We start from the raw sequence: 282,495 nt of genomic DNA, 5'->3' as shown, positions 1-282,495 counted from the left end.
GTAAAGTGACCAAGTCCTGATTGTTTCTCTCTTGTGTCCAGCATATTTGAAAGAATGTTTGTGTTGGACTTTGAATGCCTCAAGAAACCCAAAGCTGGTGCTGTCTTACGGCAGAGGCATTTTCTACTCAGTAAATACCGGTGCGCTCTCTCGTGACTCCTTACCTGCAGTGAAGGCAGGAAAGCCCATGCAGCTATTTGAGCCTTTGTAATGTGGAGAGTCCAAATTGAGATGTGCTGTAAATTTATACACTGGATTTCAAAGACTTGGTGTGAGAAAACATAAAGTGTCTCATTAATTTTTATACAAATCTGAAGGCCTTATAAGCATAGGTCCTGTGGGAGCATTTAAAAGCCAGCTCTCTTTTCCTCTGCCATGGTGATGGCAGCTCTGAGTTCTGAGTCACTACAAGGGAAAGAGCTCTCCTAGAAGAAGCCTCGGGACTCAGCAGATTTTCTGTGAGCAATAGAGGCCCTTAAACAAGGTGTGAAATGTGGACTCTTATCAGGACTTCATCTTTGCCGATTTAGTTCCCCCTTTTACAAATCTTTTACATCTTAAATTCTTAACTATGCTTTGACACTACTAAACCACTATTAAACTGGTGTTTAAATGTGTCAGTTAAACATCACTGGATACAATTACTTCTTAACAAATCATAAGACCTGATTTGTACCAAAGGAAAAAATTCTTGTGAGAGTCTGGTCAGATCACTGCAAGTGTTTGGGGTCTCTTGGATATTTCACATAGACTGCTGTCCAATACAGATGTAATGAGCCATATGTAATTAAAGGTTTTTTAGTGGCCGCATTAAAAAGTCAAAGGAAACAGTTGAAATATTTTTAATATATTCTGCCTAACCTACCCCAAATATCTCAGCATGTGATTAGTATAAAGATTAATGAGACATTTTACGTTTTCTCATACCAAGTCTTTGAAATCCAGTGTATAAATTTACAGTACATCTCAATTTGGACTCTCCACATTTCAAATGCTCAGATAGTTATCTGTGGATGGTAGCCATTATGTTAGGATCTAGATAGCTGGCCTACATAACCTTCAAGAGCAAAGTTTTTCTTGTCAATACATTCCCTCATCAGACGTTTGCTTAGCCCTTTCAGGATTCACAGCATCTTGAAAGATTATTTGCCAGTCAGAGTTGGGCAGTCTGAAGGATTGGGAGCAGGAAACTTCCAACCCACCCTGAGATGATGGGGTAGATTCCTATCGCGGTTGCCCCATAGTGCATATGCTCTTAACCTCTTTCATGTGGCTCTCTCTACCTCCCAAGATGGCAAGCAGGAAATGCAGGAATAAGAAAGAAAAATAAACCAATGACAGCCGGGGATACTGAATGTCACCTTACAGTCTGAAGTCTGAAAATGTGCTGTAGAGTCAGTATGAATGTTTTCCTACTATAGAGGAAGTGAATGGAAGTGAATTGTTCGGTAAAAAGGAACCCATGTTCCCTTCAAGCCTCTGATTCTTGGTCTACACATGGAAGCAGTACAGTGGCTGGCTAATAAGACCTACAGCTAATACCCAATATCTTCCAGAACCCATCACCATGTACGGTAAACTTATTCAGAAGCTGCTTTCGTAGCCTCCCTTTCAAGTGTTAGTTAGAATCGCTTCCCCACAGACCCTCCGTAAACTTAAGAGATTTGCAATGTGGTAGCCTCTTTCTTCCCATTACCGCAACCCTTTCGTGTTTGTATTATCCAACCTTATTGGTAGTTAATACTTCTAATAAAGAAGGGTTCTATAAATGTGGTAAGATAACGCTTCTGACAGTGTAAACTTTATCCTAGTAAAGATAGGCACTTCTGTTGACGGTGCAAGTATATGATATCCATGTGTTCTAGTTGGTTCTTTTCCTCCCCTTCTGCTTTTGGACATGTTAATACTGGACTTAAGCTAAGTCAGAGGAAAATGACCTTGACCCTTGTACCAAAATAAGGCCAGCCTTCTAAAGAAAAAATTTAAACTATTTGGTGATTCAGGCTCAGACTGCCCTGGTTTTGATACCAGTATGGAGGAAAATAGATGCATTTATTCTAATTCCAGAATTTCTAAAAGAAGGTTGGACCATTCTTGTAATCCAGACTGCTAGACTTTAGTTGGGGAAACAAGTCAGGAAGAAAAAGTGATGGGGCTCCTTCTGGCTCAGCTGGTAGAGCATGTGACTCTTGATCTCAGGGTCATGAGTTGAAGCCCCACGTTGGGTGTAGAGCTTTCTTTAAAAACAACAAAAACAATGGAAAAAGTGAGTTCAAAGTCAATTTCTTTTCCTTACAAAATGAGAGATTCGTCTTTCCTAAAGTGTGTTCACAGCCCCAAGGATGTGCTGTAAAGCTTCAATAGAGTACCAGTTTATGCCAGGCAGTGTCAGAATTGGGAGTTCATGCATTTAAAGTTTTTTTTTTTAATGTTTGTTCATTTTTCAGAGACAGTGTGAGCGGGAGAGGAGCAGAGAGAGAGGGAGACACAGAATCCAAAGCAGGCTTCAGGCTCTAAGCTGTCAGCACAGAGCTTGATGGAGGGCTCGAACTCACAGACCATGAGATTTATGACCTGAGCCAAAGTGGGACGCTTAACCGACTGAGCCATCCAGTTACCCCAGGAGTTTTCAGGTATTTAGGGTTAGTTTCCTAGGACTACCGAAACAAATTACCACAAATTTGGTGGCTTAAAACAAATTCTCCCACCATTATGGAGGCCGGAAGTCTAAAGTCAGGGTGTTGGCAAGGTTGGTTTTCTCTGGACGCTGTGAGGGGCAATCTGTGTCTCCGTGGAGTTGTTTGGCCTGTAGATACATAGCTCCACAATCTCTGTCTCTGCACGTGAGTCTTCACATTTCCTCCCTTGTGTCTGTCTCTCTGTGTTCTCAACTGAATGGAAGGCTCTATGCCTCCACTTGGTCAGCTGTATGGGTACCTTAAGAAAAGCCAGATTTGTCTCATCTCAGGAAATTATTTGAATCTGCTCCAACAAATGAACTCAGAACTCCAGAATTGATTATCGAACATGGCCAAAATAATTTCGACCTGGAAAATGTCAAAGGCAAACTATTCCTTAACCTTCAACACTCAAAGATAAACCACAGTGGGTGTCACAAATTGATTCAGAGTAGTGCGGCTTCCTAGTATATCCATGAAAATGTGTAAACTATGAAAGTTAACTATAAATATATCGTCAGGTAAGGGAGCAATTAGCACTGTCTTTTAAAGGGGAATGTTTACACTTTGACCGTGATGGTTTCTCTGCTGAATCAAAATCTGATGAATCATGAAAACATGGTAAGTGAAAGAAGTCAGACAAAAGGCCACATATTGTGTGATTCCACTTATGTGAAATGTCAAAGGCAAATCTGTAGCAATAGATTATTTGTTGACCAGGGCTGAGGGGATGAAAGGGTCGGGGGTGACAGCTAAGGAGGCGTGGGGTTTCTTTTTGGAGTAATGAAAATATTCTGAAATTGTGATGGATGTGCAATTGTGGGAATATATTGAAACAAATGCATGCACCAAAATGCATGTATGAGAATATTCATAGCAAACTATAATAGCCTCAAACTGGCAACAACCCAAATTTTTATCAATTATTGAAATGACAAACTATGGTTGAGCTTTACAGTGGTATTGTTATATAGCAAAAACAATGAACTACAACTACACAGAGCAACGCGGATGGATCTTGTCAAATATACTGAATAAGACACAAAAGGATACATACTGATTATTCCAGTCATATCATACTCCGGTTATAGTACGTTCAAAAACAAGCAAAATGGATCTATGCTATGAAAAATTACACGAGTGGTCATCCTTGGCCCTAGAGGTTGTAGTGAATAAATAAAGGAGCTGAGGGCATAAGCAGGGGTCCATCCAGGCTGTCTGTAATTTTGTTTGTTGATCTATGTGCTTGATTACCCAAGTGCTTCAGTTTGAGAAATTTGCTGTGCTTTATGATTTGTTTAATTCTCTGTATATATAATTTTGTAAACTTTATTTTTTAAAAAAAAGGGTAGGTCCCCCTCTGTGACCCATTTAGTAGAAGCACAGCTATACAACACACATGGGCAAGTGAGTTTTTAACCAATTTAAAGGAGCCCTACTAGCTACATCGATATCCCTCCCCAGTGTTGCATGTTGCATCCCACAAAACCTAAATAAGCTAAAACCTAAATCAGTCACTCCCACCCCATGTGTAAGAGCAGGAATAATGTTTTGAGAGGATTGCCTTCTTGCTAATAAAAGATAAGTTTTTATGCATGACATCCACACCCAGGGGCACTGTTGTACACAACCAAGTTCCAAATAAAAGCCTTTAAAATACAGGTCAGGATCGATGTGGTTATAAACATCCAAAATGTACCTTAATGTTGCTTTCACCTAGAAAGCATACATGGAAAATCTTTTCTCAGAATAGTACAGGATCACAAGAACTCAGAGACTCATTCCTTTCTGAGTAACACTGTTCCATACGAAGTGGGTTTCTCACAGTGTAAATTTTTTTTTTAAGTTTTTTTTTAATGTTTATTTTTGAGAGAGAGAAAGACGGCAGGGGAAGTGCAAAGACAAGGAGACACAGAATCCTAAGCAGGCTCCAGGCTCTGAGCTGTCAGCACAGAGTCCGATGCGGGGCTTGAACTCACGGATGGCGAGATCATGACCTGAGCCCAAGTCAGAGGCTTAACTGACTGAGACACCCAGGTGCCCCTAAATTTTTTTTTAACGTTCAGTCTACCACTGGTTGGTTGGTTGGTTTGGGCTGTATTCTAAAATGTTTAAAATCAGGCTCCCTTTATATTGATCCAGATCAATTCATAGGTATGAACTCCACTCCCATACTCCTTCCACATGCACACAGGTGAGACAGAGGCTACTGTATCTGCTAAGACCAGTCCCAAGTTTACCAGCAGCTTCTTAAATGTCAAGTCCAGTGAACACTGTCCAGTCTTAGTCTTGCTGGACTTCTCTCTGGTGTATGACACCGCTCATTTCTTAGAGCTGTGTGCCTTTGGCTTTTGTGATGCTCTTCCCACTCCGAACTTCTTACTTCTCTTGGTATCTCTTCTCTCCCGGCTCTCTTAGTTTCTTTTCTTTGGCCCACCCCTTTCCTTTCCAGGCTCCCTAGGATGGTCTTCACCCTCTGGTTTCCCTACTCTGCACACTCTCCCTGCACACATTCCTCCTGTTGATTCAACGGTTGTCTCTCGGTTCTCGTGACTCACAGATTCACATCTCTTATCCCAGCTTCCCCCCCCCCCCCCCCCCCCCCCCCGCAGAGCTTCTGCCTGTGTTCCAGCTTCCTGCTGACCTCCCCTCCCTAATATCCCTCAGGCACTCAAACTCAGTGCCTCCAAATATAAACTCATCACATTTCCCCCCCCAGGCTTGTTTCTCCTTCTGTGTTCTCTGTTTCCATTGCTGGCCCCACCAACCACCCAAACACCCCAGCCAGAACCGAGAAGTCATTTTAACTCACTCATCTCCCATCTCCCCCAAATTTAATCAGTTGTTCCTTTGTCTCCCCTTCCTCCTCCCCCGTCTCCCCTGGTTCAGTTTCCGTCATCTGCCTTCTCAAGATCTTGCTTCCAGCTTTGCGTCCCTCCCACCCACCCTCTTATTCAAACCTCTCCACAGCTTCCAGTGTGAGCCATTCAAAATGCAAATCGGATTTCCTTCACCACCCACCTCCCCCACGAAGTCCCAAACCCTCAAATGGCTCTCCATTGCCTGCAGAACTAAGTCCAGTCTTACTCTCCAACAAAAGCCCTCCTAAGTCGGCTCCTAATCATGGTTCCAGTCTCAACGCTCAAGACACCTCCTCTCCTCCACTCTCTTCTCTCCTGACTCAATGCAGGCATCACCTCTTACAGGAAACCTTTCCTGATCCCTGTGTGCTGGGTTAGACACTCCACTCCTCCTCCTGAACAACCCGATGTGTCACACTCGTTCTTGTGGGTTCCCCACTGGCCTCTGAGCATCCAGAGCCTGTTCTGATGCCTGTCTTTACCTTTAGGGCCTGGCACAGAGTCTGGCACTGGGTAGTGGTTCAAGAAAGGTTTCTTGAGAGGAGGAATGGAGAATGACTCCTCAGCTTGAATGGTTAGGCGGCTGGAGGGAACAATCGCCCAAGGAATGAATCTTGCAGCAGGAGCAGGTTTTGACAAAAATGAGGACAGGAGAGGAGAGTGTGTGTAAAAGATAAGGACCTGGCCTTTAGACACCCTCTGAGGTGAACTCACAGGGGCGGATGGATACCCAGTACCCAGGTCTGGAGCACCAGAGAGAAGCTCCGGCCACTGAGTGTTAGAAACATTTAATCGTGTCAGCTAAGAAAAGGCGGACTTCAGGAGGCCTCATCAGGAAGTCTCCTCAGGGCTGGCTGCGGAGCCAACTGCACCTTCTCCCAGATCTGGGCCAGGTTCCACGTGGCTCTGGATGGTAGAAAATAAACACACTCTTTTGCTGACACGTGCCAGAGAGAGGCCGCCATGACTGTACCAGTTGCGGTACAGTGAACTGCCCTTCCTGGATTTGGGTAATGAATGACTTCAGGTCACCATTATCCCAGGCAGGGCGAGAGCCACACCCCACACGCCCAATACAGGTGGAGACCGCAATCAGGAGGAAGACCTGGCCTGTGCGGGGAACCCAAATGCCATCGGCTCCTTGCCTACCCAGGGTCCAGCATTTGTCTAGAAAGGGCCTTGCTTGTGCCCACCCCGGGCTGGCTTTCATGACTCTTCTAGGAATCCACTGCCCACACCCAACCTGGAACCAAAGTCCACGCTGGAGGGAATGCCCCAGAATCGCATTGCACAGCGATGTGGCGGGAAACTCAGGTTCCAAGCAACCATTTCAATGAGGGTTCTCAATCCACTCTGAATTGCACGATAAACTGCTGTAGGGGTTTGGACAACAGGCCTGCGGAGAAAATGAAGTCGGCAACCGGCAGAAGTGGGCTCAAAACTCGTTTCACAGCAACTCACCTGCTGCTGTAAGCCCCTGACTGAGCACACAGAAGTTTGCTACCTGTTGCTGGTCCACAAAGAAAATACCGCTCCTGGGTTATGCACTCCACTCATCATGACCTTAGCTAGGGGGGCAGAGGAGCAGCCATTTTGTATAATTTCATTTATCCCCTGTGCCCATGCGTGTGCCACCTCCAGGATTTAGGAATTGAAGGAGAAAGAAGAGGATGGTGACATTAGTGGCATAGATGTCCCTGGCACAATTTGGAAGGGGAGATCCTCAAGGGTGTGGATGCCGGGAGGCCAGGATCACTGGGGGCTGTCTTGGAGGCTGGCTACCAGAGCGGTGCATGGAAAGATGCCCCTGGGTACAGAGGAGGATGGCTGTGCATCTCCTGGAGGTCTGGCACCAAAGTCCTAAACAGCTCACTACAAAGGAGAAATGTTCTTGACATCTCCTGACTTATCTCTCTTGTATTAAGTACTGAATCATTATGTTACATCCCTTTTTCGCCAGAACTTTGAAATGAATGTGACGCTGTCGTGGCCCCATGGCATACATTGGGTGTGTCCAGTGGTAAGCTTCTCCCAACTTGAGAAGCAGGGCAGGGGGTTAGATGGTGTGGAGAGGCCAAAATGACAAATGTTTATAAGAATCAGCAGCTAATGGGGTGCCTGGGTGGCTCAGTCGGTTAAGCGGCCGACTTTGGCTCAGGTCATGATCTCACGGTTTGTGAGTTCGAGCCCCATGTCGGGCTCTGTGCTGACAGCTCGGAGCCTGGAGCCTGCTTCTGATTCTGTGTCTCCCCCTCCCCTGCCCATGCTGCATCTCTCTCTATCTCTCAAAAATAAATAAATAAATGTGAAAGAAAGAAAGAAAGAAAGAAAGAAAAGAAAGAAAGCAAGCAAGCATCAGCAGCTAATTTAAAAACCTGCCTGAGGTAGCTTGTCAGCACACACACAAAACAACCCAATGTCCATCATGAAATAAATAAACGATGGCATCTGTGACTGGATATTAAGGCGGGATTCTTTGTGTCTATGTTTCAGCTGAGACCCCAAAGGCCAAGACTACATACACAATGGATGCTTAGCTCCCCTACATCCCAAGGGAAGGACTGCACCACATATGTGGATCATGCTAAGACATCATGAAACACTCTTTGCTGGCATCAGTGCTCACTCCCAGCCAGCCTGTTGGAGTGCCAAGGCCTCCCCTCCCCTCTCCATCACCCAGTGGGGAGGAGAGATGCTTTCCCCTCCCCTGAAGCTGTGCCCCTGGACTTCGGGGGACAGAAGGGATGACATCTGATGCCTACCAGAGAAGTGGGGAGGCAGAGGGTATGGGAGACTGAACAGGGCTGCACTGGCAACAGTGACTTCTCACTGGCCAGGGCTGGATAGCAGGTGTTGGGGTAGCAAGCTACCTGCACTTGAGTATCTAGAAGGATCAGCACCAGAATATTAACAGTGACTGTCTGCAGAGGGGAGTGGAATTCAGGGTTGAAAGGAGTGGAAGGGAAGGAAGGCTCTGATGTTTTAATCCAAACACTTTTACACTGCTCAAATAAAATGTGCTTGTATGCTACAAGGACCAAAAAAAAAAAAAAGAGAGAGAGAGAAAAGAAAAGGAAGATAAAGGAATAAAAAAGTGCATACAATAAATACAAGACAGTAAATTGTTTCTCCTGGGAGGCAGTTCTGGGAAAACACTTGCAGCGATTTTAGATTTTCATTGTGTTTGAAATTTTTACAATGAACACGTTTTATTCTTAGAAACAGAAACATATCCAAAGACAGAACTTAATAAATGAGTGAGTGAGTGAATGCATGCATGCATGCATGCATGAATGAATGAATGGAATAAAAGCCACCACACTGGCCAGTTGCGTCCCTCTTCTCTTCATTTCAACACACACTCAGACCTGCTGGGTGGGGCTGCCGCTCCCCTGTCGTGGAGGCTGTTGGCACCTGTAGAACACTCTCTCCTTTTCTCGGACTGCCCACACCCAGGGTGGGGGAGTCCAGCCAGGACTGCGGGTGGGTTTGTGTTTAAGAGCAGCAGTGGTTAACTTTCCGATATGGGGAAACCGAGGCCCACTGGGAAAAGGAAGTCAAGCAGGAGGTTAGAGAGAGGCAGGGCCAGGGCTGGGACCCAGCTGTCCTAGTAGCTAGTATCATGTTCTTTCCATGAGTGGTGTTTGTGTGGGTGGTGGTGAGCATGGCGACTTTTTTCCTCCTTCGCCCTCTCCCAACCAGCAGCGCAACAACTCACCTATTTGCTCTTTGGCAAGTAAATGAGATTGGCTAGGTTTTTTGTTTGTCATTGGTTTTTGTTCTGTACAGCACTGGATTCCTAGGAAAAACAGCACGCTTTGCTTACCGTGCCCCTGCAGAAAGCTCGGCATTGCCAGATAAGAAACCTGGAGGCCCTGCGGCGACCGCAATTACCTTCCCACACTCCCACCTCTCCTTACCTACACCTTAGCTGGGGCTAACCAGGGACATATTTCCGGGCAGTCACTCTAATAACCCTCCACAGCCTAGAGCTTTGCTATCCCCAGAGGCTGCTGCTTAAGCCACCCATACCAATTCCCACAGAGCCTTTCTCCTCCCTGGTCAGAACCCCTTCCTGTTGGCTCCTGGCCATGCCCCTCCATCCCCGGGGACTGACATGGAGAAATGGGCTGTCCCCAGAGTTAATGTGTCCTTGACGCATGGCCAGACTCTAAAATAGCCTCCTTAATGAAACAGAAAAATTAAGTTCAAGTGAGTGTTTAGCACTGAACTTTGGCTCGTACACTCAGTGACCAAATGGCAGCAGAGTCACCAAACAAAAGACCATAAAGTCCATCTTGACCTTCTTGAGGCAAGATGTTTGGAGTCTGAGAGTTCTTCAATAGGCAGAGCAGCTGGCCGGCAGGTGTTAGGAGCCAGCTGGGAGTTTTAAGCAGACAGTTGCCGAGTCTGTAAGGAACCAGCTGATGCTGCAGAGTGAGAGACGCTTAAGGGGCCAGGGGCCCCAAGCCTCTGCTGATTTCCACTCTAACTTAGGTGCTTAGACTCCGTCATGGTGTTGGGGGATGGCGGTGGGGAATGTCAGCTGTGACTTTCCTTTCCTTCATGTCTCCGGGGGCCTCCGCCCATTTTCTCCCACGTCTCCATCCTGCTCTCTGTTGGCCCTTGATCAACTTTCCAGGGCATGAGCAACAAAGAGCTTTGTGTCTTCTGAAAAGGATGTTGAAACGGAACTAAACACTTCTGTATTTCCAGAACCTCCCCTTTGCTGGCTGCTGTTCTGAGTTCTTAACCTTTCTGTGTGCCATGAGCTCACGCCTTTGGCAGGCTGGCGAACTCTGGACTGCTTTTCAGAATGCTGTTTCTTAGAATTAATTAATTTTAATTTTAGAGAGAGCATGTAAGTGGGGGAGAGGGGATGAGCCAATCTCATTTACTTGCCGAAGAGCAAATAGGTGAGTTGTTGCGCTGCTGGTTGGGAGAGGGCAAAGGAGGAAAAAAGTCACCATGCTCACCACCACCCACACAAACACCACTCTTTCCCCCTCTTTCCCCCTCTCTCAAAGAGAGAGAGAGAGAGAGAGAGAGAGAGAGAGAGAGGACCGTAAGCAGGATCCATGATCAACGTGGAGGCCAATGCAGGGCTCAATCTCACAACCATGAGATTATGACCTGAACCAAAATCAAGAGTCGGAGGCTCAACTGACTGAGCCACCCAGGTGCCTCTCAGAATGCTGTTTCTAGCTAAAATAACTGTGAAGGGAACTGACCATATTGAAATATAGTTACCAAAATATAAACAAACTTGTGATGTGGAAAATAAATGTTACTTTATTAACGCATTGAAGGACAAAATCTAGGGGCGCCTGGGTGGCTCAGTAGGTTAAGCGTCTGGCTCTTGATTTTGGCTCAGGTCACGATCTCATGCTTCATGAGATCCAGCCTCATGTCAGGCTCGATGCTGACAGTGCAGAGCCTGCTTGGGATTCTCTCTCTGCCCCTCCCCTGCTCGTGTGTGCTCTTCCTCTCTCTCTCAAAATAAATAAATAAACTTAAAAAAAAAGGACAAGATCTAGCAGTAGGTCTAATAACGATTATGCTTTTGAAGAAGTGATGAATGGGGGCACATGAGTGGCTCAGTTGGTTGGGCGTCCGACTTTGGCTCAGGTCATGATCTAATGGTTCAGGCCCCACATTGGGCTGTATGCTGACAGCCTGGAGCCTGCTTCAGATTCTGTGTCTCCATCTCTGCCCCTTCCCCACTTGCACTCTCTCTCTCTCTCTTTCTCGCTCTCTCTCAAAAATAAATAAGCATTAAAAAAAATTGAAGAGGTAATGAATGTAAGTGATATTTCAAGGTCTCTGCAGCAATCATGTGATAGTGAAAACATACGTAAGCCTAGCTGGGGCAAATGCCATGGTTTGTTGGCTACATTCTTAACTGAAGGCAACTCTAAATTGTAGTTAGAGGTTAGTGAAAATCAGAGTGTAATTGCTTCCTTACTGATTGTACAGATGCTCTCAGTTCTATCTGTGGACATCTGGGAGCCCCCAAGTCAAGGCTTCTGCCTGTAACAGGCTCTTTGGTAGTGCTGGCCGGGGTCTTGCAGCCAGGCTCCCACCTTTATTCTCACCCTGTCCTTAGCCCCCCATCCCCTTCAGCCTCTCCTCAGCACTCTTTCCTCAGGGCTAGGAGTTAACATTTTCAGATTTAGATCCATTCGGCAAGAGGCAGGCGTTGTATCCCCCAGTGAACCAGCTGGTAGGCAGATAATGTCAGCCTCAAAATCCAGGTCTGCCAGTGCTCAAAATAATGTTTTTTCCCACTAGGTCTGTGGCTTTCCCAGTCATCCATGAGTGTTGCCCCCAGAAAAGCAATGACTGTCTCTGCTTCCCTTTAGCTCTGCAATGGTTCCCATAAATAAAGGGCAGCGAGTCAGACCTGCAATAAGAGAACTTTCAAATGCTCCCATGCACAGTGGGGCAGGAGAGCACTCATCTGGTTTTGCCTGCCTGGTCTTCAAGGGCTCCGGCCTGTGCACCCCAACATGATGGTGTTTCAAAATGTTGTTTGGTAAATGGGGTGCCTGGGTGGCCCAGTCGGTTAAGCGTCCGACTTCGGCTCAGGTCATGATCCCGCAGTTTGTGGACTCAAGCCCTGTGTCGGGTTCTGTGCTGACAGCTCAGAGCCTGGAGCCTGCTTCAGATTCGGTGTCTCCCTCTCTCTCTCTGCCTCTCCCCTGCTCACACTCTGTCTCTGTCTCTTTCTCTCTCAAAAATAAACATTAAAAAAAATGGTTTTTTTTTTTTAGTGTTTTTGTTTTATTTTTGAGACAGAGAGAGACAGAGCATGAACGGGGGAGGGACAGAGAGAGAGGGAGACACAGAATTGGAAGCAGGCTCCAGGCTCTGAGCCATCAGCCCAGAGCCCGACGCGGGGCTCGAACTCACGGACCGCGAGATCGTGACCTGAGCTGAAGTCGGACGCTTAACCGACTGAGCCACTCAGGCGCCCCCCAAAAAATGTTTTAATGTTGTTTGGTAAAGATCTCCCTTTATAGTCTCTATTAAAACTGGGGAAAAGGATCCAACCCCAAACCTCTCCCTGCCAAAGCCAGATACTTGTTTGTGTTTACTGCCTCTGTGTCCTACAGACGTGAATCAGAAAGCCTCTTTGACTGGACACAGGGGAAATGAAGGTCACACTACCCCCTGCACACATTGCTCTGAGGCTGAACAAAGGTTTGCCCACAAAAGGCAAGTGTCTGCTTCTACTTTCTTTGCAAAGGATTTAAAGAGCTGTCTACCAGTCAGACCTCTTTTTGAATGGCTCATCTGTCCCCTCCAACTCACACTCTGTCCCCTTCTTCCATTCCCTTGATGGAATCAAGACAGCCTTGCATATTTCATCCATTCATTTATTCACCCATTCACTAGTCATCACTTGATGAATATACACATAGGTGCCTGAAGCCAGTCTCACCAAGCTCATGATCATTGGATTAAATTCCCTCTTAAAATGGATATAACACCGTGTTCTTACGTTGCTTTTTATTTTTTCTAGAAACACGTTCAAAAAGAGGATACTGGTATCCGAAAGCAATTTGTACATAAGCCTATGGATTATGGCTGGTTGTTAGAAATACAGAAGAGACAGAGCTTTAGTTCTGACCTGAAGGCCTAAAGGATGGACATCTGTCCTCCCTCCCCTGATAGCCAGAACCCTCTGGATGGCCATAGGGACGGTCCTAACCTATCTTCTCAGCACCATCCTTCGTAAACCCTTGGCTCTAGGAGCTCTGGTCAGGTTTAGATGCTTCCACAAAGCATCTCCCTGTCCCTGCTTTGGCCCTGAGACCCTCTGCCCTCCCTTCAGGCCCCGTGGGTACCACACGTCCTCTGCGGGGGGCCTTTCCTGTTCCCATGAAGTGAATGCCTCTCCTCCAAACGGACACGCTGCTGTCTGTGCTTCTTACCTGATGCTGGCCACGTGAGTTCTAGGACCTCGCGTGCCTGTCATGTTTCTGTGTTACGATCGGCCGTGTGGCACCTTCCCCTCCAAGTTCTCGAGATGCTGCTTCATCGTGTTCCTTACATCTGAACCTTTTTGTCAGTTACCTCCAGCCCTTGTCACTTCATCCTGAATATAACCTTTTATTTAGCGTCAGGTGCCTACTCGAGGCCACGCCCTGTTCTTTTTTTCAGTTTTATTGAGGTGACAAATAAAATCGTAAGATATTTAAATGTACGTGATGAGTTGACATATTCATATTGTGAAAGGAGTCCCACCATCGAGTTAATTAACACACACATTATTACCTCACATTTACCTGTCTTCTCTCTTTCTTTCCCTTCCTCCCTCCCTCCCTCCTTTCCTTTTTTCCTTCATTTCTTTCTTGTGAGAACATTTAAGTTCTACTCTCACAAAGGGCAGAAGTCTGCTTCTGCTTTCTTCACAACTGATTTAATGTGGGGTCTGTCCTTTGGGTGGCAGCTGCGAAAGTTGGGGCCCTTGATGTGTGGACAAGCTCCTTCTAGGAAGATAACAGTGACTGGGGGTTACTGTTGGAACAGCTGGAGGGGGAAGGCAGGAGGATTTGAAGGACAGCAGCCAGTCCCTAGCTTAGAAGCCAGGCCCTCAGACAGCATCTTGAGTAATGTCTGCAACCAAACCTCTGTCAGGGAGGGGCGTCTGGGTGGCTCAGCCCGTTAAGTGTCCGACTTCTGCTCAGGTCATGATCTCGTGGTTCGTGAGTTCGAGCCCCGCGTCGGGTTCTGTGCCGACAGCTCGGAGCCTGGAGCCTGCTTTGGATTCTGTGTCTCCCTCTCTCTCTGCCCCTCCCCCACTCATGCTCTGTCTCTCCCTCTCTCTGAAAAATAAATAAATGACATTTTAAAAAATTAAAAAAAAACCCCACCTTTGTCAGGGAAAGACAGGGCACTCTGGCCTTCTCTCCCTGTCCTGAGCCCTGGGGAGATGGCAGCAGTGCTGACCACCCATTGGTAACTGTTTCTTTGTTAGCTACAGTCCTGTGAGTCTTTTGAAGGCCAGTTTTTCACGTGGGAGTCTTTTGTTGTTTGTTTGTTTGTTTGTTTGTTTGTTTGTTTGTTTTTACATCCAAGTTAGTTAGCATCTAGTGCAATAATGATTTCAGGAGTAGAATCCAGTGATTCATGCCGTATGTATAACACCCAGTGCTCATCCCAACAAGTGTCTTCCTCAGTGCCCCTTACCCATTTAGCCCATTCCCCCCACCCACAATCCTTCCAGCAACACTCAGTTGTTCTCTGTGTTTAAGAGTCTCTCTTGTTTTGTCCCTCTCCCTGTTTTTATATTATTTTTGCTTCCCTTCCCGTATGTTCATCTGTTTTGCATCTTAAATTCCACATGAGTAAAGTCATATGATATTTTTCTCTGACTAATTTTGCTTAGCATAATACCCTCTAGTTCCATCCATGTTGTTGCAAATGGCAAGATTTCATTCATTTAAAAAAATATATTTATTTATTTTTGAGAGACAGAGACAGAACATGAGCAGGGGAGGGGCAGAGAGAGGGAGACACAGAATCCGAAGCAGGCTCCAGGCTCTGAGCTGTCGGCGCAGAGCCCGATGCAGGGCTCGAACTCACAAACCGCGAGATCATGACCTGAGCTGAAGTTGGACACTTAACTGACTGAGCCACCCAGGCGCCCCTAGATTTCATTCTTTTTGATTGCTGAGTAATACTCCATTGTGTGTGTGTGTGTGTGTGTGTGTGTGTGTGTGTGTTTATTTTCTCTGAGTGAGAGATAGAGAGTGGGGGGAGGGGCAGAGAGAGAGGGAGAGAGAGAATCTCAAGCAGGCTCCACACTGTCAGCATAGAACCTGCCAAGGGGCTCAATCTCACGCTTCAGGAGATTATGATATGAGCCGAAATCAAGAGTTGACACTGGGCCAAATGAGCCACCCAGGTGCCCCTATTCTAACACTCTCTATCTCTTCAACCAATATTTATTTAATATCTAATTAAACGCCTGTTTAAACACCTAACTTAAGGCCCATTAAATATATATTTAACATCTAATATTGGGTGGTGGTAGAAGGGAATAAGTTTCAGCTATCAAAGAAGTACAACTTAATTGAAGACACAAGAAGTAACAATTTCTAAAACTGTAGACAAGTTAAATGATATGATACAAGATAGTACATGATAGTTCCAAGGTGATACATGATGAATTGTTTGCCAAACCACACAGTTTTGCAAAATTCAGGATGTATTGATTCTCTCTGGCTTGGCTTGAGGGCTTGCAAGGGCAAAGTAGGAGCGTGGCATGGGAAGCCTGTTGGGGCAGCAAGTGGATGGAGGTCTTAAAGAATGGAGCTGCACATACAGCTAACCCCTGGGTTACCAGCTGGAGGAACAAAATGGTGGGTTTTGGAACTGGCTGTCCAGGCACACTGTCTCTAATCCCCATCATGCCCCAGAGAGAGCAGGATTCCTGTCGTCAGTGACTGGGAATAAGGAGCTGGCTATGGCAAGGGCCTGCCTATCTCAATCTAGGCTGTTCTCAGCTGACTTTGGGGTCCCACAGTTCAGAGTGAGAAAATGGCAAAGCCTCCCTCCGAGGCCACATCCTAAATTAGGTGTGGGTTTTGTTAGGAAAAACTGTCCAAGATGGAAATAGGCAAAAGTGATTACATACTAGGTTTCCTTTCATTAGAATGCTTAGGGGCGCCTGGGTGGCTCAGTGGGTTGAGTGTCCGACTTCCACTCAGGTCATGATCTCCCAGTTTGTGGGTTCAAGCTCCATGTCGGGCTCTGTGCTGACAGCTCAGACCCTGGAGTCCACTTTGGAATCTGCGTCTCCTTCTCTTTCTGCCCCTCCCATGCTCATGCTCTATCTCTCTCTCTCAAAAAATAAATAAACATTAAAAAAAAATTTTTTTTAAAGAATGCTTATCACCACCTCTTGGAATCTCTGTCATTTTCTTTTTTTTTTAATTTTTTTAAAGGGTTATTTATTTTTGAGAGAGAGAGACAGAGCATGGGCCGGGGAGGGGCAGAGAGAGGGAGATGCAGAATCCAAAGCAGGCTCCAGGCTGTCAGCACCGGGCCTGATGCGGGGCTCAAACTCATGAACTGGGAGACCATGACCTGAACTGAAACTGGACGCTTAACCAAGTGAGCCACCTAGGCACCCCAGAATCTCTGTCATTTTCTGTTTCTATACATTTGTGCAGCTTGACTGATTTCTTGTTGGTTGAGCTATTTTCCAACTCTGTAGGAATTGAAGCAAACCTGTGAAAAATGGCTCAGTCAGTTTAGTGTCTGACTCTTGATTTTACCTTAGGTCATGATCCCAGGGTTGGGATCAAGTCCCAAGTTGGGCCCTAAGCTGAGCACTGAGCATGGTGCCTGCTTAGGATTCTCTCTTTCTCTCTCTCTCTCTCTCTCTCTACCCCTCTCCCCCACTCCAGTACTCTCTGTCTCTCTCTTTCTAAAAAACAAAACAAAAAAACCCACAAAAAAAACAACCTAACAAAACAAAACAAAACAAAACCCAAATTGTTAGTAATGCAAGTAGTTCTTATCCATAGCAATACAAATGAATGTTGTCTGGTAAAGATACAAGCGATTTGTTCTCTGCAGAAAAGATAATCCCAAACATGACATTCTATTGCACTAGGATATTAATTAGTTTTGCATGTATTAGCAAAACCATTTTATCTTTCCTCATTGCCTCTCTGTTCCTCACATTCTCCTTGGAAACAGTCTTAACATCTTACTGGTACCCTTATGAACTGATGGGTTTGATTAAAATCTTTGACCCCTGTTCGTGTTATATTTGCCCGGGAGTCAGATTTTTACATTTTTGAAAACATCATACTTGAACACTGTTAATTCCTGCAGGTTAATCAGAAGAAAAGATCTGCCACAATTTCCATTAATGAACCAGAAGTAGTTTCCAGAAATTCTAACTGTGGAGCTTATTGGCAACACTTTGAGAATTCTAAGCAGAGTTTTAAACAGATGCTTTATGAGCAATTAGAAAAGAAGGGGAAAAAACATTTACTGTGTATATTGCCAATTGCCACGCTAGGTGATTTACATATATTATCTCACTTAATCCCCAGCAAATCTCTGAAAGAGGTATTATTGTCCTAATTTTGCAGGTGAATGAGCAGGAAATATTTGAGTAAGTATGGTAACACCCATCTGCAGATCATGTTACGTAAGTGGAAAATTACAGTAATGGTTCATGAACCCCAGTGGTTAAAAGGGAACACCATAGGGACACCTGGGTGGCTCCATCGGTTAAGCATTCAACTCTTGATTTTGGCTCAAGTCATGATCTCACAGTTCGTGGGTTTGAGCCCTCTGTTGGGCTCCAGATGGACAGTGTAGAGCCTGCTTGGGATTCTCTCTCTCTCCCTCTCTCTGCCCCTGCTCTTTCTCTCCAAAAATAAACTTTTTAAAAAAAGGGTATACCGTAAATAAGGGTGCAAATGCAATAAATATGTGAGTGAGCGGATAACCAGCAAGATTAAAGTCATGAATGAGTAAAACCGGTGCCAGTGCTCAGCTCTTAGTGACACGGCAGAGATATTTACACATCCTGTTTCTTTACACCTCAGTTAACAACGGATCTTCCCACATATTCTGCTGTCTGCTTCCCCTTCTGAGCAGGAAAGAGCGAATTTAGGGTCTACTTCAGTGCCTGCCTTCGAGTACCAAGGGACGTGTGCTCCTCTGCCAGAAGACATCTCCCCCCCACAAGAAGCTGAAGGAAATGGAGTCGCCCCTTAGAAACAGGAAGGGCCGACCCCTCTGTGATATTATCTGTGATATTAATCTCATTACAAGACTTACTGCAAAATGGCATAATGCTAACATTGAAAAGCTAGGCAGTTACATTTTTCTCTTTTCCAGCCTCTGTATTTCATTAAAAAAAAAAAGTGTATTGTTAAGAGGGAAAAACATCTGGCGGGAAAAGGTTTAAATTATTCATTTCGATTCTGGCCCACCCTCTAACAGCAGAGAGATGAGGGGGCCGAGGGAAGGCGGGGATGACGCCTGGTGTTCTCAACACCGCTGGGGCCCCTGTTCTACCCGTGCTGCTCCCAGGCCATGGACTCTTCCTGTCCGTGTCCGACCTCCCTGGTCCATAGTCCTCTCTGTCTTACACGTGATAGATGCCTCTTCCTCTGGGACACCATCTCTTGGAAAACGCAGGCCAGCGCCGGGAGATCCCACACTTATGAGATCTGCTGGCGGAGGCCGTGAGCGTCTGTGGGTCTCATGCCTCCCCTGGCTCCGCTCTCCTGGCTTCAGTTCTCACCCAGCCCCGCCCTCTGAATCTTCTGCTCCTCCTCTCTGTATCTGTGTCTTTTATTTTATACTCTCATCAATATATCCCCCATCCAGCACACACACACACACACACACACACACACACTGGCCCAGACCAGTGTGTTACAGGTGCTGCAACTTCACAACAAACACCTGTTGATAATAAATTAGAGCCTGGGGGGTGGGTTCCTGCCTAGTTTTGCCTGAAGCCGACCCGTCCTCTCTGGCTCTGGGAACCACTGCTGTAATGGGGTGGACGGGGTGGCCCGCCCGCTTCTTCTTTTTTTTTTTTTTTTTTTTTTTAATGTTTATTTTATTTTTGACAGAGAGAGACAGAGTATGAGCAGGGGAGGGTCAGAGAGAGAGGGAGACACAGAATCTGAAGCAGGCTCCGGGCTCCGAGCTGTCAGCACAGAGCCCGACGCGGGGCTCGAACTCACGGACCGCGAGATCATGACCTGAGCCGAAGTCGGACACTCAACGGACTGAGCCACCCAGGCGCCCCAACCCCCTCATTACACTCTGGCAGCTCTGCCCAAGTCATTGGGAGGACCTGGGGCTCACATTCCAGCAACACGTGAGTACAGCTCTAGGAAAACACCTGTCACCCCTCCCCAGGACACCTGTTTCCCCGCTGGCAGAGAAGCCGCTGATGTCTTTGAAAGAGGTTTCTGCCACCGTCTGATAAAAAGGAGTGCGTGTAAGGGCCTCCAGGTCTCGGCAGAGAGCACTAGGTGGGCTACGGGGTGCTGAAGGAGCCTGGAATAGCAGCAGGGGAGGGGGCTGCCCACGGGCTGTCACAGGAACACTCCTCAGGCCTTTGTTTTCCTGACCTTACCTGAGTCTCGGGTCACTCTGACATGGTCACGGTGCCTCAGGGGCTTTTCCTTCTCCCTAAGTCCCACCCACAAGTCTTTACGGTAAACGGTCTTACTTCACTCTCACCTGACCCCCGGGTCTCCCTCCTGACAGTGGGTCTATCCTGACCGGCTCAGACTGACACCCATGTGGAACCAGAGGCCCCTGTCTACACAGTGCCCCAGGCAGCTGACTAGTTTGCTTCCTGTCAACAGAAAACAAGGCGGCTGGTCTGCTATGTCTCATTCGTTATGAATCTTCTTGTTCTTCTGAACCACCTGACTCCCCGTGGATCATGCTTCCTTTCTGAAACCCCGGGTTTTTCCTAATGACCTTCTCAGAGGCCTTGTCACGTGGCTTTCAACATTTCTATTTTTAGTTCTGGGCTCTGAGGGGGCATGAGAATGGAACATGAGAGAGAAAATGTCTCATGAAGGCTGAAGGTACACTGTGTGGAAGGGCAGCTCGGCCAGAGCTGCTCTGAGGGAGTTGATGAGTGCAGGGAGACAGGGAAAGGGACCAGAAAACAGCCCCCTGGCTGCCCTCATCCGGGGTGGGGGCAGAAGATGAGTCAGGAAAAGCCTTGAAAAGGAACCACACAAGGCCCCCCCGGTGCCACAGCCAAAGGAGGGTCAATGCGCCATCACGGGCTGCCGAGGTGGACAAGGGTGCTGACTTTTCAGATGGCGGTTTCAGGAGAGCGGTGGGGCCTGAAGGCAGACTGGACAAGTTAAGGAAGAGCGGGTGGCTGGCGAGTGGAAACCCTAAGTGTAACCTGTTCTCACAATATTATGTCACGAGAGGAAGGAAGGAGATGCCCCTCCCCCATGCAAAGTGGCTACAGTATCGAGAACTGGTTTGGGTTGATTGTGTTTGTTTTTGTCCTAGAGAGACACGTTGGTACACAGACAGGAAGGCCGGTCAGGAGAGGAGGGGACTGAAAAGGCAAAAGACCAGGGGGATGATTGAGCAAGCCCCAGTCCCAGTGAAGGAGGAGCCTTGGAAAATCAGACTGAGGTGAGAGTCTGTTGTGTTGAAGCAGCACGCACATCTGACAGTCAGACAAAGCCGGGTGGAGCTCTTGGCCTCGCATAGAGCTGGCATCTCCCAAACCACCCCCATATCCGAACCTTGGCATCTCAGCGCATGGACCTGGAGCTCCAAGCAATGTTATGAGAAGGATGTAGGACCCTGAGGAAAAGATAAGAGGGTAAGTGTGGCTTGCTTACCCAGTCGCCGTGGCCCTGAGCCAATTTACTCTGCAACGGCCCCGAAAGAGGAACTGAAGGCAAAGAGAGAGGAACACACACACCCAGAAGATGGCCAAACCCACACAGCAGGCTTGAGTCGATTGTCCTTACCTATAAGGAAGACTTAGATGAGAAAGTAAGAACAAGATGCTCAGGCCTTCAAATAGACCTTCCAGCCCCCAGCCCTTTCAACTTCCCTCCGTTCCACTGCATCGCGGCAGTGGAAGGGCAAAAGAAAGCCTCCCGGAAGCGCCTGGCTGGCTCTGTCAGTAGAGCGTGCAACTCTTGATCTCAGGGTTGTGAGTTGGAGCCCCACATGGGGTGTCGTGATTCCTTTAAAAAATAATAATAATAAATAAACTTGAATGCAAGAAAGCCTCCCACCCAAGGCCTGGGATCGAGTGCACTCTGTCTGGGCTTCTTGGTAAACACATAACAGACCCTCCTAACCAGTGTGGCAAGTCATGGATCTTAGTCCCAGGAACAAGGGGGGTCTGGGGCCGACTGCCTCAGCATGGGTGCTTGAGAGCCTAGATTTGTGCCAGGCTGTTCTAACTCTACTATCTGCTAAATGAATGGCTACATGTATTCATTATCATTTGTATTGGAAAAAAAATCTATTAACTGGCATGGTAATCCTATGGAAAGCATAAAAGTCACTCCATATCTTTTAAAGATCTGTGCGTTGGAAAAATATATAATTAGTCAGTTAAACCCATGATGTCACAAATATTATTCGCTAGTACAAGGTTAAGTAAAGAAAAAAAAAGAGTTGATTTAAAGTTGATTTCAGGAAAAATAAAAGTAAAACAATATTACAAGCAGATAGGGCAGTCATCAGACTGAGACACACGGTCTCTCCCATTGCCCTCCGCCCACGAGCGCCTGTGTCCCATTCTGCCCGGGGCCTGGGGAGAGGAAGGAGCTCACTGAGTGACACTCAGTGTCACTGAGTGTCAGGTGCTGGGTGTGCATTTTGCATAGAGGTCCCCTTCGACCTGGCAACAGTCTTCTGAATATTCTCCCTTCGGAAGTATCATCAACCTTAGAAAAGCCCAAGATCAAGCAACTACAAATGGCAGAGGCAGAATTCAAACACAGCTCTGGCTGACCCCTCCGCCTGGCTCCTTTTACTCTCTGCCAGGCACAGAGAAGAGGGTGAGTCAGTGTTTAGAAAACATTCAGCTTAGGGGAGGAAGCATGAGGGAGTTTCCTTGGGAGGTTCTCTGTCTCCACAAAGTCGTTGGTGAGGCCACTGTGGGGGATGTGATAAGAAATCACGCTGACTGAAACTTTCATCTTTAAATTTTTTTTTTAACGTTTTTATTTATTTTTGAGACAGAGCGAGACAGAGCATGAACAGGGGAGGGTCAGAGAGAGGGAGACACAGAATCTGAAGCAGGCTCCGGGCTCCGAGCTGTCAGCACAGAGCCCGACGCGGGGCTCGAACTCACGGACTGCGAGATCGTGACCTGAGCCGAAGTCGGCCGCTTAACCGACTGAGCCACCCAGGCGCCCCTGAAACTTTCATCTTGATATGATAGAAAATTAAAAGAAATACAAGCACTGGAAAAGGAAAGCCTTCAGTAGGTTTGCAACCACCCATGGCTCCTCATGCTGGGAACTACTTAGGGATTTACCTGTGGCAAGATACTTTTACACTCATCCCCATATTTGAAGGGCCTCAAAGTTTCACAGTCCCCCCTTCACAGGGATCTCTAGCTCCTTACTGCTTACAGTGCGGTCCGTTGGACCAGTATTAGGGTCGTCAACCAACTCGGTTGGCTTGGGGCTGAGGGACAAGGGGACAAGGACATTTCTGCGCTAAAACTGGGATAGTCCTGGGACACATTGGTCACCCTGACCAGTAGCACCCGGAAGCTTGTTAGAAATGGGGAATCCTGGGCCTCATTCCACATCTACTGAATCAGAATCTGCACTTGAGCAAAATCACGTGCCTATTCGGGTCTGAGAAGCAGTGTCACAGAAGGGATATTGGTGTAGTACATCTAGTGGTAGTCCCCTGGATTAGTCAGGGTTCTCCAGAGAAACAGAGCCGATACACAATATACGGATAGATACATATCTAAAGACGTTTATTTTCATGAATTGGATCACATGATCGTGGAGGCTTGGCAAGTCCAAAACCTCCCCAATGGGAGGGGCTGAGAGGCTGGAGACTCAGTAAAGAGTTGTTGTTTGAGTCCAAAGGCAGTTAGGCTGGAGGCCCAGGAAGAGCCAATATTGTAGATGAAGTCTAAAGGCCATCTGCTGGCAGAATTCCCTCCTGCTTGGTGGAAGTCAGCCTTTTGTTCCATTCAGACCTTCAACTGATCGGATGAGGCCCACCCACATCGTGGAAGACAGTCTGCTTTACTCAAAGTCCACTGATTTAAATGTAAATCTCATGCAAAAACACCCTCACAGAAATATCCAGAATAATTTTTGGCCACATATCTGGGCACCATGGCCCAGCCAGGCTGACACATGAAATTAACCATCACACCCCCTCAAAAGATATGTCCACGTCAAACCCTGGGAACCAGTGAGTAAGTGTTACCTTACTGATAAAAAAGAACCTTTGCAGGTGTAATTATGTATCTTGGGATGAGAACATCCTGGGTCCTCCGACATAAACCCTGAATCCAATGACAAGCATCCTTACGAAAGACGGAAGAAGAAAAGGTCATGTGAAGATGCACAAGAGGTGAGCGTGACGTGGCCACAGCCAAAGAAACCAAGGCACATCTACAGCCCCCAGAAGCTGGAAGAGGCAAAGGAATCTCCCCTCGAACCTCCGGAGGGGGCGTGGCCCTGCCGGCACCTCCATTTTGGACTCCTGACCTCCAGAACCATGAGGGAATACTTGTCGTCGTTTTAAGCCCCCAGTTTGTGGTAACTTGTTGGCTGCCATAGGAAACGAATGCCACCGGGAAATAGCTAGAGGCTCCCTCTCGCCCATCTCTCTGCTGTGGTCCATCACGTGCACACTTGCCCACCTGTGAGAAAAGGCTAGAAGCAGTCCTTCCCTCCTACTCCCGGCTTCTGCTACTTGGGTGGTTTGAGTCCAGGCCCCCATCCTACGTCAGGACCCTTCGCCTCTAGTGCCCTCGAACCTCCTGTCCACCCAGCCCTGCAAGCCTGCCCGCCTCAGGCCTCACAGACTGCCCGTCTCCTGGGACATAGTGCGGATGGTGTCTTTCAGGCTCTCTGCTCGGCCTTGGGCCCCCACGCTGTCACCGTCTCAAGTCAGCAAGCGTGTGTTGTGTGTCTGCTCCTGATGCCCCCAGAAGTCCTACCCTCCATAGGTTTACTGTCAGCTCAGTCATTTCCCACCCTCTCACCTCTCCGGAAACGCGGCCCGCGGCCACCAAGGCCCAGGAATCCGCGAGGTGCCTGCTCCTCGGTCTCCATGGGTAAGAGCACACCCCACACCCCCGTGTGGGGCAGCGGGACCGATGGAACTGTAGAGCCTCTTTGGAATGTGCACTTCACCTGTTGGCCTTTGCTGAGGAAGAAGCCAGGTACCAAACGAAAGTAAGGCATGGGCTGACTTCCACCCATGGAGTCAGAGATTGTTCTTTCATGAAAACCTCAGACCCGATGCTCAGGCATGTTTGTATAAGAAAAGATAGGGAACAATGAGGGTATGTTTTCCAAACTAGAATAGTTAAAATTTACATAACCGTTACCACAGCCGCTGGAAAAATATAAAGGCAGGCCTCATTTCAAATCCTGCATCATGAAAAAAACTTCACACTGTAAAATCCACTCACTTCAATAATCAAGATATTTCATCAGTAGAGATTTGTATTTATTTATCAATTTATCATACTCTTTGAGGATGGGAGAGTATACTCTCTCCACATCTGATTTTCTTTAAAAAAAAAAATTCTCTTTTATATCTTTGATATAGTTGTCACTTTAAATAATCCAAAATGTGTTTAATTACTTAAAATTTTTGTTTAATGTTTTATTTATTTTTGAGAGACAAAGAGAGACAGAGCGTGAACAGGGGAGGGGCAGAGAGAGAGGGAAACACAGAATCCGAAGCAGGCTCCAGGCTCTGAGCTGTCAGCACAGAGCCAGACGCGGGGCTCAAACCAGGAACCGTGAGATCATGACCTGAGCTGAAGTTGGACGCTCAACCGATTGAGCCACCCAGGCACCCCATGTTTATTTACTTTGGATCAATCAAATAATCTACGCTAGACATAAAATCATGAAGATTAAGACTGAACTGACCTTCAGCACCAAAGAGACCATTCTTGTCTTTCTCAGCATTTTTTTTTTTTTTAGCACTCTTACCCCCATTTATATCAGAAATCATGGGGGTAATTATAGCAGAAATTATCTCACTTTCATTGAACTCACTATTTACCTACTTGCTGAGTGTCTACTATGTGCCTGGCATTATACAAGATTTTGGAAGCACAAAGATGAAGAAAACGGCTGTGGCCAACCCTAATGGAGTTTACAGTCTACCGGAAGTGCCATAGCATACCCCGAGCGGTGGTTCTCAAAGTATGGTCTGGGGACCCTGGGGAAGGGAGAGGGGCCCTGAGACACTTGCCAGGGCTGTGTGTGAAGCCCAAACTATACCCCTATATTCACAATAATGTAGCCTGTTCTCGTTACTTGCAGTAGTCATGTTCTATGAGGTGGCTGTGGATACTGAATCAGTGAATACTATTGCTCCCAAGGGAAATGTAAGGTTATGTTCCTGCACGTCTCTGGTCACAACGTTTTTGTCAATGGATCAATAGAAAACCTTGTTTTATGTGTGTTTATGTTTAAAGGCACCTTAACATGAGGGGATGGGAGGCTTGTGGGCCATCTCTCCCCTCCCCAACTTCTCTGGGAGGATATCTTGACATGATTTCTTTTTTTTTTTTTTTAAGCTTTATTTATTTATTTTGAGAGAGACAGAGACAGGGTGAGTGGAGGAGGGGCAGAGAGAGAGAGGGAGAGGATCCCAAGCAGTTTCCACACTGCCAGCACAGAGCCCGACGCCGGGCTCAAGCCCACGATACTCTGAGATCATGACCTGAGCCAAAACCGAGAGTGGGACACTTAACCGACTGAGCCACTCAGGCGCCCCTGGTGACATGATTTCTTAAGACCTTCTAGGTTCTGATGCGGTGAGGGGCCTTCTGCCTCAGTCCCCTCAAAATAGACCTTCAGAGCATTAAACTGCTCAGCTACAGCCCAGAATGGGGTCTTCAAAAGCGGGTGTCCTACCTCTCTACAGAAGCAGCCAGCTGGCTTCTGTATTGTCCTTTCTGGTGTGTGGGACGAAGACCAGGGGAGCTGGCCCCCCAAAAGTGGCTTGTTGTATCTTTACCCAGTCGGGCTCATCCTCAGCCTTGTGTGTACTTGATAATCAGAGAGACCAAAAGGCAGATGTAGGAGAGTTACTCTGTTCACAGCTGAGCCATCTGACTTGCAGACCCCAGCCTGCAAGCCAGCGACGAGAACATTCTTTCAGTTTTAGCCCTCACGGCTGAGCCTTCGTGACAGAGACTGGAAAAGGAGGGAGGGGAGAGGAGGACTTTTTTTCCCCGAGAGGTTTTAGGTAAGTGAAGAGGAACAGACTGGATGTGAGGAAATAGTTGGGAATGAAGTGTGGAGATTTAATGGAAGAGTGTTGCTGAGGGTTTTGTATACCCTTAGTCATTTTTGGCAAATGTAAGAAAAAAAAATTGAGTTATTTAAAAATCCTCTTTGGTGGCCTAGCTGGTTTCTCTGATTGCAACACTGCTTTTAAATTCAAACCATGGCTTGCTTCATAATCTGTCAACATATAATGGTTAACTAGGAATTTCTGTGCCTGGAGGGGGGGGAGACTCGTGAGGCATGACACCCTTGAATGTCCCGACGAAATGGCAGAAGACAATTCTGTTATTTTCTATATAAGTACAAATTCCTTAAGCTTTCTACATGTGGTGAAAACAGAGTGGGCGTAATACTTCAGCAGAATTTCCCAGTGGGAATGGTCCTGCCTTTTGGGACAGGAAAATTTCTTGTTGGGCAAGAGAGTTTCTGGCATTGACAAAAGTTCTCACCCAGTGAAAACCAAAAGCACCCACTCCCCCTTGTGACAGTGGAAAATAACACCCCTCCTCCACACACATTGTTTTAAGTTTATTTATTTATTTTGAGAGAGACAGAGAGAGGGAGAGAGTGTGTGCAAGCATGCACAGCGGAGGGGCAGAGACAGGGAGAGAGAGAATCCCAAGCAGGCTCCACACGGTCAGCGCGGAGCCCGACACGAGCCTCAATCCCATGAACCGTAAGATCATGACCTGAGCCCAAACCAAGAGTCAGATGCTTAACTGAATGAGCCACCCAGGCCCTCCCAGCTCCATTTAAAAAATATACCCCCTTGGGGATGGAACTGCATCCCTTGAGAACGACCGTGAGTCAAGAGTAGATGAGAAAGATGAGAACTTCAGGCACTGGGTTAGGTGCTAGGAGCGCAGTGAGAACAAGACAGACATGGCCTCTTTTATCAAAGAGCTTGAGAAATTTCATCAAAGAAATCTTTGATGAATTCTTTGATGAATTTCTGAGAAATTCAGCTCCAGCCTTCTTCTGCCTAACTGTGCCATATCATTTATTTCACTCCTATAGCCTCCCCATGTTGACGGGGCAGGGGAGAAGGGGGCCCATCTTATGAGGCATTCTTAGAGACCAAATGTTTGTGTCTCCCCCAAAACTCATATGTTGAAACCGCACCCCCCAAACGTGATGGTAGGAGATGGGACCTTCGGGAGGTAGTTCGGATTAGATGAGATCGTGAGGGTGGGGCCCTCAGGGATTAGAAGAATTAGGACAGTGCTGGCTTTCACCAGAACGTAGCTATGTTGGTACCCTGAGCTCAGACTTTCAGTCCCAGAACTGTGAGAAGTACATTTCTCTTGTTTACAAACCAGTAAATTATTTAACTATAGACTAAAACTTCTTCCTGTAATTAACTATACAGTGAAGATAAAAATTTAAACTCCCGCAAAACATTTTATGTTGAGTAATTATGCTATTATAGGTCATTCATTCATTCATTCATCCATCCAAGCATTCTACAAATATTTATTGAGTACTTACTGTACTTCAGGCACTGGGTTCGGTGCTAGGAGCACAGTGAGAACAAGACAGACATGGCCTCTTTTCATCAAAGAGCTTTCAGTATACAGGGACAGAAAAAACTTAAAAATTAATTAAGCCAAAAAAAATCCCAGTTGGGTTTCTCATGAAACTTCACAAGTTGATCCTAAAATTTATATGGAAAAGCAAAAAAGAGAGGAAAAAGAATAGTCGAGTGTATCATAATACTAAAATAATTAAATAGTAAATACTATCTGAATTTTATAAATCTATAATAGGTTTAAATGAAGACTGGAAATCCTATTTGAATTGTGCTTTTTTGAATGTTACATTGCTTTGGAAATAAAATGTGATTTCGTGACTACAATAGTTATTGACATATGTATACATGACTATCAAGTTTATAGAATATAGTTTAGATTTCTTTTTTACATACATGGGATCATACTATTCATATAGTTTTGATGTTCTTTTTTCTTTTCTTTCCTTATCTTTTCTTTCCTTTTCTTTTCAAGTAGGCTGCATGCCCGGTATAAAGCCTAATTTGGGGCTTGAACTCATGCCCCTGAGATAAAGACCTGAGCTGAGATCGAAAGTCTAATGCTTATCCGACTGAGCTACCCAGGCATCCCTGATACTCTTTTTTCATTTAACAGTGTGTCCTAGAAGTGTTCCACGTGTGTTCCTTTTTTTTTTTTTTCAGATTAATTAATTTATTTTTTAATTTACATCCAAGTTAGCATGTAGTGCAACAATGATTTCAGGAGTAGATTCCCTAATGCCCCTTACCCATTTAGTCCATCCCCCCTCCCACACCCCTCCAGTAACCCTCTGTTTGTTCTCCATATTTAAGAGTCTCTTATGTTTTGTTCCCCTCTCTGTTTTTATATTATTTTTGCTTCCCTTCCCTTATGTTCATCTGTTTTGTCTCTTAAAGTCCTCATATGAGTGAAGTCATATGATATTTGTCTTTCTCTGACTGACTAATTTCGTTTAGCATGATACCCTCTAGTTCCATCCACGTAGTCGCAAACGGCAAAATCATTCTTTTTGATTGCTGAGTAATACTCTATTGTATATGTATACCACATCTTCTTTATCCATTCATCCATCGATGGACATTTGGGCTCTTTCCATACTTTGGCTATTGTTGATAGCGCTGCTATAAACATGGGGGTGCATGTATCCCTTCGAAATAGCACACCTGTATCCCTTGGATAAATACCTAGTAGTGCAATTGTTGGGTCGTAGGGAAGTTCTATTTTTAATTTTTTGAGGAACCTCCATATTGTTTTCCAGAGTGGCTGCATTCCCATCAGCAGTGCAAAAGAGCTCCTCTTTCTCCTCACCCTCGCCAACATCTGTTGTTGCCTGAGTTGTTAATGTTAGCCATTCTGACAGGTGTGAGGTGGTATCTCAATGTGGTTTTGATTTGTATTTCCCTGATGATGAGTGATGTTGAGGATTTTTTCATGTGTTGGTTGGCCATCTGGATGTCTTCTTTGGAGAAGTGTCTATTCATGTCTTTGCCCATTTCTTCACTGGATTATTCATTTTTTAAAAATGTTTATTTATTTTTGAGACACAGAGAGACAGAGCATGAACGGGGGAGGGCCAGAGAGAGAGGGAGACACAGAGGCAGAAGCAGGATCCAGGCTCTCAGCCGTCAGCACAGAGCCAGATGCAGGGCTCGAACTCACGGACCGCGAGATCATGACCTGAGCCGATGTTGGACATTCAACCGACTGAGCCACCCAGGCGCCCCTGGATTATTCATTTTTTGGGTGTTGAGTTTGATAAGTTCTTTATAGATTTTGGATACTAACCCTTTATCTGATATGTCATTTGCAAATATCTTCTCCCATTCTGTCAGTTGCCTTTTAGTTTTGCTGATTGTTTCCTTCACTGTGCAGACATACGTGTTCCTTTTAACAATTACATGGTATTTTATAGTATGGATATTCTACATTTATTTACCTAGTCTCTTATTAGAGTTATTTAGGGTATCTCCAGTTTATTTAAAAGGTACAATGATCATGATTGTACAAGTATCTTTGTATGCATTTGCAGGTACATAGGTGTAATAGATGAGTAGAAGTGGCAGTGATTAATCAAATAGTATATATATTAAAATTAAAAATACCGCTAGATGATGAGGTGCTTAGGTAGCTCAGCTGGCTAATTGATGGACTTTTGGTTTCAGCTCAGGTCAAGATCTCATGGTTGGTGAGTTCGATCCCCTCGTCGTGCTCCGCGATGACAGCAAGGAGCCAGCTCGGAATTCTCTCTCTCCTCTCTCTGCCCCTCCCCTGCTCAAGCATGCACGCGTGCGCTCTCTCTCTCTCTCTCTCTCTCAAAATAAATAAATGAACTTTAAAAAAAATGGATAGATATTGCCAAATTGTTCCCCAGGAAGGATGCAACCATTTATACTCTTAGCAGAGAATGAAAGTTCTTGTTCTGCCAACATCATTGCCATCATTATATATTATCGAATCATTTTATTTCATTTTATTTTTTATTTTAGAGAGACCACATGAGTAGAGAAGAGGGGCAGAAGGAGAGAGAAAGAATCTTATGCAGGCTCCATGCTCAGCCCAGAGCCTGATGGGGTGCTCAATCCCAAGCCCTTGGAACCATGACTTGAGCTGAAATCAAGAGTTGAATGATCCACTAACTAAGCCACGTAGGTGTCCCCAAATCAATTTAGCTTTGGAAGATTTGATAGGCAAAAGATAATTACTCTGTCTTTTTTTTCATTTATGTTTCCCTGAGAACTAGTGAGGTTGAAGATCTTTTCAAGTATTTACTTGAATATTTGTGGGTTTTGTTAGTTTTTTTTTTTTAAGTTTTTTCAATTATTTTTATTCTTTTAATTTTATTTCGGAGAGAGAGAGAGAGTACAAGCACGGGAGAGGGGCAGAGGGAGAGAGAAGGAATCTTAAGTAGGGTCAACATGAAGCCTGACTTGGGGTTGGATCCCATGACCCTGGGATCACAACCTCAGACAAAATCAAGAGTTGGAAGCTTAACCGACTAAACCACTTAGGTACCCCATCAAATATTTACTGGAATATTTGTGTTTCTTCTTCTAAGAATTATCTGTGTTTCTACTCTTTTTTGTCTATTAGCCTTATTTTTAATCCTGTATTTATAGAAATTCTATATATTACAGTTAAGCATTGTCTATGGTATATGTTACAGATGTGTTTTCTAGTCATTTACTATGAGGAGTTTTGAATTTCTATTTAATAAAATCTGTTTTTGCTTATGAATACTGATTCTTTTTCATCCCATGGTTACAAAGATACTGCCCTGTGTTTTCTTTTAGTGCTTCCATAATGTAGGTCTTGAATCAGTCTGGATTTATTTCTGAGTATGGTATGGGGTAGGAATTCACTTCATTTTTTGTTCTTGTGGCTCTTTTATTGTGCCAGTACTATTTCTTTCTTTCTTTTTTTAATGTTTATTTTTGAGAGAGACAGACAGTGTGAGCAGGGGAGGGGCAGAGAGAGAGGAAGATGCACAGAATCCGAAGCAGGCTCCAGGCTCTGAGCTGTCAGCACAAAGCCTGATGTGGGGCTCGAACTCATGAACCCCGAGATCATGACCTGAGCCAAAGTTGGATGATTAACCAACTGAGCCACCCAGGTGCTCCTCTTTCTGAATACTCTTTCATTTTCCCACTATTTAGAAATTCTGCCTTTACCATATGCTAAAATCCCATGAGTACACAGATAAATTTTTGGACTCTATCCTCTTTCATTAATTTATTAGATAAATAAATTCCCACTCCAGTACTGCATTGTTATAATTACTGTAGTTTTATAGATTGTTTTCATATCTGTAAGTTCTTCACCTCATTTTTTTCTGCAAACTTTTTTTCATTATTTTTGTTGGCTGCACCGGCTTGCATTCCCACCAACAGTGCACAAGAGTTCGTTTATCTCCACATCCTCGCCAACACTTGCTATTTCTTGTGTTTTTGATTTTAGCCATTCTGACAGATGTGAGATATTGGATTGTGGTTTTGACTTGCATTTCCCTGATGATGAGTGATGTTGAGCATCTTTTCATGTGTCTATTGGCCATCGTATGTCTTTGGAAAAATGTCTACTGTTAGTGTCTCCTGCCCATTTTTAACTGGATTATTTGGATTTTTTTTTTTTTTGGTGCTGTGTAAGTTCTTTCTATTTTTTGAATATTAACCCCTTATTGGATATAGCATTTGTAAACATTTTCTCCCATTCAGTAGGTTGCCTTTTTGTTTTATTGATAGTTTCCTTCACTGCACAAAAGCTTTCTACTTTGGTGTAGTCCCAACAGTTTAATTTTGCTTTTGTTTCCCTTGCCAAAGGAGACATATCTAGAAAAATGTTTCTATTGCCAATGTCGAAGAGATTACTCCCTATGTTTTCTTCTAGAAATTTTATGGTTTCAAGTTTCATATTTAGGTCCTTAATCCATTTTGAGTTTATTTTTGTGTGTGGTATAAGAAAGTGGTAGTTTCATTCTTTTGCTTGTAGCTGTCCAGTTTTCTAGCACTATTTGTTGAAGGACTACCTTTTCCCCATTGTTTATTCTTGCCTCCTTTGTCATAGATTAATTGACCATATAATCACGGGTTTATTTCTGGACTCTCTATTCTGTTCCATTGATTTATGTGTCTATTTTTCTGCCAATACATACTGTTGTGCTTACTACAGCTTTGTAGTGTATCTTGAAATCTGGGATTGTGTTGCTTACAGTTCTGTTCTTTTACATGATTGCTTTAGCTATTTGGGGTCTTTTGTGGTTCCATACAAATTTTAAGATTATTTGTTCTAGTTTTGTGAACAGTGGGTATTTTGATAGGCATTGCATTAAACGTGTAGATTGCCTCGGATAATATTGACATTGCAACAATATTTGTTCTTCCAACTCATGAGCATGGAAGGTCTTTCCATTTCTTTGCATTGTCTTGCATTTCTTTCATCAGTGTTACTATAGTTTTCAGAGTATAGGTCTTTCACCTCTTTTGTTAAGTTTATTTCTAGATATTTTTATTGTTTTTGGTTCAATTGTAAATGGGACTGTTTTCTTAATTTCACTTTCTGCTGCTTCATCATTAGTGTGTAGGAATGCAACACATTTCTTTTTTTTTAATTAAAAAAAATGTTTATTTATGTTTGAGAGAGAGAGAGAGTGGGGGGGAGGGGCAGAACAAGAGGGAGACACAGAATCTGAGGCAGGCTCCAGGCTCTGAGCTGTCAGCACAGAGCCCGACACGGGGCTCAAACTCACGACCCGTGAGATCGTGACCTGAGCCGAAGTCTGACGCTCAACCTACTGAGCCACCCAGGCACCCCGAATGCAACACATTTCTTACGGTGATTTTGTATCCTGCAACTTCACTGAATTCATTTACCAGTTCTAGTGGTTTTTGGTGGCATCTTCAGGATTTTCCATATATGGTATCATGTCATCTGCAAATAGTGAGAGCTTTACTTCTTCCTCACCAATTTGGATGCCTTTTATTTCTTTTTGTTGTCTGATTACTCTGACTAGGATTTTCAGTACTATGCTGAATAAAAGTGGTAAGAGTGGATATCCTTGTCTTGTTCCTGATCTTAGGGGGAAAGTTCTCTTGTTACCCACTGAGAATGATGTTAGCTGTGGGTCTTTCATATATGGCCTTTATTATGTTGAGCTATGTTCTCTCTAATCCTACTTTGTTGTGAGTTTTTCTTATGGTAGATATTGTACTTTGTCAAAGGCTTTTTCTGCATCTACTGAAATGGTTATATGGTTTTTATTCTTCCTCTTGTTAATGTGGTGTATCACATTGGTTGATTTGTGAATATTGAACCAGCCTTGCATCCTGGGAATAAATCCCACTCGATCATGGTGAATGATTTTTTTAATGTATCATTGGATTCAGTTTGCTAATATTTTGATGAGGACTTTTGCATCTGTGTTCATCTATAGTTTTCTTTTTTTGTAGCGTCTTCGTCTGGTTTTGCTATTAAGGTAATGCCAGCCTTGTAGAATGAATTTGGGACCTTTCCTTTCTCTCTATCTTTTGGAATCGTTTGGGAAGAAAAGGTATTAACTCTTCTTTAAATGTTTGGTAGAATTCATGTCTGAAGCCATCTGGTCATGGACTTTAGTTTGTTGATAGTTTTTTGATTACTAATTCTATTTCATTGCTAATTGATCTGTTTGAATTTTTGGTGTCTTCCTGATTCAGTTTTGGGAGGTTATATGTTTCTAGGGATTTCTGTATTTCTTCTAGATTTTCCAATTTGTTGGTGTATAATTTTTCGTAATAGTCTCTCTAAAAAAGTTTTTTTTTTAATAGTCTCTTATAATCTTTTGTAGTTCTGTGGTATTGGTTGTTATTTCTTCTCTTTCATTTCTGATCTTATTTGTTTGATTGGGAGTCTTTAAACCAATTTCTTTTTTTTTAATTTTTTTTTTTACATTTATTTAATTTTGAGAGACAGAGAGAGACAGAACACAAGTGGGGGAGGGGCAGAGAGAGAAGGAGACGCGGAATCCGAAGCAGGCTCCAGGCTCCGAGCTGACAGTACTGAGCCCGATGTGGGGCTCGAACTCACAAACCGTGAGATCATGACCTGAGCCGAAGTAGGAGGCTTAACCGACTGAGCCACCCAGGCGCCCTAAAACCAATTTCATTTTTGATTTGTGCTAGCTTGCACTGGTTCAGTAAATGTGCTAGCCTATGCTAGTGTATATGCTTCCCACTGTTCATTGTTTTTTAAAAAATTTTTTTTAAATGTTTATTTTTAAAATTTTTTAAATGTTTATTATCTTTGGGAGAGACAGAGACAGAGACAGAGAGCAAGCAGGGGAGGGCCAGAGAGAGAGGGAGACACAGAATTGGAAGCAGGCTCCAGGCTCTGTGCTGATGGCAGGGCTCGAACTCACAGACTGCGAGATCATGACCTGAGCTGAAGTCAGCCGCTTAACCGACTGAACCAACTAAAAATAAATGCTTATTTATTTTTGAGAGAGACAGAGTATGAGCAGGGGAAGGACAGAGAGAGAGGAAGACACAGAGTCTGAAGCAGGCTCCAGGCTCTGAGTTGTCAGCACAGAGTCTGACACGAGGCTCGAACTCACAAACCATGAGATCATGGCCTGAGCTGAAGTTGGAAGCCCAATTGGCTGAGCCACCCCGGCACCCCTGTTCATTGGTTTTAAAAACAGCGATATAAAGTATTCCAAAGTAGAATGTAAAGTTGTGTAGTAGATAAGGCTAGGCTGGTGATGTGTTCAAATGAACACACACCAATGAAATGGAAATAAGCAGATGATCAGCCTATACCCTTTGCCACCAATCTGGCTGCAAGGGTCCCTGAGCACCAAAAGTGCAAGGTACATCCTTGATAAAATGTTGCAATAATTTTCTATTCTAACTAGCTTAAATAAAATGTAACAGTACTGATTTTTCCTTCAATCTCATGAAACTAAGGATTCTAAATCTGTCGAGGTCTGTGACTATTAAAAACCTTGAAACCCTCCTTGAATTTTAGTTTAATGTTTCAATTAAATTTTTAAATTATTTTAGTTTTAATTTAACTTTAGTTTAAGTTCTTTGCTTTATTCCTTTGCTCAAGAAGTACATCAGTTGGGATTCTGATAGATTTTTGTTTCTACCTTCAATAAACTCAGAAGAAAATACTTTTTCCAGTGGAACCTAGAATCAAATGGTAGAGACAGAGAAGTAACAGACACTGACTGTTCTCATACTTTCAAGCTACTGTCCAGGAATACAGGAAGAATTTAGAATCTTTTTTTTTTTTTTTTTTTTTTTTTTTGGTCTTCCTTTTCAGAGAGGCGGGGCTCAAGATTTAGTCTGTAGTTCAGATGCCTATTAATGACTGTTCTGTGGCAGCTAAGCCAAGAGAACAAACAGCTGCCCTGTTCATTAATTTGAACAACACCAGGTCCAGAGCTTGTGCTACAAAGCTTTTTGCTCCGGGATGGAAATCAATGTGTATCCTCACTGGAAGTTATGTTTTCAAGGACCTCATGTAAGTAATTTGGCAATTGGATAGAGCTTCATCATGAAAATTGCAGTCAGAAAAAATGAGGACATTACAAGGAAGAAGAGGAGAGCTTTGGTTTTAAGTCTGTCCCAGCCATCTTTTTTTTTTTTTTTCCTAATGTCTTCTTTTTACTGCTAACTCAGGTTAGTCATTCTGTGGTTCCTATTTATTTCTCAGTTACTGTGCTGAAATCCCCAGTCTCCTTAGCATTTCTAAACTGAGCTGAAAATGAACTCTTTCCCTCAGATTCCTAATGTCTTCATCAGATAAAGTGGGTTTGCTTTTACTTTATGAAACTCTGCTTCATAAATGCAGTTTATTTCCCAAAGTGTGATGTTTGTTGCAACTATTTTTACTTTCTCCTTTGTTTTTGGTACATGATGCATAGAGGGGCCCAGCTGATACTCCTTTCTCCCCCAATTATTTAACTTTTGACTAACCACATGGGGGAGAAGAGTGTGTTTACTCTGAGTTAATTAGTATCCAATGATAATGGAAATTACCATGTTTATCAAAATATATCTATGTCATATACTGTAGTATATTATAATGTAACTTATTTAACTTCAATTTTTTATTGAGGTGTATGGAAATCCAGATGTTTTAGGAATTATCATCACATTTCAATTTGGTGATTAAACAACAACAACAACAACAACTATATATATATATATATATATATATATATATGTATATATATTAGTTTGTTTTTAAGATCACATAGGGGCACCTGGATGATTGAGTCTGTAAAGCATGCGATTCTTGGTCTCAGGGCTGGGAATTCAAGCTCTACATTGGGTATAGAGATTACTTAAAAGAATAAAATATTTAAAAAAAATAAAGATCATCTACAGTTAAGGAATGGTTTATGAGCAGTTTTCAATCAAATAACATCATTCTTGCAATTATTGTCAACACAGTCGACTTCCAGCTATGTATCATTAATGCCTAATTTCAATTTGCCTTCCTCACTGAGAATTTATTATCTTTATTTTTTTGTAGCAGTTGCACTTATGTTTAGGCTCAAGGTCAGATTTTCTGAGTTCTGAGTTGGAACTTCTTAGGTTTTTTTTTTTTTTTCCCCTGTCATGTCTTCAATGAAATCTAAGAAATGGTTGTCTTTAGTTACAAAGGTAATGGTTGTTCTGACTCCCATTTTTCATGGAACTGATTTTTTTTTTTTGATGTGCCTTGAAATTACCATTTCACCCATCTGCCTAATGTCTGGTGGTTCTACAACCACATCAACTCTGAAATACTTTATGTAGTTTCCAAGCTCCCTTTCAAGATACTCTTTCCCTTAATACTACACCCATATTTTCCAGTATTCCTCAACAAAACTTTTCTCCTGTCACGCTAGCCTCCTTTACATGTTATTGTCCCCCCCTTATTATGTTCAACCACACCATGCTCTCTTCTCGAAAGATGCCCGTCTAAAATGTAAAATTAATAGGATTTCATGACAGAGTGAATTTGAGAGCTAATGGGGCAGGAGTCGAAGAAGCCTCCCAGTTACTGGGTGGAGGATGATACCCTTCACGGAGAATTAGAGTAGAGAAAGCCCAAGTTTATGGAGGAGAAGAGACTTTCTTTTGGGCAAGTGGATTTGAAGTGCCGGTGGAACACAGCCAAACGCAGATGTCCTGAAAGGAGTTGGTTATTTGGGTTTGGACTGAGAAGACCGGGCTGGAGGTTCACATTTAGCAAAAACTTAAAATGCTAGTTTGTGAGGCCATGTAGGTGGATGAGGTCACCTTAGGTGTATAGGGAAGTGAGATGAATGTAAGCTAAGAAGGGAATTCCATAGGGCTTTGGGGGTTAGCGGTTTGAGGAAGGATAGCAGCCAGAGAGGTTGCGGGTGGGCAGGAAATCAGGTGTCATGGAAGCCTGGGAAGCACAAAGTTGGAAGAATGAGGCAGTGACCACAAGTGTAAAGAAGGGGTTAAGAGAAGGGCCGCCGAAAGGCAGAAAAGACTAAGGGCCCGGGCAATCGGAAAAAATGAGTGGGGAAAGAGGGAACCGGCCAGGAAAACACCACTGAATGTTTGACATAGCACACAACACACTGAAGTCTCTGGGTCTCCACAGAGTTTTATACCCTGATAATGTCTAAGAGTCTAATCCTCTAGGACTTAGAAAACTGTTATATGTAGAATATTAGAAAAAGCGAGCTGAACCGGCCAGGAGTAAAAGTATAACAAACTGGGCTGGGCATCAGGGGCATTAAAAACCCCTGCGAAACAGGTAGAACAAGAAATGTAGTTGGGTGCCTTGGGCTGAGAGTGTGCCGGGGGCGGTGTATTTCAAAATAGATTCGAATTTTGTTGGATGAATTATGCATATCACAATAGGTATCTCTGACCCATATCATTCTCCAGGTCCCCAATCAAAGGAAAATGCCCTTTAGGCACTGTAAATTCAACATATCCAAATCAGAGATCCTATCTTATCACCGCCTCCAGCCCATCCCAGAACCTGTTCCTTCTCTGTTTCGAACGGCTCTGCTGGCCACCCAGCTGCTTGAAATAGAAACCTCAGTCGTTCTCTTACATCATCAGGCCTCCCATCTCCTCTCTGCCATCAAGTTCGGTCCGTGCTTTCTCCACATTCTTTTGATTCTATCCTCTTAATTCCCACACCACCACCTTAATTCGGGTCCTGAAATAGGATTCCTGACTGGTCCGCCTTCTTCTAGTCCTTCCCCCTCTTCCTGACCCATCTTCCACAATTGTAATTAAGCAAATCTGTTCACATCACTCCCCTGATTTACAAAACCTGCCCGTTCTAGCGAGGAGAAAGAAAGGCTGACCTCCTCAGCAAGACATCCTACAAGGCCCTCGCTGACCTGGCTTTACCCCATATCTTAGCTGCATCTCGTTGCTTTCTGCCTCCACATCCAGCGTATAACACCATTAAGTTTCCCCTGCTCTTCAACTCACCATGCTTTTTTACACTGAATCCCCTGTAAAGTCCGAGCATCGGTGCTGTACTAGTAAGATCATAAGCTTGGGTGCCGGAGGAGGGGAGATGGGGAAGTTGAATCCAAGTGACATGGACTAGCCATAGAGAAAGGAACAGGGATGGCAACGACTTTTTTTTTTTTTTTAAGATTTTATTTCTTTCAAGTAATCTTTACATCCAACATAGGGCTCAAACTTACAACTCTAAGATCAAGAGTCACATGCTGTACCGACTGAGCCAGCCAGCTGACTGGCAATGACTCTTTGATAGGAGATAGGATCCCCCCATTTCACTCAATGCTTATTAGATTGTATTTCTTTTTTAAAATGTTTATTTCTTTATTTTGTGAGAGGGAGAAAGAGTGCGTGTATGGGTGCACCCACGAGTGGAGGAGGGGCAGAGAGAGAGGGAGAGAGAATCCCAAGAAGGCTTCATGTCATCACCGCACAGCCTGATGACTGTGAGATCATCTCACAGTCTCTTGAGCCTAAATCAAGAGTTGGACACCTAAAGCATAAGAGACTGTTAAAAACTGAGAACAAACTGAGGGTTGATGGGGGGTGGGAGGGAGGGCAGGGTGGGTGATGGGTATTGAGGAGGGCACCTTTTGGGATGAGCACTGGGTGTTGTATGGAAACCAATTTGACAGTAAATTTCATATATTAAAAAATAAAAAAAATAAATAAATAAAAAAAAAGAGTTGGACACCTAACTGACTGAGCCACCCAGGCGCCCCAGATTGTATTTCTTTTAAAAGGTTTTTTTTTTTTAACGTTTATGTATTTTTGAGAGAGAGAGAGAAATAGCGCAAGGTGGGGAGGGGCAGAGAGAGGGAGACTCAGAATCTGAAGCAGGCTCCAGGCTCCGAGCTATAAGCACAGAGCCCGATGCGGGGCTTGAACTCACGAACCATGAGATCATGACCTGAGCTGAAGTCGGAAGCTCACCCGGGCACCCCCCAGATTGCATTTCTTACATAAGTCATGGTTCAAGGAACTATCAGGGAGACAAACATACCCAACAGAACAAACTTCAAGGAATTTCTGATCTGATGAGAAAAATAGGACATAGAGAGTGAGTAACTAAAGTGACCGATTTTCTTAGGTTCCTTATAAAAGATCAGATCCATTATTTTACAGTCATAAATATATACATTCAAAGATACCAGGTAATTAAGTGTGAAATGAGTAATCAAGACAAATGCTACAGGCATTTAGAAGAAGAAGAAGAGATTATTTTGGGATAGGGTGTTCCGATTAGGTTTTATTTATTTTTTTTATTTTTTTTAAATTTGTTTTTTTTTTTAAGTTTATTTATTTTTGACAGAGACAGAGTGTGAGCATGAGCAGGGGAGGGGCAGAGAGAGAGGGAGACACAGAATCCGAAACAGGCTCCAGGCTCCAAGCGGTCAGCACAGAGCCCGACGCGGGGCTCGAACTCACGAACTGCGAGATCATGACCTGGGCCGAAGTCGGATGCCTAACCAACTGAGCCACCCAGGCGCCCCGCGATTAGGTTTTAAAACAGAGATAGGACCTGAAGCATGAGTAGGCATGTAAGTAGCAGGAGGGATGATGGCCTTCTCATTGTGGGCAATGACACAAAGTGAGGCAGAGAAGGATCTGTTCAGGACAAAAGGATTTGGGTAGGACAAAATGTGGGTTGCAGGAAGAGGTCAGGGTGTGATTCTGGGGGACCTTCAAAGCCAAAGTTGATGTCCTAGGCACACCTTGCCTAGCAGGGAATGGGGAGCCACTGAAGTTTTTCTTAAGCAAAGAAATGACTTCATGAAAGCAGTCCTTTAAGGGGGGATTGACCAGGCGGTAATGTGCAGGACAGATTACAAAAGCAAGGGAACACAGGCTGGGTGAGCAGGTAGAGGCACAGTAATTTAGGTCTAAGATGCCATGTTTTCCTAATTCCAAGACACTATTGACATAACAGAGTTTGTAATAAAAATAATTCTACATGAAATGCACACATTGATTATAAGATAAATCTTGCTTTTAGGTATGAAACATCCTAAAAATGTAGGCAATTTGGAATTAAGGAAATAAGGGCACCTAGGTGGCTCAGTCAGTTAAGCGTCAGACTCTTAATTTCTGCTCAGGTCGTGATCTCACAGATCATGGGATCGGGCCCCATGCTGGGCTCTGTGCTGGGCGTGAAGCCTGCTTGGGATTCTCTCTCTCCCTCTCTCTCTTGGCCCTTCCCCTGCTCTCTCTCTCTCAAAAAAGAAAAAAGAATTAAGGAAATAACAGGATGAACTAAGATAGTGATATTGGGAATAGGAAGGAAAGAGTAGCTGCAAAAAAAAAAAAAAAGGGGGGAGCCTGGGTGTCTCAGTTGGTTAAGCATCTGACTCTTGATCTTGGTTCAGGTCATGATCTCACAGTTTGTAAGATTGAGCCCCATGTGGGCTCTACACAGACAGCATGGAACCTGTTTGAGATTCTCTCTCTCTCTCTCTCTCTCTCTTCCTCTGCCTTCCCCCCCACCCCGCACACACAAACACCCATGCTTGCTGTCTCTCTCTCTCTCTCTCTCAAGATAAATAAATAAACTTTAAAAAACAAATCCAAAACCATTTTGAAGAAGTTGAGACACTGGATGTTAAAAGTCAGAGAGAAGATTACAATGACACTGTGCTTTTGAGTCTGAATGCAAGTGACAAGTTGGTACCATTAAAAGACATGGGGAAGTCAAGAGGAAAAATAATGAACCAAATTTTATATATTGAGTTTGAGGTAAGGAAATATCTAGCAGGCAATTGGGACATGGGCCTAGAACTAGGAAGAAAGGTCAGGCTAGAGTGTGCATCCACGGAATTATCTACACAGAAGTCAAAATGGAAGACGTGAAAGTGAATAAAACTGAAGGATGGAGTATGTAGAGGACAGGGGGCAGAGGTGTAACCCTTAGGAAATGCCCACATTTGGAGACAGGAAGCAGGGCAGGGAAGAAACACAGAATGATATTAAAGGTTGGATTGGATTCCTTCCAGGATAGGGGCATGAAAGTCATGAGAAGGGAAAGGTTGAGGCTTTATGTTCATGCTTAGGATTTATAGACTTTAATGATGTGTACTTGGATGTGTCTCAAGCATTCACACAAGTATGAAGAAGCCCACTTCAGTCCAACGGAATGTCCATGTGGGACCCACCTTCATCCTTAGCTGTAGGCTCACTACCAGGTGGGGGCTATTCCTCAGCTCCAGGGGGTTTGGACCAGTATCTTGGCTGGTTCCTCAGCCTATGCTGAGAAATCATGAAGTTTCCCCAAAGGCTTGTTGCTGGTATTGAGTGCTGTTGATTTTAGCCAGCTCCTTTTAGGTCCAAAAGAATATCCTTCTCTCAGAACTCTTTAATAAGCAGGTATTTTAGAACATAATTTTGTTGACCTAACTTTTTATAACAGAGCCAAAGTTAAAGACAAACTAGTTTTTAACACTTTTCCAGTTCTTCTGGAATAGCTGTGCAAATTAAACTTTGTGAACTCCGATTGGTCAGGGATGGCTGAGCTGTCGCTGGCTTACCACATTCCCTGAGCAGACAAATAAGAAAATTATTTGCTGGTTTGAAATATGATCCTTTCATCGCTCATAAAGAAAGATACATTTAGGGCACCTGAGTGGCTCAGTCGGTTGAGCATCCGACTTTGGCTCAGGTCATGATCTCACAGTTTGTGAGTTTGAGCCCCAAACCAGGCTCTCTGCTATCAGCGCAGAACCCCGCTTCGGATCCTCTATCCCCTCTCTCTCTGCCCCTCCCCTCCTCGTGCACTCTGTCTCTACTCTCCCTCTCTCAAAAATAAGTATTAAAAAAAATAAAGATAGACTTAAAGATCCCCAAAAAGGGCAACAGTTCACAAAAGCAAACACATGGTCATTGCATTTATTTGTACTTTTCTTCTATAATTGGGAAAACTGGCCCAGGGATGGCTCACAACCACAGGTGCTCTAAAAAGCTGATTGGCTGACATAATACACTGATTAGCCATTGGGGATATGAATAGTGATTAAATGGTCCTGAAATATGAATTTCAAAAGGCCTCTCTTCTTGTTATGAATACCTTCATCAGTACCTTTGTAAGCATATCTTTCCAGCTCATGCTCTTGCAAACCTGAAGTTGGCATACAGTTTAGGACGTTACTGAATTATTTTCAGTCAATGTAACCTTAATCCTTATGTGCTTTTCCTAAAGGGAAAATAATTGTTTTTCCCCCTATGTAGTGTAGCCTCATCAGAGCAGTAAGAGAAATCCTCTCTGTTCTGTGAAGGTGCCTATATGACTTGGTTAGGCTATAAACAATCTTACGCAGTGATATCTAGTTTGTCAGATGTGTTTTATCTTTTTTATATCCTCAAGAGATTCTGGCAATTAAAAGTGTTGTGCCTGAGATACAGAGTAGGGTGAGGGGAACAGTTAACGAAAGGATATTTATTAAAGGGGAAATATCCAGCATAATACGGTGATTAGTTGCTCAATTTTTTCCATGTCTTGATTTCTTCATGACACTGGCTAAGGGCAGGAATCGCAAGTACGTGGCACCGTCCCTGCCTTCCTCCCATCCTACCCCAAAACAGCATAACAGATACCAGAAGACTCTTTTCCATTGAACACAGTCTTTCCCATTTTCCACGCAGTTTTCTCAGCAGCCACTACCAAATGGTCAGAGTTGGGAATTGAAATGATGGGGTTGGGGATTCTTCCCGGTTTACGTTTTTGACGTGAGTATCTTCTGATTGCAAGGAAACAGGGCACCTTAAGAAAAAGAGGATTTATTTTAAGGACACACATGGATTGAAGTTGTTCAGGATCCAAGGCAAGTCAGGGACTGGATTCTCTCCCTATGGCCCACCTGTCCTACCATTTATAACATATCTGCTGTGACTATGATTTGTGCCTCATTTCCCAATCCACTACCAACTGGCCAATCCTCCCAGTATTCCACAGTCTAAATGCTTCCAAGAGCTAGTATAGCATGCTTAATCAGTACCCTAGTGTCTATTAGTAAGCATAGCCTTGGTGCTAGGTCTTTTCATAGGCCACGGACAGGCAGTCCTTGGGTACACAGCCCATAGACACTGGCAATGTTTTATTTCTTTATTTTAGTGGTAGTTATCCAGGTATACTCACTTTATGAAAATTCAGAATTCAACACATACTTATTATGTGCAAGTTTCCTTGTTATATTTCAATAAAAAGTTGACTCTTTTTAAAAAAGGGCCAAACCAATCTCATTTTCTTTTTTGAAGGCTTTATAAAACTTGAATGGCAGAAGACTGTCATAGACATTGTATATCTTGATTTTAAAGGAGATATCTTTAAAAGTCTCTTAAGACATTTATGTATGCAATTCAGAGAGATGTGGCTGGATAATAGAAGAGTTATGTGAATTCTTTTTTTTTTTAAGTTTATTTATTTAAGAGAGGGAGAGAAAGAGAGAACGTGGGAGGGGCAGAAAGAGAGGGACTGATAGAGAATACCAAGCAGGTTCCACACTGTCAGCGCAGAGCCCTATGCAGGGCTCAAACTCACGAACCGTGAGATCATGACCTGAACTGAAATCAAGAGTCAGATGCTTCACCGACTGAGCCACCCAGGCACCCCAAGAGTTATGTAATTCTTAACTAGCAGAACAGCATACCCAAAGATTGATGAGCAAGTTCAACCTGGAGATAGGTTTCTATCATAAGAAGGACTGTGTTTAATATAAAGAGAAAATAATAGGGTAGTGGCTAAACATGTGGGATCAAGGCCTGGGTTCTTCTGTATAACAACTGTGTGACCATAGGCAACTTTCCCTTTTGTGGTTTCCCCCTATCTATAAAATGGGGGCGACGAAATCTACATTTTTGTTGTTAGGAGTACTGAGGGAATGTAAATAAAGTCTTTAGAATAGTAGAGTACTAATACATGGGCAGAATTTATAGAGAAGCAGAGTACTTTTTTAATTAAACCACCAAATAAAAGAGGAAAATAAGTCCCTATTAGAAGAAATGTTCCCAAAGTCAGATGAACGTCTGTTGGGGATGATTCAGAGAGGTCTCCTCCTTCAGTGAAAAGGGTGGGTTAGATAATCTTTTAATATTAAGGATACTCGTGGTGCCTGGGTGGCTCAGTTGGTTAAACATCTCTGACTCTTGACTTGGGCTCAGGTCATGATCCCAGGGTTGTGGGATCCAGCCCCACTATCAGGATCCATGCTGGGTGTGGAGCCTGCTTAAGATTCTCTCCCTCCCTCTCTCTCTCTCTCTTTCTCTCTCCCTCCCTCTGTCCCTACCCTGCTCGAGGTCACTCACTCTCTTTATCTCAAAGGAAAAAAGATTTAGGATTCTCTGATAACCTAATTATGCCATAAATGCTTAAAGTTATTCTGTTTATGGAGTAATCTATAGAAAAATATGATTTTATTATATTATAAAGCCATAAAAGTGCTTTTTTATAGCTTGTAGAGCCCTCAGATTAAAGCCAAAGGAAGCCAAACCAAGCATACAGAATGTAATGACTTGGGAAGATTTTTGATATGTTAATTCACTCTGTTAAATAGCAAAGTAACAGAGATCCAGAATTATAATATTACCTATAGAAATGTGATCTCAAAAAACCAGAGGGAAATGCTCCTACAGCTCCTTGCTACAACTACATCTTAAGAGAATATAGGGGAAAATTCTAAAAAGAGGGCCATTTCATTCATTTCATTTTCATTTCAAGGTGAAATGATTCCATGAACACAGAACTACTAGACTGTATATGGAAATATACAGTTCTCAATATTGGTCAAACAAACATAAAATCTACAAGTGGCTTAATAAGGCACAAATTCTCAAAATTGTATTCTCTTTACAAAATGTATTTATATTTCTAGTTACATTTTTTCCTAGCTATCATCTTTTTTTTAATGTTTATTTATTTTTGAGATACACACACACACACACACACACGCAGATTTCGAGTAGGGTAGGGGCAGAGAGAGAGGGAGACACAGACTCTGAAGCAGGCTCCAGGCTCTTGACTGTAAGTGCAGAGCCTGAGGTGGGGCTTGAACTCATGAACCACGAGATCATGACCTGAGCCGAAGTCGGACACTTAACCAACTGAGCCACCCAGGTGCCCCTGCATTAAGTATTTTAAAAAAAACATTGTACTTGGGGGTACCTCGTAGCTCAGTCAGTTAAGCATTGACTCTTGATTTCAGCTCAGGTCAAGATCTCACGGTTTGTGCATTCAAGGTTTGTGAATTCAAGCCCCGCATGGGGCTCTGTGCTGACAGTGCGGAGCCTGCTTGGAATTCTCCGCCTCCTTCTCTCTCTGCCCCTCCCCTGCTCTCTCTCTCTCAAAATAAATAAACATTTAAAAATTATATTGTATTTATACATAGAAAAAAGTGCAGATATCTTAAGTGTACAGTTTGAGTTCTAATAAACTAAACACACCCATGTAATAAGCACCCAGATTTTTAAAAACTGAACATTTACATTGTTTTTTAAAAATAATTTTTTGTAACTTTCAAAAGAAAAAAATTAGTGTTCTTTTCTGGATATTTGCTGCTATGGCATGTAACTTCATTTATTTATTTTTAAATGTTTTATTTTTAAGTAATCTTTACACCCAACATGGGGTGAACTCACAAACCCGAGATCAAGAGTCACATGCTCCACCAGCTGAGCCAGCCAGGTGCCCCTGGCATGTAACTTTAAAAGCAATATGCCCATCTTGAACATCTCCTGGGAGTTTCAATAGCACTTGTGGTAGGCAACATAGTAGTTTCCCAAAGACAGCCATGATCATCTAGCCATGATCCCTAGAATTTGTGAATGTTTCCCAATACAGCAAAAGAGATTTTGCAGATGTGATTAAGGATTTTGAGATGGGAAGATTATCCTGGACTATTTAAGTGGGAACAATGTAATCACAAGAGTCTTTTTAAGTGAAAGAGGAGGAGAATCCAAGGAGATGTGACAAGGAAAGCAGAGGTCAGAGGGCCACAAATCAAGGAATTCAGCCTGTAGAAGCTGGAAAAGGCCAGGAAACGTTGTTACTTGCTCCCTAGGGAAGGTAGACCCACTGAAAGTTTTTGTTTTTTCCTAATTATTTTATTTTTGAGAGAGACAGAGACAGCATGAGCTGGGGGCTAGAGTGGGGGCGCAGACACACAGAGAGAAAATCCCAAGCAGGTTCTGTGCCGTCAGCACAGAGCCTGATGTGGGGCTCAAACTCACAAAACTATGAGATCATGACCTGAGCCAAAACCAAGAGTCAGCTGCTTAACTGACTGAGCCACCAGGTACCCCCCACTGATACCTTTAAAAAAAATTGACATATATATTATACTTTATATATATATTACATTAGTTTCAAGGGTACACCATAAACATTTGGTATATGTATATACTGTGAAGTGATCACCACAATGTCTAGCTAACATCCATCCCCAAACATAGTTATAATTTTTTTCCTATGATGGTACCAACATTGCTACTTTGATTTTAGCTGGGTGAAACCCATTTCAGACTCCTAACTTCCAGAACTGTCAAGATAATATATTTGTTTTTAGTCATTAAGTTTGATGTGATTTGTTATAGCAGCAATAGGAAACTAAGACACCCTCTGGTGAATCCGTGTCCAGAATCATGTATCTTACTGCTCACTTAGTAGCTTCATCTGGCTACTTCATAGGCATCTCAAACATATACCAAATTAAAGCTTCCCTTTTAACTCCCCAAACCTGGTTCCTGCCTCAGCTTTTCTCTCATCTTGGTAAATGGCACCCATCAACCAATTACTAATGCCAGATACCTGGAAGTCACCCTTGTTTCTTTTCCTTCCTTTTCTGTCATTCCCTCATAGCCAATCCCGAATTTTCAGTTCTACTTCCAAACTCAACCTCATAGCCATCCGCTTCGGTTGAGTTTCACTGCCACCATTTTTTTTTTTTTTTTACAATTAATTGTATTCTCTTTAATATGAAATATGTACATATATTGCAAAATACAAAAGATATTATAAATAGGTATTCACTGGAAAAGTCCATCCCCTTGCAGCCTGTCGGTGTTACCAGTTTTTTACGCATCTTTTCAGTAATTTTTTTTTTTACACTGCCACTATTCTTTAAATGCTAATCCATTCTCCCCATAGTAGCCCAAGTGATATTTTAAAAAGAAATCTGATGGCACTTCCTTACACAAATCCCCTTAAGATCTCTCCTTTTGTGTCTGATATGACCTTCCAGTAGCTCCAAGCTAGTTGCAGGGTAACTGATAGTACATTGAGTACTCTGCAAATTAGAGCTTCATTATTAATGTTTATTTATTTTTGAGAGAGAGAGAGAGAGAGAGCGCGCGAGCACAAGCAGGGGAGGAGCAGACAGAGAGGGAGACATAGAATCCAAAGCAAGCTCCAGGCTCTGAGCTGTCAGCACAGAGCCCCAATGTGGGGCCCTATCTCCCAAACTGTCACATCATGACCTGAGCTGAAATTGGACGCTTAACCAACTGAGCCACCCAGGCACCCCTAGAACTTCATCATGAATTGAAATACACGATGTGCAAAAGTTTGACTGGATTTGAAAAAAATTTTTAAGTGTTTATTTATATTTGAAGAGATAGTGAATGAGCAGGGGAGGGGCAGAGAAAGATTGAGACAGAATCTGAAGCAGGCTCCAGGCTCTAAGCTGTCAGCACAGAGCCCTAGCTGGGGCTTGAGCTCAGGAGCTGTGAAATCATGACCTGAGGTCCAACACTTAGCCAGCTGAGCCACTCAGGTGCCCCTGAAATTTGCTTTATAGCAACAACTCTGGATGGGTTGTTAGATTATTTAAATAGTTTTACCTGTGGTAAATTACTTAAGGATTGTAAAAAAATGTTTTACTGTTTTGTAACACCAACTCATTCAACGTTTGTCACTGGTGCCTTAGCAATTTGAAAAGATCACTAAAAAGTCTTTATTAGGAGCTGTGGGAGCCTTTTCCCTGACACCTTTTCTGCTGCTGCCAAGTTCCCCGCCGGACGTCCCTGGGGCATGGCTGGTGGGAAGTTTCCTAAAGAGGAGGCCTAGGCTGAGCGTCTTATAAGGATCAGCCGGTGTGTGGCTTGTTTGGGTCATCATCAACCCTCCATCAGAGCCTTCTAGGAGACACGGTCCTGGAGCGACAAGGGTTTAACTCAAGAGATGGCTCTGTGGCTGACCAGCTGCACGGCAGAATTGTTTTGGTGATAGCCTATAAAATGCCGGAGGGAATACAAGGCCTAATTCCCCCTGGGTGCAAGGCCAAAACCACTACCCTGGGTGAGGACCCGGGCTCCCGAGCGTGCGTGGCGGCACAAGAGAAGGCGTCGGGGCGGGAACAGAGCGAGACCAGCAAGACCCCGACCGCCACGACAACGGAAGGCACTCGGCGCCCCCGCACCGGCCCCCTCCAAAGACCGTTTGGCCAGGGGGTGGGGCACGGGCGGGCGCAGCCAATCACAGGGTCGCTCTCAGGTTACGTAAGGGCGCGTTCGCCGATTCGGCGCTCGGGGTGGGCGTGCAGGGGCGTGCGTGGCTGGGATCTAGACCCGAGTCGTCCGCGCGCTCGGCCGACGTGAGGAAGGCGCGGGGGCGGTTTTGGGCCGGCCCGCTTGCTGGTGCTGCGTTCGGCTCTGCCCGCGAGGCGGGGCGGCGGCGGCGTGCGAGGGAGCAGCTCGCCAGCGTGTGGTGAGAGCCCCGCGTCGGCCGGGACTCGGGAGACGGGCCGGGGAGAGCATCCTTCGGACCCCCACGGCCTCTTCCTCCGGCCCCCGCCTCTTGGCCCCCGCAGTCCGGCGGCCGCCCGTTACCTCTCCGCGTCCCCAGGCCCGCACAGACCCCGGCCTCGCCCGGTCTTCGCAGGCCTACGTGCCAGGGCCCCTCCGTATTCCTGTTACGGGCTCCGTCTTGTGGCCCGCGGAGCAGACCGCTTCATTGCGGGCCCCGGGCGGGTAGCCGGAGGCTTGGCATGATTCCATCCCCCGGGCAGCGCTGCCCTGTAAGGAAAGGGGCTTTCCTGGGAGATAGTGAGGGTTCTGTTACGGGGGTGTGCAAAAGAGGGTGGAGAGCTCCCTGACAGACAAGTTGCCCTGGGGTGTAAAGGGTTGGATTAAAAGATGATTTTGAAGGTCTGCCCCCAACCCTGCCATTCTGAGTCTGGGCTTCCTTAGTAGTTTGACGCGCGTTTATTTTCCTCTCCAATCTTGAGCACACCTGTAAAATTGTTAGAGCACGAACAAGTATTCTGGGCTCCTCGGAAAGAGAGGAGTGCCGTGTAGCAGTCTAGATAATTGGCTAACCCAGCTAGAGAAGCTCTGGAAGAGGCCAAACCAAACTACAGCTCGGGAATAGGCTTCAGAAATTTCAGGCCGCTTTTACATAGCTCCTTCCGTCTTAATTGTAAGTCGCATCCCCGCTGCACCGAGGGAAGAGTGGTATGTCATGTTCTCTTAATTGCTATGGAGCCTGGCAAGACCTGCCACGAAGAAGGCCCGTGGATGTTAAGGAACAGACACTAGGCAAACACTGGATGTGTAATATCCTGCGTGCTGGGTCTGATTTTTAGTTCTGGCAACAAACTGTACTTTGGGGCAGGTAAATTATTTTGTCTGTACCTCGGTGTCCCCGTCTGTAAAATGGGATTGGTGAGAGGGCTCTCAGGATGAGATGGTTAATGTAAAGCTCTAAATATAGTTAGTGCTTAGCACCTCAGAAGTACTTAGCAGATGCTTACTGTTACTGTTTCCTCTGCTCAGTGACTACTTGAGCCAAGTGCTGGTGAGTCTTTTTCCAACATTTCAGTTGAGGTCCAGAGGAATATTTTTCTGGGAAGTGTTGATCATGTTGATCACCTTTTGTTAGTATGTAAAATGGTCACTCTTGAAAGAATGCAGGAAGTGGGCTTTAAGAATTGGGTTTCTCAGAGACTGCCAGTGAATTCGAGATGAAAGCATACTTCTCTGGAATTTAGCTATATTTTAGTTACAATTCTGGAATTAATAGGTGAAATGGGTGTAAATATCCAGCCCCTCCTGACTTTCTGAGCTTTAGGCTTGAGGGAAATGTGGACAACATAACTACTTCACAGTGTCTATTTAAAAGATTCTTAAAAAAAAAAAAGATTTCTTGTTTTGATAGTGACAATTTCAAGTATGCTGAAAAGGACAGAAGACAATATGACTCCCTCTACCAGTCACCAAGATTTAACACATATTAATATGTTACCGTGTTTGTTTCACATCTCTGCCTATGGTATGATTTAAAAAAATAAATGTTACCTAAGCCTTTTAAGCCCCATTTTTCTTTCCCTTCTCTCCCTCTCCAGAGATAGTAACTACTTTCCTGAGTTGGTGTGTAACTTTACTGTAGAGAAATAAACAACATATGATGTTTTATACATTTAAACAGTACATTATACATTAAGACATTTACAAAAAAATGGTACCTTATTGTATCTAAGATTTTAGAATTTGTTTTCCTCTAATGTTCTGTTGCTGAGATTCATAAGTGTGGACAAATATAGACATAGTCCATTCTTTTTAATTGCTGTCTGGCATTCCAGAGTGTAAAGAAATGAGTTTTCTCTTGTTTCCTTTACATTGCACTTCATGCAACTTAAATCATGCTGGTATAGTTTAAGTCCATTTTGCCACATTTACTCATTCTATATTGGTTACGGGGACTCTGGTCACAGTTCTCAGTATAAAAATGTATCTCTGGGTATGACCTCTTATGCAGAATAAATGATAATGTATACTGGGCTGAAAAAAAATGTATTTTGTTTCTGGTGCTCCTATTTGGGAAAGTGAACTAGTTAAGATCTATTATGTGGCCTGGTGTCAGGTATTAGATTTAAGTTTCTAAAAATCAGAGACTAGGTCTTTCTCAGCTCTGTGTCTGCCTCAGCTCTCTTCATAGTTCTCTGCACATAAATGTTTGTGACATTGATTATTTTTACTTTTGGGGTTCTCATACCCTTCATATATTTGAAGAGTTGATGGTGCAATTTTCAAAACTTTGCACCTTTAGGTTTAATATTTCCAGTGCCTTTTAAGTTTTCCAATTTCCCCATTCAATTCAGAAACAAAATTAAAAGCATTTTATTTTTTTAAATTAAAAAAAATGTTTTTATTTATTTTTGAGACAGAGAGAAACAGAGCATGAGCAGGGGAGGGGCAGAGAGAGAGGGAGACTAATCTGAAACAGGCTCCAGGCTCTGAGCTGTCAGCACAGAGCCTGATGTGGGGCTCAAACTCACGGACCGTGAGATCGTGACCTGAGCTGAAGTCGGATGCTCAACCGACTGAGACACCCAGATGCCCCCAAATTAAAAGCATTTTAAAAAGCAAGGTATGAATATCAGTTTGTAGGATGTTACCAGTTGCATAATATGTGCTGTATGTATTTGTAAGCAAATACATCTGTATTTATATATGCATATAGTTTACTTATAGAAGTATAGATAAGAATATAGTAACTCATAGCATCCAGTGAGAAGAACTACATGGCTGGGGAACACAGATGAGAAGAATTTTTGCTATGTAGCCTCTTGTGATTTCTCAGTTTTAAACCATGCAAATGTATTACCTAATCAAAAAATAAGTTAAAATTATATATATACATATATATGTATATATATAAAACTTCTCCCCTTAAGCCATTTTACCATATTTTTAAGATTTAACTTCCTTTCCTTAAAGCTTTGGCCTTAATAACATTTTTGCCTTTTTCATTGTTGGTTTATTTAGCTAGCTTACTCTCAGTTTTGTTAGAATAACCTTTGACTTGGTAAATACTAAGTATTTTAGTATTGCAAGATAGAGTTTACTGTTCTTCTAAAATGAAAACAAATTAACCAACCATGAAAGATTTGCTTTGCCTCACCCAGCAAGTTGAATATCACCAACAAGTTATTCAACTCAAATTTAATCATCAGTGAAAGAGGGATAATGCACAAGAACATTTAAAATAACCATTTTTGGAAAAATATTTTTGCCTTTAACGATATTGGTAGTGCTTAGAGCTTATGAATACAACTGTCTTGACAGATGCTTATTTCATTATTTTATAAATGATTTCTGTTGGGTGCCATTAGCTTTTACCAGAGATTGTGAAGTTCAGAATGGGCCTAATGATGGGGCAGTTCGTGTGCTCACAGAAGTTCTAGCCCAATACAGAGGTGAGATGGCCACTGATGAGATTTCCAGCGGGTTTTAGAGTATCCTGGTCTAAAAGGCAGCTCCCCTTTTACTGGCGTCTTTACTCAAGCTTCTCTGTATTACTGATTGCAAGTTCTAAGTATTGACACACTTCCTGAAGCAAAAGCATTGCATCCATGAGGTGGAATTTTACATTGATATAGAGAAGTTTAAAATGCTCCATAAAACATCTCTTATCCCTTGCCACCAATTTTTACTTTTGAATGAAAGGTGTAGATGGCAGGAGGGCAGAGGAGTTGAACAAAAGTATATATGTGTATGGTAAGGCCATACTGCTCGAGGAAGATAGCAACTAAAAGGGGTGAGGTGGAGAGGGACCAAAGTTTATGTCAGGGTTTTCAGTAAGAGGCAACCCTGAGACTGGGTTTTGAAGAATGGGGAGGAGGCCAGGCAAGGGGAAAAGGAAGTTTTAGGTAGAGGTACTTCTATCTAGAAAGGCACAGAGATTTGAAGACTCACTGGTTGAACCGCAGGCACTTTGGTATGGCTTTGGCACCGAGTACGGGTAATTGTAGGTCGAGGAGAAGTGGTTGGAAAGATGGGCTAGGCCCAGATCAGCAATTCGTACTTCATCCATAGGTTATGTATTCTGTCGATCATGGTAATCAGATTTACAAACTTTGTACCGATCACTCTGAAAGCCTGTGCGAGGCAGGCAAAGACTGGCAACAGGCAAATTCCTGTGGCAGCTCTTAACAGTAGTTCAAACCTAAAATGAGAGGTTGGGCTAGGAGATGTCCTGGTGGGGAGGAAGAGGAGGAGCTAGATTTGAAAGCTGTTTGGGAGGCGGAATTGACAGGGCTTGGGAGGTACAAAGTAAGGAACAGAGAAGACAAGGATGTCAGAGCATTTGGATGAATGGAAGTTCATAACTGACTTACATAACAAGGAAGGAGGAACAGAAATGAGGGGGGAAAAAGTAAGTTTGGGTTGGGCTACTGACTTTAAGGTGTTTGTGTATAAGACAAGAGATCTCTCGTAGGCATTTGGAGTTGTCCAGTTTGTAGGCACTGGCTGTAGGTGCTAATGAGGCTTTGAAGGTAGGGGTTTTTATTTTACTGTTCTCTTCCTCAGCACTAATCACAGTGCTTTGTATATAGTGGGTATTTAGTGTGAGGGTGAATAGATCTTATCCCTTATAAAATGTGATCTTGAACCTTGAGTTAATTTCCTCTTTCAAGACCTGTGTTTCCCTTTTAGTAAAAGAGAGAGTTGAACTAGATCAGTTATTCTCAGTCACAGTTTTGTAGTAGACCGGTATGTTGGGATCAGTTGTGAGACATTGAAAGTAGTTTCTAACTAATTAAGAGCTGATGGTTGCTTGCCCTTTAAAGAGGAGTTGATTTATATCACTGTTTCTTAATTGCATTCTAGTGTGTTTTCTTAAGTGTCACAGAAAGAGGTGGAATTAGTCAGCTGGAATTTCTTAGCTCTGGGTGTACCAGTGGGTGTGTCACACAGGAGTGGGGGTGGAAAAAAGGTTAAGAAGCACTGTGTTAAATGTTGGTTAAAGGCTTATTAGAACTTCAGAATTCTGTGTTTATATCTAGGACCTATCATTCTGGTTATAAATAATTTGTTTTTGCAACTTTAGGAACTCTATTTTAAGAATCTCTCAAAGCAAAAGAAACAAGTCATGGAGAAGAATGGGAATAACCGAAAGCTTCGGGTTTGTGTTGCGACTTGCAACCGTGCTGATTATTCGAAACTTGCCCCGATCATGTTTGGCATTAAAATGGAACCTGAGTTCTTTGAACTTGATGTGGTGGTACTTGGCTCTCACCTGATAGATGATTATGGGTAAGAAGAAAGCATTTTCTTATGATATTCTTAATTGCAACAAGGTGTGCGGAGAGCTTGGCTCTTGGCCTCATGTGGACCTAGCTTCAAATATCAGTTGTGCCATTTAGTTTTTATATGGCTTGGAGAAGTTGCATCTTCAGGTTCCTCAGTTATACAATGGAATGAAAACCTACGTTGCATGTTACTGTGGAGAACGGAGATTGTGCTGTAAAGCGTCCATCACAGTGTTGCTGCTTAATAGGTGCTTGATAACTGAAAGCCATAAATATTTTTATTATTACTTGTTACATTCAGGAGAAATGCTACTTATAAATCTATATTGTGTGACTACAATAATGTAACTACCTGTAATGTATTTTGTGACTTCTAATGGTACTTTGTTAAAACTCATGTATAGATTGACAGCATCCCAAGTAGTAGATATGGAATAAGATTTTAAAAATCTAATTGATCTACAACATAAGGTAGAATGTTACATTACCATTGGTATTTATTTTGGTGATATTAGGTTTATTATTGATCACAGTCTAAATTTGAAAAAATGACAGTTGGGAAATCTTGGAATAGAATGTCTAAACCAGAGATAAACATTCATTGTGTTCTGTGTAATAAAGTGGCATTTAGTGCACTCTTGTGGCATAAAAATATTAATGCAGTTTCCAAAGATATCAATAATACACTATTACATGTGAGAGAACCTTGTGTTAAAGTACAATTGCCTTTTTCAGACTATTCTTTAAAAGCAAGACAACAACAACAGCAAAAGCAAACAAAAACCTGTCTCTAAAAACCAGTCCGCTCTAGGTAAATACATAAATACATAAAGTAGAGAAGAAACTTATGGCTAGCTCAAAAATTCATAGGTTTTAAACATGTCAAATGAATTCTGGCTAAGAAAATCCACTGGGTTTTCGTATGTACATAGAGCAAAGTAGAAGAGAAATTTTAGCCAGAGCCTGAGATGAAAGTCTAAGTGGTTCTTTTACTTCTGTGAGAAGAATTTGACAGGAAGACTAGTGGAAGAGAGGCTGTGAAGGAACTTGTGCTAGGTTTCTTATCTGCCAGCCACTATAAGGTTAGAAAGGCAGTATTTGTTTGGTGAGACTGATAGATAGGAAACTTGACTGGTACTTAATGGAAATGTTGTATGAAGTACACTGACATAAGTTTCTGGGAGAGGAACTGGATGACTGGGAAACAAAAGTGAGAAGGTAGCCTTTTCCCTGTAGAACCTTTTGTATCTTAAATTTTAAACCATTCGAATGTATTATTATATTAAAAGACATTAAAACAACAGAAAAATAAGCTACCTTCTATTTCAACTACCTGGGTACTTTTTTTAAAAACAGCATTTTTAGGGGTGTCTGGGTGGCTCAGTTGGTTAAGTATTTGACTCTTGATTTCGGCTCAGGTCATGATCTCGTGGTTCACGGGTTTGAGCCCTGCATGGGGCTCTTCGCTGACAGCATGGAGCCTGCTTGGGATTCTCTCTCTCTACCTACCCCCTCGCCCCCCCCGCCCATCTCTCTGCCCCTCTTGCTTGTACCCACGTGTGTGTTCTCTCTCTGTCAAATAAATAAACATTTTTTAAAAACATAGTATTTTTATACTCCTAAGAATTGGGTGAAAAAGAAAATCAAATAAGTAACAACAGACTACTTAGAAATTCATTTGTTCATTCATTTCCTATAAGTTGGTAATAAATTTTTTTTTTAAATTTTAGAGCAGTTTTGGGTCTACAGCAAAATTGAGCAGAGGGTTCTGCCTTCACACATGCATAGCCTTTCTCATTTTCAACATCAGCCCTCCATCCCTAGTGGTACATTTGTTACAGTTGAACTTAAATTGGTACTTCATTATTATCGAAAGTCCATAGTTTACATTAGGGTTCACCGTGGTGGTTTAAATCCTATATGTTTGGGCAAATGTATAATGACACGTATCTACCATCATAGTATCAGAGTCGTTTCCTTTCACTGCCCTAAAAATCTGTTCTTTAACCACTGTTCCTTTTACCATCTCCATAGATTTGCCTTTTCCACAATGTCATAGTTGGAATCATAAAGTACACAGTCATTTCAGATTGGTTTCTTTCACTTAGTAATACGCATTTAAGTCTCCATGTATTTTCATGGTTTGATATTCCTTTCTTTTTAGCACTGAATAATATTCCATTTTCTGGATATACCATAGTTTATTGATTGATTCACCTACTGAAGGGCATCTTAGTTACTTCCAAGTTGAGGCATTTATGAATAAAGCTGCTGTAAATATCCGTTTTGCAGATTTTTGTGTGGACATAAGTTTTCAGCTCCTTTGGGAAATACCAAGGAGCATGATTGCTGGATTGTGTGGTAAGAATATTTTAGTTTTGTAGGAAACTACTGAGCTGTCTTCCAAAGTGGCTGTATCATTTTGTTTTCCCACCATCAGTGGGTGAGTGTACCTGTTGTTCCACTTCCTTGTCAGCATTTGGTGGTGTCAGTGTTCTGATTTTGGCCATTCTAATAGGTTTGTAGCAGTATCTCATTGTTTTAATTTGCATTTCTGTGTTCTATGATGGGGAGCAGCTTTTCATATGCTTATTTGCCAGTTTTGTATCATCTGTGATGAGGTGTCTGTTAAGGTCTTTAGCTCATTTTTAAATCAGGTTGTTTTGGGGCACCAGAGTGGCTCAGTTGGTTGAGCATCCAACTCCTGATTTTGGTTTGGGCCATGATCCCCGGGTCGTGGGATTGAGCCCTGTGTCAGGCTCTGTGGCTGAGTATGGAGCCTGCTTAGGATTCTCTCTCTCCCTCTGCCTTTCTCCACTGCTCATGCACACCGTCTCTCAAATTAAAAAAATTAGGTTGTTTTCTCTTACTGCTGAGTTCTTCTTTTTTTAAAAATTTTTTATTAATGTTTATTCATTTTTGAGAGAGAGCGAGCGAGAGAACATGACAGCAAGTGAGGGAGGGGCAGAAAGGGAGACAGAGGATCCGAAGTGGGTTCCAAGCTGAGGGCAGAGAGCCTGATGCAAGGCCAAACTCACGAACTGTGAGATCATGACCTGAGCCAAAGTCAGATGCTTAACCAGCTGAACCACGCAGGCACCCCGTTCTTACTGTTGAGTTCTAAGCCTGTGGACCAAGTAAGTTTTAAGGGAAATTGGAAAATCTTCTGAACTGAATAATATTACAGTATATCAAAATTTGTGGGTATAGATGAAGGAGTGCTTGGAGGAAATTTATAGCTTTAAATACTTAGATAACAAAGGAGAAGTTTCGAGTTAATGGTCTATTTTCACTTTCTTAAATGAGAAAAAGATGAGAAGACACCTAAGTAAGTAGAAGGGAGAAAAGAATGAAGAGTGGAATTCAATGAAACAGAAGTAGGTTAAGCAATAAAAGAATTATATTTAAAAATATTAAGTTGACAAATTCCTAGCAGAGCATAAGAAAAAGAGAACACAGATCTTACCAATTTAAGATGAGAAAGAGGATATCACAACTGATCTTCTAGCCATTAAAAGAATAAAAAAATATTAGGCCAGTAAAGTTGGCAATCAGTGTATATAAAATGGACAAAGTCAGGGTGCCTGGGTGGCTCAGTCGGTTAAGCGTCCGACAGCTCAGGTCACGATCTCACGGTCCGTGAGTTTGAGCCCCGCATCGGGCTCTGGGCTGATGGCCCAGAGCCTGGAGCCTGCTTCCGATTCTGTGTCTCCCTCTCTCTCTGCTCCTCCCCCGTTCATGCTCTCTCTCTGTCTCAAAAATAAATAAAAACGTTAAAAAAAAAAAATTAAAAAAAATAATGGACAAAGTCTTTGAAAAAAAACACTGCTTACCAAACTGACACAGAAGAAATGGAAAAATCACAATAGTCCTGTATCAAAGAAATTGAGTTCATTATTAAACACTTCCTATGAAAATAATTTCCTACAGAGATGGGGTCACTTATGAAATCTATCAAACATTTAAGCAAGAAATAATGCCAGTCTTTTTTTTTTTTTTTTTTTTTTTTTTTTTTTTTTTTTTTTTTTTTTAGTTTTTAATTTTAATTCCAGTATAGTTAACATACAGTGTTATATTAGTTTCAGGTATATAATATCATGATTGTGTACATTACCCAGTACTCATCATGATAAGTATACTCTTTAATCACCATCATCTATTTCATGTATTCCTGCCCTCCCACCGCCGTAACCATCAGTTTGTCCTCTACAGTTAAGAGTCTGTTTCTTGGTTTGTCTTTTTCTCTTTTCCCCCCTTTGTTTGGAAATAACACCAAAATTCTTCTATATTAAAAAAATTTTTTTAAGTTTATTTTTCAGAGAGAGAGAGAAAGAGCATGCACAAGTGAGGGAGGGGGCAGAGAGAGGGAGAAGAATCTTAGGCAGACGATATGCTGTCAGTGCAGAGCCCGATATAGGGTTCAGACTCACAAACCGTGAGATCATGACTTGAGCCAAAATCAAGAGTCAGACACTTAACTGAGTTACCCAGGCGCCCTGGGAATAACACCAATCGTACATAAACTCTTTTAGAAAATAGATGAGAGGGGAACTTTCCCAGATTGTTTTATAAAATCTGCATAATCTTGATAATAAAACCTGACAGAGACATTGTAGGAAAAAAAAATTACACCAGTATCCCTTATGAACATATATATATATACGTATATATACGTATATATATATACGTATATATATATATATATATATTTTTTTTTAATTTTAGAGAGCATGTGGGTGGGGTCGGGGAGAGAAAGAGAGAGAAGACCTTAAATGCTCAGCACGGAGCCCAATGCAGGGCTCGCTCGATCCTGTCACCCTGTGATTCATGACCTCAGCCAAAGTCAAGAGTCAGATGCTCAACCGACTGAGCCACCCAGGTGCCCCCATAGACATGAAATTTTTTAACAAGATATTAACAAATCACATTCAGCAATATAAAAAACAGCTAATACATCATAACCAAGTAGGTTTATCTCAGGAAATCAAGACTGATAGAACATTTGAAAATCAGTGTTATTCACATATTAACAGAATAAAGGGGAAATAAATACCAGATCATCTCAAGAGAGGTCAAAAAAGCATTTGACAAAATTAAATCAGTTATGATAAAAGCTCTTAACAGACTTTGAATAGAAGGGAAATTACTCAATCTGGTAAAGACCGTTGTTAGAGACAACATGATGGTTTGTGTAGGAAAATCCCAAGGAATCTGTAAAATGACTATTAGCACATCCACATGATGTAAAATGATGTATGTAAAGAATCTTTCATGATCAGAGAAAATATTGTATGAAATGGATTAAATAGATTATAAAATTGTGTGTGTTCTCCCCATGTTAAGGTATCATGCATAAAATGGCAAGAAAAAAGAAATAAAAATGATTACACTGATATTGCTGAGTGGTAGGTTTAGGGAGGATAATTTTCTATATTTTCCAATTTAAAAATACAGATTTTGAAAAATTATACAGAATTACATTATTATATGTTTATTAAAAACCATATCTTTTTAAATCAGTCATAACAGACAGGAAACTTTGAGGCACTGAGAATTGCTATTGTTACTAAAGCATGAAACAGACATGAAATTACATTTTATAGCCAATTTAATGCTGTAAAACCTACATTTACACCCCATTCAGAATTACGCTGCACTAATGGTACAGTACAAATTCAGAAGAGAATTTCCATCATTCAGAAATTTATAGTGTAGTGACATGTCAGGGATCCTGATTGCCTATTTTTTAATAAAAAATGAGCTTTTCTTTTATAAGTAACATTTTTTAAAAATTAGGTAGCGTATTGTTTTAAAAAAAAACTTATAGAAAGAGAAAGAGAAAAGTCAACCACCAAAAACTTTGGTTTCTATTTTAATAAATTCTCCCCCAATACCCTGAGTGCCCAGGTATTGGCCAGGACACTAGTGAGACACTAGTGAGATACTAGTGAGGGTGCTGGATATGTTATATCTTGATCTGGGTAGTAGCTATAGGGGTATTTATGTAAGATAATCAAGGGATCTGTACATTAATGATCTATGCTTTTTAATTTTTGTGTGTAAGTTACACCTCAGTTTGTCTATTTTAACAAGTACATTTTATAAAATATTTCTCCCTTCAGGGTTGCTCTTAGATTGGTTTTTCATATGTTTTTATGGTCCTGTGTTGAAGAACATGCTCTCATATCTTTATTTCTTTCCTGCTTTAGGAACACATATCGCATGATTGAACAAGATGACTTTGACATTAACACCAGGCTACACACGATTGTTAGGGGGGAAGATGAGGCAGCCATGGTGGAGTCAGTAGGCCTGGCCCTAGTGAAGCTACCAGATGTCCTTAATCGTTTGAAGCCTGATATCATGATTGTTCATGGAGACAGATTTGATGCCCTGGCTCTGGCTACTTCTGCTGCCTTGATGAATATCCGAATCCTTCATATTGAAGGGGGAGAAGTCAGTGGGACCATTGACGATTCTATCAGACATGCCATAACAAAACTGGCTCATTATCATGTGTGTTGCACCCGAAGTGCAGAGCAGCACCTGATATCCATGTGTGAGGACCATGATCGCATCCTTCTGGCAGGCTGCCCTTCCTATGACAAACTTCTCTCAGCCAAGAACAAAGACTACATGAGCATCATTCGGATGTGGTTAGGTACGTATCAAACTGTATTCACTCTGATGGTTGTTTTTGTCGGTGTTGGGTATGTTTCAGTTCTTTCAGAAACCGTTGTAGGTAGAATATTCCATTAGAAATCGGAAGGCTAAAGTTTTAGTTCATAGATCTCACCTTATGGCATGACTTCACCTCTCTGAGACTTTTCAAGTTTTTATTTTTACTTATTTTGAGAGAGAGTGCACACCCACGTGTGAGCAGGGAAGGGGCAGAGAGAGAGGGAGAGAGAGAATCCCAAGCAGGCTCCGTTCTGTCAGCACAGAGCCTGATGTGGGGCTCGAACTCATGAACCCTGAGATCATGTTTACACCTTAAAGTAATCTTGAGTTTCATCGATTCATTAATACTGCTGGTAATTTGCTAGAAACGGAGAAGATTTACATTTTTCTAATGCTTTGAAATATTTTGGATTTTATTTAATTAATTTATTTTTGTTATTATTTTTTAATGTTTACTTAGAGCAGAAGCAGGGGAGGGGCAGAGAGAGAGGGAGAGAAAAAATCCCATGCAGGCTCCATGCTGTTAGTGCAGAGCCCAATGTGGGGCTTGATCCCACAGACTGAGATCATGACCTAAACTGAAACTAAGAGTTGGATGCCCAACTGACTGAGCCACTCAGGTGCCCCTACTTATTTACTTTAAAGTTTATTTTGAGAGAGAGAGAGAGTGCAAGAGTGTGCATGTGAGCAGGAGAGGGGCAGAGAGAGGCGGGGAGAGAGAGAATCCCAAGCAAGCTCCATGCTGTCAGTGCAGAGCCTGACTTGGGGCTTGATCTCATGACCTGAGTCGAAATCAAGAGTCAGATGCTTAACCAACTGAGCCATCCAGGTGCCCCTGAACTATTTTGGGTTTTAAAACAATGGGTTCTAGTGACAGCTACTTAAAGTTAGAGGTTTTGTTTATGGTAGCAAGCACCTTTATAAAACTTGCTGGATTCTTGGACTTGGTGCTCTAAATTCTTACTTTTTTATTTTTTTTTATTTTTATTTTTTTGAGAGAGAGTGCACAGGGAGGGACAGAGAGGGAGAGAGAATCTTAAGGTCCACATCCAGTGCCAAGCCCAACTCGGAACTTGATCTCAGGACTGTGAGATCATAACTTGAGCCAAAATCAAGAGTAGGATGCTTAACCGACTGAGCCACCCAGGCGCTCCAAGTTCTTAGTGTTTGATCCTATGTCCAGATACTCTACCTGGAATGTGACAAACTGTTTTTTCCTTAGAACTTTTGAAAACACAGACTTTGGGGTCTTACGCTTTAGAATTTGCTTCTTCCTCTTTAAGATTCTTAACTAATGAAGCAACGTGGTTTGATTTTCTTTAAACAGGTGATGATGTAAAATCTAAAGATTACATTGTTGCGCTACAGCACCCTGTGACCACTGACATTAAGCATTCCATAAAAATGTTTGAATTAACATTGGATGCGCTTATCTCATTTAACAAGCGGACCCTAGTTCTGTTTCCAAACATTGATGCAGGTAATTGGAAATGAAATTATGCCACCTCCTTTTCTGATTTTATGTTTCTATTATGTCCCCTTTTGACTGCCCCTCCTATCTTATCTTATCATTGAAGCCCACTGTATTCTGAAATGCATTCCAGTTTTTAGGGGGTCACCAATTTTGTAGTAGATTGAAGTTTGTGATGTTTTTGCCAAGTCTGATAGAAACTGGGTAGGAAAGAAAGAAATACTTAAAACAAGTTTTCTCTAATCTCCACTGTAGTTCCAAGTTTAGTCTCTGTCCCCCAGTTTCCACCAATGAGAAAATGCAGTAGCTAAAAGACAAACCTTAGAAAGTGAAAGGGTATCTCTAGGAAAGTAATGATCCGAGTGAGTGCAATAAAATAGCCCTTACTGTTATTTCTTGTTCCCTTATTTATATTAGCTATACCTTAATCTTGAGCACAGGCAGTTTAGATCTGGAGTCCCCAACCAGTTTGTCCTTAAGCCTGACCTGGTTGATCACCTACTGGTGGATGGTACTGTAGCCTTTGGTGCTAGTGAGACCTTAGGCAGGTTAATGGGAATGTGAGCTATAAGTGAGAAATGCAGAGCAGGGCCTGGTGCTACAGAATTTTCAAGTACTGGTTTAGCTGACACCACTCGTTGCTGAGCTTTTAGGCATTTTTTGGTAAAGGAGGCAGGACCCTTCTCTGCAGTACCAAGATGTCAGCATCTTACTCTGAAAGTATCCTTCTTAGTGTCTCTTGAATAATCTTTTCTATTAGGGGAAACAAAGTAGGATGTTAGTTGGAAAAAAGAAGAACTCCCAACCCAGGTTTCATCCAGGTAACATTAGTATTTCAAAAATGTTAATATTGATTCTTCTAACCCTTTAAATTTTCTATAAATATTTGGTAATGTAATTATATATCTCTGATTCAATATTCATTGTCCGCGATACTCTGTTTATAATATACTTTCCTGATTGTACACACTTTAGAATTAGAGATATTTTTCCCCAGTGAAAATAAAGGGTCCCAGGAATGCCCAAATCATGTCTGCTACATGCCCGTCTCCTCCTCACAGGGCTTTTGACAAAATTAACACAAGGAACTTTAGGGAAGTAAGAATCACGGCATCCATTTATCATTATGAGGCTTAGTGCCCAATTCCCCAATGGAGGAGAATAGAAATAGTGTCTGTGGTTTAGGCTTAAGGCCAGAGAAAGCCTTCAGTGAGCCTAAATCTGAATCTCAGAATAGTACTACCTTCTGGCATACTAAATACTACAATAATTATAGTTGATGACTGATGTGCTCTGGCAGAACTGGATATAGAGAGAGGTGGCCAGGCCTGCAGTAGGGAGTTAGACCCTGAGTCTGTCACCTACCTTGCCACATAGAGGAAGTTAAAAAGAGAGAAAGCACATGTGTGCCCAACTTCTGTTACGTCAGTGGCTCTGCCCACCATTAAATATGGTGTGCTAACACAGTTTGGTGCTCACGGTCTTGTCTAAGTAATAAGATTAGCAACCTTATCTCCCTTGTTAGATGCTGGTTAGGAAAGGGTGAGTAAAGAGGCAAGCAGAGAGGCATTAATTATTGCCTCCCCCTTCATACACCTGTACCATTTTAAATAATCCTGCATTTAATATGAAATACCAGCCACAATATCAGGATCTACATGCATTTTGTTGGAGTTTAGTCCATGTAATCAGGGATGCTATCCAGCTGAGCAGTTGTTAGGGTAAATACGAGCATAGCTAAGGCAGAGGCTCTCTAATCAGCTTGGTGTGTGGAGCCCGAGAGCTTTCAATTTAGGAACTCCCAGCTTAAGAGAGAGACTGTTGGCCAGTCTTGCTTCTTAGTTGTTGTTTAATGTAAAGGCTTTTATTGGGGGATTAGTAAGAGGTGTTTACTTTGATGAATGCTGTTTAATGTTCCTAGATGAGTTGAAGCAGAGAGCTGACCAGACATTTTAAATATTCATCATTCCTGGAAAGATCAGTAATTAAAATTATTATCTCCCTAATAACCATTGTGCATTTGCATAGAACAATTTCTTTAAGTGGGGCTATACTTGCCAGTGAAAATGGTTTTTTAAATCTCATAAACCATTTAACAGTTGATTTTCATTATCACAGGGAGCAAAGAGATGGTTCGAGTGATGCGGAAGAAGGGCATTGAGCATCATCCCAACTTCCGTGCAGTTAAACACGTCCCATTTGACCAGTTTATACAGCTGGTTGCCCATGCTGGTTGTATGATTGGGAACAGCAGCTGTGGAGTACGAGAGGTTGGAGCTTTTGGAACACCTGTGATTAATCTTGGAACACGTCAGATTGGAAGAGAAACAGGTATTTACCTTTGTCCATGTCTCAGCTATCTAGAGATATATAGGAAAGCAGTGGCTCTGGCAAGCACAGTGTGGTCATTGCCCTGCTGTCTAACCAATCAGATTAGTAACTTGGCCTCCCATGGTAGGCAGTAGCTAGGAGAAGGTGAGAGAAGAGGCATTAAGTATTGGCTCCCCCTCATACATCTGTAACATCTTTAAAATTCTGTATATGAATTATTACAAGGCAGTGCTGGCATATATTTTTATGAATCAGTGAGTGAATGAGGTTAATGACCAGTTGTAGCCTAAAATCTATAAATAGCACAAAGTGATTACCAAATTTTTTTAGGGCTCTACATTTATTTTTATTGTCTTTGTAATATCAGAGCTAAGAGTTTCTTAGCTGATTATGGTCTTTGATGGCTGTGGGTAAGTTAGAATTGTTGAATATATTATATGAATGCTAGTCCCATTTTTGGGTACAGTAGAGTACTTTTAGTGAGTAGTTTAGAGCATGAAAACTCTAAGATGCCCCCTTAATAGCTGAAGGATAAAGAAATTTTATTATTAATTTGCTAATTGAGTTAGATCTTGTTTTTAATAGTAGTCCAAATTCTAATACTATACATAGAAATATATTTCTGTAGCTAATGGAAAAATGTATGGACTTTGTGAAAAAAGAACAAGACTAGAATCAAGGAGGTTAGTTTCAGCTCTGCTTTTTCTCTATTCGTAATTGCTACCCTAATTTTCTGTTGTCTTTAGGTCTTCTTTCCCTTACGTTATTATTATTTGTTTTTAATTTACATCCAAGTTAGCATATAGTGCAACAATGATTTCAGGGGCAGATTCCTTTATGCCCCTTACCCATTTAGCCCATCCCCCCCCTCCCACAACCCCTCCAGTAACTCTGTTCTCTATATTTAAGAGTCTCTTATATTTTGTCCCTCTCCCTGTTTTTATATTATTTTTGCTTCCCTTGTGTTCATCTGTTCTGTGTCTTAAAGTCCTCATATGGGTCATATGGTATTTGTCTTTCTCCGACTAATTTCGCTTAGCATAATACCTTCTAGTTCTTTCTCTGACTAATTTCGCTTAGCATAATACCTTCTAGTTCCATCCATGTAGTTGCAAATGGCAAGATTTCATTCTTCTTGATTGCTGAGTAATACTCCATTGTGTATATACACCACATCTTCTTTATCCATTCATCCATCGATGGACATTTGGGCTCTTTCCATACTTTGGCTATTGTTGATAGTGCTGCTATAAACGTTGGGGTGCATGTGTCCCCTTGAAACAGCACACCTGTATCCCTTGGATAAATACCTAGTAGTGCAATTGTTGGGTCGTTGCGTATTTCTGTTTTTAATTTTCTGAGGAACCTCCATACTGTTTTCCAGAGTGGCTGCACCAGTTTGCATTCCCACCAGCAGTGCAAAAGAGATCCTCTTTCTCCACATCCTTGCCAACATCTGTTGTTGCCTGAGTTGTTAATGTTAGCCCTTCTGACAGGTGTGATGAGGTGGTATCTCAGTGTGGCTTTGATTTGTATTTCCCTGATGATGAGTGATGTGGAGCATTTTTTCATGTGTCCGTTGGCCATCTGGTTGTCTTCTTTGGAGAAGTGTCCATTCATGTCTTTTGCCCATTTCTTCACTGGATTATTTGTTTTTTGGGTATTGAGTTTGATATCCCCTTTCATTCTTAACATATTACCTTGCTCCCCACTTCACAGAGAAAATACAAACCACTGAATGGAAATTCTTTTGACTCCATTCATTAAGAAAATATTTAATAAACACCTAGTATGTGTAGGCACTGGGATTTGTCAGTAAACCAGACTAACAAGGGCTCAGCTCTCGTGGAATTTCATTTTAGTGGGAGGGGAGATAGATGATAGACAAAAAAGAAAAAAAAAAAAAGAAGACTGTCAGAATTTATGTGTGGTGTGCAGGGTATAACCTGCAGGTGATGCGCCGGGCTACATTAGACTGCATCAGGGAAGGCCTCGTTGAGGAGATGACACTTCAGCTGAGATCTGAGTAACAGTGAATCCTCTGTGTGAGGATCAGAGAGAAGGCAGAGGGAACAGCCAGTGAGAAGACCCTAAGACAGGAACAAGCTTGATGTATTTGAGCAGCAAAAGGCCAGTGTAGCAGGAGGGTACTGGGCGGGAGGAAGAGCGATACAAGATGATGTCAGAGAAGGAGGCAGACCTTTGTAAGCCAGGGTAAAAAATCTGGGGTTTTTCCCAAGTTATCATGGAAAGCCATTTATGGGAGGATGACACGATGTGACTTGCATTTTGGAAAAACCACTCTGCTGCTCTATGAGAGTGGAATGTGGTGGGACAGGAGTGGAAGCAGGGAGACTACTTGAGAGGTTATTTCAGTTGATATGAGAGTTGATAGTGGCTTAGAGTACATGATAATAACAGAAAGGGACAAAAGTTAGATTTGGGGATTGTTATAGGACTTGCTGCTGCTTGGATGTGAGCGGTGAAAGGAAGAAACTTGCAGATTTTTGGATTGAGCAGTGGGGGCACTCTTTGCTGATATAGGGGACACCGTGGGAGGAACACATTTGGGGGGGGGGTGCAATTAAGAGTTTTCTAATAGCTGTGTTAAGTTCGAGATGCCTATTAGATATCAAAGTGGACATGGCAGACAAGCAGCTAGATAGTTCCAGGGAGAGTCAGAGTTGGAGATAGAAGTTTTAGAGTGATTGGCACGTGGATGTTGTTTAGTTAGGATATTAGTTCATCTGCTGTAACAGAGAGAACCAAGATAATAGTGCCTAAGTGGGATTTTCTTTGTTTCTCATTGGTATAACTCCATGGTTATCAGAAATTTAGCCTCCATCTGTCTGCTTGAGGGATGCTAATCTTGCTATCAAGTCCACGTTTTAGTCATTGGGAAGGAAGAGGAGGGAAGATGTCCTTCTTTTAAAAGCACAACCTGTAAATTTCAAATATTTCTTCATGTATCCTGTCAGAACATAGTCACAGGGTCACAGCTAGCAGTAGGGGAAGGTGAAGAATATAGTCTTGAGCTGGATTATCAGATGCCTGGCTAAAAATTCTGATGCTAGTACAGACAAAGGATATGGAGATAATGGTGCACCCTGCCAGAGATGTCATTTAAAATGAAGGGATTGGGGCGCCTGAGTGGCTCAGTCGGTTAAGCGGCCGACTTCAGCTCAGGTCATGATCTTGCGGTCCGTGAGGGCTGTGAGTTCGAGCCCCGCGTCGGGCTCTGTGCTCACAGCTGAGAGCCTGGAGCCTGTTTCAGATTCTGTGTCTCCCTCTCTCTGACCCTCCCCCGTTCATGCTCTGTCTCTCTCTGTCTCAAAAATAAATAAATGTTAAAAAAAATTTTTTTTTTAAATAAAATGAAGGGATTATAGGAGATTAACCAGGGTAACACGTAAATAGGGAAGAGAATGGAATCCACAACCAACTGCCGGAGCTAGTCAGCATTTAGAGTTCTGGTGAGGAGGAGGGGGCCAGTGGGAAGACTGAAAAGGAGTTGCCAGTGAGTCCAGAGGAAACCCAGGAGTGTGATAGCATTAAAGCCCAGAAAAGAAAGTGTTTCCAGGAGATGGTGTTGAACGCTGCTCAGAGTTCAAGGACAATGTGAAAGAAGAATTGAACACTGGATCTGGCATCGGGTCTTTAGTCAAAGGCAGTCTTGTACTTTGTCATTTGTCACCACACTTCTATAAACACATGTCCATCCATCCTTTCCTTCATACCTCTTTACATTGGAAGGGTTGGCATCTCTTTCCTGCCCATTGCTCAGCCTTCTACCCGTGTTCTAGATCCATACCCTTCCTGCCTTCTCAGGGACCTCAGGGGTATCCTTTCTCTACCATGATTCTTTAGCCTCCTCATCATTTAAACATGCCTTCGCCTCTCACGTCTGAAAACCAATCCCTTCCTCAACCCCATGCCTCTTTCCAGCTCTTCTCTTCTTAGCTAGGTCTGTTGAAAAATATGGCCATTTTCACTGTATTTACTCCATTGCACTGGCCAGAAAATATATGGAGAAAAAGTGACTGAACAGCTGACTGGCTGATAGAGTAATGGAACGACCTGGCCTGACTGCTGATGAACACCTGGCCGAGTAGATGGAAAGCAGGGTGGATTGAAAGAAGGGACACACTGAACGATTAGATGAGGGGTGGGGGGTAAGTGGGTACTAGATTAATGTACATCATTTATTTCAGTAAATCAACAAAAACTTGATTTATTCTTTTTGGGAATAAATGACCCTAGTGTCCTTAAGTATTTGGTACATGGAAATCTTGTTGAAAGTGCTTTAAAGGTATAAAGGAGAAAAGTCGATGTTTCTCTGATAGACTCATTTGAAGTCCTCTGGGTTTCAGGGTTAATAATGAGCACAACACATTGCTAATTTCTTTATTCTTTGGATATTTCCACTTCCAAATCATTGTAATGTGTCACTGGGTTCATCTAGGGGAGAATGTCCTTCATGTCCGGGATGCTGATACCCAAGACAAAATACTACAGGCACTGCATCTTCAGTTTGGCAAACAGTACCCTTGGTGAGTATATACCCTTTCTAAAGAAGTGATTTAAAAGGGGGAGCTGTGGGCACTGTTTTTAAGCTGTGATCATTCTTCAGTCATTTTAACAGAGCTTTTGTTATATATCCCTAGGGGTCCCTAGCTGTCAGGGAGACAGGGCTTGGCAGTAGAACCCCTATTACTCTACCAGGGGTTCAAATGGAGGATAGCTGTTTTTTATTTGTCTCAGTTAATTAATATAGCACTTCTGCCAGGAAATACTTCCTTAACCTACTTTGACTTTTTATAAATATTAGAAAATAACTGATTTTCTTTAAAAATAGTCTAGTTCAGCATTTTAATTTAGACTGCTCACCTTTCTGTTTCAAATTAATGAGATTTTCCTTTATTTGGATGTTTGAAATGTTTGAATTCTGAAAATAACTTTTTTTCCTCACGAATGTAAAGGTTTAAAAAGCAATAAATAAATAGATTCATTGTCCCAAATTATGTTATATTCTGAAATTGGCTTAACAAAGGTAATTTGTCTTTGATGATAGAGACATTTGTTAATGGTATCCCAGTCTGGAATAGTTGTATTTCAACCAACAGTGGAGTTAGACATTCCGTTGATAATATGCTAAAGATATCGGATGTTATTTCAAAATGAAGAAGCACAACTTTATTACCTGAAGTCTTGGTTTCTATTAGTACCGTGTCCTCCATACCATTTCACATGTATGAGAGAAGCATTTAATTTGACTTTTTTGATACTGCAGTTCAAAGATATATGGGGATGGAAATGCTGTTCCAAGGATTTTGAAGTTTCTCAAATCTATTGATCTTCAAGAGCCACTGCAAAAGAAATTCTGCTTTCCTCCTGTGAAGGAGAATATCTCTCAAGATATTGACCATATTCTTGAAACTCTAAGTGCCTTGGCTGTTGATCTTGGTGGGACAAACCTCCGAGTTGCAATAGTCAGCATGAAGGTAAAATAATTCCTAAGTCTTAACTTCATACCTCATATAAATAATTGGTCTTTTCTTTAAAGTATGGTTGGAAGGTAGGACTAGAAACATACATTAGAGTTTATAATCATTTGCTCACAGGATTGACTTTTAGATCCATTACAATGTTTGTCTTGCAATATTTTACAAATTATTGACATTTCAGAGAAATAAAATTCTCCGGGAATCCAAGTTAGTGAGACTTGAATTAACCATGGGAGACACCTTAGGCACCAGAGAGGGCTCTTGCCACCCAGGAGACCTGGAATTCTATATTTGGTAACAGCATGTAGCATGTTGATTACGGTCATTATCCAGAGGAAGACATCGGCAAATGGGGAAGGGAATTGCATCTCCTCTAGAACATGATTTTTAGTTGAGTACAGCATACTTCAGTCCCTTAACCAAAAAATCAGCAGTGTTGACAGAGACTGAGAGAGCATCATAAAAACACTAAATTGTTCATGTTAAAAGATCTCTGATGACTTAAGAATAAACCTACCAGAGGGGCACCTGGGTGGCTCAGTTGGTTGAGCATCTGACTTCGCCTCAGGTCATGATCTGAAGGCTGGTGAATTCTAGCTCTGCGTTGGGTTCTATGCTGCTGACAACTCAGAGCCTGGAGCCTGCTTCAGATTCTGTGTCTCCCTCTCTATCTGTTCCTCCCCTGCTTGTGCTCTGTCTCTCAAAAATGAGTAAAGATTAAAAAAAAAAAAAAAAAGCCTACCAGAGAAGGTTCTGAAATCTTGTGGATATATAGTTTTAGGAGTCCATGAAAAATAGTAAGGTCTTAAAAAATAAAGTTGTTTAGGGGCGCCTGGGTGGCTCAGTCGGTTGAGCGTCTGACTTCGACTCGGGTCATGATCTCGCGGTCCGTGAGTTCGAGCCCCGCGTCGGGCTCTGTGCTGACCGCTCAGAGCCTGGAGCCTGTTTCAGATTCTGTGTCTCCCTCTCTCTCTGACCCTCCCCCGTTCATGCTCTCTCTCTGTCTCAAAAATAAATAAACGTTAAAAAAAATAAATAAAAAAAAGTTGTTTGGATCAAATAGAGCAAAACAAAACCCAATTTTCTCAAAAGAAGTGGTGGTCTCCTTTGTAAATACTCTTTAAAAAGTATTAATAGAATGGGCACCTGGGTGGCTCAGTTGGATAAATGTCCAACTTCGGCTCAGGTCATGATCTCACATTTGTGAGTTTGAGCCCCCCACTGGGCTGTCTGTGTCAGTGTGGAGCCCACTTCAGATCCTCTGTCCCCCTCTCTCTCTGTCTCTCCCCCGCTTGCATTCACGCATTCTTTTCTCTCTCTGTCTCTCAAAAATAAACATTCAAAAAAATATATTAATAGAAGATTTTCTTAACCTGAAGATGATCTATTCTGTATCAGTGGTCAGCACCCTTTGTAGTGGTGAAATTCTAGGGACATCCCTATTAAAATCAAGAAGAAAAGAAATGTTTTCTGCAACATTATTTCACATAATTCTGGGGGAGTCACAAAGGGATAAAGCAAAGAACAAACAGCACAATCTCTCCTTCTCTCCCCCTCCCCTGCTTGTGCTGTCTCTCTCAAGATACATAAATAAAATTTAAAAAGATCAGTAACTTTCTACTTACATGAAATTTTAGGCAGATTTTTGAGTTTTCCTCTTGGTGAGTGTTTGTTAGCCTGACTGTCCATTAGCATTACCTGGAAGCTTAAAAAAAAATACAGATGCCCAGGCTATTTGAATCTCTGCAGGTGGGGTCCAGGGCATCACTATTTGTTCACTATTTGTTGAAGGTTGAGAAACACAACTTTAGGTTTGCTTTTTAAAAAAATATTTATTTACTTTTGCACATGTGTGTGCACAAGTGGAGGAGGGGCAGAGTAAGAGGGAGACAGTGAATCCCAAGCAGGCTCCTCGCTGTCAGCGCAGAGTCTGACGATGTGGATCTCAAATCAAGTCAGATGCTTAATCAGCTGAGCCACTCAGGCGCCCCACTTTCGGTGTCCTTTTAATGACAATCATTAGTGATTGCTTTAACCCTTGTAAATGGATAAAATCCATTAATAACAAAAGATTGGGAAAGAGCCTATTCAGAACAACAACCAAAATTGTAAGAATCATCTAAACTAACAACTTACGCAATCTATCTATATGAAGAAAAGTATAAAACTTCAACAAATAATGTAAAGGCTTGAAAAGTGTCCTAGATGGGAATGCTGAGTATTTTTAAAATGTCAGCACTTTTCCAAATTGAATTATAAGTTTAATACAATCCTAGTCAACATTTCAGTGGGATTTTTTTAAAGTTTGGCACATTATTCTGAAATTTACTCAAAATGATGCACAAGTGAGAAGAGCAAAGAAAAAACTTAAAAACCATAATTGGGAGAGACTCTCCTTGACTGGCTTTAAAACAGATCACAAAGCACAGTAATTTAAACATTTTGGAACCATGCCATTATTGGCTTCACTTATGGGAGGTGATCAGCGCTTACCTCCCTAGGATATATATTTAGGTGCCTCAGTTTTTAAGCAAGGAAGTTTTTTCAGCCTGAAAGAGTAAACTACGACCTTTTTGTGAAGATTGTGATTAGCCAGCACTGACTTTATGTGTAAGAGGGGCACCGTGATTTGCTGTGAGCTGTTGTTGCTTCAGTAGCCATGTGCCAGGATTGTTTCTCAGGAAACTACTTGGACATACCCCACGGCCGGCCCACATCAGAGCAGCTCCCTTCCTGAGCAGTCCTCTGAATCTACAGTACTCTCTATCCTATAGTGAAGTCTGATGTATCGTGAAAAAGGTCAGAAGATTCACAGGCTGCTTCTTAGCTTAGATCAATGAGACAGGGCTTGTTTTTTTCTCTTTTAGGGTGAAATTGTCAAGAAGTATACTCAGTTCAATCCTAAAACCTATGAAGAGAGGATTAATTTAATCCTACAGATGTGTGTTGAAGCTGCAGCAGAAGCTGTAAAACTGAACTGCAGAATTTTGGGAGTAGGTGAGATTGTGAATTACATATTCAAGAAATGTTCGTTTTTTTTTTTAATATGAAATTTATTGGCAAATTGATTTCCATACAACACTCAGTGCTTATCCCCACAGGTGCCCTCCTCAATGCCCATCGCCCACCCTCCCCTCCCTCCTACCCCCCATCAACCCTGTTTATTCTCAGTTTTTAAGAGTCTCTTACGGTTTGCCTCCTTCCCTCTCTGTAACTTTTTCCCCCCTTCCCCTCCCCCATGGTCTTCTGTTAAGTTTCTCAGGATCCACGTAAGAGTGAAAACATATGGTATCTGTCTTTCTCTGCCTGACTTATTTCACTTAGCATAACACTCTCCAGTTGCATCCACGTTGCTACAAAAGGCCATATTTCATTCTTCCTCATTGCCAAGTAGTATTCCACTATGTATATAAACCACAATTTCTTTATCCATTCATCAGTTGATGGACATTTAGGCTCTTTCCATGATTTGGCTATTGTTGAAAGTGCTGCTATAAACATTGGGGTACAAGTGCCCCTATGCATCAGTACTCCTGTATCCCTTGGGTAAATTCCTAGCAGTGCTACTGCTGGGTCATAGGGTAGGTCTATTTTTAATTTTTTGAGGAACCTCCACACTGTTTTCCAGAGCGGCTGCACCAGTTTGCATTCCCACCAACAGTGCAAGAGGGTTCCCATTTCTCCACATCCTCTCCAGCGTCTATAGTCTCCTGATTTGTTAAGAAATGTTCATTTTGACATACAGAGTTTTCCAAGTTCTGATGCATGACTGACCATCAAGTCACTGCTCTGTGTACAGATGGCTCCAGGGCCTATCTGTGGGCCCCAAGCAGACTTCCTAGAACCCCAGTAATTGTCATGCGTACATTGGTGGGGAGCTACAGATTTTGCTCAGAATTGCCTGACATTTCCTTGCAATCTTTGGTAATGCTTGTCTTAGGAGATCTTGGGTGAATTAATTTGTGTTTGAAACCCAGTAAGTTGGCATACTTTCTAAGGTTGCTTATGAGAATTATTTTCCTTGTGTGTGTGGTGGAGCTCAGGTATTTCCACGGGTGGCCGGGTAAATCCTCGGGAAGGAATTGTGCTGCATTCAACTAAACTGATTCAAGAATGGAACTCTGTGGACCTCAGGACCCCCCTGTCTGACACTTTGCATCTCCCTGTGTGGGTGGACAATGATGGCAATTGTGCTGCCCTGGCGGAAAGGAAATTTGGCCAAGGAAAGGGCCTGGAAAACTTTGTGACACTTATCACAGGTACAGGTAAGAGGAGTAAGAGGTTGTTTGAGGAGCTAGAATGGGTGTTGGGGCATGCCTTCAGCACCAGCAGGCAGCTTGTGAGTCTGCTTTAGTGTTCACTTCCTGCCTGAGTAGAGCCAGGAGGTGAGCCCCACATGAGAGCTTAGGGCCTTCTCAGTCTTTCCTGGGCATATGCCCTGCCCTGGGCATGTGTGTGGACCTCAGATTGCTAGGAACTTGTCAGAGCTGTTCAAAGCTCTTACTCCCCAAAGCTTCTCATTCCCAGCTTTGCCTCCCAGTCTTCTTGGTTAGTATATTATTTGCCTCATCTGTCAGCTGTCGCCCTAGGCAGCAGAGACGAATAAATATATTTTGCCTTTAAATGTTTTTGACAAAGGCCACCTGAGTGCCTCCCCAGCTCTAGGGGAGTTCTGAGGTCAGTGACACAAAGGTGAGCTGAGCTGAGCTCTTCGAGTTGGTCCTCCACTAGCCGCCAAGTAGGTCAGAACAAGCAACCACAGGTTTTCGAGAATGAAGTTGGTCCTGCTTCTTCCAGTACTGCCGTCTCTGTGCAGGATGTGGGCTGGTTCAAGGCCACCAAACTGGGGAGTGGGTGGTGGGACCAGAAAATGCCAGAAGGAGCTCTTAAGAATCAGTTGTTGTTTTTTTTTCTTGAGTAAGCATTCCCTGGTTGTTACAAAACCTGTGGTTAGTTTCCAGAGTTCCAAAAAAAAAATTGGTTCTGAGAGTTTTTGCCAGTTTATTCATTGCTTTAGTGGAGGGATGGACTTTTGGAGTCGCCTACTTTGCCATTTTTGCTGATGTCCTACTTTTGGAATGAAAAACAGACTGAGCTAGTAAGTGGTTGAGCCACCATTTTTCCCAGATATATGTAACTTCAAAACTTGTGTGCTCTTAAACTCTGAATTATGCTACCTCCTCTTGAAGCTCAGGCCCTTCTTCTCTTAGTTGCAGATACAGTTTTAGCAAGCTTGGATATCATTTCTTAGTTCAGAGCAGGTAATTTGCAAATTAGAAGGGTGGAGTTGAAGAGTAGGTGCCACAGGAAGTAACTGATGGCAAGAGAGCTCTAAAAATAGTCTTCTCAGGCTTTCCTCCTTAATAACTCCTAAACTTGGTAACAAGAGTCATTGACATTCATAATCATTGAGTCATAGATTTTTGGACATGGTGGCATTAAGAGGCAAAATCTTAATATTCTCTGTTTAAGGAAGAAAGTGGTGTGTGAAAGGTGGTGTGCGATACATTTGGGAAAGATGGTCTTATCTTGGGTTTCTCCCACAGCAGAGCCCAAGACGAGGACTTAGGTGTGAGAATTTTATGTTGGAGGTGATCCTGAGAAACAGGAGTAAAGGAGTGAGAAGAGTAGAACAGAGTAGATGGAAAACCGTTATCCAAGTTGCCTTGAGGGCATTGGGGGCTGAAATCTACCAGAACCTCCCAAGAAACCTGTGGAATATCATCCAGAATTGTCCACTGAAATCTGTTGGCTCTTACCTTGCTTGGTTGAGGATGCCCTGTGCTCACGTGGACAGTTAGGCTCTAACGTTAGTGTTGGAGATGGCCTTGGTGAGAACAGGCATTGTGAGCTTGAGGTGGTATACTGTCATCACACGGTGAGTCTGAGCCTGCATGGATCTGTTCCCCACAGCTGTGCTTGAAATCACAGTGAGCCACGTAGGTGCGACACAGAGCATCAGAGGATCTGCTAGATAGATTTTCCTCCAAAATGCTTCCAGGTGAAGTGTTAATAGTAAGTTTCTGCTATTTAGGAAAAGGGGCATCATAAAGAATCTCACATTCCAGAGCTTTGCTAAACACATGAGGCATTGCCATATTTCAGCTTTCTGTTTCAGGGGAAGAGCCACCTCACTGATTATTGTCTCTCACTGTAGGAATTGGCGGGGGTATCATCCATCAGCACGAATTGATCCATGGAAGCTCCTTCTGTGCTGCAGAACTTGGCCACCTTGTTGTGTCTCTGGATGGGCCTGATTGTTCCTGTGGAAGTCATGGGTGTATTGAAGCATATGCCTCTGGAATGGCCTTGCAGAGGGAAGCAAAAAAGCTACATGATGGTTGGTTTCTTTCTCCTGAGGGATTAAATAGCTAAACTGTAGACAAGTATTTCAAAGTACATATTCCAAAAAGAGCTGAACACTGAAGCCAGAACTTCTACCCTTCTCACTTCCTGGAGGAAAGGTGGGGTTCCTCATACTAAAACTCCCAGGTACCCTTAGTCTTGACCCATATTAACACTTTCCTCTCCAATGCTGGGGGTGGACAAGGGTCTTGAGTTCCAGGAGAGCAGGGAGGATTTTTTTAATTTTTGTTTCCTCGGCCTCTAGCACAGGGTGGGTGCTTAATACACATTTTTAAAACTTTCTTTTTTTAATGTTTGTTTATTTTGGGGACAGAAACAGAGTGTGAGCAGGGAAGAGGCAAAGAGAGAGACACAGGATCTGAAGCAGGCTCCAGGGTCTGAGCTTTCAGCACAGAGCCTGATGTGGGGCTCAAACTTGTGAACCATGAGATCGTGACCTGAGCCAAAGTTGGACGTTTGACCGACTGAGCCGCCCAGGTGCCCCCTTAATACACATTAAAAAAATTTTTTTTTAACATGTATTTATTTTTGAGAGAGGCAGAGCATGAGCCGGGGTGGTGGGGGGGGGGGGGTGGGGGGAGAGGGAGAGAGAGAAACAGAGACAGAGAGAGATACAGAATCTGAAGAAGGCTCCAGGCTCTGAGCTGTTTGTTAGCACAGAGCCTAGCACGGGGCTCGAACCCACAAACTCCAAGACCATGACCTGAGCCGAAGTCAGGTGCTCAACCAACTGAGCCACCCAGGTGCCCCCCATCCCCCAACTTAATACACATTTTAATGAAGAAGTAAATGGATTAACATACTACAGTTGTGAAGTCTGAGAAGTCTATTTGAGTTAAAGCTATTTCTGGACATGTTAATAAAAGGATGGTTTCTAGCCTAAGAAAAAGGAGTCATTTAATATCATTATAATATAGTGTCAAGTGCACTGCGAATGATGGCCAAGGAATGTAGACGTATAGAAGGACACCAGCGTTCTCTCCCTGCCCTCTTCATATGGGGAAGGGAGTGTTAGGGTGCTGCCTGGAGGTTGAGAGAGGGTAAGTAGAATTAGCAGGGCAAGTTGGGATGAGCCAGGGATGCTTCCAAGCCTGGGAAACAGAAACAGTGGTGTGGGTACATAAAGGGCAAGGTAGGGTAGAGTGTAGCAAGAGGGAGGCCAGGACCAGCAGCTAATGAAGCCATTGAGAACTTTTAGGGGAAAAGCATGGTCAGATCTGAATTTTAGACTCTTCACTACACTGTAACTTTCTGTTTTCTGTGAGAAAAATAGTAGTTGAATGGAGTGGCTTTATTTTTCAAAATTTTATTTAAATTCTAGTTAACATACAGTATAGTATTGGTTTTAGGAGTAGAATTTAGTGTCTTTTTTCCATTGGATATTCTTTTCTGCTTTGTTGAAGATTAGTTGACCCTATAGTTGTGGGTCCATTTCTGGGTTTTCTGTTCTGTTTTCATGCCAGTACCATACTGTCTGGATGACTACAGCTTTGTAATATAGCTTGAAATCCAGAATCGTGATGCCTCCAGTTTTGTTTTTTTCAGGATTGATTTGGCTATTAGGGATGATTCCGTAGAAATTTTAGGATTATTTGTTCTAGCTCTGTGAAAAATGCTGGTGGTATTTTGATGGAGATTGTGTTAAATGTGTAGATTGCTTTGGGTAATATAGACATTTTAACAATGTTTTTTCTTCCAATCCATGAGCAAGGAATGCTTTTCCGTTTCTTTGTGTCCTCTTCAATTTCTTTCATAAGTGTTCTGTAGTTTTCAAGAGTACAGATCTTTTACCTCTTTGGTTAGGTTTATTCCTAGGTATCTTATGGGTTTTGGTGCAATTGCAAATGGGATCGATTCTTTGATTTCTTTTTCTGCTGCTTCATTTTTGGTGTATAGAAATACAACCAATTTCTGTATGTTGATTTTATATCCTGCAACTTTGCTCAGTTCATGTGTTAGTTCTAGCAATTTTTTGCTGGAGTCTTTTGGGTTTTCTACATAGAGTATCATGTCGTCTGCAGATAGTGAAAGGTAGACTTCTTCCTTGCTGATTTGGATGCGTTTTATTCCTTTTTGTTGTCTGATTGCTGAGGTTAAGACTTCCGGTACTATGTTAAATAGTAATGGTGAGAGTGGACATCCTTGTCTTGTTCCTCAAGGAGAAAGGCTCTCAGTTTTTCCCCATTGAGAATGGTTAATTAGCTGTGGGTCTTTCATATGTAGCTTTTATGATGTTGAGGTATGTTCCATCAATGCCTACTTTGTTGAGGGTTTTTATCAAGAGTGAATGCTGTATTTTGTCATCTATTGAGAGGATCATATGGTTCTTATCCTTTCTTTTATCAATGTGGTGTATCACGTTGATTGATTTGCACATATTGAACCAGCTCTGCAGCCCAGGAATAAAAAAATCCCATTTGATTGTGGTAAATAATTCTTTTAATGTAGTGTTGGATTCAATTTGCTAGTATCTTGTTGAGAATTTTTGCATCCATGTTCATTAGGGATATTGGCCTGTAATTCTTTTTATTGGGGTCATTGTCTGGTTTTGGAATCAAGGTAATGCTGGCCTTGTAGAATTAGTTTGGAAGTTTTCCTTCCATTTCTGATTTTTGGAATAGTTTGAGAATAGGTATTACTACTTTTTTTTTTTTTTTTAAGTTTGTTTATTTATTTCTGAGACAACGTGCATGCACAAGCTGGGGAGGAGCAGAGAGAGGGGAAGAGAGAATCCCAATCCATGATGATAGCATGGAGCCTGACAGAGGGCTCAATCCCACAAACCGTGAGATCATGACCTGAGCCAAAATCAAGAGTCAGATGCTTAACCTACTGAGCCACCCAGGCACCCTGGTATTAACTCTTCTTTCAAGGTACGGTAGAATTCCCCTGGGAAGCCATCTGGCCCTGGACTTTTGTTTGTTGGGAGTTTTTTGATTACAGTTTCAATTTCTTTGCTAATTGAGTCTGTTTAAATTTTCTATTTCTTCCTGTTTCAGTTTTGGTAGTTTGCGTGTTTCTAGGAATTTGTCCATCTTTATGATTGCCCAGTTTGTTGGCATATAATTTTTCATAATATTCTCTTATAATTGTATTTCTGAGGTGTTGGTAGTGATCTCTCCCCTTTCATTTGTGATTTTATTTATTTGGGTCCTTTCTTTTTTCTTTTTGACAAGTCTGGTTAGGAGGTTATCAATTTTGTTCTTTCAAAGAACCAGCTCTTAGTTTTGTTGCTCTTTTCTTTTTTGTTGTCGTTGTTTGTTTCTATATCATTTATTTCTGCTCTGTCTTTATTATTTACCTTGTTCTGCTGGCTTTAGGCTTTCTTTATTTTCCCATTTCTAGCTCCCTTATGTGTAACGTTAGGTTGTGTATTTGAGACCTTTCTTGATTCTTGAGGTAGGCCTGTATTGCAAGATACTTCCCTCTTAAGACTGCCTTTGCTGCATCTCAGAGGTTTTGGACTGCCGTGTATTCATTTTCATTTGCTTCCATGTACTTTTTTATTTCTTCTTTAATTTCCTCATTAACCCATTCATTCTTTAGTGTGATGTTATTTAACCTCCATGTATTTGTGGTCTTTTCAAATTTTTTCTTGTGGTTGACTTCAAGTTTCATAGCGTTGTGGTCTCAAAATATGCATGGTTGATCTCAGTCTTTTAAGGGCTGATTTGTGACCCAGTATATGATCTATTCTGGAGAATATTCTGTGTGTACTCTAAAAGAATGTGTATTCTGCTGCTTTAGGATCAAATGTTCTGAATATATGTGTTAAGTCCATCTGGTCCAGTGTGTCATTCAAAGCCATTGTTTCCTTGTTGATTTTCTGCTTAATCTGTAAATTGGTATAAGTGGGGTGTTAAAACTCCCTACTAGTATTGTATTTCATCAGTGAGTTTCTTTATGTCTGTTAGTAATTGATTTGGATGTCCCAGGCTGGCATAAATATTTACAATTAGAACTTGATGGGTAGACTCCTTAATTATGATATAATGCCCTTCATTTCTTTTTACGGTCTTTGGTTTAAAATCTAGTTTTTCTGATAGAAGTATGGCTATTCCAGCTTTCTTTTAGTATCCATTATCATGATAGATGGTCTCCATCACCTCACTTTGAATCTGCTGATGTCTTTAGGTCTAAAATGAGTCTCCTATAGACAGGTTATAGATGGATCTTGTTTTTGTTTTTTGTATCCATTCTGATACCCTGTATCTTTTGATTGGAGTATTTAGTCCATTTACAGTCAGGGTGATTATTGAAAGAAAGATAGGAGTCTACTGCCATTATGTTACCTGTAAAGTTGGTGTTTCTGATGATGTTCTCTGTTCCTTTCCAGTCTTCATTGCTTTTGGTCTTTTTTTTTTTCCCCCCAGAGTCCCTCTTAATATTTCTTGAAGGAATGGCTTAGTGGTCACAAATTCATTCAGTTTTTGGGGAAACTCTTTATCTCTCCTTCTATTCTGAATGACAGCTTTGATGGATAAGGTATTCTTGGCTACATATTTTTCCCATTCAGCATGTTGAATATATCCTGCTATTCCCTTCTGGCTTGGCAAGTTTCTCTGGGCAGATTTGCTGCGAACCTGATCTGTCTTCCTTTGTAGGTTAAGGACTTTTTCCCCGCTGCTTTCAGGACTCTTTCCTTGTCTGTGTATTTGGTGAATTTGACTATGATATGCCTTGGTGATGACCAGCTTTTGTTGAATGTAATGAGACTTCTCTGTGCTTCTTGGATTTTGATGTCTGCATGCTTCCCCAGATTAGGGAAGTTTTCAGCTATAATTTGCTCACCTAAACATTCTGCTCCTTTCTCTCTCTTCATTTTCTGGGACTCCTATGATAAGAATGTTATTCCGTTTTAATAAGTTGCTGAGTTTCCTAAGTCTACCTTCATGATCCATTATCTTTGCTTCCCTCTTCTTTTCAGCTTCATTATTTTTGATAATTTTAACTTCTGTATCACTGATTCGTTTCTCAGATTCATCCATTCTCACTGTTGTGACATCCATTCAGGTTTGCAGTTTGGTTATAGCATTTTTAATTTCAGCCTGACTGGGTTTTAGCTTTTATCTCTGCAGTAAGGGATTCTTTACAGTCTTCTAAGCATTTGTCAAGCCCAGCTAGAATCCTTATAATTGTTGTTTTAAATTCTAGTTCAGACATATTACTTATATCTGTATTGATTAATTCCCTGGCTGTCATTTCTTCCTGTTCTTTCTTTTGGGGTGAATTCATCCATCTTGTCATTTTGGAGGGGAAAAAATAATAATAAAATGGAATTTAAAAAATAATAAAGGAAGCTAGATCCTTGATGTATAGCTTTAAGCTTTATAGAAGAAAAAAGATGAAGAAAAGGTAAAAAAAAAAATTTTTTTTTAATTAAAAAAAATAAAATACAATAAAAAATAAAAAATTTGCTTTCTGTATCCCAGGAAAAAAAACAAACACAAAAACAAATATAGAAACGAAGCAAAGAAACAAAACCCAAGGGAAGCTAGATCCTGTTTCCCCTAGAGCTGAAGCTTTGCAGCATTCTATGATCTGTAGACCTAGTGCATGGAAGCGGTTTGTGTTGGTCTTCTGGTGGAGGGGCCTACTACTTTGATTCTCAGGCTAACTTGCTCTACCAGAGATGTGCCTGGAGGGTGCAAGGGGGCGGGCTTGGTGTATTGGCTCTGTTCTCCACTTGGTGGCTCCATTCTCTACTTGGTGGTGCTGTTTAGCTCACTGAGGTTGATCAGTGCTGATGGGCTAGGGGTGAAATGGCTTCACCCCACTCTAGTCTCCAGAGAGGGAAGTTTGTGCCCCACAGATGTGCAATCAGTCATCCTCCTGTGTCCCCAGATTCTGTCAGCTCCCCACCTTCATTCACCCTGTGTCTGCGCTGTCCACCTGCCATATGGTGCCACCCTCCTGGGTTTTATCTCAGACACAGCTCTGTTTCAAAACCCCACACTTCAGAGACCCCTGTGTCTTGGGACCTGCATTGAATCCTGTGGGACAGCATTTTGCTGCACTGTGGCTGGTGCCAGCTTGTCCTAAGCAACAGTTGCGCGACTGTGCAGCAGCAGTGGCTTAGAGTTTATGGTAAATTGCAACACGCAGCCAGCATCTTTGTTTCTGTACTGGTGAATGGGGCAGCTCAGTGGTACCCACCAGGGCTTTTGCCTGCTTGAGAGGCCATGTCGCCTCTACCAAATGCACTCCAGGGGATCCTCAGACCACACTGCCCGCTCCGGGGCTCTGCCCTGCTTCCTCGAGGGAACTGACCTCCAAAACTTCAGACTCTGCACTCCACCTTCTCCTTTTTCCCCATCATTGGTTTTGGGGAACAGTTTTTTTTGTGTAGTCCCCTGCATGTATTTTCACTCTTTTATTTTTTTTCTTCATTCTTATCTCCCCTCCCCCTGATCAGGGATCCCTCCCCTTCACGGTGTCAGCCATTCTTTTCTTCCAACGACTCAACCTTCCACAGTTCCTACCTTGCATGGGTTGTTTTTTCTGTTCATAGACATGCAGTTTTGTCTTCTAAGACTTCTGGTCAATTTCTTAGGTGTTCAGAATGATTTGATACTTATCTAGCAGTTTGGGGGAGGAGGCAAGCTTGGAGTCACCTTACTCCTCTGCCATCTTGCCTTAATCCCTCCAAATGGAGTGGCTTTAAATAGTACAATTCTAGAGTGACTTCCCCTTTTCTAGTCGGACAGCTGGGGGTTGAGAATATGAAAGGAGGAGCAAGTTGTGGCAGAAGATGATGGTTGGGTGCTTATGGGACATAGGGTGGAGATGTGTAGGCAGAGCCTGGCTACAGGAGTCTGGTGCTTGGGAGAGAGGACTAGAGGTGGGGATTTGGGAATCATCAGTGCTGAGGTGGCAGTTAAACCTTTGAATTGAATGAGATTGGAGTGAGGCAAGAGTTAGTGGTGGAACCTTGCAAAACAGTGTTTAATGGGCAGAAAGGAAAACCAGGAATGGGTAAAGTCACAGAAGCCAAAAGGGAGAGTGCTTCAGGGAGGGAATAGTTGGGAATGTCAAGTGCTGCTTTTGAGAGAGAAAATCAGAAAAAGGTATTGATTTTGGCCATGAGGACGCTATTTGAAGCCCTGAAAACTATTTTTCAACCTCATTTTTTACATTCAGCCCCCCTTAGGAGCCTGTTCAGACTTTTCTTAGTCCTCCCCCCCGCCATAATACTTTAATACCATATATCTGTTGATCTGTTTGTATTTATGTACTATTTGTATAAGAAGAATAAGCTTATAAACTCCCCCCCCCCCTCCAAGAACCAGTTTTGGTCCCCATCAGGGCAAATGCCTGTCTTAGGAAAGAGCACATTCAAATCACAGGAGCAGAAACTTGACTACGCTGAGAGGGAAGAATTGCTTTGAGGACATGGAAATTGTGAGCACCTGCCAGTGGAAAGCAGACAGTAGGAATGGAAGCAAGGGTTGAGAATGTGGGAGGGAAAGGGCAGTTGAGTCCCTACTATAAAGCTCCTGGCAAGGGGTAGGAGATGAGCTGCAAGGCCTCGACAGAGGGCCCAAGAGAGGGGAAGGATGAGTGAAGGTGTGCAAACACAGTCGTGTTTATAGGTGGGGGCAGAAAAGTGAGGGACTGCTGCCTGTTGGTGTCCTTTAGCAGAGAGGCCAGCAGGACGGAAATCCTATGGTAGGAGGTGGGGTATAAGGTGTGAGGTGGTGGAAACTGAGAAGAGCCACGGGGGCGGGGGGGTGGAACGGGAGAACGCTGGCAGGGGCAGCTGTGAGAAGATCCTTGGATGGGGTCTAGGCGGCAGCCTGCATGGCTGGGATTTTCTCTCATCAGCACACAAGTATGACAGCAGACGAGGAGGCAGATTGACCTGGGTTGATGACGGGCAGGTGAGGGGCAGAAAAGACCAGGACTATAGATAATAGACATGTTTAGTGAGCATTGACTCTGGCCAGCACTTAACTAAGTACTTGATATCTGTTACCTCATTCAGTTCCTCACATAATCCTGCCAGGGTACATGGTGTTACCCGTTTTATAGAGAAAAGAAGGGTCTGCAGGTGGCGTGACGTGGACAGGGTTGTGCAGCTGGTAGTGGCCGAGCGCCAGCAACTGAGAACCCCTGTCAGCGTCAGTTCTTCAGGCCTTGCCGTGGAACGTGGGGCACTCGCAGTAATGTGACCTGCATCTGGGGTGGATAAAGGAAGGAGATAAATACAGAGGAGTCTGATAATTTGGGGAAAAAAACACGTTAAGGACTCAGTTTCATGTGGAGGTGAGAAGTAAAGAAACTAGAGAGCCGGATAGGAGGCTGTGGTTGGAGTTGAGGATTTTCCAGGTGGGGAAGTTCTGGATGATAGCTAACCAAGACGGCAAGAGGACAGCGGCCTCTGGAAAATGTATGTGGACATTTGTGCGTGATAAAAAGCTTTGCAAATGTGAAAAGAAACCTGCTGCAGGACTGCCACAGCCCAGTGATGACTGCTGCCTCTTGCCTCTTCTCTAACAGAAGACCTGCTCTTGGTGGAAGGGATGTCAGTGCCAAAAGACGAGGCCGTGAGTGCAGTCCATCTCATCCAAGCCGCAAAACTTGGCAACGTGAAGGCCCAGAGCATCTTGAGAACAGGTGAGCATGTGGCTCTGGGCAGCTGTGCCCTAGAGGGCCCCTCAGACCGCCCAGGGCTCCGACACGTACCCAGCCCCCCTCGGGACCAATGCTCTGGAATGTGTGTTCAGGGCCGTTTTTCCCTGCTTTCTGAGAGTGAAAAAAAGGAAATGGCATTCAAGGTATTTGGCAGCATTGCTTTATTAAACAGGTTTTTTGTTTTGTTTTAAAACCATGAATAAACTACTTGTTCATTTTATAGGAGATCTAGAGAAATACAGGAGAGTAGGAAAAAGTATCTCTTTGGGGAGCCTGGGTGGCTCAGTCGGTTGAGCGTCCGACTTCAGCTCAGGTCACGATCTCACTGTTTGTGAGTTCAAGCCCCACATCCGGCTCTGTGCTGACAGCTCAGAGCCTGGAGCCTGTGTCAGATTCTGTGTCTCCCTCTCTCTCTGCCCCACCCCCACTCTCTCACATGCGCTCTTTCTCTCTCATTCAAAAATAAACATTAAAAAAAAATTGAAAAAGTATCCCTTCAAGTTTTACTCTTCAGAGATAGTCAACTATTAGCATTCCCTTCCAGTCTTTTCCAGTTTTTTTTTTTTTTAAACATAGTTGAGAGCATATGGTGTAGTATTACCATATCTAGCTTTTTTTAAATTTCGAAGCATAACAACATTTTCTCATATTAAGAATAAATCATGAGGGCGCCTGGGTGGCTCAGTTGGTTAAGCATCCGACTCTTGATTTGGCTCAGGTCATGATCTCACAGTTTGTGAGTTTGAGCCTGCATTGGCAGTGAGGAGTCTGCTTTGGATATTTTCTCTCTCTCTCTCTCTCTCTCTCTCTCTCTCTCTCTCTCTCTCTCTCTCTCTCTCTCTGCCCCTCCTCCACTCAAGCGTACGCTTCCCCTCTCAAAATCAATAGGAGCGGGTGGCTCAGTCAGTTAAATGGCCAACTTCACCTTAAGTCATGATCTCATGGTTCATGAGTTTGAGCCCCACATCAGGCTCTCTGCTGTCAGCACAAGCCTGCTTTGGATTCTTTGTACCCCTCTCTCTCTGCCTCCCATCTCAAAAATAAACATTAAAAAATAATTAATAAACTTAAAAAAAAGAGTAAGTCACAAACAGCTTTAAAAGTACCACTCTCTCTTACGTAGTATGAATGTAGTGAGTATTCTGGGCTGCTGACTCTTTCCACTGTCCTCTGGTGTTTTTGATTTGGCTCTCTCCTTGAGACTTATTTTCATTTTTGTTTTCTTGTAGCTGGAACGGCTTTGGGTCTTGGGGTTGTGAACATCCTCCACACCATAAATCCTTCCCTTGTGATCCTCTCTGGAGTCCTAGCCAGTCACTACATCCACATCGTCAAAGATGTCATCCGCCAGCAAGCCTTGTCCTCGGTTCAGGATGTGGACGTGGTAGTTTCGGATTTGGTGGATCCCGCCCTGCTCGGTGCCGCCAGCATGGTTTTGGACTACACAACTCGCAGGATCTGCTAGGCCTCCCGGGAGGGGACATGGACCAAGACTCAGAACTTCTTCGTGGAATCAGGTTGTCTTTTAGATGAGCGTTTCTTACAAAGCAAATTTGGTATTTAGCAGGTGACTTCAGCAGTTAAGTTTTTGCTTTTAGTCTCCTCTTCCAAAGTCACTTTTCCCAACCCATTTTGGTAGATGCTGCTCTTTCTGGGGTCATTTTAGCTCAAACCCTGTAAGTACCAGTCACAATTTTCTGTGCCAAAGGAGCTGTGATAGTAGACAAGGAAGCCTTAGGACTCTGCTCACCAGACGTACCACTTAGACCTGCAGGCCTTGCTTGAGATGGGACCTTGATAACTGGAGTTTGGATTATTAATCCTTCCTACTCTGACCTTAAACTCAGATTGCAGAAAGGGATCCAGTCAGGAAACAGAAGGAAATCTCACCGTGAATGGCTAAAGTAAACTTTTTTAAAAACAGCTTTACTGAGATATTTTTAAAAGGGTACAATTTGGTAAGCTTTGACATATGTATATACCTGTGAAACCATCACCACAATCAAGACATTGGACATACCTGTCACCCCCAAATGTCATTTGTTTAAAGATGTTATTTGCTACTACTCTTGGAGAGTCTTGAGCAACTTTAGGGATCTGAATTACAGTGGCTTTAAGTGACCTTGTCCTTATCTTCTTAAGGACAGCTGACAAGCCACTAGGACTTAACAGCCTCTGAAAGGAGATTAACCATCCCCAAAGGATCTTCGTTATGGACAAACACCTCTCCCTTCAATAACTTTTCATGCTAATGTTGAGTATGACCCTGGAGTATCTCCTAAGGCAGCGTTTGTGGAGCCCGTATCTGTGAATCTGGATTCTGGCAAAATACGATTTTGTGCTTTCATTGGTGTCTAGATACAAAGGCTAGGGTTCTTGCTATCAATTTCAACCTGGAAGAAATATGAATACCCACCATTTATTAAGTGCCTACTATGTGCCAGGTTCTGAACTAGGTGCTCCATATACGTTATTCTAAATTCTCACAACCTGGGAGGTAGGTGTTTTAATTTCCATTTTATACAACCGCAAATTAAGTCTTGGCGCGTTTAAGTGATGGCACCTAAAGCTGTGTGGCTAGTGACTCTCAGAAACAGGATTTGCTCCCAGGTCCATCTGTGCTTTTCTGCTAAGCCACACAACCCCTCAAATAAAAACCTTGCAGAAGGTACCTATATCCTAATTTAGTTCAGACTAACAACAGCTTTAATAAGACTGTCTCATTAGCAGATGACTCAATTTGTCTTTGATGCTGTCCCTCAGTGATAAATTTAATCAAATATTCTTCTCTGCTGTGGACATTTTGCCAATACAGTATTTTGTCTAGTGACAGGTTTTTATGGGTACTTTCAGATGATCTAAGAAAGCATATGCATGTTTTTCAGATTCTTATTTTAGGACAACCAGAAAGTTTCTATTGTTTCAGTGTTAGCATACAAAATAAAGTGTGAAAGAATCAATATTGCATTTGAACTACTTCCTTCCTGGTGGTTTAATGTGAATAGATAGGTTGGCTGATTCCAGGAACTCCACCGGCCCTGAAATAATCTCCAGGTCCTGGTTATTGTTGAAAAATTCCACCGTGATTCCTAGGAAGGAAGCTAGTTCTGCTTGGCGTCAGCGTCTGGGGTGAGGTGGTGTCCTGTGAAGGGACACCAGTTGTTCCTGGGCGACATCTGTAACTGCTCTGGACACCAGATGGTTGCATTGCTACCAGGCTTCATACCAAATATTTGGAAGGATGGTTCTAAATCTAAAACCAAATCTTAGTTTTTATTGAATTCACAGAAAGGATAATTAATATATTCCAACATAATTATTACTGACAGTTAAATCACATATTAATTTATTTTAGTGTAAATATTTGTATGTTACTGTTCTGAGCCAAATTCTAAAGAAAAAATAAATATATTTCTTTGTGGAAATCCTAACATTTTTGCATTTTGTTTTCTTAATTAACTGTCTAGCTAAAATCCCTTCCCAGAAGAAATTTAGGTTGTTGCACTGCTTACTTTTTGAAGGTCATGTAACTTCTTAAGGCATCTAATACAGATTTCTTAACCAAACAAATAATAAATCTTTGATAATACGGAGTACTGCTATATAATATTTTTATATATTGGAGATGATCACCACAGTAAGTCTAGTTAACAGCCATCACCATACCTACAGAACTTTTTTTTCTTGTAATGAGAACTTTTAAGATCGACTCTTGTAGCAACTTTCAAATATATGGTATTTGAGGTACAGGCGTACCTCATTTTACTGCGCTTCACAGATAATGTGGTTTTTCTTTTTTTTTTTTTTTTTTTTTTTTTTTTTTTACAAATTGAAGGTTTGTGGCAACCCTGTGTCACACAAATCTATTGGCACCATTTTCCCAACAGCATCTGCTCACTTTGTGTCTCTGTCACTAGTTGGTAATGATCGCAGTATTTCAAACTTTTTCATTATTACATTTGTTGTGGTGATCTGTGATGTTACTGTTGTGTTTGGGGGCACCATAAGCTGCACCCATATGAGATGGTGAACTTAAACCAAGAAATATGTGTGTTCTGACTGCCCCTCTGACTCGCCGTTCCTCCATCTGTCTCCCTCCTCACACCTCCCTATTCCCTGAGACACAATATTGAAATTAGGCCAGTTAATAACCCTACAATGCCTTCTGTGTATTCAAACAAAGGAAATGTTACACATCTCTCACTTTAACTCAAAGGCTAGAAATGAGTGAGAAGGGCAGGCCAAAAGCTGGGGCAGGCCAAAAGCCGAGACAGGCCAAAGCTATGCTTCTTACACCAGATAGCCAAGCTGTAAATGCAAAGGAAAAGTTCCTGAAGGAAATGAAAAGTTCACTTGCTACTCCAATGAGCACACATATGATAACAAGGCGAAACAGCCTTATCATTGGTATGGAGAAAGCTTCAGTGGTCTGGATAGAAGATCAAGCCAGCCACATTTCCTTAAGCCAAAGCCTAATCCACAGCAAGGTCCTAACTCTCTTTAATTCTGTGAAGGCTGAGAGAGGTGAGGAAACTACAGTAGAAAAGTTGGAAGCTAGCAGAAGTTGCTTCATGAGGTTCAAGGGAAGAGGCCATCTCCATGACATAAAGTTGCAAGGTGAAGCAGCAAGTGCTGATGTAGAGGCTGCAGCAAGTTATCCAGAAGAGCCAGCTGAGATCATTAACGGAGGCGGCTACATGAGACAACAGATTTTCAATGTAGACAAAACAGCCATATATTGGAAGAAGATGTCTTCTAGGACTTTCATAGCTAGACAGAAGTCAGTTCCTGGCTTCAAACTTCAAACGATAGGTTGACTCTCATTAGGGGCTAAGGCAGCTGGTGACTTTAAGTTGGAACCAGTCAGTGTTCATTCATATACCATTCCAAAAAGCCTAGGGCATTTAAGAATTATGCTAAATCTACTCTGTCTGTGCTCTGTAAATGGAACAAAGCCTGGATGACGGCACATCTGTTTACAACATGGTTTGCTGAGTATTTTAAGCCCACTGTTGAGGCCTACTGCTCAGAAAAAAAAGATTCCTTTCAAAATACCACTGCTCGTTGACAAGGCACCTGGTCACCAAAGAGTTCTGATAGAGAGGTACAATGACATTAATGTTATTTTCAAGCCTGCTAACAAAACATCCACTCTGCAGCCCAGGGGTCGAGAAGTCATTTCAAGTCTTACTGTTTAAGAAATACCTTTCATCAGGCTCTAGTGCCATATATAGTGATTCCTTTGATGGATCTGGGCAAAGTTAATTGAAAATCTTCTGGAAAGGATTCACCACGTCTGGTGCCATTAAGAACACTCATGATTTATGGGAAGAGTCAAGATATCAACATTAACAGGAGTTTGGAAGAAGCTGATTTCAACCCTAATGGATGACTTTGAGGGGTTCAAGACTACAGTGGAGGAAGTGAGTGCAGATGTGGTGGAAATAGCAAGGGAACTAGAATTAGAAGTGGAGCCTGAAGATGTGACTGAATTGCTATTACTGTCATGATAAGATTTTAATGGATGAGGAGTTGCTCCTTATGGATGAGCAAAGAAAGTGGTTTCTTGAGATGGAATCTACTCCTGGTGGAGATGCTGTGAAGACTTGAAATGACAGCGAAGGATTTAGAAATTACATAAGCTTAGTTGATAAAGCAGTGTGGGGTTTGAGAATTGACTCCAATTTCAAAAGAAGTTCTGTGGGCGAATATCAAATGGCATTTAAATGCTACAGAGAAATTGTGAAAAGAAGAGTCAATCAATGTGGCAAACTCATCGTCTTATTTTAAGAACTTGCCACAGCCACATCAACCTTCACCCACCACCCTGATCAGTCAGGAGCCACCAACATTGAGGCAGGACCCTCCACCAGGAAAAAGATTACAACTCACTGAAAGCTAAGATGATGGTTAGCCTTTTTTAGCAATAAAGCATTTTTTAATTAAGATATGTATGTTTTTAGACATAATGCTGCTGCACACTTAACAGACTACAGTATTATAATGTAAACATTTATTTGCACTGGGGAACCAGAAGATTCACTTGACTCACTTTATTGCAGTATTCCCTTTATTGCAGTGGTGTGGAATTGAACCTACAATATCTACAAGGTAGGCCTGTATTATTTATTTTATTTATTTTTTATGTTTATTTTTGAGAGAGAGAGAGGAGACAGAGCATTAGTAGGGGAGGGACCGAGAGACAGGGAGACACAGAATCTGAAGCACGCTCCAGGCTCTGAGATGTCAGCACGGAGCCCAACACAGAGCTCAAACTCACCGCGACATCATGACCTGAGCCGAAGTCAGACACCCAATCGACCGAGCTACCCAGGAGTCCCGGTAGGCCTGTATTATTAACTATAGTTGCCACACTGTGCATTACTTCCCCATGACTCACTTAATAAGTGGAAATTTGTACCTTTTGACTCCCTTCAGCCATTTCACCAACCCCTTCCCCATCCTACACCTCTGACAACCACCAGTGTGTTACCTGTTCTCTATGAGCATGGTTTTTGGAGTTGTGTTTTTTTTTTTTTTTTTTTAAGATTCTACTTAGAAGTGGAAATTTCATATGGTATTTGTCTTTCTGACTTTGCCCTCAAGGCCTATCCATGTCACAAATGGCAGTATTTCGTTTTTTATGGTTGAATAAGTGTGTGTGTGTGTGTGTGTGTGTGTGTATGTGTACGTAGATACCACATTTTCTTTATCCATTTATCCACTGATGTACACTCAGGTTGTTTCCAGATCTTGGCTATTGTAAATAATGCTCTAGTGAAGACAGGGGTGCATTTATCTTTTCAAGTTAGTCTTTTCATTTTCTTTGTTAAAATACCCAGAAGTGCAATTGAACTATACATTGGTTCTATTTTTAAATCTTTGAGGAAACTTCATACCATTTTCCACTGTGGCTGCACCAATTTGCTTCCTACCAACATAGTACAAGGAGTCCCTTTTCTCCACATTCTCCCCAACCATTTTTTTTTTTTTTAATGTTTTTATTTATTTTTAAGACAGAGACAGCATGAGCAGGGGAGGGGCAGAGAGAGAGGGAGACACAGAATCCAAAGTAGGCTCCAGGCTCTGAGCTGTCAGCACAGAGCCTAACGCAGGGCTTGAACTCACGGATTGTGATATCATGACCTGAGCTGAAATCAGATGCTTAACCGACTGAGCCACCCCGGTGCCCCGTCTTTTTGACAATAGCCATTCTCACTGTGGTTTTGATTTTCATTTCCCTGATGATCAGGGATATTGAGCATCGATGCATCTAGCTGTTGGCTATCTGTATGTCTTTGGAAAAATGTCTGTTCAAATCCTTTGCCCATTTTTAAATCGGGTTTGGTTTTTCTGCTGGTATAGGAATTTTTACATATTTTGGATTGACCCCTTATCAGATATGATTTGCAAATACTTTCTTCCACTCATTAGGTTGCCTTTTCATTTTGTTGGCTTCCTTTGTGCACAAGCTTTTTATTTTAATGTAGTCCCACTTTTCATTTTTGCATTTGGTGTCAGATTCAGAAAATCACCAAGACTGATGTCAAGGAGTTTATTGCCTACTGGTTTCATGTCTTATATTCAACTCTTTAATCCATTTTGAGCTAACTTTTGTGTATGGTGTAAGATAAGTGACCTAATTTTCCCAACAGCAGTTATGGAATACACTGTCTTTTCTTGATTATATATTCTTGTCTCCTTTGTCGTAAATTAACTGACCATACATTCATTGGTTTATTTCTAGGCTATTCTGTGCCATTAATCTAGGTCTGTATTTATGCCAATACTCGATTACTATAGCTTTGTAATAATATAGTTTGAAATTAAGGAGCATGAGGCCTCCAGCTTTGTTCTTTCTCAAGATTGTGTTGGCTGTTTGGAGTCTTTCGGGGTCCCATACAAATTTTAGGGTTGTTTTTTAAAAATGCCATTGGAATTTTGAGAGATTGCATTGAATCTGTAGGTTGCTTTGGGTAGTGTGAACATTTTAACAACATTTGTCCAATCCCTAAGCATGGAGTATCTTTCCATTTATTTGTCTGCAGTTTCATTTATGTCAGTTTTCAGTGTACAGGTCTTTCATGTTTTTGTTTAAAAATCCCTGGGTATTTTGTTTTTGATGCTGTTTTATAAATGGGATTATTTTAATTTCTCTTTCTGGTAGTTTGTTATTAGTGTACAGAAATGCAAGATTCCTGTGTATTGATTTTGTGTTCTGCAACTTTACTGAATTTATTAGTTCCAACAGTTTTTGGTCTTTGGGGTTTTCGATATGTCATTTTATCTGCAAAAACTGACAATTTGGGTGCCTTTTGCTTGCCTAATTGCTCTGGCTAGGACTTCCAATACTATGTTAACATTTAAAGTTTGACATAAAAAGCCAAGTGGTCCAAAGAAAGAAGTTTGAAACTAAATGTTGAACACTCTACTGAGTCCATGGACCAAACTCCCTCCTTTTCATGAAACCCCATGTGGGTGATGCAGGTTATCAGGAACAATTCTAAGTTACTACTGCTTTGTCACAAACCACCCTAAAAACTTAAGGGGTTCAAACAGTAATCATTTCTCTCTCGGATTCTGTGGACTAGGAATTTAGGAAAGGCTCTACTTGGCAGTTCCGACTCCAGGTATCAGATGTATTTGCATTTACAGCGGCTAGAGCTGGGCTAGCGGGAAGTTAGAACACGAGGGACTGGCCAGACGTTTCTCTCTGCTTGTAGTTTCAGGATCTCTCTGTGTGGGCTGGTCTGGGCTTCCTCACAGAATTGGCTTCAGGGTGACTCAAGGACTACCAGCCTGTGTAGCTTTGCGTGTTCCAACAGACCAGCTATAAGCTGTGTTGCCTTTGATCTAGCTTTGGAAGTCACAGAGCAGTCCTTTTGTCGTATCAACCAGTCACCTCTTGATCTGGGGAATGTCAGACTTTATGGATCTTTTACAACCACCACATCTCCCCTCAGGAAGCCCATCTGGTGTGAGAGAGGCAAGACCAGCCTAGATACTGCCACCAGGAGAATACCAAAAGGTAAGCTGCCCCACATAGAAGGCCATGGGAGCTCACAGAGGGGAGTAAGGGAAGGCATTTTGGAGGCGACCTTTGAGCTGGTTCTTAAGATGGATTTTGACATTTTGAATGGCATTAGCAAGGTCCAGAAGTAATAAATGGTTGAACAGCGAGTGATTGACTGCAATCAAAAGTGGCTGAAGGAGGAGTGAGCAGAGGCCAGAAATGTGAGCCAGATCAAGGAATGGCCAACCTAAGCAGCTTCGAGAGAGGTGGGGACTTGGGCAGAAAAGTAATGAAGGTTCCTCTCCCCTCCAAATACAATTACCATGGGAGAGATGGTGAACTTTCCTTCTTGGCAATATCTACTACCCCTCCTGCGTGGTATTACAGGAGTTTATAGCAGTCTCCAACTGGAAATAGTATCAGGTAACTATAAGCATGTATTTCTGATTTGGCTTTATTGCTTGAACTATCACCTAAAATGTGACAGGCTGAAAGGCATATAACACGTGTTGAAGCCTGAATGGAGTACACAGTCTCTTAGTGCTACCTGTCGTGTAGATCAGTATGGTCCAGAACTTTCTGTGAGGATGGCTGGGATGCTACCTAACCACAGGCAGCCATTAAGCATATGAAATCTAGGGCTGGAAATGTATTTTAATTTAAGCACACGGGCCTAGTGTGTTGGTTAGCCAGGCCTACATGAAGGGTTTGGCAAGTGCAAGAGTGGAGTCCTAGGGCCGGCACAGACCCCAATGTGTGCTGTGGAAATTCAGAGTAACAGGGCTAGCCACAAAGTAATGCCATCCTGATTCAGGTTTACTGGGTCAATCCGATGGAATAATATATACCCCAGAGAGACCCCTGGTGAAAAATACTACCCAAGCCCCTAGGGTAGGGGACAGTGACAAGAGCCGGCTGGGAAAAATATCTGGGTTGGTAAGGGGAATCACAGCTCTCTGGGGAGCAATGGGAGGTTAATTTTCAGCCACGGGACTCCCTTTTTTCAAATAGAAACTTCTACAGCATCCTACTACATACAGATGGCAGTAACTTGGAGCTCTTTGAGTTCAGAGCAGGGGTGGACACTCCGTGGCTGTGCCTCCTCAGTGCTAGAAATGATAAAAGGAAATCCATCATCCTTTCCAATCTTACTCCAACGTGCAGTGTATCTTGAGGTCAATAATGAGACTTCATGGTTATCGTTTCTGAAACAAATTTATTCTCAGAATAATGCACAAAAGTAGAGGTTGAGGCTACCTTTGGGAGGCTTCCTCCCCCTCCTCTCTGAATGCCAGGGAGAACACAGTTGAGGGAAACATGCAATCACAAACAATGATCAACTCTAAAGACAAAAACGTTTGGTCCAAAAGAACTCAACATAATTAATCCAATTACTGTGAACAGCTTCACTGAGTAGGATTAAGATATTGCAGATGTAGTGTTTCCACAGGGTGGCTCTTCAGTGCACCAGGGGGGCCTGCTTGAGGGAGATGAGGACAGAGCGCATGCGGGAGACGTCTTTGGCCTGCTTGCTGGACTTGGGGTTAAAGTCACACAGCCGGGCCACCCGTTCCCACTCAGTGCCTGGGGACGACTCGTCTATGTCGTTTACAAAGGCTTCTTCTGCTGCCCTGGAAGCAACAATGAAATATGTTGGTTTAATGTAGAACCCCTTGTGAGCTACCTGGTGGCTGCCTCTTCATGCCTGACTGAATGGCATCTGCTTTTCCAAAGAGTAACAGCCCCTGCCTGGCTCAGGTCAGATTCAGGAGCAGACACGTGGCCAGTTCTCCCAGGCACAGGGGCCCGGACTGCTGTGTAAAATGTTGGAATACAGGTGTTTGGTGCAGGGCTCACTCTCTCTCTGTCTCTGTTGACACAGAGCATTAAAAAAGCAAGTCCTTGGCCAGCTATGCACTGCCTTCATTAACAGGAGCAAAGCAGCAGGCTGGTCAAGAATGTGAACAGTGGTTTTATGTTGGGCTCTACGGAGTTTCAAGTAAATTCAGAGACTTCTAAAAAGCCCACCGGTCATTGCACGATAGCCTCTGGATTTATCCCTAAGACCGGAGAGAAACAGGGCAGATCAAAAGGAATTCAAGACAAAGCTCCCATGCGAGCAGGCACTAGAGACTTAAAGCCATTCTGGAAGGGGGTTTGTTAGGACATTGTCCAGTGCAGCTCAAAGTTGGCCATTTTCCCTCCAGCCGGGTGCCTTGGGCCACTCAGGGCACTCTCTGGAAGGGGTGGGCATCTGATGGCTGAACAGCCAATCAATGTCAGTTGCTTTTTGCTAGGATGCTGCTCCAACGATCTTTCACGTCAAGGTCAGCCCACCCCCCAGTTGGGAACTGGTGGGAGCTACAGCCTGAAAGGACAGCAGAAGGAGGAGGGAAGACACACTATATTCATCTACTCCGACAAGCATCACGGGCAAAGCAAAAGCAATGGAGATGACTGGTCTGTGGGGACGGGGGTGGCACTCTCACAGGGATGGCCGTGGCAGACACTGCTGAAGCCCAGAGCCACTACAACACTGCGACTTCATGGCACACACAGTTAGGGGCAGTGAGAAAGGTTTACTTAACTGTTCTAGGCTGTAGCAAGGATGGTTTATGTTTGTGCTTAAAGGTGAAGAGAAGAAAAGAAAACAAGGAGAGAAACTTTAGGTCAGATATAGAAAATGAGAATGAGCTCAATGCAGATGGTCAGTAAGCTAGACATGCCCTTGCCACTCTAGCTACACTTGGGAACGTGCAGCTGGCTTTGCTGGGCCACCCTGCTGCCCAGCAAACCCAGACTCGACCTTTTCAGTCTCCATTTCTACTCCAGAGAGAATGTGCAAAAAATCAATCCAACACCACCTGTAAGTCCAGCATTTCACAAATCTCATTGCAAATGCATCTGGGGACCCAGGGAACCCCGCTCTGTATTCTAAAGAGATGAACGTGTAAAGGTCACAGGCCCTAAGAGGCTCTACAGCCATGAGCCTATTGTCCACCCTTCTACCCTCATCTCCCTTATATCAAGCTAGTCCTAATTCTTAAGGAAACAGCAATACTGCTCTGAAAACAAGAATCCTTAAGTACTTTTCCAGAGAAGATGTAGTTTTCTTTGGAGGAAGAAACCACAGTGGCCCACACCAGACAGCTTTGGCTATCTGGACCTTAAAAAGCTTGGGGCCTCTTTGTGCCACACTAGGGGGACAGGGCATCAGAAGGTGGCCACTAAACAATTTCCAACATATAAAACCATAGAGAAACAATTACAGAGCTCTCCCCTTACCCAATGAGACAATCTCCTCTGGACTCTGCTGCCCCAAGGGAGAAGCAACCAACCCCACATGTCGTTCTATAGAATTAAATGTAGGAAATCCTGCCTCCCCCCCCCCCCCCCCCCCGAATAGCTCCCAACCACGGAGCTTCCACCTGTTCCAGGTGGGGACACGTCCCGTCCCCACCTAGGGCAGGTAGGTAGCAAGAAGTTAGAGCCCACCCCCGTCCCACAGCCTTCCCAGACAAGGTCACAAATGACCCACATTTTAAAAGGGAATCTGCTTCCTTCTCTCCAAAACCCTGGATGTGCAAAAGGGCTATCGGAGTTAAAGGGAGTCACGATTCTGCAACACAAATCGATGGGTCATACCCCCAACCTTATAACTCTTAGGCAATCCCCAGAGTGCCAATCTGAAATAATTCAGAAAGCAAAGCAACTTGTGACATAACAGGAACATTAACTCTAAACAAAAAGTAGAATCAAAACAAGAAAAGGAATTAGTTTTGCAACATACACATAACCAATCACGTCAGCGAAGGGTTGTTTGTAGAAAGCTTCATCTGCCACCCTAGACAGCAAGAGGTCCAAAAGGCAGGCAAGCAGGCAGGAAAAAAGAGAGAACATTGAGAAGCAGAAACATCTCAAATCCACAGTAGAGGCATGACTGTGCTCCAGGGCGCTGCTCCCAAGGCTCCGTCCTCACCCAGCAAGGCTTCAAGTGCTGGAGACCAGCAGGCAAGGTTCTCCACTGGACTTCCCCAGGGGCGGGTTCTCCCAAGGGAGCCCTGCCAACTCCTTCCCCACCTTCTCCTGACAACGGCAAGCCTTTCTCAGCACCCGCTTCCAGGTAAGCCCTTTTAGAGACTCCGAATCCATCCGATCCAATCCTCAACCCCGACGACCTAGGAGAACACTAGGACGTGGTCTCACCAACACTTTACAGATCAGGTAACAGGAGGCCTAGAGATGAAGCAACCTGCTCAAGCCCAGGCGGCAGAACTCAGAAGCAGGCCAGCCTGGCTCTCTGCACTGTGCAGTAAGGCTCCTTCCCCGCTGGCAGATGACCGGGAAGCCACCCCGCCTTCCCGTCAGCCTCAGGGAGTCTCGCTAGGCACGAACGCTGCCAGCTGCCTGACACCAAACACGCTAGGCCCCAAAGCCATTATCCAACTACTGCTTCCGAACCACCCTGGCTGAATGGGATCAGTTTTCAGTATTCTGGGAACAGATGAGGAAAAAGTTGCCGGACACAAGTGGTCTGGCGGAAAGGACTGCAGCCCAGGGTCCTGGCTCTGGCACCGTCTTCCTGTGTGTCCCCGAATAAGCTGGTTCGTCTGCTCAGTCCATGCCAGACTGGACTGCCACCACAAGGTGCAGTCCAGAAACCCCAACTTCACTTCCCCTCTCACACCAGGAATGGATCAAAGTGGCAGGGCTCTATGAGACAGAAAGGGAAGGGGGGCACGCTGGGTGGAGGAGTTTACACCCCCACAGACAGGCTGGCTTATTTAGACTTTGTTGCCCCAGGCTGAATCCCTGGGCCCAGCCAGCCCACCCCATCTATTGTGGGTGGGCAGGGAACCTCCCTGCGGAAATCTTACCCTGTCCTTTGCCAGGCTGGTTTTGGGGCACAGGAGCAGAAGGGGCATTTTGAAGGAAAATCATGCCTGTTTATTAACCTAGGGTCACTTATTTATTTAAAGGGAAATTCTAGTAATTTTATTTCAGTTTATTTTTAGACTCACCCACAGCCTGCCTTCTTTCCCATTTTGGTTTATACATGGGAGGTGTTTTGTGGAAATTTGATTGTAACTCTCAGTGAGTCAGCAGGAAAACAGAGTTGTTTGTGGGCAGAATGAGTGGGCGGGAAAGGAAAGGCCAGACAGCTTGTAAGCCCATAATCCTTTTAGTTTACACAAAGGGCTAAACCTAATCAATTTCAGTTTGTGCTTGCTCCTACTGGAAGAAAATAAAGGTTTAGTGACTCCAGGGGAGGCATCACTAAGACAACAAAAGCCTGAATGCCAGGCTTCAGTTCCTTTGCAGTTAGCCCCAAGACTAAAGAGCTTGTTAGTGACAGCAGAGCCCCATCCGGGTCGGGTTACAGACAAGCAGGACAAATGGAAAATCATCATCTAAGTGGCCTGTTTGTTCTTCACCCACCAGACAGAAGGGCCTGAACGCAGCAATCCTCATGGAAGCCTGTGGGAAAGGCTGCTTTCCCACAGGGTGCTCAAGAGGTGACCCACATCAATAGCCCCAACGGGGCATGGGAAAAATGTCTGCCAACTTTTAGAAGTCTTGAAAGAGGGGAAAAGCTAGCACCAGAGACCCCTGTAAAAGGGGAAATGTTTCTGTCAGTTTGGAAGGGAACATGCTCTGCGGCCGGTCTGGAGTACACACTGTCCTGACTGGCTCCGGTGGAGGAGGAATTTGTTTCCACAGGCTGTCACTAATAATTGATGGCTCTTGTGCAGTGGCATCTGCATCCTGAGTTGGGATAAAAGCAGGGAGATGCAATCTGAGGACTGATACCAGTCTACAGATGCAGTGAAGGCAAGATCTGCTGTCATCTGCCCAGCACCGTGCCTGGGCACCTAGAAGGTTTTAGTTTGGGGCACCTAGAAGTCAGGAGGCCTGACGATACAAATATAGGCCCTTGCTACCCACTGCATCTCTTCTTTCAAACTACTCTACCTATCTTTGTGTTCCCCCTTAAAAATCCAGCTGCTGCAAAAGTCATCCAGAGAGAAGGGCTTGAAACGAACACTTCATTTTCTCAAAATACTCTTTACCTATGAACAGAGTTCCTTTACATATATAAATGGGACTTAGTCCCACAGGATGCTGTTTAGAGAATCAAACACGGAGGGGGAGTGGTCAACAATGTCACAATCTCGAGGAGGGGGTGTGTGCCATTGGAAGAAGTTCCCCACGGTGGCTCTAAACGGCTCCCATGCTAGTCCATGAAAACTAACTGGAGTAAAATGTAAAAACCACCCCTTCTATCCTGGAACCCTGGTGACAATGGCTCATGTGCCTCTAGTTTTACACACTCAGAGTCTGCCCTGCGCTTCGTGACCTGGTTTTGAAACAGCTACACATTCTCCATGAGTGGCAAGTTTAAGTCTTTTCCCCTCCCTGGAACTTGGGAAGTTCACCTACGACATCATCCAACCAGACATTGTACGACTCTAAGAAAGGTACCAAAGCCCTAAACCGATGCCTGGAGGGACTAAACCTTAGAGACTGAGCTCCTGAAAACAGGAGTGCTTACTCCAAGGATAACTGATACTGTATACAGACAATCCCTTTCTTTCCAGAAGGGCTACAGTTTAGCAAAACTGGCCTGAAATTTCTGCAATTAGAAGCCTATTCCCACCATAATAATTTTTTAAGTCTGAGAATCTGTATGTCAACTTGTTTACATATCAGGGACCCTGAACAGGGAGGGTCAGCCTGGTTTTACCAAGTACTTCCGGGCAGACGGACTCCTGGGCAACTTGCTAGAATAAATGGGGCCTCACACGGTACTTGCACAAAGAACTCGCTCATCTCCCTTTAGAGATGTGAACTTGTATCTGTGGTAAATCATCTGGAATGAGCACAGAATAAAGCAGCCTGGACCTGTCAGCACTTCAAAATGACCACAAGCTCAGGAGAAGCCCTGGTAGTTAATGCCACCCTGAGCAACTCAATGTGAAGACCAGAGGGCAGTCCCCACCGTATTAGAACTTCACTGGAACCTGAGAAGCATTCCTAGAAAACACCTCCCCACAGGAAGGGGGCCAGGACTAGGCTCCCATTTGGCATTTAAGACGCAGCCAACAGAACCAACTATGGCCAACAAGAGAAAGGTAGCCGAAGCCTACCGCACACAATGGTCCATCTGTTCTGCTGTAGGTGCCCCACGATGGCACAGGCTGGCTGGCAAAGCGGTCTGCTCCCTCTTTTCTGGCAGATTTCCAGCAAGAAGCTGCCAGAGACCAGAGCACTTAAACCAACTTCTGCCTCTGAGGCAGGAACCTAAGAAGGCGCTTTACCCTGAAAATTACAACTATCCCCAGGCTCAGTCTAGCCTAACTTTCCACTGAGGTAGTGAAGCGACCGTGTTGAGAGCTGGGCTCGGGATGCAGCAGGAAGGCAAGCCACTGGCCTACATCAAGGCCAGCAGTGCTGCCTCCACCTCTCTGAGCTACTTCCAAGCAGACTGAGCATGAGACCACAGCTCCTGCTCGGCGGGGAGAGGAGGAGGCGCTTAGTTTCTCCCTCAACTTTAGGGAGTACATCCTGAAGAGCACTTTCAAAAGGTCAATCTTAGGTCAATTTTCTCAGACAGATGTACGCGGAGGATCCTTCGTTCTCAAGTCACCGTGTCAGAACATCCCTGGCTACTGAATTACAAAGCACATTTCCCTGCTAATGGGCCCCTCTGCCTAGCAGCTTTCAGAAAGCAAGGCTGTATTTAGGGGCTGCAACATGACCAAGTCTATAATCCCCAAAGTACTGAGATCCTGGTATATTCATGAACGCAGCCCTTCATTTCAGGGTTACATTTTTGCATGTGGACTTAATCCATGACATAACTTTCCCTTTTGCTGCTTCATACCAATACAAGCAACACATATTAACCAAACTCTTAGCTGAAGAGCTAAATCCACTGCAACTGGGATGGCTAAAGGACAGGCTGGATTAAGCTCATAAGACCCGAGAGACCTGCAACCTTTATGTTTCAAGTACTTTTTCCAAAACCTGCAAATACATTTCACACTAAAAGAGGCAGCACGTGAGAACTACATTGGCCACTGGATATGAATTTGATTCCATCCTGGAAAGCAAGCAGTGCTGGCAGCACCGGGGACTGACCTGTTATTTGCTTTTGTTTTCTGTAGCTGCTCGTCCTGCCTCGCATACCACTCTTCTAGCTCCTTTATTGCTTTTTCTTTCCACTCTGCTTCTTGCTTCCGAGAATTGGCATCTTTGAAGGGAAGGAAAAGAAATAAAATGAGGCAAAACACAAATTGAAGTCTGTTCCATAAATTTTTTAGTCTTATGAAAATTGCTGTGTGCTGGCGGGAGACTAGGCAGGAAGGAAGACAAAATTCTGTTTTCCCTGTTTGTGCATCCAGTCTCTGATCTCAGGGATTCTATTCAAGGGGTTTCATATTTTATCTCAATCCACTGACACTAGTGGATTCACTAATTTTGGGATTTCTTTTGGGGGTGGGGTAGGGGAAGAATACTTTCTTTTTTATTTTTATTTTTTAACGTTTATTTTTGAGACAGAGAGAGAGCATGAACGGGGGAGGGTCAGAGAGAGGGAGACACAGAATCTGAAGCAGGCTCCAGGCTCTGAGCTGTCAGCACAGAGCCCGACGTGGGGCTTGAACTCACGGACCGCGAGATCATGACCTGAGCTGAAGTCGGCCGCTTAACCGACTGAGCCATCCAGGTGCCCCAAGAATACTTTCTTAATAGAAAAAAGCCTTTGGGGGCACCAACCAGGGAAAAAACAACTAAGGACCATTCTTTAATAATGCTGTCAATATCAGTTCAGGGTGGACAATTAATATTACATCATCTAACAACATCTTCTCCCAAACTATATTTAACAGCCTAGGTTTGACAACCAATGGTTTTGTAAAACATAAGTTGGCACTCTCTTTTAACTAAAAATGGTAGAAGCACCTCTATGAAGCAGGGAGCTGTTGTTAAAATTACCAGAGGTAGAGAAGATTCAGGAATATAGGCGGTAGAATATAGATGGTAAATGTTGAGGGGGACCACAAAATAGCTACTCCTGCTTGGACTGCAGAGTGAGTCTGTGGCAGAGCTAAGACACAACTAAAGAAACTAATGGAGGACTGCTGGGGGTTGAGGTGGGGTAGGGGATCACTAACAGTTATCCAAAAGGTTCTAGAAATTAGAAGACGCAAACTTAGCAGGTTTGCCATACTGGATTCTCAAACATTTAGTTTCTCAGAACTAAGTATTCACTAAGACATTTAGCTAAAAAGACCAAGTCAGCAGAGAGCGGGAGACAGAAATGCAGGTCACATGCAGCTGACATCTGAAGTTACTCTGAGAGTTCACTTTTAAACATGTTCTTAAGGAAACACTCTCTGGCAGGTGTTTTTAGTTAAAAAAAAAAATTTTTTTTAAGTTTATCTTTGAGAGAGAAGACAGCAAGTGCGCACACACGAGTGGGGGAAGGGGCAAAAAGAGAAAGAGAGAGAGAGGGAGGGAAGGGGGGGAGGGGGAGAGGGAGAGAGGGGGAGGGGGGGAGGGGGGAGAGAATCCCAAGCAGGCTCTGCACCATCAGCAAAGAGCCCAATGTGGGGCTTGAACTCGTGAACCGTGATCATGACCTGAGCCGAAGTTGGATGCTTAAGCAACTGAGCCACCCAGGTGCCTGTCGCAGGTGTTTTATAATAGACCCCTCATTGAATCTTTATAACAATCCCAAGAAGGTAAACTCTAGACCCATGCTCAGCACTGAGACAAACTATAGCTCAGAAAGTTTGAGTAACTTTTCCTAAAGGTTAAAGTCAGTGGCAGAGCTAAGATTCAAACCCAGATCTGCCTCTAAAGCTTACACGATCTTACTTCATTAAGCTGCCTCCAAAGGGAAGGATGGGAAGGAAAGCAAGCCTAGAAAAAAAAAAAAAATCACAATATGTGACTGGAAGGTGCTCACCAGTGCTCCAGAAAAGAGTCTGGACAGCACAGAGCCAGAGCCCGACCCGTAAGTAGCATCCTCGAGGAGGTTACAAAGCAGCGGTGGTGGCCAGTAACCCCCTGAAGGAAAGAAACTGAGCATTTGGGAGCATTTTTTGGGCCTTTGCAAGCACATTTTATAGTAACAACCTACAGAAAAGGCTGTGTCTGTAAGTACTAGAAATAGCCTACTGGCACCTAGAAACTCTCCAAAAGTTTCAGGTTCTAAAGCAGCTGTTAGCCTGTAGCCTGTTGTGTACGTGAAATGGAGAACGCCACGATGCGACGGGAAATGCTGTGAGCTGGCAGTGCGTGTGGACAAGAAACCTAAGAGTACCAAGGTTAAAATTGAAGGTCACCTTTTCAAGAGTGGTGAAATCACTTCTAAAACATTACTTTTTGACTGCAGAGTATTTGCCTTTGTGTGTAGTCTAATGATTTTTTTCAAGTTATTTCTCTGAAAAATTAAATAAAAATTGTGATCTGCAGATTGTAGTCGCTGCAGAAAACCACCTCTTTAAATCATCTACTTGCTTTTACAGATTTATGAAGGGACACTAGCAATAAGAATTTAGAATTCTTAAATGCTTAGTACAACAGGGCAGAGATCTAAGCTGCAATACAATCTCTGCATCTGGGCAGGAGAAAAGAGAGGGAAGGATGAAGAGTCCCCTTAGAGAGCAGGGCACATGGACGGCTGTCTTCTCTGGCAATCCCTATTACTGCTCATGGAAAGGAAAATTATTTGAGGACACAGCCAACAGCTAAGCTGAAAACGACTGATGTGGATTCTCTATTTTTAGCATCTGTGCTTTCTCACAGTTCTTGCAAGGAAAAAAAAAACAAAACAAAACTGAAAAAACACCTAAGGTTCACAGACCAATTTAATTCATTTGCAAAGCCACATGTTTGACTTCCTTCATAAAAACATCCTAAGGGGCCACCTGGGTGGCTCAGTCGGTTGAGCATCCGACTTCGGCTCAGGTCACGATCTCACAGTTCGTGGGTTCGAGCCGCACGTCGGGCTTTATGCTGACAGCTTGGGGCCTGGAGCCTGCTTCAGATTCTGTGTCTCCCTCTCTCTCTGCTCCTCCCTTGCTCACCCTGTCTCTCTCTCAACAATAAATAAAGATTAAAAAAAATTTTTTTTTTTAAAAAGCATCTTAAGAAAACTACAATTCACTGAACATTCCCAAGGTGCCCAATCTGGTAACTGAAAAAACGCAATTCTTCCAGACACCAAAAGTGTACTCCCTCCATGGAAGACAACTTCACTAAACTTTGGGGAAAGGGAAAAGATAAAGTTGGGTTCTGAAACGTGAAAAACACTAATACCAGCTAAGTCTTGCCTCTCAGCTTACTCAGAAGCAGCAGCCAGGACCAAGGCTGCCGGCACCACGAGGACAATTTTCATCTTATCCGATGCAGGAGCTACTAGCTACACGTGGCTGTTAAAATTTAAAATTCAGTTGCTCAGTCACATGAGTCACATTTCCCGTGCTTAACAGCCACATGTCGCTAGTGGCTACCATTACTGGAGAGCAGAGATAACGTAGTATTTCCATCATCAAAGACATTACTACTGGATAGTGCCATAAAGGTTCAAATAGAAGTGTGTCCTTTGATCTCAAAGTCACATAAATTGGACTGGAGAAATAACAGACTCGGTCCTACTTCCATGTGTCAACTACCCCAACTGAAGAACAGGACTCACGTGTTTACTAATTCAGTGGTTCCCAAGAAAGAATAACGCTGACATTGTGGGCACACAGAAGAACATCGTTATTTCTAGATACACAATAAAATATTTAGGCATAAAATACGTGATGTATCTGAAAGTGGACTAGAAATGTGTGTGTATAAGACATACACACACACACACGCATTACATTTATATAAAGATAACCCAATATGACAAAATGTTAATTACTGAATCTAGGGGGTACACACAAGTTCATTTTACTCTTCTTTCAACTATTCTGTTTAATGAATAACATTAACATTTCATTCTTTTTAATGAAAAGTTGAGAAGACTGCCCCATGGCTTTATGTCCACACTGTGCCATACCTCTGCAACTCTCAAGTACAGATACCAAGCCTCCCAATCCTGACCGAAAGCGACACTCCATACACAGATCTTCACCGAAGGCCAGGCCGGCTGGCACTGATCTTGGGCTGGGCCTGCCTGGTGGGATAGTGTTCACTAAATGCCATGTGACTAAGGGACAGATGGGTCTGGACTATGAGACAGGGCAGACTCGAGCTGAATTGTGACTCCACCACTTCTTAGCTAAGTGACTCAAAAACTTATCCTGGGATTCTCCCATTCCTCACCTACCTACAGGGGTAAAAACGTACCTTACAGAGCTATCAGAACAGGAAAACAAAATTGTACATGTTTCCTACAATTTACATTTTCCTCTTAAAGCATTACCTTAAATTCAGCCTTCAAATGATAAATGGACTCTGGAGTCTCTCACATGGACAGGATACCTACAAGTTTATACAACACCCTTATAAATACCACCCCGGACTACCCTTGGGGTTGGTAACACTGATCTTATTCCACAGAGGAAGTAACAGACACTGGAAGGTTTGAGCAACCAAGTGCCCAGAGCTGGTAAGAGTTAAGCCTGGGCCTTGAACCTAGTCTTCTACTCCAAGCTCAGGACTCTTTCCACAGCACCGCTCTGCTCTTCCTGAGAGGATGCACTCAGTGGTGACTCTCCGAGCTGCCCTAATCCTCACACAATGGCCTGTGATCAAGTGACTCCATGCGGGTGGCCTCGGGGCCTTTATTTAGGTTGAGAAAGAGATCTTCCCAAATACGAGACAAGGACATTATGGCTAATTCTAGTTAAAAAGGGTAAGAGTCAAGGTCAACTATCACACTGAAAACAGACACCCAAAGACATAAAGGGATTCCTTACCAAGGGCTTCCAAGCGTTCCGTTTGCTCTTCTCTCCACTTACGGATACTTTCAGGCTCTGACTGCAAGCGATCCACTTGTGAAATAGCTGCATAACTGTCTGTTGGACCATTACTCTCCTTAACACAAAACACAATTGTGTTCTATCAGTACCAGACGTTCCTTCCTGAAACACACTTCATCCGTGGCAGAACCCCTGGTTATGTACAGCACGGAGGCTGTTGTAACATGTTAAAGGATTACCTTAAAAGCAACAACACAACCTCACGTGCCAATAGGGAGCTTTCAACATTACTGCACATAATCCTTACAATCTACAAGGGAGGTAGTTTTTATCCTGTTAATAAATGGGACGTGAGTGGGAGAGAGGAAAATTGGGGAGGCGGGTAATAATGGACTTCCTAGGAAACAGTGTTAACGGTTTTTGTTTCCCCACTTGACACACAACTTCTGTGGAATCTTCAAAGTAACAAAGGTAAATACACAGCCCAGAAAGGCCTAGAACCTAAGGCTTCTAAATGCCATTATACAATGTAGGAAAAAGATCACTTAATGCCACCTAACCAAAATGTGAGAACTCTGGGTAAAAGAGTCCAAAAGAAAACGTGCAGTCCCTACAGTCACACCAAAGAAAAGAATAAAAAGGCAAGCAAATATGAGTCACAGGTCGGGGGGGGGGGGGGGGGGCGCAGATTCTCTTTTATAGTGGCTAAGGTCTGACAGCTGATACACTGATAAAGACTCAAACAGAATTTAATCTTTAAGAGATTTATCTTTTAGATTTTTCACCTGTTGAACTAGGAAGTAAATTCCAAATTAACCTAACCAGACCATAAAAGATGGAAGGGGAGTTACTTAAAATATTAGTAACTAAAAAACAAACAAACAAAACTTAGTAACACTTTCCATGTGTCAGGCACATAAAAGCTTTATCCCCCAAGCAAAGTTTTTCTTCCCATTTCACAGCTGGAGAACTGAGACACAGAACTGACACATCCACTTCACAGCTAGTTAGGGACAGAGCCAGAATCTGAACGCTGTTGTGTCTCACTCTAAGGATTAAGCTTTAAACCAGGGATTGGAAACTAGAGTCCGTGCCAGCTGCCTGTTTTTGTAATTACATTTTACTGGAACATAGCCGTGCCCATTCACTTATGTTCTGTCTATGGACGCTTTCACAGCACAGCAAGAGTAGTCTGACAGAGACCTTCGTGACAAAGCTTAAAATGTTTACGACCTGGTACTTAACGAAAAAATTAGTCCATCCTTGGTTTAAACCAATTAGACTAACATCCTTCTTTAATTGGTTGAGGGACGGGCAGAAGAAACCCAGGCATAAGCAAAGCATCATGCTATTCCCCCAAGGCTATAGTGACTACTTCCACTTGGTCCAGGAGGAAACACAGAACTCTTGTTGGGTGCTTGGGAGAAGGGAGAAACCTCCACTTGTTCTAGATAAAAGGACATGCACACGTGAAGCCCAATGTGCCCTGTGACCACCATTCGACCACCATGAAAAAAGCTAGAGCACAAAAATGCATGCTTGGCAGCCAGAGTCCGAGAACACTTCAATTACATAAACTGCTAAAACTTCTGTGTTTAAGGTAATCCAAGTTGGGCTAGCAACTGAAAGCTTAGTGAGGAAGAGGTAAAATAATGGTAGTAACCAAAAATTCCAGCCACCCCCACCCCCAATATCGTCTCAAAAGTTCAAATGCTGGCCCCACCACATACCAGCTTTGTTACTTTTAGACTACTCTCTCTCTGTGCCTCAGTTTATTCATCTGTAAGATGGGAAGAACAATAGTACAGGTTCCCCGGGTTGTTGAGAAAATTAGAGATTAAGTAGAAACACTCAACACAGTACATGGCACATAGTGTTTAGTCACTGCTACCATGACCATCACGAAGGTTCATTTCTGGAGAATAAAACTGGTAACACTAGGGCCAGGTCAGTAACATTTTAGAAGAAGGCTCTATCAACGTCACTTCTCTTCAAATCCTTCCATTCTAGCAGGTAACATACTCAATAGTAATACATCTAGGAAAGTCAAAAGAGTGGAGTCCTTTCTAGATCAGTGAATTCAAATCACAGGAAAGGAAGCCTTGACCACTATCATTCAACATAATCAGAGTACTCTGTACCTGGTAGTATTCGCCATTCATCACTCCATCAACAGCATCTGCAAGACATAAAATTCAGTCTATCAATCAGGGCTGGTCAAACGCTAGGCCAAAGCACTCTAGCATATAATACCATACTATATGCTGCAGGTACTGTAAGTTATACTAACACTATCCCTTGTTAGGCACCAGACAGAACAAATGACTTCCTGTTTAATGAAATCAAGATGTACTTATACACAAATTACTTCACCAAAATGTGGATAAATCTGCACCAAGCCCCTAGTTCAAAACCTTTTGATCTTCTGGCCTAGAAAGAGAACACATGGACGCCTGGCAGAAGAATCTCAGAGAGCAACAGTGTCTATGAAAGTTCTGGAGAAGGCAAAGCAAAAGTGGGCCCTAGAATCATCCAGTCAGCGGTGACATGCAGCTTCATATTCAAACCAAGGTGCTTTCTTGGAGGTAAGAACTCTCCATCCTGTGCCTATAGAGACCCAGGGGTCTACACTTGACTTCTTGCTAATTCCTCCAGACTACCTGGAATTAGCCTGGGCTAGTAAGATTTGGGCATACCAAATTAAATCAGTGTTTTCAAGGACACAAGTTACAAAAAACTCAAAGTATGGTGTACAATCCAGTCTTGCACAATCAATTATTCATGAGCTAAATGAGAAGGTCCATCTGAGAAATGTAAAAAATGCCTTTTCAAGTAAGACCTAGAGACTACCAATCCATATGGTACACAATGGTGGTCCAAGGATGCCTAGTGGCTCAGTCGGTTAAGCATCAGACTCTTGACCTCAGCTCAGTCAGGTTCGTGAGGTGGAGCCCCGTGTCGGAGTCTGCGCTGACTGCTCTCTGAATAAATAAGCAAGCAAGCAAGGAGACATTAAAAAAATTAAAAGCAAACAAAACAGTGGTCCACAAGCTAACCATATTTAAAACACAAGTAAGTACTAAGTAAGAAAATTTCCCAAACCGGGATGTCCAGGTTTGGGGATGAAGGCAGGCAGACGGACGATCTGGCAATACTGGGCCTCTATGAAAGGATGGCCTTTACATACAGCGTGCTCTGGTCTATCTGCCGGGATCCCCGTCCCACTTTTTTTTAAAACTCCATTCTGTATCTCACTAATTCAGTTACCTGATCAGCCTGCATCCTAACCCCTGCCCTGACCCAAAAGCAGTCACTAAGAGGCAATCTACAGACTGAATGCCATTCCCGTGGAGTGGCTGCTCTGCCTTCCTTCAAAATCCCTGATCCAGGCAACATAAAAATGTAGCTTCCACCTACACATTCTGCACTCTGTAGCTGCTGGCCGACCTACATCTACTACCTACTATGAAGGACTTCTATCATGTATCCAATTTTTCAAACTACAACGACCATCTTGTTGCCTGGGGCGGGAGACGGAAGATAAGAGATGAACCTAAAAGACACAAGGACCCACACAGTGAAAGAACGCCAAGCAAGCAGTTAGTGTGGGCCACCATCAACAAGGCCCTCAGAAGGCACTCTATGGAAACATCAGGGCTTTCCTCGAGGCCTGGGGCAGGATGCGCTCATCCTTCCCTCGAACAGGCAAAGATTTCATTAAACCACTCCTCTGCTCTTGATTCCTAACTAATTAAACCCAACTCGAACTATTTTCCAAACCAACCCTAACATTTTATCCATTCTTTTGGTTCTCTTGCTTCTCCCAGTTACTCTCCTCTTGGCTTTGAGTATTGAAAACTTTTATAGATTATTTCCCCAGTACATCTCCCTAAGACATTTTTTTAAAAAAAAGGAAAAGAGAGAAAGAAGAAAGAAATATGTAATTTCAACGCTCAGCCCATCGGCTTCTACCCTTTAGCACACACATGGCAACTGCTTTCAGTGAAACCAGACTCCTACAACATATGCTTTCTTGGAATTCGTTCATCTATGTCCTTAACTTCTCATTTTTTTTTAGTATGAAAGAACCTACTATTGTTTCCAAGGTGCCAGGCACCATGTCCAACATTTTATACACGTTAAGTTTTAATCCTTACAATAAACCTAGATGTATCAGCCCTTCACAAATGACCTGAAAATAGGTGTAGGGTTCCCTGAAAGATAAGGTGTTCTTGAAGGGGCAAATAATTAATGACAGTATTTTCTCTCTTGATTTTTTAAGATATGTAAGAAAAAATAATAAATGCATGTTTTATGAGATAATCAGCTTTTCAAAAGTGGTGCAATACCTCAGCAGGCCAGGAAGTCGGAGGAAAGATCATCTGATACATGAATACAAACAGCCAGGATCTAAGCATTTACCTACCTTCATAGATTTTGATCTATGTTTCAACGGCTGGTTATGGTTCTTGCTTATTTCAACATAGTTCTCATATTTTTTAATAAAGCTTGATTTTTTTTCCCTGTTTTCTTTTAGAGGGAGTGTGCAAGTGGGGGAGAGGGGCGGGGGAAGAGAGAAAGAGAGAGAATATCTTTATTTTTTTTTCTTAACGTTTATTCATTTTTGAGAGACAGAGAGAGAGCATGAGCAGGGAAGGGGCTGAGAGAGGGAGACACAGAATCCGAAGCAGGCTCCAGGCTCCAAGCTATCAGCACACAGAGCCTGACACGGGGCTCAAACTCACAGACTGTGAGATCATGACCTGAGCCAAAGTCAGACACTCAACCGACTGAGCCACCCAGGCGCCCCGAGAATATCTTAAGTAGGCCTCACACTCAGCACAGAGACTGACACAGGACTTGATCCCATGACTCTTTGAGATCATGACCTGAGCCTAAATCAAGAGTCAGAAGCTCAAGCCTGCTTAAGATTCTCTCTCAAAATAAATAAATAAACTTAAATATATATATATATATATATATATAGAGAGAGAGAGAGAGAGAGAGAGAGAGAGAGAGAGAGAATTGCTGGTCACAGGATGTACATTTTATTTTTTTAATGTTTGAGAATGAAAGAGACAACATGAGTGGGGGAGGGGCAGAGTGGGGGAGGGGCAGAGAGAGAATCCCAAGCAGGCTCCACACTGTCAGTGCAGAGCCTGATGTGGGGCTTGAACTCACAAAACTGTGAGATCATGACCTGAGCCGAGATAGAGTCAGATGCTCAATGGACTAAGCCACCCAGGTGCCCCAGGATATACATTTTAACTAAACATTGACCACCTGACCCCTTTTAGTCTATTTCTATTACTACCATCAGCACATGACTGCCCCATTTCTCAGACTTTTTTTTTTTTCTTTTAATGTTTGAGAGAGCACTAGCACAAGCAGGCTGGTGGGCAAGGAAGCACAAGTGGGGGAGGTGGGGAGAGAGGGGGGAGGGTGGGGAAGGGGAGGGGGGAGGGGGGAGAGAGAGGAGAGAGGGTGGGGAAGGATAGGGGGAGAGGGGGTGGGGAAGGAGAGGGGGGAGAGAGGGTGGGGAAGGAGAGGGGGAGAGGGGGAGAGGGGGAGAGGGAGGGAGACAGAGGGGGGGGAGAGAGGGGGAGAGGGGCGGGGGGGGGGGGAGAGAGAGAGGGAGAGGGAGGGAGGGAGGGAGGGAGGGAGGGAGAGAGAGAGAGAGAGAATATGAATATCCCAAGCAAACTCTGTGCTAAGTGCAGAGCCCTTCATCTCACAATTGTTGAGATCATGACCTGAGCCAAAATCAAGAGTCAGATAGATGCTTAACCTACTGAGCAACCAGGTGCCCCCATTTCTCAGACTCTTAATGACACTAAAGACTGAGTTTTGGTTTTTTAAATTTTGGCTAATTTGATAGCAGGGAAAAAACTTAAGGTGGCTTTGTTGTGTCAATCTTATTTCTTGTGAGGTAGTCATGTATCTGACGTTTGATTTTCTTCCTTACTGAATTGTGAGAATTTTGCCCATTTTTGTATCTTCTGATCTCTAAATATTCGCTTTGTATTATTTGTCCTCTTATTACAAATATTTTTCCCATTATCATTTTGTATGATTTATAATATTTAACAACTAAAGCTACTTAACTTGTATGCGGACACTATCAATTTTTCCTTTAGGATTTCTGTATCTGCTTTTATGCTGAAGGACTTTTATACTGAGATAGTCGCTTTTCTTCTGATACTAAAATAACAAAAATGCCTCTCTTTAATCCACCTGGAATTTAGTTTTTGTAAGACAGGAAGAGTGAGATGATCTTGACTCCTAGAGCTTATAATAGCTAGTATGGTCAGGCCTAAGCCTAAATTCTGGTTAATTTATTACATTTAACACACCAACTGTCCTTAATATATTTCAACCCAGGGCCATTCCCAACAGGAAGAGACTTTGATCGCTACTCCATATACAAAACTAGGAGCAACTGTCATCCCATACCTCCTCCTAAGTCACATGCTGCCTGTCCTTTAGGTCTGAAGTCTCATTCAAAACCCACTGGCAAGTGATCTGAACTCTTGTTAGTTACTGTACAGACATTCAGCTGGCCCAAGTCCAAGAATTTCCTATTGCTACAAAAACATGCATAGAGGACATTTAGGGCCTTGATTTATTAGGGTAACTAAGCTAAGTAACCTGATGCTCCAGAAGGAAACTTCCTAGGGCATCTCAGGAACTCCAGAGAGAAACAAAGGCCAGAATTAGTTTCCAGAGAAGGAAGATACTTTGTCCCAAACCCACTTCGACTCCCACATTCCCCATCCACTGGGGGTCAGGCACACATCGGTTTGAATTCCAGTGGAGACATGTATTAGCTTGCTACCTTAGGAAAACTGCTCAGCTTCCCCGATGATCAGCTCTTACCTGTAATAGGAAGCCACTACTTAGCCTGCGCTTACTGCATGGATGTGAAACTACAAAGAAGCTGGCATACATTAAGTAGGCAGTACTACTAATTATCATGCATGAGACTTCCCTGAATTCTCTCCTCCACTGCTACCAAGAAAATAACTCTCCTCCTCCAGAAAACTTTAATTCATGTGCCTCCCTCCCTCCTTCTCCAAGGATAGACTTGTCAGAAACAACAAATATTGCCTCACTGCCATAATCTCTCAGTAGCTCCTTACCCGCGGTCTCCCCTCCCTCCTTAGCCGTCACGATCGACGCTTTTCCACAGGTCTAGACTTATGTTGCCACTTTCCTGACTACTTGCTCTTCAGTATGCGAGCCACTTCACTCAGCTGGTCACCCCCACCCCCCCCTCGAAACTAACCTCTCTTCTCCAGACCTCCTAACAACCGAGGGAGTCATCCAAGGCTCAGGCCCTCCGGTTTTTGCCTGTTCCCATCCTTCATGGGAGTTTCCCCCAAGGCTGGGGAAAGTTTAAGTATGTTCCTCTTTCCTGAATCTGTTAGAGCATCCTGCCCATATATTTCTGTACGGTAACACATCCGATACAGGGCTTCCTCCTAAAATCTGTTTCCTCAGCACACCCCAAGGCCCATAAGCCTCGTAATGCCTCTCTCTCCCCGCTACTCCCAAGGAATAAGAGTACAGCCAGGTAACTGTGGTATTACTACCAAGTAATACCAAGTACAGTGTGTTAACGCTTTACAGGTACTAATGTAATCCTATCAACTCTGTAGATCTGTACAAGGCAGCGGTGGTTACGGAAGCTGCCTGAAACCACAAAGTTAAACTTGGGCTCAAGCAGTCTAGGACAGCACAGAATCTTAACCACTAGAGTGCCTCTTTGAAAGGAAAGAAAGCAGAGCCCAACTAGTTCTCTAATTCCCAAAGGAAGTTGCTGACCACTACACTATTACCGATCTCAACTGCACTGTCAGGGGACTGGCTTCAAGTCCATGAACGCTTAGGTCACTAACAAAATCCTTCCTAGAAACTAAGTCAGCAACCATCCCTTCCTTCCCTTTGCTGAAAGCTTAATGCACAGGGGACCTATCCCCTCCCTTTTACCTCTCCAAACTGCCCATCACCAACATTTGTCTTTCTATGCAGGACTCTCAGACCTAATATTTTTGTTCATTCCTTTGAGTATCTATTACATGCTAGACACCCTGCTAGGCATTGGGGACACAACCATGAGCAAGAGTAACACTGTCCTTGAATCAGGACAGTTTTCTAACTATGGGTACTGATTCTCTGAACTCTGTCCTACCCAAGGCAGGCACAACTGCCTACTTCTGTACCTTTCAGAAATGACCATCTCTTATCCCACGAAACCCCTGCTGACACAACTGCAACACAACATGGTACAAAGGGCAGGGGGACTTGGGGCACAGAAATAAACTTGCCCTTTTTTCCTAAGCAACTCATTGCTCTGTAGGACTCAAGTTTTCTTTTATTAAATGAGGGAAGTAAACTAAGGATCTAAAAAGTAAATTTATGATTCTCCGGCAAATGTTAACACCACCCAACCACAAAAACCTATTCACTTAAGGCCAACTTCATCTCCTGCCACAGCCCAGTTCACAGTTCAGTCCCACCTGCTTGCTGTAATTTGCATTTTCAAGTGTATCATATATTCTCATGTAAGTTTTTATTGGGGGACTGATTTGCTTAGGAGGTACCATGGTGCAGCATAAAAACTCAAGAGTCTGTAAACATGCAGTCTCCCCACTCCTACTCACAAAGATGGTTCCGCTTGGCTGGCACAGTAATTTGAGAGTTCTGAGTCCGAATCCTTCCATGAAGAGCACAACTACAGTGCAACAAAATCTCGGTCTCCAATACTCCTTAGCGTCTCATTCCCAGCAGGTTTCTCTCATTTATGTTATCTGCCTGGCCCTTTAAGGCTGTAGTACAAGCACTCCTATCTGCCCTACTGTGCCCTATTCTCCTTTAATTCTTTTTTTTTTTTAAGTAAATGAAAACCCAGGTCTTACTTCTTCCAGCTAATTTCCTACTTCCCCATATGACTAGAAAGGTCTCTTCCACTCATCTCTTCCTTCCACCATAATTCCAAACATCACCCACAGCTAAGGCATTCAAAGGTCGGGCTGGCATCCTAAGGCTCGTTTTTTGGTTTTGTTTTTGCCAGACTCCTGCTGGGAAAAGGCCACACAGTATTCTCTCTTCACCTTTTGGAAGGCTAGTCCAGGCTAATCTTAAATTCTGCTTAGGCAACACTGCTTACCAAAGCTGTTCCTAGAGGAAGTAGAGCTCCAGAAATCCTGGCTGTAATCCGTCCAATAAATGGTAAAACTCTTATCCTTCTTTGGCTGGAGTTTCTTCCTCCAGGGCTAGGCCACCTTCCTCGAGTTCCCTACTCACGCCTCCTTTCGTCCCCATAATCCAACTCTACACCCCTGAAGTCCTTAAATGCTGAACTGTATTGCCACCTCTGTTGGTGTATATCCCCAAAACGACAGCACTATGCTCATTTTTTCTGCCTTCCTTTCCCAGTAACTGGTTCTGTGCTGGGTTCAGACTTGCCTTTAAGTCTAGCCAAACTGCGCCAATGCGGCTACGTTTCAGAGGCCAGGCTCAAAGCACAGCAAGTGCTCAATGAAAAGTTCCTGAGCTGAACCGGCTTCTTCAGGCTCGTCAGCCTGACAAGTACTTTATTTTCTTTGCTTTCTCGCTCTATCCCGTCCAGGAGCACTTAAACACACTCATACGACAGAGTAGGCTCACCGAACCTAGGTTTCTGCAATGACTGGGCCAGGGTCTCGTTTCCTCCTTGCACTCTTCCTTACCCTCCTCCCCGTTCAGCAAAAAAACAAGTTACACAGAGCCCTTAGACCCACCCTGGGCCAAGTTTCTACACAAGTCCTCCCGCCCCAAACGCGCCCGCACTCTCACCCGGACCCCCCGGCGGCTCGCCGTGCGGCTGGGGCCCGGGGGCACCGCCGTCCAGGATGGCGAAGGCCTCGTCGTTCTCGATGCCCGCAATCTCGCTCTCCTGCTGCGCCAAGAAGGCCGCGGCCGGGTCTTCTTCGCCGGCACCGGCCACCCCGTTCCCCAGCGCGGGGCCGCCCGGGGCGCCGGCGGGGGCGCCGAACGGATCTAGTTCAGCCATGGCGGGCAGTTCAACGGCACGGACACCAACGTTGAGAGACAAGCCAACCGCCCCACCGACACCGCGCCCCGCAGCGGCTGCTGTGGCGGCGACCGCGATCCGACGACAAGCGGGAGGGAGAAGGCGGAAGCGGAAACCCTGCCCCTATATCCGGTTGGTCTAGGCCGTGTTGGGGTGGGAGCCGAAGGGATAACAACCAATCAGAGGACAGAAATAGTTCAAGAACCACCCAATCAGCAGGAGGAGGGGAGGGCCTCCGAGGAAAACTCGTGACTCGGGCAGCGCGGGCTGTGAGGGTAGTGAGCCCAGTCAGGCCTGAGGAAGGCGGAAGTGGCTTGACTTGAAGCAGCCTTACCCACCTGGCCTTTGGGGCTGCTCTGACCCTGGACTACCATCTCGGAGGGACTCTAGTGCTGAAGGCGGAGGTGAGGTGAAGTGAGGGCGACAACGATCGGTGGATTACGGAAGAGGCAAGCTGCTTACGCTTTCTGAACCCAGGTTTCCTCGTTTGGAAAATGGGATGGAGAATCTGGCACTGCCTCCCTCCCAGGCTCCTTGGGAAGACTGAATCCTTTCAGAGCTGTTTACTGGCTTTATTAAAAATTTTGTATTTGTTCATTCATTCACCCAGCCTGGATTATTTTCACCTGTGGAGAAGCCTGACTGAAACGTAATTCATTCAGGGCCGCCTGGCTGGCTCAGTCCGTGGAGCATGTGACTCTTGGTCTCAGGGTGGTGAGTTCGAGCCCCACCGTGGGTGTAGAGATTACTTAAATAAATAAACTTAATTCATTCCGATTTTTCTACCCCACAGTATTTTTATAAAAAGGCGAAGATCTCTCCTTTCATAAAGCCTTTTTGCAGCGAGTGTGTCTTACCAGGGCTACACATACATTTCTAGAACTGAAAAACTCCTTAGGGATCACCTAGGAATTTCATAGGGAAACAGGCCCCTGTGTGGGAAGGGATTAATCACCCAGGGAGTGCTCAAGAGGAAACCCAGGTCTTCTGGGCACCTCAGAATTGGTACCACCTCTTGTATGTACATACCTCTGTCAGCTAAGGACAGCAGTTTTCTTTAAAATTCCTTCAGTATAGGGGCGCCTGTGTGGCTCAGTCAGCTAAGCGTGCGACCTCAGCCCTGGTCTTGATCTCTCCGTTTGTGAGCTCGAGCCCCAAGTCGGGCTCTGTGCAGACAGCTCGGAGCCTGGAGGCTGCCTCGGATTCTGTCTCCCTCTCTCTCTGTCCCTCCCCTGCTCACGCTCTGTCTCTCAATAATAAATAAACGTTAAAAAAATTTTTTTAAAAATTCTTTTAGTATTTAACATCAGGGGATTTTGTCTACACCATAAAAATGATAATGGGTGATTACATTTAACCCCCCACCATCCCCCCCAAAAAAGAAAAAAGCAAAACCCAACCAACCAGAGGTCAAAAATGTCTCCTGAGATGGTCAGCAAAGGACAGGAAAGTGGTTTCTTGAAAACTATATGTATCTTTAATGACATGGGGTGCCCGGTGGCTCAGTTGGTTGAGCGTCCGACTTTGGCTCAGGTCATGATCTCACAGTTCTTAAGTTCAAGCCCCGCGTCCGGCTCTGTGCTGACAGCTCAGAGCCTGGAGCCTGCTTCGGATTCTGTGTCTCCCTCTCTCTCTGCCCACCGCCCCCCCCCCCCCCGCCCCACTTGTGCTCTGTCATTCTTTCTCTCAAAAATAAATAAACATTTAAAAAAATTTTTTAATGACAAAAGGAGGTAATTATTTGCTTAAAGCATGTATTTTTAACGTTATTTTTAGTAGGAAATGTAAGCAAGTTTTGAAGAAAAGCATTTAAGAAACTTAAAATCTTAGGCCTGCAATTCATTCAGTTTTCTCCTCCCTCTTTTTGTTTAATGCTCATCCCTAGCATAAACTATCAACAACATAAGGAGTTTCACATTCGTCTTTTCCTTGAAACCATCTCTGCTGCCCCTGGGTGGAGGATAATGGGAAAGGATAGCCATGAGGGGGGCCAAGGAAGACAACTGTTGGATGCTCACAACAGTAGTAGCTGAGGGAGACAGCCTTCACTCTTGAAAGTAGATGGATACGGCTGAAGACAAGTGTATTAGAGTCAAATCAGGGAGGGCTTGAGTGCCCAGGTGAGGATTATTCCTGAATTGCAGGGGCTGAGAGGAGACTTTGAAGGACTTTAAGCAGGCAACAACTTAGAACCCTGTTCTGAAATCTGGCATCTCAGGCAATATAAACATAGAGGGTTCTGAGAGCAGAGACGACAGTTAGGAAAGGTGCTGCACTGAACCTACAGTGGTTCAGGAGGGAGACGAGGGGGACCGAGGATGATATTCCAGGGAACTGAGCAGCAGGCTCTGATGGAAGAAAAATAATGGAGGTAATGTACACATAACTTGGTAACTGATCACATTTAGGAGGCAGGGAGGAGATCCACAGACAATATTTATAGCTTAGAAAACCATGAACAGAAATAGCCACGACAGGAAAAGCCAGTTGAGTGCCATGAGGCAGGAGATGAGACAAATGAAGAGTTCAGTGTGGATTCTTACTGAGCACAGGGCACCAGTAACGTATTCAGGAGGCATTCAACAGGATATTGGAAATCAGTCTAACATTCAGGAGAGGAGGCTTTAATTCTAGCAATGGTGGGCAGAGTTGCTTAGGGCCAACTCTCCTGCTGAGAATAACCAGAAAAGCTGGGGAAGCAGTTTTTTCAAAATCTCTCTGAAGGCATCAGAGGACTGACTGCCAAAGCAGTGAGGAGTTGCGGACCCAAGTCCTAGGAGAAGGGGGTAAGCCAAGAAAAGTGAGTCTAACATTTGGAGCCACTTTTCCTCTCAAGGAGATTGTTAGTTCTAAAAGCAGAAGCTGAGAAGCCAAGTAGAGCTCTCAGTAAACAAGGCTGGGAGGAGAAAATAGTTGAGGGCTTACCAAAAAGGAAGAACCCTGAAAACTGTACCAGGTTTTTATGTGGGGTCCAGGAGGGCTATGACTGTACAGTAGGAATCAAGGTGAAGCTCTTCTAAAGCCCAGCTTTGAATCTTACAAATCCTTGACTGGGCTTTCTAGTGCCTTTAGCCTAGAGCTGCCTGCCAAAAGCAAAAGTAAATTCTAATAGAAAAACATTCATCCAAAAATAGCTAAGCATGAAAAGACAAAACATGCTCAGAGACGTTTTCAGAGACAGACCTAGAATAGAAATCCCAGAGGATTCAGATAATGGAGTTATCAGACCTACGTTTTAAAATAGCGATGATTAAGGACTTAGGGGAATTAAAATAAAATAGAGAATTTCAGCAGTTTAAACATTTGAGAACCAAAATTTATAGTATCTGTTACTAACAAGTCAATGGATAAATTTAATAATGGATTAGACATGACTGAAAAGAGAATTAGTGAGCCAGAAGATAGAGCAGAAAAGTATCCAGGCTGAAATGGAGTCAAAAGGATGAAGAACACAGAAAAGAACATAAAAAACATATGGGATATGAGGAATAGGTTTTATAGACATAATTGTAGCTAGAAGGACAGGAGAGAGATTGGAGCAGTGTTAGAAGATAAAATGGCTGAGAATTTCCCAAACTCAAATTTCCCAAATCAAGCTACAGTTTCAAGAAGCACCACGAACTCCAAGCATGTCCAAACAAAACAAAACAGAACAAAACCTCCCTTAAACAATTAAAAAAATAAATCTACAGGCCTTGGGGTGCCTAGATGGCTCAGTTGGTTAAGTGACCAACTTGACTTCTGCTCAGGTTGTGATCTCATGGTTCGTGAGATGGAGCCCCGAGTCAGGTGCCATGCTGAGTGTGGATGCTTGGGATTCTCTCACCCTCTCTCTCTGCCTCTTCCCTGCTCATGCTCTCTCTCTCTCTCTCTCTCTCTCTCTCTCTCTCTCTCTCTCAAAATAAACAATAAAAATCTACAGGCCTCTTGTGCATTTTTAAATTGACATCTAAATTTTTTCATAATTAGTGGCAAGGATTTAATTTCTTTTTAAAAAAAATTTTTTTTAATGTTTATTTATTTTTGAGACAGAGAGAGACAGAGCATGAACGGGGGAGGGGCATAGAGAGAGGGAGACAGAATCGGAAGCAGGCTCCAGGCTCTGAGCCGTCAGCCCAGAGCCCGACGCGGGGCTCGAACTTGCTGACCACGAGATCGTGACCTGAGCTGAAGTCGGACGCTTAACCGACTGAGCCACCCAGGCGCCCCAGGATGTAACTTCTAATACAAATATTGATCCTTTCCAACGAAATTGTTGTATTTCTCTTTTAAATGTATCCAGTGGTATCTATCATGATTTGATGCTACCATCCATTAAAAAAATACATCGCAAAACTTTTCATTAACACTAAGAAATTTCAGATTCTTACTTTTGCTCCCTGAACACATACTACCATTCCAACACTTGCCCCTAAATTCTACCCCGTTAGAATGTTTTTGTGCTTGAAAGACTTATCGATCAATTTATCATACTTCTTTGTAACAAAAATATGTAATACAAATATAATTGACTTTTTAATGTTTATTTTTGAGAGAGAGGGCACGTACGAGGAAGCAAGTGTGGGAGGGGCAGAGAGAGAGGGAGAGAGAATCCCAAGCAGGCTCTGGGCTATTAGCATGGAGCCTGATGCAGGACTCCATCTGGCAAACTACGAGATCATGACCTGGGCCAAAATCAAGAGCCAGATGCTTAACTGACTGGGCCACCCAGGCGCCCCTATAACTGACTTTTTAAAAATATCCCATAACCATAAGGCTCTGTGAAAATTTTGTTTTGGATTGACATAATTAGTAGTATACATTCAATCAAAGCAGCAAAATATACCAGAAAATGTCATAATTATTAAATATAAAAAGTGAAATTTTATTAGAAATTCCTGTCTTAAAGAGCTAGATGGGCTTGTATATTTATTGCTTATTAATAAATTATCTTAAAACTTAGCACCTTTAGGTAACAAACATTTATTATTTCACAGTTTCTGAGGGTCAGAAATCTGAGAGGGCTTAACTGGGTGGTCCTGACTCCAGATCCCATGAGGTAGCAATCTATCGGCAGTGGCTACAGTCATTCAAATCTTGATGGGGACAAGTTAACCACTTCCAAAGTCACTTACAAGGCTATTGGCAGGAGGCTTCAGTTCCTTGCCATATGGGCCTCCTCAAAATGTTACGACACAGAAGCTGGCATTCTCCAGAGTGAATAATCCAAGAAAGAATGACCGAGACCGAGGCATGGTATCTTTTTACAACTTTACTGAGATACAATTCACATCCCGTGCAAGTCTCCCATGTGAAGTGTACAATTCAATGGCATTTAGCATATTCACAGAGTTGTGCGTCCATCACCACTGTCAATTTTAAAACATTTTCATTACTCCCAAAGAAATTTTACACTCCATCCTCTCAAATTCCCTAGCTCTAGGCAACCAATTTTCTACTTTCTGTCTCTATAGGTTTGCCTGTTATGGACATTTCATGAAACTGGAATTATGCAATGTATGGTTCTTTGTGACTAGCTTCTTTCACTTCACATAATAGTTACAATGGTCATCATGCTATGGTATATATCAGTACTTTGTTTCTTTTTATGGTTGAATAATATTTCACCGTATGGATATATCTCATTTATCCATTTATCAGCTGATTTGGGTTGTTTCCACTTTTTGACTATTAAGTATGAACATTCATGTACAAGTTTTTGTGTGCATACATGTTTTCATTTTCCTTAAGTATATATACCTAAAAGTGAAATTACTATTTATACCCAGTACATACATTACTGGTCATATGGTAACTCCATGTTTAATCATTTGAAAATTGCCATACTGTTTTTCAAAGTGGTTACACCATTTTACATTCTCAGTAACATCGTATGAGAGTTCCATTTTCTTCACAGAGTCATCAATACTTATTTTTTTATTATTACAGTGATCCTAGTGGATGTGAAGTAACATCTCATGTTTTTTTTGTTTATTTATGTTTAATCTTTTTTACTGTTTATTTATTTTTGAGAGACAGATCATGAGCAGGGGAAGGGCAGAGAGAGAGGGAGACACAGAATCGGAAGCAGGCTCCAGGCTCCAAGCTGTCAGCACAGAGCCTGACACAGGGCTGAAACCCAGGAACCATGAGATCATGACCTGAGCCAAAGTCAGATGCTTAACCAACTGAGCCACCCGGGTGCCCCTATTTATTTATTTTTAGAGAGAGAGAGAGAGAGAGAGAGAGCAATTGTGAATGGAGTAGGGACGGAGAGAGAATTCCAAGCAGGCTCCATGCTGTCAGCTTGGAGCCCAACATGTGGCTCATGAGCATGTGTGCAAGCAAGTAAGGGAGGAGCTGAGAGGGAGAGAGAATCCCAAGCAGGCCCCATGCTCAAACCCAGGACCATGACTCAAGCCGAAACCAAGAGTTAGACACCGAACCCACCAAGCCACCCACACACCCCGAGGCACAATAGGTTTTAAATTTGATGATGGTTATTTGTGTTTTTGGAGTAATATCTAAGAAACCATTGCCTATCCAAAGTTGTAAAGACACCTATGTAAGAATGGTACTTTTTTAAAATTCAAAATCTGAAATAGGGGGCGCCTGGGTGGCTCAGTCAGTTAAGCGGCCAACTTCAGCTCAAGTCATGATCTCGCGGTCCGTGGGTTCAAGCCCCGCGTCGGGCTCTGTGCTGACGGCTCAGAGCCTGGAGCCTGTTTCGGATTCTGTGTCTCCCTCTCTCTCTGACCCTCCCCCATTCATGCTCTGTCTCTCTCTGTCTCAAAAATAAATAAACGTTAAAAAAATTAAAAAAAAAAAAAAGAATAACCTAAAGTTTAAAAAAAAAAAATCTGAAATAAAAATGGAGTCATTAAAATTTAAACACATTATAAACATCAAAAGAGGATATACAAACAACTGTATGTTAATAACACTGAAAAAGTAAATGAAAAATTCCTAGAAAATATAACTTAAAAATAACACAAGGAGAAATAGAATTGGATATTCCTATAACTAGTAAAAACAATAAATCAGAAAGCTTCCCACAAATTCCATTTGCCTTCATTAGTGAAATTTCTTGTCTTCGTAGATTCTCCCAGAGAATTTTAAAGAGGAGGATATACTCCAACTCATTTTATGGTAAGCATAATCTTGATACAAAACCCAGTAGAGAAAGGAAAATGACAGGCAAAGTCATTCATGAATATAGTTGAGAAAACCATGAGTGGGAGTCAGATGGAGTAAGCACATTCCTCCTGTCTCTCCCACTGAATGCCGCTGTAAAACCTAGCCAGAATGCATGGAGCAGACGCTATTTGAGGACTCTGAAAAGTAAATAGTGGCAGACAAGTTGGGGAAGAAGACCAAAATATGAAGTACTGAACTGGCAATGAATTCACCATTTTTTATCCTCTGGTTCTCCTGCCACTTGGTCTCAGACACGGATGCAGTTATGAAAGCGCACGGCAGGCAGAGTAAGCTAAGCAAAGCTCTAGCTTCCTGGTGGAGAACCAAAAAGAAGAACCCCAGGGACCTGAATAGTACAAGGGAGATCATAGAGAAGGAGCACCTTGGAGAAGTAGCCCTATTAAATTGCTCACAAACTCCTGGGCTCAGCCCTGACCTGTACTTAGGTCTGGTCTTTTTTTTTTTTTTAATTTTTTTTAACATTTATTTATTTTTGAGACAGAGAGAGACAGAGCATGAACAGGGGAGGGGCAGAGAGAGAGGGAGACACAGAATCTGAAATAGGCTCCAGGCTCTGAGCGGTCAGCACAGAGCCCGACGCGGGGCTCGAACTCACGGACTGTGAGATCATGACCTGAGCCGAAGTCGGCTGCTTAACCGACTGAGCCACCCAGGTGCCCCAGGTCTGGTCTTAATCAGCATGTAAGACTTTGAGAACTATACTTTCCACCATCCAAGTCCCAGACTGTCCACTGGGTAGCACACACGTGGACTAGATCTGAACACCATTGCAAAGTGTGAAAATTAAAATGAAATTCTAACCACAGTCCACAAGACTGGTTTGGAACTTACAGCCTGAATCTAATTAGGTCAATTGCATACTAATAAAAAATAACATTCTTCATATGATTTAAACAAGAGCCAGAGTCTCCTAGCTTAACACTCAAAATGTTTAAGATACATTCTTAAACTTGGCAGATGAATAATTACTTGGCATACGAGTAACTAAGGAAAATCTCAACTCACAAATAAAGACAGTCAACATGTGTCAATATTAAGATGACTTAGATATTGGACTCACGTCACAAAGACTTTAAAGCAACCATTATAAAAATGCCCTAACAATTGTAAACATCCTTGGAACAAATGGAAAACTTGGAAGATTCAGTAAGGAAATAGAAAATATAGTGAATAACAAAATGGAAATGCTAGAACTGGAAAATAAGAAAGCCCAGAAGTTAAAAACTCACTGGATGTATCCCAAAGCAGTATGGAGATGACAAAGGGAAGAGTCTGTGAACATAAAGATGAGTAAACATTAGTCTAAACAATAGTGAGGGGGAAAAAAACCTGAAAAGATCCCAGGGAACCTGTGGAACAATAAAAAAAAAAAAAAAAAAAAGTCCAGCATTTGTTGCATTAGACTTCCAGAAATAGAGAAAGAGTGCAGAGCTGGAAAAATGTTTGAAGTAATAACAGCTGAAAACCTCCCAAATTTGGCAAAAGACATAAATCTACATATTCAAAAGGTTCTGTGAACTCCAAACAAGATAAAGCCAAAGAATTTTATACCCATACACATCATACTAAAACTGCTGAAAACTAAAGAAAATAAATCTTCCATGTGGTCAGACAAAAATAATACATTCTGGTAGAGAAGCAATGATTTGAATGAATGCTGAATTCTCATCAGAAACCATGAAGGCAAGAAGGGGGTGGCACAATATTTTTAAGGTGTTGAAAAAGGGAACTATCAAACCAGAATTTTCTATCCAGTAAAAATAACCTCCAGTAATGAAGACGAAATAAAGACATTCTCCGAAGGAGGAAAAGTGAGAGCATTCGTGGCCAGTTGACACGCTCTAAAAGAATGGCTAAAGGAAGTTTTTCAGAGGAAAGGGAAATGACACCAAAATGAAAGCTAGAACATCAAGAATGAAGGAAGAGTGACAAAAATGATAAATACCTGGGTAAATATAATAGACCATTCTTTTTCTTTTGAGTTCTTTAAAATACGCTTGATATTTAGAAGCAAAAAACAGAAAAAAAAAAAAAAAGAACAGTGTCTGATGGGGTTTTCAATGTGTGTAGATGTAACATGTAAGACAACTATAATATAAAGGGGGAGGGTAAAGGGACCTATATGGAGTAAGGTTTTTAATATCACTTGAAGTAGTTAAATATTAATTTTAAATAGACTATGAAGTTCAGTATGGATACTATAATCCCTAGAACCACTAAAAACTTTATACAAAGAGATATTATCAAAACACAATAGATTAAAATGGAATGTGGGGCGCCTGGGTGGCTTGGTCGGTTAAGCGTCCGACTTTGGCTCAGGTCACGATCTCGCGGTATGTGGGTTCGAGCCCTGCGTCAGGCTCTGTGCTGACAGCTCAGAGCCTGGAGCCTGTTTCAGATTCTGTGTCTCCCTCTCTCTCTGCCCCTCCCCTGTTCATGCTCTGTCTCTCTCTGTCTCAAAAATAAATAAACGTTAAAAAAAAAATTAAAAAAAAAATAAAATGGAATGCTAAAATACATTCAACTAACCCCAAAGAAGGTGGGAAAGAAAGGAGAGGAATGAAAAAGAGGGGCAAAATGGAAAATGAATAATAAAATGGGAGCCCTATATCCAAACATATCAATAAGTCATTAAACTTTTTTTTTTAATGTTCATTTATTTATTTTTAGAGAGAGTTTGGGGGAGAGAGTCTGTACCGTCAGCACAGAGACTGACTCGGGACTTAATCTCATGAACCATGAGATCATGACCTGAACTGAAATCCAGAGTCATATGCTTAACCAACTGAGCCACTCAGGCACCCCTAAATATAACTGTTTTCAACACACCAATACAGGGGCACCTGGGTGGCTCAGTTAGTTAAACATCTCACTCTGAATTTCAGCTCAGGTCATGATCTCATGGTTCATGGATTCAAGCCCTGCATGGGGCCCTGCTTAGGATTTTCTCTCTCTGTCTCTCTCTCTTCCCCCTCCCTGCTAGTGTGCTCTTTCTCTCAAAAATAAATAAACATTAAAAATAAACAAGCACCCCAATATAAAAATCAGAGTTTGTTAGAATAACAAGACATGAACCAATTATAGTCTGTCTATAAGAAACTTCAAGGGGCGCCTGGGTGACTCAGTCGGTTAAGCGTCCGACTTCAGCTCAGGTCACGATCTCGCAGTCCGCAAGTTCGAGCCCCGCGTCGGGCTCTGGGCTGATGGCTCAGAGCCTGGAGCCTGCTTCCGATTCTGTGTCTCCCTCTCTCTCTGCCCCTCCCCCGTTCATGCTCTGTCTCTCTCTGTCTCAAAAATAAATAAACGTTAAAAAAAATTAAAAAAAAAAAGAAACTTCAAGATAATGAATGATATAGATAGGTCAAAAGGAAAAGGATGGAAAAAAGATCTACCATGCAAACACTAATATCAGACAAAGTAGACTCAAAACAAGGGAAGTAACAGGGATAAAGGCATATATTATCCGATGATAAAAGGGTCAGTTCACCAAGAAAACATTAAAATCCTAAATGTGTATGTAAGTAACAACAATTACCTCAAAATACATGAAGCAAAAACAGAACCAAAAAGAAAAACACACAAATCCACAATTATAGTTGGGGACTTCAATACTAATAGAAAGAAGTAATAGAAAGAAAATCAAGGATATAGAAGGACTGAACAACACCATCTGCCAACTGGATTTAATTGACATTTATAGGACACTCTATTCCCAAGCGCACATGGGACATTCACCAAGACAGACATATTTGGGGTCATAAAACAAACTACAACCTGGGGTGCTTGGGTGGCTCAGTTGGTTAAACGTCCGACTTCAGCTCAGGTCACGATCTCACGGTTCATGGGTTTGAGCCCTGTGTTGGGCTCTCTGTGCTGACAGCTCAGAGCCTGGAGCCTGCTTCGGATTCTGTGTCTGCCTATCTCTCTCTCTGCCCCTACCCAACTCATGCTCTGTCTCTCTCTCTCCCAAAAATAAATAAACATTAAAAAAAATTTAAAAACAAACTACAAAAACAAAAAAAAATTGGGAAAATACAGTGACCATAATGGAACTACAGTAGATGTGATGAACAGAAAGATACTAAGAAAATTCCAAAACTTTGAAAATTAAACAAAACACTTCTTTTTTTTCATAATGCACAGAATTTATTTATTTATTTTTAATTTATTTTTATTTTAACTTGTTTCATTTTTTAGTTTTTAAAATTTACATCCAAATTAGTTAGCATATAGTGTAACAATGATTTCAGGAGTAGATTCCTTAGTGCCCCTTACCTGATTAGCCCATCCCCCCTCCCACAACTCCTCCAGTAACCCTGTTTGTTCTCCATATTTATGAGTCTCTTCTGTTTTGTCCCCCTCCCTGTTTTCATATTATTTTTGTCTCCCTTCCCTTATGTTCATCTGTTTTGTCTCTTAAAGTCCTCATATGAATGAAGTCATATGATTGTCTTTCTCTGACTAATTTCACTTAGCATAATACCCTCCAGTTCCATCCACGTAGTTGCAAATGGCAAGATTTCATTCTTTTTGATTGCCTAGTAATACTCCACTGTATATACATGTGTGTATGTATGTATGTATGTATGTGTTGTGTGTGTGTATATATATATATATACCACCTCTTCTTTATCTATTCATCCGTCGATGGACTTTTGGGCTCTTTCCATACTTTGGCTATTGTCGATAGTGCTGCTATAAACATGGGGGTGCATGTGTCCCTTTGAAACAGCACCCCTGTATCCCGTGGATAAATGCCTAGTAGTGCAATTGCTGGGTCGTAGGGTAGTTCTATTTTTAGTTTTTTGAGGAACCTCCATACTGTTTTCCAGAGTGGCTGCACCAGCTTGCATTCCCATAAACAAAACACTTCTAAATAATCCATGAGTCAAAAAGTCTGTAGGGAAATTAGAAAATATTTTCACCTGAGTGAATGAAAATACAAATATAAAGTTTTCAGGATGTAAAGTAGTTTTAGAGAAAAGTTATTAGTATTAAATTCTGGTATTAGAAAAGAAGAAATGTCTTAAGTAAATAATCTAAGCTTTCACTTTAAGCAACTAGAAATAGAGCAAAGTAAACCCAAAGGAAGCAGTAGGAAAGAAATGAGAAAGAGCATAAATCAATAAAATTGAAAACAGAAAAATAGAGAAAATTAATGAAATCAAAATCTGGTTCTTTGAAAAAATAATAAAATAAATCTCTAGCAAGACTGAAGATACAAATTACATGCAATACTCTGCAACACTAAAAGGATGATAACAGGATGTTATAAACAACTGCACATAAATTTGACAACATAAGTGAAATGGACAAATACTTGAAAGCCACAAACTACCAAAACTCACCAAAGATGAAATGGATAATCTGCACAGTCATATGACCACTTAAGAAATGGTCACCTCCCGAGGGAAAAAAAAATCTCCAGAACTACCTAGTATTGTCAGCCAAATATTTAAGGAAGTAACACCAGTTCTAAGCAATGTCTCCTGAAAAAGAGAGAGAAACAGAGACAGAGAAAAGGGAGCACTCCTCAACTCATTTTATGAGGCAAGCATTGCTCTGATACTAAAACTAGACAAAGGGAGTACAAAAAGAGAACTATAAATCAGTATCTCCCAAGGACAGGGATGCAAAAATCCCCGACAGAATACAGTCCCTGACTTAATGCTGGCTCAGTGTATAGTTTTTCAACTTTATGATGGTGCAAAAGCAATACTCATTCAGTAGAAACTGTTTGAATTTTGAATTTGGATCTTTTCTCAGGCTAGCGATACAACACTCCCTTGTGATGGTAGCTCCAGATCACAAGAGTAGACAACAAATATACTTAGAATGATTCTGTACCTATACAACCAATCTGTCTGTCACTTTCAGTACAGTATTCAATAAATTACGTGAGATATTCAATACTTGATTATAAAATAGGCTTTGTGTTAGATGACTTTTTCCAACTGCAGACTCATGTAAATGAGCCTGTTTAAGTTAGGCCAGGTTAAGCTATGATGTTTGGTAGGTTAATTGTATTAAAGGCATTTTTGACATGAGTTGTTGTCAACTTACAATGGGTTTATCAGGACATGACCTCACTGTAAGTCGAGAAAGATCCGTATTAGCAAGTTGAATCTATCAACGTGTAAAAAGAACAGTATATGATGACAAAATGGAGTTTATCTCAGGACGCAAGCTGGTTCAATATTTGAAAAACAAATCAATGTGGGGTGCCTGGGTGGATCAGTCAGTTAAGCGTCCCGCTTGGGCTCAGGTCATGATCTCACGGTCTGTGAGTTCAAGCTCCAGGTCAGGCTCTGTGCTGACAGCTTGGAACCTGGAGTCTGCTTCAGTTCCGTGTTTCCCTTGCTCTCTGCCCCTCCCCTGCTCTCTCTCTCAAAAATGAACAAACGTTAAAAAATTTTTAAAAAAGAAAAGAAAAACAAATCAATGTAATCCACCACACTCAAAGTCTAATGAAGAAAAATCACATAATTCACACAGAAAAAAATTTGACAGATTTCAACATCTACTTATTATAGAGTCTCATCTATGAAAAACCTATCATGTTAATGATAAATTTGGCATATTAATGGTGAAAGACTGACTGCTCTTCCCCTAAGATCAGTGACAAGTCAAGGATATTCCCTTACCACTCCTATTGAATTTTGCACTGGAAGTCCTAGCCAGTAAAGTAAGATAAGAAAAAGAAATAAAAGGCGGTGGGTGGGGGGATGGGTGAAATAGGAAGGGGATTGAAGAGTACACTTATTGTGATGAACACTGAATAATGTATAGAGTTCTTGAATCACTATATTATATATCTGAACCTAATATAACACTGTATGGTTTTTCAAAGAATTTTAATTAACATTTATTTATTTTTGAGACACAGAGAGAAACAGAGCATGAGCGGGGAGGGGCAGAGAGAGAGAAGGAGACACAGGATCCGAAGCAGGCTCTGAGCTATCAGCACAGGGCCCCACGCAGGGCTCGAATCCACAAACTGTGAGATCATGACCTGAGCCGAATTTGGATGCTCAACCGACTGAGCCACCCAGGCACCCCATAACACTGTATGTTAACTGTACTAGAATTAAAATTTTAAAAGAGTATGCAGAGGAAGGAATGAAGTTGTCCCTATAATTGTCTATACAGAAAATTTCAAGAAATCTGCAAAAAAACCTCCTAAAATTAATGAGTTTGACTAAGTTGCAAGATACATGGTCAACACACAAAAATCAATCATATTTCTCCATACTAGCAATGTATAGTTAGAAACTAAAAATTTTTAAATACCATTTACGGTTAGTTCCCTACGATAATTTTACAAGTAAAATAAAAATGAGCGAATATATAGTAAATGGAATCCAGCACCATATAGAGGGAATTCTATAGTTACTGAGTCCAGTAATTATACGAAAACATACAGTATTTTATATAAAAGTATGTCATATGTTGGGGGGCCTGGGTGGCTCAGTCGGTTAAGCGGCTGACTTCGGCTCAGGTCATGATCTCGCGGTCCGTCAGTTTGAGCCCCACATCGGGCTCTGTGCTGACCGCTCAGAGCCTGGAGCCTGCTTCAGCTTCTGTGTCTCCCTCTCCCTCTGCCCCTCCCCCACTCATGCTCTGTCTCTCTCTGTCTCAAAAAAAAAAAATAAACATTAAAAAAAAAAAGTATGTCATATGTCATAGCCAAGTTAGGTTTATACCAGGAATGGATGAATGGTTTTGCATTGACAAATTAATAAAAGTGACTTGTCCTTATTAATAAAGGAGACAACTTGTGTTCATTTCACTAGATGCAGCAAAAGTATTTGATAACATTCAATATCACGATAAAAACTCTTAGTAAATTTGGAATAAAGTTAATTTCCTTAAAGAGATAGAAAGTCATTACACATAATATAATTGTGTATTTGGAAAGTATAGCAGTATCTACAAATATATTTTTAAAAATTTTTTTACATATTCTGGATACAAGTTCTTTACCAGATAGGTGACTGGCAAATATTTCTTTCACTATGTAGCTTGTCTTTTCATCCTCTTAACAGTATCTTTCCTGGAGCAAAAGTTTTTCATTTTGATGAGGTCCAATTTATTATCAATTTTTTAAATGGATCATGCTTTCAATGTCATATCTAGGAAATCTTTGCTTAACCCCAGGTTACAAATATTTTCTCCTATGTTTTCCTCTAAAGTTTTGTAGTTTTGCTTTTTACATTTAGAGCTATGATTCATATTAGTGGAGAGAAGATATTTACCACATGTACAACTGATAAAGGGCTCACATCCAGAATATATAAAGATGTCCTAGAAGTTGCTAAATACAAAGTCAACATACAAAACCCAGCTGTATTTCTATACATATTCAACTATGAAAAGAGGAAATTAATTTTTATTTCTTTTAAATTTTTTTCAATATATGAAGTTTATTGTCAAATTGGTTTCCATACAACACCCAGTGCTCATCCCAAAAGGTGCCCTCCTCAATACCCATCCCTCACCCTCCCCTCCCTCCCACCCCCCATCAACCCTCAGTTTGTTCTCAGTTTTTAAGAGTCTCTTATGCTTTGGCTCTCTCCCACTCTAACCTCTTTTTTTTTTTTTTTCCTTCCCCTCCCCCATGGATTTCTGTTAAGTTTCTCAGGATCCACATAAGAGTGAAACCATATGGTATCTGTCTTTCTCTGTATGGCTTCTTTCACTTAGCATCACACTCTCCAGTTCCATCCACGTTGCTACAAAGGGCCACACTTCATTCTTTCTCATTGCCACGTAGTACTCCATTGTGTATATAAGCCACAATTTCTTTATCCATTCATCAGTTGATGGACATTTTAGGCTCTTTCCATAATTTGGCTATTGTTGAGAGTGCTGCTATAAACATTGGGGTACAAGTGCCCCTATGCATCAGTACTCCTGTATCCCTTGGGTAAATTCCTAGCAGCGGTATTGCTGGGTCATAGGGTAGGTCTATTTTTAATTTTTTGAGGAACCTCCACACTGTTTTCCAGAGTGGCTGCACCAATTTGCATTCCCACCAACAGTGCAAGAGGGTTCCCGTTTCTCCACATCCTCTCCAGCATCTATAGTCTCCTGATTTGTTCATTTTGGCCACTCTGACTGGCGTGAGGTGATATCTGAGTGTGGTTTTGATTTGTATTTCCCTGATGAGGAGCGACGTTGAGCATCTTTTCATGTGCCTGTTGGCCATCCGGATGTCTTCTTTAGAGAAGTGTAGGAAATTAATTTTTAAAAGAATACTATAAAGTATACATACATGCATGTGTACAAATTTTTAAATGTCAGGTAGAATAAATCTAAAAAAAGTATGTGACATCTCCACAAAGTAAAGAATAAAACTTTAAGGGAAATTAAAGAAGACTCTCCAAAGTAGAGACATATACCATGTTCATGAATTTTAAAAATTGATATTGTAAATATATCAAATTTCCCTAAATTGATCTCTAAGTTTAGCACAATCACAACCAAAATCCCAACAGGTTTTCTGTGGATCCTAATGGTCTAATTCTACTAAACCGTGGAGGATGTGATAGAGCTTTGGTAATGTCAGTAACTGCTGACTGTGGTATTGGCATAAGATCAGAAGAACAGACCAATGAAATAAGAGAGCTCATAAACACATTTCTGTCTGTGGACACGTGATTTACAACAAAGGTGGCACTGCAGAGAAGTGGAAAATTGGCACCGGGGCAGTTATATATCCATATGAGAACTTTGTAACCCCGGGGTAAAGAATGATTTCTCCAAGTATCAAAGAGCAGTAACAAAAAAGGAGAAGACAAATCAGGCTAATTACAATTAAAACGTACCATTAAGAGTGAAAAGACAAGCCACAGAGGCAAAGAAGATACTTACCATATGTGTAACTGATAAAGGGCTCATATCCAGAATATATTAAGAATTCCCACAAGTCAATAAAGAAGACAGAAAAAAGAAATGAAGACTTCACAAAAGAGGAATTCCACATGGACAATAAACATGAAAAGACGCTTAACCTAATTATCCAACTAAGAGAATGCAAATTAAAAACCACACTGAAATACCACTTAATATCCAATTGGCTAGGATTTTAAAAAGTCTGACCAATAGCAAGTATTGGCAAGCCTGTAAAGCAACAGGACTTCTCATATACTGCTAATGGCAATGTTAATTAACAATCACTTTGCAAAAATAATTTGGCATTATCTTACAAATAAGACAGTAATTCCACTCCTAGGTATATGCCCTAGACAAACTTGGTACATGTGCACCAAGATACACTCACAAGAACAGCATGGTAATTGTAATGGCCCAAACTGGAAACGACCCACATGTCCATCAACAGGAAACTAGATAAGGAAAATGACATATTCATATAAAATAGCATACAGACGTGAAACGGATGGAACTAAACCTACATACAACAACATGGATAAATTATAAAACATAATTTTGAATGAAAGGAGCCAGACACAAGATAATTCATACTGTACAATTTTCTTGTGAAGTTCAAAACCAGTCTGACCTAATCTATACTTCAGAAATGCCTATTTAGATAATAAAACTATATCGAAAACCCAGGAACACATTATCATAAAGGTCAGAGGGGAGAGAAGAGATTATAATCTGGAAAGGGGCTAGATAGCTTTTGAGGTATTGGCAATGCTCTATTTCTAGCACTCAATAGTGGTTACAGGGATATTTACAGTAACTCATTAAGCTACACGGTCATGCATCATTGCTTTTCTGCATGCGTTGTATTCACAATAAGAAGGGTTATTGAGCACGTGTCTCATTTCTTGATAAGTGTTCTAACTTACATGTGATGTGTTTACTTTGTTCAAAGATGTGACACTGATCTTTCGGAAGTAAACGTGGAATGTTTTATGTCATCCTTTAAATGGCGTAAAATACGCAACTAGACATGGGATGATGGAGCTTCTTCTCAGGAATGCGAGAGGTGAAGATGTAGAGTAGGCATGCTTGGTCGCAGGTATTTTCTAAAATACTTTGAACAAATCTTGGACATTCTAATTCTAAAATAAATGGGTAGGTAGGAAAGCATAGACTTGCCATGAGTCTGTGGCCTAAATGAAATAGTACACTATGACTGTCAGTGTTGCTGAGCCACACTGTCTGTGTTTTGTCCTCACAGGACACTTCCTCAGGAAGAAAGCTTTCTCTGAGAACAGTGGCATGCGGAAGAGGAAAGGTTATTAAGCAACTGTCATAAAATAAGCCCATGAAAAGATGCTTAATACCATTAGCCATCAGGGAAATGTAAATCACAACCACCATGAGATGCCACTTTGCTCCCACCAAGATGACTATGTTTGGAAAGAAAGATAGCAAGAAGTGTCCACGAGGACGTGGAGAAATTTAAACGGTCATACATTGGAAGTGGGAATGTAAAATGATGCATCTGCTTTGAAAACAGTCTGGCAGTTTCTCAAATAATTGAACACAGAGTTACCCTATGATCTAACAATTCCACTCTGAGGTGTATATCCAACAGAAATGAAAACATATGTGAACACAAAAACTTGTACATGAATGTTCACAGAGCATTCTTCATACTAGCTGAGAAGTGGAAACAACCCAGATGGCCATCAGTTAACTGATAAATGAGTAAATAACATGTGGTCTATCCATACAGTAGAAGGTTACTCAGCCATAAAAAAGGAATGACGTACTGGTATATGCTACGACATAGATGAACCTTGAAAACATTAGGCTAAGTGAAAGAAGCCAGTGAAAAAGTCCTATATTGGGACACCTGGGTAGCTCAGTCGATTAAGCATCTAACTTGATCTCAGCTCAGCTCTTGATCTCAGGGTCGTGAGTTCATGCCTCGCGTTGGTCTCCACGCTGGGCATGGAGCCTACTAAAAAAAAAAAAGTCACATATTGTACGGTTCCATTTATATGAAATGTGTAGGACAGGCTAATCCATAGAGACAGAAAGGAGACTAGTGGTTGCCTAGGGCTGGGAAGATGAGGGAGTTACAAGTGACAGCAAAGAGGTTCCAGGCTTCTTTTGGGGGTGATGAGAATGTTATAAAATTGTGACAATGATTGTACAACTCTGTGAATATCTAAGAGTCACTGAATTGTACACTTTGGTTGAATTGTATGGTATGTGAATTATATCTCAATAAAGCTTTTCAAAATATGTCATCATTCCATCATGCTATTTAATATTTCTGAACAACCTAACTTGGACAAAGCACCCCAGTTTTTAGTATTTTTTAACCTTTATTTATTTTTGAGGGATTGAGAGAGAGAGAAAGAGAGAGTGCACCGAGCAAGGGAGGGACAGAGAGAGAGGGAGTCACAGAATCTGAAGCAGGCCGAGAATTTGACTCTACATTCAGCTCTGCCAGCCTCCTCAGGGTAGTAAGCTTCGAATGTTTCAGCCTTATGGTCTAATTTTAAGGTGGGAAGCAGTTAGGAAAGAAGGAAGAGGGAGAAAAGAAGGACCACTTGGGTTAATAGATCAAATTAGAATCCTACCATGCCAAAGATCTCCCTTTTTAGCAAGCACCCTAGTGATTCTGCTGCAGCGGGGGGACAGGTCAATTCTGTCCAAGACTGCAAGGGAAAGAACTGACTGAGGAAAGGACAAAGAGGACAGTGTCGTCAGGAGACGGTTTGGTGGCATGATAGGAACAGAAGCCAGACTGAGTGGTTTAGAGATTGATCTGGAAGCAAGAGGTGGAGCCAGAGAATAGATGCACAGGAAGCTCAACTAAGGAAATAGATGAGCAGAGAGCAAGAGCTGGACTTCAGGGCCAAGGAGGGTTTGTTTCCAGAAAAAGACAAACTTGAGAATATTTGTGGAATAAAGAGAGAAAATCGGGAAGGGGGTGTAGAGAGAGAAGGAACTGAGGGTCCTGAGAAGTTGTGAGGTGACAAAACGAGACCCAGGGGAGGGGATCAATGCTGAATCCTGGAAGGACAGCTCTTCCTCTGGGATGCAGGAAAGCAGCAGAAGGTCTGGAGAGAGTTTTGGTAGATGTGGGCTTGTTCGTGGAGCTCCGATCATTTGACCTCTATTTCTCTGGACATGTGGTGGCAGAATGAGAGGTAAACAGTTGAGAAAGAGGAGAGAAAAGAGTGGGGCCCCAGGACACCAGAGAGGGTTAGAGAATGAGCCGTGGGGACCGGCACCCGGAGTCAGTGAGAGGTGACGCGGTGGCCAGATAAGCCTGGTGGGGTGGGGGTGGGGCAGGTGGGCTTAGCCACATGGATCTGTAAGATGCTGTTGTTCTTCCAGCTGGAGGACGGCAGTGAGGTAAGCAGAGGTGGGGGCTACCCAGCGCTGAAGAAGTGAGAAGGGCGGGAGAAATTCCAGAGAAGAGGTCAGCTGTGAAGTGGAAGGTCCTCGCCTGCAGGGAACAAAGTAAGACAGGGCAGAAGGCAGGCTTTGAAGCCAGAGACCACCCAGCAGCGAGGTCAAGAAGATGATGCTGAGCAAGTCAAACGGAGCTGAGAGGCAAAAAGAAGGGGATGGAGCAGGTTTGAACGACAAAGCTACTTAAAGCGTCCTGTACTAATACGGTAGCCACTAGCCTCCAGGGTCCTCACGTGGTTGGTTAGTCCAAATGCGCTTGTGCTGTAAGTGTAAAGTACACACGATTCCGAAGGCTTCGTACGAGAAAAAAAGAATGTTAAACATCTCAATAAATGCTTGCCCTGATCACTTGTTTAAATAATATTTGGATATATTGCGTTAAATAAGATACATTAACGTTAATTTCACCTGTTTTTTTACTCTCGTAGCATTGCTTCTAGAAAAATTTAAATCACATACGTGGCTTGCATTGTATTCCTGTTGCACAGCACTGCTATAGATACTCCCTTACTGGGGCATGGATTGTCTATGTCATGCCCGCGGCCCCAACGCCCGGAACAAGGACCTGCGCAGAGAGGCCTCAGTGAATGGTGTGCATGTGAACTGATGAGAGGATGAATAAATCAATTCATGAATGCGTGAGGGGAAAAATAAGGATTATATATTAGTACGCAAATGAATGAAAGGGGAACAGAGACAGTTAGAATTGAGGACTGCTCATCAAAGCTTTGCGGTAAGGGGTCTCAGAGAGCATTTTACGGGACTTTACTCATATAAAGGCTCAAGAACCTGGACCCTTGCCACACTCTTATTTTCCTTTAAAAAAAAATGTACTCTTTTGGCACTTTTATATATGCCAGGACTGTCCTAGGCATTTACATGTATTAACTCATTTAAGCTTCACCCTATGAGGGAGGTGGTGGAATTGGCATTTAAATCAGGCCAACTGGTCCCCATGTCTGTACTCCTAACTACTATACCATCCTGTCTCTCTTAGCCCCTCTCATCCCCAAGTTTCTCAAGCAGAGACACATTAGTCACCCCTTTATCTACAGGGGATCTGTTCCAAGACCCCTAATCGATGCCTGAAACTGCAGATGGTACTGAACCCACTGTATTATGTTTTTTCCTATAGAAGCATTTCTCTGATAGAGTTTAATGTATAAATTAAGCACAGTAAGAGATGAACAACAACAACAAATGATGGAACAATCTTAACAATATGCTGTAATGAAAGTTGTGTGAATGTGGTCTCTTTTTCCGTCTCAAAATATCTTATTGTGCTGTACTCCCCCTTCTTGTGATGATGGGAGATGATAAAATTCCTGCGTGAGCAGATGAAGTGAGGTGAGTGACCGCGTTGTGACATAATGTTAGGCTCTTACTGTCTTCTGATGATACATCAGGAGGAGGATCATCTGTTCCTGGATCACAGTTGACCATGGGAAGCAAAGCCACAGAGAAGGGGGGACAACTATATAGATTTGTTTTTTCTCCCTTTAGTGATCTCTCTTTTGCTCGCAGTCCCTCAAACCCTGTATTCCTGGAGAAAGTTTTCCATGAACTTTGCTTACTGAAAACAACTGTAAGTAACCCCCCAACTTCCCCACAAATGAGACACAAACACACGATGGCTGCATAGTCAAATACAACAGCCAAGTAACCATGCCTCCTCTGTTCCCTCTGCCTCCATCCCTGAGCCTTTCCCACACCACTTTCTTCACCCTCCCCTACCTCACTCCCAGACCGTGAGTCTCCTGTCCCAAACCTGGGATCTGCCCTCCCCTGCCTTCCTGGGCAGACTCAAGGGGAGTGAGTGTTGGAGGAGCCTGAGGCTCTAAGCAAATGCTTTATCTCTCAGTCGAGTAGATGCCAGCGGAGATGACTACAGAGGACAGAATGGGGGCTTTCCGGACACCACCTTGGCCAGTGCCCAGGAGTTGCTTCAGTCCCACCCACCAGGGACTCCATTCCAGCCTCAGCTTGGATCCCTCCAGGGACAGAGTAGCCCTGAATTTCCACCCACTGGGAGCAGCCCTAACCCAGGATCTCCTCTTTCAGGGCCAAACATAGACTGGAACACTAAGAAGGAACCAACAGGCCACCTTCCTCTCTTTCTCTCATTAAATTGTGAATAATAATGCATTTACTTATTCTCCCACTTAAAAAGTTGTTTAAATCCTTTGAAGAATCTTGCAAGGTAGCTTGGCTAGACAGCAGGCAGGACAGTCCAGTGCTTCCGGTGGGGGGGCCAGGGTCTTCCACTCGCCCATCTTTTGGTCCAACAAGTAGGCGTTTGGGTTGATGGTGTAGTCCTTTGTCTGGACATCACTGGCTGTGGTGACACCCCCACAGACAAACACTTTACTGTCTCCAATGGAGCATATAGCATGGGACACATCCAAGGGGCAGTTGTTGGGCAAGAGAGGCACCGAGGTGGTTGTCTTGTTGGCCTTTATCTTCTGCAGGTTGATTTCCACACTCTGCCGGTGGCTGTGTACACAGAGGATGTTGTCCTGGTGGAAAGAGAGCAAGGGCCGGTGGTTGAACTCAATGGGGAAGGTGATACACTGGACCACATCCCCAGTGGTGGTATCAAAGCAGTCCACCACTCCAACCCGAGAAATGTAGCCCTTCACCAAGCACCGCCCAGTGACAATGTACAGGTTCCGGTCACCCTTGGTGATCACGGCTGTGCCATCCATAGGGATGCTCATCTTCCCTGCCAGGCACCAGGCCTCCTTGCGCTCATCATAGCGATAGATATTGGAGACATACCGCCTTGGAGCAATGCTCCCACCCACTGAGTACACTGTCCCCCCGCAGGTCACCATGGTGTGGAAGACAAGCCCAATTGGCAGGTCTGGCAACTTGGTCCAGGAGTTGTCATCCATGTCATACCGCCAAGCTGTCTTCAGCCCTGAAATCTGCTCAGTGGTGCCACCAGAGATGTAGATGTAGCGACCAGCCGAGGTGGCGCTAAGTGCTGCTGCCCGATAGGGCATCTCTGACAGCTTCAACCACAGGTTCTCCTGGATGATATAGGCAAACACGCCATCGTTGAACTTGCCATGGGCCTTCTGGCCCCCTAGGATGACCACCGAATCAAGCAGGGCGCCTTTCCGCTGGTAGCTCAACAGGCTGCACGGCCTCTCCTGTTTTCGGTCCATAAGGACACTCTCAATCAGGGTCACATGGGCCGAGCTGTTCTCCATGCCCATCAACTTGTTGCTGGCAAACATCAGTGTCTTGTTGGAGACGGCATTAAGGTTGATGTAATTGAAGAACTTCTTGAAATACTTCTCCCGCTCATCCTTCCGGAAGTGCACCCAATTGATGAGTGCGCTGAGAGCCTGGTCCTCATTGAGCACATGCAAGTTTTCATCTCGGAGCAGGCGGCCAAAGATGACAGGTGGACAGCGCATGAAGTGCATAGAGCCCTCGGGACTCGCCCAGTAGTGGAAGTTGTCACGAATGCCAGAGTAGGCCAAGTCTGATACCTCTTTGAGCTCAAACAACTCGGCCAAGAAGAGGTAGCGCAAGCAGTTTGCTCGGCGGATGGACTTAATCAGGAAGTCATTACAGTGGATTCGAAGGCGTGGTGTGTTGAAATACTGGGCCCCACGCAGGAGCTCCTCCACGTTCTGCTCCGAGATCACCACCTTGCCGCTGTAGAAGTAGTCCAGGAGCTGGTCCACTGTGGCCGGACTCAGGTAGTTGGGGTCAATGGTGATAAAGAGCTCATCGGTGGTCTTCATGTCATTGCTGGAGATGAGGCTCTTCACCAGTGGAGAGACAGCAGCCAGCACGTTGCGATGTGCAAAGAAGACATGGTGGTCCACAGTCAGGGCCATGTCCCAGTACTCTTTGCGTTTCCTCTGTTTGTTCAGGTTCTGCAGCACGAAGCTGTTGTAGTTTTTCTCTGTGAATTCCAATTTCATGGTGCTTCTTGCTGGCTGAGGCAGAAGATCAGCGGCAGGTACTGGAGAACAGACTTTCTCACGCCTTTGGGATTCAGATTGATGGTTGTTTGCAGAGCAGTTGATCGGAGAGGAGGGGGGCTGGGAGAGAGGGTGATGTCATAGAGTGGATGAGGGCATCACAATGCCAGCCCCCTGAGGCCCCTCTCAGAGGCACAGGACCTTTCTCCCCTTTGATGGCTCCAACGTGCCACGGCTAGATCCCCTGCCAGGACTTAATGCCCTGGGTCCAGAGCTCAGGAGAATGGGTTGCAGCTCTAATCTGGGACTTTTCCAAACTTAGTTCAAGGTTATATCCGGAATGTTAGAGCCAGTTTGGGTGGAGGGTGGTATGGGAAGAGAAGAGGGGAAGCTGAGGGAAGAAAGGAGATTTTTGGATTTAGAAGAATCTCCCCATGGATAGGAGGGAAACAGACCCAGAGAAGGGAAGGGACTTGCTCAAGATCCCACAGCCATCATTGGAAGTAGACTAGGGCCTGGAACTCAAGCCTTCTCTAACTCAGTGTTCTTTACCTTTCCAGGAAGCTCCTAACTCCCTAGCTCTCCCCAGTCTCTGGTTCTCAGGTCTCGAGGTCCCTTTCTCTGCCAAGGCTCCTGGCCATCAGAGAATTTCAGGCTCTGTCCTTTGCCTTCTGACCTTTGTAGCCAAGGACACCGTTTTTCTTTAAAATGGAGAGACAGAGGCTACTAGTTGGAGCAGGGATACAGGAGTTAGCCACACACTGGCGGACGGGAGGGCCTCTGAAGCTCTGATTATTTCAGTTCCACAGCAAACTGGGACCTTCTCTCCACATTTCCAAGTCTATAGTCATGCAGCTTTGGGAGCTGCGGTGGGTCAGCTCTCTCCATCAAGTGTGGACTTGGACCAGTGGCTCAGACTCTTCTAAACTTCGGTTTCCTCATTTGTGAGATGGAAATGATAGTACCTGCTTCAAAGATCCTTAAGAGTTTAAATCAGAAAATGACTAGACAGTGTTAAGCACAACGTCTGGCGGGTAGCAAACGTCCAATAAATGTTAGCTGCCGTTACTTTATTAATCTATTAGTTCGCTCAGGGCTGGTGTCCTTGGCTGCTCCCTTCCTAAATGCCTCTCTCCGTCTGGTTGGCTTGTGATGGTGGTGGGGGGTCTGGAATCCCGCGTCCCCTCGGAGGGGGCCGAGGTGGAGCTGGAGGGCCACGCGGTGGAGCTGGAGGGCCATCTCCGGCCACGGAGGCCTCGACTGCCACGCCCCTCCTCGCTCGCAAACGCAGCGGCTCCAGCTGGGAAAGCGGCGCGGCGCCCCGCCCCGCCCCCTCTTGCCACGGGGTTCCGCGCCCCCGGCCGCCGGTGGCAGGCCCTCCCACGTTCACCACCCGGCCGCTTTACAGGTGGCGGCCCCGGGGAGAAGCCGTCTCAGACTCGGGGCGTCACCCCTCGGCAACCCGGGCGGGCGTGGGGTTCCCCGAGTGCCCGGCTCCTGCGGAGAGTGGAAGAGCCCGGGGGCCCCACCCGCACCAGCCTTTGGGGGCCCCCAGCGAGGGGCTCAACTCGCAGGCATTTGCCGGGAAGGCCAGACGTCACAGAGAGGACCTGGGCCCGGAGCCCCACTCCTGACCCTTACGTCGTCCTTAGCGCCCCCACTAGGAAACCAGTGTTGCCTGGAGCGTGGGGAGCGTGAGCCTGCCGGCTCTTCCCCTGCCCGGCTTGGTCCACTTATTCATCGTCTCTGCACCACATCCTTCCAGTTTAGACCTGGCTTTTTCTTTGGGGATTTTGGCAGCTTGAAAAGTATTTAAAAGTACTTACGTTTGAATGCTGAACTCGTTCACCTTGATACCTGAATGGAATAGAGGCACTCAGTCTCTTGACCTATCCCTGCACAAGGCTAAGAACTTCTGTTTTTTCCCATGAAAAGAAGGCTGACTTCAGCCCCTCCACCAGACTAGCCTCGAGGTTGAGGTGAGCCCCTCTCTGTCCGTCTTCTCCGTGTGAGGCTAACTGAGCTCTAAATGCTTCACCAGCCCTGATCTCGCGAGAGGTGGCTGCCACCTAGGTGCAGGTGAGACCTCTTGGTGTTGATGCCGGCCGCTTTTTCATCCATTGGCATCTAGGCTTGCCCTTGTGAGAGGCCGGCAGACCTCACCTCCATGGGCGTTTCAACCAGTAGAGGATGGGTGGGGTCAGGCCTGTGGTTGCATCCACCCCTTTGCCCCCACATCTTTCAGCCTTAGGGGCATTTTGGTGGAGGAGGTGGCCGGGCCCCTTTACGTTTGTTTCAGGCACCAGAACACCAGGGCAGGAAGTCTCTCCAGTTACGAAAGTTGGGCACAGGGGGTGTCACGGGACCTGAGAAGATTCAGTAGACTTAACTCTTTGTGCCAGACCTGGTACAGCCGGACAGACTGCAGCCCCGAGTGGGGAAGGGAGCACAACTCTGAGAGCACAGGGCTAGAGCCTGGAGCCAGGGTTCCTAATTCCTTCCTCTGCTCTCTGGCGACAAAGGAGAACTGGCGATCTGGCTTGTCTTTGACTCTTACTGATTGTGGGAGTTGCTGTCTTTAAGAGATCCATTAAAGAAGTGAAATCAATGCCCACCCGCTCAGCCAGCTTTGTTGCCTGGCTTTTCTTCAGCCTAGAGTGCTCTTCTGGTCAGCTTTTTTCTTTCTCCAGCCAACTGACGAAACAGACTCCAACCTCAAGAGCCTGGCTGCATGCCAGCATCCACCACCCTGTTATGTGTGTGCATTGGGTGGAAGCAATTGGGTGGGAGCTGCCAGGAAGTTCACTGACTGGTCATTCAGTCCCTGTTGCTCAAGGTGGTTGCCCAGGTGTGGCCTCAGCCCAGTCTTTTTATTCCCCCCATCCTCAGCTTTCTGACCAGCTCATTATTTGGTTGAATAAGACTCCCTCAGGGAGGGGACCCTACTATTCTAACCTTCTGGAGAACAGCAGTTGACATTATCATTTTGTTGGGAAGCCCTGAAGATGAGGGGTATGTTTTAAAGATACACAGATTTGGGGCCCCTGGGTGGCTCAGTTGGTTAAGCGTCTGACTTCGGCTCAGGTCATGATCTCACGGTTGGTAGGCTCGTGTCAGGCTCTGTGCTGACAGCTCAGAGCCTGGAACCTGCTTTGGATTCTGTATCTCCATCTCCTTCTGCCCCTCCTCCGTTCATGCTCTTTCTCTCTCTCTCTCTCTCTCTCTCTCTCTCTCTCTCTCTCAGCTAAATGAACATTAAAAAAAAAAAAAAAAGACTTAAAAAAAAAAATAAAGATACACAGATCTGGCCTGGAGCTAGAAAGCTCACTCCACCTCTTTTGTACCTCTAACAACTGGCTTTCTCACGTCTATGTATTTTCAACTGGCAACTTGGCTTGCGTATAGTTTTGGCTTGCCATGGCCCTCATTCAAACCCATGGCATCTGAATTTTTTCGGTGCAACCGGCAAATTCCCTCCTCAGGTCTTAGCTAAATTCCTGGTCCATGGTCAGCCCAGGGATTGGCTGCCCTTGGATCACGTGTCCACTTCAGCCCAATCAGCTGTGTGAGGGTGGGTCACATGGATCAAAACATGGCTGCCCAAGAGGCACGAAGTACAGGGGAGAGGTTGGAGGTATTCAGAAGCTTGAGTTACCTGAGACAGGAACCGACGGTTATGATTACCTTAGTCACCAGTTAAGAATCGGGCACGAATGACATGGAAGATATTACACCAAAGAAAAAGATTTTATTGTTGTCTTAGTCAACATCCCTGGGTGAAACGAAGGGCACAGCATGAGGCTGTGTTCACAGTGTAACACAGACCTTCAGGAAGCATGTTTCCTGACTGGCCTGCTCAGACATCTGTCTTTAAGCCGGCAGCCTTCCAACTCCCACCCTTGCTATCTTAGGACTCGGAGATGCCAGTTTCACGCCACTCAGCCTGGCATCTGGGTTGGTTCTTCCCACATGGACCATGTGAAATTGTTATTCAGGGGAACTTTGTGTAGTTTGAGGCAAAACACAGAAGCCAATTGGCCATTCTAACCCCCCACCCGGGATATCTCCCTGGAACGCTTGGGCCTGTCACACATTCCTGGAGGGGCCGCCAGCACAGCTGCAGCCACAGCCGCCAGGAACAGGCCCGGCTCCCGCCCTGTGTGTGAGGGGAGGGCAGAGGCTGGAGGGCTTCCTCTGGGGGCCCTGGTGAGCTCACACTCACCCCCACGCGCACTGACTTCATCTGTTGGATGCTTGGCCGCGAGCCCAGGCCTTGTGAGGGGCTTTCTCCCAGAACAGGCCCTGGGCCACCTGGCCGGGGTGGGGGAGGGGGCAGCTTCGGGCCTGACCCAAGGCCTTAGAAACCAGAAGGCACATACTGAGCTCTTCAATGCCAGAGGATTTTAAGAAAAAAGGTGGGAGGGGGCAAGGGTAGTGGTAGTGGCGCTAGTCTGCTATTTAAAGGTAGAAAATGCAAGGAAGTAAAACTTTTCTCTCCATTTGTTCTTTGGCATTCCCATCAGAGAATTCCAGGAGGCACGCAGATGACATCATGTCTTACAACCGAGAAATCCCAACGATGCTGTGAAATGGAGTTGCTGCCTGCCCCATGTTTCCAATGGAAGCTGCTTTATGTTTATGTGTTTAAAGCTGTTTTATGTTACATTTACACGCGAGTTTAATATTCCTAAGTATCTACCAAAAGTAGATTACAATGCAAGAAGATCACACAAAATGAACTTCACTTCTAAGCATCGCAAACATTTGGAATAGAAAAAGACCAGGGATGGATATTATAAGAAATATACAAAAAAAAGTTTGCTTAAAAAAAAAAACCAACCAAACGTTTTAAAGTTGATTTTTTTTCCCCTGAAGTCCAAATTATTGTGGTCTAGGTAACCATTAGGATAAAGGCTTCATTTGCTCCTTCCTTTGATAAGAATAAGTTCATGCATAACCCTATATCCAAGCGTGTGGTGCAAGAGACACTCACACATGCATCACACACACACCAAGCACGTACACCCACAGGGACAGACACACCGCTGAGTTTTTGTTGTTCTAGGAACTTCGTATCCACGCTCAGTCTGCCACCTTCCCATTACGTTTAATGAATTACTTCTTTGGAGGCAGGACATTTTCTTCAAAGAAGCCCTGGTTGACGACATTCCCTGCCGGGAAGTATCGGGCCACCACGAAGGAAGACCCGTCGCTTGCAGATGCCTTCCCCACTCCCATCTTCTTCGTATTCTTCCACACCATGGCCGTGAAGTGTCCTATAGGGGCACAGGCAGGGGGAGAGGGAAGCAGGTCGGTTAGCAGAATCTGGAGAAGGACGTTTCAAAAGATTCTTGACCCCTGCACTGTCTTGTAAGGCTTGGGAAGCTTCATCTTCACGCACACCGATCAGAGGAAGGAGACATAGAACGCTCCGCCTACCTGATTTTCTGAGGCATCACGTCCTCTCAGTCAGCCACACAGATCCTCCTCACCCCATCAATTCTCGATGCCCAAAGGTTTCATGGTCTCCCAGAGATCACGACAAAGCTGAGTGACTCCAACAGTTAGGATGACACCCTACCAGCACCCGACTCCACCCCTCCCTGCAGACTGTAGTCTTCAGGGTCACTGATGATCTGTCTCCATGTTCTTCCCCAAAGACCCCTTTTTGTCTCTCTCTTATTTGACATCTTAGGAACATTTAATAGGGTCGACTCCTCCCCTTTTCGAAGCACTCCCCTCTTTTAGTTTCCACGACGCTGCCCTCTCCGGGCATCCCCATCTCACCGCCTCTTCTTCCTCCTCTTCCATCTCACTTGTAAACGTTGGAGGGGCTTGCGCTTCCCACGGCTCAGTCCTGGGCTCTCTGTTTTTTTCTTGCTGTCCTCTTTAGGTAATTTCATCTTTCCCTGGCTCCCAAATGTATTTCTCCAGCCCAAATCTCTGTATTCCAGATACAACTACTTACTTGACATTTCCACTTGGATGACTCATAGGCAAACCTATCCAAACCTCATCCTTGATTTTGGTTCCCCGCCCTCCCCATTCCCCCACCGCCAGAGTTGCTCTTCTTCCTCCCTTCCATTTCCATTAATGGTCCCCTTATGCACACAACCCTAGGGGTTGGTCTATATCCCTCCTTCTCCCACATTTCTCCCTCAACAATGCATCATTCAATCTTGAAGATTTGAACTCCAAAATATATCTTAAGTCCATCTACTCCCCAAACTTTGGTCTCAACCACAAACTTTCTCACTTGGACCACTGGGATAGCCCTTGATTGGTTCCCTAGCATCTGCCTTTGCCTCCTCTAATTCACTTTCTACCAGAGTAGTCGGAGTAACCGTTTTGAGACAGATCTGTTTACTTCCCTGCTTAAAAATCCTTCAACTGATTCCAACTGCACCTAGAATAAAAGTGAGGAAAGTGAAGGCTTTGGCCTGATGGCCTCCTTTCCATTCCTTGAGCACATCAGGTTATTTCCCACCATGGAGCCCTTACACACACTGGCCGTTGTGTGGACTGCTCTGATGATGACCAACATCATCTTGTCCCTTAGGCCTCAGCTTGAATATCACTTGTGCAGGGAAGCCTTTCACAGTGACTCATTTCCTGAACACCTCCCTCCCGAGATCATCTTATCATACCTTGTTTTTCCCCTTCAGCATTCTTACCATTTGCAATGTTATGTGTGTTTGGTTTCTTGCTAATCTGCTTGGCTCTTTGACTAGGCTATGAGACTCACAGGGGCAAGAATGAAATTGTTTCAGTAAATTCAGTACCCTGGCACAGCCTGGCACATGAAAAGTATAAAGTAAGCCTTTGTTGAATGAATGAATGAATGAATGAAATGAGTGAATGAATGAAAAGGCATATGGAAGAACCATCTTAGACTTGGGTTCTGCCCTCACTGAAGTGCAGGCTTTCTATTTTGAGCTCTTTGAGACCTTGACAGGTTAGAGCCTCCTTCAATTTCCTTTGCTCTGAGCCAAACAGCTCAGTTCCTTCTCAAGCTACTGTTGACCCTCCAGACACTTCTATGGTTTGCTAAGCTGCTCAGCATCTCAGGCTCCCTGCCCCTCACCCACTGCTTCTTTTGAGCTTTTAATATAGCTCAGCTTCCAACTCCCCTTCTGCTTTGCGGTCAAAGAGTTGCTATAGTGGCTTCTTTGCTCAGTGACCATTAATACTTCTGTCTCCTAGGAGTAGAGGTTGGGAGTTTATCCCTCCCACCTTCACTGTTGAGGACTCACAGAGATCCTTTGACAAGTCAATATTTACTTCCCTATCACAGAATGGCATTCATTTGCTAAAGCAACACTGAAGAGGCTATGTTTCCTCTTTGAGGGTGGGCACCTCACCTTTCGTATTGACCACAACATACCCAGTGTTTGGCACAGAGCTTGGCACAGGTAGATGCTCAATAAATAACTGATGAAGAATGGAAGAGATAGAGGGAAGGAGGAAAATTGTGATCAGAGGAGCTAAGTTTCCCACAAGGCAGCTAAGAAAGAAAGAGGGGAACCACTTTATGTCCATTAGGATGGATATTATTTTTTTTCTTAAAGAAGAGGAAAATAACAAATATTGTTGAGGATGTGTAGAGATTGGAACCCTTAGGCATTGCTGATGGGCATGTAAAATGGTGCAGCCACTGTGGAAGACAGTATGGTGACTTCTCAAAAAATTAACTATAGAATTATTATATGATTCATCAATTCCACTTCCAGGTATAAACCCATAAGAACTGAAAGCAGAGACTCAGATATTTGTACACCAATGTTCACAGCAGCATTATTTACAATAGCCAAAAGAGGGGAAAAAACCCAATATTCACCAATGGATAAATGGATAAACAAAATGTTGTATATATACATATAATAAAATACTATTCAGCCTCAAAAAGGAATGAAATTCTGGTACATCCTACCTTGTGGATGAACCTTGAGGACATCATGCTACGTGAAATAAGCCAGACACAAAAGGGCAAATATCAATGACTCCAGTTATATTAGGTACCTAGAATAGTCAAACTCATAGAGACAAAAGTAGAAGAGTGGTTGCCAGAGCTTAAGGGTGGGGAAATGGGAGGAAAGGATGGGAGTTATTGTTTAATGGGTTCAGAGTTTCAATTTGTGATGACTGAAAAGTTCTTGGCGATGGTTGCACAATATGTGAATGTACTTAATCTCTCACTGAACTGCATTCTTAAAAATGGTTAATTTTATGGTAAATATATTTTACCACAAAATGGAAGGAAGGAAGGAGAAAGAAAGAGAGAGAAAGAAAGAAAGAAAGAAAGAAAGAAAGAAAGAAAGAAAGAAAGAAAAAGGGAAAGGGCGGTAGATAGTCACACTCTTCCAACCCGACAGTTGATATCTCCCATTGTGTCTCATGTATGGCAAGGACTGAAAAAATGTTCATTGATTAAACTGTGTTTTGCCCTATGGTTGAACTCCATTTTTATAACTATTAAATTTAGGTATACTTTTTTGCTTTGTCTACATCCATAAAAGATTTGAGATTACTAAATTGTGAAAATAACCAAACATAAACACTGATGAGTAGAGTTGCCGTGATAAAATCAAAGCCAGAACTAAAGGAAAGGAAACCTGAGGCCCAATTATGCATTTTTATCACATATCTTTAGACTTGTATTAACCAATGCCCAAGAAACTCTGATTTTCACCTCAAAATAGAGGAGAAACACTTCTTGCCAATTCACCCTTGGTCCTTACACTTTTGAGTCACAGCTCCAGGCTTTCAGCAACTTTGCCAGATGTCACTGCTTCTAAAAGCTGCCTTTTTATTAAGGCTCAAGCCCTTTTCCACACCAGCCTTTTCTCTCAAGAGAACCACATGCTTTGGCTACTGACCATTCACTCTCTCTGCTGCCCAGACAAGGACGAACTGCCATTTATCCACCGGTTGCCAAGGAAGTGATTACAGACACAAGGTGCACATCAGCAGTTTGCATGCCTGTGGAAGTCTTTTCCAAACAGATGAGACTAAGTAATTTTTCCTCTGGCTGGGGAGGTCTCTGGTTACGGAGATAATTAAGTATGGGTATTCGGAGATGAGTTAAAGAACATGACTTCCTTAGCGACCATCAGATACACAGTGGTTTCTAACTAAATCACTTACAGTTTCTTCCCCACCCCCCACAAAAGGGATCACATCCTCTTTTCTGCTATGGACCCAAACTTGCTAGAATACACATTTGGAAAGCATATTAAATATGTTACAGTATATTCTTGCAAAGGAATAACGTAAAACAGTAAGAAAGAATGAAAAAGCTCTTTTTGTATTAATAGGGAACAATCTCTGGCAATCTGCTGCATGAAGAAAGAAAGTGCAAAACAGATCATATATCTGACACATAAAAAAAAGGGAAAAAGAGAACATATTTACACAAAGGCTGGTATAAAATCAGAACAACTCTTGAATGATACCCAAGAAACTGGTATCACTGGTTGGAAGGGAAAGTTCTGGAGACCAGGGATGGAAGGAAGATTTTTTTTACCTCATACAGTTTGCAAGTTTCATGTCATGTAAAAGTATTATTTACTCAGAACAAACAAACCAACCGACTCATTGAAACAGAAAATAACAAAGGAATTGCAAGAAACCATTTCTTTCCACACAACACATAGCACAGAACTGTGTCCTTCGTCACAAGATGCTGACCCAAGGTGGGTGGGGATAGATTACAGGATATTTCAAAGGCCCTTCCCCTACATCATGGACTCAGGCCAGGAAATCCCTGTAAACAGCAGCTCTGGGGAGGCTGAGGCACGGGGAATGGGCCCGAGGATCTTGAAGGGTCTTGCAGGCTCTGACTATAACACCGTCCAAAGCCGTGCTTCTGTCTTAGGATCAGGCTGTCTCCCCCAGGCATTGCCCACCGGCACCTGGGACAGCATAGGGGCTAGTTGCTCTGAGGTTTTCCTCTTTCGGGCTGGGAGATGTGGGCCAATAGGTTGGACAGGCGGTCAGTGATCAAGGAAAGTTGAGTCCCATTCCCAGCTCTGACCCTTGTGAGATTCCCACCTTGAAGCAGGGGCCATGGAAAAAGCATCAGACTGAGGACAGGAGATATAAAAGAAGACTCTTCCTCTTTATGGCCTCAGTTTCGTCCTCTGCAAAATGGGTAGAATAAAGCCCCGCCTACGAATGGTGTTGCGAGGCTCACGTGGCCGCGGCTGTGGAGGCACTTTATAATTGTCAAGTGCCACGCACATGAGCAACGCTAATAACTCGCTCTGACACATGTCTGATTGCTCGCGAGTCTTGCTCATGGGGTAAGCAAATCCAGACGCTCTGAAATAAAATGTCTTCTGGACGCCGAACTTTACGAAAAGAAGACAGGTCTGCACATACATCCTTAAACACTGGTAGGAAGCTGTTCCTGTTCCCTTCCTCACCCCTTCAACTGAACTGCCATCCAACCGTCAATTCTTACTTAGGGCCCTGACAGCGGCCTCCTTGTCCCCAGCCCGGGGAGCTGAGAGGAGAAATGCCTCAGCAGATGCTTCTACCTCTGCCCCACAGTCCTGCCTACGCTGTCGAAAGAACCCCTGCCCAAAAGGGTGAGCAGCAAACCACAGGAAACAGTGACTGGCTCCGACAGCGTGTCACTTCCTGCTTCGGAAGAATGCTCCAGGGGGTGAGAGGCCATAGTGGCCCCACCCATGGGTGGGATGGGGGAGGGAAGAGGGAAGGGGGTGGGCAGAGAACCCCCTTTTCAGTTTCCCTGGTGCCTTTCGGTCAGAGAAACTCACAGCCCCTTCTGACCCATCCTGGGCCGCAAGTGGATCTGAGTCGGTTCTGAGGAAAGAGGGTGTCAGGTGAGGGAAGCCTGCTGAGGGGCAGGAGGGAGCCCAGAGCACAGAGCAGCTGGTGGGGCTGTAGTAAGCTGAATGTTTACCGCTCACTCTGGAGGCCTCACAGAAAAGCCGGTCCCACAGCTGGCCCTTCCCCGCATCTAAACACCAGCTCTCAGAATGTCCCCTAAAGGCCACCACCTGGCCCCTCACCCTCCGGGATGGGGGAAGCACAGGGAGTCAACCCAAGTTCACACAACTGACAGTGCTGGAGCCGAGAGCAGATCTAGGCTCTCTGCTCACCTGAACCCCAAACTGGAGAGAGAAGATGAAGGGGGAGCCTGGGAGGCTGTAGGTGTGGGAAGCACTTGGGAAGGGTGTTGGGGGAGGGGGTGAGTGGGGAGGGAGTTAAGACCAGGAGGAGAGAGTGAGCAGTTTGGCCCTTTTCCTGAAGAGAGGGCTTTCGAATATTCTGGCTGTGGGCCCAGGCTGGATCGGAGGGGAGCAAGACTGGCGGTAGGATGATGGGCCATTCGCCACTCCTGGGAGGAAGCACTGAGCAGCGGTTAAAATCCACAGCCTCCTGTGACACACACACTCTAGTCATCCGGAGAACTTGGAGCTGGTGGGGAGGGAATCCGTGGCTCGGGTGTTCTCAGAGAGAGGGGGATGTGTGCGTGTTGGGAGAAGTGATGGCGAAAGAGAGTTTTGCCCTTTGGGCAAAGTCATACAGGAGAAATACGGAAGAGGTAAAATAGGAGGGAAATGGCCGCTTTTCAGAGCGTTAGTTCCTTTCCAAAGGGCAACCCTGCCCAGGACCAGGCCACTGGTGTGATCCCATCACTCACCAGTCCCAGAAGTGAAGCCGGGCTGCTGGAAGTTGTAGTTCTTGATTTCACTGTACCATCTATCAGCCACCTCCTTTCCTGCAGGGAAAAGACACTGCTTAAAACTCAGCAGCGGGATTGGGGCACCTGGGTGGCTCTCTCTGCCCATCCAGAGCGCGTGCTCTCTCTCTCTCTCTCTCTCTCTCTCAAGATTAATAAACTTAAAAAAAAAAAACAAAACCCAACACCTCAGCAGGAAAATCAACTCACTCACTACTCCTTCCATCTTCTCCCGTTAACCCCAAACCACCCACCCCACAGTTAGATGTCTGATAAAGCACCAGTGAGCCGAGATAGGGACTCCTGCCCAGGAGTGTATCTAGGCTGAAGAGAGAGCTTTGTTGGAGATTGGGAAGAGCCCTGGCCTGGGGTTGGAGGACTGCCTCTGTGTCCCTGCCCTACCACCAACTTGCTATGTAATCCTAGGCAAGGCCTTCCTCTCTCTTGGCCTCCGTACAAGGGCTGACTGCAACGTACTCCAAGGGCTTCTAATGATGCTCTGAGTTTTCGGGAGACTCTGCCCTCATCCCACCCAAAAGAGGCGTCTGTCTCCTGAAATATCCACAGGAAGAAAGGCAGTTGGGCTGGTGGGCCAGGGTCTCCACTGCAGGCAGAAGGGTCCTCACCTAGAGCATCGGCTGGCCCCCGCCGGGCAGGTGCTGGTAGGAGAAAACCCCCAGCATCTCTCTGGGAGCTGTTGGTGTAGGGACCACAGCCGGGAGCCTCAGATCCCACAGCTTAGTCCCACTCTGAACTGTGATTTGTGCATGAATCACCTGGGGCGCTTGTTAAAGTTCTGACTTCAGGAGGTCGAGGGTAAAGGCTCTGAGTCTGCATTTCTTGGCCGGTGGACCACACTTTGAGTAGCAAGACCTTACACAACAGAGGCTACCCACTGGCCTCACCCGGGGAGCACCGAAACGTTGCTGAGGCCTGGGGCCTGCCACAGCCTGTATCAGTGTCTCCGGAGGAACCGGGTGTTGGGATTTTTTTAAAGCTGCAGAAGATCCAGGGTGGGGATAAAGACAGCCTAACGAAACAGAGATGGGGAAGCTGGGGCCAGAGAGGGTAGTGACTCACTCAAGGCTCCACGGGGAGCCAGCGCAAGGCTGGAACCAATCACATCTGTTCCCACCCCTTCGGTGAGACTTCTCTCCCAGGCCCACCAAAGCCAGCGGCCTGAGCCTGGAAAGGAGGCCAAAGGCACCCACCTTCCTGGGGAGCATGCGCACACCTCTCAGGGAGGCCCGCTGCTCTGGGGAAACCGGGAGGCCCACAGGGCCTCCCCCCTCAGGGAACTCCCAGGAATGTCAGGCCCCAGAGGGCACAGTAGCTCTCTCCAGCATTTTCCTAAAAAGCTGGACAGCCCTGTCCAAGCCAGGAAGCTCAAGAATGTTTGGTCAGTGTGGGGGGATCATCATTCCAGGCTGTGACCTTGGATGGAGGAATTGTCTCTCATTTTTTTTTTTTTTCTAACATGGAAAAAGTTCAATTGCATTTTTCTGGTGATAAAAGTTAATACACCACATTTAAAAGAAAGAAAAATGTGAAGAAAGTACAATTCTTCTGTAGCTGGGGATACTGAGGCGCCCCCAGGGTCATGCTGAAACCCTGCACAAAAAGGGCACAGAAATGGATTTGTCTCCCCTGCCCCCATTCCTCAGCTGGGAGCTCTTCCGAAGGGGAGGGCTGGGCAGTCTGACTCATCTCTGTGTCCCTGGCACCCAGCACAGACCTGGCCCTGAGCCGGCCATCGGAGAGTTTGTGGTGACCAGCCCCTGGGAACAGAGGCGGAGGGTTCTGGGGCGCCTCTCTCTGGGCCGGTAGCACCAAGGCCACACGGGGGAGGGTGCTGGGGCCAGAAGGGGCCTGAATACTGGATGTCCCAGGCCCAGCTCAGGCGGGGGGGGGGGGGGTTGGCAGGGGGCAGCTGAGAAAGTGACCTACCTGTCTGATCGTAGGAGGCCCATGCCAGGTTCTCTCCGCACTGGCCGCGACTGGACTCCGGGCTGTGCTTGAGGATCCTCGTGCTGGCCAGGGCCTCCGAATACCTGCCAGAGTCCATGTACTTCCTCAGAGCGGGTGCAGCCCAGGGAACCCCAGAGTATGAGCCCTAAACTGGTGTGGCTGAGCTTCCTTCCCTGCCCCAGGCTAGTTGCACAAATCAGGAGCATCGTGCCAGCATCTCTTCTGAGCCCCCAACAGTCTCATTTCACAGAGAAGCAAACTGAGGCTCGGAGGAAAAGGACCTGCCTAGGTTAAGTGGCTCAAGGATTATTCAAGCCTGGCTGCCTCTGCCCCCCAGTCCTATGTCCGTCCAGCTACCCCAGGGCCCCGCCACGACTGCAGCCACAGCGCCACGAAAGGTCAGAGTCAGCCGGGGCTCTGGGGACACTCACTGCTGGGCCTCCCGGTTGAGCTTCTTGCAGAGCTTCAGTGGGGGGACGCCGTGCTGCTGCCGGTACTCGTTGTGGGCCTTCAGGACCTCATTATTAAACTGCTTGGAAGCTGCAATAATTTCAAAATGGAGAATGTCTCAGTGCAGAGAAAAGACCCACCAAAAGCAGGATGGCAGGCTTCAGAGTGATGCCCAGCTCAACCCTCAGGCTACAGGGACCGGCCGCTGCTGCCCTTGGGCACCGGGGCCAACCGAGCAACCACGATGCCCTGTTTCATACCCCTGATGTCACCTTCCACATCTCCGCGCGGCTGCACCTCACGGGTCACCTAGGGCCTTATGGACCACATTAGGGATTTGGGTCTTTATCGGGGCAATGGGAAGCGACTGAATGGGCGCAGGGGGCTGGGCTCCTGAGATCTGTGTTTCTGAGAGATTCTGCTGGCCGCTGGGTGGAGGATGGGCCGCAGGTGCACAGAAGTCGCAGGGGGGTGTGGGCGGGGCAGTGAGCAACGGAACCGGAACCGCTGGGAAAAAAATGTGCGGAGACTGGATATCTCAGACTGGACCCACAGGATGTGGTGGGGACCGGGAAGAACAGGCGTGGCTGTGGTGAGGGTGACAGGGACAGGTGAAGAAGGGGAGCAGGGGGGACAGCACCGGGGAGGTGGGGTGAGGGACAGAGTGGAAAAGAATGTGGTGGTGTTGGGGAGCAGGGTGGGGTCAGCTGGACCCAGGGGTGCACTGAAGGGAGAGGTAGAGCCTGGGCCCAACTGGGTCATGACCTCAGAAAGGACGAGGTGAAGGAGGCTGGAGTCAGGGAGAGAAGAAGTGGGTGAAGGCAGAGTCAACAGTAGACAGAAGTCACAGCAGTTTGGATCTGAGATGGAACCCCATCCATCCCACACCTTCCATCCGTCTCCCCGCCACTTGTCCATCCATCTTCTGATTCATAATCTATTCGGCAGCAGCAGCAGCCAGCCATCCACCCATCATCCACGCATCTGTTTGTCTGCTCTCCGAGCACCTTCTCTACTCCAGGTCCTAGATTATGTGTGAGAGGTCCAGAGACAAATGTCCTGCCCTCAGTGAGCTCGCAAACAGAAGGGAGACAGCTTTGTACACAGACACTAGCAAAGAGTATGAGAGGGCTAAGGTGCAGGTGAGCAGAGGGCAAGGGGAACTTGGAGAAAAGCAACCTAACGTGGGCCGGGGGATGGGGAAGGTGGCCCCTTGGATTGAGGCCCCAAGGATGCCAGTACAGGAGCCAGTCAGGCTGACTGCGAAGTCACTGAGCATCAGCCTTAGGCATCCGGGAGTGCCCCTCTGTGAAATGGGGTGAGTTGGGTGGGTTACGAGTAAGAGCCATGGCCGGGAGGGCGGGGTGACACTGAGCTAGTCCCATCTGGCGGGACCCTTCCCTGAGGCTTGGCTGTGGGCAGCAAAGGAATAAAGTGGAGGGTTGAAAGAAGCGCCACTCCTATCCCTGCCCCCAGCTCATTCACCAGGCTGCCTGTCCTCTCCTCTCCTCTCCTCTGCTCTTTTCTTCGCCCCAGAGGCTGAGATGACCCAACAGGGAATCTTCCTCCCCTCCCTCAGCCAGATTCCCCATGTCCCCTGGGGCTTCAGATCAAATCCCACTGGGTCTCTGAGGAGAAGCAGAAGGAAGGCTTGCCCTCAGGGAGCTCTAGGCTAAATGCGGCCCTGAGGGGGTGAGGCAATGCCAGTGGTGGCTAGCTGCCTGAGGGGGTTCCAGTGACCTGAAGAGTTAGGACCCTGGGGGCCCAGCACTGCCTTTCCGTGAGGTCTGGTCACAACAAGGCGCCGGCAGGGGGAGGCGGGGCTGAATGGCAGGATTTGGGAGGCAAACACTGGGGCAGACACGGGGACACTGAACAAAGGGGTGATGGTAGCTGGGCACAAGGCAGAGGTGGAGCTGCGATCTGAACTCTTCAGGTCTTTGTGGCCAAGAAAGGGGCCAACCCCTCGTTGGTATGAAAGGTAAAGATTTCAGGTTTATGGGAGGGAGGAAGAAAAGGGAAGGAAGGTACTGTTTGGAGATCTGTTGTAGGACAACGTGAGTATACTTAACACTACTGAACAGTATACTCCAAAATGGTTAACATGGTAAATGTTATGTCATGTGTGTGGTTTTTGTTGTTTTTTTTTTTTTTTACCACAATAATAAAAAAGATTTGGGGTTTGGCATGTTAATGTGGTATTTGGGATAACGGAGTCACAGAGGTTCTTAAAGAATCTCTCGGGTGGAAGCCATAGCAACTCAAGGGGACCAGAAGGGGTTCCTGTTGGTGACGTGCAAAGGAGTCAGCGGGGCGACTCGGTGGCCAGTAACCCACCAGCTCCCGGGCAGCGCACTGCTTGTCCTGCACGAGCCGGTGTCCAGCTGGTGTGCTTCATCCAGCCTGGCCCCGGCCTTGTCTGCAGGTGGTGACCATCTGTAGTGTGTCCAGAAGTGGTGACAAGGTGGAGAAGGGGCCGGAAATGGGGGTCTTATAAAGAATGGGTACAATGCTGGGTATGTTCATCCTGCAGATCAGACTTTGGAAGACACAGTGGAGGCCTCTGATGAATTCTGGGATCCACAGGGCAAAGTCGGGGTCAATGGGTAGAAAAGGCAGGATGACAGAGTTCAGCTCAGCCTAAGAAAGCTCTTTCTCTCAATCAAAGCTTTCTAAAAACTGACAACCTCACAAGGTAATGAGCTCTCCAGCACTGGGGGAATACAAGCAAAGTGATTTCTCTCAAAAGGATTCAGGCACTGGAGGCCAGTCAGATGACTTTCGAGTCCCTTCAAATCCTGAGATCTCAGAAGGTCCCATCAGGGTGGGGTGAGAGGAGACAACTGAATGACCCACCTCAGACTTCCAAGGAGTTCTGAGCTTCTCTGAGGAGAGGGAGTGATCAAGATTAAGTGTATGTGTACATGCAGGGGCAGGTGTGGGTGTACACGGTCAAGGTGGCAGAGGATCCCTATCTGAGGGACAGGCTTGGCGAGGCCCACACTAATGTCCCTTCCATCTCCTATGTCCTGGGGAGGCCACAGTGGGACACCACAGGAGGTGCACGGGATTGAGTGGCATGGGCAATGCGGACCATCAATGAATGGGGAAGGCTTCCCGGAGGAGGTAGTGAGGAGGTGGAGAGGCACAGAGAAAGCCAGAGCCACAGGGAATCTGGTGTATCCGGGGCTATGGGGAGGAAGGGGAGACAGGGGAGGAGTGGGTAGCTTAGATGAAGCTCGTTTGTTTACAAGCAGCCCTGAGTGCCGGGCTCAGGTTGCAGGGGACCCAGTAGTGCTGGAGGTCCTGCAGTCTTTTTGGCAGAGAGGGACATATAAGGCTGCTAGAAACTAGGTCACTGCACTCCCAGAATGTGGGAAGTAAAAAGAAACAAAAGTGAAAGTTCCTGTGCCCAATCTAAGCTTGGTGCCCAGAAGCCAAAGCTGGTCACTGTCTCCAGCAGGGCCAGTTTCCTGGGCCAGAGTTTCTAGAAAGGGGTCAGGAAGACTTTTTTGGTAGGGGAAACTTCTCTCCCCACCCCTGGCTGGAAGGCATGGGGGCCCCAAGGCCACATCTCCCACTGGCCCCAGAGTCCCTCCCACCTCGGAGGCCAGTCCCCGCCCAGGTGGCTCTTCAGAGCAGGGCCTCCCGGAGGCAAGATACCACTTGTGACCACACCCAGCAAAAGGCACACCTCGCTCTGTAGGAAAACCCAAGAACACATCTATACATAAAGATTAAAAGTCAAAGAAAATCTCCCCATCCCCACATCAGGCAGGGAGAGCCCTCACAGCCACCCCACAATGGGGGAGGGCAGTGATTATGTCCTTATTTTGTAGGAGGGTAAACCGAGGCTCAGAGAGGTCATACAGGCTCAGGGTGCCAGCCCAGAATGAAGAAGGTATCCTTTCTTCTGCTTGCTGACCAACTATTTCTAGGTGCCAGGCCGGTGCACGATCTTATTTACTTATCACCCTTATCACCACCTTTTGTGGGAGCCCCTGGTTTTATTTGTGTGTTTGCTTGTTTGTTTTGATGAGGAAACTGAGGCTACTTCCACAAGGGAAGTAACCTGCCCAAGTTCTCACAACTGGTCCAGGGGTAGTAGGCCCACGAAGGGGGAAACCCTGTCCTTAACCCCACACCACGCCCGAGGGCCACGACACAGAGGACAGCGCATAGAAGAGACAGCAGGGTTTCCAGATCCAGGAGGAGGATCAGGTCCGGGGAGGCTGAGTCTTTAGATCCCGAGGAGGAGGAAGTATGAGGAAAAAAGAACTTTCTCAAGAGCCTCCTCCAAGCCAAGCCGTTTATGAACGACCTGCCTGAGGGGCCCCAGATGAAAATCAGGGGCTTCAGGAGTAGAAGCTCCAGGGGGCAGGTGTGAGGCTTGAATTCAGAGCTTCTGGAAGGTGGAAGGAGCTGCCTGGGCATGGCTCTCTGGGGCTGAAAGAGGGTGGCAGGACTGGGCTGTCTCTGCTAGGGTAGAGGACACTGAACTGGGATGGGGACTCTTGAAGGTCTGAACTTGGGGCCCAAGCTTCTAACTGCCAGATAGACTCAGGTCGTGCCCCTCCCCCTCTCCCTGCCCTTGGGCTAGGACAGGCTCCTCCCTCAGCGTTGAACGTCCTCTGAGGCCTCCCTGGGCCTGACTCATTTCTCTGCCCTCTCCAGAATCCCCACCAAAGAGGCCCATCAGGGGTCAGGGCAGGAATTGTGAACGAGCCCCTTCTGTCTCCTTGGCAAGAGGCTGGAAAGCGACCTAGTCCCGCCTTTGGGGCAAAGCTGGTTGTGCTAGTTTATCAGGAAGAAAAATTATAAGTTGATCCAAAAAAAAAAAACCACCAAAAAACAAAACAAAAAAAAGAATGAGTTCCAGATGGGTAGCTCTTGCTCTTTCAGTCTGGCTTCCAGGAAATTCAAGAGGCAAATCCCAGCTTTTACTCACTGTACGATCTGGGACAAGTTGCTTAATCACTCTGTGCCACATTTCTCCCATATATAAAATGGGGATAACAGTTTCTACCTCACAGGGTTGTTGTGAAAATTCAATGAATTGGTCTATGTAAATGCATTAGAACAGTTCTGGGACATAATGAACAGTTACTAAATGTCAACTATAATTATCATCATCACTATTGGGCAGAGATCCTTTGGCCTCTGGCCTTCGGAGAAACTGCCCTGTCAAAGCCCTTCCTAGATTAAAACAAATTTTTTTAAGTTTATTTATTTTATTAGTTATCTCTATACCCAACAGGGGTCTTGAACTCATGACTCACAGATCAAGAGTGTGCTGGCTCCTTCGACACTGCCAGCCAGGGGTCCCGCCCCTCCCAGATTCTACAGAAAGCAGGGCTGCTGGTATTTAAATTGGTCTTTGATGACTTCTTTCGGTACCTCTGGGCTTAGACGTTTGCTGAATGAACGAGTACACAAACAAATAAATGAAAGTCCCACACTAGCACAGAGAAGGCACTAGGATGGGAGGCTTCTCATTGCAGATGAGGAAACCATAGAACAGGAACGGCTGAACATGTGAACTGCCCAAAGTCACACAATGAGTCCACAATAAAGCCAAATGTAAGAATGTCCCTCCCTTCGCCCTCTTCCCTCCCTCAAATCTCACACACTTTCCACTTCATATACGTCTTCCTCTCCCTAATGACAAAAATGATGGTCACTGAAGAGTTGCCCAATTGCTTACTGGAACAAGGATGTCCCGGAGCATTGGGCCCGGCTGCCCCTTTGCGGGAGGACAATACTCCTTGAAGGACTGAAGGAACCAGGGCCGGGAGAGTGCTTGCTCTGCCTACAAAGCGGCTGTCCAAGTTCCAGCCCCACTTGTGGCCCCTTGGGCCTGCCACAGGCACTGGGCAAGTCCCTGCCTCTCTGGGCCCTGGTTCCCCATCCGTGTGAAGGAAGGATGACATCTGTGGTTTTCAAAATATCTTCAAAGCAGGAAACCCTTTCTTTGAACTACTCCCCCCTCCTGTTTTTTTTTTTTCAATAAAATCAACTGATGGCAATGACACTGCTGGGAGTGACCCAGCCCACACAGCCTCCCCTAGCAGAGGTGTGACAGCTCCACTTGGTAGAAAGTTCCTGGGCTAGTCGGTCCCCAAAGGCCCTCTGCTCTGACTTCCCTGGGTGCTGGGAGATGTGGGCAGAGGGACACTAAGATACTTAGCAATAATTGCAGGGTGTGTAGAGTTCCCTGTGGGGCTGGCATCTCGGGTGAGAAGCATCTGGGGAGCAGGTAGAAAAGCGGTCAGTGTGTCTGAGGGGCAAGCACACAGCTGGGAAGTCAGAAACTTGGGTTCACATCCCAGTCTGTCCACTTACTGGTCAAGGTGTGAACTTGGACAAGGTGAGTCAACCTCTGTAAACCTGTAAAATTGATAATAACTGCCTTGTAGCGCTGTTACAGATGTTGGTAATGAAATACCTAGTTTCAGGTGTGGCACGTAGTAGGAGCTTAATAATTGGTAATCACGATTATTAGGGGCTAGAGGCTTCTACAGAGCCCAAGGTCATTGCTTTTCTCTGCCTCCATAACACGTGCTGGAAACTGAAGGCCAGCAGGGAGACCAGGGCGAGGAGCAGGTCCTGGGAAACTCTAAGTGCTGGGCTGAGTGTCTTCTGGAATTTAAGCTGTGACGGTTGTTTGATACTTTTTCGGCAATGCCCACAACCCCAGGCAGCTCTGGAATATATCTGAGGTTAAATATTAAAAAGAGATTGGCCCCGGGGCGCCTGGGTGGCTCAGTTGGTTAAGCGGCCGACTTCAGCTCAGGTCATGATCTTGCAGTCCGTGAGTTCAAGCCCCGCATCAGGCTCTGTGCTGACAGCTCAGAGCCTGGAGCCTGTTTCAGATTCTGTGTCTCCCTCTCTCTGACCCTCCCCCGTTCATGCTCTGTCTCTCTCTGTCTCAAAAATAAATAAACGTTAAAAAAAAAAATTAAAAAAAAAAAAGAGATTGGCCCCTAGGCGGTGATGAGGAAACTGAGGCCCAGAAGAGGCAGGGGCTGGCTCTTTACCCCGGTCTTTTTGGAACCACGTAAAGCCCCTGTGTGGATAGGTATCTGTGAGTGCTATCAGACGGCAGGCGCAGGTAACCTCAGGCTGGTGGCCTGGAACCTCAAGGCTGGCCCTGTGCTGAAGGCCCGTGGGGCCCAGAAAAGCCACTTTCACTTGAAGACCCTTAGGGGGGCCAGACACTACCTGGGGGCTCATGGTCTTTGGGACAGCCAAATAAAATGCATGTGGCTGTGAGGGAGATACGCCTGGACCAGCATTCTGGAAGGTCCCTGGGTATGTGGTAGGACCAGCTCTTACCTGCCTTCTGCACTGCCCTCCTCCTCTGAACTGGCCTGACTGTGCATCTCTAGTCCCACAAGGTGTCACCGCCATCCCGCACCCAGACTCACAAGGCTGGCCCTTCTTCACATTCACAGTAAGTTGGTCTCCAAGTCCACTTTTGGCTACTATCTCAAAAACCCTTCTCCTCCTCCTCTGCAGTCCTAGATGCCTCCATCTCTCTCTCCTGAGTAACTACAGCAACTCCCCCTGACTCCCACCTCTACCCTCCCCGTCTGGTCCACCCTGGCACAACTCTGGTCTTGCCGTGTTTAGATCAATGTCTTTCAATGGCACCCTAGGGCCCATGGGTAAAGTCCAAATCCCCAAGACTCTCCAGGAGGCTGCAAAGGTCCCCTTCGCACAGATTTCCCCTTCCCTTGAGCTCCTACCACTCACCACCGGCACCTGCCCTGCGGCTTGAATCACTTCCCACCTATCACTGGAGCCTATCCACCCTCCTCCTCCATTAGCTTTGTGATTCATTTCATGATCCAAATGAATACTCCTGAGGACAGAGGCCATGCCCTCCACAGCAGGGGGTCTGCGGCTTAAAGAAGAAGCCAGAAACAACTGATAAAAATGTAACGTTAGAGAATTTGCGGATTTTCTCCTAAGGTACAGAGAAAGGAGTTGATTTTCAAAATGCTTTTTCACATCTGCCGCATTCTTGCCCCATCATCACCTATCATCCTGTTCTTTTACTACATGACAACTCCTTATGTCACCTTTCCATACTGGAGATCATAGGGGCCACCCTCACTGTACAGATGGGGAAACTGAAGCACAGAGAAGGAAAGAGCCTTGTTCAAGATCACACAGCAAGCGATTAGCAGAGCCAGGGCTGAAGGCCAGACCGTCAGGGCAGGGCAGGAACAATGCCAGGGAAGGCCACTTACTCCCAGCATGGGTACCTCGTGAGTCTGGATCTTGAGAAGAGATTCAAGAAGGGACCCAGCCTCACCCACCTGAGGATGACAACCCCAGCTTCCCATTAAGCAGGACTCCTGAACTCTGCTGGACAGCTGTTCACTGAGAGCCTCCTGTGAGGCAGGAACTATGCTGGGACAGACATGGTCCCTGGCCACCAGCAGTGAGGAATCTGTGGGAAACAGGTCCATGGCTGGGGTAGTGTCCCAAGCTGACTGCTGGGAGGGCTGCAACAAAGAAGACCCAGAGTGGGGCCGTCCCTCTGGGGGAATGGGGAAATCAGGGAGGGGGTCCCAGCCCCGAGTTGAGCCTAGAAAGATGGGGAGGATTTGCCACCTCAGCGAAGTGGGAGAGGCAAGGTGGCTGCGAGCACTGGAAAAGGAACCCTGGGGAGGGAGCAGCGTGCCAGCCTCCTAAGAGCTGAGTGTAGGGGAGTTAACGGGTGACGACCAACTCTCAGGGGGTTCCAAGCCCCAGGGAAGAGTGTGTACTCTCTCACCTGTGGACAGTGGGATGGAAAGTGTTAGGGAGCGACAGGACAGATCTGCATTTTAGAAAGTTCACCCCGACAGCCACAGTGATGAGGATGCGCAGCCACAGGTCAGACGTAAGGGGGAAGCGCGAGTGTATATGCCCGAGTGGAGCCAGACAGAGCCTGGCACAGAGCCTGGCACCGAGGGGGCGCTCAGGGGAGGAGGGACGACGACAGAAGAAAAGGATGCTCAGAGCTGTCCTGAGGGTTGGTTGGGGCGAGCTGTTTTGCAGCCAGAGATGCTGTCATAGTTTGGAGGCTTTTGCCGATTCTAACTCTGCTCCAGAAACAAAGCAAAGCCACGCCTTGGCCGGACGCTGAGCGCTAATCCCCAGCGCCTGGAAGCCCTCCCTGACGCAATCTCTGGCTCGCAGACAGGGGGACCCTCCCTCGGTCTCGCCTTCCCTCCCTCTCTCGCGGTGGCCCGAAGGCCACCCCGGCTTCCTGGCTGCCCCGGAAACCGCCGGCGCCGAGCCCGCGGGCGCTTCGCCCCGCACGCCGCCCCATCCCGCAGCCGGGGGTCTCGCCGCGCAGCCGGAGCCCCGGTCCCGCGTGGCCGCGGCGGTCCCGCTCCCCGGGGAACCAGCCCGCCGCGGGGGACGGTGAAGGCGGGGATCCCCGAGCCGAGGCTCTCGAGCCGTCCCCGCAGCCCGCCCGGCCGGCCCGCGGGCTCACCTGACTTGCCCATGGCCCGCTCGGCGCGCTCCCCGGCTCCAGCTGCCGCTGCGCTGCGCTGCGCTGCGCTCTCTCGCCCTCCCCGCGCCGCTGGAGAGCCTCGGAGGTGGCCCGGCGGCCGCAGCCCCTCCCCCGGCGCCGCCCGGCCCCCGCCTTATAAGGCAGCGACAGCTGCAGGCGGAGGAGCCCGGGGCCACCCCGCCGGCTGCCCGGAGGAGGAGGCTCCGCGGGTCCCCCACTCCGCGAGCCTCCCCGCCCGGCTTCAGAGAACTCTTGTAGCCAAGGGACCCCAGCGGCTGTCCAGGACTCTCCAGGTGCGGCCTGGGAGCCCGGGACCTCCCGGATCTCTCAGCCCCGAGCTGCCCCTCTCGGGACGCGGAACGGGGGTAGGGCAACCGCTAAGGCGCTTTGAGGACCGTAGTGCTCACTGTCGCGCGTCACCAGGGGTTCGGGGCTCTCCCCACCTCGGCCTGGCCCCCAGAGACACTTCAGGCTCCGGGTGCGCCGCCTTCCCCTCCCCAGCGACACTGGGCTTCCCAGGACATGGCCTCTGGTGCGAGTCCGAGTTGGAGTTCCGGCACGCACCCCGGAACGCCCTGCGTCGACCCTCCCGGGGAGGCTGCCGCTGCCCTGCTCTGACCGGTGGGCCTGTCCCTCATTCCTATCAAACCAAGCCGAATCCCCCAGCCCTGAAGTCTGGCTCCAGACTTGTCTCTTCAAATCCTTAACTTCATCCCATGCTCCAGTCAAACTAAACTTTATATTCCCCAAACATGTAGGAGACTTCTTACCTCCTTGTTTTTGCTGGTGCTGGCTCATCTCTGCCCATTCAAGTCCTACTCATCCCTCAGGGCCTTTGGGTCCTTGTAACCTCCTTTCTTGACCTTGGGGGCAGTGGTCAGTACACACCTGGCACTGGGGAGACAGGGTCTCTGTCACGGCCCCACCCCTGTGTGAGTAGAGGACTTGCATGAAGACACAGCCTGAGTCACCTGTGTGACTCCCCAGAGTACCTCCTAATTAAAGGAAGCTAAATTTAAGTAGGACCTTTCAATAAATGGGCACTGGAGTGAACTGATTTGCTGATTTGCAATACCCAGGTCTTCAAATGTCCAGTAGGGCAAGGGTCCTCTCTACTCCCTCCCCCTGTGTCAGGCTTTCAAACAGTGGTGGAGGGTTAGAAAGAGTGGCCCACCCTGACTCAAAGGGACTTTTGGTACTAGGCGGAGATCCAACCTTTTATGTCCAATGCCCTGTCCCATGTTGCCTACGTCCCCCTTGAAATGACCAAATGAACCCAGTAGGAAGAATTCCGTATCACCTCTAGAATCTGGAGAAAAGCCTCTCCATCTTAACCAAAAGTTCAAGGCCAGGAGTGGAGATAGCTGAGCACAGTGGAGCCACTCACTGCCTGTTGAGGGGGACCACCAAGTTTCACTCCCATTTCCTTGTATGGAGATAAGGGTGGTCTTGGGGTTTGGGGGGGGGCGGAGGACAAAATCCCAACTTAGCGGCGTCTTTGGAGTCTGTGTGGGGTGGGACGTTGTGGACTGTAGAGCCAGCCTTAGCAGCAGGCACGTGGAAGGGCAAGTGTGCCGAGTGGGGTCAGGGCAGTGCCAAAGTTGCCCCCTTCCAAGGGCTGGAGGGGGAGCCACTGCCCAGCTGGTTCCAGTGGGTACTTAGGCAACAGAGACAGAGCAATGGCCACAAAGGTCAGACACAAGAAATGCTTGACCCAAGCTAGGACTTCTTTTCTGTCTTATGTCCTATTTAAGAACTGCTTACCTATTCCAAGATCATGAAATGTTTCTGTTTTCTTCTAGAAGTTTTAAAGTTTTAGCTCTTAAATTTAGTTTTAGCTCTTACCTTCATTCTAATTAGGGTGTGTAGTATGAAGTCAGGATTATAACTCTCTCCTTATCTGGCATATGAATCCCCACTTGACCCAGCATCATTTCTTAGATCTTTCTTTCCCAACTGGCCATATATATGTGGGCCCTCTATTCTGTTCCAGTGATCTATACACGTAGTTTTACATTAACACCACACTGTCTAGTTTGCTGCAGCCTTATAATAAATTTTGAAATCAAGTAGTGTAAATCCTCTTTCTTTTTCTTTTCAGAGTTGTTTTGTTCATTTTAAGTTTTTTTGCATTTCCATACGGATTTTAGAATCAGCTCATCAATTACTGTAAAACAAACAAAAAACTGCTGGGATTTTGATTGGGATTGCCATGAATACACAGAAAAACTGACCCCTTAAGAAAATTGAGTTGCTGGTCCATCACCATGGTGTAACTTTCTGTTTATTTATATCCTCTTTAAGCTCTCTCAGTATGTTTTGTGGGGTGTTGCTCTGTATTTAGTTTTCTCTTCTTGTAATGTCTTTTTCAGATTTGGGGATCAACACTGGCCTTATTAAACACTGGAAAGGGTTCTCTCTACTATTTTTTGGAAGAGTTTGTATAGAATTAGTATATTTCTTTCTTAAGTATTTGCTACACATCATCGGTGAAGCCATCTAGGCATGGAGGTGTTTTTCTTTTGGGGGGGAGGAAGGGTTTTAAATCACAAATTCAGCTTTGTTAATAGATATAAAATCATCCAAATTGCCCTTTACTTCTTGAATGAGCTTTGGTGACTCGTACCTTTTAAGAATTTGTGTATTTCATTCACCTAAGTGGTGGAATTTATATGCCTAAAGTTGCCAATATTGTTATTCTTTAACTGAATGATGTCTGATGGTGACCCTTTATTCATTTCTGATATTTGTAATTGGTGTCTTCTAAAGGCTTATCAATGCAGTTGAAATTCATTATTTGTGGATTCTGTATTTATGAATTCACCTACTTGCTAAGATTTTTTTGTAACCCTCAAATCAATACCTGCAACGCTTTCAGATGTTGGAAAACATGCACAGACACTGAAAAGAAATTGAGGTGCCCAACACACAGGTTCCCAGCTAAGGCCAAGAGGAGTCGCCATGAGATGGCTCTCACACTGCAAACAAATGCCCTTTTCGTCGTCTATTTAATGCCAGATCTGGGGCATTTTTGTGGTTTTTGTTGGTGGTTTTGCTGTTTAAAATGGTCCCCACGAGGGGCACCTGGGTGGCGCCTGGGTGGCGCAGTCGGTTAAGCGTCCGACTTCAGCCAGGTCACGATCTCGCGGTCAGTGAGTTCGAGCCCCGCGTCAGGCTCTGGGCTAATGGCTCGGAGCCTGTTTCGATTCTGTGTCTCCCTCTCTCTCTGCCCCTCCCCTGTTCGTGCTCTGTCTCTCTCTGTCCCAAAAATAAATAAAAAACGTTGAAAAAAAAATTTTTTTTAAATGGTCCCCACGAGCAGTGCTGAAGCGTTGTTTAAATGCAAGAAGGCTGTGGTGTGCCTTATGGGGAATATGTATGCGTTAGATAAAGTTTGTTTGGGCCTGAGTTAGAGTGCTGTGGGCCATGAGTCCCATGTTCATGAATCAACAATATGGATTAAATTAGGTGTCTTTAAAGAGAGACACACATAAAACCAGGCTATTACTGATCTGCTGACATAATGTTGTGGCCAGAGGCTGGCACAACCTAACCCTGTATTCTCCCTAGCAGCAGTGGCTCAGTGTTCTCTAATTCAGTGTCCCCCACAACTTTATAGAACATAACTCCTGCAAATAATGAGAAGCAATTGTACTATTGATCTCAACGATCCAGCTTCTTGTTTCATTGGTTTTCTCTATTGTTTTTCCATTTACTATTTCATTGATTTTTATGTTTATTACTTTTTTTTCCTGCTTACACTGGGTTTAATTTGCTCTTCTTTTTCCAGTTTTTAAAGGTAGAAGCTCAGGTCATTCACTGTAAGCCTTTCTTCCTTTCTAGCATAAACATTTAGTGCTATTAATTTCCCTCAAAGACTGTTTTTAGCTGCTTGTCACTAAATTTGATACGTTGTGTTTTCATTTTTATTCAGCTCAAAATAATTTCTAATTTCCCTTGTGATGTATTCTCTCTTGACTTATAGTTTATTTTAAGTGTTATTTGCTTTCCAAATATCTGGGAAAGTTCCAGATATCTTTCTGTTATTGATTCTCACTTTAGTTCTGTGTGGACAGAGAATATACTTTGTATGACTTCAATCCTTTCATATGTTTCCTGAGAATTGTTTTATGGCCCCGAATGTGACTTTATCTTAGTAAACATTCTATGTATATATCTCCTGATATTATAACCAGTTCTGCTTTGTGTACTTTGAACCTTTTTATTTGAAGCATAAACATTGGTAATTCTTATTATCATTTTGATAAATTAGCTTACTATTCTGAAAGGACTCTATCTCTGGTAACAATGCTTCCTGTGAAATCTACTGTGTCTGATATTAATATAATTAAATCATTATAGTTTGTTTTTTTGTTTTGTTTTGTTTTGTTTTTTAGCTTTCTTTTCATTAGTATTAGTAGGCTTATCTAATTTCAACCCTTTAACTTTTTTCCTTGTTTCAGCAGCTTGGGAGACTACTGTTCCCATAGAAGAATGCCATTTGCCTTTATGTTTCTTTATGTAGTTTTAGTGGCATAACTTGATTTTGATGTATTTTGAAGGTTATATGTATTGAGTGGTATAGAAATATAGAAAACAAAAATGTGTACAAATATGCAGAAATGTATACTTTTTTGCTTTACTGCAACATTGTTCACACTAAGCCCCTTGCAACTGAATGCTCTGTAAATATAAAAATGTAGACTTCGTGTGAACGATGTGTGGCCTTGGATAAGTTCCTTGACTCAGTTTTCTCCTCTGTAAAATGGGGATAGTAATAGTACCTCCCTCATACAATGGTTGTGAAGATAAATGAGCTAATACATGGGAAGTACTTAGAACAGTTCTTTTAAAAAAAATAATTATTGGGGCGCCTGGGTGGCTCAGTCGGCTAAGCGTCCGACTTCGGCTCAGGGCATGATCTCGCGGTTCGTGAGTTTGAGCCCCGCGTCGGGCTCTGTGCTGACAGCTCAGAGCCTGGAGCCTGTTTCAGATTCTATGTCTCCCTCTCTCTGACCCTCCCCTGTTCATGCTCTGTCTTTCTCTGTCTCAAAAGTAAATAAACGTTAAAAAAAAAATAATAATAATTATTATTAATTTTGGTCTAGTGCAAGCAGGGAGGAGCACAGAGGATCTGAGGTGGGCTCTTTGCTGGCAGGCTGACAGCAGTGACCCTGATGTGGGACTCGAACTCAAGAACTGTGGGATTGTAACCTGAGCTGAAGTTGGATGCTCAACCAACTGAGCCACCGGGGTGCCCCTCTCAGAACAGTTCTTGACATGGAGTAAGCGCTATGCAAGTGTTTACGACCACTCCACGCTTTAACTTCTAACTGATCTGTTTCATTACATTACAAATGAGCAGCTGTAGTTGACAAGATGTAGTTGGGTCCTTCCTTTTATCCAGTCTGGCAATATCTTGTCTTTTAATTTGCGTTAAGACCATATAAACTTGATAACTTTATTTTCAAATTTCTAGGGAACAAATACCAATACCCCAGTATTAGTCTTTAAAGCAAACCATGATAAATTCCTGAAAGTGGAACCATTTAGTCACATTTTCTGGGCACAACGTAATGAAACTAAAACTTAGTAACAGAAGGTTAACTGACAAATTCTGAACCATTTATACGTTTTTTTAAATCCCTCCACTGAAAGGCAAAATCAAAGCGGATGTTCAGAGACGAATGACAATTAGAATACGAACTGGAATGTTTAAGCGCATGGAGCATGGGCCTGAAGCCAGGTGTACCTCACCCGAGTTCTGGCTCTGCTGCCGCCCGCTCTCTGTGACTCTCATCCAGGTCAATAGATAGATAGATAGATAGCAATACCTATCTTGGAGGATTTTTTTCTGACTAAATAGATGACACTTAGCACTCTTTAAATGTCACTGATGTGTGTGTGTGTGTGTGTGTGTGAGACATTTCCCAGTCACAGTTTAGATCTGTGAAAAGGGAACTCTGTTTCTCTGTCTGGATCCAGCCCCAATTCTACTGATGGTAGAAAACTTAAACTTGAGCACTGAGGGAAACTCAGTCACTTCTTACTTTAGTCTCTTGGGGATTAATACTCAAGCAATCCACACTCTTTCCTGGCTCTCTCCACATCTCTGGGTCAACTTCTCCAGACTCGGATTCCTGGGCAGGAACATCTGTTTGGCGGAGCTGGGACCACATGCTTTGGGAAGGAGAACAAAGAATGAATGTCTACCCTCCTGCAGCTTCAGTAGTTAGGTGCAAGATCTTTTACACGCCAATAGAGATTTCTCCACACCCCGAGCGGCCCAAACCCAAACCCAGCAAATGTGGATAAGATCTCCCTTTCCAGAAAGAGGAATTTTGTTTCTGTCCTAAATTCTGTTTCCCCAGAATGTGCTGCGTCCCATGACTCAGTCCTTCTCAGTCGAAGCTCTTGTATTGTTATAAACTCTTCCCCCAACTATAGTTTAAGATTCACACTATGCGTTAAGCCCTTCAGGTTTTGGCTCCATTCTGCAGAGGTTTTTAGAACAAATAATTCACTGTAATAGCTCAATGAGTAGAAAGCCAGGGCAACTAGAAATTTAATACCTTGGCAGAAAATCTCATTTCATCCTCTTATGCTGTCCTTATTATCGTTGTTAGAAAATATATGGGATGCAGCCAAAGCTGCACTTAGAGAAAAATACACAGTATAATAAATATGAGCACCAACTTTAAGTTAGACCAGGGTTCAAAATATCCCTGCTCTGATACTTACCATCCATGTGACCTTGCAGAAATTCTTTAACTATCAAGGCTTATTTGCATAATGGTGTCAATAATATTACAGTTTATCCCTGAACAACATGGTGGTTAGAGGCACTGACTACCCCCATGCAGCCAAAAATCTGCGTATAACTTTTTACTCTCCAAAAACTTAACTACTGTTGACCAGAAGTCTTACCAATAGCTTAAAACAGTCGATTAACACACAGTTTGTATGTTGTGTATTATATACTGTATTCTTACAATAAAGCAAGCTAGAGAAAAGAAAATGTTATTGAGAAAATCGTAAAGAAAATACATTTACAGGACTGTACCCTATTTATTGAAAAAAAATCCATGTAAAAGTGAACCCACTCAGTTCAAACCTGTGTTGTTCAAGGTAAACTGTATTTGCTTCATAAAGACGTTGTGAGAATTGCATGAGATAATTCCTTTAAAGTACTTAATACTATGCCTGTGTGAAAGGAATTCTTGAATAAACTTGAGAAAGTGGTCCAAGAAACTTTTTGGTCATTCTTGGCCACTTGTCACATGACCATTCTTCCAGTGGAAACTTTCAGTAGAAGAGTGTGATACACAAGGCTCAAGCTGTTTTGGTTCCATGAGATAATAGATGTAAGATACAGAGGCGCTTGGGTGGTTCAGTTGGTTCAACGTCCGACTTTGGCTCAGGTCATGATCTCACGGTTCGTGAGTTTGAGTCCCATACCAGGCTCTCTGCTGTTGGCACAGAGACCGCTTTGGATTCTCTGTACCCCTCCCTCTCTGCCCCTCCCCCATTGGTTCTCTCTCTCTCTCAAAGTAAGCTTAAAAAATAGAGGTAAGATACAACTGAGCGTGGAGTATTTTCTTAGATTTTACATTTTGCTGATTTGCAGTGTAGTATTCCTGACAACACATAGACCAAGTTTATCTCTCAGTGCTCCAAATGAGAACAACAAGCTGTAGTTAGGTGACGTCACCGTCAATCTTGGATAAGCAACTGGAAGGTAGGAAGGTAGAAGGGAAGGAAGTCGTTGCCACATCAGATCTATAGAGCTAAACTGCAGATGAGCCTCTGATTGTCCTCCCTAAGAGAGGGAGCTCTTCTGAAAACCGGTAAAGAGAGAAGCTTCACCATCAAAGGGCTGAGGAAAATGTATAGTGACTTACTTAATCCTTTGATTTGAAAATAAAGGGACTCTAATGAAAATCCCTTCTTATTGACATTTGTATTGTTACAGACCTGGTGCTTGTGTCCCTCTAAAATTCATGTGTTGAGGGGCGCCTGGGCGGCTCAGTCGGTTAAGCGTCCGACTTGGGCTCAGGTCACGATCTCGCGGTCCGTGAGTTTGAGCCCCGCGTTGGGCTCTGTGCTGACCGCTCAGAGCCTGGAGCCTGTTTCAGATGCTGTGTCTCCCTCTCTCTCTGCCCCTCCCCCGTTCATGCTCTCTCTCTGTCTCAAAAATAAAGAAACGTTAAAAAAAAATTAAAAAAAATAAAATTCATGTGTTGAAACCTAATCCCCAATATGATGGTATTTGGAGGTGGGCCTTTGAGTAGTGATTAAATCATGGGGGTGGAGTCCTCACGAATGGGACCAGTGCCTTTATTTACTTATTTATTTATTATTATTATTTTTAATGTTTATTTATTTTTGACAGAGATAGAACGTGAGCAGGGGAGGGGCAGAGAGAGGGAGACACAGAATCTGAAGCAGGTTCCAGGCTCCGAGCTGTCAGCACATCTGCACAGAGCATGATGCAGGGCTTGAACTCACGAGCTGTGAGATCATGACCTGAGCCGAAATTGGACGTTTAACCGCTTAACCGACTGAGCCACCCAGGCACCCCTGATTTGATTTGATTTTAGAGAGAGAGAACTCAGGAGCAGAAGGGGAGATGGGGAGGGAAAGAGAGAGAGGGAGCGGGTGAGAGAGAGAGAGAGAGAGAGGGAATCTTCAGCAGGCTCCATGATCAGCACAGAGCCTAACTCAGGGCTCACTCCCATGACCCTGGCATCATGACCTGAGCTGAAATCAAGAGGTAGACAACCAACTGAGCCACCCAGGTGCCGCAGAACTGGTGCCCTTATAAGAGATCTGAGAGAGTTCCCTCTTCCTTTCTGCCATGTGAGCACACAACTAGAAGTCAGACTGCAACTCAGAAGAGGGCCCTCATCAGAACCCCACCTGCTGGCATCCTGACCTTAGACTTCCAGCGTACAGACCTGTGAGAAATAAGTTTCTGTCGTTTATAAGCCACCCAGTCTATGGTAGTTTGTTACAGCAGCCCAAGGTGACTCAATGTATCTTAGAATTCTGAACCTTACCCTTACTAAATTATAAAAGCAATCAATTACCTAATTTCGGGCCTGAAGAGAGAAGGCTGTTCCTTGACCTTTGAAAAATGCCCCTAGGAGCACTTGGGTGGCTCAGTCAGTTAAGCATCTGACTTCACCTCAGGTCACGGCCTCGTGGTTCGTGAGTTCGAGCCGGACTTCGGGCTCTGTGCTAACAGCTCAAAGCCTGGAGCCTCCTTCGGATTCTGTATCTCTCTCTTTCTGCCCCTTCCCCCCTCATGCTTTTTGTCTCTCTCTCCCTCTCTCTCAAAAGAAAATAAACATTTAAAAAAAAGGAAAAACAAAAGAAAAATGCCCCTAAAGTGGCCTGAAACATGACTGATAATATAAATATTATTATACTAGTTATTTTAAAAGAAAAATAACAAACTAGGTGTGGATGAAAGCAGCTAGACAAATTACAAAAAATAAAGAAAAGTACCATAAACAAATATTGAACTATAGTTACTGAATGAATGCTGAAGTATTTGGGGGCAAAATGTACCAGTGATTGCAACTTACTTTGAAACACATAAAAAAAATAAGATGGGGAGCGCCTGGGTGGCTCAGTCTGTTGAGCGTCCGACTTCGGCACGGGTCATGATCTCGCAGTCTGTGCGCTCGAGCCCCGCGTCGGGCTCTGTGCCGACAGCTCAGAGCCTGGAGCCTGCTTCTGATTCTGTGTCTGCCCCTCCCCTGCTCATGCTCTGTCTCTCTCTGTCTCAAGAATAAATAAAAACATTAAAAAAAAATTAAAAAAAAAAAGATGGGTGGATATATGGATAAATAGTGATAAAGCAAATATAGTAAAGTGTCTGTTGTAGAACCTAGGTGGTGAGTATATGGATTTTCCCTTTCAAATTGCAAGTTTGAAATCTTCCATTATAAAGTGCTTAAAAATTAATTGATATAGAAATTAATATAGTTAAGAACAGAAAATTATGCCTTAGAACAAAGAAAAAGAGAATTGAAAACACATCCTAGAGCTGGAAAACATATCAACTGGATAAAACTCTATGAAATCAAATTAAAAAAAGTCTAAAAAAGGGGAGAAAACTCAAATGTACTACATTAGTAATAAAAAAAGGGGATATAATCTTTTTTCAGAAGTGGTCAGAAAAATAATATTGTCAACCCTCCACTAGTAGTTTTTCTGAATTGGGCAATTTTCTAGGAAAATACAAATTACTAAGATATATCTAAAAGAGAAAAAAATCTGGGGCACCTGGGTGGCTCAGTTGGTAAAGCATTCTACGTCAGCTCAGGTCATGATCTCACAGTTCGTGAGATCAAGCCCTGCCTCAGGCTCTGTGCTGACAGCACAAGGCCGGCTTCAGATCCTCTGTCCCCCTCTCTCTCTGCCCCTCCCCTGTTCATGCTCTGTCAAAAATGAATAAGCATTTACATAAAAAGAGAGAGAGAGAGAAATCTAAATGAGCCAATATAGCTATTTTTAAAAAGGGAAAATACCACTCCTTACCCAAACAGAGATGGACCCAAAATGGGTTTGCAGCCAAGTTCCATCAAACCTTTGAGAGAGAGATGATTCTAAGGTAGAAAACCTCCCCTGTTCATTCTAATGATTAGAATGATCTTGATTCCAAAATCTACAAAGTATAGCAAAAGAAAAAACAAACAAAAAAAACCCATAATGCAACATCATTTATGACTATAAGTGCCAGATTCAGCAAATTGAATCTAGTAGTGTATTATCTGAATAATACATTATGACCAAATAAAATTTATTTCAAGGGCATAAGGATGGTTTCATATTAAGAAGTATATTCGCAAGTTATACTCACAAGTCAAGGAAAAAATGTAAGCAGATGCCAAATATATCCTTGATATAATTCAATATTCATTACTGAGTTAAAAAAAAAACCTCTTATTTTTTCCTTAGCAGAATAAAGGGAAGCCCCCTGAAACAAACAGTAAAACATGTCATACCTGGGGGAGCTTGGGTGGCTGAGCCGGCTAAGCTTCCGACTTCGGCTCAGGCCATGATCTTGCAGTTCATGGGTTTGAGCCCCGCATCGGGCTCTGTGCTGACAGCTCAGAGCCTGGAGCCTGCTTCGAATTCTGTCTCCCTCTCTTTCTGCCCCTCCCCCACTCACTGTCTGTCTCTGTCTCTCTCAAAAACAAATACACGTTAAAAAAAATGCCATACTTGAACATGTCATGCTTACCAGTAAAACAATGTGACATTCCCATTAAAATCAAGAACATAGCAAGGTTTCCAGCAATCACCACTGTTATTCAACTTTGTTCTGGGGGTTCTAGCCAATACCAGGGCAAGAAAAAGATGTAAGAGGTATAGATATTGGGAAAGGAAGAGAGAAGAGGGCTTCCCCTTGGAAAAACCTAAGAAAATCCATTAAATTAATCTAAAATTTAAAAAATGATAGCCAGGGCCAAAAAAATGTTTTTAAAGAACCAATGCACACAGCACCAATAGCCAGTGAGACTTAATCATAGGGGCACGTTGAGAATAGCAGCGACAAAAGTACTGCATTTTAAAGCCCCCGGTATAGACGGACTTCACTAGACAGATGACCACAAGCATCTTGCTTTGAGGATGATATCCTTTCATCACGAGAAGAGCCTGGGCTGTTTTAGCAAGAAAATGAATACTCTTATGAGGGGTGATTACTCTCAGTGGCTGCTAAGTGGCTGGTGGGGAAGGTGAGCCGGTTCCAGAGCTCAGAGCTCAGGCCAGGGCTCACCCAACACTTCAGAGGCAGCAAACTATCCCAAGCGCTCCTGCCTGAAGGCAGTGTTTGTGTGACTAAAGAAGGTGCAGGGGGCCTGGAGGCTTTCTAGATCAGGGAGGGTGGGGAGTCTTGGAACTGGGGAGAGATGCTGGAAAATGATGCTGTGAAGGGCTGAGAGAGGAACAAGGAGGGGAGCGGCGTCAGGAAGGAAGGCATGTGCAGGGAGACACCTCCAGAGGGCTGAGCCGAGAGGCCTTCCCCATCTTGGGCGATGTGCTGGAGTGAGTGGCAGATACTGTCACATCTCCTCATCCTCTTACTTGGCGTTGTCCTGGCCTCCTGGGCTGGCACTTTTTTTTTTTTTCCCCTCCACTTCCTTCCCTAAATTGACTTGGCTCTGCTCTCGGTCGGTCGGGGAGGCTGAACTTACAGTTATGGCGACAGGCTTCCTTATCTTCAGGTTTCTGACTGGGTTCAGCAATGGTAGGAAATGGACGGACGGGCGCAGGAAATGGCGGTCCAGGCAGCGCTCTCCTTGTGTTCTGGTAACCACCCCGCTGCTTTGGGCTTCGGGGCCCTAGGGGCCCCATATTCTAGCTCACGCCTGCACTCTCCCTCTGGTTTCTTACACTCTGCTCACACCTTTGTGAATAGTCCCCTTATCAAGCCTTCGTCAAATTATCCTAATGGGGGGTGGGGGGCACCTGTTTTCCTGCTGGGCCGGGATCAGCATGAAATCTTACCTGCTGGCTCAGGAAAGCAACTACTCACATCTCCAGCAGAGCTCAGTGCCAGATTGGTAGGGGGAAGACAGGTGAGGTGGTACTCAGGAAGAGGGTAGCATGTCACCTGATTACCTGGTGGGGTTCTGGCCAAGATGGGGCTTCCATCTGGCAGGAACGTGCCAACCAGCAGAGATAGTAGAAACGCCCCAAGTATGAAACCATGGTCTGGAACTTCTCCTCGCAGCCTTGTGGGGTAACCACCTCTGCCCCCATGTGGACAGAAGCAGGATCCTGCCGTAATTAGCTACAGAGAGATCTTGGTACAGAGAAAACTCTAGAAGGATTCTGCACTCACTGGTAAAAGCAGGGGGAGGAAGGTGCATTGTGGGTAACTTTGTTTATATTTCCAGGTATCTTGGGGGAATGCACGTTATTTTTTATAATGAGAAAACAATACTGCGAACTTCACTTTGGAAAAATGAAAGTGTTTGGAGCTGGGGGCAGGGGTGTCATCATGCTTCCCCACGTGAAGGTTTCCTGCCTTACCCTTGCCCCCCACCAGACTGACTTCCTGAGAACCTAACTAGACCTTAGATTTCGCAAGTGGTGTGTATGTGCACCATTTTGCTGTGGGCCAGTGAGAGAACAAGGTGAAAAGCGCTGCATAAACTATCATTCAAAGTGCTGGACAGGGGTGCCCGGGTGGCTCAGTCTGTTGAGTGTCCAACTCTTGATCAGCTCAGGTCATGATCTCACGGTCGGGGAGATGGAGCCCCGTGCTCTATGCTGACAGTGGGGAGCCTGCTTGGGATTCTCTCTCTCCCTCTCTCTCTGCCCCTCCCCTCAAACTAAATAAATAAACGTTAAAAAAGAAAGTGCTGGAGAGCTGTATCAGTCACTCTTATGATTCCCGTTGCTCCTTGGACTCGTCTATCAGACACCAGCTAGTGTGCTCGCCTTGTCGGTCTGACCTGACACTGAACTTAGCTCACTCTGCCCATCCCCTGGTGTCCACCCTCGTGGCGTTCTCCCACGTGGCTGGCTCCATCTCTGAGCAGCACAAATCCTGCCCTGTTGCCTGTGCCAGGGAAGGCCCAGACCCGGCCTCGGGCCTTGGCTTTGCCCTGACTTGCTGTGCGACCCTGGGCTAGTACTTCTGCTCTCTGGGCCTATTTCCCTGCATGTACAAAGTGGAAATCTACCCCCCAGCTTCAAGATTGCTGGACTGGGGAAAGGAATTTCCCTAGGAATGATGCCTCTGCTGTCCCTTCCCCTCAGCTGGCAGAGCTCACAACTCAGGCCTCTTCCACAGCCGGGAGAGAAGGGGGAGGAGAGTATCCTGGAGCAGGGCCTCCGGTCCCTTTGGGAAATGGAGTGCCCCCTGTGGGGTGTGTGGGTTTGACTCCCACCAGTCCAGGGCTGAGGGAAAATCATCAATTCACATGAAGGAAAATAAAATGTTTTCTATGGATTTTGTGGCAAGGCCATCAGCATTGCTGGCAGGCTTCACTTTCCTCCCGTGGTAGAACTGAAACAGGACGAGGCCGAACCCTGAGAATGGGGGCCCAGGGGAAGCCTGGCACCCGGCCTGGCTCAGTTAATGTTTCCTCAGTAGAGTCTAGGATGTTCACAGGACACAGGAAGAGGAAGCACAGCCTGATAGCGAGATCAGTGGATGATCTCAAAGGTCTCTTGTGACACTGAAGCTTGATGGGCTCCACAGTCATCCGGGTTCACCAGCACAGCCAGGGGGGCAAGGGTAGAGGCTCTGGATGCCATTCTGGCCTGGCATTCGAGGCCGGCAGGACTGATCTGCCTGACACCGCCCCTTCCTAACTTGTCAGCTCCACCGTTCTGTCCCGGGGACCAACCCAGACTCTCCTGCCTCTGTACCTTCGCTCAAACTGTACCTCCTACCTAGAATGCATCTCCTGAAGTCACCTGGCAAAGCCCTTCTGTTTCTCTCAGGCCCAGCTCAAATCAAACCCTCTATAAGAAGCCTTCTGTCTTCTTCTTTCTCTCCTCCTTCTAACTCTTCCCGAGTCACTTTGTACAGTTAGATTACCTACTCCTGTCTCTCCAGGCAAACCATTACTAATGGCAATGCCACTCAGGAGCTCTTAGTTGACAGACTTTCTTACTAGAAACAAATGTCCCAAGGCTTGTACTGTAGCTGTCCTAATGACTGTGACTGATGCCAATAGTGGCCCCATGCCAAGCTCACCAGCTCACTGAGAAGGGAGCCTAGGCTGGAGGAGGCCTAAGAGGCCTTTGCATTAGATGTGGGATTGGCGTTTTAAAATAACCAGGGAAGAGGCCTGAGAAATGGAATGAGGCTGTTTAAATAACTGGAGGTAAGTACTGAAGATACGGAGTCAGAGAACGTTGATGATGGGGTTCTGCTACCTAGTTGCAAACAGGGGTCCACCTAGCACAGCTGGGGCCAGTTACTGGGAAAATAAAACTATTTCCATGTTTACACTCTAACAAGTTGAGACTGCCAAGAAACTGGCTTTACCTGGAGGCAAATGCTGTTGGTGGCCTTTGCCTTCTTACTTGCCTTCCTGCACTTTGACTCCCCTTGGGCAGCGGAATGTTCAGTCCCTGACTGTCTAGCTATAAAAATGCTGTTCCCCTTGGCCAGTTGTCTATGGCAGGAATACGACGTGATCCTGGCCAAGGAGATACAAGGGACAACTGCCGAGGGATTTTTGAGAAATATTTTTCTTAGTCATAAGAGGCACTGGCAGCAAAAGGAAAAGACACTTGTGACTCTTTTTTTAAGTTTATTTATTTATTTTGAGAGAGAGAGAGATGCAGGAGGGGCAGAGAGAGAGAGAGAGAGAGAGAGAATCTCAAGCAGACTCTGCACTGTCAGCACACAGCCTGATGCAGGGCTCAGACTCATGAACCATGAGATCATGACCTGAGCTGAAAGCAAGAGTCAGACGCTTCACCGACTGAGCCACCCAGGCGTCTTGAGAAGGCACTTGTGACTCTTGTCTTTCTTCTTGCTCAGAACGCTGTGCTTGAAGCTTAGCTTGGAGCTGAGAGAAGCACCAGGAGACCATAACGGGGCTGCGATCTCTTCACCATGGACCTAAAACAAGGATGTGGTGCCATGAGTGACATATTTATCTGCTGTCCATGCTCTGTAGAAAAACGGTAACTTTGGAGAGATCAACCATTTAGAGTCATCCAGTGACTGGCCTTACGCCCAGCTCGTCTGTCCTAGAACCGTTGGAAGCTCCCTGATAGAGCTGGTTCGGAAGCGAGGCATCCAGGAAGCAAGCAGGATCTTCCCCTGGTTGGCCTGCTTCTATTTACTTCTGTTGGATTTAAATTTTCTGCACTCGTCACAGGGTCTCCTCTTTGTTCCCATTTTTGCTCTTGGTATAACAACTATTTTATTATTAGTCGCTTTGGATAACTCCCTCTTCCAATAGGTCAGCCTCCAAAGCACTCCCCTGTTACTGGGCTCTGCTGGTTGACGGTACAAAACCGGTGGGCGTGTGCCTGGCCGGAGCGCCAGGCCCTGCCGAGTGCTCACGGGTTGAACGGGTGTCGGGGTTAACAGCCTGCTAGAGAGATGCACACTCCACAGAGGACGCATCCAGCAGAAGTCTTCTTCTAGGAAAAGAGTCATTTCCTGAGAGAAATCCATTCCATCAGGTTTAGGTGGGGCCGAACTCCCCTACCTTCCCTCCTCTGCCACAGTGGTGGGCATGTGACCCAGGCTGGGCCTATGACTCTCTTGGGATCCATTCCTGCTCAATCACTTTCTGTAGACTGGGTGGGAAGCGATTTCATTTGCTTTTCTAGCATCTCAGTTTCATTACCTATGGCCATAGGAGCTTCTGAATCTTTCTCTGGAAGCTACTTTTCATGTGGGTATCTCACCTTTTAAATTGTCCTCCTCCTGCAGAACTGCTTCCTCCTGAACTTCCAGGTCCTCCCTGCTGATATTGTTGGGGCACAAGAACCTCGTCTCTCTCCCCTCACAGCCCAGCTGTCTCCTACAGAATCTCGATTCAAGGCCTCTACCAGCCCGACACACTTGACCTTGGGCAGAACGCTGGAGAGCCAACAGCAGGGCTGCAGCCCGCACTGGTGTTGGAAAGTCACCGACGATCAGTCCGCGTGGCCGTCTGGAAGTGTCCGGCATAGCAGCTTTCAGGGGAGAAGCGTTATCTCCCCAGAATGACCTGACGTGGGCTCGTTTTGCCCCTGTCTTCGGGGTTCTCATGACTGTGTCCTCAGAGCAGGACCAACCTTTCTCTCCCTTAATACTCCCCTTCCCCCAAACCCAAGCACCTCTCTCATTTCTCTAGTTCCTTCCCTGACCACAAAACATCTACTGATTTTCTAATAAAAATTTTTAGTCAGCCCTGGCTAGCCCGATGAGAAATGACCTGTGTGGTGGACTGTATTGTCATTCCAAATGCTTCTGGTTCCTGCCCCAGCTCCTTCCCTGCAGCCCCTCCCCACCCAACACACACACACACACACACACACACACCCCAGAAGATTATACTATCCCTACCTTTTGAAGTTAGGAGTGGCCACGTGACTTGCTTGGGCCAGTAAGGTATAAGCAGAAATGACAGTGTCACTTCTAAGCAGAGACCTAAGGGATAGTTGTGGTTCTCTCTACCTCTTCACACACCACCCCCCGCTCTCCTTTTTGTTGTTGTTGTTGTTGTTGTTGTTGTATTTTTTGACTTAAACAACAGATATTTATTTTCTCAAAGATCTGAAGGCTGGAAGTCCAAGATCAAGATGTCAGCAAGGCTGGTTTCTTCTGAGGCCTCTCGTTAACTTGCAGATGGCTGCCATCTTGCTTTGTCCTCACATGGTCTCTCCTCTGTGCAGGCACATATCTTGGGCACCATGTTCCTGGTGCCACCAAGCCAGGCTCAGGGCATGCCCTTCACCTGATTTTGTATACACGGCTGACCGAAGATGACCATTTCAACTAAATCTCTGGAGTTAACTATGTCCACTGTCAGCAGGACCTGGCTCATCCACTCCATTTCCAGAATTATGACTTGATCTGGGCTGAAGATCGACTCAGCCAGCCATGCCTCCAGGTAAAACACCAATGGGTCTTCCAGTTCCTGCAGAAGAGACCACCACGGCCGGGTGTAAATCCATGGTGGCAGAAGCGGTGACCTCAGCAGCCGGTCCAGGGACTGGGTGGGTGTCCATCTTCCCCCTGGGCCTCAGCAGCACCTCTGCCGTTGACTATGCTAGGACCAGCAGCCCACGGGCAAGGTCTGAGTAGCTCCCACAGAACTCCAGCCTCTTTCCTCCCCCTTTGTGAGAACGCTGGAAGGGTCCCGGAGCAAAGACGGTGTAGAGCAAAGTGCAGCTGACCCGTGGTGAACACGTGATGGAAGTAAGGGGGTGAGCCTCTGTTGTCAGCCATGGAGGTTTGGGGGCCTTAGCGTCAGTGATTGATAGAAGCTCTCCGGCTCTAATCAAGGATAGGCCCTCTGTCTCCACAGCTCAGGGTTCTCTCTGCCTCACACTGAACCCTAGAGCAGCAACATCGGGCCCGAGGCAGTGGGAGGAGGACGGCCTACTCTGTTCCTGGGTCTTGGAGGGCCTAAAGCTGGGGTCTTTGTTTTTGTTTTTTACGTTTATTTGTTTATTCTGAAAGGGGGGGGAGGGGCAGAGAGAGAGAGAGAGAAGGAGGGAGAGAGAGGATCCCAAGCAGTCTTCATGCTGTCAGCACAGAGCCCGACTTGGGGCTCGATCTCACCAACTGTGAGATCATGAGTCAAAATCAAGAGTCAAACGCTTAACCGACTGCACCACCCAGGAGCTCCTAAAGCTGGGGTTTTTGTACTTGACTTCCTGCCACAGTATGCCCTCTGGTCCTGCCTGGGTCTGATCTGACCAGCTCTGTTCCAGCTGCCTCGTTTTCTCAGGGCCCTTGGCTTGGAGTAATAAAACTCCTATAACTTCTTCTTTCAGAGCAAAGGGCGTAGCTCACCCAAGAGTGATCGGCGGTTTCGCTTTAAATGTTCACACTGCTTGGAAGTACACATAATCATATAAAATTATTTTTATTAAAATAGAAAAGCTTTCCAGTATATTGCATTGAAGACATTTATATAGAAAAAGCAATTGCAACAAACACGCTACATCAGCACTGAGATATTCTGAAAGCTTTAAGTGCCCACTTTTAAACAATATTTTGGTATAATGAGCATAGCCCTATATATTTCAAAGGGTACATATAACACTGAAAAAAATACTTCATGTAAAATCTAAGTTTAGGTGCATACAAACAAGAAGTATTACACTGAATAGCTTATTTCAAACTGTGAAACACATTCAAAGTATTCAACTTCTCAGACAACATGCAGACATTTTAATACTTAGATTGACATTTTTAAATATTTAAACCACAACTCTTTATAATTCTATATCAAAAAAAGAAAGTCAGACAGAACACTTATCCACACTGTGCATATCACAAAAAGCAATGTGTCTTCATGAACGGAAAGTACTGGGTTAACACACATGATTGTCACTTTACAAATATGGCTATTCACCTTCTTCATAATAAAATAAAAATATCACGTATTATTTACACGAACTACTAATTATTTCACTTTTTGGCAAGTATATAAGTAGCAGCAATCGGTTTAAAGATTGATGTTTAAAAACTCTAAGTTTAACTCGGATGAATACCGAAGAATATACATCTGGTTAATATAAAAATGCATAATGCAATATGCTTTGATGTGATATCACTTCTCCCTTTCACAAAAGTCACACGCACGTTAGTAACCACTGAGCCTATTGCTTACAACGTGCCACGTGAATGCCATTTCCATAGCTTGCTCTGCTTAACACAATAGATGGGTTCCTGAAGTAAACTTCTGTAAATTAAATTTGCCTGATGATGTATATGATAATTCCAAAGATGCTTTCTCTTTGTTTCATACTCTAATAGTCTCTTCACTGCGACCCCTGGCTTCTAGACAGAGCAGGTAATTATCTGTAAACAAGCACACATACCCTAGGGGCACCTTAATACTTAAAGGACCTCTGAAATGAAGTTTCCAGACACGAAGCTTATAGTAAAGTGAGTTACCTTTCTAAAAAGTGATCATGTCACTTATCAGTGATATCAGATTTGTTCGAGAGTGGGGGGGACCCATCTAAGGAGCAAACTGTAAGGCAGGAATCCACCAAAAGAAGACATCCTCTTCTCATTAGCATTTGGAAGGACATATTTTAACATTTGTAAGAACAAAACAAAAACCCTAATATTGGCAGATTCAAAAAAATACTGTGTGGTGAATAGAGGTGACAAGTGCTTTTACTTGGCCACTATTCAACTAGAAACCAGCAGTCCTGCATGTCCCTCACAATGTAGAAAAACTCGAGGGAGGAACATTTTGCACTTTTCACGGGCAGTCAGTTACGTGTCCAGACCATGTGCAAGGCAGGGCCCAGGCTGAGGAGGAGGAGGAAGGGGGGACAGGGGGCTCTGGCCTCGATGCCAGCTGATGGCACACTGTTCGAGACCTGTACCTGGGAAATGATGAGGGCAGAGAGAGGGACGTGGGATGCCAGAGTGGGGCTGTCGGAGTTGATGAGGGATTCGATCTTCTCTGCTTCTTTATTGCAGGCCTCAATCTGGGAGAGGATAATCAGATTTTTAAAAATCTAAAACCACAGAACCTAGGAAAAGGTCAAGTCAGACAAAATCCAAATAGATCCCAACATAGAGAATATGTTCTTTCTCTGTCCTTCTTTTCTCGGCCAAAGTCACATTTTAATATAGTCTTACTTTATTACACAAATAGTAACAGCGTCAATGGAAATTAGCAGAAATGATCCACAATGCCACTGCCCTTACTCTTCCCACAGTCCTGTTCACCACTTGTCCACATTTAGATACCATCTTTACATGGTTAGACACTGTCATAGGGAAGGGACGTTCAGTGCTTCCTTACCCAGCCCGGAGGAAAGCAATCAGGCTTTACTAAACTTCCTGACTGTGGCAGTTTACAAACTGCTTGTATTCACCCCCTTCACTTGAGCTCCCACTGTTCTGTGGCCAACACTTGGCCCCAGTGGGTGAGGCTCACCTCTAGAGTCTGAGGAAGAAAAATGGGGTCCATTAGACTAGTCCTGGTGGGCTCCTCCTCCCCAGTAGGAGCACAGCCCTGAGGAGACAGGTGTCTACTCTGGCTGTGTCACCGCGTGACCCGTGTCAGCCCCTTCCCTCCCTGGGCCTCGGCTGCCTGCTCTGTGTGTAAGCAGACGCCTTCCACGTCTGCACACTCTGGGCCACGGCCTCTCGGCCTCTCCGCTCTCCCACTCCTTCACGTTCAGCCGTCGAATGTGTGCTCGGCCTCAGCCACCCGGAAAACGCTCACCGGTACGGTTCTGTCCTTCAGAGGCTGCCTTGCTTTTCTCCTTCCTGCCCTGCCTACTTTCCAAATGCCTCCATTCCCTACCCCACAAAGCCCTCCAAATGTGAAAGTGACAAGGAGGCTGCACAAAGCATGCTGAACACACCTGCAAAGCTTTCGGATAATGATCAACAGGAATGATCAGGATCACAATTTCTGATTCAATGCTGAAGTATCCAAATACGTCACACTGTGGGACAGACACGTGCATGCGGATTTTCTGTAGTATTTCCAGAACCGTTATTGGCTTTTTGTTTGTTACCTGCAAAGAGAAAAAATTTCTATTACCTGAATAAAAGAGGAATTCCTTATTGCTGCCTAGGTTACCTTGCTACCTTGCCTACTGGAACCCCTAAGTGTGGGGCCTCAACTCAGTAGGGGCCCTGCTGGCTGAATTCTAAATCTCCAGGGTCCATTCCAAAGGGCTTCTGTCTGACTGCTGAGCTTTGTAGCTAAGATAAACACTCTCACCAGAAGCCCCCCACCACCCCCTTTTAAGCGACTGTTCTGAATTAGGGGCCACAGGAAAATGATTAAAGTCTTCCTGTAAAAACACAAGTGTTTGAATCCAAGTGGGGATTAATTTCCAGGGAGTGGCAGGTGGGAGCCCTGTGTCCACAAAAGTGGATCAGCAGCAATGGTGCAGGAAAGGGAAAAGGGCAAAACCACCACGGGAAGGTGGCACACTCCGGAAGCACCCTCAGGAGGAATGGGGACTGAGCGGGCAGGCGGCCTTCAAACCACCGGGCCTCTGCCAGTCTCTGGCTGCTTGGTTCTGCCTCCAGCCCTAACTCTGCATACGGTGCAAGCAGGGGAAGGCTTTTCTAAGGAAGGCTCAGGCCAACTGTGACATGTAGAGCAAGGTCACTAAACAGCCAGGGTGCAGATGAAAGGAGCACGGGATCGGGTGCCAGACAGCCTAGTTCTACTGGTGATGAGCTGCACAGCCCTGAGCAAGTTGCTTTTCCGTGAATCACTTTCTTTTTCTATAAATGGGACGACACATTCTCCTCTATGGCATTACTGAGAGGCTTATCAATACGGTTTCAACAGTATCTGGCACAGAAAGCAACTTACCTTAGCAATAGTATCCAGTTTTTCTTTGTCAAATAAAACTCTTAACATTCCAGCACATAATGGGCAACAAGCACCTGTATAACAAAAACCATTTTACGTGTGTTCAGAATTAGAAAATGAGAATTCAAAGTAGTTGGTGAAATTACCCACCCTTCATTTTGTGCTAGGAGAGTTGTAGCTGTCCTTCCTGGTGACTGTACATTTAGATATGTTCCCTGACTAACCCGGTCTTACTATCTATATGTTTACCCGAATCTTTCCTCCACCCTGCTTTCATCCTTTACCACTTCTCAGGGTGAGGCAGTTATGATACAAGACAGCAGAGAGAGCTGGCCCTTCAAGAGATGTGGGGCCTGGACCCTGCTCTGCCTCAAAACTCAGTGTGATCCTGGGAAAGGGCTCTCCTGGGCCTTTGATTTCCTGTCTACAAAACAAGGGAGCAGGTGTTTTAGGGATTCCATGAGTTTTTGATTCAAATTTAATTTTAAAAATTATTTGAAGCAGTTAAAAATTATAACAAGATATCAGAACATGGTTTCCAAGAGGGAAGAGGCTTTGTTTTGCTCACGGCTGTGTCCCAGTGCCTAGACGAGTCTCTGGCACACAGTGGAAGCTCAAGAAATATTTGATGAATCCAAGGATGGAGGAATGAACTTGTTAGACTCCAGATTAACCTGTTCCATGCAGACATGGGATAAAGTCTTTCCTGCTACCTCTGTTTAAGTGGAAAGTATGACACTGTAAGGTAAGTAGTTTAAGAAAACTGTTACCACTTGTAACGGTCTGTATGAAACAGACTTTCTCGATTATATGCAACTAAAACAATTAAATTATGATGCCAAGGCCAATCTAAGACCACAATCTTATATTTCTCCCAATTTCAAATGTTTGTGTTCATTGAAACTACTTCAATTATTCATTCATTCATTATTTATTCTATATTCATTAATTACTAATTCTTTATTAACTTTATGAGTAAATTTATGCATTTGAATACATAATCATAATTTTAGTAATTAAATATTGCCTTTTCTATTTATATATTGGTGTTTGGTAGGATTTTGCCTGAAAAAGTTTGCCATATTGCTTTATTTATTTATTTATAAAAGTTTACTTATTAAAAAAAATTTTAAAGCTTATCTATTTTTAAGAGAGAAAGAGAGACAGAGTGTGAGCGGGAGAGGGACAGAGAGAGAGGGAGACACAGAATCCGAAGCAGGCTCCAGGCTCTGAGCTGTCAGCACAGAGCCCAACATGGGGCCTGAACTCACAGACCATGAGATCATGACCTGAGCCAAAATTGGAGGCTTAAGTGAATGAGCCACCCAGATGCTCCAAGTTTATTTACTTTTTATTTAAGTAATCTCTGAGATCAAGAGTCACATGTTCTGACTGAGCCAGCCAGGCACTCCTACCATGTTGTTTTCAATCCAATGGACAAGACGACATCTAAGGTAATCTACAGCTTTTTATTAAGGTGGACTCAGAGTAATGCATCTATTCAGCATCAGGTAGAGCCAAGACTTTTTGAAAAATTTAAATAAACGAGTCAACTCTCTTCTGAGTGACTCACTCTCTAGAGGTGCTAAGTAAGCCTTCCCAATCCCACCCCTGCCCCACCCCAAGCACTGCCAGCCTACCGGGTGGGATGATGGGTTTGCACTCAGTTGCAGAGAGTGAGGGACACTTCACAGCAGCACACTCAGCGACAGAACTGTACTCTGAGAGGACCCCGACGGCCTGGCAGGGCCCATAGTAATCAACAGCCACACGGTCCGAGTAGGCAGCACACACGCTACTATAGGTCTCGCCATTGTGCCCGCAGACGGGCTCTGTGGCTCTGCAGAAGGGCTGACGACAAACAAAGCGCATTTAGCCTAGAAACCTGTATGGTGCATTTTTTCTAACCAAGAGCACAGAATAGGAAGGGGAAGAGACACAGGTATAAATTCCTAGACCCTCTTAATTAAGCTCCTAAAGTTGGCTAAACTTTGGGTTGGGGGAGGGGTCAATAGGGCTGTCCCAAGATCAACTGAAATGATTACTTTTCTCAGGCTCTCTGGGACTTGGGTGCTCATTCCATGTGACCTGATATAAGATGCCGCCCCCCTCCATTCCAGACTTCTGTGATTCCAGAAGTGCCCGTTTGAAGAAAACAAGATCAATCTTCATGCACATTCAGAAGCCTTATCATTTCCTGCCGGGTATGGGATAAGTAGAGGGAAGAGTGGAGAGATCAGTGGGGCAGAGACCCAGGATCCATCAGGTAGGTTAGGAATAAGTAAGACAAAACTTGTAGCCAGGAAGAGGGAACAAGTAGGAAGAGAAGACTGGGAATTCAGAATAGAAGGCATCAGTGCCCTTGGAACACAAGCTCTGAGGGAAAACGGGCCTAGGGGGACAAGGCAAAGGCATTTTCCTGCCAGCGAAGACCAGGAAATGAGAAGCAAGAGAAGCAACCCTGTCATCAGGTGCTAGCCGGCTGTGGGTGGGGGATGTGGTGCATGTGGGAAGCTTCAGTGGAGTTGTCCTTGGGGGTGTTTTCTTTTACATGAACCCTACAAGGCTGAAAGATAAACCGATGTAAAAAGACATTAAGTTCTTCAAGAAATTTTCACTCACTCTTCAGTAGTGCGAGTGGGACTCTGGCGGAGAGAGTGGGAAAGGATTCTATTCTTGGAGGTCTTAACTCACAAACTTCCCGGCCGTCCTCTAATGAGGGCCCGCGGAACTGTGGGAAGTGACAGTGGTGCTACCGCTCGCCAGGGGTGTGTAACGTCACATTCTTTTCCTAATGGCGGTGGCAGGAAGCCGCTCTATCCTTGCCTGGGCACTAGATGCACAAAGGTCGGTACACTAGCAAGGGAGACGCCAGAGTTAGCAGAAACAACCCAACTTGGGATGGTTCATCTTAATTCTCTGGATTTGACAGGATTCACAGAAGACCCCCAAGTGATCTTACTGCTGCTTCATCTGTAAAAGATCATAAACCGGTTTTAAGCTCAGTGTACTTGGGTTTGTCAGCCAAACAACTGTACCTGGCACGGGCCTTTGTATAAGAGGCTTTGCCCCCTCTGGTACAAGGCGCAGAGACTGCTGTGCTCCATGTGGTGTGTGTCACAAACAGGATCGCGAACCTGGTCACAGGTAAGCTGTCTCGGCAAACACTCGTGTTGGCTACATCCAAATTTATCAAACGTTGTCAGGCAGACTTGTGGTTTGGGTATGCATCTGAAAAACACAAGTGCGGCACCGTGGGCCAAGGCTGGTAGGGGAGATGGTGAGGCCAGTACGGCATTGACAAGGCACAAGAGGGTGGGGAGAAAGCAGGAGAGGAATCAGAGACAGCCCCTGCCCCCAAGAGCGTATGTAGAGCGGGAGGGTCAAGCAGGCATATGAAGTAAGCTAGTAAATGACACACAAAATGCTCATGGGAATGAGTCATTCTGATTCAGGAGCCAAGAGAAAGCACGGGGAGGAGGGGGTGTCCTGGCCGCCACGTGGAGGATAAGGAGGGTCACACAGGCGTGCCAGGCCAAGGGGGCCATACAAGCAAAGGTGTGGTGCTAGAGACTACAATGCTGGGGGACAGGGGAGGTGACTCTGAGGGCGAGAGTCAAGGTCGCAGGGGTTGAAGTGTCACGATAGGAGGCCATCAGGTGGGTTGGCATCCGATGCTAGAAGCCTTTTAGTCAATACTAAATGAAGCATTTTCTGGGGTTTAATCTTCAGCTCGCTAATACATAGGAGTCTGTCTTAAGAGAAGGCTTCACAGTGTGTATTGAAAAAGTCAGGCTTCTGTGCTTACAGGCTGAGGACCTGCCGCTCGCTGGTTGCAGATCACAGACAGATTGCTACCCCACGAAGCTGGGTTTTCCTGGTAACCTCAGGACCCTGCTTCATTCTCAATTCCTGAACTTCTTCAGAGGGGTTGGGGATGGTGGCTCTTCTTTAGACTTTTCTGCTATTTCGTTTCTACACAGGTCATTTATAACTTTCTATAAGAAGGCCTATTAAAATGTTCACCTTTCACTGGGCATTTGAAATAACAGGACATACAAATGTCAGTCTGCAAAATAAAAGGAGAAGAGTATAGCGGCTAGCATCATTTTATTTCCAAGGAAACTGCCTCTGCTCTTTTCGACGAGAAGCCTACTGCTCTGAAATGACCACCACCATCATCACTACTACCGCCTGTGGTCACCTTTTCCGATGGCATTTAAAGTTGGAAGGCACAGCGTGATATGGCTCTTTGGAAATTTAAGACATTTGAAAAGAAATAATGGAAAAGCACACTTAGAACTTCATTATCTATTAACATGGAAGGGATGAGAACCAAGACTATCAGGAGACATTTGGTAGTTTTGGAAGGAAGGATTTGAGTACTGAAAAATAGGATCAGCGGAAAAGCTGAAAATCCGGGGGCTAAATTACACATGACCAGGGCAGGTACTTTGTCTTGCTTAGTGTTGTGCCCTAGTGTTTAGAAAGATGCCTGGTACATCAGTAGACATTTGATGAATGAATACAACTTTGTGTTTTTTAACAATTATTTTTTGAATAGATAATTCGAGCCCATGGTGAAACTGAAAAGATACAAAATTGTACGCAGTGAAAAAATTAGTCTGCCTCCTACTCTTATATCCCAGCCACCTGAACCCTTCCCCAGAGACAAATGATATTATCAATTTCTTGTTTATTAATTGCAGAGATCCTTTAGGTAAGTAGAAGCATTTATATATGCTGATTCAAGAGTATCTGCATTTAAGATTTTGATAGGCTTGGTCAAATTGCCCTCCACAGAGGATGTACCAACCCTCCCTTCAACCCCCTTCTTGTATGGGAGTGCCTGTTTCCTTATATTATGTTATCAAACTTTTTATCTTTGCCAATCTGATAGATGGAAAATGGTGCATAATTGTACCTTTAATTTACATTTCCCTTAATATGAGAAAGGTTAAGCATCATGGTAGATTGATTGGATGCTCATCAAATTCATTTAATTTTCTTCTTGGGCACACATCTAGATTATATTTCCTAGTCTCCCTGGCAGTAATTGTGGCCAAGTGATTGAGTTCTAGACAGTAGAATGTGTCTGGAAGTAGAGATGAATGTTCCTTCTAAACCTGGTCTAGAAAAGCTTCTCAAGAGCAACCTTCACCATCTTCCTTCTCTTAATTGCTGGCCAGATAGAGAAGATATGGAGGAGGACTATGAGTCTGCAGGAGCTGGGCATCACTAGATGGAAGGAACTTAAATTTCTGAATCACTATGTGGAAAGCCACCTGCTGAACATCCAAATGGATTGTATTTGAATTTCTACTATGTTAAAGTACTGATATTTTTGGGTTTGTATACACTAGCTAGAATTACTCCAATAAAAGCCTCTTTTCAAGTGTTTAATAACTATTTGTATTTTTCTGTTTATATCCTTGGTCCATTTTTCTATTAGGTTTTTGATTTTTGCCCATTTTTATATTAGGTTGTTGTTCTTTTACATGATGATTTGTAGGAACTCTTTATATTATAAGGAAATCAGCCCTTTCTCTGTGATATTCTGTGGGTTCGGCTTATCACATTGGGGTCACCAATTGTGGGTTTGGCTTTTGGCTTTGTCCAGCAAAGCTGAGGATGGCAGAAAGGATTATTCAAGACTCCACCAGTCAAGAGAGGTGAGAGGGAGGCTAAGGGAAGTCTCCCCCAGCTGCTCTCAAGTTCCTGTATTTATTAGGCATACATTATAAGGAAAACATTGCACAATGTGTCAGTGGCTACGTGCCAGTAAGAAAGTATAGAAAGCATGCAAAAAAGCAAAACAAGGCATTCCCAAGACTACAAAAGAGCAGATGGAAAAAAAAAGCAGAGCGGAAAACAAGATAAGATATTCAACAGATAACATGGTCTAAGGAATTCATGAGAATAGGCAGGGCCCAATCCCTATATACACATTAACTGGATACTGGTCCACTGTTTTCAGCAGGGCCAGAAAGCATGTAATGTGTTCCCTATAGTCTCCTTAACCAGGACAGAGCTATTTGATTTCCCACAATATTCCTTCCAATTTGTAATTTGTTACTATGCAGAAAATTTTCATTTTCATGTAGCTGCATTTTTCAATCTATTCTTTTTACATTGGTTTTGTATTATACCCAGCAAGACCTTTCCATTTTGAGATTTTGTTTCATTATAAAAGCAAAACAGCCCTATTCAAAGGGGTTAACAAATAGAGGAAAATGAACAAACACCAAAACAACCCTCAAGTCACCTCCCAATACAACTATCTTATCCTATCAGCTTATTTCTTATTCCTTATGCCCAGTACCCTGTCTTCTTTCCGTAGGAACTTTTTGGATTTAGTTTTCATGGTATAAACTTTGCCAGATGGGTGACCAATTCTCTTTGCCATTTCTTTTAACATATGTGAGAATTTTCCCCTCCCTCTATACTGCATCAGGGTTTTTAGGATGGAGAAGAAATTGCTTATTCTCCATAAAATCCTTCACAAGGAAAATGTGTGTTCTGTTCTGGTCTCCGAGGCAGCCAGTGAAAACTCCTTTTCTAGAGGCTTAAACCTAAGAGAGTCAGCAGGACCCTTGCCCTATGGCCACCACATACAGAAATCCATCATTAAGGCTAGGTCAACTATACTCTGAGCTCATGAGGAACCTGCAGAGAAAGAAGCCCCTACAAAAATAACTTCACACAATACTGAAGTTGCATTTCCAGAGATTTCTCATGTCCAATCCCTAAAATGGAGGTAGATAAGTGGGAGGAAATTTCCATTACTATCAGGCACAAACAGCTAATAATAAAAATACATTCATTTCTCTCATTTTGTCTGCTACCATTCCGTGTCTCGCACTTTCCATTTTAGTCTTATAGAACTGCTATAGCTCCCAGGAGATAACACGTTATTTCCTCATTTCTAGCAGCCAAGATCTTTGCTCCCGTTGTTCTCTCTGCCTTCACCAATACCACCTTTCTTCCACTGTCAACCCTGCTGGCAATCTCCCCATCTTATGTATGTATGTATGTATGTATGTATGTATGTATGTATGTATTTTTAAATTTACATTCAAGTTAGTTAGCATAGAGTGCAATAATGATTTCAGGAGTAGAATCCAGTGATTCATCCCCTACATATAACATCCAGTGCTCATCCCAAGTGTCTTTCTTAACACCCCTTGCCCATTTAGCACATCTTCCCACCCATAACCCCTTCAGCAACCCTCAGTTTGTTCTCCATATTTAAGAGTCTCTTAGGTTTTGTCCCCCTCCCTGTTTTCATACTATTTTTGATTCTCTTCCCTTAGATTCATCTGTTTTGTATCTTAAATTCCACATATGAATGAAATCATATGATATTTGTCTTTCTCTGATTGACTAATTTTGCTTAGCATAATACCCTCCAGTTTCATCCATTGTTGCAAATGGCAAGATTTCATTCTTTTTGATGGCTGAGTAATACTCTGTTGTATGTACATACCACATCTTTTTTTAAAATTTTTTTTAAAATTTATTTTTGAGAGAGAGAGAGACAGAGACAGAGTACAAGTGGGGGAGGGGCAGAGAGCGAGGGAGACACAGAATCTGAGGCAGGCTCCAGGCTCCGAGCAGTTAGCACAGAGCCTGACGTGGGGCTCGAACTCGCAAACCATGAAATCATTACCTGAGCTGAAGTTGGACGCTCAACCGAGTCACCCAGGTGCCCCACATACCACATATTTTTTATCCATTCATCTGTTGAGGAACGTTTGGGCTCTTTCCATACTTTGGCTATTGTTGATAGAGCTGCTATAAACACTGGGGTACACATGCCCCTTTAAAACAGCATACCTGTATCCTTTGGATAAATACCTAGTAGTGCAATTGCTGGATCGTAGGGTCGTTCTATTTGTAACTTCTTGAGGAACCTCCATACTGTTTTCCAGAGTGGATGCACCAGTTTGCATTCCCACCCACAGTACAAAAGGGTTCCTCTTTCTCTGCATCCTCACCAACATCTGTTGCCTGAGTTGTTAATTTTAGCCATTCTGACTGGTGTGAGGTGGTATCTCATTGTGGTTTTGATTTGTATCTCCCTGATAATGAGTGATGTTGAGCATTTTTTCATGTGTCTGTTAGTCATCCGGATGTCTTCTTTGGAAAAGTGTCTATTCATGTCTTTTGCCTGTTTTGTCACTGGATTATTTGTTTTTTGGCTGTTGAGTTTGGTAAGTTCTTTATAGATTTTGGATATTTACCCCTTTATCTGATATGTCATTTGCAAATATCTTCTCCCATTCCATCAGTTGCCTCTTAGTTTTGCTGATTGTTTCCTTTGCCTTGCAGAAGCTTTTTATCTTGATGAGGCTCCAATAGCTCATTTTTGCCTTTGTTTCCCTTGCCTCTGGAGACATGTTGAGTAAGAAGTTGCTGCAGCTGAGGTCAAAGAGGTTTTTGCCTGCTTTCTCCTTGAGTATTTTGATGGATTCGTGTCTTACATTTAGGTCTTTCATCCATTTTGAGTTTATTTTTGTGTATGGTGTAAGAAAGTGGTCCAGGTTCATTCTTCTGCATGTCGCTCTCCAGTTTTCCCAACACCATTTGCTGAAGAGACTGTCTTTATTCCATTGGATATTCTTTCCTGCTTTGTCAAAGATTAGATGGCCATATGTTTGTGGGTCAATTTCTCAATTCTCTATTCTGTTCCATTGATCTGAGTGTCTGTTTTTGTGCCAGTATCATACTGTTTTGATGATTACAGCTTTGTAATACATATTGAAGTCTGGAATTGTGATGCCTCCAGCTTTGGTTTTCTTTTTCAGGATTGCTTAGGCTATTCGGGGTATTTTCTGGTTCCATACAAATTTTAGGATTGTTTGTTCTAGCTCTGTGAAGATTGCGGGTGTTATTTTGATAGGGATTGCATTGAATATGTAGATTGCTTTGTGTAGTATTGACATTCTAACAATATTTGTTCTAATCCATGAGCATAGAATATTTTTCCATTTTTTGTGTGTCTTCTTTAATTTCTTTCATAAGCTTTCTATAGTTTTCAGTGTATAGATTTTTCACCCCTTTGGTTAGTTTTATTCCTAGGCTTTTTTTGGTTTTTGGTGCAATTGTAAATGGGATCGATTCTTCGATTTCTCTCTGCTGCTTCATTATTGGTGAATAGAAATGCAACTGATTTCTGTGCATTGATTTTATATCCTGCAACTTTGCTGAATTCATGGATCAGTTCTCGCAGTTTTTTGGTGGAAACATTTGGGTTTTCCATATAGACTATCATGTCATCTGTGCCGATTTGGATGTGTTTTATTTCTTTGTGTTGTCTGATTGCTGAGGCTAAGACTTCCAATACTATATTGAATAACAGTGGTAGAGTGGACATCCCTGTCATGTTTCTGACCTTAGGGGGAAGCTCTCTGTTTTTCCCCATTGAGGATGATATTAGTTGTGGGTCTTTCATAGATGGTTTTTATGATCTTGAGGTATGATCCTTCTATCCCTACTTTCTTGAGGGTTTTTATTAAGAAAAGATGCTGTATTTTGTCAAATGCTTTCTCTGCACCTATTGAGAGGATCATGTGGTTCTTGTCCTTCCTTTTATTGATGTGATGTATCACATTGATTGTTTTTGCACTGACTGCCCTGCATCCCAGGTATAAATCCCACTTGGTCGTGGTGAATAATTTCTTTAATGTATTGTTGGATCCAGTTGGCTAGTATCTTGAGAATTTTTGCATCCATGTTCATCATGGAATTGGTCTATAGTTATCCTTTTTAGTGGGATATTTGTCTGGTTTTGGAATCAAGGTAATGCTGGCCTCATAGAATGAATTTGGAAGTTTTCCTTCTTTTTTTTTTTTTTTTTTTTGGAACAGCTTAAAAAGAATAGGTGCTAACTCTTCTTTAAATGTTTGGTAGAATTCCCCTGGAAAGACTTTCAGCCCTGGACTCTTGTTTTTGGGGAGGTTTTTAAAATTATTAATTCAATTTCTTTACTGGTTATGGGTCTGTTCAAATTTTCTATTTCTTCCTGTTTAAGTTTTCGTAGTTTATATGTTTCTAGAAATCTGTCCGTTTCTTCCAGATTGCCCAATTTATTGGCATATAATTGCTTATAATATTCTCTCATTATTGTTTGTATTTCTGCAGTGTTGGTTGTGATCTCTCCTCTTTCATTCTTGATTTTATTTATTTAGGTCCTTTCCTTTTTCTTTTTGATCAAACTGGCTAGGGGTTTATCAATTTTGTTAATCTTTTTAAAGAAACAACTCCCGGTTTCATTGATCTGTTCTACTGTTTTTTTATTTTGACGGCATTGATTTCTGCTCTAATCTTTATTCTTCTGCTGGTTTTGGGATTTATTTGCTGTTCTTTTCCCAGCTCTTTAAGGTGTAAGGTTAGGTTGTGTATCTGAGACCTTTCTTCCTTCTTTAGGAAGGCCTGGGTTGCTATATACTTCCCTCTTATGACCATCTTTGTTGCATCCCAGAGGTTTTGGGCTGTGGTGTTATCATTTTCACTGGCTTCCATGTACTTCTTAACTTCCTCTTCAACTTCTTGGTTAACCCATTCATTCTTTAGTAGGATGTTCTTTAATTTCCAAGTGTTCATTGTCTTTCCAAATTTTTTCTTGGGGTTGATTTAGAGTTTCATAGTGTTGTGGTCTGAAAATATGCACAGTATGATCTCGATCTTTGTATACTTGTTGAGGGCTGATTTGCATCCTAGTATGTGATCTACTCGGGAGAATGTTCTATGTGCACTCTAGAAGAATATGTATTCTGCTGCTCTAGGATGAAATGTTCTGAATATATCTGTTAAGTCCATCTGGTCCAGTGTGTCATTCAAAGCCATTGTTTCCTTGTTGACTTTCTGTTTAGATGATCTGTCCATTGCTATAAGTGGGGTGTTGAAGTCCCCTACTATTATGGCATTAGTATCAATGAGTTTCTTTATGTTTGTGATTAATTGATTTATATATTTGGGTGCCTCTATATTTGGAACACAAATGTTTATAATTGTTAGATCTTCTTGGTGGATAGACCCCTTAATTATGATATAATGCCCTTTTTCATCTCTTGCTACAGTCTATTTTAAAATCTAGATTGTCTGATATAAGTATGGCTACTCCGGCTTTCTTTTGGTATCCATTAACATGGTATATGGTTCTCCATCCCCTTACTTCCAATCTGAAGGTATCTTTAGGTCTAAAATAGGTCTCTTGTAAACAGCAAATAGATGGATCTTGTTTTCTTATCCATTCTGTTACCCTATATCTTTTTTTTTAATTTTTTTTTTAACATTTATTTATTTTTGAGACAGAGAGAGACAGCATGAACGGGGGAGGGGCAGAGAGAGAGGGAGACACAGAATCGGAAGTAGGCTCCAGGCTCTGAGCCATCAGCCCAGAGCCCGACGCGGGTCTCGAACTCACGGACTGCGAGATCATGACCTGAGCTGAAGTCGGACGCTCAACCGACTGAGCCACCCAGGCACCCCTTTATATCTTTTAATTGGGGCATTTAGTCCATTGACATTTAGAGTGAGTACTGAAAGATATGAATTTATTGCCATTGTGCTGCCTGTAGAGTTGGAATTTCTGGTGGTGTTCTCTGGTCCTTTCTAGTCTTTGCTGCTTTTCGTCTTTTTTTGTTTTGTTTCATCTTTTCTCCTCTCAGAGAGTCCCCCCTTAAAATTTCTTGCAGGGCTGGTTTAGTGGTCATGAACCCCTTTAATTTTTGTTTGTCTGGGAAACTCTTTATCTCCACTTCTATTTTGAATGACAGCCTTCCTGAATAAAGACTTTTTGGCTGCATATTTTTTCCAGTTCAGCATGTTGAATATATCCTACCACTCAGACACAGCTTGGGAGAGAAATAGATTGTGGACCTGTGGCAGCCATGGTCACAGAGAAAGGTGAGAAACAAACTAGCACACAGGGGAGTGCTTGGGGAAGACAAATCCCTGCAGCAATTGGCTTGGAAAATGAGAGGGCTCAAATTTCATGAGGTCTTGCAACCAGTGTGGCTTAAAGCCTGGAGTTTTAAAGGTTAGTGTGGTTGGTTCTGGGAGAGTTCAGAGGACATTGGGGCTGTTCTGGAAGAAAAGGAGGGCAAAAAGCCTATGGACAGACAGCATGGAAACAGCAAACCGAAGAGCACCCGGAGCACACAGTAGGGAGGTTATTCACTCATCTCAGAGTATGTCCCAGAGAGACAGCATTTCATGGAGGAATCTCCATGAAAAAAGGAATTCACAGGTGCCATTTTCCTCCCCCACCCCTCAACATAAGCACAGAACCACCTTTGGGAACCAATGCAGCACCAACACCTGCAACTTAACTTGCTTACACCAAGCCCTGCCCCATCATGCTCTGGTGGAATCATCCTTCCCAGTCACACTTGCCTGAGTCCCAGTGTGGTGGGCCCCCTCCTGCAGAAGACTGGCCCAAAGCCCTGCTCACGATGCATCTTCCCATGTGGGAATTTTGCAGAGACTTGGTTCCAGTAGCAGTGGCAACATGTCTCATTTCACAAACAGACGAGAGCACAGCTAGTTAAAATGCCCCACTTTCAGACCAGGACCAAACAGTGCCCACAACAGGCAAAGAGCCTCTGCATACAACTGGCCTGAAGGATAAAGTAGCCAGGATAAAACAGCAGAGCACATGCAGCACACATTGGAGACACTCCCAGAAGCAGGTCCTGGAGAATAGGGGACATTATACTGCAGGGCACTACAGGACCTCTCCATAAAGCCACCATCCTTAAGAACAGGAGACATAGCTGACTTTCCTAACACCCAGAAACAGGCATAGAGACTTAGACAACATGAGAAGACAGATGAATTTATCCCAAATGAAAGAACAGGACACAGGCATGGCCAGAGATTGAAGTACAACAGATAGAAGTAACATGCTGATGGAGAATTTACAGCATGATCATGTGGATACTCATTAGAATTGAGAAAAGAGTGGAAGACATCAGTGAGACCCTTAACACAGAGATAAGGAATAACATAGTAGAGATAAAGGGCTCAATAAATGAAACAAAAAACATGTCTGGTGGAATGAACAGCAGGTTGGAAGAAGCAGAGGAATGAATTAATGATCTAGAAGACAGAGTAATGGAAAGTAATCAAGCTAAACAAAAGAGAGAAAAAAGAATTATGCAAAATGAAAATAGACCTAGGGAATTCAGTGATTCCATCAAATGTAACAGTATTTGTATTATAGGAATCCCAAAGAAGAAGAGAGAAAAAGTGGGCAGAGAATTTATTTGAAGAAACAATAGCTGAAAATTTCTCTAATCTGGGGAAGGAAACAGATATCCAGATCCAGGAGGCACAGAGAACCCCCAACAAAATCAACAGAAAGATCCACACCAAGATATATTGTAATTAAAATGGCAAGATATGGTGATAAAGAAAAAAATATTGGAGCACCTGGGTGGCTCAGCTGGTTGAGCATACGACTCTTGGTTGGCTCAGGTCATGATCCCAAGGTTGTGGGATTGAGCCCTATGTCGGGTTCTGTGCTGACAGTGCAGAGCCTGCTTGGGATTCTCTTTCTCCCTCTCTCTCTGCTTCTCTCTCTCTCTCTCTCTCTCAAAATAAATAAATTAAGTTTTAAAAAAGCCACAAGACAAAAGAAGACAGTTACATACAAAGGAAACTCCATAAGGCTATCAGATGATTTTTCAGCAGAAATTTTCCCAGCCAGAAAGGATATATTCAAAGTGCTGAATGGGAAAGACCTGCAGCCTAGAATACTCTACCCAGCAAGGTTATCATTCAGAATAGAAGGAGAGATAAAGAGCTTCCCAGACAAACAAAACTAAAGAAATTCATGACAACTAAACCAGCCCTGAAATAATTATTTAAGGGTAGTGTTTGAGTGAAAAGGAAAGACCAAAATGGCTTATAAAGATAGGAAACACAAGAGCAATAAAAATGAGTATTTCTGTAAAAACTCAGTCAAGGAACTCATAAAATAAAATGATATAAAATATGATACCATACACCTAAAATGTGGGGAGGAGAGGAATAAAGAATTTGTTCAAATTTAAACAAACATCAACTTAATATAGACTGCTATATGCAGAAGGGGTTATATACAAACCTAATGGTAACCACAAATCAAAACCACTAATAAATATGCAAAGAATAAAAAGAAAAAAATTAAAATACATCACTAAAGAAAATCAGCAAACCATGAAAGAGAGAAAAACAAGAAAGGATCAGAGAAAATTTCCAGAAAGCACCACTACACAGGCAATAAAATGGCAATAAATACATATCTATCAATAATTACTTTGACTGTAAATGGACTAAATGGCCCAATCAAAAGACACAGGGTGACAGAATGGATAAGAAAACAAGACCTATCTATATGCTGCCTACAAGAGACTCATTTTAGACCTAACAACACCTGCAGATTGAAAGTGGGGGGATGGAGAAACATTTATCATCCAATGCATGTCAAAAGAAAGCTAGAGTAGCAATACTTGTATCAGCAAAGACTGTAACAAGAGACAAAGAAGAACACTATATAATAACAAAGGGGACAATCCAACAAGAAGTTATAACAATTGTAAATATTTATGCACCTGACTTGGAAGCACCCAGATACAAGCACCCAGATACATAAAATGGTTAATATAAATGTACAAGTAATAATGGATAATGATACAATAATAGTAGGGGACTTTAACACCCCACTTACATTAATGGACAGATCATCTAAACAGAAAATCAACAAGGAAACAACGGCTCTGAATGACACACTGGAGCAGATGAATTTAACAGATATATTGAGAACATTCCGTCCTAAATAAAACAGCAGAATATACAATCTTTTCAAGTGCAGATGGAACATTCTCCAGAATAGATCACATATTAAGGCACAAAAGAAGCCTCAAAAAATTTAAAAAGATCAAAGTCATACCATGCATCTTTTCTGAGCCCAACACTATGAAACTAGATGTCAACCATAAGAAAAATCTGGAAAGACCACAAATACATGGAGGTTAAATAACATACTACTAAACAGTAAATGGGTCAACCAGGAAATAAAAGAAATAAAGTACATGGAAACAAATGAAAACGAAAACACAACAGTTCACAACCTTTGGGATACAGCAGAAGTGGTTCTAGGAGGAAAGTTTATAGCAATACAGGCCTATCTCAAGAAGCAAGAAAAATCTCAAATAAACAACCTAACCTTATACCTAAAAGAGCTAGAAAAAGAACATACAAAATCTAAAACCAGCAGAAGGAAGGAAATAATAAGGATTAGAACACAAATAAATGATATATAAACAAAACAAAACAAAAACAATAAAGCATATTAATGCCACTAGGAGCTGGTTCTTAGAAAAAAAATCAATAAAATTGATAAAACTCCAGCCAGACTTATCAAGAAAAAAAAAGGGAAAGGATCCAAATAAATAAAATCACAAATGAAAGAGGAGAAATAACAACAAACACCACAGAAATACAATTATAAGAGAATTTTAGAAAACTATATGCCAACAAATTAGACAACCTAGAAAGACATACCTACCAAAACTAAAATAGGAAGAAATATAAGATTTGAACAGACTGATCATCAGCAAAGAAACTGAATCAATAATCAAAAAACTTCCAACAAACAAAAGTTCAGGACCAGGCGAATTCTACTAAACATTTAAAAAGGAGTTAATATCTCTTCTTCTCAAACTATTCAAAAAAATTGAAAAGGAAGGAAAACTAAATTCATTCTTTGAGGCCAGCATTACCCTGATATCAAAACCAGATAAAGACACCACAAAAAGAGAACTGCAGGCCAATATGTATGATCAACACAGATGCAAAAATCCTCAATAAAATGCTAGCAAATTGAATCCAATAATACATTTAAAAAAACAATCATATACCATGATTAAGTGGGATTTATTCCTGGGCTGCAATACTTGCAAATCAATCAATGTGACATATCACATCAGTAAGAGAATGGGTAAGAACCATGTGATCATTCCAACAGATGCAGGAAAAAAAATTTGACAACGTACAACATTCATTGATGATAAAAACCCTCAACAAGGTAGGTTTAGAGGGAACATAACTCAAAATAATAAAGATCGTGTATGCAAAACTGACAGCTAACATCCTCCTCAATGGGGATCAACTGAGAGCCTTTTCCCTAAGGTCAGGAACAAGACAAGGATGTTTACTCTCACTACTTTTATTCAACATAGTACTAGAAGTCCTAGCCACAGCAATCACACAACAAAAAGAAATAAAAGGCATTCAAATCAGTAAGTAAGAAGTTAAGACTTTCACTATTTGCAGAAGACATGACACTATATATAGAAGACCCAAAGGACTCCACCAACAAACTGCTAGAACTGATAAATGAATTCAGTAAAGTCACAAGACATAAAATCAATCTACAGATATCTTTTGCAATTCTATACACCAATAATGAAGCAGCACAAAGAGCAATTAAGGAAACAATTCCATTTACAACTGCACCAAAAATAATAAGATACCTATGAATAAACCTAACCAAAGGGGTGAAAGACCTGTACTCTAAAAACCATAAAACACTGATGCATGAAATTAAAGATGACACAAAGAAATGGAAAGACATTCCATGCTCATGGATTGGAAGAACAAATATTGTTTAAATGTCTGTATCACAAGGCAACCTACACATTTAATGTAGTCTCTGTCAAAATATCAATAGCATTTTTCACAGAACTAGAACAAATAATCTTAAAATTTGTTTGGAACCACAAAGGACCCCGAATAGCCAAAACAATCTTGAAAAAGCCAAGCCAAGCCACAGGCATTATAATTCTAGACTTCACATTATTTTACAAAGCTGTAGTAATCAAAACCGTATAGTACTGGCACAACAATAAACACATAGATCAACTGAACAGAATAGAAAATCTAGAAATGAACCCACAATTATATGGTCAATTAATCTTTGACAATGCAGGAAAGAATATCCAGTGGGAAAAAGACAGTCTCTTCAACAAATGGTTTTGGGGAAACTAGACAGCATGCCAGAGGAAGAAACTGGGCCATTTCTTACACCATACACAAAACTAAATTCAAAATGGATTAGAGACTTAAATATGAAACCTGAAACCATAAAAATCCTAGAAGAGAGCACAGGCTGTAATTTCTCTGATGTTGGCCATAGCAACTTTTTTCTAGATGGGTCCCCTGAGGCAAGGGAAATAAAAACAAAAATAAACTAGTGGGACTACATCAAAATAAAAAGCTTCAGCACAGCAAAGGAAACAATCAACAAAATTAAAAGGGAATCTACATGGTGGGAGAAGGTTTTTTGCAAATGACATATCTGATTAAAGGGTTAGTATCTAAAATACATAAAGAAATTATAAAAGTCAACATCCCCAAAAAAGCAAATAATCCAATTAAAAAATGAGCAAAAGACATGAACAGACATTTCTCTAAATAAGACGTACAGATGGCCAATCTATATGAAAAGATCCTCATTACTTATCATCAAGGAAATGCAAATCAAAGCTACACTGAGATATCATCTCACACCTATCAGAATGGCTAAAACCACAACACAGGAAACAACAGGTGTTGGTGAGCATGCAGAGAAAAAGGAACCCTCTTGCACTGCTGGTGGGAATGCAAACTGGTGCAGTTACTCTGGAAAACAATATGGAAGTTCTTCAAAAATAGAACTACCCTATGATCCAGCAATTGCACTCCTGGGTATTTACCCAAAAAATATAAAAACACTAATTCAAAGGGATACATGTACCTCTATGTTTATAGCAGCATTATTTACGATAGGCAGGCTATGGAAGCAGTCCAATGTCCATCAAGTGACGAATGGATAAAGAGGTGGTATATATATACAATGGAATATTACTCAGCCATAAAAGAGAATAAAATCTTGCCATTTGCAACAACATGGATGGAGACAGAGAGTACAATGCTAAATAAGTGAAATAAGTCAGTTGGAGAGAAACAAATACTATATGATTTCACTCAGATGTGGAATTTAAGAAACAAAACAAACAAGGAAGGGAAAAGAGAGAGAGAGACACACACAAACCAAGAAACAGACTCTTAATTATAGAGAACAAACTGATGGTTATCAGAGGGGAGGTGGGTGGGTGGGGATGGGTAAAATACGTGATGAACACTGCGGGATTAAAATAAAAACTTACAAAAAAAAAAAAAAAGAAAAAGATAAGGAGCCATTTAGTTTACCTTTGGTTTTTGGGGCAGGGATTAGGATTACATGGATCCTTTGAGATGCACGATCCAAACTCAAACTGATGGTCTTGGAGGCCCACACAGCGAGCAATGCAGGCGCTGGGGTAAGTGCGTCCATTCTGCCCACACACGGGGACAAACTGATCTGCACAGTTACAGGGCAGACCTGTGGAGAGGATACAGACTCACTGATGGGCACTTGTACATTCCCTTGCCCCTCATATTTCCTAATTAACATGGAGGTCTCAAGTTAAAACAGAATTGTGAATTGAGTCAGGAAAAAGCATCACTCCAATCCCTGACAGTGTTTTTACCGGTGGTGAGGCTCTGAAAAGCCATTTGTCTGCATAATGGCTTTCCTTTGTTCCATTTATTACCACCTAATTGAGGGTTTCCTGGCCTTGATCCCAGGGGTAGAAACCCACATAAAAAAAGCTACAGGTAGGAGAAGTAAAGAATGCTCCTCTCAATTTAGTATGTATAAAGTATGTATAAAGTATGGCTTGCGGGATCTCTGGAATGTTAAAGGGTAATACCAAAAGAACAGGAAGGTAACTTGGGAAATTACTTAAATTTTGAGACTTAAAAATTTTTATGAGTAATCAATCAAGAATAGTACTTTCTTAACATTCCTATGCTTTATGCTGCTGGGATTATGCTCCAGTAAGTAAAAAGGCTACTGAGAAGCGATGTTTTTTTCTTGAGAGACAGCTATAGTTGTTAACAGCAACAGCACAGTCTCTGGGTATCTACTGGTATCTGCTTTTCTCCAGATCTGGAATACCTTTGATTACAGGTAAAGAGAAACCAGGTAGCCTCCTTTACCCCATTTCATGCCATTGCAGCAGCAAGTTGATTCTTCTTTCCCTGAACTTAGTTACACATGGAGTGGGGTGGGAGGAGGATAGATTAGGGATTTGCCAACCTTGTACCTCCAGCCCACTGGAAATAAAAAGGAAATCAGAAATAAGAAGTGAACAGCAGGCTGCTGGGGAAGTAAAGGCAGGACTAACTCCACCCCACCCTCTCTCCACTTTGAGTGTCAATCTTGATGCTTTATTGTCATCATTGTTATTCTTATTATTATCATCTATCTGCTCTGCTTTGATGAGAGCAGTTCATTCTGCTTAGAGAGACCATAAAACCATGTGGGAATGAAGAGTGAACTAAAGACTTACACAGAAGACTACTTACTTATTTATATCTAAATGTTTTTGGAAGATGAACTTTACAACTAGCAGGACCCTTTTCCCTGTAGTGCACAGTCTCTCATGTTCTGGAGTAAATTAAGTTAGTGACTTTAGCTAGCAGATTCTAAGGAGATTTTACTGGCCACAAAGTGTACCACATTTCTTGGGACTCAGATATTGTCCCAGCCCAACAAGACGTTCATAAAAATGCTTAAGTCTCAAAATCACAATAATTTGCAAGTTACTTTCTTGTTCTTCCCCTTCCCTAATGAGATGAGAGTGGAAGGAGCCTACATGAAGAGTTTACAATCTTTCTTTGTCTTGTTTTCGGTATTAATTACCCTTTGACATTCCAGAAATCCCCTAAGCCAGACTTCAAACATCTAAATTCTAGATTAAAAAAAATTTTTTTTTAATGTTTTTATTTATTTTTGAGACAGAGAGACAGAGCATGAACAGGGGAGGGGCAGAGAGAAAGGGAGACACAGAATCTGAAGCAGGCTTCAGGCTCTGAGCTGTCAGCACAGAGCCCAACATGGGGCTCCAACTCACAGAGTGTGAGATCATGACCTGAGCTGAAGTCAGACGCTCAACCGACTGAGCCACCCAGGCATGCCATAATTCTAGATTTTATACACTAGATTGGAAGGAGGATTCTTCTTTTTCTACCTATAGCTTTATAGGGGTCTCTACCTAATGAACCAGTAAGCTAAGGCAGTTCAGGGAAGAAGATGATGAGAAAAACATTAGAACAGAAATAAACTTAGAAAATACATGGACATTTTATAACATAATGGTAGAGGCATTACTCCTGAAATCATTGTTGCATTATGTGCCAACTAACTTGAATGTAAATTAAACAATAAACAAATTAACTAATTTTAAAAAATTAGCAGTAACACACACACACACACACACACACACACACACACACACACAAAATGGTAGGGGGAGATGAGGTATTTTGGCAGGTAGAAAAGTCCCATTTAACCAAAACCATCCCAATCACGGGCCCTGTTCATTCTGACTCATGGAATTCAAGAATATTAGAGCTGGAAGGGTCCTAAGAAAACATTTAGTTTAATGCCTTCAGTTCATAGAGGAGGAAACAGATCCAGAGAGAAAAAGTACCTTGCTCTCGGATTATGTATTTATCTTACTAGGTACATCTGTGGTTATGGCAAGACCATCAAAGCTGCCTTGAAGGGAAACGGGTACAAAGAGATGATGGCTGCTAGGGATAGGTTCTGGGTGACCATGGTTACCTGTGAAGGTGCGACGGTCATCTTCTGAACTGTGCTCACTGAGGCACAGGCGAGTAGAACACACCAAATTGCCAGCAAAACAAGAACAGATATTGCAGTCAATGTTAAAGGATGTCCCATGACCTGAGAAAAAGAGACATAAAATGTTGATCTATTTCATGCATTTATAAATAAATCATAAATTAAAAATGTAATAGTTTAAATTTTTTTTTTTAACATTTATTTTTGAGACAGAGAGAGACAGAGCATGAACCGGTGAGGGTCAGAGAGAGGGAGACACAGAATATGAAACAGGCTCCAGGCTCTGAGCTGTCAGCACAGAGCCCGATGTGGGGCTCGAACTCACGGACTGTGAGATCATGACCTGAGCCGAAGTCGGCCACTTAACTGACTGAGCCACCCAGGCGCCCCTAAATAAAAATTTAAAACAAATTCTTGAAAGATCACTTCTTTTTTTTTTTTTTAATGTTTTTATTTATTTTTGAGACAGAGACAGAACATGAGCAGGGGAGGGGCAGAGAGAGAGGGAGACAGAATCCAAAGCAGGCTCCAGGCTCTGAGCTGTCAGCACAGAGCCTGACGCGGGGCTCAAACTCACGGGCTGTGAGATCATGACCTGAGCTGAAGTCGGACGCTTAATCAACTGAGCCACCCAGGCGCCCCGAAAGATCACTTCTGAATATACAAACAGGGGAGTTAAATCTGTAATATTTATATTTTAATATTTAACTCCCACCATATCCCTCCAAACCCCTAATGTGCTAGTCTAACTAGACGGCTCCCTATTCTCTGAGAATGCTTTTGGCTGTCCCTTCTGCCTCAAATGGTCCTCTCCTCCTTCTGGAACTTTGCTCAACTTTCCTGAACCAGCCCTGATGCCATCTTTGAATCAAAGACTCTCCTGATGCCCTGGCAGGAGTGACTAGGTCCTTGAAGAGCACCACTTGGTTTGCTCCCTTCTGTGGATCACATTCTCCCTCATCTGATCATGTACGGTATGACCTCAGTCCCTCATGCGATTTTAGCCCCAAAAGGCACTAGTATGTTCTTCTGTAAAAAATATGCATTTAATCAGTGGAAATCTATGGAAAGAATGTTTACCCTCAGAAATATTCTGTGATACAAGGTACCTACCCTACACTTTGGCTAAGTAGAATATGGATTAAAAAATGAATACCTGGGGGTGCCTGGGTCGATTTGTGAGATGGTTTGTGAGATCGAGTCCGAGTTAGGCTCTGCGCTGACAACGTAGAGTCTGCTTGGGATTCTCATTCTCCCTTTCTTTCTGCCCCTACCCCACTCACTCTCTCTTTCTCTCTCTCTCTCAAAAAAATAAAGTTAAAAAAAAGGAATACCTGACTTGTTCTAGGGCAGACACTTGCAGTCCCTTTTTAGCCAAAAGCACCCTTCTTTCTAATAAGATCTCACACAGAAGAGTAAAACCAGGAGTTATATAAAAGCTCAACTACTCTGATTGATGGGGATGGGGGTGGAGATAGGGATGAGGGTAGCAGAGTGAAGAGCTGTGGGGGAGTACATTCTCAAAAGTAGCATTTTTTTCCCCACAATTTTTAAGGTTATATATCAGTTGTTAGGGCTATAAGCAAAAGATGATTAAAGTAGCAGTGAGAAAGCAAGACCCTTAGACTTTTAGAGAGGGCATCAAAGGGTGTTTTTTTTTTTTTCTTCCAAGACTTTATTTATTTATTTGGAGCAAGCATTAGGGAGGGGCAGATGAGGAGGGAGACAGAGGAGAGAGAGAATCTTAAGCAGTCTCCATGCCCAGTGTGGAGCCCAATGCGGGCTGGATCTCATGACTGCGAGGTCAGGACCTGAGCCGAAATCGAGAGTTGGACACATAAGGGGCACCTGGGTGGCTCAGGCGGTTAAGCATCCAACTTTGGCTCGGGTTATGATCTCCTCGTTCCCGAGTTCTAGCCCTGCATTGGGCTCTGTGTTGACAGCTCAGAGCCTGGAACCTGTTTCGGATTCTGTGTTTCCCTCTCTGTCTCTGCCCCTCCCCCACTTGTGCTCTGTCTCTCTCTCTCTCTCAAAAATAAATAAACATAAAAAAAAAAGAGTTGGACACTTATGGCTGAGCTACCCAGGTGCCCCCAAGATTTTACTTAAATTCAAGTTAGTTAGCATATAGTGTAGTGTTTGTTTCAGGAATAGAATTTAGTGACTCATCACTTACATATAACACCCAGTGTTTGCCACAACAAGTGCCCTCCTTAATGCCCATCACCCATTTAGCCCACCTCTCACCCATCTCCCTCCAGCAACCCTCAGTTTGTTCTCTATTGTTAAGAGTCTGTTATGGTTTGTCTCTCTCTGTTTTTATTTTATTTTTCCTTCCCCTATGTTCATCTCTTTGGTTTCTAAAATTCCACATATGAATGACCTCATGGTATTTCTTTCTCTGATTGGCTTATTTCACAGCATAATATGCTCTAGTTCCATCCCCATCATTGCAAATGGAAAGACTCCAATCTTTTTGATGGCTGAGTAATATTCCATTGTATGTATATAAAAGGGTGGCACTTCATAATGTGCTCTCTCCCAATGCTTAGTCAACAGTGTAGCTTCCATCCTCCAGTTCACTTTCCATGATGTCAAACTCTGACTTTTACTTCCGTTAAAGACACACACTTGAGGAGAAGGAGCACACCTGTGTCCTTGCCTGTGGAGTACACGGTCTCTGGAGTCAGATAGGCCTGGGACTGAATTCTGTTTTGGTCACTGACTAGCTGGGTGATCTCTCTGAGCAGCAGCTTCTTCATAAGAGTACTGAAATCAAAGAGCAATTGGGAGGCTCACATGAGATAACACAGGCCAAGACTTAGCATAGTGCTTGGCACACAACTAAAAGCTCAGTAAGTACTAATTAATTATTATTAGTCATTAGTCTCTTCGTGAGGAGGCTCCTAAGAGGGTTCCTTAGAAGTCCTAGTGTCCTATAGAGTACAGTTTGAAAAATACTGCCCTGGAGATCTGATGTGTAGACCTTACTCTTTGGTGGGAATCTATCCAATGTCCATCCTACAAAATTCAGATAAATAATCTCATATTAAAAACAAAAAGCAAATAAATACAGTCCAAGACTCACTTTTTCTTTTTCCTCCAACAATACATGACTTCTGGAGATCTATACAGTGCATCTCCATACAGTTTTCCAAGAGTCCACTTTGTCCACATGAGCAAATTTTGTAACAACCAACTTCCCCTGCAGATGATGGCACCTGGATTAGTGTCCCTTGACGGACGATGAAATCAGAGGCTTCTCCCAATTTGCAACCTATACAAACAAAAATTAGCTGAGAGAGATGGCATTGTTCAATGTCATTGTTTTATGATATTACATATACTTTACACAAGTCTTATAGGTACTGTGTGGCTATTAAAGATTATGTAATAGAAATTCCACTAAGTTAAAGAATTGGTTTGGTTTACTGACCAAAACATATTCTCTCAAATGAAAAATTCCATGTTCCATGAGAAGGTGCTGATTAAGGACCTATACTCCAAAGGTAGCTATAGTTCAGTACAAAAATGCCATAAGATATGTACTTTTTTATTGCTTTGGGCTTATCAAAGGTATTTAAAAATCACAGATACTTTAAAAATGGACTATGGAAATGTACATTATTTTTAGAATATTCTTCTTGGTCAGGAAAACTTTTAGCGATGGAATACCAGCATACCTTAAAGTCAATGAAAAGTTGAATACTTGATTGGGCTTAAGGAAACCCATACATTTCCAATTTTAACAGGATTTATCATGACTGTATTACTGATATATTCTCGTATTACACAAATATTATAGATGATCCTTTGAGACATCAGGCTTATTTAATTCAATATTCTATTCCTTTTAACTTCACAGAAATTTTTAAATGGTGATTTTAACATGATAAACATTTTCAATTGGGAAATAGATAAAGGGCAGCAAAATATTGCCACGACTGTACTCTAAAGGGATGCCCAAAGAGATAAAGACTATCAAAATTATTCTATAGGATAAACACTTTTTTATTCAAGAGGCCTCCTGCATTTAAAAAAAAAAAATCAGTCTTAAAATCATATGCATCTTGGGGCACCTGGGTGGCTCAGTTGGTTAAGTGTCCCACTCTTGATCTCGGCTCAGGTCATGATTTCACGGGTTTGTAAGATTGAACCCTACATTAGGCTCTGTGCTGACAGTGCAGAGCCTGCTTGGGGTTTCTCTCTCCCTCTCTCTGCCTCTCCCCCCTTCAAAATAAATAAATAAACTTAAAAAAAATCATATGCATCTCAATAAAACATTAAGCTTTATAGAGATAACTGTACATCCCAATGAGTATGCCATTTCTCCTTATAACTAAAGCAGACCAAAGACAAAATCACAACGTGCAGTACATTTTCTCAAATGTTACAACATGGCAGAGAATTTATAAAAACTGGCTCAAGGTTTTTTATTCGTTTGTTTCCAAGAACCCTATAACTCATTATGAGAGTCAGTTCACAATCTAAATGATAATTGAAAATTACATTTGTATTTGTCTTCTCCTGCCTATGTAACTAACATGTGTTTATTGGGAAAACCTCAAATGTTATAGAAAAACCTAATTTTGAAAATAAAGTCAATTGCAACCTCACTCCAAAGATAATGCCTATACAGAAACACCAGCAGCACAAATCCATACCCACCCTACACTCACACCCATCTACCTCTTACCTTGAACACAAGAGTATGGAAGGCAGGGATCTCCAGATGGACACCCCTTCCGGTTTACCTCACAGAGCTCATTAGCAGGGCAAGGATTTGGGTTACAGGGATGAGTGACCTCTTCTATAATGTTACCCAAAGTACTAGGCCCTGAAAAACCAAACACAGATCAGTTTAACCAACCCTAAAAGGCAACAGAGGTGTGTAAATTATCTGAATTAATTATGACTTTAATAAGTGGAGAGCTCATGAGCATAAAGTGAGGCCTGATTCTAATAAACTATTAAAACACACAGATTCTCTGATAATTTGTGAATTTAGCATAAACATACATACATTCATTCACTTGTTTATTTATTGGGTACCTACAATATGCTGGACAAGATTCTAAACACTTGTGCACATGTGTTTTAGTGCGTATAAATAAAAAAGGCACCTACTGATAGGTAATAAGTTGTATAAAGGGATGGAAAATGACTGGTATACTTTGGGTAAGGTGTTCAAACAGGTGCTTATGCCTAAGAGGAATAACTTGGCACATTTTACCATAAACTATAATAACTCACCATGGTAAGCTAGATGCTGTACCATGATTATATTTGTTAACTTGTGAAATAATGACTAAGGAAGAGTCTCATATAATATTTAAAGAGAGTACTAAAATTAAAAAAAAAAAATCTCTTTAACCTTTTTCCTTCTGCACATATATTTCACTGCTCTAATAAGGTCTAGGCTTGTGGAGGTATTAGTTTTGCTTACTTGATTTTAGGCCAGACTCAGACTGTTAGCTAATGAAGGTATCAGGGTTCTTGGAGTTCATCACATCCAGCCCAATCCTTTTATAAACAGCAAAGCTGAGGCTGAAAGAAGTGATCTGTTCGAAGTCACAGAGGTCTAGATTCTGGCCAAGGCTCTCTTTTTCGCTATACTGGTCACAAAGGCTGAGGGACATAGTTTATTGGCTTTAGGAAAGTGTGGCTGATATCATTAGCTGCAAATCTAACAGATTTGGATACTCTTTTCTTCCTGCTCACTAATAATAGAATTCCAGTTTTGCTTAGCATGACAACGGGCCCACAGCTAAAAAGATCATCTTTCTCAGTTTCCCTTACAGCGAGGGTGGTTTTCCCTTACACTAGGATATGGTGGTTAGAGTTCCGGGAGTCATGTTGTGACGATAAAGTACCTGAAGTAACCTTGATGATGGAAACCAAGCGCTAACGAAGGCACGGAAAGCAAAAGAGCCTGGACTCTGGATGATGGAGCCACTATAACAGCCTTGGACAAATTATTTCTGGGTTTTCTTTTACTTCTACCTGTTTTTCTGTTATTTGCGGTAGAACTTAGTCCTATCTGACACAGGAAAACAAAAAAATTAGGAGCTGGATCCAAGTCTGCCTTCCAGCCAGCTCGGGACACTAATGCCCCCTGGCGGCAGCACAGACACTTTCCTTACCCTGACTATCGCATTTGGTGTGTTTATGGGTTCTACTCACCATCCCTCTGGTTTCCACGACACATGGTCACCTCCTGTCAAGAAGCTCAGCTCCAGGACCCCTCAATGAGATACCAACTTATTCTTCTAGCTCTTGGCTTGGCTCTTGGCAGGAGTATTTCAGCATAGACAAAGTTCCACCTTTTTGTACTAACCCAGACCATCATTTCTTACTCCCTATTTGGTGGATCAGTCTCAGCCAATGCCTGGCTCTGGTCCACTAATATTCTGATGACAAAAAGCTGAAGATTCCCTGGGGAAATTTCACTTCCTGGACAAATCATGGCAAGGAGACAGCAATGATATGGAGCTGGCCCCATATCTAAGAATGCTGGCCCCAAATTCACTACTTAGAATTCCTGATTGATAATAGTTTATGACTTCCTCAGTCTGATAAGATAATCACTTGTGCCTATATATTTTAAGATGACAATTCTTTTCAGGCCAAAAAGGCCAAGCAAATAAGATAAGAGTCTGCCATTGAGATAGTATCATTAAACCACATATTCTCAACAGACAGATGTTCATCCAAAGCAAACATGAAGGGCAGAGATGGAAGGGAGAAGTATTTGAAATCTAAGAAAACAAAGTACTTACTGAGGTATGTATCCAAAGGTATACAATTCTCTAGGTCATCTGTAGGTGACAGAAGCTCACAAATACTTTCAGCTGTGTGGTCCTCGGGGAATTTGTTCTGGTCCCCACATTTCTTGAGAATCTCCACACAATCTGATCTTAAAAAGAAAAATATACACAAATTTGGGGTTCAAGAACCTCCTCATGTTGTCTAATCAATATCAATCCTGTTTCTGAAGGTTTCCAGAAGGTGAGTTTTCATAACAATGTTTCACAATTGGTTAGATCAAAGTAACGGCAAAAGAAAACAGGAGTCATAGAAGACCTGAGGTTGCATAGTAGTAAGCAATGTATTATAGTATCAAAGCATCTGTAGCTTTCTCTTATCTGAGATCAAAGGCCTTGCTCAAATTTTACACTCATACAGTTACTAGTATTGATGTGACTTGTCCCTTCTTTGAAAGGAAATTAAACTAGGCTTTTTGCAAAATCACCCATCCTTTCTTTTAGGACCTTAGGCTTGCTTGCTTTTTCCTCCCTCCCTTCCTCCTTCTCTCCCTTTCTCTTTTTAAATATATTTTTAGTTATCAACATTAAGGTGTTTGGCCTGTAACAACTGGAAGTACACTATTTAAAATTTTCTCAGTCCTCCAAAGGGATTTGATTCCTTTTCTATAAATTTTCCATACTAAGAGTCTGTAAATTTCCCACTGGTTGCCTCTCGCTTGTTGCCTAAGTTACCCCTCACTTTCCCCCTTACTCAGGTGATCCCCAAGTCATGCCAGAGAATTGATCTGGATTCTGTTTAAGGTTGAAATAATCTTCAATCAGTCATCAAGTTCCAAGGAGCACCAAGACGCACACCAACATCTTAGGGGGTGGACATTAACCTGGCCTTTAGGAAAGTTTTTTGGAAAAATAGATGATTGAAGATCAGCTGGCATAGATTACTATGTGGCCAATACTTTTGGTTTCACTTACTATAGCAGCTTTCCTCTTTACTTCATCCTAGATCTCCTAAGCAAACCATTCACAAAATGTTTACTAGAAACAGGCCTCGATGACTACATTCACTAATTCCTTCACTCATCAAACATTTATGGAGCACCTATTGTGTGTCAGGATTATGTTAATCACTGAAGAGGAGAAAAAGAGGAAAGAGGAGACAAGAAAAAGGAGGCACAAAGAAGAATAAACTCAAGGAGAGCAAAGTCTAACTAAATATAAGACAAGTATAGGGGCGGCTGGGTAGCTCAGTTGGTTAAGCGTCTGACTTTGGCTCAGGTCATGATCTTGCAGTAGGTAAGTTCAAACCCTATGTCCGGCTCTTTGCTGACAGCTCAGAGCCTTGGAGTGTGCTTCAGATTCTGTGTCTCCCTCTCTCTCTGCACCTCCCCCACTCTCATTCTATCTCTCTCTCTTAAAAAATAAACATTAAAAAAAAGACAAGTATACAAAATAAAATATAAAAATAGAATTGTGTATTGAAGGTATTCACTAAAGTTTCTGGAACTAAATTGCATAAGTTCAGATAAAGGTCTATAAAAATTTGTAGTAAGGATAAATTACTATTAGCTGGTGAAATATGGGAAGGTTCCACGGGAATGATGGGCATCTGAGAGGAGCTAAGAAACACAGGCAGTGGGCAAGTGGAGACAGAAGAGTAATTCAAGCAGAGGAGGAAAAAGTGGGAAAGCACTTGACATGTGGGGTGATGGGTAAACAAAGTGGTAGGAGGGAAAACTCTAAAGATAGGCTGTGGTTCAGATCATGGTCTGAACCAGGACTGGAGAGTCATTATTATGAGAAACTTACTTGCAGATAATACTTCCCCGGGATTTCCTATGACAAGGTTTAATCTGCAGTGAACAAGCTACTGCTTTCCACATTTCTGGCTGGCACTTCTTAATGTCAAGAACAGGTATGTTGATAAACGGCATCTTTATGCTTCCTTTCTCCCACAGCTTCATGTCATTCATGGCTCCTTGATCTGACTGAGCATTACAACTCCTAAAAAGTTCTGTTGGCCTGAAAAGCAAAAAGGCCAGAATCGAGAGGCAATTATTTTCTAGAGAGAAGATATGGGTAAAATCCTGACATACTAATGCATGAGGAAAACCTGATTTTTTTAAAGAAAGTACCTATGACGTATCAAAGGATATCAGCTTTGCATGTATGGAGATTCAATGTAGACACATTAAAATTTTGACTGCATCTTTCCTTTTTAACAAAAGTTAAAAACTTAAACACTCTGTATGGGACTATCATCTCTAGACTGTATCATTTCTTTCATATTACAAAATAATGAGTCCAGGTTTTAAAAACTGAGGTATAATTTATAAAAAGACAAAAAAAAAAAAAAGCATTTCCATCATGTCAGAAAGCTCCCTTGTGTCCCTGTCTAGTCAATGCCCTCCCCACTGACTATACCCCAGAGGCCACCTCCATTCATACTTATCTAGAACTTTATATATAAATGAAACATATTGTATATGCTCTTTTGGGTCTGGTGTCTTTGGCTGAACAATTTTTTTAGATTTACCTTTGTTATGTATATCATAAGTTGTTGTTTCCTTTTACTGTTGAGTAGCATTCCGTTAATAAATGTACCACAATTTGTTTATCCTAGTAGTTCTCAAACTTTTGATCTCAGGACCCATTTACACTCTTAAAATTACTGCATTCTCAAAAAGCTTTTGTTTATGTGGGTTACAATCACCAATATCTATGACATTATAAATCAAAACAGATCTTTTGATTCGTAGTTCTTAATTCATTTAAAAGGATAAGCCCATTACATGTAAGAAATAATGTTTTTGTGAAACATAACTATATTTTTCAAAGCAAAACTAAAATTAGTGAGAAGAATAGGACTATTTCACAGCTTTGAAAATCTCTTTAATATATGGCTTAATAGAAGACTGCTGGATTTTTGTATCTTTTCTTGACTTCAATCTGTTGTTACATCACATGTCTTTTTTTTTTTAAGTTTACTTATTTATTTTTGGGAGGGAGAGAGAGAATATGGGAGGGACAGAGAGAAGGAGAGAGAGAATCCCAAGCAGGCTCCACGCCGTCAGTGCAGAGCCTGATGTGGGGCTTGAACTCATGAACTGTGAGATCACGTCCTGTGCCGAAATTAGGAGTTGGTCACTTAACCGACTGAGCCATCCAGGCGCCCCAATTACATCATGTGTCTTACAGCACTGGGGAAACTCCACTGTTCACTCTTGTGAGAACAAGAGTGAAAAAAGCAGATCACAGCTTAGTGTTATTATAAAAATAGTTTTGATCCCATGGGGCTTGGGGACCATGGACCACACTTTGAGAAATCCTCGTTTATTCATTCACCTGTTTATAGACAAAAAGTTTTGTTTCCAGGTTTCATGTCTTTTCATGCCTACAAAGAGCATTTGGGGTCATAACTTTCTAAGAAGCTGCCAAACTATTTTCCAAAGTGGTCACACCATTTTAGACTTTAAGCCACAACATATGAAAGTTCCAGCCGCTTTACATGCTTGTCAGTCTTTTTAGTTGTAGATGCAGTTTTAAAAATTGCATTTTGCTGATTACCAGTCACGTTAAATACCTTTTCATGCACTTCCTGGCCATTCAGGTATCTTCTTCTGTGAAGTGTCTTTCCAGCTACTTGCCCTTTTTAGAAAAAGTTGTCTTTTCACTATTGAGTTATAAGAGTTCTTAATATATTCTGGATATAAGTCCTGCTTCAAATATATGTATTACAAATACTTTCTTCCAGTTTGTGGTTGGCCTTTCCATTTTCTTTTTGTAAAATTTTTTTAAAGTTTATTTATTTATTTTGAAAGAGAGCGAGAGAGACCATGCAAGTGGGGAAGGGGCAGAGAGAGAGAAAGAGAGAGGATCCCAAGCAGGGTCTGCACCACCAGCACAGAGCCCGATGCAGGGCTTGACCTCACAAACCACAGTATCATGACATGAGCCAAAGTCAGATGCTTAACCAACTGAGCAACTGTGGCCCCCCTGCCTTTTCATCTTATTGGTGTCTTTTGATGAGCAAAATTTTAAAAATTTAAATATTTATTTTATTTAGCTAAAATATTTTATTGGGATGTAAGTTACAAAGAATATAATGCACAGATCTTGAGAGTTCAGTAAGTTTTAAAAATTGTATTCACCCCTGTAATCAAAGCCCCAAACAAGATATAGAATATTTCTATCACCTCATAGAGTTCCCTTATGCCTACCTCCAGCCAATTTCCTCTTCCAAAGGCAATAACTTTCTGATCTTTATCCTCATAGATTATTTTTACCTATTCTTGGATTTCATATATATGGAATTATAAAGCCTTTATTTTGTATTGGGCTTTTTTTATTCAACATAAGACTCATCCATATTTTGGGGTTTATCAGTAGTTTGGCCTTTTCCCTTGCTGTATACTATTCCATTGTTCAGCTACACCATGTGTTTTCATTCCCTTCCTGATGTACATTTTATTTATTTTTCCCCAAATTCTGGGTTCTTATGAATAAGGTTGCTATATAAGTCTTTTTTGGAATTAGATTTTCATGTCTCTTGGGTAAATGCTTTAGAATGGGATTGCTGGGTCACGGACTTGACACTGCAAGGAAACTCTTCAAAGGTCTTAAACCATCTTATACTCCAAGCAGGGAAGTATGAGAGCTCCACCTGCTTCACATATTGTCACTCAAAAAACCCCCTTTTTTTTAATGTTTATTTTTGAGAGAGAGAGAGAGAGAACGAGAGAGCAGGGTAGGGGCAAAGAGAAAGGGAGACACAATCCAAAGCAGGCTCCAGGCTCCAAGCTGACAGGGCAGAGCCCGACCCAGGGCTCAAACTCACAAACTGTGAGATCATGACCTGAGCTGAAGTCAGACACTTAACCAACTGAGCCACCCAGGTGCCCCGACTGTTAATCTTTTAATTTTAGCTATTCTAGTGGGTATGAGGAGGGAATCTCACTGAGGTTTTAATTTGCATTTTGCATAAATAGTGACAAAGAACTTTTTCATATACTTAAATGGCTATTTTTTTTTTTTTAACATTTTTTTTTTTTTTTTTTTTTTTTTAATTTTTGGGACAGAGAGAGACAGAGCATGAACGGGGAGGGGCAGAGAGAGAGGGAGACACAGAATCGGAAACAGGCTCCAGGCTCCGAGCCATCAGCCCGGAGCCCGACGCGGGGCTCGAACTCACGGACCGCGAGATCGTGACCTGGCTGAAGTCGGACGCTTAACCGACTGCGCCACCCAGGCGCCCCATTAAATGGCTATTTTGATGTCTTGTTTGCTGAAAGACCCTTGATATTTTTTTGCCCATTTTTCAAATTGGGCTATTTGATTTTTTATTATGAGGTTGTAGGAGTTATTTATATATTTTGGTTACAAGTCCTTTGTCAAATGTGTGTGAGTGTGTACATGTGATACACTGAATATTTTCTCTCAGATTGTGGCTTGCCTTTTCAAATTTTAAATGGTGTGTTTTGGTGTTTACAGTTGAACCTTAACTCATTAATTTTTTTCTATTATAATTGGTATATTTTGTCTCCTGTCTATAAAATCTTTGCCTGCAGCCAGATTAAGATAATCTCCTATGTTTTCTTTTAGAAACTTTGTATTTTCATCTTTTATATTGTGTTCTATGACCCCATCTTAAATTAATTTTTGTGTACAGTGTGAGATAGAGGTTGAGGTTCCTTTTTTTTTTTCATAAACATATTCAACTGTTCCAGCATTGTTTGTTGAAGAGATGTTTCTCTTTGCATTGAATTGCCTGGCTGCCTTTGTTGAAAATCAATTTACTGTGTGTGAGTCTATTCTTGATTCTCTGTTTTGTCCTACTGATCTATTTGCCCAAACTTATGCCAATTTACATTGCTTTAATTTTTGTTGCTTTATAATAAGTCTTGAAGTCAGGTACTATAAGTTCTCCAAATCTGTTATTTTTTTGAAATTTCTTTTAGCTATTCTAGGTCCTTCGTATTTTCATTTGAATTTCAGAATTAGCCCGGAAATTTCTATTTTAAAAAGCCTCTTGGGGGGCACCTGGGTGGCTCAGTCGGTTAAGCATCTGACATCGGCTCAGGTCATGATCTTTCAGTTCACGAGTATGAGCCCCATGTCAGGCTCTGTGCTAACAACTCAGAGCCTGGAGCCTGCCTCAGATTCTGTGTCTCTCTCTCTCTTTCTGCTTCTCCCCTGCTAGCACTCTGTCTCTCTCTCAAACATAAATAAACGTTAAAAAAAATATTTAAAAAATTAAAAAAAAAAAGCCTGTTGGAATTTTGATTGGGATTGCACTGAATCTAGAGGTCAGTTTCAGGAGAATTAACAACAATATTGAGTCTTCTAATCCATGAACATGGTAGTTCTCCCCATTTATTTACTGTCTTTAATTTCTTTCTGCAAAGTTTTCTGGTTTTCAATGTATAGTTCCTACATATTTTTTTGTCAAATTTATCCTAAGTATTTCATGTTTTTTGATGCAATTGTATAAATTTGTATTTTTAAAATAAATTTCATTTTCCAGTTGTTTGTTGTTAACATACAGGAATACAATTGGCTTTTTTTTTCTTAAATGTTTATTTTTGAGAGAGAGCGAGTAGGGGAGGGGCAGGGAGAGAGGGGGACAGAGGATCTGCAGCAGGCTCCAGGCTCCGTGCTGTCAGCACAGAGCCCGACGCAGGGCTGGAACCCACAAATTGCGAGATCATGACCTGAGCTGAAGTTGGACGTTCAACCGACTGAGCCACCAAGCGCCCCTATAATTGGCTTTTGTATGTTAACCTTGTATCCTGTGACTTTGTTAAATTCAAGGATTTAAGGAGAGTTTGTTTGGAGATTTTGGGGCATCTCCTTTTGTGGTTCCCACTTTTCTGGGGTTTTCTACTCCCAGCAGTCCCAAGCTCTGATCTCCAACTCCTCTGCCCAAGACTGCTGCTTTTTGCATGAACTCTTTATGCCAGGCAAGGAGACAGAGAGTGCCCATGAAGGGAAAACTGGATATGTGGCTCTCATGCAGTGTGGTTTCTACCCCTCCTGCTTTTGGTCCTTCTCTAATGACTTCAAAACAATAGTTTTTTAATATTTTGTACAGAGCTCACAATTGGTACTTGTAGAAGTATTAGTCTGATACAAACTACTCCACCATCCCCACAAACTAGAACTATGTGTCTAAGTTTAAATTTAAACATCTCATAGATTTCAAGTTTCCTCAATCTCTAAGCCAAGTCCTTATTGGCTAACACTCTATTACCGGCTATAAAGATATCTCAATTTTCTTATTCAAAATAATATTCTGAATACTTTTAAAAGAATGGGATTTGTGTTAGTTTGAACCTTCTTCTGGCCCAAATGATTGACTTTTTTCCTCTTTGCCCTCCTGATCTCCAGGCTGCAGCTCACAGAACCAGCCCCCTCTTGTTTAGAAACTCTCTCTGGCTTCTCTGATATGGTGTTCTCTAGGCTTTTGGATGCCTTTTTGTTTTCTTCATTGCTTGTTCAGCCATTCAGTTTTGGGCCCTTGTTTTTCTGACCATACTTGATACCCAAGAAAATACAAGTAGGTAAGAAAACATTTTTGCATGAAAGAGGGAATTCACTGAGTGAGACCTTCAACCACCCTGGAGGTCCTTCAGAGTAAACTGTTCACAAGAGGGCATTTGGATGGCCAAATTGTTCACAGTGATTTATTCTGCAATAAATTGCTTCTACTGGTTTTGTAGTAGAAGGGAGTGGGTAAGATTGGTAGACTGAAGGCAGAGAAGATTCTTTGAACTCTAGATGCTTTAAGTATCTCTAGTCTAGTCTAGTCTAGTCTAGTCTTGAAGTGCTTTCTTTCTTAGAGGTGATGTATCAGATGGGTTATATAGCATTTAAAGATGAAATAAAGAAATGCTACTTCCTTTTAACTTAGCATCCGAGTAAAAATGAGAGTAAAGTGGTCTTTTCAATTACTTAAAAACAAGATAATTAATGATAAAATACTTCTATTCCATGTATAATAATTTGCTCCTACCTGTTGTTAAAATTAGTACAGTAAGTAAGATTTCTACAGCCCAACTGGCAAGGTTCCCGAACATCTGCTAAACAGGTCAACATGGACACTTCCACTGGATTGTATTCACAAAAGCGATCAAACTCTTGCCAACTCTGTGTATTGCCCCAGCTCATGCTATAAAGTTTAGTGCACAGTTCCCTAAAACAAAGGCACAAATATAGAAACACAGGTGAGCCAAGTGAATACATAGTTTAGAATATGAACAAGAAAAAAGTACAAAAACCAAAAGACTAAAATTTATCCCCTAGAATTTAGAGCCATAAGCAGAACTTTTCCATGAAAATGTTAGCCTTCTTTTATTACCCATCTCTTTCCTTTATGCCATGGTTGCTACAAAGCTCAGTGCTAAAGGTAATGTTTAATTATATTTGTACATCTTTATTCTTGGCACAATTATCTTCCATTTCTGATCCCTCTTTTACCTTTCATGTAAGATAAGGCATACAGTTTTTCCTCCACAAAGATAGATTCCCCTATATTTATATTTATTTACTTCCTATAAATAAAGTAAAACTGTGTAGTAAAACTGTGACAAGGTCCTCAGACCTAAGAAGCTTTACAGACTTAGGGTTCACTAGTTTCTCCCTGAAAAATTATCCCAAAGTCATTTATCTTCCTTAAGATACACCCAGATAGTCTACATGTAAAGGCTTATGAATTCCAAAGCTTCTATATACTATTGTAGTTAATACATGACAATCTTATTTGTAGTACTTGATGATTACAAAGCAACTCGACTACATGCATATAACTAAAATAATATCAGTACCATTTCTCAAGTGCCTTCAAATTAGTTTAATTTTTAAAATTTATAAATTTAATAAAAATGTAAAAAAAATAATATAAAATTTAATACTACCAAAATACACAAAGTCATAAGTAAAAATTCTCCACTCCTGCCACATTTTATTTGACTCTCATTATTAAACCTTTGAGGAGGATGTCTTTACTTTTATAAGTTTGTTCATTCATTCTACTGATTTTTACTGAGTGCCTATTTTGTGTTAGACCCTGTTCAAGGCACTGGATATTCAGCGGTAAATAAGAGAGACGGGTCCCTGCTCTCAATGGAGCTTATACATCATAGAGATAAAGAAGGTGGGATCAAGTTATATTAGGTACTTTGAGCTGGGAACCAGTCCTTTCTCTAGCCCTTAACTTTCTCCATGACCTTGGACAGACTGTTTAACAACATCGCAGAATTAGTTTTCTATATATAAGCAAGAATTACACAAACTGACACCATAAGATGTCATAAACTGACATCATAAGGTGATACAATCATAATGTTTCACGAAGAGGAAATAAGATGAAAATAAACCACAAAGCCTTACATCAAGGTAAGGCAGGGCAAAGTGTTTTTCAGTGAAGTTCTTCTAGGATAACACAGAGATTCCAATCTCCAATGGCTTTAGGGCATAAACTCTTTTAAAGACATTCAAGGAATTACTCAGCATCCCTCTCATAAATATATTTATTAATGCAATCCAATTTCCTTAATTACAGGACCAAATTAACTTCTCTTTAAGATCTTCTGTTAATTTTCTTTGGATATTTTCCAGTTTTTTAAAATATCTTTGGTAAAGTTTGATGAGCTACTCTAGGCACAATTTTTGCTAAAGGTCCATTCCATTTAGAAACCACAGAAAAGACTGTTTCATTCCTGGTAGATGATATTAATTTCAGGATGTTCTAGTAATATATACTTCTTTTTCACCTAAAATCTCCCTAATAAAGCAAACTTCTATTTCATCGGTGTTCTACCACGACCTTAGTAATCTCCATTTATTCTTGTCTCTAGATTGTTTCTTCCATCTTATATTTGTGTTAATTTTTTATCCCTAAGTGTATCATCCAAATGAATGCTAATACACTGCTATCTACCTTTGTGTATGAGTGCCAATCCAGATCATTCACCAATATATGCAAAAGGTTGGTTAATGTTCAAAGTTTCATAATTTAACAAAGAGAAATATGCCTTAGACGTCAGATCAAAACATCTTCTAAACTGTAAGCTTACTTAATGATAGCCTTGAGGGTAGAATCCAAATTGCACCATCTTTAAATATTTATTATCCTGCCAATGCTAATCCTCTATACCCCCAAACACAGTTCTTTTAGCACTTGCTGTTCAAAAAAAATGTTTTCTATAAACAACACTCAATAAATATTTGCTAGATGAAAGAGTTTGTATCTTCTCAACTCCTGAGTTTATATCTTCTCAACTCCTGATGAAAGAGTTTATATCTTCTCAACTCCTGTGAGAATATAACATACATTTGCTAGCACTTAAAATCACGAATTAAAGTGCTATTTTCTACTGGTTTTAATAAAGGAAAATGAGATACTGACCTACATGTTGAAGTGTTTGCTTTAGAACAACAATGCAATTTAGCCCCATCAAGGCCCGTAGAGGGAGGAGGATGTAGAGTGACTCCAGGGTGAACAGATTGTGAGCTTTCAAGAAAACACTGCCAAAGAGGATCCTGAGGCAAAGGCTGAGTTTTACAACCCTCGATGAGGCCATCAACAATCTCCATTTCTGTTTTCTTAGACATCAGAATTCTCTTGCAGGCATTTTGGCAAGCATGGTCTTCAGCTCTGTCACAGCAATATAAACCTACGTTTTCAGGATACATGTGGCTTAATTAGCTGATTTTATGTCACACACTGCTCAGAACAGACGAACATGGTGGTGTACTGGAAACAATACCACTCAATCACATGTCAATATCTGCAGTACACAGGGCCTACCAAATTTTCTCTCCATTACTTTGCAGCATAGCAAATAGATACCTACGTGGACTAGGTATCTACTTCCAGAATTCACCACTGTCCCAGTCATGGGATCTTTGGCATCAATTCTACATAATGAAAGGTCATCTCTTCTTCCACCTGAGAAGCCCTTACATGTAAAGTATCTTAAGTTCCTGGAAAAGGTACTATACATTAAACTGGAATTATTTCATCCTAGAAACAACTGCCTACAAGGGATTACGTTCTTGGCAGAGTGAGAGAGGAATAATTTCAATAGCAAAAACCACAAACACCGTATTTCATGACATTCTGGGATATAAAGCTCTTATATATCTATACAAGTTAATCAATCTAAGTTGTAATTTAAACAATACAATAGCAAACTGACAAAATGTCAGTTTCCTTCTGCTTTTAATTTTCTACAAAGAATCAGAAAATAAAAGCACTTCCAATCAGATTACAGATTTCAGAAGGGGTTCTTTGAAGTAGTTTTCTCGGGTGTCTTTGACTTTTTAAGAAACGTATTCAGGCATACCTTCTTACAGCTTTCTTTTCCAGATTTCCTATGTATCAGTATAGACATTTGAGATGGTTGTTCTTCTACTCTTAAAACATCTTGCTGGTTTTTGTTTTTGTTTGTTTGTTTGTTTGTTTATACTTTGAGCTGCTACCACCTTAGCTCCAACAGCACCTCTGTATAGCCTAAATGTCAATTTCTATAACTCTGCCTTTAAAATGAATGAAGATCATTTGTGGCAAATGCTTCATCCTCTGATATTCACCATACAGCCACACCACAGTACGTCGTAAGCTTTAGAGCTCTCCTTTAGATGCTGGACTCACAGGGCACATAGTACTGCTTCTGAGTTTACAAAAACAAGTCTTTCAGTATCCCAGTATAAATCAAAACACTGGCATCCAGCTTATAAATCTTGTCTTTTGTCAGTTTGGTTAATTAGTCAATTGTTTAAAGTTTGTTCATCTCTAAATAAAGAAGATGGATTATAGGATGTACAAAGCTGAGACTTTGAAGACCCGTAAGGTGCAGGTTCATTAGGAGGCCCTGATTTTCAAAAGTATCAGGATTTCTTCTCATTTTTATGATGCTTTTATTATAAAAGTAATAATTGCTCACCATAAAAATTCAAGCATCACAAAAACACATGGGGTAGAATAGGTATATAACTAACCATATTATACAGTTAGTTCTACAACTTACTTTTTTTTTATTATGCCTTGGACTTTCTATATAAACATACTTTTTTATTTGGATTACATAGTATTTTTATTATACAGATATATAATTTATTTCATCAATTTTAACCAATACCCTATCGATGGGTATTTGAGTTATTTCTAATTTTTCTCCATTACCATCAGTGTTGTAGCAAACATCTTTGACGTGCGTAGATATATTTTTGCAAATTTATGAGTTTTCTTGAAGGAGAAATTCTAAGAAATGGGATTCCTAGATTAAAAGGTATGGTCATTTGAAATTCTCAATTTCCCATCAAAATATCCATACCAATGAATTCTCCCATCCTCAGAAACAAAGAGTGCTTGCTTCCTCATACCATTGACAGCTCTATCTTCCTTGGTACCTTTCAGCTGTGACCATAATATCCAATCTGCCAAATCTAAACACCAAAGGAAGTCCGGTGTTTCCCAAATGACCGAGACTACAGATATCTACAAGAATTTACTTCCTTTTTACAAATTATTTTACCAAAGATTGAAACAAGAGAAATATATCAATTTTACTTACTATCTGTTGGGTTCCTCATTGGATAAGATTGGGTGTAATTGTTCACACAGTGTATTAATTGTGGACTAATAGAGGCACAATAGTTTTCCACTGCTTTGATCTGAGATGGGCCAGGAGAAGAGTCTGTTCGAAAGATGGCTTGACAGTATTCTCGGCAGTTTGTGTGATGGCCTGCATAACTGCAACAAACTGAGCCCACTGAGGGGGAAAAAAGGAGAGGTTGTTGGAATGGAAACAGCTATTTGGTAACAATAAAGCATCATAATATTGATAGAACAATTCGCAACTTTTTGAATTGGAGAATAAAACCATGCCACAGAAGACAATTACTTTAAATCAGCACTACTTTCAGGATAGTATACTCCAAATAAGACATTTCGGAATAGGACATTCAGGTGCTCACTGGTACAAGGAAGTCTTATTTGTCAACTAAGAATCTATATAGTCCAGTGAGTCTCGGCAGGAGCAGCACACCCCTGTGGGAGACTATGGAGACACGTGGAAGTATTTTTGGCTTTCATGATGACTTGGGGAGCTACTGCTAATATTTAGTGCATGGGGACCAGGGCTGTTTACTCTGCAATGTACAGGGCATTCTCACAGCACCAAAACTGTCTCCAAAAATGCTAATACTGCCCATGCTGAGAACCGCGGGCACAATTTCTTTCCATGTTAGACTTGTGGAGATTTATAAACAAAGCAAGGCAGACAAAGCCAAAATAAAACAAGACCCCTCCGGGGGGGGTTTATAAAATAGGACCAGTAAAAACTAAGAGATATCAGGCTCATTTCATAAATTTGACAGTTATATAACTGTGTATCTTGAAAGAAATCTCAAAAGTTCTGTTCCATTTGAACATCTCCAAGAACGTGCCTAAGTTGAAACAGTCTTTACCTCACAACTGACGTGAGCTGCTTTAATACTGAAAAGTAAACCCCGCATTTGAAATACATTTATGGATTTATGTATTTTTAGAAATCAAGGAGGAACCATCTCAGGTATCTGGGGAGAGCTGGATGTGTGGCTAGGGGTACAGATGTGGGATTTAAACTGGAGAAGAAAAAGAGACCCTCACAGGAGAGGTTAGGGGGTCTGTGGAGGGCTTAAGGGAACCAAGATGGAGATATGGCAGGAAAACAGGTAAGAGAAAGGCAGGTAGGAAATCTCCGATAATTATTAGAGGTCGTGGAGGAAAGAGAATCAGGTTTCTGGTGAATTCCACAGACCAGGGAATGAGCAGGGAATCCAAGCAACTTCCAGAAATAATGACAATGATAGAACTATACGCAAATTAAACTAGGGCTGAACTGATGCAGGATAGGCCTTGGTTTCCTGTACCAGGAAACAATTTCATAATTACTGTGCCACCTGTTTTTAACTTGTAATTACTACTTACTGTGCTCACTGCTGAACTGTTCAATTTCAACACAAAGAATAATTAATGGCTACATTTATCACTGTTAACCTTAGTGAGGATAAACTGAGGGATGGGGGAATACTGAGGACAGAAGAGATAAGTGAGAATAAGCCAAGGATGCCCATCTTCTGATTCCTCCATGAGGCTGGCTTCCTCACTAGTGTGGGAGGACAAAGATTATGTGCGACAGTATCTGGGAAACTGTGAATTAAGCCCTAGTTTGCAAGGGTTAGAAGATAAAGTGCAGCCAGCTAACGTTTCTTATTATACTTTGATAAACCAAACTGCCAAACTAATCCAAACAACTCTTCTGTTCCTCAGCTGTGTTTTCCCAGCTGTAACTGCTCTCACTACTCCCTTTACCTGTGATGCCCTTCTTCCCATCTGCACTGTTCATATCTTGTCCATCCTTCAAGGCCCAGCTCAGCTACCAACTCCATGAAGCCACCTCTAAAACCCTGGCAGGGGGTGCCTGGGTGGCTCAGTCGGTTGGGTGGCTGATTTCGGCTCGGGTCATGATCTCATGGCTCGGCTCGTTTGAGCCCCACGTTGGGCTCTGTGCTGACAGCTCAGAGCCTGGAGCCTGCTCTGGGGGATTGTGTCCCCCTCTCTCTCTACCCCACCCCCGCTGGCACTCTGTCTCAAAGGTAAATAAACATAAAAAAAATTTTTTTTTAAACCCGGGCAGGATGTGATCCCTCCTTCCTCTGAACTCTTGCAGCAATTTTATCAGTGCCACTATCCCATATCTTCCATGTTCTAGAGTTTTTTTGTGCACAGATTGTGTCCTCACGTGCATGCATGTCTGCACAGAGCAAGCAGTCAGTAAACATTTGCTGAGTGAACTGAGAGGAAGCCTTCAGCAAGTGCTACATTGTATGACCTGGGAATGCTTAATTTCTGTAAGTAATCCTATTTATTCAAGGGGAGCATGATATTTCCATCTAACAGCAGTATCTGCTTTGCAAATCTGCATTTAAGACATGGCAATTGTCATAATTCATGAATGGCCTGGACACCCTAGAGGAAAGAGCCTATGAGAACACTGATGGGCTTTTAGGCAGCTTACTAACAGCCCACATCATAATGCCAGGTCTTGGCAATATTTATAACAGCTAAATCGTATTCTGTAAACTGTGTTTTGCTCCTCGGACTGCTCATATAACCATTGACAAAATACTTACTTTCATTTCTGCTAATGCAACTGAAAAGAGCATTCTGCAAATTAAAGAAAAACAGACAAATTAACCACCACGCAGAATTTCTAATTTTATTCCACTTTATGGTTACATGGAAATCAGAATATCAAACTATTTAATTCTTCTCCAAATCCAAAGCTGAAGATGAAGAAACTGAGATGGCATCCTGGTGAAAAAAGAAACCACCATCTAACACATACTGGGGGTCAAGATCCTCATCCTGAGCCATAAGCTGATCATGTTATAGCAAACCATGTTTATGTAAAGCTGTACCTGTGTATGTGGGGGTAACCTACAATGTATTAATCTCAATTATCTCTTGCAGTATATAAAAGGGCTCCCAGAAGATAATATAATAAAAGGTATTTAGGGAAACAGAGATTTCATGTAACTGCTGCATTTTAGAGTTGAAACGTGCTCAGAGAGCATCCCTAATTGTTCTCAAACATGGCCATGCACTAGAATCACCTGGGCTTCCTAGGCCTTACTCTACACTTACAGAATCAGAATCTGGGAATGAACCACAGAAATCTACATATTAAGGCTTCCAAGATTATTCTTATGTAATTATTGAATCACTATATGGTACTCCTGAAACTAATATTAACACTGTTTGTTAATTTTACTAGAATTAAAATAAAAAATAGAAAGATGATTCTTACGTAGTCACCCTGGGATGTTGGGGTATCTCTCTACCATTTTAAAGATGAACAAACCGTTTCCTCATCAGAGGGGAAACTGCCCCAGGTTACAGAGCAAGTCAAAAGCAGATAATGAGAATAGAATTAGTATTTCTAGAGTTCTTAGATCACTGTTCAGAAAATATCACACTATGTTAAAGTCACCGTAAGGAAAATAAGAGGTAAAACAAGACGAAAACAAAAAACTCCTTGTTCAAAGCCATTTGGATATTTAGAGCTTACGGGCTATGATTAATATCTCTTACAAGTAAAAGAATGAATTCCTAAAGAAATAATATAGGCATAAATAAAAGGTAGATGGAAATCAAGTGTTCTTACAGTTGAATAGAGATGACTTTGGCTTTTAGTTGTAGCTAAATCATAAGCCGGCTATGTGATCTGGACTTTTAAAAGGACCAGCTTTACTGACATTTAAAATCTACCTTCAAGGATCCATCTATGTAGTTGTGTGAAGCTGTACTACACTCATTTTCTCCACTAAATAATATTCTACTGTAGAAATAAACCATACTCTATCCATTTAAAACAAAAACAAAACAAAAACCCAGGCCTCACAGATAAGGGCTAATGAATTGGATCGTATGACTTCCTTCTGCTAGGGCTCTCATCAAGCAATATGAGGGGTGAAAATAAACATTCTTGGTGTTCTTTAATACTCATTTCTAGATCTCTCTTCATCTATTTTTCTTTGTTTGACTTTTCAACTACCTGTTACAGATAGCCATCTATTTTGGTCGTGGTTTTAGGAACACTTTCCATAAAATGATCTAAATCAATATTAAAAAGCAATCTGCTACTGACTTTCCAGCCCCCTTTGATTCTCATTGTCTTTCTTTTTCTAATAAACTGGTTGTTCTTTTGGGCTTGGCTGTTTTGACCTTGTACTTGAAGGAGTACATTTATTATCTTGGTGGCCATCCTGAGTCTCATGGCCTGATCTCCAGTTTTGATATTCTTCCAATTACTCACACAAGTCTCCAGAGCAGTGGTTCTCAACTAAGGGTGATTTGCTTCCCAGGGGACATTTGGCAATATCTGGAGACATTTTTCGTTGTCATAACTGGAGGAGCAGCGTGTGCTATTGGGATCTAATGGGTAGAGGAGTCCAGAGATGCTGTAAACATCCTACAGTGCGCATGGCAGCTCCCTGACAACAATAACAAACAACAGCCCAAAATATCAATAGTGCCAAGGTTCGGACACCCTGTTCTAAAGACTTCCAAATTTGTTCAAGCTGGAATTTTGGAAATTTGACCTTCCAAATAAAAGAAATATCACTGAGTTGACGTGTAGATCACTTCACTTTAGAGAGATACTAAAGGAAGGACACAAAACCTGAAAAATGTCAGCGATCACCTAATTCAACCCCTTATTTGACCAAAGCCAGTGATGGAGGCCTGAAAAGGAGAACTCTAGCTTTTACCCACAAATGGGTTGGCAGACTATGGCACACAGGCCAAATCTTGCCTGCTGCCTACTTTTGTAAATGAAGTTTTATTGGAACAGTCACACCCATTTGTTTACATACTGTATATGGCTACTTGATACTACAATGGTAGAGTTGAACAGACAGAGGCCATACAAACTGCAAGCCTGAAATATTTGAGATCTGACCCTTTACAGAAAAAGTTTGCCAACCCCTGATGTAGGAGGGCACAACTGTCTCCCTCCATGGCACAACCAGTCTTCAGAAATGTTCCCTAATCACCTCTCATTTCTCTTAATGTTCATTGATAGACCTTTCAAGGATAGATTTACCTTAATTTATCAAACTAAAAACATTCATATTTCAACACGGCAGTACCTTTGGTATTGATGCCATTTTTACATCTCTATTTTTATCTTTATTAATTTTAAGGTTTTAAAGAATGGTCCTTCATTTAAATATACCAGTTTTTGAAGAATTCATCAATTCTCTGTTGCTTACTTCATACTCATGATTTCAAACTCTGATCATATCCCTCTCTTTAATAAAGGATTCTTAACCTTAGGATACCTTAGCTAACTATATCTATTATATGAACTATAAGCAACTCTACCTTTTCACTGCTTAAACTATTGCTGATTAGTTTGAAAGGTCTTAAGACACACATAACGAGTTACACCATTAACTTATAATTTCTTCATCTCTTAAGACATTTCTTAATTCCTGGAAATGTCTGGTCGCCATCTGGTGGCAAAGGAGGTAACTGAGGCTTTATACTAAAGTATGGAGCCTCTTCTGACCTTTTGCCACCAATACTATACCCACTGTGCCTCCATAGATCAGCTCCCCCGCTCCGTTCATCTTACTCTAGAATAGATAAAAATTACAGTGTTACCAAGATGAAGATCTACCACAACCTCAGAGACCCAAGAATACAGGCGGATCCCAAGAGATCTGCAAATCCAAAAGCCTTCACTATCCAGCTGGAGACAGATGTACACAGCAAACAAAGGGCAGAGCCAGGGCTACAACCCAGACTGCTCTCTCATGACACTATACCGTAAGAAGACTGGATTCTTCTTTTGAATGAGGCCAGTGCAAGGTTGCATTTACGTCCACAGAATAATATCTTTTCAACAGTCTCCTTTTTTAGAATCAGCACATTAAACTGTGGGGAAAACAATCATTTCTTGAGGGTAATATTATTTCCCTTAAAGATACTTGATCATGAAATCTTTCCTCGGGTAGCTACTTCCAGTTCTCTGCCCTACTCTTGCTGGTTTTGAGAGAACTGCAGCAAGCCCTTCCACCCAGCATTGGGTTGCCCAGAGGGCAAACCCGGCAGAAAAACTAAAATACAAAGTAAAATCAAAGTAAAGCGAACCATATGTGATCCTTCAAGCCACACTGACCCTCCTTTAGGTGAAGAGCCATTGGGGTGCATCTGGGAGGTAGACTTTCCTGGTCAAATCACTTGTTCAGAAGTTGGGTCCGTGGATCTATTTTCTGTCCCGGGCACACACACTTTTCCATTTCTGGGACTCCTTTCTAACATTTCTCCATTTGCCCACTCATCTCAATCCTTTCCCTGGCCACCACCCTTCTGCTTCTGGTTCTCCCAGCTCCCTCCCCATCCTCACCAATGATGAGGATGATGAAAACAAAACAAACACTGACCACATGAATCTTGTAAAAAAAGAAAGAAAGAAAGAAAGAAAGAAAGAAAGAAAGAAAGAAAGAAAGTTTGACTTTAGAAGTTTTAGTTACTTCTGGACAAAGACCCAAAAGAGAACATTTTATAAACTGTTACTTAAGAGTCTCTGGGAGGGAGGGGAAAGTGGGTGATGGGCATTGAGGAGGGCACCTGTTGGGATGAGCACTGGGTGTTGTATGGAAACCAATTTGACAGCAAATTTCATATATAAAATAAAGAAAGAAAGAAAAAAAGAAAGATTAAAAAAAAAACATAACCTGTTATTTAATGTTCCCTATTCCCAAGGCTACTAGTTAAAAGTAAAGGAGCTGCTTTATTCCTAAGGCCTCAAAAATAAAATGTTTCTTTTTCATAAATGGACTGAAATTTCTCCCACTTTGAAGTTTTGCATTTCGTATGAAGAATCTAGCTCATCAAATGCTAAGTTGGAGATATTAAATAAGTGACCTTTATTTTATTTTAAGTAAGCTCTATGCCCAATGTGGGACTTGAACTCACAACCCAAAGACCAAGGGTTGCATGCTCTACACACTGAGCTAGGCAGGCACCCCTCCATAATTGCCCTTTAAAAACAAACATGTTTTTAAACCTCTACAAGATGTTTTTTCCTTGTTGTGGACACTATGGCTTTTTAGTCAAAAAGTTTAAGCGACTAGATTATGTAAAGGATTTAATAGCATGATATGAATATCGCTAAACAAGTGATTCTTCAATTTCTTCAGCCTCCCAAATAGTAAATATCATTTTAAGAGTTGGATAAAAACAAACACCCACAACTAAAATAAGATTAATAGGTCTAGACTGCTCAAAGAAATTTGCTCATTATCACCAGAGCATCCAACCAACTGGAAGCAAATTCAAGGGCAAGTAATATCTGCAGTGTAACACAAGATCTAGAACAGAACTCAGCACAGAGTGTTTGTGGTAGAGTGACTGTAATGATAGCCCCAGTTCTTCACATTTCCCCCTATCTCTCTCTCTCACATTAACTTTGGACTTAGCCATGTGGTTTTTTTGGTCAAGTGGATAGTAGCAAGCTTGAAGCAAGCAGAGGCCTGCACAGACACTTGCATCTTTCCACTCCCTCTCTTGGGCCCCTGTCATCACCACGGGAAACATGACTGAGAGGGCTAGAAGACACACATGGAGGAGAGCTGAGCTGACTTAGCTAAGAGCATCCTAAGTCAGCTAGGCTCACGCTGACCTGCAAGCTTGATTGTAGATGCATGAGTGAGCCCAGCCCAAATCAGCTAAGCTTGCTTGGCCAGGTCAGAACTGCCTACCTGGACTGTAGAGTCATAAGAAATGATAAACTGTTATTGTTTCAGGCTATGGAGTTTTTGGATGGTCTGATTCACATTATTGCGATAACAGACAGAGTATTCAGTGTTTTCTGGACTCATTCAGAGATTGCCTAACTCACTGACATTTATACAAAGTTTCCACATAAAATTGCTATTTACTCTGAGACAAAGAACCTTGTGTAACTCAGCTGTCCAGAATGGCAAAATTTCTGTTAAAAAATTCTATCTATAAAAATACTAACTGTATAGCACCTATCCGCAGGCAACAAATTTCTGTTCACCCTTTAAATCTTACCTGCTCTGTGAAGACTTTCCCATTACACTGGGCATTGTCTGTTTGTTTTCTTCAGGCTCCAATGTGTCTTGTACAGACTTTTGGCAATGTACTTGTCTCACTGTATTGTAATGACCTATTTGTCTCTTCCCACGGACTAGGCTATGAGCTTCTTGCAGACAGTGGCTAAATCCTTTCACCTTGTGCCCTGAGAACAGTGCCTGAGACACATTAAGTGTCCCAGTGCAGTGAAGGTTGAGTGAATGAATGACAGACGCAAAGACAACTGAAAGGTGGATTCTGCCCCAGGAACTCAAGGGTTGAGTATTAAAAAGTGACCTGTAAACAAAGAATTATACTATAAGGTGACAAATGCTATAATCAAGCATGTAAAGTAAAGGGGAAGTAGCAGTCAATTTTATGTGTGTAGAGGTAACAAGGCTGGGCAGGGAAGGTTTTTCAAGAACCGTCTAAGCCAGAATTTAAGGCAAAGGTTGTTGCCAGTTGGACAGGGAGTACTGGTGTGCTAGGACCAGCTTTTGCAGGGCTTGGGGTGGAGGGAAAGTCCTGATTTGTAGTATTTACTGATGTTTGTGGTGAAAATACGCCCCATCATGGCTGATTTCGGGTTAAAAACTGGCTGGCAAAATTCCTGAATATTTAACAAGCAGTTTTCTCTAGCTAGTAGGAGCTGGCTCCAGCATACCACTGGAGGGGGTAATAGGATGGATTCAGGGAGAGGGAATTCTAGGTAGCACAAACAGGTTGTCCAACTACAAGTAACAATCTGGGAAATCACAAGTAGCATACTACTGAAGCATAAAGGAGAAGTGTCAGCAGTTAGATGGAGAAAAGCTTAGTTTACCAGGCTGAGGAACATGAACTATATCCCATAGGTGAGCCATTGAAGGGTTTTAAGTAAGGGAGTGACATGACCATATCTGGTCTTTAAAGAGATCATCTTAGGAGAAGTGGAGAGAGTAAATAAGAGGAGAAATTAGATAGGAAAGCTAGTTTGGCAGCTACTGTAGTCCAGAAAAGTGGTATAGGGGCCTGAGCTGAGGCAGTAACCGAGGATCTGGAAAGGAGACTGACTTAAGATGTATTTTGGAGGTAAATCTTCAGGGCTTGATAACCAATTATTTGTGGGAGGTGGTGAGAAAGAGGAAAGAGTAGACAATACCTCTTAGGCTTTTAGTTTATGTGTCTGGGAGCACTATACTGGAATAACCAAACAGGAAATGTAAGAAAAAAATGGTAAGTTTTTGTTCTGGATGCGTGTGTGTGTGTGTGTGTGTGTGTGTGTGTGTGTGTACGCACGCGCACGTGCACGTATGTGCTATGTAGCAGTGGGGTGGAGGGAAGGATGGAAAGTAACAATCAGTTCGGCTGATTTGAAATGCGAGTTGAACATCAAAAGTATCCATATCCAATAGTGATTCAAGAACTCAGAGAAAGAGGTTAGCAAAGAAGATTCTAGAATTGTCATCATATTGGGGCAATTAAAACTATGGAAGTAGATGAGATTGCCTAGGGAGAAAAACCTGGCCATTTAGATTAGACCAGGTCACAATCTAATCAAACTCCAATTTCCCTTTGGGATGATCTCATTCATGTGACTTCTGAGAAGAAAGGATAAGAGAGGAAATATTCTAGCACAGAGACTGAATAAGAGTTATTCCCTTCTAATACAAAATATGACCAAAAAAAACCCCACATACAAATGGAACATAATGAAGGTTTTATATATCTTAAGCCAGTACTGCAGGACCTAATAGGTTTCGCTCTTTTTGGAGCTCATCAGCTGCAGGTAACGGCTCATGTTGACTCTGATACAGGGTATCAGTACAGCATTCTGTCATTTACAAGCCTCCCATTCACAGTCTTCTATTACTATATTCTGCCAATTCTTGGGGTTTCCTTAGAACTAACTAAAAGAAGCTTTACATTTAGGTCCTGAAGGCTTTGATGGGGCAAAGTACCACATTCTTTTTGCTAAATCCCCCAAAGCTGACTATCAACAGCCTAGACTGTACTTTGATGGGGCAAAGTACCACATTCTTTTTGCTAAATCCCCCAAAGCTGACTATCAACAGCCTAGACTGTCGTCCGCCATGTAAGATGGTCTACTCTACTCTTAAAGCACTGTAGAACAGATCCAATCACATAAGGCGTGGCAGGCCTCAAGCTGTCCAGAGAATCCTGCTGGCCCTGACATCCCTGCCTTATCTCTAAATTTTTAGGGCTATTTCTTCATCCCTTTCCTTTATGCTTCTGGTAGTAAATCTAGAATCAAGGTTAATTTGAGAGAAAAAGGAACAAAGTAAAATTAATACATAGGAATCTTTAAAGCAGAATATTTTATTGTGACATTTCCTGAGAATACACTGTACAGCCTGTGTAGGCATACATAAGTATGTACTAAACACTGGCATCCAGGGATGTGACAAACTATCATTTGTGCTACGGAGATGGAGGAAAACTATATATATTTACTTTTATAAGCACAAATATTTCTAGTGACTTTAGGCACTGAGTGGCTGCAGTACAGGAAGTTACAATGAGACTTTTTATTGTACACCATTTTTAGTTTTGAACATGTGAATATTCAAAAAATAAAAATTAACACATATCTGCACCTTTCTCTTACACACTGAGCTGTGTGTTGACAGGATGGTGCTGACAGAAATGGCTCTGAAACTCACAAGGCTGGCCATCTTTGTTTTTGTGATTCTTAGAGCCTCTTTTTAATATCTCCTCAGAGTCTTAATTTTATCTTCGCATTCTCACAGAACCAGAGCCCCAGGACAGAACGTTATTTTAATTTTGTTTAGCAACTGTTTAGTTTAAAACTTAAATGCCTTAAGGTTAAAAAAAAAAGTGAGTCCTCACAAAAATACCTCCTACTTTCTTTCATAGTTTCTCACCTTCTTAACGAAGTAACATCAAATAATGGACAAAAAAAAAAATCTAGAAAGAGAGAATTGAAAATGATATTTCTAAAAAGAATATAAAGAAAAGTACAGAGAAGGATCTGTGAAAGGAAGAAACAAGTAAAAATGTGAAAGTCTGATGACAAATTTGTATCACTGTATTTCAGTGGCTCATGCAGCAAATGGAAAGGTATTTATATTTATGACCATTATGTTAAAAGAATGGCAGTAAAGCCTGACATAAAGGTATGAAATAGATTTATGAACCCAAAACTAAAGTTTGTCTCATCACTCTACAGCCATTGCCAACTCTCTGGAAATTCATCACCCACACATCGCCTTAATGTTTATCTTAGTCAAGAAAGAAACTATGAACAACAAAAAAATTTTAATCACCATTTTGGTGGCTAGAAGAAAATATTTTCAGCCAACTTGCAGACAGAGACTATGTAAAAAAAATATACCAGATGTCTCACATCTCGCAGAAAGCATGAATTAGTCTGCAATTTGGTTCTAATGAGGCAGTGTGCACTAGTGCAGCTGTACCGATGGGTTACAGCCAGCATCTGTTCTGTTGGTGCCTCGGTCATTCCAGTTGTTGAATATTTTGAATGCCAGCCCTGGTTCTAGTATCACACATCTATGAATCTACGTGGCCTAATACTTCTAGGTGAGCCAAAGGCCCAGGCCTGTGAAAATGCATGGAAAACCTAGAACTAAGCATGCCCATGACACTTGAACATGTCTTTGTCAGAGTTATCAAGCCACTGGTTGATACTGGTGGCTCTAATAAAATGTGTGATTCTGAAAATAGTACTCTTAATTACTGAAAGAAGTACTCTTTCTTAGGTTTGGGTCAGAAAGAGAACTGCAGAGTTGGGAGATTAGCCAAGTCTCCCATCCATTGCAGAAATCCCTTCCATGATATGTGTGTGAATCCAGTAAGCCTTTGCTTGAACATTTCCATTGACAGGAAGTTAGTTCTCTTTTTCTTGGAACATCTCATTCCAATACTCTTACTTAACACAGGTAGGGTCCTCCTAATCGATTTCTGGATCCTTCTCTTGCAGTTCCCTAAAAAAATAATTTTCAAAAAGCAGCTCTCTACTTTTTTGAACACTTTCTCTTTTATTGAGGTTTTTTTCACTCTCAAGATTCAAGGGTTACGTCATGGTTGATTTGGGCATGATCATTCTTGCTCTCTTTAGTCCTGTATTCACTACCTCTGAGATACGGGTTTTTACATTTAAAAACACCTAACACTCAATATCCCTCCATTTCTTTAAACTCCTTTCCCAACATAATAGGCTCTTGTTACTGTTACTTGTTACTTATTTAAAAACTGAATACATCATTTATTATTGTTTTTTATAATCTGTATTTTAATTTAGCCACTTTGTATTTTCATCATTCTCCCATTATCTTTTGCATCTCAAAAAAGACATTTTACAACTTCCTTTAGAGAAGGACTTCTAGAAAGGATCCAGTAATAGCAATTCTTTGTTTTGCTGTCTGAAAAGACCTTCATTTTGCCCTCTTTCTTGAAAAATATTTTTACTGGATATGGAATTCTAGGTTGATTAATTACTTTCTTTCAGAACAGTTTAGGTGTCATTCCACTGCATCTGGCTTCCTCTGTTGCTATTGAGAAATCAGCTGTTAGTCTCCTTTGAAGGCAGTCTTTTTTTTTTCTGACTGCTTTTAAGATCTTTGGCTATGAGGTATGTCTGTAATATATGCATTTTTTTTCCCTTTTAATCCTGCTGGGGATTTGTTGGGCTTCATTAAATATTGCCTCTGTCCCATATTCTCTTTTCTTCTAGTATTCCAATTAGGACATTTTATCTCCCACAACCCTTAAACTCTCTTTCAGTCTGTCCTTCTATGCTGCCTGTCCATATAATTTCTTTGGGTCTACCTCCCAATTCACAAATAATTGTTTTCTTTTTTACTATTTCCCTGAATATTATCTCCTCTATTCAACCCACCATAACAAATGCTATTGATGGATTCTGCCTTCAAATCTCTGAGTTATTCCTGAATACTTGGTTCTACTGTTATCATCCTAGTTTTGTGCCTTATCTACTTTTAGCTAAGTTAGAGGGGTCTGGGGGATCTAAAACTTAGCATGCACACAACTAAGGCTTTAGCTTTCTAAAATATGGACTTGTTACTTTGGCCTATTACAGAATCTTCATCATCCCCCTCTACTTCATGATGACCTGAGCCCTAAAATATCATCTTTCCAGGATCTGGTCTGATTTTTGCCTATCCAAGGACAGATTCACAGCCCTAAATAGGCCCGTTTTCTTTCTGTCCCCTGCACAAGCCATGTACATTTTTGCTACCGTGCTTTTGATCCACAGTCTTTTTACCAAAATATACCAAACATGCTCACTCTGCTTTCTGATTTGTGTGGACAGTATATATTTTAATTTTTCACTCAGTTAGATATAATTCTTTAGTAAGAAGTAAGTAGCTTAACTAGAATTCAGAATTAGGTATAACTCCAAAGTTTATGCTCTTTCTAATATATAGCACTACCCCTCGGTATTCAATAAATGTTGTTTCACATAAGAAACTAGATGCTATAAAATCAGACATAACAATGCTTTACATTTAACTGGTTTATCTTAGCTTGGTTGGAACAAAACAGAATTTTAAATGGCATTAAAGTTTTTTTAACTTTATGCATATAAGTAAATTTCTCAGGAAATCTGCTCAAATAAAATTACTCATTCTCTGAATCTCTCTAATCAAACTATACAACCTACTTCAGGGTAAATGCTAACTCCTAAAATTGTTAGCCTAAAGGAATAGCTCACATATCCGAAGTTCACTCCAAGGACCACTCCAGTGTCAAGGAAAAAATATTAAAAGCCTAATTTTATAAATTATTCTTACGGTGATAAACAACCAATCCCGTTAAAACAGGTTGCACTACACCAAACTTACCCAATTCACTTTATAACAAATAGTCATTATCTTTAGGCTAGATTTTAATACTCATGAGAGTGACTGTTATTTGGGGTTTATAATACAGAACCCTCCTTCTGCATTAAAGTGCTCTTGTCTCTCTTTGATTTCTAAGTAATACATAAGAAATCAAATTGTCTTGAATTATCTTTAATAATTTATAGGGTCAGTTTTTAATGGATTTATATTACATATGTATATTTCTTACATATATTATAGTACATATATGTATTTTACATATATATTTTACACGTGTGTATATATATATATATATATATATATATATATATATATATATATATACATACACACATGTGTAAAAGAACCCTCTCGGCATAGATTTTTTGAAAATAGTTGCTTAATTCTAGGCCAGTAAGGGAGGATAGACTGGAAAAGTAAACTATCCTTAGTATTTCTCTCATAGGACAGAACTTATCTCTCTTACCTTTCCTGTCCCGTCCTTCATCAACACATACTGGCAGACTTCCTAGGGCAATGCAGAAATCCAGACAAGAGAAGGAAGCACACTAAAATAATGGAGGACAGGCTACAGAGGATGGACAGTGTCAGACATCATGTGGGAGAAAAGAAGGAATTATCACAGTTAGCCACTTTGTTCAAGAGAAACTAATACTAGTTATTTTAAAGGTAGAGAGATAAGAAAAAAAAAGAAAGCTCTTTTATTTCTTTGCAGCAAGGCTCCTTTTCATAAGAACAGAGGAGAGTTGCAATTAATTTGGAAATTTGTCTTCAGAGAAACAGATATAACTTAGCAAACAGTACAAAGGGACAAATGGTAAGATTTTTCCAATTTAAAAATATTAATCAAGAGATATAATTATAGGCATTGAGAAAAGAAAAAAAAGAACTATAATCTAGAAGCTGTCAAGAGACCTGTTCTATCTTTCTTCTCCAAGAGAATACAGCTATTAAAAGCAATAGGAATCCCAATGTTTATAGGTAAAATGATGAATGAGGAATATGCATGTAAGTATCCTTAACTGTATGGTCTTAGGCTATGTAAAACAATAATGTCGCATTTAACAATGGACTTCTAGAAACTGAAGGAAGTAGTCCAATGAGGAGCTTTTTCACATCAGGGACAATCTTCTGTACATATTTGCATGACATGAAATACCTCCTCTACCTCCTCCCTAGGAACTGACCCATCTACATACCACAGTGCTTGAAATACCACCATTGGGAGACAAGAATCCTTCAGATTTAATACAGCCTTTGTAATTTACTACTTTTTTCCACCAAATGCGAGAGCTGCAAAAGTTTGAAGCTACTCACACTGGCAGTGTGATTTTATTTCTTCCAATTAGAGACAGTTAATAAAGACGGATACCTGCATGGATCAAGGCATAGGAAAGGGGGCAAAAGAGGATATGGAACTTTAGAAAAACTATTTTACACTTGGGTATAACCAGTTGCTGTTATGAATACAATATAGGTTAAAGCCTCTGTATATGTGATTTAGACATTTCTCGAAAAATATTTTTTTAACTTTAAGATTTTATTTTTAACTCATGTATAGTTAACAGGGCATTTCTTTAAAATTAATGTTCAATTTTGACAAGTCAATTAAAGTCATGACATTTCTAAACAAGGTAAATGATAAGGCTACATTTTGTCAATAAGGCTATATTTTCTGTAAAGTAAAAGGTAATTTATGTAAGAATAAATTCATTTTGAAAATTTAAGTGATTTTTATCAATTCTGATACTATCTGAATTGGTCTATCCAAAGTTGTTAAATCAAATGCATACCTCATATTCTTTTCTGCAAACTTTGGAAATATCATTTTTTGAAGATGCCTAAAAGATAACAAATTTCTCCATTAATTTATTACACATGCTATTCAACACAGGACAAAAAGAACACAAATTAATATATGTTACTTGGTTTGCTATTCTTTACTTCATCAAGAAAAACCTTATGCTCTAATATTTAAAAGTTCCTAAAATACAACAAACAAATTTCATCCAAGTTCTTTAAAATAAACATCAGCCCCAGAACCTACCCGATATGCTAAAGCTTTGCTCTTTTATGGCTTTAATCTCACATAATAACAGGGTCCTTTTGTTATTTCAGAAACTAGATGACTTTGAAGAAAATGTAAATCAGAGAATTTTTTTTCTTAGTTGAAATCCACTCTGTAGCAAATTTTCTTGTGAAGCTCTGCCAGGGCATTTATATTTTGCTTTTTCTTTAACCCTTCATATTCTAAATTCTCCTACTGACTTACGAGCCAATTTCCTCAGCAAAGATCCATATGCAATGGAGGGGGCAACTAAAGAGGAAAAGGCTTTGTCAGGCAATTAACAAAAGTAATTTTTATGTAATTCTCTTTATGCACCCTCCCACCCCCCATCCATTACAGTTCAAGCCTCTGCAACTCAGCTTCACCTCAATGGCTGGAGGACAGCAGCAGATCACTAGACTGTACACTGCTCAAAGAGTGTTGCTCAGGCTAAACAGCACAGTGGTCTGTATGAAAGTAAAGGTGACACCATGTCTCATGTACTCTGGTCCAGAAACCAGTCACTAGAAGAAGAAAGTAAGAGAAGGCTCTCCAGCTGTGATTTCAGGTCCATCTAAATTTCCCACTTAAATCTACTCTCACTGCTTGGGAGTATGAGGAGCTAGGAGACCAGTTCTCCCACAGCACTCTGAGGAGCCACTATGAAAATATACACAGTGAGGAAGAACTCAACTTGAATTGGACCAGAGATCTATCAGATCAAAGAGAAGTCACAGTTCACCGTAGGAGTCATGCTCACCTCAGGAGCAGAGAAGGGATAAAAGAACATGCCCAGGGTAAACCCATGATGAAAGAGAGAACGGAAGATGAAAGCGAAATAAGCCAGCTGTGTCATCTGCTCTCATCCAAGCATACTCTAAATTTACACAACCATTCGGAGTCACTCCGCACTGACTAAGCATGACCACAGGAAAGTACAAAAGGCCTCGGCTCCTGTAATGTTCTTTCTTTGCAGGGCAGAGAAAAGTTAAGAAAGAATAAGAGAAGGTTGAGTGTCTTACATGCAGCAGCCACAAATGAGAAAGCAGCAAGTCTAAAAGGAAGTGGTCTATGTAAGAAATGCTAAATTTGTAGTTTTTATGGGTCACCCCTCCAAAGGTATGAGGTAGGCAAGGTCCAAGACACAGACGCAGCTAATACTCAAACTGTATCCCATGCTGCTCACGAGCCTGATTGCCATGTTACCTGCTTGCATGCCTGTCGACACTCCAAGGTAATAGCCAGTTCACAGCAGCCTAAGCCAACCCAGCCATCAGACTTCTTAAACACACCTTAAAAACAAAAAGTTCAAATGTTTCGGTCATAAGGAGTAAGAAACACAAATGGCATGCCCAATTGGTTCGTGGATACCAGTAAAAGTCAAAGCAGGTGTCTACAGGAAAACTAGCTCAGATAACAAGGCCTCGAAATTATTAAGGCCCTCCTCCCCTGCATACTCCCAATGCTGCCAGTCTTCTCAGAGGCCCTTACAGCATAATTACCAGGTGCTCTGTTTTTTTTCTCTCTTCCCTCTGCCCACCCTAAACTCTCTTTAGACCACTCTCCCTCTTGGGTAAACAGCATCTCTACAGGACACACAGGTTAAGGAAAATAAGGAGAGTGAATCAGAGGCAAAGACTGTGAATCAGAGGCAAAGATTCCAATTTAACTTAACATGCAAACAAACAAAAAGGGCATAAGGATTATTGTACTCAAAATATTAAGTAACTAGAATGGTGTAAAACCTACGATGCTGTTTAGAAATTGATACTTATTGAACAGAAAAATACATCTTCTGTGGGTAAGAATGGACTTTGGTGGGTACACTTAATTATGGGGCAAAATGACTACTCTGTTGCAGTTTATACTCAGCAGCTGTTCTCCAACCAAATTACTGTGATATTGAAAGGTGATGCAATTATAAAAAGTGTTCTAATGAATTTTTTACATCCACTTTTGCAAGTATAAATGTCAACGAATGACTCCTAGGATAAAATTAGGAGACACAAGTAGTAATTATGAAAAGAGAAAAGACATATGCTCATAGGCATGTGGCAAATTTCACCTTATCTATTTTCAGAAATATTTTACACTGCTTCCATGTAATACATATGTCTGCAAATTCACATCTAAGTTATATTATTATTTAATATAATAATATATTAAATTGAAGGTATAAAGAATTCAATGCAATAGCTAACATAGTTCTCCAAATGAAATTAGGACTTAACACAACAAATAGAAACATTCTGCTAAAAAACAAAAGTAAACAAATGGCCTGCAGATGGACAAAGCTCTCAAAATTATAAACCACCCCAATTTTTAAAATTGGCTAGAAATACTGAGTATCATAAGCTTCTGTATCCCTACATGTTTTAATGGTACAAAGGGCAAGAGACTTGCATCTAGCCCCATTGCTTAGTACAGTTTCCTCTAAATCTCTGGTGCTTACTTTCAGAATCACTCACATTTTCATTATTTTGAATGGAACCAATGTAGGTCATAAATTCTGTGAACTTTTATACCCTACTGCAGTATACTGCTGCTTCCATACACCTAGTAGCCTCTTAGAAACTATTAAATTGTCCAATAAGCATTTATAATATTATGTACAAAGGACTCCATTAGGTATTGTATGGGCTATGAAATAGATAAAATATATGATTTACCCAATTATGGAGATTACACATGGAGGTATACTATCTTAGATATATATTATATACGAATAATTCCAGAACATTAGGTAGAGGGATAATTGAGAGAACAAGCAAGGATATGGCCGATTCCAAGAAGGCAAATAGTCCAACTTGTTTGAAATACAAACTTCAAACAGTGTGAAAGCCTTTAGAGTTCAGAGATACATAAAATACACTTCCTTTTTTCCTTTTAAGGCACTGGCTTTAATCAGAACTGTAAGACTGTGAATGCCAGGCTAGGGAGTCTGAGCTTTATTTTGATGGAAGTGGATATCCCCAGAGAGATTTTCTTCTTTTTGAAGGAGCCGGGGAGGACAGCTATGATACGTTGAAATACCACCTACAAGGTTGTTACAACAGTCTACCCCAAGAGCATAACAATACTGGTAGGAGTAGAAAGGACAGATGCAAGATTTTCCAAGGGGAGAGTCAATAGAGCTAAAAAGAAAAAGCAATCAAAGGTAACTTGAGGGATTCCAGTCTAGTGTCATTCACAAGACAGGCCGTTATGAGTCTGGTTTTAGGTTTGCACTTCAGTTGTCACCAGGATGCAGAGATCCAGGTAGACATGTCTAGAAGTCATGAGCTATAACTTGGATTTGAAGGTTGTCTTCCCAGGGCTGATTAGTTAACAGTTCTGGGAAGGAAAGCAATTATCAGGGTAAGTGTGGACAGAAAAGGGAAGGAATGACCCAAGTCCTTATGGGGGGAGAGGGGAGGTAAGAGAGGATAAGGGCATGAGGCCAAGGTGGAGTCATAAGGAGGTAATGGTCAACAGTGCTGCAAGGCAGTCAAAGGTGGTAAGTACTGAGAAAAGGCCAAAAGATTTAGGTACCATGAGATCCCGGTGAACTTGCAAAGACCAGTTTCACTAGAATGGTAGAAGTAGAGACAAGAGCACAATTAATTACTGAGTGAATGAGAATAAATTATACATTTGAAAATTTGAGTGCCTACCAAAAAGAGAAGATAGGAACTCAAGGGGATACATTAGGTTACAGGACTAAGACACAGATTTTACAATCACAAAATAAGTTTTTAAAGATAAAATGCCAAATGTTATTTAGCTATTGCTTACCTGGCAAAGATGAATTCATACAACTCCAAATTTCAACCTAAAATTGTAATCACCAAAAGGCTTTTATATAACCAGTTCCTAAATATGACAATTCATACAGAAATTATGTACAGCTAATTTGATTATGTTTGTCTCTATTTAATCAATGTTCTAAGACTACATGAGTATCAAGCAGCTATTCAGGGGAAAAAATAAAACTGAGATGCAAAAATATTGCTTGCTCTTTTCCCATCTTCCCATCTAAGAGCACTAATGAGGAGTCTGGGTTCTCAGGATGCTTACTGGAATCACTGTTTCTAAGCAAAAGACAAAGTGTCTGTAGAGCGAGTAAAGGCAAATGTGTCAGTCAGAATTGTTTGATCAACATTTCCCGCCTCACATAATGCAAGCTACCGTATCTAAAAAGGCTGTCTCATGTAAGCTCAGACTTCCTGAGCCTAGCCCATGAATATCCCGAACACTGAGAATGGCCCCAGCACTGGAGACATGTTAAGTTACATGATTCAGACAGGCAAGCCAATATATCTATAGTACACCAAAAAATGGGAAGATAGGAATAATGAGAAGTCACACATTTCCCCTTACCCCAAATTTAACTTTTGAAAATCAAAATAAGATTTAGTTACTATGGTTTTCATAAAATTGTCAAAATAATGAGTAAAATTCCAAATTCCAGATAAACTTTATAATGAAATTTAAAGACTGCAATACATGTACATTTAATATTATTTTTATACCTACATCATAGGATAAATGATAAAAGATGAAAGATAGTATCTACCGAGCAATCTGTGTGATGATCTTTTTAAAGTACCTTGCTAAATCGAACATTTTAATCTGATCACAACCTCAAACCATTTTGAAAAATTTCCTGAATCAAGGAGTTAACTCATTAGATGGCTTCATTTAGACAAAAGCTTCCATAGTTAAGTTAAACAAGACCTACCATTGTTTCAGGGCAATAATCTGGGGCTCGCTGTAACAGATGCTTTAGTCGGGATTCACTTTTTGAGGAGAATATCTATTTGACAAAACAAAACAAAACAGAAGGTTTTTGTGGCATTTTTTTTGGTAAGAAATAAGAATGGGCAAAATTTATTGTCCTCTATACTTATCAGTTGTCTAGAATATTTTCCAACTTCCTTTTATAAATGGAAAACCTTTTGAAAGATCTAAATTAAGCTGAGCTAACATCTCTTAAAAGGTTGGTTAGTTTGGCAAATAATCAAGAAAGTCCATATATGCAAGTCTAGACCCTTTTGTAATGACCAAAAATGGAGAAAACCGGGCTACCAAATCTGTTGGAGAACAAAGGAGAAAAAGAAAGAAGAAAACAGAAAAGAAAAAAAAAGTTCATTCTAAACTGTTCTATAAACTGCTTTTAGTTAACTGATGACAATGTAAAACAGATTACGTCATATCCTTGATATCAGTGACGAACAAATTTGTGAATAGCATTATGGCACAAACTTCCATAAAATGGCATTAAATAGAGACAAAGTCATGGTGGGGGGGGTAGGGGCTTTTATTTTATTTTTCATTTTTATTTAATTTATTTTTTTAATTTACATCCAAGTTAGTTATCATATAGTGCAGCAGTGATTTCAGGAGGCACAAAGTCATTTTTAATAAAGATGCTGAGGAGCTGACAAGTTTGTTTACCAGGCTAACTGGCTCTCTTCCAAAATAGAACTTTAATTAATGTGATTACAATTTGATGTCTCAGTAAATTATAAACCATTACATGTATCAGACAGAACTTCATGGTTACCTGCAAATAGTCAAGACTGTGAAATCCATGAATGCTAAGGACAATGAAAAAGGATTTATCTCCAGTTAGTTTTAATAGCCATTTTTCTCCCAAACTATCAACTATAATTAATAAGTGACAAGAGCTAGAATATCACCATTTTGCAACCCCTAGTGAATTAATGCATTTAGGCAATTATCAAGAATGGCTGTAATGTTAATTACAAAAAGAGACAACCAGACACAAACATTATAAGTAAGATCTGCTGAACAAACAAAACAAAACAAAAACCTAACCTGAATCTTATCAAGCATCTGGACTTGTCTCATTAGGTAACTGCTAGCCATGTGTGACCATCTAAATTCAAACTCAAATCAGTTAAAATCAAATAAAATTTAAACTCAGTTCCTCAAACTTCTCTTTCTCTTCAATCTCTTTTTTTTTTAAGTTTATTTATTTATTTTGAGAGACAGAGAGAGGGAGTAAGTGCAAACAAGTGGGGAAGGGCAGAGAGAGAGGGAGGGAGAGAGAGAATCTCAAGCAGGCCCCACACTGTCAGTGAGGAGCCTGACTCAGAGCTTGAACCCACGATGAGATCATGATCTGAGCCCAAACCAAAAGTGATGCTTAACTGGCTGAGCCACCTAGGCACACCTTTCCTCAACTTCTTTAAACACATTTCAAATGTTTACCTGGCACATATAGCTGTGGCTACTATATTGGATCACACAGATACAGAATATTTTCATCACTGCAGAAAGCTCTCTGGATAGCCCTGCTTTAAATCTACCTACCACTTACTAAGACATACAGAGGAAAGAGGAACACATTAAATGATATCATGGGTTACAAACAGCATAATTCAGATTGTGAGAAACTCTACAGGATAAATGACCAGAATTATTCATTAAATAAGCAAAGTTAGGAAAGCAGTGTTTCCAAAAGCAGCAGAACTCTTTTAAAAGCTCCCTTATGGTGACACTATCTAGGGAACATTTCTGCTTTTAAAAGCTACTGTTCTGGCAGTAAATTTGCAGAAAACTTAATTTGCTATATTGTTTTGACATGAAGTCTCTAGCAGTTACCTAGATGAGCTGAGTCACTGTCTTGTTTTATAATTAGAGAGTATCTTGCAAAATCTTTCTAAATTCACAATATTGTTTGAGAGAAGTTTTAATCCCAGTTAGGTAGCTCTCTAAATTTTAGGCAGTGACAAAATCTACATTATTGAAAACTCTTTAAAAGGCAATTGAGGCCATTCATTCTCAAGTGCCAAGGCCAGCACTACACAACCAAGGGGATGAAAGAAAGGCAGACTTTATGACCAGGTATTGTCTCAGTGGAATTTTACTTAAAAGGTTCAACCAGAAAAATTCAAATTCACAGTAAAGTTTGAAGAGCAGTACAACACCCACATAGTCTTCATGTAGATTACTCATTATTAACATTTTGCAACATTTGCTTTAACTCTCTCTACATACACAGATATTATTGCTATTTTGGAACATTTTATAATTCATTACAGACATGATCATTTATTCCTAAATCCCAGCATGTTATCTCCCAAGACCAAGGACACTGTCCTATGTCACTGCAATACAATCACCAAATTTAGGATCACAGCACTGATACATTATTACTAGAGCCCATATTCAAATTTCACCAATTTATCCCAATAACGTTATTTATAGCATTTTTTTTAAAATTCCAGGATCACATATTGCATTTAGTGTCATATCTCTGTAGTTCCCTTTAATCTTGAAGTTTCTTAACACTGATAACTTTGAAGACTTCAGGCTGTTGTTTTGAGGAATATCCCTCAATCTTGGTTTGCCCTATTGTTTCCTCAATGATTCAGGTTATGCATTTTTGGCAGGAATCCTACTAAAGATGCTGCGCTCCTTTTCAGTGCATCATGTCAGCAGACACACATTAATTTGTTCCATTACTGGTGATGTGAACTGTGATCACTTGGTTAAGGTGCTGTCCAACAGATTTCTCCGAAACAATTATACTTCACATAAACAGTTACATAACCAATAGCCTTAACAATTATTACATAAGCTTACCTGTTCACATACGTCATGGCACATTTGGTTATCCTTTGAATGATTACAACACAGTGCACCTAGGAGAAAAAATAAACACCAGATGTTGCCCACTGTTAATTTAAAAAGATGATTAAACTAAATCAGATGGCTACACAAAACACTTATTCAACAGATTATTATTCATTTTAACTCAACAAACTTTTACCACATACCTATCACAAGCCAAGGCCAGTGCTGGGTTTGAGGACATCGTCCCTGCCCTAAAGAAGCTTGCAGACTAACAGGGGAGATGGTCATACATACTTTCTGTGTGCCAGAATTTTACTAAATTTGCTTTATGCATTACACCTCATTCAATCCTTATAATTACTCTATAGGCTAGATTCTATTATTGTGCCTATAATGTAAGACTAAGCGATAAAAAGGAAGTGAATTTTGTTTTGGACATGTTAAATATAAGGTTCCTATTGGACACCCAGATGGAAATTCCAGTAAAATCAGAAAATTCAAGCCTGGATTGCAGGTAAAGTCAAGCCTAAAGATCCAATTTGGAAGTCATCAGTATAAAGGAGGTATAGTACATGGAAACGAGTGACATTGTCTAGGGAGAGTTCTAGTGAGAAGTGACCACAGCACCAAATTCAAAAAACACAGAATCTGAGACATGGGAAGGAACAAGGAAAGAGACAGAGATGCAACAGTCAGAGGGGTAGGTCAGCCTCGAGAGAGTAGCATTAAGAAGAGGGAGGAGTGTCATGCACCCAAACATACAAGTTAGATTGAAGAAACAAAAAAGGAAAGAATCAAAAAAGGAAATGGCCACTTAGTAATCCTCAAAAGGTATTCTGTGGAGTAGAAGTGAATGATACTAAGGAGTAAACCAGAGGTGTGGAAGTATAGACAACAAATATAGGCTCTCAAGAAGTCTGGCAGAAATGGGAGGGAAAAAGAGAGTAGCAGTTACAGGAGGAAGCAGGATCAAGTTAAGAAAACTCTCCCTCCCCCTTTTTAGTTGGCCTTTGTCCCTGATTCCTTGGAGAAAGACTCTAAATCCTGGGAATTTCTAGAGTAATAGCTGTATCTTTGTTATGCCAGTGAGGTGGACTCCCCCCTCAGATAGCTTCAGGATGGGGACTGGCCTAGCCAGAAAGACTAGCCTTATGTTTAGAAGGCTGGGGCTTTGAGCCACAGGACATCAGCCCAACCTCCAGCAGGACAGGGAAATGGACATCAAGTTCAACCATATGGCCAATAATCCAATCAATCATGTCTATCTATATGATGGAATTCTAATGAATACTAGATATCAAAGCTCAGGGGACCTTTTCTAGTTGGTGAAGATGCTAGTGTGCCAGGAGGGTGATTCTATGAGGAGAAGGCACAGAAGCTCTGCATTTCCTCCCAGACCTCATTCTGTGTATGTCTCTTCATTTGGCTGGTCTTCCTGATTTGTATCCTTGATAATAAAACTGTGATCATAACTATCACGCTTCCCTGAGCTCTATGCATCATTCTAGTGAATTACTGATTCTGGGGTGGTTGCGGGAAGCCCGGATTTATAGCCAGTTGTTCAGAAGTGTGGGTGGCCTGGGGACTCCTAAGTGTGGCTCGTATCTGGGGTAAGTGTTGTGTTGTTCGGCATCATGCCCTTTAACCTGTAGAGTCTGTTCTAACTCTGGGTGGTTAGTGTCAGAACTGAACTGTCATACACACAGTTGTGGAAGAAATAGGAGATTCGAGAAATGAGGTGATTGCTGGAAAGGGATGTGGGTTAAAGAAAAGGCACTGAGTTTGGGGCTAGGGATACAACAGTGAATAAATGTTATGTTCTCTGACTTTATCCGGTCTGATGGTAGAACAAAGTCTAGACAAGAGGATAGGATATAAGGTCACTCACTAATAAATTAAGAGGAAAGCTGACAGCCTCCATTTTTCTTTAGTGAAACACAGATTAGGTTTGAAAACAAAAAGGGTTGAGATGGGGTTGGGGGCTTGAGGTGAAATTGTAGAAGTGTGGAACAGTCACTTCAGAGAATAGAGAAAGGCAACTATAAATAGGTCCCTCAAACTTGTATTCTACTCATGACTTTTAGTATCTATCCCTCAGGAGAAAAATTTCATGTTCAAATAAACTGGGAAATAAGGACTAAAAAAAGTTACAGAGAATTCCTTACTGCAGGACCAAAGCCTTTAATATGTTTATATATTATTAATCTCCCAAAAAGGGATCCAAGTAGACAGACTTCTCAGAGCACAGAACATTTTTTTCATGCCACTTACTAAATTTCAGAATACCAATTTGAGAAACATGAAATTAGAGGAAAGGAGAAATGTTGCCAAGCAGCATTACAAGCCTAAGGAAATGCATAAATTGGCTATAAAGATAATCAGCAGGGACATGTTATTATTCTAGAGTGGACCTGACTGGAAAAAAGATACAGCTAGCTGGATTGATCAGGAGCTGTCAAAAGAGACAAGAAGATGAAAATATTTCAGACAGCTGGATCTGATACAATAGTTTAAAACAGAAATTTGCAACATAATCTCTTCAAATGCAATCTATACAATTTCATTACACAAAATAGATGAAAGAAGAGCTTTTTTAGTGAAGGTAGGATTTGTATGGGGGTGAAGGAAAGAATAAATAGATGAATAAAATAAGTCCTCTTTAGATCTTACAAGGAAAGCCTTCTACATTCAAAACTGGAAATTGTTCTCTATAAAACAGTGTCAGAGTATATGATACTACTGGCATATTACTATAGTTTTGTTCCATAGAAGACAATTGTGGGGCTGGCTTTCCAATATTATTTCTATGAAAAAAAAAGTGGCTTCAAGTTCTAAACGCTTGACTTACAAATTCTGAAGAATATAAAAACGTCACTAAATCAGAAGAAGAAAAAGTCCCTTGTTTGTAAAGCTATAGTTACTTTCTTAGAAACTTTAATTCGAGGGGAGAGGGGGGCAATCACTCATGAGGCTTTCTCAAAACACCCTTTCTTCCCTGCCATGCCATGCTAAGCTTCCCCCCACCCCCATCTTCTAAGATTTAGTTATGTCCCCAGCCTCATTACTCATTAGAATGGGGAGGGCAGGTAGGAAAAAGAAAAACAAAACACAAAAGAGGCTCTCCTGTGTGATAATGATGTACTCTTTTGAAGTCCTGTAGAAATTGCCACTTTCTACTAGCCTCCAACACAAAGGTCATTTGAGGGCAAAAAATCCAGCTGATCGTGAGCAAAGATAACTCAGGATAACATATGGTCCCAATAAGCACAAGCTTAGCAAAAAGTAAACAATCAGGCAGACAAGAGTCTGATTTGGGCCTGGGGATTTTTGAAAAACAGTTTCTTGGAGCAAAGGTCTATTTCAGAACAGAAACAAAATGTGTTATAATTAAAAGTCCAATAACAATGGAAAGTTTTATTAAAAACATAAATATAAAAGCCTATTTTTTTCCTATTTAATAGTTAAGGTCCAATTTACAATGTAGTGACCCCCAAAGTTAAATTTTTAAAATAATTCTTTTTTTTTTCACTAAGAAACTCCAAGCTTTGGAAAATAAAAAGAACAATGATCTATAGTCCCACTGTCTTGCCAGAACCTATGTTGACATTTTGACATATTTCTTTCTAGTCTTTTCAAAAGCCTTCTGATAATTCTGACAATATGGGATTACAGAGGGCAGCCCAAAGTCTTCTGGTAATAACTCCCTTCCCCCTCCCAATGGAGCATTCCTCTGTAATAGTGCATTTCCTCCCTTGAGAGGGCTGCCACCCTCCATGAACAGGCTCAGGGGACCTAAACTCCATCACATTTTCCGTACCCTCTTCTTAACCTTAGCCATTATTACATTGGCACACATTTTCCTTCCTTTGAAACTTGTTAGAATCTTTAACACTGCATATTTTTCAAGAAATAAATGTCTTCAAATAGACATCAATTCATATGCCTTCATTAAGAATGGGGAGAAGGGATTCAAATGCAATTAACGTGGTAATTAAAGGTCTTTGTCTTTTTTAGAGCTATTAAAATGGGTTAATTGGGTCATTTAACAATTAGAATCCAAAAAAAACTCTCCAAAGCCTTATGTTTTTATATGGCAATGGATTCTAAAAATACTTTGTATTTATAATTTGTTTTTAAACTAATTTCTTATTCTTCAAGAAAAATAGTTTAAAACCTGCTTATTTGCATGAAATGGAATGGAACAGATAAAGGTAAATTAGTTCAAAATAAAATTTGATATTCACATTATGAAAATACAAAGCTCAGGTGTTATCCTCATTAACGACACATAAGGACAAGTGTCATATTTTGCACTCTTATTCCAAGAGTCTGTAATTATAAAATTAATAAAACAAAAACCCAAACAGATTGCTAAAAGACATGTATATTGGCTTTAAGGAGGTACAATCTAGAAATATGCAAGCAGAATTACCTAATAATTAGAAACATCAAGGTTTGGCTAATAGTTTGGGTCACATGTGTACTAAAGATAGGCAAGTAAGCAGGAAGCACATGCTCCAGCCACAAGGGAAAAATGCAACTTCTAAGACCAACCAGCACTTAAAACAACAAATACACACCCTAATCTAAAACTAAAATATTCATAGAATTATAGGATTTTTGAAGTTAAAAGGAATTTTGCCACAAAAACCTCCTAAAAGCTATAATTCAATTTAGTTAATTAAAAGCTATTCTTGTTTTCTTTTCTAAAGAAAATAAAGATTCCTCCTAATTAATGTCTTCCTAAAGAATTACTAAAACAGAATACACACACACACACACACACACACACACACATATATATCCCGCACTGTTGAGAAAAAAACTAAATCTGAGCTGATACTAGAAAAGGTCATTCTAAATAAAAAAGACATGTTAACAAAAAACTGATCTTGGGGCGCCTGGGTGGCTGAGTTGTTTGAGCAACCAACTTTTGATTTAGGCTCAGGTCATGATCTCATGGTTGGGTTGGTGGGACAGAGCCCCACCTTGGGCTCAGTGCTGACAGCCTGAAGCCTGCTTGGGATTCTCTCTCTGCCCCTCCCCTGCTCGCACTCACTCGCCTGCATGTGCACTCTTTCATTCTCTCTCTCAAAATAAATAAATAAACATTTAAAGCAATAAATAAATAAAACATTTAAAAGCTGATCTTACTTTCTTTTTTAACATTTTTTTAAAAAATTTGAGACAGAGAGAGTGCATATGTGCGTAAGCTGGGGCAAGGGGCAGAGGGAGAGAGAGAATCTCAAGTAGGCTCCAAGCTCAGGCCAGAGCCTGATGTAAGGCTCATTCTTACAACCCTGGAATCTTGACCTGAGCAGAAATCGAGTTGGACACTCCACCGACTGAGCCACCCAGGTGCCTCTGATCTTACTTTTAATCATATTTTTATTTTCAAAACAGCCTGGAAATTGACACTTTTAAAGCATTTAAATGACAACTACATCTTCAACTTATAAGTACATTCTTGCAATCATTATACTTATTCCTTTAAAGATATGTGTATGTTTGGGTTTATATACAAAATATATTATCACCTAAGGAAGAGCCAAACAGTAAAGTGATTACCCATATACGCACTATCTGCATTCAACATTGCTAACATTTTGTCATACTACTTTATTTATCTAGAAAGATATATGTATTTTTTTCTGAATTATTGGCAAGTTACAGATATCCTTCTCCATTGCCTGCCAAACAGCCAATTATATTCATTTAAATTTTTTTTTCAACGTTTATTTATTTATTTTTGGGACAGAGAGAGACAGAGCATGAACGGGGGAGGGGCAGAGAGAGAGGGAGACACAGAATCGGAAACAGGCTCCAGGCTCCGAGCCATCAGCCCAGAGCCTGACGCGGGGCTCGAACTCACGGACCGCGAGATCGTGACCTGGCTGAAGTCGGACGCCCAACCGACTGCGCCACCCAGGCGCCCCTCATTTAAATTTTTAAAATAATTCTTTTTTTTTTTCACTAAGAAACTCCAAGCTTTGGAAAATAAAAAGAACAATGATCTATAGTCCCACTGTCTTGCCAGAACCTATGTTGACATTTTGACATATTTCTTTCTAGTCTTTTCAAAAGCCTTCTGATAATTCTGACAATATGGGATTACAGAGGGCAGCCCAAAGTCTTCTGGTAATAACTCCCTTCCCCCTCCCAATTACCAATATGACTGCCACATAGACCTTTCATAATGTCACTCTTCTAATAAAGGGCCCACAATGGCCTCTTGCGATTCCAATTCTAAACTTTGCAAATCTTCCTTTAACCTTACCTTCCCTGACCTTCTATTATTTTTCAACAAGGAAAGCCTATAGTTACCTTGAACACTGCCTTCTGACTGAAATGCTTAGTGCCCTTTCCCTGCTGACCTAAATCCCAAATACTTTCAACTTTTAAATCCTACCTCAACTCTTAGTACCAATAACTCCAAGCTCTGTTTGATTTTTTGGCCCTGATATTCTAGTCAGAACTGGCAACCTTAACATTGCAATCTTCTCTAACCATATCATGTGTGTACTTAAGGTATCCCCAGTTTGACTGTAAACTTCTTGTATCCATTTAGCATAATGTTCAGCTCAAAAAATGTTATTCATTGGTTAATAAGTAACAATTTCCTAGTTATACAAAGGCTTTTATCAGCAAAAGGTACAAAAAGTTTTATTTCTCCCACCATAACACTTTAGTACCACATTTCATATGGTGACTAACCCATAATTTAGCAATATCATAAGAGGTTTTGGCCTAAAACAGAAGATAAATTGGACAATCACATACGCAGGCACAGAAGTATGCAGCCAGCTGGGGATGGGCCCTGCAGCCATAGGTCAAGAAGAGTTGGGGCAGGGGAAGCTGAAATTTTATGGTAGTACAGAAACGATGAGTAAAAAGAAGAAGCTGGTTGGTGGAGAGTGAGTGGGAAATGCAAGAGATGCACAGAGAAGCTATGAAAGGTAGAGAGAGGCTGTCCCTAACAGCAGTCTTAGCTCCTGGCAGCTTTCCAGTTCCCACAGCAGCCCTCAGGGCTGCTCTGCTGAATTTCCTACCTTTGGATTTCCATGTGTCTCCCTGTTAGATGCTACACAACTAGCCCCCAATCCTGAGCTACCTTGGTTTCTGTTCCCTTAGGGGGTCAAAAAAACCTTAACCTAGACATTCATCATTAAGAAACAACTAAAGCGGGGGCGCCTGGGTGGCTCGGTCAGTTAAGCGTCCGACTTCGGCTCAGGTCATGATCTCACGGTCCGTGAGTTTGAGCCCCGCGTCGGGCTCTGTGCTGACAGCTCAGAGCCTGGAGCCTGTTTCAGATCCTGTGTCTCCCTATCTCTGCTCCTCCCCTGTTCATGCTCTGTCTCTCTCTCTGTCTCAAAAATAAACGTTAAAAAAAAATTAAAAAAAAAAAAAAAGAAAGAAACAACTAAAGCAAATGACTCTCCTAAGGTCCTCCTCACGGATGCTAAAGCCAGTATTCTTGGATAACTCCTTTGCTCATTCTATGCTGCAGGCCTCCCATCTATAAAACAAAGAACCTAAAAGTATAAAGTCTGGCTCCCAGTGGTATATTCCATAATGAGAAAGTTTCTCTTAATACTATACTTTTCTTGATGTCTTCATGTTATCTGTGTGCTTTACAGCACCCATCACATTATGTGCTATATACTTGACTAAATCACATTTTTCCTCAGAAATACTCTCCAGATTTAGAATATAAACTGATACATACTACTATAATCACACAATGTTAGCAGTGTAGATATACATATATTGGTGATATTTAATGTCTGAATTTCCTACTAAACAATAAACCCCATGAAAGCAGAGACTATGTTTTTGCATATCACTTTGTATCTGGTGCCTATCACGGTGTCTGGCACTATTAACAGCTTAACAAATATTTGCTTAATGGATTACTGACAAGTATGAAATTTAGCTTAATGAGCAATAGACCTAGGGCAGTTATTCCTAATATCTATCTTAAACATATACAAAAACAGAACTTTTGATGCTCTTGGCTCACCTGCCAACTCTCCTCTAATCCGCTCCTCCCCATCTTCCCAACTTCAGTAAATGGCATCATGTTTTACAAAATTGCTCAAGGTAAAAAATCTACAAATAATCTTTAATTTTTCCTTCCCTCACTTCCCACATCCAATCCATCAGCAATATATCTTGAACCTCTCCTCTTCTATCTCCACCATCACTTCACTCTAAGTCACCATTATCTCCTGCTTCAACTACTACAGAGGTCTTCTAGTCAACCTGCTTTTACTCCTACCCTACCATAATCACATTTTTTTTCATTCAGCAGCTAGAGTGATCTAAAATATAAATCAAAGCTTATATCTCTTACATAGTAGTCTACCAGTTTCTTTCTGCACAATAAAATAATGCACAATAATCCTTATGTGGCTTTTTGCAAGGCTCAGCATCATTAGCTCTAGCCTACTCTCCTGCGCCCTATGCTGCAACCAAACAGTTCCTTCTTGCCTTAGGGCCTCTGCACTTTCTGGTCTCTATCTCTGTCTTTCTTAACACCTTTAGTCTTCAGATTTTGCTGCTGAACTTTACCTTTTCAAAGAGGCCTCTCTTCTCATCACTATGTAAAGAACTCCCCCCTCTACTCACACAATTCTGTTATCAGCTGGTTTCCTTCATAGCATACTTATCACTATCAAAAATCATTTTATTTATCTGTTGATTGTCTATCTCTCTTCTGGTAGAATGGAAACTCCTTGAGAGCAGCAAACCTGTATCTAGAGCAGCACCTGACATGTAGCAAACACTCAATAAGTATTTTTCAAATGGACAAACTCGTGCAGTATGCTTTGTTCTTTTAAAAACTACATTTCAAGTATATAATAACCACCTCCTTGACATTGTCCCACTTTTTGTCTAGAAGAGGCACACTTTTGGTGAAAAGTATGATTATTGAAACTGCTTAAATCTAGGGATATGAGACAGGAACTTTTTTCAGCACACCAGAATAAACTGTTATATCTGGTCTATCACCAAGCCTAGCTCTTTCCACAATGTGGGCCAAGATATGTCTTTGTGAAGAGAATCTGTTTTTTATTACTTTCCTCTAGATAGTGTTTGCTTTTTTCTAACTTAAAATTCATTACATTCTTTTTCAGGATTCTAGGCTATTACATAATTCCTTAAATGTCAACTTACTGAAATTTAGCCCTTAATGGTACATCTTTCCTTCTTTCATACCATTACAAAACATCTTAAATAGAAACAGAGCTACCATTAGGTGCCATGACACACAAAGCCTGAGATCTGAGCATAGGGTCCCATCCCATCCTTCAAAGAGAACATTAGAAATGGGCAGGGGTAGGGGGGCAGCGTGTGGGGCTGAGATTGGAAAGTACACTGGGATAGGAAGAGTGGCACTACTCCAATGTAGAGGTGTGGCCAAACTTCACAAGACAAAATAATCACTGAGTAAGTAATATCATTCCTTCACCCCCACCCCCAGGAATAGCAATAAATATCTCTAAGAACAAATAAGACTTGTAAAGCCTTATACCAGAGGATACACGAGTACACCCAGTCTTGGAGAGGAAAAAGAAGACTGATCAGGAATAAAAGCCAGGCAGGCCTTCAGTGAAATACAATTTAATATTTTGTTCTCAGTTTTTATTTAGGATTGAAATCCACAGTGGAAGCTTTTGTCCATTGTATTATTCAGTATCTTTTATGTAAGGACCAGGCAATACATGCTTCCTAGAATTTAGTACAAGGGACAAATCTCACTTTTAGCTCAAAGTTGAAAAAAAATTTTTTTTTTTTTTATCAAACAATGCAAACTCTATGCTGTCATGGACTTTTAGAGCTGGAAGGGTCTTTAGAAATTATCTAGCCCAGCATTTTCTAAAGCATCCTTTAGGTGTCATGAACAAAAAAAGAGCTCTATAAGCAAACGAATCTCTTTTTTTTCTATAATTGTTGAGATACAAATCAGGTTACATTAATTAAACAAGAAGGCCATTAGACTGAGGCGGTTTTAATGCCTCAGTAGCCTATTTATACAGGCCAAAACCTAAGTTTATAATACCTCAAGATTAAGAAATCGAAACCTAAGGTCAACCAATCACAAACAGCCACCTGGGCTTTCTGGATAAGGCAACTTCTTAACCTATAGCCAATCAAATAATTTCCTTGCTTTGCTTCCACATCTTCTCTATGAAAATCTTTCCTCCAGCTCCTGTCACTTCCCATTCAGTGCTATTGGATTCAAATCAATTTTTGCTCAAATAAACTCTTAAAAATTTTAATATGCCTTAGTTTATACATTAACAATCATGACCACTAAATTCACCTTTTGACTTTTATTTATTTTTTAAAGATATCCTTTTAAGTAATCTCTACACCCAACCTGGGTCTTGAACTTACAACTGGAGATCGAGAGTCACATGCTCTACTAGCTGAGCCAGCCAGGCTCCCCCTAAACTCACCCTTTTATTTTTTTTTTAATTTTTTTATTTAAAAAAAATTTTTTTAACGTTTATTTATTTTTGAGACAGAGAGAGACAGAGCATGAACGGGGGAGGGTCAGAGAGAGGGAGACACAGAATCTGAAACAGGCTCCAGGCTCTGAGCTGTCAGCATAGAGCCCGACGCGGGACTTGAACTCACGGACCGCGAGATCATGACCTGAGCCGAAGTTGGCCGCTTAACCGACTGAGCCACCCAGGCGCCCCTAAACTCACCCTTTTAAAGCGTACAATTCAGGGCGCCTGAGCGGCTCAATCGGTTAAGTCTCTTGGTTTCCACTCAGGTCATAATCTCATGGTTCGTGGGTTCGAGCCCCACATCAGGTTCCACAGCTGGCAGCTCGAAGCCTGCTTTGGATTCTCTCTCTCCCTCTCTCTCTCTGCCACTCTTGGCTTACTCTATCTCTGTCTTTCTCAAAATAAATAAACAAACTAGGGGCGCCTGGGTGGCTCAGTCGGTTGAGCGTCCGACTTCAGCTCAGGTCATGATCTCGTGGTCTGTGAGTTCGAGCCCTGGGTCGGGCTGTGTGCTGACAGCTCAGAGCCTAGAGCCTGCTTCAGATGCTGTGTCTCCCTCTCTCCCTGCCCTTCCCGCACTCATGCTCTCTCTATCTCTGTCAAAAATAAATAAACATTTAAAAAATTTAAATAAATAAGCAAACTTAAAAAAGTAAAGTGTACAATTCAGTTGTTTTTAGTATATTCATGGAGTTGTGCAACCATCACTACTACTTAATTTCAGAACATTTTCATTTTTGTTAAAAGAAACTTCATACCTATTAGCAGTCTTTTTCCCATTCCCTCAGCAAACAAGTTTCTTTACTATAGCATCCTTGGACCCTTTATCGTGACTCTAACATGTTTTGTGAATTTATAAGAGAAGGGTACAATGTGCAGTGTTTCCCAAACATATGTAATAGGTAACATTTCAGTGCTTACTATACGCTATTCTAAATTCTATACATGTATTACTTCAATTAATTCTCACAATAAAATCCAAAAGGTACCATATATAGTAACTGTGGATATTAACACACAGAAAGATTAAGGCTAAGTAACTTGTTCAGATATTCTTAATTACTCCACTCTAATATTTCCCACAGAATCAACTGGTTGTGGGATGAGAATGGACAACTAGTATTCTATGGGCCATAACTTTGAAATGCTTTAGATCAACTTAATGAGAAAAAATGGGGCCCAGAAAGGTAAGCTGACTTAGCCAAGAATACACAGCATATTCCTATTTTCTCTCTTCCTCTCCTTTGATTTCTAACTGACAGCTAAATTTAGAACCCCATTACAATTAACTATCTAATCCCAAGTTCCTGACACAATTTTCGCCCACCTTTAAATACTTTATTTTCTTAAAACAAAAACAAAAAAAAAAAACTTTTAACATTGTAAACTGCCTTAAAACCTTGTTGGGATTGATTTTGCTCTTTCTACGTGTCTCTGCCTGTAGGCAATGTACATCCCCACCACTCTGCATGTATAAATCCCAGCCATCTTTCAATGTGTGCGCAGTTGGAGGATCTCTCAATTTTCCTCCTACCCTCGATGGATGTCATCTCTCTCCCTCTGTGCACCCACAGCCTTCCATCTCCTCTGGACACTCTGGCCTTGAATTCCAGCAGCTTGTGTCCGGCGGTACCCCACCTCCTGGCCAGAGAGCTCGCAGAGGGCAGGAGTTGGCATCAACTCCTAAAGCCCGGCACGTGGGAGATACTCTACCAGCACTGAACAATTTCTTATCCATTCTTGGTTTAATTCCTCAAGAGCAAGAACACAGCTCTCCTTAAGCCTGCTAGCCGCCCCCCCCCCCCCCAAAAGCAGAGTTTACTGATTTTTAGTCTGTCTCCCGCCAGAGCCCAGCGCTGCCTTGGACACACAGTGCACCACCGCGGGTGGCAGCAGAAGTGGATTTAGCAGGCTTGGGCCGATTCTCTTCAGAGACTTGAACCTGGCAGGCTGTGGGCCCCATCAACGCTCGCCGCCCGAGGTCTGCCCTACTGAACCGAGGGTCAAGTTACAACTGGCCAGGGCGGCGGTAAGGCGCCTGCACCTCGGAAATCCCATCCAACCCTCGCCACCGTTCCGGGCGAAGGCATTTCACCCTCTTCTGACACAGACCTGAGCCTGGTGTGGGGTTGAGGGCCGAGACGGGGGCCCCCTGCCCTGTGGGTGACAGAGCAAGGCCTCGAACCCGGGTCACTGTTCCCAGGGCAGCAGATGACCGCGGCGGACAGAGCGGGAGTGGGGAGGGCTCCTCGCTCGTCCCGTCTCGACGCCCCCTCCCGCCCACTGGGACCTCCGGACCCTGGGTCACCGCACTAGGTCCAGGTCTGGGGGTCGCGCGCACCCCCGCCCCCTGCTCCGCGCCATCTTGGAGAGCTGGGCGGCCACCCCGGACCGCCCCGAACCGTTGCTCCAGCAGTTACTCACCCGCACTGCCCGGGGCCAGGCCCCCTGCCACCTCCGCGACCTCCGCCACGGCCAGGAGAAGCAGCAGCGCGCCTCGCCGGGAGGCCGGGACGACCGCCATGTCCGGGCCAGGGGGTCCGGAGCCACGGGATGCTCGGACCCAGCCTGGCCGCCGCGGCTGCTCGCGGAGGCCCCGCCCCGGCGCCCTGGACCTTTAGTGATTGGCTGCGGCTCGCTCAGGCCCCGCCCCTCGGCCTCTGGGAGGTTCCAAAACCTGCTGGGGGCGGGAACATTCCCGAGACCCCAGCTCTTTGTTAGGACACAGCTGTGTGACGGCTTGTGTAGCGGAGTCCCGCAGCCAGCGTTCCCCAATCAGACGATGTCAGAGCTGGAAGGGCTCTTACAACGCCTCTAACACCACCCGAACTTTGCGGCTGGGGGTCACTGAGGCTCAGAAAGGAGACAGACCTTTCCAAGACTTGCAAGTCCAAGCCTGAACCAAAGGGACCTCTCCCTTTCACTTCTCTTTACCCTGAATGAGCTTCTTAATATCCTTTCTGCCTCACATCCAAAGAAGGCACCCGGGTCAACCCGACCTCCCTTAAAATCTGAGGGGCACTGACCAAGACATGGTCCCCTAACAGGGGACCGAGGGACAGATTCGCCACCAAAGCTCATGTAGCACATGTAGCCCCTATATGTCTTTGATGTGCAGTTTAAGTACCAATTCCTATTAGGAAAAGGTGAGGGTTGGAATGCTTGTGTATCTATATACGGAGAGCCTTGAATCTCAGGTTGAGTTTAGATTTCGTTTGAGATATAATTTGGAGGTGGGTCCCCACTCCACCCCTTACCCCCACAGCTATTTTGGGGAATGTTTGAGAGGGTCCACTGGTTTTCAAAGTGCCTCTCTTTCTCTTTCTTTCCCTCACCTTTTCCCCTGTCTCTGTTACTGAAATAATACCTTCTGTTCTCCCTCCCCCCCCTTTTTTTAAAAAAAGCATAACCACAGGTATGAATGTAAAATTCCTTAATATTATCAAATATCCAGTAAGTATTTAGATTCCCCTGTTGTCTTATCATTTCCTTTTACAGTTTTTCAAGCTCCAAACAAAACCTATATATTGAAATTAGTTTATACGTGTTTTAAGTCCCTTTATATCTACTCTCTCTAAGTTTGCAAAGGGAAAATATAAATAAATCATGATAATCTTTCTAAAACATTTGTTCTGATGACAACTCCCTGGCTTCAAACCCTGAGAGGCCATGTCTTTCTTACAGGATAGAATGATGTACAGTTATTTAACATGGTGTCAGAGGGTCTTAGTAATTGGACCCAATCACCTTTTCCAGCTGCATCTCCACACCTTCCCTGCACTTCTGCCACCATGCTTTCAGAACCTCTTACCTTTAGTTCAAGACCTTTGAGGTGCTTTCACGGCTCTGTCACAACACCTACCTCCTCTGCACACAATTCCCCAGTTCCTGTGGTAACCCTCTCAGCTGAGGGAACTGAGATGGTTGCTCTAGGCCCAGCTGTGCCCTGGAAGGACCTGAGCAGGTAGTGGGCTCTGTATAAGGTGAGCAACACATCTTGCTTTGCTTGGGACTGTCCTGATTTTAAAACTGAAAGTCTCATATCCCAGGAACCTCCTTAGTCCCAGGCAAAACGGGACAATTGATCTCCGTAGTTCTGTGCGCCTCAAAAAATGTAATAGAAAGACCTGTAAGGAGGTTTCCATATGGGAAGATGGAGTCATTTAGGTAATAGACACCACTCCCAAGATAATTCAATAGGTAGACTGTCATAAGCCATGCAGATGGGTCATTAGACCCCTGGGTCCCTGTATTAGAGTCCTAGGCTGCCATAACAGAGTACTATGAACTGGGTGGCTTAAGCAACAGAAATTTATTGTCTCAGAGTTCTTGAGGCTAGAAGTCTGAGATCAAAGTGTTGGCAGAGTTGGTTCCTTTTGGGAGCTGTGAGGGAGAATCTGACTCATGCTTCTCTCCTAGCTTCTGCTATGTTACTGGCAGTCTTTGGCACTCCTAGGCTAACAGACGCATCACCTTCATCTCTGCCTTCATCTTCACATGGAATTTTCCTTGGGTGTGTGTCCAAATTTATCCTTTTTATAAGGAAAGCAGTCGTATTGATTTAGGGGCCCACCCCACTCCAGTATGACCTCATCTTAGCTAATAACATCTGCAATAATCCCTATTTCTAAATAAGATCACATTTTGAGGTACTAGGGGTTAGGACTGCAACATACAAATTTGAGGGGAGGCAGGGACACACAGTTCAACCCATAGCACTTCCTAAAGGAAAGACCATCTACTCGTCCTATCAGAAATCATTGACTCTGAAGGAGAGGCTGAAGAAGGGGGAAAAGGATAAAGAACTAGTCAGTTGCCGTTCAAAGATCCTAAGTCTCCCAAGAATAGGAGTGGTTGGGCGCACCTCTGTTGACTCACAGAGGTGATACCTGGAGTCTATGCTCAAAAAGAAGGCTTGAATACTTGGAGATCTCTTAGCTATAGAATCAGAAATGACTTTATTTCCAGGTAGTACCCATGAGATATGGCAGCAAAGCTGAGGTCCTCCCACACCAAAAGATAGCTGACTGGCCACTATATCCTATACAGAGCACAAGCGTGGGAGGGGCAGAGAGAGAGGGAGACACAGAATCATAAGCAGGTTCCAGGCTCTGAGCTGTCAGCACAGAGCTGGATGCAGGGCTTGAACTCACGAACCACGAGATCATGACCTAAGCCAAAGTCAAACACTTAAATGACTGAGCTGCCCAGACGCCCTTATTACAGTCTATCTTCAAATAATAATTATCACTTCACGTAAAATGTATGAACATGACAGCAATATGATTCCATTTCCCCCTTATCTTTTGTGCTAAAGTTGTCATACATTTTGTTTCCACACGCTGTTATTATTTTTGCCTTTTTAAAAAGTTTTATTTATTTATTTATTTTGAGAGAGAGAGAGAGAGAGAGAGAAAGAACAGTCAGGGAAGCAGCAGAGAGAAGGAGAGAGAGAGAATTCCAAACAGGCTCTACACTGTCAGCATGAAGCCCAATGCAGGGCTTGAACCCACGAACCGAACCTCGAGATCAGGACCTGAGCCGAAATCAAGAGTCAGATGCTCAACCGACTGAGCCATCCAGACACCCCTATTTTGCTTTAAATAGCCGGTTACGGGGCGCCTGGGTGGCGCAGTCGGTTAAGCGTCCGACTTCAACCAGGTCACGATCTCACGGTCCCTGAGTTCGAGCCCCGCGTCAGGCTCTGGGCTGATGGCTCGGAGCCTGGAGCCTGTTTCCGATTCTGTGTCTCTCTCTCTCTCTGCCCCTCCCCCGTTCATGCTCTGTCTCTCTCTGTCCCCCCCCCCCAAAAAAAATAAATAAATAAATAGCCGGTTACATAAACATGAGATTTTAAAATAAGAAACAATGTCTTTTATATTTACTTACATATTAAGCATTTCTGATGCTCTTCTTTCAAATTTTAGATCCAAAATTTTCTCTGGTATCTGGAGGAAAGAAACTTTTTAATTAAGAACACAACAGGTTTAAAAAAACAGACAAAAAACAAAGAACAGGGCAGGTTCTGTTGGTTTTAATTAGCTAGGATCCCATACTTTGTTTTTAGGAATTTATGCCCAGTAAATTTCTGAAGTTACTCCTTAATGAAAATAATTTTTCTGGGTTTGTTTAACCTAAATACATTTTACAACCATGAACTGATCTATCTTGATAAGGAAGAGGTCTGTTTTGCATTCTTTAAGACTTGATGATATCTGGCTTTATACGTATATAGTGCACCAATTTTAAAAATATTAACATATTTTTATTTCTGGTAATGCCTTCTCTAGAACTAAAACATGCGGGTAAGGCATTCACCTCATCAGAGATGATTATTAGAGTAGAAAAGTAGACAGGACAATTCCTAACTTTTTGGTTTTAAAAATAGACCTTTGAAATTCCAGGCAGAGACAGTGGTCATTAGAGTAAAAGCTTTTGAGATGTTAGAACCTGGCCCCAAAGGCTGAGGGCATAAAATATTTATATGAACACAGACTTGGAAGAATATTCTGATAGACACAGTCCCGACTCCCCCCACCCCTATCAGCCCCCAACAACTCACTCTGAGGGGGTGGGGAGAGATGCACTGGGGTGGGACCTAAAGCCCCAGAAAGGCTTGAGAATATGGGATAAGAGAGGATCCAAGCCTCACTCCTCACTTCCCATGGAGCTCAGGGAAATGGCACACTTCACTGAATTCCCCTGCACGCTGCATCATGGGAATGTGGACGGGAAACGGAGGCAAGTATGTCTTGTTCCCTGCTCTCCAGTTAGAGTGCCACAGAAGAGTGGCTGAATGTTTTCTGTGCCCTCTGAGAGGAGCAAGCAGGAGTGGAGAGCACACCGAGAGCCTGAAGAGGCCTCAAGATCGGAGCCGAAAGGCTGTGGCTGTTGTTTTGAGTGATCTATATAATTGGATGCCAGATGGGAGTGCAGGTGTCAGCAGGAACGGATGATGACAACTGAGGACCAGATGTCCTGCCTTCTTTCCCAGTCCCAGCTGGTGGGTTCGGCTCTATACATGCTTCTGAAAACTAGGAAGGGTGTTGAGAAGCCTTGACTGAGCCGAGATCCCACCGAATTGACTAAGATTAAGTTTTAGTCACTTAGCAGAAAGGGGACTTGGAGAGACAGCTACCTGTCCATCAGCCCTTTTAGAAGTTGTTGCTTACAAGCAACTTTTCAGTCAGAGAAAACATTTTCTGTTGCCATGTTCACTGCTAATTTAGTAACTGGGAATATGGCTTTAGAGATCAAAGGAGACGCCTGTGCCTTAAAGGAGAATCTGTGTATCTGACATCTCCATTGGTCCCTATCTTGAGATGTCACAGGAGGAAGAGAAGCCCTACCCCAGGGCATCCAACACCAACACTATAAAATTCAGCATTGTGACCCTCAATCTGTGTCTCATAAAATACGTGCCAGGCTCCGATACATCCTCTAAAGATAGGAGACTGTGAGCATGAAATTGTCCCCATTCCCCACTCACCTTGTCTGTTTATTTCAGTAATTTCCAAACTTAGAAATATTATTTTTATTTTCTAGCTTATTTCAGTAATTTCCAAAGTTAAGAAATATTATTTTTATTTTTCAGCACTGGAATCTTTTTCCAACAAAATCTTATAGAGTCCCGCTATGTAAAATAGAAAAAAAAAAAAGTGCTGTTTTATTGTTACATTTCTTTTATCAGTTTAAATTTGTAACAATTGCTTGGTTCAAAGATAATGTACGAAAATTCAAAGATAATGAGATTATGATGAACACAAAAAACCTGAAATCTGGAATTATGGACGATAAGTGCCTTCGTACCAGTTTCAGCCTCCAATTTATGTTTTGTTTTGGTTGTTTGCTGTGGAGAAAATTCTCATTCATGCAGATGAGTAGTTTGCAAAGGATCATGGTTTTTGAAATAGCTCGCCTTGCAATCTCAAAGTACTCTGTATTTACATTAGGTTGGTTCCTTGAAAATTTTTTTGTTTCAGTATTGATTCGTGAAAATTTATGTGCACACTTAAATCTGCACATGGCTGTTTAGAGCCACTTTATTCATAGTTGTCAAAAACGTGGAAGCAACCAAGATACCCTTCAGTAGAAGAATGGATAAATAAACTGTGGTCCATCCAGACTGTGGAATACTATTCAGCACTACAAAGAAATGAGCTATCAAGCTATGAAAAGACATGGAGGAAATTTAAAAGCATATTATTAAGTGAAATAAGCCAATCTGAAAAAGTTATATACTGCATGGTTCCAACTATATAACATTCTGGAAAAGGCAAAATTATGGAGACGGTAAAAAGATTCAGGCGCCTGGGTGGCTCAGTCTGTTAAGCCTTCGACTTTGGCTATGGTCATGACCTCACATGGTCTCGCCCCACATTGGGCTCTCTGCTGTCACCACAGAGCTTGTTTCAGAACCACTGTCTCCCTCTCTCTCTGACCCTCCCCCACTCTCTCTTTCTATCAAAGATAAACATTAAAAAACAAAAGATTAGGGATTTCTAGGGATTAGAGGGGAGGGAGAGAGATGAAGAGGCAGAGCACAGAGGATTTGCAGGGCAGTGAAGCTATTTTGTACAAAACTATAGTGCTGAACACATGCCATTATACATTTGTCCAACCCCACAGACTGTACAACACCAAGAATGAATCCTAATGTAAATTATAACTCTGGGTGCTGATTGTCCATGTAGGTTCATCGGTTGTAACAAAGATAATCGCTCTGGTGGGAGATGTTGCTAATGGGGGGGGGGCCGATGGGGGATATGGGAACTCTGTACTTTCTGTTCAGTTTTGCTGTGAACCTGAAACTGCTCTAAAAGACAAAGTTTATTAATTTTAAAAATGCTAGTTTGACATTAAAATTCAGAAAAAAATAGTGGTTCACCAATAAGGTTGGATATCTGTTCAATTCCTTATCAGAAATGTGGCCAGACATGGGGGAAGGGAAGGGTAAAAAATAGTTTCAAACAGAGAGGGAGGCAAACCCTAAGAGAATCTTAAATACAGAGAACAAACTGAGGGTTGATGGGGCGGGGGTTATGGGAAAGAGGGGAAAATGGGTGATGGGCATTGAGGAGGGCACTTGTTGGGATGAGCACTGGGTGTTGTATGTAAGTGACGAATCATGGGAATCTACTCCTTCAAGCCAAGAGTGCAGTGTATACACTGTATGTTAGTTAACTTGACAATAAATTATATTAAAAATGAAAAGAAATGTGGTCAGAAAAATAGCACCTCACATTTATGGTTCATCCCCAAACTATTTATGATGTGATGTTATTACTGTGTAACAAGTTGCGTGTTCATTTGTTATTGTGCGTTCAGCTAGGACACCATGATGAGAACACGCAAGGAGCAGATGATTCTGAGCCTTGCCCGGCACTTAATTGAGAACAGTTCTTAATGTGTACTCTCTGGTACAATTATATATACATGAGCGGATGTGCATCAACCCAGATTAAAGAAAAGATCAGTGCAGAACTACACTTTTTCTAATCAAGGACACATTTAAAGAAGATACAATAAACACACAGAGAAGACAGGAAAAGACATATTCTGTCTATACAAAAGGAAATCAACTCAATGGCACCCATGCTAACATGATAGGGGGGCCCAGTGTGTAAAAAAAGTCAAAACGTCTCAAGTTTGCATGTGTCCACTGTCTTACTACCTATTAAAAGTTATTTGGAATATAAATATTTTAAAGAAATACTTGTAGAGTCTGACAAACTTCCATTTGGTTGTAGTTTGATACTTGCTTGATCAGTCTATATTATTCAGGAGTTTTGCACGATGTATGTTTGAACTTGTCTATTTTCATTCTGATACCTTCTCTCTTCCAAAATAATGAATCACAGTCCTTTCCACAGCTGGAATAAATATGCTATTCTGTTCTTTTTTAGATTTTTGTAATCACAATGGTATTTGATGTTTAATTCGAATGCATCAGGATCCAACAAATGGTGTGATGTGTGGATCGGAGGCAAACCTTCATCCAGTTGAATGTTGTTGCTGCCCACTACTAAAGAGTGATTTTTTTTTTCTTCACGCTGTGAATTTTGATCTGAAATATATGTATTTAATTCTTTTTTTTAATTTTATTTTTTAAAATTTACGTCGAAATTAGCGTATAGTGCAACAATGATTTCAAGAGTAGATTCCTTAATGCCCCTTACCCATTTAGCCCATCCCTCCTCCCCAAACCCCTCCAGTAACCCTCAGTTTGTTCTCCATATTTAAGAGTCTCTTCTGTTTTGTCCCCCTCCCTGTTTTTATATTATTTTTGTTTCCTTTCCCTTATGTTCCTCTGTTTTGTCTCTTAAAGTTCTCATATGAGTGAAGTCATATGATTTTTGTATGTCTCTGACTAATTTTGCTTAGCATAATACCCTCCAGTTCCATCCACATAGTTGCCAATGGCAAGACGTCATTCTTTTTGATTGCCGAGTAATACTCACTGTGTGTGTGTATATATATATATATATATATATATATACCACTTCTTTATCCATTCATCCATCAATGGACATTTGGGCTCTTTCCATACTTTGGCTATTGTCGATAGTGCTGCTATAAACATGGGGGTGCATGTGTCCCTTCGAAACAGCACACCTGTATCCCTTGGATAAATGCCTAGTAGTGCAACTGCTGGGTCGTAGGGTAGTTCTATTTTTAGTTTTTTGAGGAACCTCCATACTGTTTTCCAGAGTGGCTGCACCAGCTTGCATTCCCAGTATTTAGTTCTTATAGTTGGAACTTTCTGGTGTCTCAGACACCACTGGTTTTATAAACCTTTAAAAAGCAATGGTATTGGGGTGCCTGGGAAGTTCAACCGGTTAGGTGTTCAACTCTTGATACCGGCTCAGGTCATGATCCCAGGGTAGTGGGATGGAGCCCCGTGTGGGGCGCCATGCTGAGCGTGAAGCCTGCTTGAGATTCTCTCTCTCCCTCTCTTGCTACTCCCCCCACTCAATCTCGCATGTGCACACTGGTACACGTGCACACACTCTCTCTCAAAATAAATAAATAATAAATAAATAAATAAACTTTAAAAAAGCACAATGGTATATAGTTCAGTAATTGTTACTTTGTAAGAAGTTCAAATCTGGTAGGAAGAATCTAACATTGTTTCCTTCAAAACATCTTTGTATTGTTCAGTTGTTCTTCGCTAACAATTTATGTAGCTCAGTGGAGTCTTTGAGGGACTTAAAAACACTAAATAACTACATTTCTGAGCCCAGCTTTCCGATTGGCCTTACCCACATGTAGAGAAATGGAAATATTTGGAGGTAGAGCCCAGGGTATACATATTAAAGAGAGTCTCCTGTTGATACAATTTGAGAGCTTCCACCCTCAAAATTAAGGTCATTTTTAATGTATTTCTTCTCTCTTGCTTCTCCCTAGAGTTATTCCTGGTCAATCACCTTGTCTTCCTCTGTACTCCCAAAACACTCATCATTTTTTTTTTTCTTAACTCTGTCATGTTTGGAATTATGTTTGTTTCCAATCATTTGATATTTGTTACTATTGCAAATAGCACATTCTTGTTTTTTTTCCCTTTTGTATATTGATGGTATGTAGGAATACAATTGATTTTTGAGAAGCTATTTCTATCTCCTTACCTTTTCTGAACTCATATTACTGCTAATAGCTTTCTGGTTAATTTTTAGAAATATAATAACTGTGTCTTCTGCAAAAGTTGGTATTTCTTCCTCTGCTGTATTTATGCCTCTTGTTCTGCCCTTGACCACGTTGTATATCTGTTTGCGCTTGACTGCACTTTGGAGCTATTTGAAATGGGGAATGGCTAGTTTCTGGTCTCACGTGTAAGAAGCTTGGCCGTCAACACTCTGTTGACAAGTAAAAAGCTGAACAAACTGATATATCACCAATTCTTAGATCCATAAGAGAAGTGAGGTCACAGGGCAACTGCTGCCCTTGGCACTGGAGAGACCAGAGTCGGTGGCTGAGGCCAAAGGACTTGGCGCATGTCAGGAGACCTCTATGAGGGAGCTGCTTCCCTGCCTCTTCCTTCACTCCCTTGGTCCCGGTCCCACGTCTTCGAGGGCCGCTACTCAAAGTGTGGCCCGCAGAGCAGCAGCATAGGCACCCAGGAACGTTTCAGAGATGTAGAGTCTTGGGTCCCACCTCAGACTCACTGAATCCAAATCTGCATCTTCACAACAGCCCTAGGTGACTCTTGAGCACGTTAAGATTCCAGAAGCACTGATCCCCGAGGCTTGCAGGAATGTCCACCAGATGGCAGGTTTGCAGCAGGCACAGGTAGCCAGGGCCACACATCAGCCACCCAAGCCTCCTTCAAATAGTGCCCGAAGCCGCCTTGGGAATTGGGAGCCATAGCCCATGAACTGTGGAGGGGGGAACCCAGAGGGGACCCGTAATCCATGAGTGACAGGTTGTGAGCCCTCTGGGCTCTCCCTAGGTGTTTTCTCATGCATTGTCTAGTGAGAGGGATGGGAGGATACACTCGCATTTAACAGGCAAAGAAACTGAGGCCCAGAGAGGGAAAGAAACTCACCAGTGGCGAATGGAAGCAGAATTGGAAGGCAGGTCTCAGGCTCCCTGGCCTGGGCTCACAGCACCTCTGGAGGGGCCTGGCAGGATGGCTCAGCCCCAGGGTGTGCTGACCTGAACAGCCTCCATGCCCACCTCTCCAGCCTTCCTACCCGGTTGCTCTTTCAACTGCTCTCTCATTTTCTTTGGGAGTGCTAGCAGCAGCTGTTGTAATGATTCCATTTGGGATACTAATGGACTTTCCACAATACTCAGGTTCCTGGAGTTAAGCCCCAGGGGAACAAAGCATCAGCCTTAATTGGGAGCAAACAGAACCAGCCCTGGGCCTCAGAGGGTCCCTTGGGAATCTTAATGGTTCCTGAGTCTACAGCCAGTACCAGCTGTGAGCCACTGACTCTTCAGTGAACTTTCATCTCCATCTGTTTAGTTTTGCTCTTTTAGTTATACAAACAAATATTCACTTGCGTAGGCTCCAGTAAATTTTTTCTCATTTTTCCCCCTAAGAATGTATTTGAGTTGATTAGGGAAATCACCTAGAATTCATGAGCAGAAGTTTTTATAGAGTTGGGGCTGACTGAGCCAGAACATTGTGTTCCCAGACTATAAGGAAAATGTTTTAAATGGGGTGGGGGAACAAAGGGTTATAATAATGCTCAATTCCATCCCTCTTATTAACTGTTAGTAAGACTTGCTCTAACCACATTGTTAACGCAGTGAGTCAGATGAAGTAGAGATCACGAAACAAAGGAAAATGCAGAGGCGGACAGCATGGAGAATGAGAGATCAACAGAGACACCAACACAGGGCCCCGGACTCTCCCTGCGTCCCCTTGCCCATCCTCTCCTGGGGTGCAACCACTTTCCTCTACTTGCTGGCATCCCTGCTCACCTCTGGTGGTGAGGAGGGTAGGACTGTGGTCCATTCAACGAGAGTAGGATCCTCATTTTACAGATTTCCAAGGAGAGAGGTTCCACAGTATCCCCGCTCACTGTCCCCAACCCCAAAGAGAAGTTCAGTAGAGACTGCTGTTCTCTTTCCTCTCTCCTGTGAGAAAGCCCACCAGAAGTCCTAATCTCTGCAGGCAGTGTTGGTATTTTATATGCAATACTCCATGAAAGGAACCTCTGCCACCACCCAGAATCTGGGAAAGAGCAGACTCTTTCAAGTGCAATTGCAAATAGCACAGATGTACCTTTGGGAGTGTCCATGACAAAGGACCTGAGATCTGATCACAGGGGCTTATGTTCAGGGAAATCTAAGTACATATGTGGAAATACTGATAATCACCATCTCCTGTATGTGTCGTGTGCCACATATAATAAACACAGGGGACTAGGGGTTGAGGAAGCAGCACAGGGCAAGTATGCCCTAGGGGCCATGATACTGGAAGGTGACTTTCACAAAATGGCATTTCACCATCCCTAGTCTCATGCTTGTAGCCTGGGGTTAAAATCACTACCTTGGAAGGTCAGCTTTGGAAGGACCTCAAGGCCATCCAGTCCCAAATTAACGCACAGCTGGGGAGAGAGACAGCAAGGCCCAGAGAAAAGAGCTGGGAGGGGCTGCTTCTCCAACAGCCAGACCACTGTCCCTCCCACTGTCATGTTTTGTCATTAGTTCATCTGGGTTTTGTTTGTTTACTTGTTTGCTTGCCTATTTGTTGTTTTGTTTGCTTGTTGGTCTTTCAATATATGCCTGGCATCATCCCACAAAGGACTGAGATAGCCCCAAACTACACCCAAGGCCAAACAGGTGAGAAAATGGGGCAAAGGAAACCTAAAAGTAGAAAAATTATAAGATTGCAAAGCCAAGGAGGAGTAAGATTCACCTCAAAGGGCAGACCATCAGGAGGACTTCTCAGGTGCAGAGTTAAGACATGACACAAACATATCAGGGACAGATGTGAATCTAGGACAAAAACTCAGATGTACAGGAATATTCTTGTATTCATTTTCTTTAATCAGATTTAGTCTGACATTGAGCATACACTTGGCCAGGCTGGGAATATTCTGCTTCAACATTCAATAAGAGGCATTCTACCCTCCTAGGGGTTTCCCAGAATAAGCCTCACGTAGGGCCCAGAAAATGGTGGACATTTGTCAGCTGCTCTTCCAGGGTCCATGGCCCCTCTACCACTTTCTTAACAACTCCAGATTTTCCTTTGTGTAGCAGCCATAGACTTAGGTTAGACTGACCCCACTGTTCTGTTTCAGAGCAGGGGCTGCTGGTCTAAGATAATCTGCATAATCTTATCTCACCTGCCACTGTGATTGGTTTGCAGTTTGCATCCATTGGTTGGGTCAGAGCAAACTTCAGGACACTCGTTCTCGGGTTGTAGGCACCAGTGGTTTCTATCCCATAAATGAATGTGGAAAATGCAGGTCCAGGACTACAGCAGCCATCTTGTGACCATGAGAAGAGTCAGCCTGAGAACAAAGCTGACACATGGAAGAGTGAAGAGTCAAGAGAATCGCAGAGCAAAGGAGCTAGAGCCTGATTAACTTTGCCTGAGGTTGGCCCTACTTTTGGATAAATCCACAGTAGTCTTAAACCAGGGTGAGTAGAATTCTGTCTTCTGTACAGTTGAAGATCTCCCACCTAAAATGACCTCCAACCTCCATGCTGTTAGGGCTGCAACCCAAAGAGTCCAAACCTGTAGCTCCACAGCCCGTCATACCTGTGCCATAACCAATGTAGAGCAACTCTTACTAATGGCTGATGATAGCCATGCAACTGAGGATTATTATAACCCTTTGCTTTCCCCAAAACATTTTTTGGACCTCCTTATTGTCTGGGCACCCCCATGGTGTTTGATGCTGTGAGTCATATAGTTTGTGTGGGCAACAAGAGATTGAGACCTGCTGACTCCCAGCCATGTAGGACTGTACCAGTGTGTGATTAGACCTGGGGTATGGGTAGCGGAGTGCAGACATCTCTCTGTGCTTCCTCGGAGTGTTCCATACTGAAGGTAAGAGCCCTTTTTTACGGGGGCCAAGACTTATGGTGAATTCTTGTCAATGGTGCTATCAGCCAATGGTACAAATTTTATTTTTCATGTTATTCTTACTGAACACAGGCCTCTAGGATAATATCAAAACATGTACAGTGATGAACAATTCTACATAGGGCCTCACAGCATATTCCAAGAGCCCAGTTCTACTAAAACCAGATTCTGTGTCTATCTCTTAATTTTGCACACACCAATGAGGCTTCACAGATATGCACCAGCTTCTGGTGGCAGAGAATCTAAGATTTCACTAGCATAAAACAGCTCTGACATGTCACTGTGGTTGTGCACAAAGCCAAAAACTAGCCAACATTTCTAGAACTGTGAAGGTTCTTTCCTTCTAGGTTCATAGATAGAAGCTTCCATTAGTCAATGGAACAATGGGTGGGTGGGTGAGTAGATAGAGAACCAGTTTACTTTTTAGCCTTAGTCACATGGTCTACAACATGGACCTTACAAAACTCCCTTCTCTACTTTGGGTTACCATTTTCCCATGAACACAATGAGGAGTTTGGAGGTCTTGCATTCTGGCAGTCTGGAATTCTTTGATAGTCACTCAATCAGGTATTATTGATGTACCAGGTTCTTCACGGCAGCCTTCACATCCTTGTTCCTTAGGCTGTAGATGATGGGGTTGAGCATGGGGGTCACCACCCCATAGAAAAGGGAGGTGAGCTTATCTGAAAGATCTTGCTTATCTTCCCCCAGGGGGTCCCTGGATTTGGGCTTCCCATACATGAAGAGGATGGTTCCATAGAAGATGACCACAACTGTGAGGTGGGCAGAGCAGGTGGAGAAAGCCTTTTTCTTCCCCTCAGCTGAGGGGATCCTCAGGATGGTAGCAATGATGAATACATAGGAGACAAAAATGAACAGAACTGGGACCCCCAGGAAGATCACATTAGCCACAACCATGCTGATCACATTCATAGAAATGTCAGCACAGGCCAACTTCAGGACAGCCAGGATCTCACAGGTGAAGTGATTGATGACTTTGTCCCCACAGAAGGGCAGCCTCATAGCCTGGGATGTCTGAACTACAGAGTTGGTGATACCAGCTGCCCAGGAGCCAGCAGCCATGGGTATGTATATAGCCTTGTTCATGACCATAGAGTATCTCAGGGGGTTACAGATGGCCACATAGCGATCAAATGCCATCATGCCCAGAAGGACACACTCTGTAGCTCCCATGGCAAAAGAGAGAAACATCTGCCCAAAACAGGCTGAGAAAGAGATGGTTTTCCTGGGGGTCAGGAAGCTGTCGAGAATGAGGGGGACAGAGGAGGTTGTGTAGCAGATGTCCAGGAAGGAGAGGTTCCCCAGGAAGAAGTACATGGGCGTGTGCAGGCGGGAGTCAAGGATGGTCACCAGGATGAGGACCCCATTGCCCAGCAGGATCACCAGGTACATCAGTAGAATGAGCACAAAGAATGTTTTCTCCAGCCTTGGATGGGCTGAGAGTCCCAGGAGAATGAACCCCACCACAGGGGAGGTCTGATTGAACCTGTCCATCGTACATCTCCTCTGTCACCTGCAGGAACTCTCTGAAGTCAATTTCAGCTCTGACTCCAAAAGCGTCTGGGCAGCAGGGCAAAAATCCCAACCCCACTGATCAACTGGAAAATAGCTCTGACAATTTGGTCATCTTTATAGAATTCTAGGGAAAACGTAGTAGAGAAGAGTATTTAACTTCTGCTTCTAGTAAGAATGAAGAGATAATTTGGACTAACTCTCCTGCATATGACAATTAAAAAAAAAAAAAAAGCTAAGGGCACCTGGTGACTCAGTCAGTTAAGCATCCAACTCTTGATTTTGGCTCAGGTCGTGATCTCAAATTTAATTCATAGGATCAAGCCCTTCATCGGGCTCTGCACTGACAGTGCCGAGCCTGCTTGGGATTCTCTCTCTGCCCCTCTCCAGCTCACACACACGTGCTCTCTCTCAAAATAAATAAATAAACTTAAAAAAAAAAACCTAGACAACTATATAAAACACTGTGTTAAGCATGAGCGAGGTTGTAAAACAACAAAGAGCCACAGGGTCATGATTCTGGGAAAGAACAGGGATTCAGAGAAGTCCAGCATTTGAGGCTATGTTTCAGCCGAGGCATGTGCAGCGTCTGGAGGTGGCTACTGAGAGGCTAAGAAGCACTACTTCCAGCCTCCTGAAGGAGGGGACCAGGTTTTGAAGTCCACGGCTCACCGTGAAGGGCCTCTACCGAAACCTCCTCCCTTTGGCAGGGGATCCCAAAGGGCAGGACCACAGGAGTAAATCAGAGGAAAGCATTTGTTTACAGGTGCTGTAGCTCACCTTCAAATCTTCCCCCAAAATTGGATCTTCCCTGAAATTGGATCGAGGTGGTCCCAGATTTTTGGTGCTTCCAAATATCAGAAGCAAATATAAATGCAGGCTGAAGGGAAGTAACGTCACCCCAGTCTTCTGAATCACTCCCACAAAGAATTTTGCAAATACAACATCTGGCACACATTAAAAAAAAAAAGAAGAAGAAGAAGAAGAAGGCATGCAGGAGACAAGACAACATAAATTAAAACCAATAGGAAAAAACCAGGAAATCGAGCATCCCTCTTCCTGGGGCAAATGAGAGCCACCGGCTCCTCTGCCCTGCTGTCACCTTTTGAGAGAATTAGCTCAGACCACAGTGCCATGGTCTTAACATCTTGTCGATCCTTTTGTACATTTGGGGCAGCAAATGGGCCCCTTGCACGCAGTGGCCACACTGACGGAGAGTTCAGACTGCATATCCCTTCTTTTCTTCATTCTCCAGCTGCCTGCACCAGAGGCACTGGCTTCTCCCCGAGACTGTTCACAAAGCCCCACATCCCACTCTGTCAGCTCTTCTTTCTGGAAAGCTTGACTCTCTCCTCGGACTTCTGAGAGCTCCCCAAGCTGGGATTTATTCTGAACCAATTAAAAAAAAAACCCTACTTGTAGGCAACACTGAGGGTGTTGGGCATTCAATTCTATGTGCCCCATATCTAAAATATTCATGAACTTCCCAGGCATCCATCTTGCCAAGTTCTCTCAGCAATCGAGGCCCTTCCTTGATTATGCAGGGGCACATCTACCTGGGGAGCTCAGAGACACTCCTCCAGTGGTTCTTAACATTGTAGCTGTGACCGAATAAGTGCCATCAAAATTCAGTTCAGGCTGACACATTTACTGAGCACCTGCTTTGGGGGCAGGCATAATCCTAGGTGGTGGGAACACAGCAATGAAAGGCAGAGCCCATGACCTCAAAGAAAGAGCTCAAAATCTAGCGGGGGAAGTAGATATGCAAATAGTCATGCAAACAAGTAATTACAGCAGCAGCAACCACAATAATCACGCCAACGCTACTGACGATGGGCTTTAGGATCTATTTAGCAATGTGCTCCCTTTCCAGTGCAGATAGCCCTACCACCTTCTTCCTGGTCCTCCAGCCTGTGCTTGATGGCCTGAGTGATGTGGGACTCTGTGCTTCCTGATGAGGATTGTTCCCTTTGAAGTTTCTCCTTGGATACTGAGCTGAAATCTGCTCCTTTGCAACCTTAATCCCTCTTCCATGTGCCAGCCCTCCAAATATCTACAAATCCCTTAGCTTTAGCATGAAGATAAACAACAATCTCCCTTTTTCTGCCAGCATCTTAAAAACACTGATATATCTCTTTGAAGCAAAGGTACCATCCAGGAATTGACTACAAGGCCACTCAGTACTGAGAATGGCTCCCAGCATGGGGATGGCTCGGATGCCCAGGACACACTACTACTTGTGACATATGTGCTGGGGCAGTAAATCAGTCCCAGCCTGAGTTGACCAGTCCTCTCCCAAGAACCCGGATTGTGTGAAGAAAATATTCCCTTCATGCCATCATCACCAGATCCAGAAACATGGCTCGTGATTATTACTGTCCTTTGAATCATTAACTACAGAAGAAGAAGAGTCCTCCCCCACCCTGGTTTTAATCAAGAAGGGACACCTGAATGTGGACACAAGACTATGAGCTGTGAGGTCCTGGGCAAACCCTATTCCCTCCGCACAAAGTGGGGTGAGAACAGATGATCTCTCTTACAAAATTTTGCAACTTGTGGGGTCTATTTGACTTCATGGGAATAACACCATACCAACGAAGGGGCTTCTCTCCCTCTTGAGCCTCTATTCTGTTACAATCAAGTCTGAGGGCAGAAATGAAGCTTGCTAATGAAAATTTTGGTATGATCAAAACCTGCACTTACCTGGATCAGAAACATGGTGAACACAAATGATGCGTTTGTTTCCTGAGGGTTGGGAAGAGGCCACATGTCAGAAATAGCAACACTGGGTCTGAAGTACCAGGGTGAGTTCAGAACATGTGACAAGGCAGGTGAAATGTCCAGTCAGTCCTTTCCCCTCCACCTGCCTCGTGCACTCAGGGCACAATTTCCAAAGGACTGGCCATCGCCTTTAGAAGATAATTTAAATTACAGTCTGTTCTTTGGGATCATTTTAGTCCCTGAAGTCATTTAAAGTTTGGAAAGTGAGTTATACTCAGTCTAGAAACTTTGTATTCTTCTGGGATAACATCCCCAAGATCCAATTATGCTG

General features: G+C 42.8%; 7 protein-coding genes across 19 annotated transcripts; 2 read left to right on the top strand and 5 right to left on the bottom strand.

Moving 5' to 3' along the window:
- The first annotated feature begins 19,267 nt into the window (after positions 1-19,267).
- On the top strand, positions 19,268-89,501 carry GNE (glucosamine (UDP-N-acetyl)-2-epimerase/N-acetylmannosamine kinase). 10 transcript variants are annotated; one of them, XM_042965324.1, is made up of 13 exons: positions 19,268-19,409; positions 20,579-20,900; positions 54,882-55,087; positions 61,293-61,744; positions 63,092-63,244; positions 65,354-65,566; positions 70,029-70,116; positions 70,857-71,067; positions 73,938-74,067; positions 75,114-75,335; positions 77,228-77,410; positions 85,936-86,052; positions 87,300-89,501. In XM_042965324.1, the coding sequence occupies exons 3-13, from the start codon at positions 54,924-54,926 to the stop codon at positions 87,533-87,535; spliced, it is 2,169 nt and encodes a 722-aa protein (XP_042821258.1). In that variant the 5' UTR covers positions 19,268-19,409; positions 20,579-20,900; positions 54,882-54,923; the 3' UTR covers positions 87,536-89,501. The 10 variants fall into 10 exon arrangements, with proteins under 10 accessions (XP_042821258.1, XP_042821261.1, XP_042821256.1 ...); XM_042965327.1 differs by lacking the exon at positions 54,882-55,087; XM_042965322.1 differs by lacking the exons at positions 19,268-19,409; positions 20,579-20,900 and adding an exon at positions 35,949-36,083 and having other exon boundaries at positions 75,114-75,329.
- A 6,778-nt stretch (positions 89,502-96,279) lies between these two features.
- CLTA (clathrin light chain A) lies at positions 96,280-118,201 on the bottom strand. 2 transcript variants are annotated; one of them, XM_015535000.2, is made up of 5 exons: positions 117,847-118,200; positions 110,151-110,188; positions 108,007-108,124; positions 103,226-103,337; positions 96,280-96,714 (listed from the first exon to the last, which is right to left on the bottom strand). In XM_015535000.2, the coding sequence occupies exons 1-5, from the start codon at positions 118,061-118,063 to the stop codon at positions 96,543-96,545; spliced, it is 657 nt and encodes a 218-aa protein (XP_015390486.2). In that variant the 5' UTR covers positions 118,064-118,200; the 3' UTR covers positions 96,280-96,542. The 2 variants fall into 2 exon arrangements, with proteins under 2 accessions (XP_015390486.2, XP_042819468.1); XM_042963534.1 differs by lacking the exons at positions 108,007-108,124; positions 110,151-110,188 and having other exon boundaries at positions 117,847-118,201.
- A 22,540-nt stretch (positions 118,202-140,741) lies between these two features.
- CCIN (calicin) lies at positions 140,742-143,754 on the bottom strand. The gene has a single exon (XM_007076478.2). It carries the CDS (start codon positions 142,570-142,572, stop codon positions 140,806-140,808), a length of 1,767 nt encoding a protein of 588 aa, XP_007076540.1. The 5' UTR covers positions 142,573-143,754; the 3' UTR covers positions 140,742-140,805.
- Positions 143,725-147,240, top strand: LOC122232976 (proline-rich proteoglycan 2-like). The gene is made up of 2 exons (XM_042963609.1): positions 143,725-144,551; positions 147,096-147,240. Exon 1 carries the CDS (start codon positions 143,725-143,727, stop codon positions 144,268-144,270), a length of 546 nt encoding a protein of 181 aa, XP_042819543.1. The 3' UTR covers positions 144,271-144,551; positions 147,096-147,240.
- On the bottom strand, positions 146,299-166,296 carry GLIPR2 (GLI pathogenesis related 2). 2 transcript variants are annotated; one of them, XM_042963610.1, is made up of 5 exons: positions 166,194-166,296; positions 156,682-156,790; positions 156,230-156,333; positions 154,244-154,321; positions 146,299-147,848 (listed from the first exon to the last, which is right to left on the bottom strand). In XM_042963610.1, the coding sequence occupies exons 1-5, from the start codon at positions 166,204-166,206 to the stop codon at positions 147,688-147,690; spliced, it is 465 nt and encodes a 154-aa protein (XP_042819544.1). In that variant the 5' UTR covers positions 166,207-166,296; the 3' UTR covers positions 146,299-147,687. The 2 variants fall into 2 exon arrangements, with proteins under 2 accessions (XP_042819544.1, XP_042819545.1); XM_042963611.1 differs by lacking the exons at positions 154,244-154,321; positions 156,230-156,333.
- An 18,477-nt stretch (positions 166,297-184,773) lies between these two features.
- On the bottom strand, positions 184,774-264,914 carry RECK (reversion inducing cysteine rich protein with kazal motifs). 2 transcript variants are annotated; one of them, XM_042964733.1, is made up of 21 exons: positions 264,794-264,914; positions 251,859-251,917; positions 248,986-249,060; positions 248,040-248,076; positions 245,472-245,557; positions 244,012-244,059; positions 230,897-230,930; positions 228,295-228,492; positions 226,125-226,392; positions 223,731-223,910; positions 217,529-217,741; positions 215,735-215,871; positions 213,652-213,792; positions 212,044-212,232; positions 208,935-209,057; positions 206,474-206,645; positions 191,272-191,464; positions 189,874-190,084; positions 188,234-188,307; positions 187,263-187,418; positions 184,774-186,374 (listed from the first exon to the last, which is right to left on the bottom strand). In XM_042964733.1, the coding sequence occupies exons 1-21, from the start codon at positions 264,891-264,893 to the stop codon at positions 186,153-186,155; spliced, it is 2,916 nt and encodes a 971-aa protein (XP_042820667.1). In that variant the 5' UTR covers positions 264,894-264,914; the 3' UTR covers positions 184,774-186,152. The 2 variants fall into 2 exon arrangements, with proteins under 2 accessions (XP_042820667.1, XP_042820668.1); XM_042964734.1 differs by lacking the exons at positions 244,012-244,059; positions 245,472-245,557; positions 248,040-248,076; ... (1 more) ...; positions 251,859-251,917; positions 264,794-264,914 and adding an exon at positions 242,685-242,782.
- Positions 264,915-278,480: 13,566 nt separating this feature from the next.
- Positions 278,481-279,431, bottom strand: LOC102970963 (olfactory receptor 13C7-like). Its single transcript, XM_015535049.2, has one exon. It carries the CDS (start codon positions 279,423-279,425, stop codon positions 278,481-278,483), a length of 945 nt encoding a protein of 314 aa, XP_015390535.2. The 5' UTR covers positions 279,426-279,431.
- Between the last annotated feature and the right edge of the window lie 3,064 nt (positions 279,432-282,495).

Source organism: Panthera tigris, chromosome D4 (assembly GCF_018350195.1).
Source record: "Panthera tigris isolate Pti1 chromosome D4, P.tigris_Pti1_mat1.1, whole genome shotgun sequence".
Classification (NCBI taxonomy): Eukaryota; Metazoa; Chordata; class Mammalia; order Carnivora; family Felidae; genus Panthera; species Panthera tigris.
The sequence above is the reverse complement of the archived record's forward strand: the minus strand, read 5'-3'. Positions and strand labels throughout refer to the sequence as shown.

Bases quoted from the DNA above. Each gene is read 5' to 3' on its own strand.
- GNE (XM_042965321.1), top strand. From the start codon at position 36,033: ATGGAAATCAATGTGTATCCTCACTGGAAGTTATGTTTTCAAGGACCT. The intron at 65,567-70,028 runs GTATTTACCTTT...GGGTTCATCTAG, and splicing joins TCAGATTGGAAGAGAAACAG to GGGAGAATGTCCTTCATGTC. The intron at 74,068-75,113 runs GTGAGATTGTGA...GGTGGAGCTCAG, and splicing joins CTGCAGAATTTTGGGAGTAG to GTATTTCCACGGGTGGCCGG.
- GLIPR2 (XM_042963610.1), bottom strand. The intron at 156,334-156,681 runs GTGAGTGTCCCC...GGACTCTGGCAG, and splicing joins CTCAACCGGGAGGCCCAGCA to GTATTCGGAGGCCCTGGCCA. The intron at 154,322-156,229 runs GTAGGTCACTTT...TTTTCCCTGCAG, and splicing joins GGCCTCCTACGATCAGACAG to GAAAGGAGGTGGCTGATAGA.
- CLTA (XM_015535000.2), bottom strand. From the start codon at position 118,063: ATGGCTGAACTAGATCCGTTCGGCGCCCCCGCCGGCGCCCCGGGCGGC. The intron at 110,189-117,846 runs GTGAGAGTGCGG...TATGTCTTGCAG, and splicing joins CGAGCCGCCGGGGGGTCCGG to ATGCTGTTGATGGAGTGATG. The intron at 108,125-110,150 runs GTACAGAGTACT...TTTTGTGTTAAG, and splicing joins TGAATGGCGAATACTACCAG to GAGAGTAATGGTCCAACAGA.
- LOC122232976 (XM_042963609.1), top strand. From the start codon at position 143,725: ATGGTGGTGGGGGGTCTGGAATCCCGCGTCCCCTCGGAGGGGGCCGAG.
- LOC102970963 (XM_015535049.2), bottom strand. From the start codon at position 279,425: ATGGACAGGTTCAATCAGACCTCCCCTGTGGTGGGGTTCATTCTCCTG.
- RECK (XM_042964733.1), bottom strand. From the start codon at position 264,893: ATGGCGGTCGTCCCGGCCTCCCGGCGAGGCGCGCTGCTGCTTCTCCTG. The intron at 217,742-223,730 runs GTAGGAGCAAAT...TTTGCTTTTCAG, and splicing joins TGTACTAATTTTAACAACAG to GCCAACAGAACTTTTTAGGA. The intron at 186,375-187,262 runs GTGTGTTCAGCA...ATCCTCTCCCAG, and splicing joins ATTATCCGAAAGCTTTGCAG to ATTGAGGCCTGCAATAAAGA.
- CCIN (XM_007076478.2), bottom strand. From the start codon at position 142,572: ATGAAATTGGAATTCACAGAGAAAAACTACAACAGCTTCGTGCTGCAG.